Source organism: Emys orbicularis, chromosome 12 (assembly GCF_028017835.1).
Source record: "Emys orbicularis isolate rEmyOrb1 chromosome 12, rEmyOrb1.hap1, whole genome shotgun sequence".
Classification (NCBI taxonomy): Eukaryota; Metazoa; Chordata; order Testudines; family Emydidae; genus Emys; species Emys orbicularis.
Window position 1 is genome coordinate 10,241,862 of NC_088694.1, and position 288,358 is coordinate 10,530,219.

At 43.9% G+C, this 288,358-nt stretch overlaps 1 protein-coding gene across 1 annotated transcript; it reads right to left on the reverse strand.

Moving 5' to 3' along the window:
- Positions 1 to 4,009: 4,009 nt before the first annotated feature.
- PHACTR3 (phosphatase and actin regulator 3) lies at positions 4,010 to 170,581 on the reverse strand. Its single transcript, XM_065414698.1, has 12 exons — positions 170,464 to 170,581; positions 73,893 to 74,054; positions 70,710 to 70,787; positions 65,900 to 66,079; positions 60,080 to 60,280; positions 54,517 to 54,784; positions 52,736 to 52,983; positions 43,047 to 43,200; positions 13,248 to 13,303; positions 8,602 to 8,663; positions 7,177 to 7,317; positions 4,010 to 4,183 (listed from the first exon to the last, which is right to left on the reverse strand). Exons 1-12 carry the CDS (start codon positions 170,579 to 170,581, stop codon positions 4,010 to 4,012), a joined length of 1,842 nt encoding a protein of 613 aa, XP_065270770.1.
- Positions 170,582 to 288,358: the final 117,777 nt, after the last annotated feature.

A 288,358-nucleotide genomic window follows, 5' to 3' on the forward strand; every position in this document is an offset into this window, starting at 1 on the left:
AGTTTAAAACAAGTGTTAAAGGAGAGCAGTAAGTTCCTTCCAGTAGCTTTACTTCATTCGTTTTCAGCTGATCCTCCCACCCCACAGGCCATCGCTCTTCAGGCATCAAAGAGCGAAGTACGTCCTCTGGTAGGTAGCTCCTGTGTGTACGAGCTGCAGAGATTTCACCTGCACAGTCCTCTCACACACACGTCAGGTTATCGTGAACTGAACTTCAGGGAAAGACCTTTATACATTCCCTGATGTGTGTTCAGCAGCAGTATCGAAAGTAAAGACAAATTCTTCTCAGAAGAAAATCTCTATGGCCTGTGAAATCTAGAGGGTTATAAAAAAGAGACATTTTAAAAATCACTTTATAACAGCATTTTTTAACATTAAATATATTATTGCAATAAGAAATAATACACCTCTACCTCGATATAACGCTGTCCTCGGGAGCCAAAAAATCTTACTGTGTTATAGGTGAAACCACGTTATATTGAACTTGCTTTGATCCACCGGAGTGTGCAGCCCCGCCCGCCCCGGAGCACTGCTTTACCGCGTTATATCCGAATTCGTGTTATATCGGGTCGTGTTATATCGAGGTAGCGGTGTATTTAATAATGTGTCCATTCTGTTTAATACCATTGAATCACATTTCTAGAGCATCTTTTTTCATGAAAGATCCCCAACATGTTCTACATATAAGGCCAATATGGCTAAAAATATGCCATGAGTTCATACCATTTTATCCCTTTGGTTTGAGGGTATGTCTACACTACCCGCCGGATCGGCGAGCAGCAATCGATCCAGTGGAGATCGATTTATCACGTCTAGTCTAGACGCGATAAATCAACCCCCCGAGTGCTCTCCCATCGACTTCTGTACTCCACCGCCGCGAGAGGCGCAGGCAGAGTCGACGGGGGAGCGGCAACAGTCGACTCACCACGGTGAAGACACCACAGTAAGTCAATGTAAGCACGTCAACTTCAGCTACGTTATTCACATAGCTGAAGTTGCGTAACTTAGATCGATGCCCTCCCCCCCACACCCAGTGTAGACCAGGGTTGAGTGCCTCTGGCGAAAGTCCTCTCTGCATACGGGCTTCCTCAACTACAAATTCTCTCTTCCTTGAGTTCTGTTATGCTCTTTTCATTCCTCATTGACTCCCACTTCCAAATCTCCCCATCATGTATTTGCAATAAGGAGGATGGAAGTGAGGCTGGGAATTGGTGTGGGGGAAAGACTAGGGGGCTGAGTTGTGAAGAAAGGGATACTTCAGGGGTTTAACTTTGAAAAGAAAACAAAAAAAAAATTGAACTAATAGGATGTGCCTATCTTCACCCTTACCACTTTGCTTGTATGTTAATTGCTTCTCTTTACTTCATTCTTTGTCTGCCTTTTTTAGAATGCACCCTCCGAAACAATGACTGTGGTGCAGATGTTCAAAGATATTTAGGCATCTCACTGATTGATTTAAATAGGAGTTAGCCACCTAAATACCTTTGAGGCTGTGAGCCGTGTCTTTGCAAAGTACCTGCCAGAGTTTGGCTTCTACCATTATCTAAATAGTAATAATAGACGGGCAGAATGCAATTTTGACATGACCATAGTAGCAAAACACCTGACTCATTCCAGCATGTTTGTAGTACATTATTGTGGTTGTAGAACTGAAGTGGCATCTTTAAAAGGATTTTAACGATCTAACAAGCAGTTTACAGTATCAGACTTGATGTTTTCAGCATGATTATGAATTAATTAGAATATCATTTTGGGCCTACCCATTACATATGAAAATTATGCTAGTAGACACATAATCTTCCAGGTTTAACAATTACTGTTCAAATCATAATTGGTAAATGCCATATACCTGAATATACATAGCAAGGGGATGTGATGGTGACAGTAATTCCACAGCAAGCAATACTTGGTAAAATGCATAGAATTATTTTAAAATCTATCATGAAGAGGTTATTCAAAACCTTTTTATTAATGCCTTTTTAGGAGGTGTGGTAGTGAAATTATATATCTTCATATGTTCTGATACCCTTTGACTTGTGTACCTCAAAAGTATCTAATGGATGTTATACGTGATTGTTTTACCACACCTGTTTGCTGTTTTAACTCCTACAATAATGGCATATGCTTCCTCAAAATGTGAACAAGCTAGAATAATGCTCAGGCTGATCCCTCTGTCGATAGCCTACATTTTCAGAAAAGTGTGTGTGTGTGTTTGAAAATATGTGCACACTGTGTGTGCATCTGCCATGATTGCATGGCCAGACCAGTAACTGCATGCACATGTCATCAGTTAGCTGTCTGAAAAATCATTTGCATGTATAATTATTTGAGCATGCAAACACAATTGTGCATGAATTTTTTTAAAGATATGGGCCATAATTTTGTTTGTTGCTAATAATATACCATGATATGCTGTGATCCTGTCGGCTTTCACAAAATAAGCAACACTGAGTTGGTATTTTGATGTGCACCTTTAAAAAAAATACCCAAACAACCAGGTACTGCCAGTAGAGGTATTGTTGATATACGAGGTGGCATTCTTTCTTCTGAATCCGTACAGAAGAAATACCCTGAGGCATTGGACAGTTCTTCTCTTGGATGAGATGTAAAAATAAAGTCCTAAACACGGTACGATGGCACTAGCTGAAAGTGGTTAGGAGTATTTAACCCTGGTGTCCTGGCCACATTTCAAAATGTCTCATTTTAATCTGCCTAATTAAACTCCTCAAGTAGCTTCAATTAAATAAACTATCCTTCGCTGCCAGACCTAAGCTACAGCCTTCCCATTATTGTAGCTATTATTTTGCCAGAAGCTAGTGACATAAACCACATGGCTGAAGCTCAGGTTCTGTAATGTCACAAGAACTGTGACAAATTCCCAGCTCTGTATATGCAGTCTGGAATTATCTAATGGTTAATATAAAACTTTGGGTCAGTTTCATCCCTCAGATGTGTCCCATTTGAGAGCCCATGAGATGCTAATAGAAATCAAAGGGCAGAATTTGGCCATTACTGTTGCTATTCATTAAAGTGACTTTCCTCCAATATCATCTTTGCAGTAACAAAGGTAACGTTCTGCCTCTTCCTTCTCACCTACTGGTCCACTACCTCTCTTGCCACTTTCCTTACCTGTAAATCCCCTCTGTTTTTAACCAGATGATGTGGAGTAGATTTCAGTACCATCTATCAGCAAGTGCCTTGTCTTTTAATTTTTACTTTCTAATTGATAGAGATCTGCACATGCATTTAAATTTCCATGTGAATATAGTAATTGTGAATGGTGCTAGATTAACAGTGCTGGCGAGTGAGGAGTGTCAGCAGAGTATATGTGCTTACAGGCATTGGCTCACTGCCTCACCATTCAGCTTCTACCCTCTCTAGAAGTGACACAGGAATTTGGGGTCTATACCCATATTATCTGATCCTTGGCTTCTCTGCTGAGTTGACACAGGGTTGCCAATTCAGGGTTCTTGTGATGGTGTGTTTTATGCTGCTGACTCCCTTCCACTAGTAACTGGACTGAGACCCACTAAACATTTTACATAGGCCACTAAAACGTCTACTTTCTATTGAAAAAGCTGGCAAGACCGTGAGTGCGTGAATGATACTGAAACCATCAAGCAGAGCTTTTTCTTTTAAAATCCAGCAGAGTGAATCCTTTGTGTATTATTTATAATCAGTACAGGCCTTCTATTATGTACTATAGTACAAACACTTTGTCTTCTTATTGTTCAGCATTGGTGTTACAGCTGAATGATGAGACTGCAAACGTAAATACTTTGCCTATTCAGCTGTGTTAAATCACGTCATGTTCTCTGTACAGTACATCCTGTGTTTCTTCTCCAGTGATGGCCTTTTAAATCACAGGTACAAACAATGTATTTTGAGGGTTGGGGGTTTGGGGAGGGAGTTGCTTGTCAACAGATGATAATCTAACAGCAAATATACTCTGAGATGAAGCAGAAGCGCTTTTATTTTTTCCCCCCCGGTAAAGCTTTTTCTGCAGATTTTAGAGACATGCAGGAACAATATATTCTGCAGATTCAGGACTCAAAAGAATTGATACTGCAGGTAAAGGAAAATGAACAAATATCTGGATGACCGACCTTGTCAAATGCTTGCTTGATGCATGTACCTCCATTTCATTACTTTTGTATTCATTTAGCTCTTTACGAATTGCTGCCTAGGAATTGAAAATGGAAGCAAGGTTAAAAAAATCATTTTGGATTTGTAAACATTTTTTAATAGCAAATAAGAGCCCTTAAAAATAATCAAAACAGCAAATTCCATGTAAAGAGTGTGGTAGGCTACAAACAAAGGGCATGTGGCCAGCCAATCCTGAGGAGAGCCAATATTCAGCTTCTCTCCATGCACACTGGTCACTGTCTTTTAAAGACATTGACATAAATACTATCATCAAAACCATTATTGCAAAGGATTACGCCACATCATCAGTCATCACTGACTAGCTGATCCTAAGACCCGTTTATAGAAGCAGTCCTTAGAGGAACATAAAATCATAATGCTCACTCCCCAACACTTAATGACACTCTGGTTAAATTAGTGAGCAGAAGCAGAGGTTCCTCATCCAGCAACTGGACAGTTGAAATGTGGAGAATTTCAGTACTGACCCATTTCAAAATAAAAATCAGACTGCATTGTTACAATATGCAAATAATGGACCAGATGTTATAGTCATTTACATGTGTGGTGTTGCACAATCATATATGGGGGGGAAATTTCCGTCTTGGTACATTACACACCATAAAATCCAAAACAGCTGTAAATCGATTTGTTCCCTTTCCCCAAATGACTACTGTTAATGACCTGGATCAGACTAGAGTGCTTTTGTAAATTCATCCATACTTCATTACATACTATGTAATTTAGCTACCTAAACTTGTGAAGCTTTAACACACAGGCACGTGTCAGATCAGAGATGTGGTTTATTGGAAGAAATAAAAATGTGGGGGACAGTAATATAATTTTTGCCAAGCAATAAATGGATTTTTTTCAGCCCCTGAGATGTGAATGTAAGTTTGTCAAGTGAATGAGAGAGCTAAAAGTTTAATTGCATGCTTACTTTTAAATTAATAGCTCACAGGACAGGACAAAGGGTTCCTTGAAAGGGTCGGACAATGACTCTCACGTTTCACACTAGATTAAGAACTAGGGTGAGCGGGTGCAACATTACTGATTTCTATGGAGATGCACCATTTACACCATGATTCAGTTTGGCCTAACGATTGACACAAAATCCACTCTTGGATTCAGTGGGCTGCAGTACACATCTAAGGGTGAAATCTGGCTTAAATTCTTATCTGACTCTCAGCTCCAATTTCAGATAATACCTTGTAGAATAATTGCAGGGGCTGTAACCCAATGAGTGGGAGTTCTGTTAGAAACCAAATATGTCATATATATTTTGATAAGTGTCTTTAGCAAAAACACAACAAAACACAACAGCCTTGGGCACTGCTCCCACTTTAAAAACGCTACACACTGATATGAGATCCCTTCAGCCTCAAATCTATACGACTCAAACACCTAGACCTGAATGTTGATTATCCCAAACTACCAATAAAACTTCTGCTTTACAGCATTGATTATCACATAATACCGTTCAACATAATACTCCCTATAAGCACTTTTAAATGAATTCGGGAAGGCAGCTAAGACAAAGATGGTAAATTAAAAATAAATCCTAAATGTTAGAGTTCTCTAAAGCCATTTATTACACTATTCATATATTTTCTACCTTCTTGTTGGGAAACTCTTCAGCACATGTGGGAGTGAGAAAGACATGTCTGATTTCCATAGCCCAGGATCAAGCAGTGAGCAATCTAGTCCAATAATTAGCTCAACATCCCCAGTTGTTCCCCCAACCTCCTTAGCCAAAACTTTAAAACTTCTTATTCAGCAACCATTGTAGCCTGATTCATTGTAAGCCATTTCCTTACTACCCAGTAGGGTGACCGGACAAGCAAGTATGAAAAATCGGGACAGAGTGTGGAGGGTAATAGGTGCCCATATAAGAAAAAGCCCCGAATATCGGGACTGTCCCTATAAAATCGGGACATCTGGTCACCCTACTACCCAGCCACTTAAGTATGAAGTCTAGGATCATTTAATACTGTAAATCAAATATATGAGAGAAACAAGGTGGGTGAGGTAATATCTTTTATTGGCCCAACTTCTGTTGGTGGAAATGACAAGCTCTGTGAAGCTCAAAAGCTTGTCCCTTCCACCAACAGAAGTTGAACCAATAAAAGATATTACTGCACCCACCTTTTCTCTCATATCCTGGGACCAACAGGGCCACAGCAACACGCCCCAAAAAAATCAAATATATGGTAAGCATATAATAAAGTGAAAATGTGTGTACTCTAGATTGGCCACTCTCATGGCTAGTGAAAAAGTGCTTTCCTTGGGAGTTCATCAGTAGAGAATAAAGTAGTGATGTGTACCTGTTTGTAACAAAGATTTTGTACTGAGTAACTTTGGGATAAAGTTTGGTCCTAGATTTCTCAGACACTACAGTAATGGGTGGCAAAGACCTATGATAGATCGTGTAGTATACTGCACTCCATACTTTTTCTAATAACTGTTGTTGTTTCGTTTTGTTTTTTTTAAAAAAAAGGCTTTTCACTATTAAAAGACATGTTTTACATCCCGTGGTCAGTGTGGCTTCTGTATGCTGAAAATGCAGGAACATTTAAAGTACTTAAATCTGCATCAGCTATTAGTACCTCATTGAGAGAGAGAGAAAGTGTGTATGTGTGTGTAAGTACACTTCTACCTCGATATAACGCTGTCCTCGGGAGCCAAAAAATCTTACCGTGTTATAGGTGAAACCGTGTTATATTGAACTTGCTTTGATCTACCGGAGTGCGCAGCCCCCCCTGGAGCGCTGCTTTACCACGTTATATCCGAATTCGTGTTCTATCGGGTCTCGTTCTATCGGGGTAGAGGTGTAACTTCAGAGTACAAAATTTGGCTCATGGGGAGTATTGAGTGTCACTTTCACCAAGAGCAAACACTCACTCCAAGATGTATTTCCTTAGAATATCGAGACTTGTTTAGTAATACCACTGTTTACGTGACCTGAGGTACTGCTTACAAGCAAAGCAAACAAAAAGACAGTAGTCTTAATTATATTTGTAAGTATGTCTGTACCTTATCAGCTGCTGATAGTCTTGTCCAGGGTTTGTCTGCTCGTCTGTCGTAGTCCTGTGCTTTTGCCACCTCTACATAATCGCTGAATCGAATTAAAATTTTTCTGTCTCTTAGTTCATCGACTGTAGGTCTCTGATTGAGCTGTATTAATAAGTTTTGTAAAGAAGTATATCAATATGAATAGGAAGTAAAATTGAGACATACATTCAACAGCACAAAAATGGAATCACATGCATTTTTATTCCCCATCTTCATTTTGTGTATTGTCTATTTATGTATACAAAATATACATCTATTTAAACTGAAAAGATTTGAAATTGATTAATTCGTCTTAAATGCACAGGAACACTGAGATATAGAGCCAGATTCTGATCTGATTTACATGGGTAACGCCATCATTCCAGATTCACAGTGTTATAACTGGGTTCAGAATATGTCCTACAGTCAGTGAGTGAAACTTATCTATGATTAGAAACATTAGGATAGTTTTTGTAAAGGAAAATAATTAATTTTAATACTGTGCTATCTTTAGTCTTTCTACAAAGGCATTTTTCTATTAACTAGACTTCGCTCTCCATGTGCCTTTATCTCAAGGAGCTACTGAAACGCTTCTGAGTATTATTGTTAAACAGTAATAATGGGGTAAATGGAGCTGAGGGCTATTGTACAGTGGCTTTATAATGGAACATCTTGTCACACACAGCTTTATAAAGCTGAAGTTGCAATATATTTCAAGTAACCACAATGAATTACAATGTAGGGCTCAATCTTGCAAAATTCCCATAACTTTGTCTGAATAAGGGCTTCAGGATTAGGCCCAGTGTAAGAACTACAGACCCAAGGCTTAGCAAACTGTCATCACAATGTGCCTTTGAATATTGCACTGTGTTACCACTGACTCCCGTGGGGACTTCTGCAAACAGAGCAATGACAGGATCAGGCCTAGAATCTGATAGACCTTCAAATGAAAAGGTCTGCAAACAGAAATTTCAGGCAGGAACGCACCTGCTGCTCAGCAAGGAGGCAGCTTACTCTGGGATTCTCACTGCTACAAACAGAGGAAAGGAACTGCTTTCCTAGCAATATAGTTGCAAAATCTGCAGTATGAGGCAAATGATCTCAAATTAGCTGATTTTAGGTTCTTGTGTAAATTTTCCATTAGCCTCTCAAATACAGTGAGCGCCATTTTAAGAGCCAACATTTGTGGATAATTATCTGAGATATTGTAGTTATTTTCTATTCTAGTTATTAAACACTACTCTCATATATCATTGTATATACATGTTGACTTTTGAATGGTGACCACCACGGCTGTTTGTCTTTAAAATGATTTAAAACATTTAGATACTGTTTTTACTCTGGGCTCTTTGTTATTAGTTTGCACTCAGCTTTTTAAATGTCACTGAAAACATTTCAAGATTTTACCTTTCTCGTCAGCCTCTGCTTGATTTCCCTTCTTTCTTCCTGCTCTGTTTGATCATTTCTTTCTGCAGAAAATATAAAAAAAGAGATGACTTTCCTCATGTAGGAAGATCAGCTGTTTCCAATACATCCAGGCAACAAAAGTTACAATATGGAGAAGCGTGGTGCTGTTCCTTAGTCCTTCTGAATTGCTAGCTCAGTCCTTACTATGCCTGCTTGGTGCATTGCCAGAATATACAACTACCTTTCAATGAGGACACAGAAGCACGTATGCCAATGTCAGCTTTTCCTGTGACATAACCTCCAGTTACAATGAGCTTTAATAAACATAAAGCAGCCAGTCCAATTCTTCAGCTAGATAAACTTTTAGAGGGAAAAGCAATACCTTTAAAATTATGAATGATTGTTTGTTATGCCATGTCTTTGTTAGAGTCCTGTCACACTTGCATTAAGATGCTGAAAGATTTTCCTGTACGTACTTCAGGGAAAGCATGTACCTCGTGAGCTTATGCTCTCAGGCTTCATATTTAGTTGGTCACGTTGCTACGCTATTCATCCTTGACTTACACACTATCCCTTTCCCTCTACTACTCAAGATATGCCAATTGTATTAGAGCCTCTTTATACTCACAGGTTTTCTTTTGTGATATTCTGTTCTAACCTAATCCAGTTTGCTTTTGTGTGTTCTATTAACATTCAAGCCGTGATAACGCCTACACACTGGATCTAAAAATAGACTCGAGTCCTGTACCATTGTGTGAAATATAGTCTTTGCCTTAGGATACTACTTAATGGATTTTCTATTTCTAGTGCAATCTGTTACTAAATTTAGACTCGAGTCCATGGCCTAAATGCTAGAGATCTAGGGAAAAGATGTTTAACCATTCAGTGAGCCTAGAGATCAGTGGTTTTCAACCTTTTTTCATTTGCTAAAAAAATGTGTATGGCGATGCAGACCCCTTTGGAAATCTTACACATAGTCTGCAGCCCCCAGGGGTCCGTGGACCACAGGTTGAAAACCACTGCTATAGATAACAGTGTTATAATAGTCTCTCAGTTAAGCAAAAGCCATATTCTGTTAAATGTTGTCAGAGTTAAACTATTGTGTCTTAAAAGGCTATTTTTGGAAATGAGCCTTTTCTTGCCCCTCCCCTTTTTCTGTATTCTTTAGATTACATTGAAATACAGATACATGAATCTATTTAAAGAAGTATTGTAGCAACATATCTGCAACTAGGTAAACAGAAAATGTAAATCAGAGAACCTAAAATCACACAGTACACTATAGTGGTGGTGTATATGACTTTGAAGTAGAGTACATGAGACTGATGATATGGCAGTGTTTCAGAAGTGTCAGTGAGATGACCAAAGATTTAGATGGCAATTGTCTGCAGTATCTGAGGAGGAAATATGAAAAAATGGGGAAATATAGCTTTAAAAAAATTGAACATGCTATGTAATGGCAAGATGCCCCCAGGAAGTAACTAGCATGCCTAGTTCAATATTTATTAACCCCTTTTTGACTAGACCTTATGGTTGTATTTTCACTTAAAAAAAAAAAAGCTGTTCTCCATCAATTTAAATGTCCATCAGAATATAGTCATGATGCATTCTACATGGGCACTGGATGGTTTTCTAAGATGGAAACACGAATATGCCTATCCGGTCTGAAGATTGTTTTTTGTCGTTTTGAAATGCTAAGCACACATCATGGTCTGTATCGATAATGGCACATCTAGATTTAGGTAAATTAAACTTGTTTTGCTTAACAATTGTGGAAGTATGAAAAGCAATTCATCAGGAAGCATATGCAAGATCTTGGTAAACTTTACCTATCTGATGGAAGGAAGTGTCAGCAGGGATATTACAGAATGCAAACATTAGTACAGAGAAGAACTAGAGAGGTTTTCACAGCAACCTCACATTGCTGTATTTGGATTCATTCATTAGTAAATGGCTGACTTTAACACTTCACATCTCAATGGAGTAATAGTCCCATTACACAGTGTCACATGCAGCAGTGTAACTCACATCCTTGCTCTGTATGAGTTATGCAGGGAATTCTAAACTGTGCATGACACGAAAGCAATCACCAGTGTTAAGAATGAAGCAGGGATTGTACAATCCGATGTAAGAGAAGCTGCCTGTTTGAATATGAATATCAATGGCTTGCTCTCAGAATATAATAGAAAACCCATCTGAACTCCTGGGACTGATTTTTAGGTTTGAACACACCGTTACTGTGGCAGTCATGCCCTGTACTGAACAAGCAGTGTTCTTCCATACTTAAAGCTATAGGAATGAATAAAATCAATAAGATTATAAGTGTTGGGTTTTTTTAAGTACCTCTCTTATCCAAGGGTTGCCTCCATGAGGGAGAGTAAACAAAATTATTTCTCTTCATCTCCTGAATACTTTAAAAAAGTAACATCATAATAGCACTTACAAATCATGAGGTCGCACTGATTTCAGTGGGGGTACTAACATAATCATGGTTTGGCAAGATCAGATCCAATCATGCTCTCGTTAAAGTCATTGGGAACAGTGTCAGTATCTCTATCACTGACTTGAACACTGACTTTTCAACAGCTGCAGTCAAATTATTGACCCTTCTTTGTCACACGTTCTAATGTCCCTGCTGGCCCAGTGATGACCTGGGTTCTTTGCAATGTAGCTGACATTTTTATGTAATGAAAAAGGTAAAGTAAGTAGAATTGTGCAGCTTCTGATCCAAGTGCACCCCGTGCAAACCCAGAGTAACTGCGCTGAAGCTGACAGAGTTGCTCCAGATTTATGCCTGGTAAATCTAACCCAGTATGTTTAGCTGGCATTGAGGCCATATCTTTAATTCTGCTTCATTTTCTGTTCTGCTTTAGCTCCCTCTGTAAGATCATTATATGAATGTAACACAATGTGGGTTTTTTTTATATATTAAAGCTGGTCAGTTTAACCTAGATTAAGGATGTAGCCAGCGTACATCAGAAAGTAACAAACATGAAGGACCAGATTCTCAGAGGATCTCAGCTCTGATTTAGACCAGAGAATGAAGGGAGCAGGTTTTCAATGGGAGATGCAGAGTGTTCCACTCTTTTGCAAATCTGGCCCCAACTGATACAGACATTTTTAGATCAATTAATTTTCCTTTTGAGAGCTAGGGGTTGAGGTTAAAGTGGGTTAATATGTTTACAGGTCACAAGAATTTGTGTTGTGTTATTTGTATTTTTGAATATGTGTAAATAAATCTGTGTATGCATTGAGTGGGTTATTAGTTTACATGTCACAAGAACTATTTACAGAGTAAATGGTTTGATGTACTTGAATAACTGAACCAACCGAAGATGACCAAGGAGTCCCCTTCAGTTCCCTCTGTCTCCAAATCCTATTGACTTCAATGAGAGCAGCATCAGGCCCTCTTGTATAAACTGATAAGAAAGAAAAAGCAGCATGCAATCCAAATCCTCACAAATTAAGGTGACACTGTAATCTTTGTGGTCATGCTGCTGTTTTCCTCTTTCTTAGTATAATTTGCCTATACATTTCTAGTTTTCTCCTTCAGGAGAAAAAGTGGGATGCACAATTTAACTTTGTAAAGAAGACCCTTCCTAAATCTAAACCATTCTGGAAAACGAATGTCCCCCATGTTCACAGGGACTTCTTTCTTCAGTTTAAGCAAGAAAATGAATCTGTCAAACACCTGAACAAATGGTCAGATTAGAACATCAGGCTCATCTTGTGACATGAAATTATGATTAAAGTAGGCAAATTATTTAGGCAATTTTGTGTACTAGTGAAATACAACCCTCGAAATGATTAGATCTGATTTAAAAGCCAAAGACAGCATTGCTTTCATAGAATGCAAACATGTATTCCATTAAGTTGTTCAAGCTTGTTTGAACAAGTAATTGGTTATTTTTCACATAATAAAGTCTTTTACATTTTTGGTGCTAAGATATACCATGAATAGAGCAGAATGTATGATACTTTTCCTTAAAGCAGTGGAACTCCACCTTTTCCATCCAGATACCCCATGTGACAACAGAAACAATTATTCAGGATTCCCCTGTTCGCATCATTTTGGGGATTCCCCGGCCATCTAAAGGAAGTTCAGCAAATGTCTCCAGCAGCTCAGACAATAGTAACAGGCAAGGAGTTTGATACCCTTGAACTGTCTCAATTTGCCTTTTCCTGTCTTTAATTCAGTTTCTGTTTAAATTAGAAAGGTCAGGAATGGATCTGATGCAATTTACTTGCTAGGAAAGTCACTGTTCTGCAAGGATGCTTATGTGCTTCACTTTGGCATTGATGGATTTTAATTGACAGTGTGCCCTGACTCTTCGTAAAATGATAATCGAGGTGATTGCTAAACTGACTCACACCAAGACCATGCTTCCTTCCTCATGCAGCCATAACAGCAGGAATTATTTGAAAATTTACATTTGTATTCCTTTTTTCTGCATTAAGTGGTATGCCTTCAGACAAGTACACATATTAGACACCAAAACACACCCCAGTGAAAATTCCATTGGTTACAAATCCATTCCCAAAGGGAGGGCATGAACTTGTCTACAGCGGAGAAATGGCTCGGAGAAGTGTATTCAGTAGTTTCAAAACAAACATACAAAATGCTATTATTTTTTTAAAGTACTCACGTTTAAGTATATTCCTTCTTTCGAGCTCCTCGACAGCAGGTCTTTGGCTCAGGCGCCTGCGGAAAAACACCAAAATCACATTTTGTACCATGTCTGTTCTTGCAAAAGTCTGTACTGGGCTAGGTGCAGGTGTTGGGGTTTTCCTCAGAAAATCATCTCCGGTCAGTGAAGGAAGGGAATCCTGAAAGCTGGATATTTAGTCCTTTTATTCTTCCCAAATGCCAGCAGTGCAGGTGGAAGTTTTCCTCTAGTTTGCTCTGCTATCAGTGTAATCCTTCCCTGACGTATACATTCTTTTCATCCTATTTTCCAAACAAAGTCAGCTGAAAATAGTGCCCCACTACAGTTAAATTCATTCTTGAGGAGGCATTTACCCTGAGAATCAAATGGGGTTCGTGGAAATCTTCTGCAGCAATTACTGCCTCCGCTCATGTAGCAATGGGTGCCCCTTTTCTAGCATCAACAACGATACATCTTGAAAAAACATCGCCTTGCTAGAAATAAAGCCTCTCTATGCAGGGTGGTTTCCTGGTTACAGATCTGACAGAGCAGTCCACTAGCTTTACTAGTGCCTGGTGAATAAAATTCATGTGCTGCTCACAGCTTCCTGCTGTCTGAACCGAGTGAGTGTCTTCTGCAGCTTCACCTCCCCCTTCAGTAGTGCTGCCTCAGGATTGAGTCTTCAAATCATATGATCAGTGCCACAGCGATTTTATCTTGCATACCAAATGAGACTTCCCCAAGAGATGCTGCTAATATCTGCAGAGAATCTCAGGTAATTGAACACCCACACACAAGCACTTATAGTTACTGCATTTGCTAGCTTTCGAACAATAATCCAGCCAACAGAGAGATAAAAGGGTTTCTACTGATTTCTGGCAATATTAAGGATCCTCGCTTCCTGCCTGAAATAGATGTTACACTCTAGGAGTCTGGAGGTTCCAAAGCCAGCGTGATTGCCAGCAATGGGCTAACACGGAGACTCGCAGGCACCATGAGAGTGATTCTAGTATCACGGTAAATAAAGGGCAGAATTCTAAAATGATCTTATACCATTGCACTGTGTCGAACACAAAAGAGAACAGACACTAAAATGATGAATTAACGTCTCTGATGCTAGGTTTCCCCCCAGCATTTGTCTCCTGATCAAATTCACTACTGAAATCAGTTCCTTGGATTTGCCTGGCAGCATCAGGATTCAAGCACAAAATGAACCCTGGCAGCCTTCATGAACGCGCCTCCTTTCCTTTTTGTTTATTAATTCCCCTAAAACCACTGACAGGGTCAAATCTACGCTCAGTATCACTGGTGTAAATGTGGAGTAACTCCACCGAGCACGGTTTAGCTACTCCTGATTTACACCAATGTAAATGGTAGCAAGATATGGCCCCATGAGCTTTAGTGCTTCAGTAACAACCCCTGTACCCAACTCCAGCCATTCTTCCTTCTATTCCCAAGGATTTTTTGTGGGTGTCTTTGATTTCTCCTTAGACTTAATGGAGCAGGTCCTATACCTCAGCCTAATTCTACTGAAGTGAATGGAGCTATGCAGAAATGCACCAGTTGAGAATGTGGCCACATGTTTTTAATTCAGGGGTGGGCAAATTTTTTGGCCTGAGGGCTGCATTGGGCTTTGTAAATTGTATGGAGGGCTGGTTAGGGGAGGGGGTCGTGGCCCGGCCCCCACCTCCTATCTGCCCCCCCCAGGACTCCTGCCCCATCCAACCCCCCCTGCTCCCTGATGCCCCCCCCGGGACTCCTGCCCCATCCAAACACCCCTTCTCCCTGTCCCCTGACTGCCCCTGGAACCCCTGCCCCTGACTGCCCCCCTGGGACTCCTGCCCCCATTCAACCCCCCTGTTTCCCCCCTGACCGCCCTGACCCCTATCCACACCCCCGCCCCCTGACCACCACCCCGAATGCCCCTGCCCTCTATCCAACCCCCCCGCTCCGTGCCCCTTTACCGCACTGCCTGGAGTACTGGTGGCTGGCGGCACTACAGTCGCGCCGCCTGGCTGGAGCCGGGCCACGCCACCGCGCAGCACAGAGCACCGGGTCAGGCCGTGGCTCTGCAGCTGCGCTGCCCCAGGAGCTCACAGCCCCGCCGCCCAGAGCATTGCGCCGGTGGCGGAGCGAGCGAGCTGAGGCTGTGGGGGAGGGGGAACAGCGGGGGAAGGGCCGGGGCTAGCCTCCCGGGCCAGGAGCTCGGGGGTCGGGCAGGACTGTCCTGTGGGCCAGATGTGGCCCGCGGGCCGTAGTTTGCCCACCTCTGTTTTAATTCCTATTGTCCCTCCTCGCCCCCCCACCCCACCCCCATCCCATCACTGTATGTCTCAGCACTGATACAATTCCCTGAGGATGTTTTGTTTCAGAGAGATTAACATGCTCTTCACAATCCAGATCAGGGAAGAGTGACTTACTCTGTGACTTTATCTGTAAATCAAAGGGCCACCAGGCCTGCTGTTCACATGCCTCTCTATCAAACCATTTTTAATTACACCACGTCCATGTGATGTTTATAGATTCTCCTAGGAACTGTACATTAGATTCTGAAGGACCTTTAAACTAGAGGATTAAAAATCTAACCAAGAATATCAAAGCAATTAAAGCAGTGTTCTGAGTGCTTATGAATATTGATGATTTGTATATTTGTGTGTTATGGTAATCCCAGACTTTATCCACCCTCCCTTTTTTTGCACCCACAAATAAAACCTGTAAATCTCTCACTGGAAAAAAAAATCTGTTGGTGACAGAGTCAAGTCTCCATTGACAATCAGACAATTGAAACCAGTTTTCTTCAAAGCACTAGTGCCTAAATTCACTATCACATGATGCAGGACCAGATTTTCACAGCTATGTGCACACACACCATATCTGCATATGTAATTACAGAAACTGCACATGGTAAATACACATGAACACGACCAGGCAGGCAGCTAATAAGCCCTTTTTTACAGTATTGACAACCTCAAATATTCAGCGATCAAGAGTCAGCCCTCCTCCCCCCCCAAAAAAATCATGAAATTGGCTTAAAAATATGACCTTTAAAAAATATTTTTATTTGCCTTCTTGTTTTTGAGCCTTTAGGGTGCACTTGGACCAAATTTGCAAGCTTCTCTCCACAGCCATGAGTGCTAGAAACTCACTTGTTCTTAAAACACAAGGTGAAAGTCTCATGAAATGACATGATTCCAGAAGTTGGGGCTTTATGAAAAAAACCATATATCCAGACCCTTATGATAACATCGTCAGAGATGTTAACATTGTTGATGTCTGAGTACCCTGGTGTAATTCCATGCAGTTGTTATATATACTGCTCAGGTGGGATATTTATCTTTATTTGTCCTCCGTCACTGTGGTATGTGAGCACTTCTATGGTTTCTGAACATATAGTGGAATGTAAAGGCCTCTTTCACTACAGCTGCACTCACACACATGGGAGAAGGGCAGGCAGCCAGCAAAGGCTAACGGGTCCAGCTGCTTCCCTCCCTTTGTTCTGATTGGAAAGGAGAGAAGGCAGCTGCGTGTAGCCCAGTCAGGGAGAAGAGGGCATCTCTAACTCTAGAAGCCCTCTTCAGAAAGGTGGAGAGATTGAAGAGAGAGAGAGAAAGGCTTTCCTGGCTGAGAGGTTCTCAAAGGGCTGAACTGCTTCCTGATGCTTGTTGCAAGCTGCTCTGGAGCAGTCTGTATCTGTGAGTACTGGGGCTTGGTCCCTTTTCTCTCTACTGAAATGTTTCACTAGGTCTCCTGCAGGAGGGGACTTTCTGCTTTGAAACAGGAAGCTGGGGGTGAGCTGAGAACTTCCTGACTTTGCATATGTTCTGGGCCTTTTGCACAGGACGTAGCCATTCCTAGTGCCAAGAAACTGCAGTTGCTTTCTCAATACTGAGGACTACATTCACCTCAGCTGTGTAAGCACAGCCTGCCCTGTCCAGGGGGACCCACAGAAGTTTCCCCTAGGTGCTCTGTAGGCCCTTACCAAATCAGCCAATCTTTCAGCCACATTGACCAGGCCCTCAACCCAGCCAGCAGCACCCCATTTCTCCAAAGGAGGGGTTGCAGCCCTGCCTGAGGCCCTCTGCCTTGTTTCACCTCAGCGGGACTAAGAGTAAACAAGGAACAACTGTGGTTCTGAACTGCAGGCTCCTCCACTGTCAGTGACTCAGCGTGATGTGGAGAGAGCTGAGGATGTGCCTTGGTCAGAGGAGTGTTTCTTTTTTAATAGTGTATTTTAGCTGTCTGTAGGGCTGCCAACCATCCAGGATTGTCCTGGAGTCGCCAGGAATTAAAGATTGTCATGTGATGAAATCTCCAGGAATTTATCCAACCAAAGTTGGCAACCCTGGGTCTGTGTTTTGAACCTGTTAACATCTCTGCCGGGGAGAATTCCACTTCAGGCTCTGTAAGCAAGGAGCCATCCCTTCCCTACTTGATAGTCCATGCTGAGAACTCAATAGCACTCTTTGGATTTCCCCCCCAGCCTTTAAAAAAAAAAAAAAAAAAAGCCTTCCCATTTTCCCTGAGCTCTGTGAGCCTCCCTGAAAAGAGATCAGCTCGATCCTCAGGACGACAGCATCACTGTCCTAGAATCTCCTCTCTGTGCAAGGCAGTCAAGAGTAACTTGGCATGAGAAATGACTTCTCTTGGGGATTTGGGTTTGTTTTTTTTCCACCCACTTTTAGAGGGAGCAGGTGTTGTCAAAGATGAGGGCTTGTTACAGGAAACACTAATATCCTCTGTATGCTTTAACATCTCCAGCAGTTTAAAGGCTAAAAGCAGATTTCAGGCCACAGCTGGGAGCTCTTGCTTTGTAATTTTGGAGGACAAGATGGTAAGCAAGTCGGAGCCTACAAAGAGGCTGAAACTGAGCAGCCAGTGGACTTAGCTAGACTAACTGTAGTGTCTGTGCCAGCTCTCCCTGAAAGGGTGACAAGACAAATTTTAAGAGTTCAATTGATTTGTAAAGGATGGAAGAACTGTTGTCCTTGTTAATATGATTTTCACATTGATTAGTTAAGTTTAGACACCTACCTATTTCTGGCCACCAGAATGAGCATCCAATCTGGGCCCATCATATACTGTAAATGCACAGAAATCTTAGTGTCAGTATTTGAATTACACCTCTACCCCGATATAACGTGACCTAATAGAACAGGGGTCGGCAACCTTTCAGAAGTGGTGTGCCGAGTCTTCATTTATTCACTTTAATTTAAGGTTTCGCGTGCCAGTAATACATTTTAACCTTTTTAGAAGGTCTCTCTCTATAAGTCTATAATATATAACTAAACTATTGTTGTATGTAAAGTAAATAAGGTTTTTAAAATGTTTAAGAAGTTTCATTTAAAATTAAATTAAAATACAGAGCCCCCCGGACCGGTGGCCAGGACCCGGGCACAGGGCCGCCCAGAGGATTCAGGGGACCTGGGGCAAAGCAATTTCGGGGGGCCCCTTCCATTTAAAAAAAAAAGTTGCAATACTCTAGTAACATGTATTTGGAAATGTAAAAAATAACTAGTGAAATACATTCAAAAATTAATTTGTAGTAATTTGAAAATACACTAAATACATTATTTAAAAACATTAAATGCTTTAATGGTATGTATACATTTGCAATTACATAATGGGCTGTTGCTGGGTGATGGTGATGGTTGGTGCCAATGGGCTGTTGCTGCCTGGGGGTGGTGCTGCTGTTGCCCAGGGCTGGGTGGGGAGCTGGGCTCTGGGTTGGGGGGTGCCCGGCTCACAGGGGCTGGACTCAGGGCTGTGGGGAGATGGGGTCAGGGGGGTGTCCGGCTCAGAGGGGCTGGGCTCGGGGCTGGAGGTCAGGGCTGTGGGGGGGATGGGGTCGAGGGGGTGTCTGGCTCAGAGGGGCTGGGCTCGGAGCTGGAGGTCAGGACTGTGTGGGGGATGGGGTCAGGGGGGTGTCCGGCTCAGAGGGGCTGGGCTCAGAGCTGGGGTCTGGGCTGTGGGGGGGATGGGGTCGGGGGGGGTGCTCGGCTCAGAGGGGCTGGGCTCAGAGCTGGGGGACAGGGCTGTGGGGGATGGGGATGAGGGGGTGCCCGGCCCCGGCCCCTTACCCCCTCTCCCAGAGCCTCAGCGCGCCGCGTCTAGCGCTGCAGCGGTGTGGTGTTTCCAGCGGGGCCTGAGCACTCCCGCTGCTCGGCCGCAGCTCGCAGCCCCGCCCCCTTACCAGCTGAGACGCCAGGGGATGGGGGAAGACGGAGGCAGGGGGAGCCTCTGACATACTTGTGGGGGCCTTTGTGGGGCCCAGGCCCTGGGGCAAATTGCCCCACTTGCCCCTCCCTCTGGGCGGCCCTGCCTGGGCAGTGTGAGTGTCACTGAAAATCAGCTCGCGTGCCACCTTTGGCACGCGTGCCACCGGTTGCCTACCCCTGCAATATAACATGAATTTGGATATAACACGGTAAAGCAGCGTTCCAGGGGGGCGGGGCTGCGCGCTCTGGTGGATCAAAGCAAGTTCGATATAACGCGGTTTCACCTATAACACGGTAAGATTTTTTTGGCTCCTGAGGACAGCGTGTTATCGGGGTAGAGGTGTATTTACTGAGGCAGGGACTGCCGCCTCTCTTCGCTCTAGGTATCATACATAGCAAGCCATTTCTGATGTAAAGTTACCTTTCATTCAGTTTAACACCTGCAAGTTTCTGAGAGCTTTCAGGGAAGGCTAGAAAGTAACCTCTATTGAGCCTCATCCTCAGCTGGTGTAAAGTGGTGTAGTCTCATTGAAGTGCTTATGGTGATTCACACCAGCTGAGGATCTAGCTCATAGTCAAATTTTTTCCTGACTTACACCCATGAGCATCTCAAGGGCTGTCACAAGTGTGAGTGAGGCAGCGTTCGGCCCAAGTACTTTATTTTACCAAAATGCAGCTAGCATATGAAACACAGAGCAGAATGTGCAAGGCTCCAGTGGTATTTCCTTGTGACCACCGTGGCAAATGTGGCTGGGCATCTGTGAGTAACTAACTCCAGTTTGATGATAGACCAAATAATCTGATCCAAAATGCAAGCACTTTGTTACTCCTTCACCCCCTGTTATGAGAAAACTATGATTTTTCTTAAGTTCAGAAGAGGTTACAAAACTCCCATTAACCTGGCATGGGGCAAAGTGAACCATCAAAACCCAGATGTTCTTCTGCTATTTACCAAAATCCAGCTTTAATGCTCAGGGCCACATTTTCATAAAAACGAAGCAAAATTGCACTAGCCAACAGTTAATTGCATATGCATATGTTTGTACCCACCCGTGGCCAAGTCCTTTGCTTACTCTCAGACGTATTTCCACTGAAGTCAGTGGGGCTATGCATGTGAGTAAGGGGAACACGATTGGTGCCAAACACGTCATTACAAACTGGCCTGCACAACGACCCACTCTGCGTGGGCCAAAGCGCACTAGCACTGTGTGAATATAATTCAGGTGTTGAATAGAGACGGAGACACTTCCCAGCTGAAATTCTTTTCGCTGAAAAATGCAGACTTGCAACATTTTATGAATTTGTGTTGATTTCACCAAATTGTTTTGGTCGGGGAGGAAAAAAGTCTCAAAAGGGGAAAAAAATTGTTTTCACATTTTCAGAACGAAATGTTTTGGTGTTTTTAATTCAAAATGACTTTGTCTTGAAATTTACTTCAGTTTTATTTAAAATTTTTTAATTAGAAATTCAAATGAAACAAAAATGTTTAGTTTGACCCAAAACAATTTTTTTCCACTGTTCATTTCGTTGAAGAAAAATTATTATTTTTTTTTTGAGCAGCCAGTGAACTAAACAAATCAGTCAATCATACAGCTCTTGTGTTAATTTATGAGAATTTGGAGGTGGCTCTGGGCTGTTTTTCCCCTTAATGTGCACATGTGAATTCTGTGAGGTTCCTAGAAGCCCCTTGCTGGCAGTGAGAAGGAAACACTTTCTCTCTTGATGCACTGGTGAAGGCATCAGCCATGCAAGACCAGGCTGCCTGTGGAGACAATTACCATAGCTCCTACTAGCTCGGTCAGTGAGAGATTCTTCACCAGCTCCCCTGGTAGAGCTGTCACTGCCTTTTAGCACGAGATTCCCAGTTTGAGTCCCAGCTAAGGTAATGTGCAGGAATCGCAGGACGAACACACGTGTACAATCACTGGATCCCGCTTGCAGGGGAAATCACTAATTGACTGTCTCCTCCAGTGCCAGGTCACATATGGTCAGTTCAGCAATACACACGTAGGTGCATGTGTGTGTATCAATCAATAGGTCAATACTTACTTCACACACAGCGATTGTCTCTTCACGTTGCAGGGAATTAACCTGAGGACTAGTTCAGTACCCAAGTGAATGACATTGTGCTGCTACAGATCAATCAGACAGAGTGATAAACATCCAGAGCACTCCAGGGATTTGCTGGTTACTTGAATCGACTTCCAGGCAAGAGTTATGAGAGAGTGGAGCCAGCATGTTTCAAACCTGGGAGGCAATTGCCTCGTGCACTTTCCTTTGTGCTCCCTAAATTGAGTTCTTCACAGGATCTGCCCCATCCATCTGCAGGATATGTATCCTGGCTAGGATCTTTGGACACTTGATTTTTGACATGATTTGGGGCGTAGCAGCTGCATGCGCAGAAGGCATGTTAAAGTGTGGGCCAGATCCTCATCTGGCATAAATAGGCAGAGCTCCATTGAAACCAATGGTGCGACAGTGATTTACACCAGCTGAGGAGCCGGCCTTCTGTTCCTAAGTCACTGTAGCAAACGGAGCTGTTGAAAGCTGCTGCTGCGGTTGTTGGAGACAGGCAGAGCCTGAACACAGAGCCTGGCAGCCCCCACATTTTTGGTTTTGCAAAGTTTGGTGTAAAAACATCTGCTGGTCCATGTCATCTGATTTCTCACCTGCACGCTGAGTTTTGTTTTTCTTCAGTTGAGAGATTTGCATGATCTAGCAAGATCTTTTCTAGAAATGGATCGATGTCTTGTTTGTACTGAATTGTGGAAAATACAATTATGTTTCTTACAAATATGCCCTGTAGCTGGGAATCTGAAAGACATTTGCACAGCTGTTTGTGTGTGTAGGGTATGTGCCTATGTCAGCTGGGAGTAGGAGCTAGAGTTGGGACACCCTTTGCAGGAAACACATTGGGCATCATGACACCCACGTCAGCTGTTTCACCAAGGGATAGGCCTTCCTCACCTGCCTGAGGCAGACAGGAAATAAGTATTTCTTAAGTGCAAAGATCTAACAAAAATAATGGCTCTTGCAAGGATTTTCTGAAGATTTTTAAAGTTAGCCTAATATCAATGCTTCCCTAAAGACCGTGGAGCCAAATTCTGCATTCGTTTACACCAGGCCCTCGGCCCGCACCGCTTTCAGCAGCTCCCATTGGCCTGGAGCAGCGAACCGCGGCCACTGGGAGTCGCAATCGGCCGAACCTGTGGACGCGGCAGGTAAACGAACCGGCCCGGCCCGGCCTGGCAGGGGCTTTCCCTGCACAAGCGGCGGAAAAAGTTTGGGAACCACTGGTTTACCCCAATGTAAACTGAGAGTGAACTCCCCTGATTTCATTAGGCTTACTCTGGATTGACAATGAGCGATGACTCTGGCTTTGCATGAGCCACCTGTTTCAAACAATCATGTATTTTTGGTGTTGTATTAAGAGTTATAAAGTGGATTTCTCAGGAGGGTTAATGGGGGCTCATTTGGGTGTGTCCCTGATTCCACCCTTGTGTAAAAATCTTATTCTGCGCTAGGGAAAAAACAGTGTGCTAGAATGTATAGAAAAGTGAAGTGTGAGTTCAGTATGTCAACATAAAGCATCGGAGGGCCGGTGCTCCTATGAGACATGTGCCAACGCTGAACATCAGGAGGAAATGCCTGAATCTTAAATGGGCATTTCTATTATCAGAACATCAAGCACAATTCAACAAGGAGTTTATTTTCATCCTTCCTATTAGTAGCTGTAAAGAGGGTGCATGCCAGGCCTTTGAGTCATCCATGTATTTTACTGAGACAGGCGCTGCAGTACTGTTTTCAATGTACAATTATGGGTAGTAGTAAATCTTTGGTGGGAGTTGTTTGCCTGTTAGTAGAAGCCTGTATGCAAAATTAGAAGGTGGGCACCAAAGACATGAGCTTGTTTTTTCCCTGGGTAATTTAGGAGCATGTATAAAGTGATGTGTGGGTGACATATCTTGTTATTGGAAAACCTAGAAGAGCAACTACTGCTGTTCTGTGACAACATTAGGCTAAAGAGCAGAAGGAAGAGGGCGAACGTTACTGTATGTTCTGCCACGTAGCCTTAGTCATCTAACAATTGTGACTGCAGATTGAATTAACTGGGCTATATTTTTAAAGCACATGGTATACTGTGGCTACAGGGTGGGTGTGGATCCTGGCAGAAATATGTAAGTCAGGGTATTTGGAAAGAGAAGATTTTAAATGTGGCCACTGCTATTCTGTTTGCATAACTTACTCTGTTTGGACAAGCAAACAGCTTAAAAGCATGGGCGTAGTTGGGGGACGAGGGCATTGCTGCCTTGAACTGCAAGCCTCCGGCAGGCGCGGAAGCTGCCCCCCCCAAAATAGAAGTCACACGCCTATGCTTAAAAGTGGTACCTGAATAATAGTCCCTTTAATAATTTTGTTATACATTGACTAGAAAAATTGCACAGGCAGATTAAATGCATTTTGGTTTTGAAAGAATTAGAGGGGCAGTTTGTTTTTTAAGCATGCAACTGTTCATGCAAAATGTGAGCTTAATTTGCACTTGTAGTGCAATTTAGACATGTTTGCACAGATAAACCTAATTAGTCACTTGATGTGCAATTTCTGATTGGTGTTGCAATCATGGTAACTATGGGCCAGAACCTCAGCCTAGGGCAGGGGTTCTCAGGGGGTCGCGAGCTGTCAACCTCCACCTCAAACCCCACTTTGCCTCCAGCATTTATAATGGTGTTAAATATATAAACAAGTGTTTTTAATTTGTAAGTGGGGTTGCACTCAGAGGCTTGCTATGTGAAAGGGGTCATCAGTACAAAAGTTTGAGAACCACTGGCCTAGAGTCACTCTTTTTTTGTGCTGCTCCAGCAGTGTATGAGAACTTAACACTGCCCTAATGAGAACTCCAGAGACACAATCTTATACCACCTACTGTGCCCCAGTTGCACATAGGGGGCATACCCTACATGGGTTTGGGCATGAATGCATTGTGCTACAATGATCCTGAAATGGAGGCGCAAGAGCTAGTGAGTTGTTACACGATCATAAACTAGAACAACGTTATGGCCTCTCTAGGTTGTGCCCAGGGCTAGTCCAGCACCAGGATAAGGGGAGCCAGAAAAGTAGCTCAGAGCCACCTTTGCCTCCCCAACTGCAGCTATGTTGAACATGAGGTTGGTGTAACTGAGTCATGAGCCCTACATGCCTAATTAAAAACATCTGACATTTGGCTACTTTACTAAATAAAAATTTTTCAAAATACGTCATGCTAACAGCACTATGCAACTCTTACATAATGTAGGGCTGTAGCACATGGTAGGTTTCAAATTGCACGTTATGCTGTATCATGGGCCATGTCATACCTACTATTGCCCACAAAATACCTCTCTCACCCAGAGGAAAGGAGCCACTGTGGTGTTACCAATCTATATCTCATAAGTCCAATCCATCAAACCCTTATACAAATGCCATACGACTAACATAAGTTACAGATCTTTTTGTACCATTTAGGACACCATCCCGAATTCTGTCCTGACTCCCCAAGGCTGTAAATCAGAGTGGTGTTTGGCCCAATGTATGCATTTGATTATGTGCCCATCCCACTCCCCCCACCACTGAGTTACAGTTTACCACCACTATGATCCCAATCACATAGAAGCCCCACAGGATGGTGCTCAGATACTACAGATGAGTGCAGAATAGAAAACCTGCCATCCACAAACTGCAACCCATCCTCCCTCAATGACTGATAGAGTCCTTAGGCTGGTCTATTGTTGCATAGTACTATATAAAGATATGCTGTGTGGGGGCTGAAATACACAGTCAGAGCGCCACTGTCTAATTAGGTGGGAGGATTCAGATGGAGAATGCTACAAAGTAATCACTGTTTTCTCCCATGTGAAAACCCTAGAGTACTTGACCATTGATATTAGGGTGACCAGACAGCAAATGTGAAAAATCGGGACGGGGTGGGAGGTAATAGGAGCCTATATAAGAAAAAGACACACAAATCGGGACTGTCCCTATAAAATCGGGACATCTGGTCACCCTAATTGATATCAGGGTTCCCTAGATCTGTCAGAAGGGAAGGCTACTCGGACCAGCTGAGCAGCAACTGTCTCTCTACCTCTGCACTCCAAGGGCCCAATCCAAAGCCCATGGAAATCTTCCCATTGACTTGGTTGGGCTTGGCTTATGCCTCCACATGTGCAGTCCCCGAAATTTTCAGTCTTTGCCAGCCTAGGGAAGAGAGAATCCAAAGTCTCCTGCGTGGCACAATAACATTCTGCAGCTGTGACGCTGAGGCAGCTGTGACCTGATTTGTCTGATCCAGTCTTGCTCTCATCCCTATTGTTGTGCAGTTAGTGGGATATTTTCATCTGCAAAGCAGAAGCATGAAGCAGTACTAAGGAGGGTTGTATATAGCATCCGTGGGTAATACTTTCCAGAGAGGGAGTGATTGACTCATCTGAATTTTAAGCACTCCCTCTATACATATATATTTTTTCTGAATAGCCATAGATTCCTCTTGGAGCTTGTACTGGGGTGATGCTCTACTTTTTACTTTAGCAAACCTGAGTTTTGCACTTTATTTATTTAGCCACATAATTGCTAGTTTGCCACCACGAAAAGGAAACAGTTTGCATGATTTTTAGTGCAAAAAGTCCTTGCCAGCATCAATGGCCTGTTCTTAAGAGGTTCTGGGCATTGAATTCAATGGGAGTTGCAGGATCTCTGGGCACCTCCCAGGATCAGGCCCAATTCTCAAAGGCCCCTAGGTTATGACTACCCTTAAATTGTTAATTGTGTTTTAATGATTACATGTTAACTAACATGACTATAAATTCTAGTGTAGTCAATATACACGTCTGTTTCAGGACACACATCTCTGCTTCCAGCCTAGGGTTAAACACAACTAGCAAATAATGTTTGTTTTCTGTCTGGAATTTAGTCATGTTAATTCACGTGTGTTAAACCACAACTGAACAAACATTCAGCTGTAGACACACGTTGAACCCCCAGCGAACGTTGAAGGCATTCAGCATCTCCTAGCATGAGGCCCAGGATTTTCATTAAAATGTTTGATGAGCAGCCTGTGGGAAGAAAGTGAACCAGTGAATGACTTGGATAGCACCATGCTGAGCTCCGTAAGGTACACGCATACCAGGACCTCCTCTCTAAGTCTGTTGTCCGCTTGCAGGCGGACAAAAGAGGGCAATTTGCTTAGCCATGAAACGCTAGTCCAGGGGTCGGCAACCTTTCAGAAGTGGTGTGCTGAGCCTTCATTTAGTCACTCTAACTTAAGGTTTTGCGTGCCAGTAATACATTTTAACGTTGTTAGAAGGTCTCTCTCTACAAGTCTATAATATATCACTAAACTATTGTATGTAAAGTAAATAAGGTTTTTAAAATGTTTAAGAAGCTTCATTTAAAATTAAATTAAAATGCAGAGCCCCCCAGACCGGTGGCCAGGATCTGGGCAGTGTGAGTGCCACGGAAAATCAGCTCGCGTGCGGCCTTTGGCATGCATGCCGTAGGTTGCCTACCCCTGCGCTAGTCCTTGTTTTGAAGCTGCAGTAAAACTGGAAGCCCAGCATGCCCAAGAAGAGGCGAATGAACCAATGTTTCAGACAAGTTACCAGCATGTCTAAAATGTAAGCAGGTTGGTGCTTCCGAGCAAACAAACGCCTGCGATGTAAATCCCCGGGATTAATTCTTACTGCATAATATGTTGGATTTTAAAATAGAGACATCTGTCACTGAAACAGCAGGAAAAACAACTGAGAGAAAAACCATTAAACACACCAGGCAATATGCACAGTAATGAATGAGAAAGCAAAAAGCACAACATAGAATCTATTCCCAAACAGCAGGGAATTGGAGGTACAGAGAGGGGAGCAAACCACATCTGTTTCTCCACTTCGTATTTAACAAGAGCTTTCAAATGCTCTGGCCGATGTGCTTTACATCTCCTGGAGGCCTCTGCCTCTGGAGTGCAGCAGACTGCTAGGAGCAGCCTCTCTGTTAACCACTTTGGAAACTCTGCTCCTTGGGTTCAAATCCAGCACACGTAGCATGAGCAGAGTGGTAGCAAGTGGCTGCAGTGGTTGGGCTTTCCAGCAAAGCCACATAGGGCTAATTTGCAATTAGGCAAGAGAGCTTCTGAATGTATTTGTGGGTTACTAAGTGTCAATGTTTTTTTAAGGGCCGATGAACAGAAGGGCCTTCTAGGTTTAATGTGCTGTACAAGGGTGAGTTTTGCCTGTGGAATTGATTCCTCATTCACAGAGAACTCGGCAGCCACTGAACTGGCTTGCATGAACAGTGCCCTAATGTACTAAAGTCTGTTCCAATTCAGCTGGGATGCACAGGTAGCTCTACAGCTAGTTTTGAGATCCTGAAATTCTGCACACTTAACCCACACTCTGTGGTCCAGGTGCCCCTGGAGTGAGATTTGGGATACAGCAAGAAACCAAGGCTTGATTGGTCAGTTGGAGAAGATGTTGAGAAGCACTGCTCACTAAGCTGTGTCGACAAGCATCTGCAAAAATCTCCTTCCCCCGCTCTTCTCGATGAATGCAAAAATCTTTGAGGATGACGATTCTTTTCACTGATGCAAAATGCTGAGAATTTCCCTGCGTGATGCAAGCTCTCAAGAGAAATAGTGTTTTCCCCCAGTGAGCTGAACTATTTATAAAGGGAGCCCTTGGCAATCTGCGAAGCCTTTGAAGTATTAGAAGCATCTCTGTAATTCTAGCCAATGAGAAGTTCCAGCACTGGTGGCTTGAAGGAACAGCCAGACTATGGCCTCTACACAAATGGTCCAGCTAACCCAGCTGTCTCAAATCCTAGCTGCAGACAGCAGGTGCCTATACATTGCATGCTGGCTGGGGTGTCAGTTTCTCTGCCAAACAACGAACTTTCTCAGTCCTGGAAGTAAGTCTATGAAAACATGATGCTGTTATGTTTTTGTATAATCCTGAAAGCAAAGCACAAAATGAGATGTGATTCCTAAAACTGCAGACGCTTCTGGGACAAATAGCCCCACTTGATGCCATACGTACAATCACGCACTTGTTAGAGCGGCAGAGATCTTTCTGGGCATATTCTCCTTTGTAACCAAAACCCTCCCAGGCCTCTCCCTTCATCCACCCACACAGCATTTTCAAAGGATGGGGTATCCCTGCTTGCAGATGGCATGTCACCAGCTGGGTGGCAAGAGCATACGCTGCACTGCTTTCTCCTTCTCTCACAGACACTGTTTTCCTCGTGGGCCATGGTAGCTCACAGCTCAGTTAGTGTCCGCAGGATGCAAAGCAGACATGAGCCATCCATCCTCTTCTCCCCCCCCCCCCCCCCCATATAATAGGTTCTCACAGTGCATTGTGGCTTTCTTTAAAACTGGCACTGCACTCCAATCTGTTATGTGGCATGTGCTTAGAAAGACCTGTCTCTTAATGTAATACTCTTATTACGGTGTATTTGGAGTATACCCTGCCATCAGCGTGCGTGTGGGGCTCTGCATGGAACTCCCTAAGGAGTTCCACAGAGAACTCAAGGATGTGATCTGGCCAGAATATAAGATTCTGCCACCCTTTCTCCTTAGACAGTTCCATTAAGTAAATGAGACTGGCTGTTACTCACCACGTGACGTACCACCCAACGTATCAGAATTTAGATCATTATGACTAGGTCCCGTCTAAATGGATCTGAATTTAAATGTGAGCTATTCACCCCGTGCTCTTCAGTACACACCATCTCCTGGATCTACATTTTTGGGCCAGAGTCTGAGCTCAGTTATGGTGGTGTAAGTCTAAAATAGAGCAGGTAAAAGAATGGAATTCCTGTCGTGTGGGGCATTCCAGTTTTTTTTTTTTAAACTTGGTTTCACCCTGAGTCAGGTTGAAAAGTTGAAACCTCAAATGTTCACAGCACAAATGTACCAAAATATTTTGTTCGACCTTATCTAAATGCTTAGGTTTGACTGAATCACCTTGACTCGTTAGAAAATTACAAAATGAGAGTGTCAAAATGAAACATTTCCACCTTATTGAAGGTTGATCCATATTGACAATGTCCTGTCAAAAACTTTGGTGAACTTGATACGTCCTCAGGAAATGTTTCAGTGTAGTCAAATCCGAGAACTGTTCCAGCAGAAAAGTCTTGACCAGCACTAATCTGGAGTAACTGGGCCTCACTGTCATCTCCCATTTTACATCACTTGGGCAGTGTATAGCATGCATAAATGTAATTTAGGCTCACTTTAAGACCTCTTTGTGCAGCCATAGCATCAAGGGTCTCTACTATAAATGAGAATTCAGCCATTGACTTCAATGGTGGTGTTCTAGATTTATATCCATGTAGCTAAGATCAGAATCTGACCTTTATATTTTCAACATATGGAGAGACTTTCTTGCAAACCTGTTTGTAACCTTTGTGCTCTTTCAAAATAAATCAGCCTTACTGTCCCTTTTGTTACCATATGAGGTTGTGCAAGTACTTTGCTTAAAACCTCCATTGCTTTAGCTAGAATCCAGCTTTGTTCTTAGCTCTTTGTCCTGTTTTAAAGCTCTCGCCAATTGTGACAAACCCAAGTCTTACAACTGAGACAGAACAAACGGTTTAACAGTAAAATATGCTTGTTCCCCAACATCAGCCTGCCAAACTGTCAAATGTATTTTGTTATAGGTCATATGTCTCACCACAGGAACTGCACGTGGGAGCTTAACTGAACCTTTGCAAAGCAATGTGTCCTCCCGCATGTCCCTTTCATCAAAGTTTCATCAGAAAGAATAACTATCCCTTTAGCTAGGCTCTGTGCCTCCTGAATAATTGATAGCTCCATTGATATCTTTAAGATTGGCTTAAAGATCAACATCCAGAAAAAGTCCTTGGTCTTTTAGGATCCAAGGGGTTCCAAATTGAGATGTATGTGTGCTGAAGGATATCCACTGTGCTCAGAAACCCCATGTGTACCAGAACGCCCTTTGGTTCACCTGGTCCATTGCCTTTCCAGGAAAGGTTGGGGGCCATAATCTCAGGTGGGGTAAATTGGCACAGCTCCACTCAAGTCAGTGAGGCTATGCTGATTAGCACCAGCTGAGGATCTGGCCACGTGTTTGGTACGCAAAGAAATAGCCTGTAATACAACTGCCTGATTGGACCAAATGCTGTTTCATCAGAATTCAGGCCCACTCCTATGACACACACACAACCAAACCCCACGGAGGAGCTAAGCAGAGCAGTGAAAGCCTGCCCGCCCCCCGCCCCACCCCCGGTAGTTCCTCAGCAAAGCTAGAAAAAGCAATGCTAGGTCAGTTCTTTATACGCACATCCTCCCGTGATCTGTCACTCCATCAAGCAGCCGCAAGCTTAAGCCGCATGCTAGTCCTAGTGATGCAGCTGTGGCCTCTCGGGGGTATGTTCCTTTAACGCACGTACTGGCCTAGACTGTGATCAGCCCATGCATAAGTGTGCATGTGCCTGGTGAGTGGGAGCACACCCAGAGCCTCTCCAGCGACACACCTTATGTGGCTGATAGTAGGGCAGAGCCCAAGAGCAGCCCATCAATGGGGATATCCGCTCCTCCTCCCGACAGTGAACAAATTGCCAGAATGGGGGCTGGGAAGAACAGAGGCTACATCCCTTCCTCTACCCCACTCCCTCTGCTCCCACCCAATCTGGGGAGAGGGGCTGGTGCACTGGGGGCACCAATTTGCTCCATTTATTAGGATGTGACCCCCCACCCCACTCTGGGTACAGGAGCCTCAGCAGCCATGAGTAAAATGTGGTGCAGTGAAGCTAAGCAATGTGCTTACGGTCTCATTAGTAAAAATGAGACTGGAAGCCAGACTCATAGGCCAGAAGGGACCATCATGATCACCTAGACCAGGGGTCGGCAACGTTCGGCACGCGGCTCGCCAGGGTAAGCACCCTGGCGGGCCGGGCCAGTTTTATTTACCTGCTGACGCGGCAGGTTCGGCCGATCGCGGCCCCCACTGGCCGCGGTTCGCCGTTCCAGGCCAATGGGGGTGGCGGGAAGCGGCGCGGGCGAGCCATGTGCTGGCTGCGGCTTCTCGCCGCCCCCATTGGCCCGGGACGGCGAACCGCGGCCAGTGGGGGCCGCAATCGGCCGAACCTGCCGCGTCAGCAGGTAAATAAAACTGGCCCGGCCCGCCAGAGTGCTTACCCTGGCGAGCCGCGTGCCAAACGTTGCCGACCCCTGACCTAGACTGACCTCCAGCACATTGCAGGCCACAGAACCTCGCCCACCCAGTCCTGTTCTAATCAGGAGTACGCTAAACACCCTGGCTACATTAATCACACTCTACATTATATTCTTTGTATTGGACAGGTTGCCAACACCTTTTTAAAAAATGCAGTTAACTAAATGGTGGGTAAAAAAATGTCATTTTCCTTGCAATGGTACAGGGTGTTTCACTTTCTTTATTTTTTTCGGAAAGAGGATAACTCTTCTCTCCCTTTAATGGCTGTTATTTTGAAGAAGTCTGGCCACGTTCTCTGATATACAGCAGCATTCTTATTTAGAGAGAGATCCTGTCTGATATAAGGCATTCACAGATTGCTGTCGGATTAGCCTTTTCTCTTTGCAATACACTGTTGGCTATTTATACAGAATAGGTTTTTCCTTGGTACATGACTGCTGTAAAACAAACTATTAACCGTTCTGAAATTTCCTTTTCTTAAAAAGTAATAAAACCATACCAAGCAAACCCAGGGTAGCTGAAGATCTATTCGCTCTTATAGAGAATGATTTCTATACTGAGTCACTAGCTTGTCTTTTGCAGTTTGCATCTTGGCAGAATGATTTTCTTCATTTTGTTTAAGGACAAAAAGCAAATCTCACCTCTTTGCAGCATATCAGTTGAGCTAGAATGGATGGACCTCATTGCAATGCAGTTTAAGACTGATTTTGCAAGCTAACATGTTTTCTGGTTGCCTGGATACAGTCTGCTGAAAAGCTGGGTTTTTGCATGGAGTACTGGCTCTAGCCTCAGAAAGCAATGACTATTTTTCCTGTGGGCAATTCCATCATACAGCCTGACTATAACTAGGGTGACCACATGTCCTGATTTTATAGGGACAGTCTTGATTTTGGGGACTTTGTCTTATATAGGCTCCTATTTCCCCCCACACACACGCCTCCTGTCCCAATTTTTCACATTTGCTTTCTGGACACCCTAACTATAACTGTCCTTTGAAAAATTAAACCATCCTGGAGTCCTTTTAATATAGTACATTTTACATTAAACCACCTACCTGCTGTTTAATACAAGTGCTTCCCTGTCAGATTTCAACATTACAGTTCACTTGTTTTTTTTCCCATTTCACTAGATAAATCCTTCACAGTGTATTTATAAACCCAGGGGTTTCTTTTGACTTCTTGATACATAATATGCATCGGCAAACATACACTTGGTGCCTCTTGGGAGGTAACTTCTACCAAGCACCAAGGGGTGAAGAGGGAGGTCACTGAAAGGTGAACAATCAATAGAAAATAGCTCTGTCCTGTATTTGACCTAAGCTGCTTTTAAGTACAGAAAACAAGAAGGCATGATTAGACCCAATACAATTTTGCCGGGATGGAAAAGGGAATGGAATAAAGCAGATTTAGCTAGAACTACATCAATAATTTACAAGCCCATATGAGCATTTATTAAATATTGTTCTATTTAAAGCAAGACGTGCCTCATATTTTGTATATGATCTTTCTTTCTCTCCACATTCTTTTTCCTAAATATTTATTTTCTTCCTCTTTCACTCCCCAGCATCCCTAAGGTAACTTCCATACGGTAGACACTGTGCTTTTTTGCACTGACCCAGTTTTGCAGCATGAAAGCAGGGAAGCCAGAGCCTTGGGGAAACAAGATTCTGTCTTTGAGTCTGAATGAAATGCCATGGTAGAGTCACGATCTGTGTTGCGGGAGGAGGAGATTGTAGTACTTACAATATTTATGGATGGCTGCCAGTCCTACCAGCTTAGGCTGGGATCTGATCAGCTCTCATGAGAGAACTCCAAGGAAACACCAGAGTTCTACAGTCGAAGGAGTGGGTGATTCACTCAATGATATCTTGCCCAATAAATCAGTAATAACATACTCCTGCAGTGGGAGTAATACATAATCAGTGGCTGCCCCTCTCACCATATGGTTGTGGTACCACAGGAATATACTGTATCTATATCTCAAAATTTCTACAGGCATGGGCAAGCTGTGAAAGCAGACTTGAGCCATATGCTTCCCATTGAAATCAACAGGAAATTCACAAGATTAGGCTCTCCCAATCTTTCACCCTTTCACACGGGTGCAGCCTATAAATGTTCTGGTGTATATGGAAGGAGGTTTGAGTTAAGGCTATCGGACGCTCTGCAGGCTGGCCTGAGCTGGTGAGCTCTCTTTTAGCTGAGCAGTGGAGCAGACCCTCTGTGGAATCGGAGATCACAGCTCTCACCTAGAGCTGCCAGTACATACATTAATTAATTGTGAAGTGTAGTCCATTAGGGACGCATGCATGCACTTCTGCTTGCAGATTACTAACATCTGGAGGGTCCAAAGGACAATATACGTTCACAGGAGATCATCATTATACATTCAAAGATGGTTTGGGTAATAGAATAGAATCCTGTTTGAACTAAAGGGAGTAAGATCTGCTCCTCACAAAAAGTTCTCTGCTTCTTAAAAAAGAGAAAAAATAGTCGGTGTGTGTCATGTATACGTGGAGCCAGAAGAGCAACATACAGTATATTCTTTTCTGATTCATTTGTAGCTTCATCAGGTCTGAGAGGAGCCACCAATTGGAGGCTAACGTGACGTGTCGATTACATAGCCATGAAACACAATTGAGCCTTCTCTCTTTTGATCCAGAAGTCTCTTTATCCCCATTTAACAGATGGGGGAATGGTGGCACAGGGTAGGCGACTTCCTCAAAGTAGCTCAGGAAGCCTATGTTGGAGCTGGAATAGAGCTCACTTGACCTGAGTCCTAGGAAGTTAGCAATCTCATGGGCTATTTTGCATCTACAAATATCTTATCTACATAACAAACGATGTGCAAATTAGGCACATCCGGGCATGTGCAATTTTCCGTGTGGTCCTGGGCTTCTTATGTTTTGAAAATCAGGCCTGACATGTCTATAAAGCTGTTGGTAAATCACTGAAATATGCAAAAGTGCGTTTGGGGTTCAATTTATCAGGGTGTGAGAGCCAACATCCCAGCCTTCATGATCTGCTTTATTTGCACAAGCTCCATTGTGTTCACTTTCACTGTAGGAATCTCCTAAGTTTCAGGGTTAACCTCGTAACTGTGTTTACTTATGTAAACTTATGCTCTTGGTATGTTGTGTTCTATTAATTATAACACTAGAATACACAGGGCCATATTTACAAAGTACCCACTTGAATTATGCCGCTTTAGACATGCATGCGGCCTTCTGCCTGAAAGGGATTCTGGACACTGCTGGATGGAATCAGGGGCGCTGGAACAATTTGTACAGTGGGGGTGCTGAGAGCCATTGATTCAAACTGTAAACCCTGTATATAATGGAAACCACTTCAAGCCGGAGGGTGTGGCAGCCATTACTCCAAGTTCCAGCACCTGTGGATGGAATATGCTACTGCCTGTTAGTCTGCCAACATCAAGCAGAACACAGGTAAAACATTAACATTTACGGGACTCAGGCATCTAAATCCTTCAGGTAGTTTTGAAAAATCTCAGCCCTGAACTTCCCTCTCCTCATCTCCTTTTCAGGCTTAGTTCTCCATTGTAAAAGAGCGACAGCAGATCGAGGGACGTGATCGTTCCCCTTTATTCGACATTGGTGAGGCCTCATCTGGAGTACTGTGTCCAGTTTTGGGCCCCACACTACAAGAAGGATGTGGAAAAATTGGAAAGAGTCCAGCGGAGGGCAACAAAAATGATTAGGGGTCTGGAGCGCATGACTTATGAGGAGAGGCTGAGGGAACTGGGATTGTTTAGTCTCCAGAAGAGAAGAATGAGGGGGGATTTGATAGCAGCCTTCAACTACCTGAAGGGGGGTTCCAAAGAGGATGGAACTCAGCTGTTCTCAATGGTGGCAGATGACAGAACAAGGAGCAATGGTCTCAAGTTGCAGTGGGGGAGGTCTAGGTTGGATATTAGGAAACACTATTTCACTAGGAGGGTGGTGAAGCACTGGAACGCGTTACCTAGGGAGGTGGTGGAGTCTCCTTCCTTGGAGGTTTTTAAGGCCCGGCTTGACAAAGCCCTGGCTGGGATGATTTAGTTGGGAATTGGTCCTGCTTTGAGCAGGGGGTTGGACTAGATGACCTCCTGCGGTCCCTTCCAACCCTGATATTCTATGACAATAAAACATTAATAATAAAGCTTGTGTATAAAGCACCAGCCTGCCAAAGCACTTGAGATACTGCACAAACCCTTAATAAAATATAGCAACCAACCAAAACATCATGCAATAAATAAAGCAACCGCAAATAAATATCTTCATTAGAAATGCCTGAGTCAGCGCGGAACAACAAGAAGGGGAGCCTCTGTTAATTTACATGCACTCTTACGGCGTTAAATTGCAGACTTATATATAGCTCTTGCTGCCTGAGCGAAAAGCATGGGCTTGCACAGACACCCACGCTGCATTCTCTGACTGATTATTTTTAGCATCAGTGACACGCTTACCTGAAGATAACTTCTACCAAATAAGGACACCATTTGTCACATTGTACATAGTTAATTAGCTGTGACAGTAGATCTCAGTATTTATGTCTCTCTCTCTCTCTCTCTCTCTCTCTCTCTCTCAAGAGCAAAGCTCAGTGCTAAATGTTCCCAACAAAATCACAAACCGTTGAATACTTGTGTGGTTTGAAATCAGTGAAATTCTGTGCAGGCGGGGGGAATCCATCCACCCAGTTCTCTTTGCAGGGTGCCTGGGAGTCCGATGAGGTTTATCAAAAGGCTCACTAAAATCCATTTGAACCTGGGCTGATTTCCAAACAGAGTGCCCAGTTCACGAAAGTATCCCAAGGAGGCTTAAAGCACGTGTTTAAAGCTAAGCATGTGGGTAAATTCAATCTGACATCAGTGCTGTAGTAACTCAGACCCTTCTCTGATTGAAACCAAAGAAAACAGTCACCTGAAGCCTTGATCAAACCCACGTAGCTACACACCTCCCAATCAAACCCGACGCTTCTACCAGGGAGAAGCTGGAACACTGATGCTGTGGCCCCACCTTCTCTGCCATTTCACATTCAAGATGGGATGTAACTTTATAGACCCTGGAAGACTTTGAGTGTTATTTTCAATGTTTCCGAAGAAACAAAAAGTTATCAGCCACGAAAATAGGCAGGTGGCAGTATGGAGGTCTAATGTGATGGGGTTTCTTAATTCTCTCGCAGCATGGCGCACGATGCCCCAGCTACACGATAAAAACTTGTTGTATGCACGCTGAGGGGAAAATGGAATCCATGTTTCCCAAAGTTTATCTCCTCGAAAGACCCACGTCTTTGCGCCAGGCAGTGTTGTGGTTTCCTCTCTCTCGTGTCTCCTCAGGTGGTGTGTGCAGTTTTGGGAAAGCAATCACAACCTTGGTTTGGTGGATAAGCACAATTTGCTAGGGCCCTCTCCTCTGGCCCAATTCCATGATTTCATCCTAGCCCCCGTCACAATACAGTTAAGATCAGATAAATTAGGCACTGTGGGCTGGATTCTCAGTGTAATCTACTGCTATTTTTACTGCCCATGGCATGGTGTAAACATGAGAATTTGGCCCTCTGTGCTTGCTCTTTGCCTTTAAACTCCAAGCTGTTGTTATTGGTTTGTCACCTTTTCACTATTGTGTAGTGCCATGAATGATACAGTGGTACAAACCAACTGGTGGCAAGGGTGAGCAGTCTGTGACATCTGCAGTTTCGTGGCTGGATGAGGGATATTTTGTGCCACCCCACTCAGAGGCACACTTTCAGGAACCACAGGACAGCCCTGGAACTACAAAGTTCCTGGCACCATGCAGTAATGCATAAGGAAAACTGCCTTCCAGAGCTTGCATTGATGAGAAATGCTCTCAGCATGCCCCAGTGCACCAGTGCCAAAACTTCCAAATTGGGGCCACTTAGTGCTAAGCCCCCACGTATGGAATTTTTGGGGCCAGTGAATATCCATGGCTGTCTGTTTTAATAAGTCCTTATATAGCCCTCAGCACCGTACGAGCTGAGCTCCTGTTTCTGCACATCTCTGCTGAATACTACTTAATGCGTCGTGTCTACTTATGCAAACACCTGAGGAAGCAAAGCGGAACATGAAGGGAAAATTACAAGTATAATTTGTTCTAGGAATTCATGTTTTCATTGAGACATTAAGTAAGAAAGGAGTGTTTCTGAGTGTTCCTGTACAAGGCGTACTATGGAAGTAACAGCCACCCTGGCAATTCGGATATTAACTTTCTAAAGAGTCTCAATAATGTCCTAAATTAATTAAACAACCTTTCTATGCATCGCTCTTCATTCTAAAGATCATTTTGTTCCGCTGGGTTTCCGCTTAAATCCCTTATAGAATGAAGTACGTCTGTCATACAGAGAGCATTTATTGCAAATACTCGTATTTGCAAATGGGTTTTTTTTTTTTAACCTCTTGACATAATGGGCTCAGTTAATTTAATGCCATTGAGGTCTTATTATCTGCACTCAGAACACATAGTGAAGGCAAACAAGGAATGGGAGGAGCCTGGCGCATCAGAACCTCAATTGTCTAGCGCACAATCGATTATTACCAGTGTCTGCCATGGCCTGAAGCATCAGGGACAGATAAATTAGTAAGAGATGAATGCTACTGAATGAGGCACTCTGAGGAAATATGGAATACTGCCATTTGGGGAGGGACATATTTCCATAGCAACAAGTGGCTGATTTATTTGATTAGAAATGGGGGGAAAAGAGAGGGATTCTGCCCCACACTGATGTCAGTCAGGAGCAACTCCACTGAAGTCAATGGATTTCTACTGGAATAAGAGCAGAATCTGCTTAAGGAGTTTTCAGGATTCGGTTCTGATGGGGAGTGAGGAGGCCACCTGATAAGTTGGAGTGAGGAAGGATTCTGTGGGTCTGGCTGTGTCACTATTTATCCGTGCAAAAGTTGAGCATCCTCTTTCTCTCCAGCTATTATATCTATCAGTTAGAATTGATCCAGAATCTTTTGAATGTTGACTTTTTTTTTGGTGAAGCAACGGGACCCGTTTTTCATGAAAAGTTTTCCCATTTTTTGACTAACTCTAAAATAATTATTTCAGTATTTTCATAAAATACTTAAGCACGGCTCTCCTTCCAGCTGGCAGAATGTTGTGTCATGTAAAATTAGTGATTTAAAGGTGGGATGGAAGTATAACCCACACACCTCCTGGGTGTGGTGCTCTGTTCCATCTAGTGGCACCGAGACCGCTTAGAGAGAGATATTAATGAGTTTGTTCTACAGCCTTAGCTAACAGCCAGTTGGCTTTTAGTTCATGCTGTAGAGGCTCATGCACTAAGCTCCATAGGTCCCAGGTTTGATCCCGCCCGCCGATGATTGCGGTCTGTCGGTGTTACAGAAGAACTTTGCTAGCTACCCTAGAACTCCTTCAAATCCATGAGGATACAGCTGGTAAACAACATATCTGGAACATGGCTGCCTATCTACTGGCTAGTTTATCAAGAATCAGACAGCTGTTGAACAACGAGTCATCAGTCTCCCGGTTCTATCTCATCTCTTAGGCTATGTCTACACCTAGAGGTGGGAGTGTAGACATACTCACACTAGCTCTCATCATGCTAGAGTGCTAAAAATAGCAGGGTAGCCACGGTAACACAGGCAGCAGCAAATGATAGCATGGGCAAGCTGGCCTGAATACAAGCCTGCCCGGACCCTATGGGTAGGTACTTGGGACAGCTAACCTGTGCCATTGCCTGTGCTACTGTGGCTGTGCTACTGTGGCTAAACTACTATTTTTAGCGCACTCACTCAGTGAGAGCTAGCACAGGTATGTCTGTGCAAGCTGGGAATCACATCTCTAGCCGTAGAGGACAGGTTTGTAATTGGATTGTACATTTGGATTCATAGTTGAGTAAGCCCCACTCAGCATTATCATCACAATGCTATCATTGGAACAGTAGCTGCCGTGTGCTGAAATCCATCTACATGGTGGTCAGATCACACACACATTAGCAATTTCCACTGGAACCAAGTGCTGGATCCTAAGATAAAGAGTTCCTTAAAACTGAGAACTCACTAGTGAGTTCCACATCTATAAACTCAGGGCTTAAATTCAGCCGGAGTTGTCCAGAGCAGAGCTCAGGTAAATATTTTCCAACCCCCTGTAGTTTTTATAGCATGTTGGGGGCGGGGAAGGGGGAAGGCGGATCCGGGAAATACTCTATAAGAATTTACGCCCTGTATAAGCTTCATTGATCACCACTGAGATTTTCAAAGCCAACTAAGGGATTTAGCCACAGACTCCCATTGAAATGGATTTAAGGATATTTGAAAATCTCAACGCATCTCTGCACTGCATAGGCATCTCCACCACCTTAACTAAACTTACAAACTCCTGGCCAAGTAGGCACCAAGTTTAGTGTAAAACATGGCATGGTTTTTTGGGGAGAAGTCGGTTTTTTTCTGTGGTTCTCCCCAAAGTGGGAGTCAGACATTGAGGGGATATCCCCAGGACACTACATAGTTCTGTATTTTCAAAATGGGGTTACCCTTGACATGTGCGTGCCTTTCATCATGAAAATATTTCCCCATGAGATATCTGCTGGCTGAGCTTGTTTGCATCATCATGCTCTATTCTGGTTGATGAGCAAAGAGCAAGCTGTCCCAGTGCTCATATACGCTCAGAAATTGTGGGGGGGACTGGCTCCAATCTGTTTTGCATGGCAGGCTACTCTAGCAATCTCTGCACCTTCTGTTTCATGAACTCAGTCTGTTGAGTTCTGGGAAGAAGGAGGAGGGAAATGAAAGCATGTCTTCAGTTACACTAAATGAGCATGTCCTTTCAGCCATCTGTAGACATTACCTACCAGATTAATAACTTACATCATAGACTGCTCCTCATCAGCTGTCTTCTTTATATTTGTACACCAAACATTTCCTTCCACAACTTCCAGTCATGATCATGCATTATGCTCCTCTGGTAGGCAGACACACTTATGTCGTAAGTCCTTATAGTGACACTAATTTTAGGCATAATTTCTTAAACTTATTTTCCTTTTCCACCACAAAGTGGCTAAATGGTACCCACAAAGAAAGGGGAATGGCCTGTAGCCATCCTAAGTTGTGCTAAGATTCCGCTGGCTCTCACAAACCAAGTAGGGTCAGGCTAGACTAAGGTGACCAGATGTCCCAATTTTATAGGGACAGTCCCGATATTTGGGGCTTTTTTTTTTTTATATGGGCTCCTATTACCCCCCCAACCTCCGTCCCGATTTTTCACACTTGCTATCTGGTCACCCTAGGCTGGGCTGGTAGTTAGACAGGAGACCTCCACGGAGCACCCAAGTGTTACAGCAGGAAGAGATGTTGGAGATTCACTAGATGACACCCTTCACACTGAGTGAAGACTATACAAATGTCCCCATCTAGCATCGGGGGGCACTTTTCCAAGTGTTTCAGATGAGTTGTAAAATCAGGCTCCTGACTGCCTATTACAGATCACATCGTAATTTTGCACGTGTCACTAAGACTGTTAAGCCCAATATCTTGGCCAAATTGCAACTCAGGGACTTCTGCCTGCCTAAAATGCACCTACACTTCCAATAGCTCAGGAAGGCAAATGGACGTTTCACATGTGCAGGGCTTACAGGATCAGGCCCATGTATTCTTCACTTTCTGTCCTAAGCTGTTGGCAAGACAGTTATATATGGTGGAACGTCCCCCATGATCCACTCCCAAAGATGGCTTCACATCTTGGCACTAACGTGGTGATTGTCAACCATCACATTGTTCGCTCTACCTGCATGTTAAATCCATTGTCTGTGTTTTACTCTGTGTTTGTGCAGTGCCTAGTACGATATGGTCCCATTATCTGTTGGCTTCTAAGCGCTACCATAATACAAATATTAAATAAAGATAATAAACAAAGACAAAGTAAAATGAATCCTCTGTATCCATTATCAGCATCCCGGGGTACTGTGAAGCTTAACTAACATTTGTAAAGTACTCTAAAATATTTTATTCTTAATGTTCAATCACTGGTCTTTTTTTAGCTGAGATTGCCAGCAGAGGGGCCAAATGTGGTGATGTGTTGTAGACATCTATCAACCTCATTCCCAATCCTCTAGCACAGGGATCGGCAACCTTTGGCACGCGGCCTATCAGGGAAATCCGCTGGCAGGCCGCGGTTCGCCGTCCCAGGCCAATGGGGGCTGCGGGAAGCGGGGGCCAGCACATCCCTCGGCCCGAGCTGCTTCCCGCAGCCCCCATTGGCCACTGGAAGCTGCGATCGGCCGAACCTGTGGATGCTGCAGGTAAACAAACCATCCCAGCCCGTCAGGGGATTTCCCTGATGGGCCGCGTGCCAAAGGTTGCCGATCCCTGATCTAAAACAAAAGTTTATTAAATGTACAGACTGAAGAGTTGGCCCAGCTCTTGCTTGAATAACAGCAACTGTTTCTTGAAAAAGCAGATTCCAATGATTAATATTTAAAAAGCCTCCAATATGAACTCCTGTTCAGATTTCACAGTTGGATTTCAACCCTTTTGGCTGCCCTTCAGAACTGCCTCTTCTAGCGTGGGAGCACCCAGCACAGATTATTTAACAATCCATTTTGTCACAACTAAAACATTCAGGTTTGCAAATGAAACCAATCTAAATTTAGCTATTTAAAAAAAAAAACCCAATGCAATTTGAATCTAATGGTTTCTGTAAATCTTTGCTTACACTATCTAACTGCAATACTGGTTTCTCCTATACAGCTGAGCCCTCATGCCCTGGTTAAGTGTTTGCAAGCCATTTGCTCAAAGAAAACAGGTCTTTCCTACCCTTGCAATTAGCCCAGATTTCAGCCATCTGTGGAGCTGCAATCTCTAGCCCTGGCAAAGAAAGCCCTGCTGAAGCTGACCCTTATTTGAAACAGGGTCAGTTAAGCCCCACCAGTGCACATTGCAGCTTTCCCTGCCTATAATGCGGGTTTGCAGATACACTGATGGCTGCAATCAAGGATAAGTGCAAGTGTAGACAAAGCTGAAAAGTTTGGTGGTTAATTTAGTGCTCCTGAAAGATAGGAGCTAGAACAATCAATTGACTTCAATGGGAGGTGCAGGCATACATTCCAGGGCTAGAATCTAACTCACTGCATTGAGTTTTGCTTTTTATTTTAGGGTGGAATAGCCTGATTCAAGGAGATCAGGTGACCAGCCCATAGCACAAAGTGTGTGAGCTCAGAGATCAAAAGCAAAGCATGGCCCTGAAGCCAAGGCTGCTGTCTGCTGTTGATGTTGTCCCTTTCTGCATGACTCCCCATGGGAAATGGGCTAAGGGACATGTGTATAGTGAGGTGAGGTGCAGAGGAGACTTCACTATAAAGATTACCCCCCTTCCGTCTCTTAAACTGACTTACTTTGAAAGTTTCATTTCGATTTGCTGCCGGATTTCCTGGCGTTCCTCATCCGTCCTCCTTGGGAAAATGTTCCTGTCTTCCAGTTCCTGCTTACTTGGCCTGTTCCGTAGCTTTACTGCCAGCAGCTCTTTCTTGCATTTTCTTGGCAAGGTACCTGGGACACACATTGAAATGAAAAAAGGTCAGCAGGAGAGCTTGGAATTCCTGTCCCGTCCCCCCCACACACACTTTATATAAAAAAAAAAAAAAAAAAAAAGCTCAGAAATGGGCAAGTAAGGAGTGGGCAACGGAGGATGTATGTCTGTGAAATCTGCATCTGTATGGGAGAGGCAGCTTTGGATTTATTAATAAAAGTGGTGCTAGGGCTGAGATTGCCAACACAGCTGTGGGTAATGGTCCATTCAGAAATACTTGAGATTATCATCTCATTGTATTATTGTAGACCAGGGTAATGCTCTCAGATGGCTATGACTCTTGGTAACTATCAGCTGAGGCAAGGTTCAAACCACTAATCTAGGAGTCAAAGGGGGTGCACATCATCAGTCCTTTGAGCCATCCCATGTCCCAAAGCAAAGCTACATCTGGAGCACTTTGTAGTAGGACTAGGTAGTGCAGGGGAATGGGAATGGCTGGGATGGAGATCCTTTCCCCTCTGGGTTTCCAGCTCAAATCCAGGCTGATTGGGAGTTAGTGAAAGGCGTACTATAGAGGGTCTCAACCCACCGGTTAGCTGACAGAGCATAAAAAACACCAGCACTCATTGGCACCCTTGCGAACGGTCTTAGCAAAGAAGCCAAGGAATGAATTGGCTTTGCAGACTGCACTTTAGTCTCACCCTTGCATGGTATCTCCACAAAGGGGTTTTAAGGTGCAGCTGGTGAGGAGTTGTGGGACACATTTTCTGATGTTTCCTGTACCATTCTGTGGACAGCAGAGGAGTTTTGAAAAATGCTGAGCTTTATTCCCCTTGAAATCAATGGGAGTTTTACCAGTTGGTTCAGTGTGAACAGAATCAGACTGATGCTGAACGCTTTTGAAAATCCTATTCTTAATGACCAGGACTGACAGTCCAGCACTGATAACTTTAAATTAGTCACTCACACATGCAATAGTTCCAAGTTAAGTGGGTGATTATTTGTGAGGTGCCATTGGCCCAAATTTGCCGGTTTCTGAATAAGCATATTAAACTTTTTGAACATTTCACTCAATTTTGAACAAACACAATTCAAAAGTTGGAGAATCAGGAATAGTCAGCCTGGAGAGTGCACATGGGTCACAAGATATGAGCCATTATTGACAAATCTACCCCATTATGTTGTCTTAGGGTATGTCTATACTACCCGCCGAATCGGCGGGCAGCTATCGATCCAGCAGGGGTCAATGTATCGCGTCTAGTCTAGACACAATAAATCGACCCCCAAATGCTCTCCCGTCCACTCCTGTACTCCACCGCCATGAGAGGCGCAGGCAGAGTTGACGGGAGCGGCAGCAGTCAACTCAGAGCTACTCACCGCGGTGTCTTCACTGCGGTGAGTAGCTCTAAGTACGTCGACTTCAGCGACGTGAATAACGTTGCGTAACTTAGATCGATTTCCCTCACCCCCCACCCCGCCCCCCATGTAGACGAGGCCTTAGAATGCCACAGTAAAATTGCAGACCTGTATTCCGGGTTTCCCCTCTGGAGAGACTTCAAGAAAACCATTCCAAGGAATGAAATAAAGGGTCAGATTTTCAGAATGATGTGTGCAATGGTGGTAAGTTGGTAAGATATTTTGGCAGTGGGAGGTGTGCATACTTCTCACAATGGCATGATCTACTGTGGTAACTGCAAAACATGCACATGCAGAAAATCTGGCCTGAAATATTGTTGGTGATGTTTACAAGAGGAATTCCCATAAGGAAAGGTGCAGCAACTGTTCTGAGTAATATTTCACTACTCTTCTGAGGCTGTCATCCAACGGCATTTGAAACAACCTTTCATTCTGAGAGAACGCCTTGGGGTCAAATGCATCTTGATGTAACTCCATGACTTCAGTGGGCTTAGTGAAGGGTTGAATTGGCTCCTTGACTGATTAAACCATCTTGTAATGCTAGCTGGAAGGTATATGGTAATAAGGTTTCTAAAGTTAAACTGCTTACAGAGTGGAAAACCCAACATCTTTCACTGTACTTTTTTTTATTTTTAACCGACAGTAAAATGTAGAGTGCGAGTCGTAGCTGGGAAAGCCCCAGGTTGCTTGAGGTTGAGTTGCTAAAAGAAAAGCACCACAGTCTCCGTCTGGCTCACCGGTTTCATTGGTTTGAGTAGAGCTTCTCTTTTCTGAATCTCTTTCTATAATAAGCAATCCTGTAACATGTGGCAGTTATACCAAATACCTTCCTTGTATAGAGTCATAGAAATGTAGGACTAGAAGGGACTTTGAGCGGTCATATAGTTCATCCCCCTGAGCTGAGGCAGGACCAAGTAAACCTAGACCATCCCTGGCAGGTGTTTGTCAACCTGTTCTTAAAAACCTCCAGTGACGGGTGTCACAGCTTCAGGTTAATTGCATCTGTATCCCCCTCTCCATGGTCACTCCAGGAGTTCTCAGTCAGGTCTCAGGTCTTCTGCCATCACCTGTCTCTGGGTAGGGGCCCTTGTCCCACTCTCTTCTGACTGGGGGTTTTAAGTCTGCTCCTTGCCTTATGCTATAGTATCCCCAGCCAACCAATCTGCCTAAAGGCCTGTGCCTGTGCTTTGCTTTCTCGCCAAGGGCTATGCACAGTCCATTGCCAGCAGTGTACAAGTTACTACACAGCTGTTTCTAAGCAAGCACATTTATTCTTAAGGTAAAAGCATTGCAGAGAAAACATATTTTAAAAATACCAATAGAAGAACCTACCCGCAAGTGAAAAGCTTAACAGAGGTGATACCCCCCTCACCAATTCCAGCCTAGAGCACTGGTAGGTGTCAGTTTTTCAAACTCACCATTGGGTTTGCCCCCTTGGTATCAAGTTTATGTCAGGTTTTTAGATCATCAACCAGACCCAGACTGGACAATTTGTACAGTGAGACAGGTTTTCCCAATATCTAACCTAAATCTCCCTTGCTTTAGATTTAGACCATTACTTTTTTCCTACTTTTAGTGGACATGGAGAACAATTGATCACCATCCTCTTTATAACAGCCCTTAACATATTTTAAGACTATTATCAGGTCTTCCCTCAGTTTTCTTTTCTCAAGACTAAACATGCCCTGTTTTGTTTTGTTTTTAATCTTTCCTCATCCATCAGATTTTCTAAACCTTTTCTCATTTTTATTGCTCTTTTCTGGACTTTCTCCAATTTGTCCATATTTTTCTTAAAGTGCAGTGCCCAAAACTGAACAGAGAACTTCTGCTGAAGTCTTACCAGTGCTGAGCAGAGCAGGACAATTACCTCCCGTGTCTTCCATTTAGCACTCTTGTTAATATATTCATTAAGTATAGTTAATGTCCTACCCAGAACTTAAGTTCAATGAGAGTTTTGAGTGCACAATCAGTGTGGAATAGTCCCCTTAAGACAGAAGGTGAACTGTTGTCCAGCTACACAAGAAGTACAGATAAATCTGTGTATCTACTTGTCTTGGAGTGTTCTACTGAATGTATAGTGTGCGGTAAAAATCATAAGGGAGCCTGTTTTATTTTAATACTTGAGCTCTCCTTTTAGAAAAAATCATCCAATTTTTAAAGAAGACTGAAGTTAGATTTTTAGGTAGTTTTTGTCTGGCATTTGAGATGTGAATAAAGGCTGTTTTGTAAAGGGGTGCTCTGCAGGTTGGCATGCCCCAGTAAGTCTGCTACCTGTAAATAACAGGTTCACCTTTAGGATGTGTCTTTTAGGACACTACTCACTTGCTGATCTCCAAGTGCTTTATAAAGGAGGGTGAACACCGTTATCCCTGGCCTACAGGTAGGGAAACTGAGGCAGAGAGAAGTTGAGTGACTTGCCTAATATCACACCCTGAGTCCCTGACAGTTGCAAAATTAGAGCTTTCTAAAACTGTGATCAAACCAACCCTCCCCAACCGGAATCTGACTGCGGACACGCTATAATAATATGCTGACTCTTCCACTCAAAGCGCTTTGCAAACATCAATTAACGAAGCCTCACAGCACTCATGTGCGATGTTAAGTATTCGTTTAACGGTTTTAAGCCGGGTAAAATAAGGCCCAAAGTGGCAAAGTCAGTTGCCTGAAGTCACACAAGTAAGTGTCCAAACTGGAAACATGCCTCCCGCATGACATGCTCTGACTACTAGACCAAACGCTTTGGGCTCTGTCATGGCTTTTCGAGCACAGCCGCAGTGCGGGTGGATGCAGAGGGCCATGGCACCACGTGGAGTATTCTATCTGCACAGCATGTGCACAAGCAGAATTACATCCGGCAGCCGTGGGAGCAGATCTAACACCCATTCTGCAGGTGCAGTTTGCAGTATCATTCCCCCCAGCCAGAGGCTGAAGTGGGAGCTGGTGCAGGAAGCAGAACAATAACCCCTCCCCATGATTTTTGGGGTGTATAAAACTGTGGGCAGTGCTGTAACTCCCACCCTCCTTATGCTGTTCCCTTATAGGTGGGGTCAGGGCTCTTTTGGTGCTTTCCCCCATCTCATGTGGTCATTCAGGACAAGCTGAAATCTCTCTCTATACAGTACAAAGGGATCCAGGCCTTTAAAAGCGTCAGGCTTTAAGGTCAATGGAATTACATCATTGCACACCAGCTGAGGATCTGGCCCATAGCCCTGTATTCTAAGATGCAATAGAATACACTGTAGCAATGCAATAGCTCGTTACAAATAAAATGCTGCCAATTTGTCATCTAATGCCTATTCTGGAGGTGCACTCGGAGGCCTGCCTCTGTTCACAAAGCTCAATCTATGCCCTTAAAAGGAAAAAAAAAAAAAAGAATCTCCTACTCTGTGAAATTAAAAGAAGCAAGTGCAGTCTGAAAAATTGTACCTTTAACCCAAATCCTACTTGTTGTATTAAAGGAGCAGACAGCGTTCAGCCCACCCCAGCTAAGCCATACTTGCTTCATCCAGATGTCCGGGTTTCTAAAAAGGCTTACATGGTAACCACTCCCAGGGCCCATGTGCACTGATTAATCTTTAAGGTATTCCAAACTCCAAATAAAAATGCAGTTGAACCAAGAGAGCTGGATTAATCTGAGCTGTCCATTTTAGGAGCCACCATCAGTGACTGGCCAATTTGATTAATTTTTGAAAATACCCGATTGACAAAGTCAGGAGGAAAAAAAGATGCAGTTTATGCTTTAAGAAGGATAGTGCCTCTTTTGTGGGTGAACACCCTGTAATTGGTCCATCCTCTGCCCTATTGAGGGGACCATTTGTTCACCAAGACCGCTATCCTGACTCCTGCAGAGGCCAATATCTGATGCTTCAGAGAAAAGAAAAAAATCAACAAAGAGGGAATAAAAATCCCACACTAGCTCTCAGCCTGCGCCTAGCCAACAGTGCACTGTGATGGGAAATTCCTTCCTGACCACTGTGCTGATCAGTGTATCCGCTATGATTTAATTACCGGTGTCTTTATTTAAACTTCTTCCTGGGGCTAAGGTGCATCTCCATTTCCCTTCTGCCCCATAACCACCAATATCTCAAGTGGGATTTCAGAAGTGCTCTGCCTTGGTCTACCTGCACTACCAATGGGAGCAATGTGGGATCAATGCCAAGTGCTTTTGAAGATCTCACCCCTCCACTGTTAGTTTTCAAAAGCTGGCATCTATGGTTCAAATGTAGGTACAATGTGCAGATGCACAATGTAAGAGTGGCATTAATGTGCAGCCTTTATGCAGCCCTATATACAGCCCCGATCAGAGATTATTGAGTGCTAGGAGAGAGAGAGAGTAATCCGTGCCGTGTAAGAACCAGGAACTGAGGCTAGCCACTTGAGTACAGACCCTCTGTCCTGGGCTAACAGCCCATGCTGCTGTCTGTATTACCGCAGCTTCGCTACCATTGTCACTTGAGCCAGCTAGATTAAAGCTAGTTCGGGTATCTCTACACTGGCTGCAGGATAGACAGACCCTATGTTTCTCTGGCCCAGATCCTCAAGATATTTCAGTCAAAGTTAGGCACCCAATTACCTTGGAGGGATCTGGGTCGCTGTTCCACATCTGGCGAAATGGGGATAATAACATTGTCCTATCTTAGATGGGTGTTGTGAGGATACATACATCAAAGATTGAGAGGTTCTCACATATGTTAGCAATGGGGACCATATAAGCACCTTGGATGTTTAGATGCTTTCTAAGCTGCCAGCCAACCCAGACTTCTGAAAGCAGGAGAATTGCACAGGGAATTACGTTGCTGCTACCTTTCTCGTTACTATGTATTTCTTAAATGTGAGTGACCATAAGCCAGTACAAGTGTGTGCAGTGTCAAGAACAAAAATGTCTCATTGACACCCTTTTGGATACAGAGAACACATGAGAAAACAGTGGCTGCAGAGTTGTCATCCCTAAGGTCCTAAGATGGTCTCTTTCCATCCTGTAGCTTAATGAATCACTGAATCTCTCTGCCATTTGGTCCTCCAATCTCCTGTTCATGGACCTGATTGCATAATTCATTGGACACATTCCATCTTTTTTTTGTTTGTTTGTTCACAAACTGCCCACAGACAGGTTACAATATCAGATGTAATTATTATTCACCAATTCTGTGGATAATGGTTGGCAAAGGGCTTGTTCTCAAGCAATTTGTTGGGAGTGTTCTGTTCTGCTCTATACAGGTTTTTATACTGTGCTCATCAATACTCAACCTCTGTTAGTTAGTTTGGATTGGACGTAAATGACATGGTATAATTCTGTCCCCTGACTGGCTGAGCATAACTCTGAGAATCAAGGAATAATTTGTCTTTGATATTTGTTTAATTGTTGCTGTTTCCACATCAGTGCTAACACTCCAACTTCCTGTCATTCGCTAGAATATTCACAGACATTGAACACAAAGGGGGGACCCACAGAAGTGAATTCATTAAAATATCCCACCTGCTCCATATTAATTACTCTCTATCTGCAATGGGCTGTTTTTGTTCTGTTCTGGTTTGTTGTATTTCCATTTCTTTGCCAATCATTCTCACTGGTAAGACTTTTCCCCCTGCATTTCAGCTGATTGTCATTCACTTTCATCACTGAATTTCCATTTACGCCATACACTAATGGCTAGAACTTTTTGAAAAGTTTATTGCTTTAGTTAGAATAAAACATGCACGCTCTTGAACGGAACACAGCAAGCTATGTTCTTTGTGTAGGCAACTATCTGTTTTTTGTGTGCATTCATCTTTTATGGTTGCATATTCTCAATATGGACAGCTCAGCAATGACTAGGTGAGTACATGTTGAGTATTTACAGATTTTTAACTACAGATGGGCCAGTGCACAAAGTTTGGAGGCATTTGGATTCAGGCCTATGGTTCAGGGCTATTACAGAGGCTGGGGCCTGACACAAAGTTTGGATCTGAACTTTCCCAGAGGTTGGCTCTGGTCACATCTGGGGTTTTCATTTGATCCCGTCCCTTATCTGAGCAGCAAGGAGTGAAATAAATGATGTAGGATGGTAGCCGGTAGATAATTAGGAGTAATGGAACAGAAGGAAAAACTTGATAGTAAGATCTGGTAAGGCTGTCCTCCAAAGGACATGGGGAAGTATTCATAGCTTGGGATATGCAAAGCCTGATTTCAAAAGGCCAGGCACCTGTGGATCACAGAAAAAATACATCCACAACTGAGTGCTAGTTTGGTCATAAAAATTATAGACATGTGAATAAACTGGTATCTAACTGTCCATCTGCGTGTGCAAATATCTCACTTGCACACACAGTCCTGGTAGTTGAACAAGCATGTTTTTACATGGCCCTAGGCCTTACGTTTTTAAAAAAAAAAAGGATTCCTAAAACTTGACAAAATGCTAATATACATATTGTAGGAATTCCACTTTGACTGGGGAACAGACTGGATAAGCGAACAGGTTTTTCCATACTTAACTTCTGTGATTTTCTGGTATTTACATGTCATTTGACATTTTCTTAAATTAACGTCTACTGAGCAAAATGACCTTTTAACCCTTTAGAGGGCATACCCTAAGCAGATACCAATGCTTAAACCATAATAAGATGAAATATTTTGAAGCACTTTTTATTTTTAAGAGCTGCTTCTGGATGCCACATAAGCTTTTACAGTCGCTGGTTTCTTGCCATCATGGTTTTCCACCAATTGCGTAAGCAAAAATCATGTCTAATTAAATAAATATATGACACACGTCTTCAACGGTAGAATAAACACTTTTATTTGTGTTACAGGAGGACTGCATGGCCTGTGTTAAACAAATTAATCTACAAGAATTTACATCAAACTCAGTGGACTTCTTATAATCCGGGACAATAGATATTCCCAGGGAGATGTGGAAAAATTTATCTGGAGATTTTTTTGTTTGTTTGTTTTTAAAAAGAGAATTTTCACTTAAATGCAGGGAAATTCTGCAAAAGATTTATCTTTTATTTCCGCTTCTACCTTATCTCAACTATCTCACCAATCTTGTCTCTCTTAAAATCCTGGGACCAACATGGCTACAACAACCCTTCAATAAGATACCAGAATCAGCAGCAGAGCTAGGATCAGAACCCAATAATCCAGTTCATTACTTATCATTAGATACATTTCCTTTTAAAATTCCTTCTCAATCTCCTACACTACACTGGTTACTTTTGCAGTGGGCTCTCTCTAAGCCTGTCCCGTTCCAATCTACTGAAACTCATTTAAAATAGAATGTGGTCCTGCTGAACTGGCCAATACTATGAAAACTTGATTGAAATATGATTTCTCCAAAGAGCCCCAGTGGCTCAGCTCAATAAAACAATTGGCCTGGATAATAATAATTGTTCCCATAATATTTTGCTAAGAGGTCATATGGTTCAGATAAGCACAGAGCAGTGCTTCCAAGAGAAAATTTAATCTATGACCTAACTTCATAAATGAAGGAGTAAATAAATTACCCCTTCCAAAACCTCCCAGAGGGAGACACATTTTTGTGTGTTGTAGGCATACCAGAGCTGTAGAGAGTTCAACAATGTAATCCAGTACAGATACAACTTGGCAGATGGGTAGAAAGAATTCACTGAGCTGTCAGAGATTCGCTAATAGATCTTCAGAGGAGCTGGGGTTCAGTTCTTCAGATCCCAGCCTATGGACACGTGTCCCTCCAAGATAGGTCTGCTACTCATTGCCAAATAGCCTCCTATACTGTATACTCCATCACTGCCTTGCTTCCAGACTGGGGCATTTCCAAAAGTGATTTGTCAGCACCAGACTCTCAGAAATCCTCATTCACGGATGATGAGATGCCCCTTCTGGAAGCTCTGCCATTCAGGTGAGATGGTACCAAGTGGTGTAGGCAGAACTGAAAGGACAGCACCTATTGAATTATCTATGTATCTCTAAATGCCATTTTTGGTATGCTGTAGTTACCAAGACAGACATGAGCACAAACCGCGTCATTCAGGCATAACTTTAGCGCTATCTATTCACTGAGAATCTGTGCACAAAAAATGTGCCATAACATTGCATTTTCACACTCATACACTGAGATATTTTGGACCATTCTTGTCAACTGAAGTGGTATATTTTTATAAGGATAATAAATTAACTTTTCTTACCAGAAATGATGGAGTCATTCAACACCTCTTCATCCTGATAAAAAACCAAGTTGTCCTTGAGTTCTGAGTTCATGATCAGGTTTTCTTTGTTCTCATCTGACTCTTTGACTGAGTTTCGCTTGTTCTCCGGATCATTACTGTGGCTCAGTGCGTTCTCCTTTTCTTTGCTGCCCTCGATGCTAGATGTTCTGGATGGACGGACATCCACTCTTTTTTTGGGAGACCCTTTGCTTTCTCTGCCGTGAAAGCTGTGGATGGAAGGCACACACCTGGGTTGACAGACAAGTCCATTTAAAAGCCATAGTAAAAACCTTAGCATTAGATGAACACGGGCATCATGTCTTCAGTGAGATGTACCAGGGGCATCATTGGACTGCATTCTCAGAATCGCCATGAGAATGTCTGGGGCTGTTCCACTTCTCAAACGTTGTCACAAGAATAAGGTACAGGAGGGGAATGATTAATGTGTTTTTTTTTTGATGTATAGTTGTGTGCTGTACCATGCTGACCTTTTTAAAGAACCCAGCATGTGCTTCTAACGTAAAACATACATTGTATGAAACATTGCCCTTCTAAAAGTTCTGGCAAGGATTTAACAGGGCCTGGAAAGGGCATTGTATTAATCCGTTTCCTGTGAGAAAGATTGTTGTGGCATTGAGAAATGTTACCAATCATATAGCTTTGGAATTACCTTTGTCTTTCTCTACTGCTGCAGTGGAGGGTTTCTAATGAAAAGCAGACAATGTATCCAACACACTCCTACATAGCCATGTGTATTGCAAAACAAGGTACCATATATGCTCATGTCGAAGCCAAGAGTCACATGCTAAAGTAATAATACTGAGCACTTGTATAGCATCTTCACAGGGCTACAGTAAGCAGTAACCAGTTAATCTTTTGAGGTAGGTTATTCTTAAATTCACTTCACAGATGGGGAAATGAACCAACACAAGGAAAGGGGTGGAAGTCTTTTAATTGGGAAGAGGATCATCTCATTGGTAGATCTGTTCATGCTTATAAAGTTACAGTATCAACTGATAAAGAGGACAGATAGAAGAGATCAGGAGGACTTGGGGAGAGCAGGGCTGAGGAACAATTCAGAGAAGCCATGGGCCGACAGCAAAGCTATAATCAGGAAAGCTTCAGGAGGCTAGAGAGAAGGCCATGGCTGTTTCCAGCAAAATCAGGTAATTTTTCAGATCAGATAATTTTGCACACCCGTGATCAGAATGACCGTTTGCGGGTGCAATTGCCTGGTTTGTGCATGCAACCTTGGGAAATTTTGCCTGCAGAGTAGTCGTGCATCATTGTGCATGTGTGCACTTTTGAACATTTGACCTCACATCAGTTCCTCTCTAACAGGATGAAAGTGGCATGTGTCTGAAAGGGAGCAGTTCTTTTAGGAGGACTTCACAGAAGCAGGATATCAAAATTTCATAATTTAGACAGTGATGAGTCACCTCTTACACTGGCCTGAGGATTAGCAAATGATTCCACCTCCTTGATCCCTTATTTCCATGTTGCAGTAGCTTCCCTGTCATAAAAGTAGTGTATTATAAAGTAACAGCTGAAACTTCCATTTTAACCATGGATCGATGCCAGAACTAGGGCCACCAAGCAGCGTGTGGACAGAACCAACCTGATTTTAATCAGACTAAATGGGTGGAGTGTTAACGACAGGAAAAAATATTTTCTTACCAGCAATTTGTATTATGAAAAATACTTTCATTGAAGGGATACTGTTTCCTGGTATTCGCGGTGCCTCTGTGTGCTATACTTACCTATCCTGCCGATGTTTGGTGGCCAGAGCCCTGTGGAGCTCCTCAATGACTCTGCTGGGAGGTAAAGGCAGGTGGACAGCAGCAGGATGAGGGGAACCGGTCGGCGTTGGTAGCTGTCCTCTGACATGGGGATCGGAGCCTTTCTGGCCTGATGGATGGAAGAGGGCAGCTTGTCCTGAGATTTGGGAGGAACCAACAATGACATAATTCTTCAGGATAGTGGAAGGAGGGGATTTCACTGCTGGCTCATCTACTTCACTTCCTGCTGCTGAAAACAAAGTGATAAAAAGTCACACTGAGCCTTTCATTGTGGCACACGGAGCCTGGGTTGAGGTTGATTCTACATGCTGGACAGATAAAAATGGTGTCGTTGTTGTGCCATTGCATATTGGGGATGTGACTTGTATACTCAAACAATCTGAAGCCCAAGGACTGAGGCTGCAAAGATTTAGCCTGGAAAAATAGGTCATCTTCCCATTTTACTCCCCTCTTCCAATTGGATTCTTCTTTCTTTCTGCCCAAAATCACCAATCCATTCCTGACTCCCAACCTAAGTTCCCGCTAAGCTGTGCGGCCGTGCAGTGGGCTATAAAGGGCCACGCAGGCAGGGAGAGGGTGCCCCTCCCCTGGTCCAGCCCAGCCCAGCCCAACCCTGCTGGAGTTGCCATGGCGGGGGAGAGGTACCCCTCCCCCAGCCTGGCCCAGCCGGGGCTACCATGATCATGGCAGGAGCCTCTCCCCGCCGCAGCCCTGGGGCAGCCTGCATTCCTGGCCCCACCCCAGAGCCCGCACACCCCAACCCTCTGCCCCAGCCCTGAGCCCCCTCCTGCACCCCGAGCCCCTCATCCCTGGCACCACCCCAGAGCCTTCACCCCCAGCTGGAGCCCTCACCTCCCGTACCCCAACCCTCTGCTCCAGTCCTGAGCCCCCTCCTACACCCCGAACCTCTTGGCCCCACCCCCACCACCTCCATATTGGTGCTCATAACAAAATTCATTCCACACATGGACATTAAAAATTAGAGGGAACACTACTCCCAACCCCCTCTCCCTGATCCCTAATGAACCCTGATGGCCACCAGCCAGGCTTTCCAATCTCTACCTTTCTCTGCTGAGCTCCAGATGATTGCGTAAATTTTAAGTCAATCTGGTCTTCACTGAGGTCAAAATGTGCCAGGATCCATTCTCTGCCCTTCTCCCCCTGCCCCATAATGGGCCCCAGCCTCTCACCCCATATAGGGAAACACCAGAGCTTGTGAGATATGGTGATATTAGCAAGTTCAGCCAAACTTGCCACAGCTGATCTGTTCCAAAAGCATTTCAGCGAAGAACGAAGTGGGGTCGAGTATCAAGGAGAGGGGAAGAGGAGTGGGAGGATGTTTAACTGATGCTTTTTGTACCCAAAACTGAGATTATTTTTTTTCCAAGCCACCTAATGCAGCTTGGAAATCTTACACTAAAATCTTTATAGCGGTGTCCTTTTGAGTTCTGGGCTGAGGTGATTCTTCTCTTTTCTGAACAGCCCATCCCTGACATTCTCCTCTCCAATCCCATCACTCATATCTATCACCCCCGTGCAACAAACCCCTGCCTCTTCTATTGCTATGCCTCTGATATTTCCCCCACTCTGGTTAAGACTGCATGGGGGGAGCTGGGGTAACAGCCTTGTTTGACAAAGATGTTGCGTCACTTTTCTTTTCTGCAGTTCTTATTCTTTTCATTGCACTTTCCTGGCCACATATCTGTCCTGGGTTGTGGTACTTTCTACACTGGAGACACACCAGCACAGGAGATCTGTTTAGTTGGAGTGTGTAGAAGGCTATTCCTTTTCTCTTGTTGCCACCTAGTGTTGATAATATGAATTTAAACTGACACATACCCTTTTTGTTTGCAGTGTTGTGTTGTAGCTGTGTCGGTTCAAGGATATTGGCGAGACAAGCTGGGTGAGGTAATATCTTTTATTGGACCAACTTCTGTTGGTGAAAGAGAGACCCCTCCAAGCTGCACAGAGCTCTTCTTCAGGTATGACCTGTGTTGCTTGAAAGCTTGTCTCTTTCACCAAGAGAAGTTGATCCAATAATAGCTATTACCTCACCCACCTTGTCTCTCTACAGGCCCTCCTTACCATTCTGATTTTCTGTGAGGTAAACTCTGTTGCCCTTATCCAGCCAAAACTCCCACTGATATCAGTGGTATCCTGACATTTCTGTGCCAGGATTTCAAGAATGGGCTCCTGGTTAGCCCAGAAACTTGCAAGAGAAAACAGGAGATGTTCAAAATGAGGTCTAGCACTTTAAGGATAATAATAAACATAGGTTATTAAGATATTTCCTTCCAGGACAATTGTGCTGCATGGTACCCTACACGGTACCCAAACCGTGCTCTCAAGGACACTGGTGAAAATCTGGCACAACCCACAAAGTCAATGAAGTAACCCAGGGCAGAATTTTGTCCAGTATGCATATATTTGAGTAGATTTAAAAAAAAAATCAAAATATTTTTCAAGTTTCAAATTAAAAATAATAAACAAAATTACTAAAGTATCGAATTATAGTATAAATTGTTAGATAGAAAATCAAGAGTGTAAAATGAAATCCTGAATAAGTTAGTGGAAACTGATTGTTTGAAATATGTGGTTAGTTACTAACATGCAACATAACAATATACAAAAACTTTTGATACCTGGTGAAACTCTATGGCATTATGGGCTAAATTTTGAGTTGAGTTTCTACCCAGAGTCCATATGTGGGAAAGGATGTTCATGGGCCTGCACTTTGCAGGCACAAAAATTATGGTGTGCACTTTTAAAACTCCAGTACCGGCATGTGCAAGAATTTGCACCCAGGAAATGTGTGTTGCACCTGCAAACACAACACTTGTGCATGTGCAACTGTTAGCATTGGTCTAGTGCTCAGAGAGATGTTTGCGTGTGTGTGTGTGTGTGTGTGTGTGTGTGTGCGCGCGTGCACAAGTAGAAATCTCACATTGTAAACCAGGCCCCAGGTGTGTAATTTAACAAGACAAAATGTATGCTATCTCTGGCGCTTATATATGAGCACCTCGCAATCTTTATTGTATTTATCCTCACAACACTTCCCTCCCCCTGCTGAGGGAAGACAGTGCTACATTTTACAGATGGGAAATGGAGGCACAAAGAGGCTAAGTGACTTGGGAAGGGTCACACAAAGTCTGTGTTAGAGCAGGGAATCAAACCCATGTCTCCCATGATGATGCCCTAACAACCGGGTAATCCTCCTTCTCTCCGTATGCATGTATACGTTCAGCTGAAAGAATGACTCAAATCCATGTAGGTGATCTATTTCCTCAAACCTGGAACACTTTAAAGCATAGGAGCATCTACTGGAGTGTCTAGTAGGCAAAGTACACTGCCACAAAGGCTGTGTACCAGAGCAGTAGCATCTAAATTCCTTCCCCTTTAACTGATCAGCATGCTCTCTCCATACCCAGAGGGCAGAGAGCCTCAGCTACGAGGAGACATATATCTGAGCTCAAGGGGATTTTGATTAGGTGCCACTGTGGAAACACACAATGGATATTTATGATCATTCCACTCTCCACTGAATCACAGCTCGAAGGGCCATATAACACCTCCTAATTCATACTCTATCTCTGTGCAATAGGGAAGGATACTCTGGTCTAGCCAAGCTGCTGAGGGGTTGGGGGACTTTACTGTCACCTTTATGCTACCGTGATCCCAGAGCCTCATCGGAGCCAGTTGAGCCTGGATGCAGCTTAGTCTAATGTTGAGCACTTTTTTGTTAATCACACTTTGTTTGTCCTAATGAGAGTTGTTCAGGGAATAATCTTACAAAATGGTATCTTGTACCTTGCCGTTCCCCCCCCCCCTTTTGTGATTAATTAGTGCTTGGCTTATTCCCCTCTCCTTCCCTCCACCATCAGCACCTCCAACACTGTTAGGGAAAAAAATAAAGGGCTTTCCAACCCCCTCTGTTTTTCTCTCATGTCACTCTCTTCCCCCTCTCCCCACCTCCACCCCACTGCCCTCTCCCACTGACGGTACTTGTTCAATCTGGGCTTACAATTACTCCCACTCCCAGAAGCAGAACTGAAGAAGATGTGCCATTATTAGAGCTGGTTGAAAAATAGCTTTTCCCCGAAGAAAATTTAGACAAAAATGAAACATCAAAATGGAAATATTTCACCTAAAAATGAAATATTTTTGGCAAACAACATTTTTATTCAAAATGGTGTTGCAAAGTGCCTCATGGGAGTTGTACTTTGGGTGCCATATGCGCCCATTCTCCTGTATGGGTTGAGCTCTCAGGATGGACTATATCTCCCATGTGATGAGGGGAAGAGGTGAGTCATAGGAGTCCTGGGCCATAGTGCATCATGGGACCTGTAGTCTGGCCAGAAAGCCTGGCCCATAGAGAAGAATGGAAACAAAAGGCATCTGAACTACAACTCCCATGAAGCACAACACGACCATTTTGAATTGAAATATTTCAGTTTTCAGCTGAAAATACAAATTGTTTTGGTTTTGGCCATTATATTTTGTTTTTTAAAAAAAGTTTTCCATGGAAAGCAGACACTTTTATCAAGAAAAATAATGTTGGTGAAAACCCAATTTTCCATTGAAAAGCAGTTGAGACAGAAAACTTTCAGTCAGTCTTAGTCATTAGAACAGCACCCTATGATCTTCTGCTTCATGGTGACCCTGCAAATGGGGCCTCTTTCTTTGTACCGGTAAGTTGGGGATGCAAATGATTGCAGGAACAATGGTTGTCAGTTAGCAGTTTAGATGCCTGATTATGGGCGCACTCTGGCAGTGTAAAGGAGCCTTGCAGTGGGACTAAATCACCGTTATACTCACTTTAAACTCCTTTGCACTGCTGGAAGTGGTGAAAAGTGTAAGATCACCATTGTGGCACATTAGAGAATCAGGCTGTGTGTGTGTGTGTGTGTGTGTGTGTGTGTGTGTGTGTGTGTGTGTGTGAACCTGAAATTCGGAATGAAACCTGAGATGCAGGAGTGGGTTGTGAAAATTTGGGTGAACTGTTCATATGTCATTAGAGGAGCTTGCACCGCTCTAATTTAGACCTGCCCTAATGAGCAAATCCTTCAGGCAGAAAGCTTTGAAGGATCTATTGACTTGAGCTTTGCAGTTGACAGCTGAGTTCACTGCTTCTGGACCGTTATCACACTGATTCTGTATAGCAAAAAGCATTTAACCTTCCTTGTGTTTCATAGCGACTTGTGGCAAGTCGTGCACAAGCGGCTGATTGGGTAGCTGTCAATGTCATCTGCTTTACATGGATTAGTGCAGGTGGACTTACTGCCGCCTCCTGCAATAAACAAACCAGGACAGGTCTGATATATGTGCAACATGCAAAGACTCAGTGCTTCTAGATTGGGGGCGAGATCCTCAGCTGGTGTAAATCATTAATGCTCCATTCACATCAATGACATTGATTTACATCAACTAAGTAACTGGCCCAAAATATATATAAGAGAAAAATTATATACAAGGAGAGGACAATGTCGATGGGATGGAAGAGACTTTATTGACCAACGTGACTAACCTGTTACACTCTTGATTTTGGAGATTGCCTTAGGTGGTGGAATTGGAAGTGAAGGGGGGCTGGGGAGCTGTGCTAGGTTTCTTTCCATTGGTTTCTGTGGGGAATCTGTGGATTCAGAAATAAGTAAGGCTTGTGGAGTCTCTTCGGTTACTGGCAGGCAGGCATCTTCTAGTTCTTCAGTGGACAATGAAGGTTTCTTGGCTAGTAAAAAGATCAGAAGCAGTAGAATTAATGAGACATGAAATTAATAATGATGATGATAAACCAAGGGGCCATACCAGGAAGATTCAAGAAAACAGAATTCACGGCATACAGCTAGCAGCACTTCTTTTCCACAGTGAAAATAATGAATGTGTGCAATAGCCTACCAGCCAAGGTTGTTGAGGTAAAAATAAAACACACCGGGATAACTGAAGAAACAGTTTCGATACTATGTTCCTAAAGAAACTGATGAGCCTTGAAGGGCCAAATAGCCTTTACTCATTTCCCTTCCCCCCCGCCCCTCAAAAAAAATCTTATGTTCTTTTCTATAATGAGGACAGCAGGGTATAGTGGTTTTTGAGAACTGCAATTGATTATCTTGTAGAACCCAGCTGCAATGATTTAGAGTTACCATGTGAGCACTTCTTGCTAGGAACACAAATGAAGGGTAAGGAATGATTAACTTTTAATATAGCCTCACAGATCATTCTATGATTGCTCTCTGCAGGATTTCCTGGCAATTTTTATTTTAATCCTATTAAAATGTGACTTCAGCTTGCAGCCCAGTTCCCCTTTATTCCATCTGATGCCAGGGTGGCTCAGTCTTTCTTGGGGATGATGTTAGGAACCAAGATTGAAGCAACCTGATATAAGAAGACCTTCACTTGGATAACAATAACAAAGGGAATAGACATTGGGATGTAGTGCAGAAGAAATCGCCATCTCTGAAGGGGCTGATGCTACAAGCTGCGGAATGCCTCCTGAATGGTGTTGAGTGCACTTAATTCCAAGGAAGTCAATAAGTGCTGAAGCACTCAGCAGCTTTCCAAACAATTTGCATCCTTGCTTTTAGATGCAAACAGAAGGCTCCAAAGCAGTGAGGCAGTAGGACACAATAGCCTTGGCAAGATAATAGCGTTTAATTTGTTGACAAACAGATTAATGTATGTGTCTAGAAGTGGAGTAATGAGTATTTATCGTTTGGGAAGTAAAATAAATATGCAGTGTTAGTCAGAGATACTGTTGCAAAATTTTGCTGGATAGAAAGAAAAGTTGCCTCACTTGTGAAATAACCACCTCGGTTTTCAAGGAAGTCATTGCAATTGCTATATATTTTTTATTTTTTAAATCAGTATTTTGTGATGGTTGCCCTCAAAGATCATTTGTTATTTATACAGCAGGGGCTAAATGCTAAGGTGAAAAGCAAAACAATCCTTTATTTTGATGACCACTTAAGCCGCGTGGAGTAGAGCAAAAGGAAGCCACTCATGAGTGATGTTGGGTATCCCTGAAGGGGTGAAAATCTGAGTATTATTCAAGAACCAGGAAATGCAATGGGTCAAGACAATAGAGTTTCAATTCTGGGGACCCAGGAATGCTGCTGATGGGAAGCTGTGAGAGTGATAAAAGGGAGGGTGTTGCTAGTCAATTGGGCTAGAGTAGGGATAGGCAACCTATGGCACTGATTTTCAGTGGGCTCCCGGTCCGGGGGGCTCTTCATTTTAATTTAATTTTAAATGAAGCTTCTTAAACATTTTAAAAACCTTATTTACTTTACATACAACAATAGTTTAGTTATATATTATAGACTTCTAGAAAGAGACCTTCTAAAAACGTTAAAATGTATGACTGGCACGCGAAACCTTTATCAGAGTGAATAAATGAAGACTCAGCACACCACTTCTGAAAGGTTGCTGACCCCTGAGCTAGATCCACAAAGGAGACTGAGGCTCAGAATTGCAAGACCTAACTTCAGGCACCCTGCCACCTAGTGGAATCCTCAGTCCCAAGTTAGGTGTCCATGCTCCCTATACAATAAATGGGGAGAGTCTATGGGAGTCACAGAAAGCCAGCAAGGTGAGCAGGGAGCGAGCCGCTGAAACTAGCCCCATCCTTCAAAGGTAGTTACCATCTAACTCCACTCGGGATTCATGGTCGTGAACCCTCTCCTGGTGCCTAAGCTAGGTCCGACATTATTTTTTTGCAAAAAATAGTGGTGGTGGTCATTCCCTCTCCCACCCCTGATAGCCAACAGACTAGTGCTTAGAGTATTCCTCTGAGATGTGGAAGATGCTGGTTCAAATCTCTGCTTGGCCTTATTTGAAGCAGTGACTTGAACTGGGGCCTCCTGCATCTTGGGTGAGTTTTCTAACCACTGAGCTGTGGTACAAAGGAAGGGGGCAGCACCACCACAGCAGTATTTTATGTGGGTTAGGCATGCTCTGAGCACACCTACCAGATTAGGCCCAGCAGATGAGATAACCAGAGGAACTCTTAGTTCAAGGATCCTGCCGGGGCTTAGGTGTGAGCTATGCACTTAGCAATAGCAGGACGTAACTGTCCTGATGTTGCAAAGCAAGGCAGTGGCAGAGGCGGGACTAGAATCCAGAACTCCAAATGCCTCGTCCCAGGCTCTGGCCTTGAGACCATGACAAAATTCCCAGAATACAATTTTCAAACCCAAAGTTTTTCTGTTTTCCACTGGGCTGGGAACCTTTGGGTGATACTGTCAGCTGATAAACCAGAAGAACACATTTCTGTCTGAATACCACATGTCTAGAAACCCAGAAACATTCAGAATACAGCATGAAAATTCCAGGTTTTGCTATTTGGGGGTGTGTGTCTGGGTTTCTTTGTTTTTGTTTGATTTTAACTTTTCATTTGAACTCCAACAAGCTAGACAAATTTAAAAATGTTAAATGAAATCCTGTGTTGCTGGCCTGGTCTCCTTTTTTTAATATGTGCACAGTAGACCTTTTATCTAAATAACATAAAATTAAATACACACAATGGTGAAATACGTACACATGGACAGGCTTAGACCATATTATTTCTTGAATGTCCAACACTCCAATTCAAGCCAATGCAGGAGGCTTTCTCCAATGCACACGTTTTGTTACTAACTTCAGTGGAAACAGGATAGGGTCTAGAATGGAGGATTTCCCAGAGGGTGGTAAAGAGGAGCTAAAAGGACATGTAACAAACAGGAGTGGGTATTGCTGCATAGGAAGTATGCTGTTTGGGAAAATTAAATCCCACCTTTCAGTGTATTGCGGCTGGAGAACTGATACATACCCCAAGGGAAGAAAAAGAAATGCAGACGACAGTAAAGGTTAGGCCAGCGAGATGGTGAACAGAACTGGCATTAGTAAGCATCACTGGAAATAGGGAAGATCTGGAAAGAAATTAATAGCTACATCCACAATTCAGAAACGAGATGGAAACAATTCAAGAAACTAGGACTCTGCAAATGGGCTTTCAATTGTGAAGGAAACAGTGATGAGAAACAGATGCACAGAGAAATAGACGCCATAGTCCAATAGAGGAAGTTTATTATTAATCACAGTAGTGCCTGGAGGACTCCAATTAGGACTGAGACTCCTTTGTAGTAGGCACTGTTCAGACACAGAGACATGGACCGTCCCTGCCCTACCAAGCGTGCAGTCTCATTCAAGACAAGACACATCAGTGGATAAACTACACAGTAGGAACGGCTGCAGGAGGGAGGAAAACAGCAATAAGAGCGTGAGTTAATATAAGCCAACTATATGCAGGGCTAGAGTGTTTTGAGTATTCGTTTGTTTAGTTTTCATTGTAAGATACACAGAAGGGTGAAAGCACAAATGTTAGATGCCCCATGAGTAACAAATCTGTTTTGGGACCATTCATGATGAACTAACACACCGTGTTGAAATAGAGAAGATAAGCTAGGTTTAAAGAAATGGGTTGATACAATAACACAAAAGTCATCTGTTGTCTGCTGTGGGCAAGTAGGAGAAGGGATGAAATACCTGAGAGGAAACCATTCAGGAGGGAGTGGAGTTACCACAAGCACCAGAGGAACAATCTGATATATCATGAAAAACGCAAAACAACAGTGGTCTTGGAGAATAGACCAGAGAGTGAGAGAGAGCTGGGAATGTATAAAAGACAGAAATGGAAAACCCTTCAGAGCAATGCTTAGACAGCAGAAATAAATCAAATTCTGATCTAATCAACAGGGAGCTGTAAGGGGGATGAAGTTGTATTTAGAGCTGCAGTGGGGTAAAGGAGAGGGGCTGGGACAAGGAGCCAAGGAAAGCGGGGGGTGAGGGTCTGGAATGAGAGGCCTGGTATGGGAAGTGGGATGAGGAGCCTAGGTTTGGCAGGAGACTGGGAATGGGGCAGCCTGGAAGAGACAAGGCAGAAGGGTCTGTAACCACTCCCCTCAGGAGCCGGAATAGAACACAGGATTCCTGAATATCAAGATTCTTCTCCTGTCGGCAACGAACTGTGCAATCCACTGGCGGCAAAATGTGCACCTCATCTCCTTCTAGTGGTTGACCCACATAGAGATGACAACCTACTGCTACCAGTTACTCTGTTAGCTCAAGTGGCCGAGGTCTGTGTGGTGGCTCTAAAGGTGGTGGCTTTTAACCCCTCTGTGTTGTTATGCTTCCGCAGGATGAAATTTCTGGGTTTTTTTTTCATTTTGTTTTTATAAAAGCCTAGGAAAGTATATACAAAACACTATGTTAAAAGAACATTATGTCGGCAAAGTCACACACTTGACATTTAAGAAATGTCAGAATTCAGGCAGAATTATGCCAATGAAAGATTCTCCTACCCCAAAAGGTATCCTCAGCCAGCCACTTAGGTAAGCTTTACATCAGCTTTTCACTGCTAGAACAATGCAAAGCAGACTTAAACAGAGCCAAATCCTGGTTTGTATTCTGAGCTAGGTCAAAATATATGGGTGATTAGATGAAGGGAACTTGGTTTGTGTTTATCTGTACTATTGATACAGGCCTGCTCGTTGTAGTCATTGAAATATCTTGTAAATATTGGTTTCAGAGTAGCAGCCGTGTTAGTCTGTATCCGCAAAATTGTAAATATTGTTCCCTAATCCCTAATCCCAGCTGGGGTGACAATATCAATGTGTGTACCCGCGCATGCACAGACATGCATTTAAAGGAAGATGGTCTGGTGCCTCTTACAGTCCGCATGCCATTGTACTGCTACCCATCCCCTGATATGCAGCCAGACTCTTGGTATAGGAAAGAACTCTCCTAAATACCACATGGCATGGTGTCAAAGCAGTCTGTCTTATGTGTGCAACTCATCCCAATACTCCTGGCTTTGTGTGTCCTTCACTAAAATGGAGGTCTCAAAAATCACTATTCTTACAGGACTGATTGATTGCTAACCTGGTCTGGAGGGGACTGAACTAAACACGGTGCTCTGGCTCTCTGATGCATCAATTCATTGGACTCATCGCATGGCAGCTCAATAGAAGCACATTAGCATGTTCTATCCCAGGGGTAGGTAACCTATGGCACGGGTGCCGAAGGCGGCACGCGAGCTGATTTTCAGTGGCAATCACACTGCCCGGTTCCTGGTCACCGATCCGGGGGGCTCTGCATTTTAATTTAATTTTAAATGAAGCTTCTTAAACATTTTAAAAACCTTATTTACTTTACATACAACAATAGTTTAGTTATATATTATAGACTTATAGAAAGAGACCTTCTAAAAACGTTCAAATGTATGACTGGCACGCGAAATCTTAAATTAGAGTGAATAAATGAAGACTCGGCACCCCACTTCTGAAAGGTTGCTGACCCCTGTTCTATCCAATACCTGCATTGTCTTTCAGCTCCTCTGAGTGCAGCTCCTCGCTAAGTGAGGTTGCATTTGTTGTTGCTGCTGTACTTTCCTGCTGCATCTCTTCTGAGGTAAGTGCCTGGCATACGGGGGATGAAGGGTCACTCTGCATTGATCTGGTGGCACCATCAGCAGCGCATGCTTTGCCTCCAGCATCTAAAACACAACATCACTTAATCTTAATTAAGTCATCAGCTGCAAAAGTGAAAACATCCTGCCATTCTCATTCATTAGCGTATGCACAGATAGCCTATCACTTATCCTGCAGCGTTCCTTGCAAGAGCTCACTTTGGCAGCATCCGTCATTTTCAGAGGTGCTGAGTGCCTGCAGCTCCCACTGACATCAGCAGGCCTTGTAGGTGCTCAGCACCTCTGAAGATCAGGCCACTGATATTTGGGTGCCTCAGTGTGCATTTAGGGGCTCCATTTTAGACACCCAACTTTCCAAATGTTGGGGCACAACTGAAATCCAAACCTCTCTTGACATAGGGCCAGATTCTGATACTCTCCCACTGAGGAGTGATGCCAATAATCCCATCAGCTGTAAGAATTCTGACACCGTTTTAGTTTTTTAAGTATTTTCCAACCCAGGGAACATTCCTCAGTGGGAATACAAACTATGCCGTCTCTCACTTCCCTGATCCTCTCTCACCAATTACAGGCTCAACACCACCATTGCAAAATCAACCAATTACTCCCAGTTTGAGCCAGCTCTCTCCAATGATGTGTGTGTACACGGTCCACCTCTGACCAGATAACTTATATTTCTCAGTCCTAGACGCTCCTCATTAGAAGTTCATGACAAGGCTGTCTTCTCCTTTGTAATGATTTCATTACAAGTTTCTTAAACAGTGATTTAAAGGAGTTAAACGTTCACAGACCACTTTTTATTTTTTAATATGGAGACCATTTGCAGAGTATGTTACTGCTCATTTGAGTGAGGGTATCAGAAGTCAGCCTACAAATGCTGCAGAGCTAATGCAATATTTTTATAGGCTGAGCTCATCCAATCTGCCTCATAATCACGTTCGGTGAAAAGTTACTGTTCTTAAAATAGCCCCTGCAGTAGCACAGTTGCTATGATACAAGGAAAGGGGGGGAAAAGTTCATTGCCTATGTTTCAGCTGATCGTGAAGCCAGCCTATACATAATCACTGGCATATTAACAGCTGTCTGCACTATTTGTAAGACAGAGCTTTTCTTCCAGGGCTATAAAACATTTTACATTTGATCAAATCTACGCTTCACAGCTAAAAGGGGAAAAACTCCATAAATGTTTCCCAGGAGCAGAATGGGCGGCTCTGCTTTGTAAGTGCCCTGTGTTCTCCAAGAGATAGCTGCTGCTTTGGCAAGCCACCAAATGCTGCGCCACAACAATAAAGACACCGAGACAGAATGTTAGCTCCTTTAAATCACTGCCTACGAAAACTGTAACGACTCATGAAATAAGCAGAAGCCAGCCCTGTCAATGACCTTCTAATGAGTGTCTAGGACTGAGAACTATGAGGTCCCTGGTCAGAGGTGGACACCACATCCTCAGAGCACTGTTGAGATGTGGCCGGAGCTGGAAGGCAGTGCATTGATTTGCAGGGGTGATATTGACCCCATAGATTTTTGAGCGAGGGTGGGGGAAGAGGGTAACTTTATACCCACAGGTGAGGAAAACACAAGAGAATCTACACCGTCAGAACGCCACGGAAAATGATCTCAGGAAGAAGCAATGCTCTTCCATGCTGGAGTAATCAGCCCACTACAGAGCAATGCAGTCAAGGAACAAGCCTTATCATTAACTTGCTCCTGCCCCCTAGAAGCCCTGGAGTGCATGTGCATCTCCCAGTGATGAAGGAAAGCCTCAGAAGTGGCACAGGTCAGGCAGAGTTAACAGGAGACAGCAACCCATGGTTAATGAAAGCCGCTGTATCATTTCCAGTAGTGCCCACTGGTGTCAACATGGGCTACGCTGTCCCTAGCCCGTACTCAGCCACGCCGGGGAGGAAAGGGGAGTGAAGCTGCGCACATTGTGGCACCAGCCATGGGATGGGGTGAGCAGGGGTTCCTTGCTGGCTATTCCCCTCTAAGCATAAGTGGGCCTCGGCTGTGGCCAGAAGTAGGAGGAGAGTAAACTGCCCTTTGAGAAGGCGGGTGGTAACTTACCACCTGTCCGCAAAGCGAGGCAGGCACAGGAGAGGAACTGCTCTGATGGATAGTTCCTCCCTGGGCTGCTCTTGAGTTGAAGCAGCTCCTGCTCCAGACCTTACCCAGAGCTGGGCCGAAGGGCCCCGCTAGGGATGCTGCACGGTTTCTGCAGCCTGGTGTAGTGCAGTATGTGACTTAGCAGAGGGGCACACTGTACCGATGGAGTGTGTCGCTGCTGCTGGAAAGATGTGAGGGCAGGTTAGCAGGTTTCTCAGACTGGATCTCCATCTCTCACCGTTTGGATTACTTTACTGATGTGAGCAGGTACCGGGATGGGGTGGTAGGCACCTAACTACCTTTGTGAATCCCTCCCCAGATGTTCAGCATGAGAGCAGAGTCCCAGAGTGAAACCCGGGATTCAGAGATTTACTGTGGTGTGCTTAGCACAATGCTGCTGCTCTGACAATTGCAGTGAGTGTCCATTAAAAAAAGGATTGAATCTGAAAAGATTAGAATGCAACTGCCACAGCATTATCGTCGTCTGCGTAGGCTTCTCATCAGTTATTAAAAGAGATTCTGGGCAATTTTTAACAGCAGTTAATAAACTGCATATGTTAATAAAGCCATAAAATAACCTCTGAGATTCAAAACCTCCATTGTGTTGGAAGGAAATAACATGGAGCATATTATATTGTCCTTTGGTTGCCCATAACTCTCACTCTCCCGTCTAGACAATTGTGTGGCATTGTAAATTTGCCTGATGGGTTTTATAGGCTCCATGTAACTGTGACACAGAGAAATAAAAAAAAAAAAGGGGGGGGGGGGAGTGTGTGGGGGGGGGGAAATACCCAGCCAGTCCATTTCCAACTGACCTTTAAAAACCCCATTCCCATTGGTCGCTGTTTATTAAACTAGGCTTATCTGCTTTTTGCTAAAATTATTTTAATACATAGCCCCCATTCAACCAGGTCTCAGTGAAGTGAAAAGCTGATCCAATCCTACTGCTATTGACTTTGATGTGCTCTATATCACTTGTCTGTACTGCTCTCTTAAAAACCCATAACTTCCCGTGTCTTCAAATTCAGAGATCACTGAAAACCATGGAGACAAGCCCTGAGAAGTCTACTAGATATACATACACACGTACGTGTGTGAGTGTACACACATACATACACACACCCCTAGTAGATTTCTCAGGGCTTGGCTATGCGGTGGGGTAATGCGCTGCACAGGTGTAATTTTGAAAGCGCACTAATGTGTTGCACATTAATTGGTCAGTGTAAATCCTGCTGCTGCACTTTAACGAACTATATGAAAGTGCTCAGTACTACTTGAAAGCGCACTAGGAAACCTTTCGTGCACACCTATGGAGTCTACACGGAACAATTAATGTGCAATATGTTAGTGTGCTTTAGAAATCAGAGCCCCGAAAAGCACATTACCCCACCATGTAGAGAAGCCCTCAGACTTAGATTTATCTATCTAGTAGTACCAATATACTACCAGACCAAATCTTGGTCTAGAATAAAGAGCAAAAGAGTTCAATGAAAAACTCCTCATATTTAACAGCCAAAATTATGAAAAAACTTCTATTTTAAAGTAAGTTGGCCATGTAGGTTTATAGCTTGTACTTAAGAATCATACATATAGCTTTTCTGCAGTTATGACAGGTTTCTCTGTTTAAAATGCTCACTTTCTGTTCAGTTACTCTCCATCACAGCCTCATCAAGTGTCATTATGAGAGTTATTTATAGATTTGGAATTTTGTTTTAAACGAGGCAATATAATTATTGCTCCTATTAGTTTCAATAAAATATTCCACCTCTCCAATTGGACTGACTCAGCCGTCCCCTCTTCCCTCATAACACCATCTGTTACAAAGTTCTCAGCCTCAAGGGGGAAAGGCCCTTTTTTTAAGCTATCTTTAGAAAAAAAATGGCTGTCAGAAGTTGGGTCTGTGATGCTGGGAACACACCAAACCTGGTAGAATGCTAAACTCTCTCAGGAACAGGTCTTTTGTTCATTTAGAAGCATCTGTTTGGGGGCCTTAGACGAGCAACATACAGAATTACAAACGTTCCTGCATATCTATGGCAAGTTATCTTGCATTTAATCATTGCTTCACACTTGTTTTGTATTCAGGTAAGCTTGTAAAAATAACAGTACTAAATGCCTCACTCCTCTGTAGGAATGAAGAACTCATATAATTAGAACACACCTTGTACTAAACTTGATTTGCCAGAAAGTCAGCAGAAAATATGGATTAATATCACTCTATGAGATCTGAATTCACGGATTGTACTTGCTAGCTTCATTACTGAATACTTCTGTATAGCTGAGTTCATATTCATATAAACTTTACTGAGTTTCTTGGCAATCTGAGCAGAAGGGCTTATGGCAATTGCACAAAATATGGTTGAATTCATGTCTTGTGTAAATCCCCTGACAGTGGAATGCCACCTAAGATGGAGTTACACCATAAACCACACTGGATATGTTGAGTGACACCAGGTATGAAACTGATCCAATGACTGTTCAAACTGGTCACTGTTTTTTTTCTGACTGTGGGTTCTTATCATTTCTTGCCATCACATGTGTCCAGCCCTCATGTAAAGGACAACAATAAAAAATGAAGACGGGGTTTACTTGCCTTGTTCCATCATCTCCAGAAGACCTTTCTTAATGAGTTCATCCCGACCTGGCCTTGCAGTAATCTTCTTCTCTAACACTGCAGAAAGTGATAGCATAACATAGAAAATCAGAGCAAACAATGGATGGAAGTAGACATATAAGACAACTCAATACGAAAGCTGCAACAGGTGGGTGCTCTCTAGTCCCACATGTAGTGAGCTGACCAGAGGAGGACTACACAGTTGGAGTTTTAGGGGCAAGTGTGGTTTGTGACCAGCTGGCCAGTTCAGTGTGTTTTCATTGCTAGAGCAGTGGTAGTATTGCTAGCCAAGGTGCAGGAGGCTGAAAAGATCAAAGCTTCCAAAAGGGGTTTGAACAATCATGTTCAGATCCAAAGTCCAAGAGTGTTGCAGACGGGGTCTTTGATTGGACTCATTACACATAGGTGCCAGCTGTCTGGTTTTCAGTCTAAACTTTCCCCAAATTTGGGAGATGTTCAGGTCCTGTTTGGGTTCAGACCTCCCTGTACAAAGCAGTAGGGGGGGAAAAAGTTAATGCGTGTGACTGATTTGCAGGGGCAAGACAATGAAACCATCCCCACCAAGCTTTCTTGCCCACTAACCATTGTGTGCCTCTCTTGAACCATGTATTTTCTATTATTTGTTGACTATATTATTGCACCTGACTGATCTTCATCCACAAGGCTGAGGCCTTTATGTGCCCTCCTTGCTTAGGAATTTGTCTAGTAAATCACCAGCTAATTCCATTCACAGAATGAAAAAAGGGGGTTTCCAATCTCTCTCTTCCATTTTCCTATATCTCTAACTACCTTCCATTCTGTGAATCAGCCCCTTCTATGTATCAGAGGAATTTGCCAAGTTTAAGAGAGGAGTGGACCTGATTTAACTCAGTGTTTCCTTTTCTAGATTTATCAGAGAAATGCAACTGCATGGTGTTGAGAATGGTGGCAATATAACTGTGTCCTCTCTCTTGATAACACTTTAGCTTCCACAGTCAGGGGCAAGTCCTGCACTCATGCTCTTTGGCAGAAGAAGAAGAGCCCTCATGCAGTGGAACCGGAATGGTTCTGAGTACACAGTTTGGGAAGAGGGATGCTGGGAGCCAACACAGGGAGTGTGCAACATTTCACACCAGGGATTCATGCTCCCGAGTCCCCAGAGAAGAGCCTCCCTGTGTCTTAGAGTAGAAAGCTATTTCAGGGGATGAGTCAAAGGCTGGCAAATGGATTCAAGGCTAACAAGATGCAGCAGTCATTCCTACCAAGGAGCAGGGATGCACAACATGTGGTAGGTACTATACTCTCGATGGTGCAGTAGCAAGTATGGAGCAGCCTTGCAGAGTGTGTTCCTTCTCACATGATCCCCACAGAGCACCCATGTGCATCAGCCCACGCACAGGTACAAGGAGTCACTCCTTAGAATCTCAGGAAAAGACAAGTGACTCTTGTTTCTGAGTGCTGTACTCTGCGGGTGTCTTCAGAGATTTGAGAGAGTAGACACTCTCCCTCACACTGTGGTCTGCTGGGCATATTTTTAACACGGTGGCTGATGTTTTCAGGAAGGAATGTTTACATTCTGTAGAGTGTTCTGGTTAAGAGTCGAGCCCTACCAGTCAGAGTAGCTCCCTCTTGTCGTTTTCCATAATGTCAGCGTGACCCCCCATCTCCCCCCCCAAAAAAGGTAGAACAATACATGGAGTACTGTTTCTAGCAACTGTTCTCATGCACAGAAAGTCCCCAAGGAGTGAAATGATGACTGCAAACTTCATTTAAGTTTGCACGTTACAGAGAAGACACCCAGTTGTAGTTTGACTGCCACTGAACTTACTGAATTAGTTGTATCAAGAATTGCTAGGATTCATTTCTGTGCCCTGTTGGTAATAAACTAAAGGTGTCTGGGTCAAAAGATGATCTTGGTGTTTTGTTTTGGCTGAAACAGGAAAACTGTGTTTTCTCTTTCTGATCATAACATTCATTTTCCATTATATCTGTCACTGGTGACTAATACAGTTGAATAATATGCTATGTTTAGACTTCCTGATAAATTCCCTGCCCAAAAACAAGAATTTAAAAATAAGTTTTTAAATACAATATACATGTACAAAAATCCATGTTTAGAAAATTGAAAAAATCACCACCAGCAACCAGAAACCTCAATGATGTGGTGTATGGCTACCATTTAGATGCAAAGCTTTGGGAGATGTCACTAAGCTATAGGAAGTAGAGCTGGTCATATACTATTACTCAGAGTCATTATTTAATGCATTTTAATATTTTTTAAGTAATTTATCTGAGTAATCCATTTTTCTCAGTATTTAACCTAGTGTTCTTGTTTTTATTATTGAATTCTGAATGCAAGGGGCCAGATTAGTACCACCATATAGCCACAGAGCTGTCGCAGTGTAAGCTTCCTCACACTGTCCCTCTGATGTGCATTAACCCTGAGCTGGAGAACGTATCTCTTGGAAGTACTTGAGCTCATGTTAGTCCATCACCTCTCTGCTAAGTGCCAACACAGGGATCAGTTATGAAGTTGTGGACCTGGATTGATACCATTGACTGATTTATTTCACAAAGGCCACTAAGAGCCCATCAGCTGGTAATTACTTTGAGACACATCTGACGAGGGGCTAATTCCAAGTACTCATGGAAGGTTCTCTTAGCCTTTCTGGGGATTTTAGGTAGATTGGAAGGAATAGTAATGAGATCCCTTCTGCACTTGGCTTTACCAGAAGGGCCAGAGTTTGATACCCTCACTCATTTTCAGTAGCACCTAACTCCACGAGTGGTCCTCTGACTTCAATATCGAAGGTACTATTCAACGTAAGGTATCACAGTCCGGCCTTTAAATTAGCAGCCGCTGCTCATGCTGCGGCATCTTCGTCCCTTACAAAGATCAGTGAAGGGCAGAAGCGGGGAGGTGAGACGGTGGACAGCCTGATAAATCAAGTTTGGGATTTTGCTCTTTGCTGACTGGATTGGTAGAAATCCTGTGGCCAAGAGGTCAAATCATAATGGTTCCTTCTGACCTTAAAATGTCTGAATCTATGACAGGCCAGATTCTTACACTTCCATTTAGAAACAGCTTATCAATAACCTGCCCTACTTCAGCAATCTCTGCTCATTTTTCTTCACAGGGTGGACTTTGCCTTGCACTGAATCAAGCTGTTGCTCTTCCCATACCTGCTGATGTTTGCTTTAGTTTCTCGTTTTTCTTTTTCCTCCACTTCCATGGTTTGAAGATCCTGCCCAATGTTGCCAGCTTGCTGTTCCTTCTCACAGGCGGAGTTCTAATCCCTGAGACCAGATATTCAGAATGCATTGCAGGGGACTGCTCCATCTCATCTGAGAGGCAAAAACAGAACAAAGCTGCTGGTTAAAAGAAAATAAGACCAAGTGTTTCAGAAGAGGCTTAGTAAGGCGGGGGGAAGTATGGTGGTCATTCCAGCTAAAAGAGCATTCGGTTTAGTCACCCAGCAATGTAGTGCAAGACAGGGAAATGAAGTCATTGGAGTCCTTAAAATAGGGGCACCAGATCCACGGATGCTGAGCAGGGTATGTGCCAGCATAGCTTTTTGTACTGCAGGGGGGACCTTTCTTGGCTTTGTATCTCACCCATCACCACTGACTCCAAGCACCTGATATCTGAGTGACTCTCTTGCGGCCCCCTTCAAGGAGTCCATTGGGGGCTAGTTCCATGGAGTTTATGAGCTCCGGTGGAGGAGATGTACTGAATTTGTGCATCCCCAGTCTGCCCTGGCCATGCTCCCATCTTGGCCAGTGATGCTCATTTTTTGGCGTGATTCCCTACAGCCCTCCCCCCTGCCCATGGGAGGTGTTGGCCTCGTAACTCTCCTTCCCTCCACAACAGACTATCTCATGCTTCCTCAATGAGAGCATCCTCTGCCAGGCTCTTACTCCAACAAAAGCACCTGTGTGAGAGAGGGGGAGGCTGTAGCTTTAAATGTTATGTTGGACTTGGGAGCTCACTTTCTTCCTTGGCCTATGAAGGGATCAAACTGGAAGTGAAGTGAAAGGAAGGAGCCTCATGCTAGCAAACCACAAGAATTGTTAGTCACAGGCTGAATTAGTGAGTAAGGATGGCCCAAAGGGTGGGACACTACCCCGTAACACACGAGACAGAGATTCAGTTTCCTGCTCTGTCACGTTTCCAGTGTGAGATTGGGCAAGTCACTTTCTCTCTGTGCTTGTGACCCCTGCAGATGATAGCACTTCTCTACCTCACATGGGGGATTGTGTGGAATAAGTGCTCAAATGTTAGTGTAATGAGGGCCACATAAGTACCCGAGGTTGGTAGACCATAATAATAAGTGCTGCAACAACAATACCTAACACTTACACAGCTCTTTCCAGCTTTAAAGTGGTTTATAAAAAATGATTAATTTACACCACGCCTGTGTGGTAGGTGAGTGTTAGTTCCATTCTACCAGTGCGGAAATCGAGGCACAGAAAGGTTAAGAGACATTTTTACAAGTGACCATTGATTTTTGGGTGCCCAACATGAGCCACGTTGGGACTGACTTTCAGAGGTGCTGAGCAACTGCAGCTCCTAATGACTTCAGCAGACATGCTGGATATGCAGCACTTTTGTGTGAATCAGGCCCACGTGGTCTCAAGTGAAGCACCTAAAGCCATTGGCCATTTTGGAATATTTAGGTCTAAGAGGCGGCTTGCTGAAAGTCAGAGAGGGAGTAAGGGTACGTCCAGACTACCCGCCGTATCGGCGGGTAGCGATCGATTTATCGGGGATCGATATATCGCGTCTCGTTAAGACGCGATATATCGATCCCCGAACGCACTCCCCGTCGACTCCGGAACTCCACCGGAGCGAACGGCGGTAGCGGAGTTGACAGGGGAGCCATGGCCGTTGATCCCGCGCCATGAGGACCCAAGGTAAATTGATCTAAGATACTTCAACTTCAGCTACGCTATTCACGTAGCTGAAGTTGCGTATCTTAGATCGATTCCCCCCCCCCACTAGTGTAGACCAGCCCTTAGTGACAGAGCTAGGATGAGCTCTCAGGAGGGGACTTCCTGGTTCCCAATTCTGTGCTGAAACCACAGGGAGGGACTGTCTTTATGCTCTGCGTTTGTACAGTGCCTAGCACAATGGGGTGCTGGCCCATGAGTGGGGCTCCTAGGTGCTATGCTCATGCAAATCAATAATTAATTAATTAATAAGATACTCTCCTGAAAATGAACTGTCCTCACATAACTACTACAGCACACATCTGTTTGTATGAACTGGCTCGGATTTTTATGTATGAGGATAGATTGTTTGGCATGTAGTACTTAAGCAAAACCACGAACAGCTATTACACTGATACGTTCCTTAAGGAAATTGGGGAAGATGGGAAAATTCTAAGGCATTTCATCCAGCAAAATCCCAGGAGCACACAGATAATGCTTCAGGTGGGCAACTGGTTCAGACATTTTCAATGTTTTGTCTTCACATGACTGTTTGTTTTGTTTATAGCCAAGCTTTGCATGGAACAATAAAGACTGAATAATGACAGGCTTCTGCCAGCCATTACCATGAAAGATGATAGCACAGCTCCATAAACAAGGATATTGATGACATTGTTGAGATGTGTATTTGGACACCAATATACTAATTCCCAAGAGTGATGCTATTATCCGTCACCCAGCCATGTCATGAGAGTGCAAATTATAAGACGATTTGCATATCTTTTTCAACAATCCATTGCAATTTAAATGACAGTGTGGAACAATGAGTATATGAACATTTCTGAGCCATTGGTCTCTGGAATAATAAAATGACAATAATTTGCTTTGTGAATAGTGGAGAAGAAAACTAAATATGGTATTTTAATGGTTTTTTTTTAAAAAGTTGACGGTGCAAATACATAAATCTCAGTGTAAAGGTGGGGATTTCCAAGAAAACAGGCAATAATTTTGAAAAAAATATTCAACACAGTAGGGGGAAGAATTCATTCTTCTTTTTCATTTAATTTTGAAAATATTGGTATTAAATATTGATATTGCCGATGAACTTTAAACAGAGAAGTTAAATACTTTGTCACATTAGTTAGCAGAACTGAACAATGGATGTAAAGACACTTTTTCTTCTGTGTCGTATAAGCACATGAAATAAAGAAACTGCTAAAACGCTCAAAACTGCTACATGAGTATGGGCACAATTTGTTCACCTGCCATTAAGGGAGGTTGAGGAGATAGAGTGCTAATTGCACTATTTGACCCAAAGGACTCAGTTTGTGATTCACCTTGTAACTCAGGAGTCATGTTCTTGGAGCATGATCAGTGCCACCTGAAACATAGTTACATCATAGAGTGAAAATGTAATGGCAGGTAAAATCAGGAGAAAAGAAAAAATGTAAAAGCTACTTGACGGAAGCTTTCTCAGCTTCCTCAGTGTTAAATGGGTTTTCCAGTTTACCACTGCATTGAATGAACACCCGTATTCATCTAGCAGATCAGAAGCAAATGAAATGTTTCTAATAAATAACAGGATTTTTCTCTGTTCCACTATGGAATGTCCCACACCTTGAGATGTTAATTTCTTGTTTCCTTCTTGTTCATTGGGCAAATGTGGTCTACCACTTTTGTGATCACTGGAAGACTGATGAGTCTTTGAGAAAAGAAGACTTCAACTATGTTAAGTGTTGTTACAAAGAGGATAATGATCAATTGTTCTCCATGTTCACTGAAGGTAGGACAAGAAGCAATTGGCTTAATCTGCAACAAGAGAGATTTGGTTAGATATTAGGAAAAACTTTCCAACTCTAAGGAGTTAAAGGCCTGGTCTACACTACGACTTTAATTCGGATTTAGCTGCTTTAATTCGAATTAACGCTTGACCCGTCCACACAACGAAGCCATTTAATTCGAATTAAAGAGCCCTTTAATTCGATTTCTGTACTCCTCCTCGACGAGAGGAGTAGCGTCAAAATCGGTATTGTTAATCCGAATTAAGGTTAGTGTGGCCGCAATTCGATGTTATTGGCAATTAGATGTTATTGGCTACCCACAATGCAACGCTCTGGAAATCGATGCTACTACGGTAGCTTGGACGCACACCACCGAATTAATGGTGCCTAGTGTGGCCGAATACATTCGAATTTATAAAATCGGTTTCCTAAATTCGAATGATATAAATTCGGATTAATCCTGTAGTGTAGACATGAATGACAGGAATGCATTACCAAAGGAGGTGTTGGAATCCCTCTCACTGGAGGTTTTTAAGAACAGATTGGACAAACAGCCCCACTAGATCTGGGGAAGCATGGGTGGAGGCTCAGGCTAGTTGCCCAACTACGTACCCGCTGCCCATGCTACCCTGACTACACTTAGCATGGTAGCTGGAGCAGAGCTCGCGCAGGTATGTGTGTGTGAGCTGGGAATCACCCCCTCACACACACACACACACACACACACACCCTCAAATGTACATGTAGCCTTAGTCCTGTTTCAGTGCGGGAAGCTGGACTAGATAACCTCTCAAGGTCTCTTCCAGCCTGTAGCGGGATGGTCACCCCGCTCCTGCCCTGAAGGGCATAAATAAGCCCTGGGAGAGGGCTGCAGCGGGGAAAAGCCAGGCTGATTGGGGGAAGCAGCCACAGGTGGGGCCACGCCCCAATCAGGCCACAGCTGGCCCTATAAGAGGGCTGAAGGCCAGCAGCTAAGAGGACACACTCTCTCTCTTGCTTTTGAGAGGGAAGGACCTGGCTGCCTGGGAGCTGAGCAGGGTAGCTGAGGTGGAGCAGTGCTGGGGAGCTCCAGCCTAGCAAAACCCCAGGCTGCAGGCCTAGTTAAGGGCCCACAAGGGGTACTAGTGGGGTACCTTAAGTAGAGCAGTGCTGGGGAAGGGCAGAGGGAGCTGGGGAGCTCCAGCCTAGCAAAGCCCCAGACTGCAGGCCGAGTTAAGGGCCCACAAAGGTACTGGGGCTGCAGAGGGGTAGCCCAGAGATAGGCAGAGGCAGCTGGTCCAACCCCCATTGCTGATGATGAGTGGTTTACAGACTGCCGTCTGCCCCAGGGAGCGGGGGCTAGATGATGACTGGCAGTAGCCACTGAGGCAAGGTGGGGATAGGGGGTTGGGAGTTCCTCTGGATGGTGAGACCCAGATTGTGGATTACTGTGGGGGCAGAGCCCTGACATAGAAGGGCACGGGGGTCCAGGAGGGACCTGGGGGGCCAGCGGCAGGTGAGGCATCAGTCGGTAGGGGGCGCTCCGGAGCTGGAAAAGAGCTAATTCCCTGGACAACCAACAGAAGGCGGCGTGCCAGTGAGTCATCACCCCGCCACACAGCCCTACATTTCTATGATTCTATAAGTCTTATGATTTCACAAGAGCAGGAGTTTGCTCCATTGTCCTTGACTACATTTCTTTCTTTTCTATCCCACTGCCTCTCCAAAGTCTTCCTACTGGCCCAGGGCCGGCTCCAGGCACCAGCCGACTAAGCACGTGCTTGGGGCGGCACCTTGGGGCGGGGCGGGGCGGTGCTTGGGTTTTTATTTATTTATTTATTTATTTTATTGGTTCGTCGGGGCAGCGCTGGAGGTTTTTTTTTGTTTGTTTCCGCGGCGCAGCGCTCGGGGGGCGGGGCTTCGGGTGGCGTGGCGCTCGGGGGAGCGGGGGCTTGGCACGGCGCTGGGAGGGCGGGGGCTGGCACAGCACTCGGAGGCTTGGAGGGGGGTCGGGGGCTGGTGCGGCACGGCGCTCGGAGGGAGGCGGGGACTTGGCGCGGCATTCGGAGGGGGGGCGGGGGCTGGCACGGCACGGCGCTCGGAGAGGGGCGGGGGCTTGGCGCGGCGCTGGGGGGGCGGGGCTGGTGCTGCACGGCGCTCGGAGGGGGGCAGAGGCTTGGCGTGGCGCTGGGGGGGTGGGGGCTAGTGCGGCGCTCGGAGGCTTGTAAGAAAAGTAAGATCTCATGGGATAAGAGGGAAGGTCCTCTCATGGACTGCTAAGTGGTTAAAAGATTAGGAAACAAAGGGTAGGAATAAATAGCCAGTTTTCAGAATGGAGAGAGGTAAATAGTGGTATCCCCCAGGTGTCTGTACTGGGCCCAGTCCTATTCAAGATATTTATAAATGATCTGGAAAAGGGGGTAAACAGTGAGGTGGCAAAATATGCAGTTGATACAAAACTACTCAAGATAGTTCAGTGCCAGGCAGACTGCAAAGAGCTACAAAAGGATCTCTCAAAACTGGGTGACTGGGCAACAAAATGGCAGATGAAATTCAATGTTGATAAATGCAAAGTAATGCACACTGGAAAACATAATCCCAACTATACATATAAAATTATGGAGTGTAAATTAGCTGTAACTGCTCAAGAAAGAGATCTTGGTGTCATTGTGGATAGTTCTCTGAAAACATCCACTCAATGTGCAGCGGCAGTCAAAAAAGCGAACAGAATGTTGGAAATAATTAAGAAAGGGATAGATGATAAGACAGAAGATATCATATTGCCTCTATATAAATCCATGGTATGTCCACATCTTGAATACTGTGTGCAGATGTGGTCACCTCATCTCAAATCCCATGTTTTAGCTAGGGATTGGTCCTGCTTTGAGCAGGGGGTTGGACTAGACCTCCTGAGGTCCCTTCCAACCCTGATATTCTATGATTCTATGAAAAAAGATATATTGGAATTGGAAAAGGTTCAGAAAAGGGCAACAAAAATTATTAGGAGTATGGAATGGTTTCTGTATGAGGAGAGATTAATAAGACTGGGACGTTTCAGCTTGGAAAAGAGACAGCTAAGGGGGGATATGATTGAGGTTTATAAGATCATGACTGGTGTGGAGAAAATAAATAAGGAAGTGTTATTTACTCCTCCTCCTAACACAAGAACTAGGGGTCACCAAATGAAATTAATAGGCAGCAGATTTAAAACACCCAAAAGGACGTATTTCTTTACACAACGCACAGTCAACCTGTGGAACTCTATGCCAGAGGATGTTGTGAAGACCAAGACTATAACAGGGTTCAAAAAAGAACTAGATAAATTCATGGAGGATAGGTCCATCAATGGCTATTAGCCAGAACGGGCAAGGAAGGCTAGCCTCTGTTTGCCAGAAGCTGGGAATGAGCAACAGGGGATGGATCACTTGATGATTACGTGTTCTGTTCATTCCTTCTGGGGCACCTGGCATTGGCCACTGTCAGAAGACAGGACACTGGACTAGATGGACCTTTGGTCTGACCCAGTATGGCCATTCTTATGTTGTCTAGACAAGATAGACTTTGTGAATTTCAGTCTGGAAGTATATGCTGAGTGAAGACCAGGAAACAGCAATGAGGCGTAGCACCTGAGGGGAACCGCAGCCTGGCAACCTTTTAACTGCCACCAGAATGCAGGAATCTCATGGGCTGTTTTTTCCCCAGTTATATAGCTGAAAATAAGAAGTATGATGAAAATGAAGCTGTGAGGCATTGCAACTTTTCCTTGTTATCGAGCCAGCAATGATAACAGAAAATGACACACAGTGGGTCTGCTATTATGATGATTTTAAAGCTATAACAGATGCAGCAGAAAATGGCATTTAGCCCTTCCTCATGACAGCCATTGTAATGGGAATGTGAACGTTTACAAAATTAGCCCCTCTCCTTCCTAAGGCTGCAAATCAGATCCGCAGTAGTAGAATGGAAGCTACTGAGGGGGTCAGGGCAATCTCCAACATGCTATCCCTGTGCTTGCCTATACTCTTATGCACCGCTGCTTGAGCAATTCCCATTGTCCTGGGAGTTTTTCAAGCATGTAAGTCGAGATTAGATGAGCCAACTGATTTTAGAGGATGTCTTGGCAGGTTGCTGACCCCACTGCATTTCATTCAGGATTTAGACATCTGCAAAGTAGTGTAAGCATCACCCACATGTTTCATTGACCACCTCTAGCATCACATCACTGAAGCATCTTTGTCTGAAACCAGGAAATCAAGGCAAGCCTAGGAAATAAACCTCATCCCAAATTCGGCGCATCTCTAGCAATGTTTACTTACTCCCTTGGGATTCTCTTCAAAGCCGACAGCAGAGTTGTTTACAAAGACTGTCAGAAAGGGGAACCAGTCGCTATTAGGAGTTGTGCAGTTGATGGTGTTCCTCCAAAGTTGTTTGCAATGTCCCTATTTACTCTTGCCTGTTACTCTTGGGCTTTTTAATTAATGGTAGCCAGAAGGAACAGTTCCAGTGTTCACACCCCACTTATATTTCTCTAATGAAGAAGCAGGAGGTGAGTCTAGCAAGGAAGGAAAAGAAGAGGTGTTTTATGTTTGACAAAGTGTTAAGCTTGGATAGGGTAATGAGGCATCCACTCTACAACCTTGTGGTCTCCAAAGGGTATTGAATTGAGTTAACTTGATAATTATGTCTTATTGCCTGGTTCTTAGCTTTGCACATGGGGTGAGTTTCAGTTCATTTTAGTTTTGAAGAATAATTAGAAGAAATAAGTATGCTTAGTGGGGGGAGTAAAAGCAAAGTTATTGACCATAGTTATATAGAGGGCTGCTGTCAGAAAACAGTTGGCACTGGGAAAAGCAAAGGTGCAGTGGTGAAATGGAATTGGAGAGCTTGGTCCAAAAAAGGGCAGGAGATGAGGACTGATGAGCAACAGGAGCAAGAGAACGACAAACTGAGACCGGGAAGTCTGTACTGTGAGCTTGACTTTGCTTTGGATTTGAGGAAATTTTGACAATGCAGGGAGGGCAGAGAGTTAACTCCAGTGTTTATTTTCTTTTATGTGAAAATGTAGCAGCCCCTAGGAAGCCATTCCAGCTGACATAATTTAGAGCAGCCTTGAGACTGCTCAAAATTATGCTGGGGTTGCACTGGAGCCTGCCTGTTTACCAGGAATGGGGGGTATAAAGGTGTCATCTTCCTCCAGCCCCTCAGGTCCTGTACTGGGCACAGCTTAGCCAGACTCAAGATTTAGTCCTTTAAATTTAAGTTAAAACTCCCTGAAATATGGACACAGAGGATGAAGGCTGGAAAGGGAAGACTAATTTTAGGGCGGGTAAGATCAATCCTCCACTGCAGACTTTGGTATGTCTTCTAACTTTATTGATCTAAATGTTTGTAACCAGGCACATACAGTTCTAAGGAAACTGATTTAATTGCCTAATATTTTCTTAGTGTATGCAGTTCTCAGATTTTGCACTGTCCGACTGAGATGGAGAAAAATTAAAATGGAACCAACGTAAGACAGATGTCCTGAAGTCATAAATATCAAGGGAATGGTCTTCCTGGCAATAAGAACCATGTGAAAGCCCTCAGAGCTCTTCACCTTTACTCAAATCATTTTTTTCTTTTTTGTGGGTTGGCTATTTGGGAGATAAGAAGACTACCACACAGAATGTAAGCAGTTCCCACATGCTTCAGCGACTACTGAAGTAGCACGCACACCTAAATATCAGCCAGATCCTGCAGCCAGCAAGCTGCCCGGGCTTGCCAACTCTCCAACCATTTTCTGAAGCATTCAGCACATTTTTGGATCTGCAGTTTAATATTTTAATTATGTTAAATATAATGTGATTATTTCTCTTTTTTTGAGTCTGATTGCCTGGGGCTGGTCTGCACGATTATGTAAAAGATGCACAGGAAATGTAAACAACTGGAAGCCAGATCAGATTCTCATAATCAGGAAAGGTGACCATGAGCAACAGCTTGAAGTGCACTCCAGTGTAGAAGGACATGAGAGAACCTTTACACAAGGGCAGGTAAGCACAAGCTTAGCCCATAGCAGGGACTTAACACAGGTAGGGCTGGTTGCTGTTCTGCAAGTCACAACTAGACAGTCAAATCTGCACCCCTCCACCTAGAGACATCTGTCAGTTTCTCTGTGGCCAGCATATGGCCCTTTGACACCACTCCCAGAAGTAATGGTCCCAACAGTGGTGCTTCTGGATTCTGGAAATGATACCCTTGCACCAGAAACATGGACTGGAGAAGGCTGTTACGATTTGATTTCCAGAACTCTGTTAATGAAGGTACCACATCCCGCAACCAGGAATGGTTAAAAATGAACACCGTTGCTGCTTGGACTGTTCGGTGGTTATCCCACCAGTAAACTTTCACACCTTGCACTGTCATTTATCCTTTATAGGTGTGGTAGATAGTGAGCATGCTTGCGAGGAAAATAGACATTTCCAGACTAGATTGGGCCAATCGTCATCTCAGGCCAGTATCCTGTCCAGGCCAGTGGCCTGTTCCAAATGCTTCAGGGGAAGGTGCAAAAATGGACAGTTAAGTACAGTAGAGATTGGGTCTCTGTTAATCAGCCTGCCCTTCCTACATGTTCAGTCATCAGTGGCAGCAGTCTGATATCCAGGATATTTCAACTCAAAGCCATGGAAGGGATTCTGAAGTGACCAGTGGTGTCCCAGAATAAACCAGGCAAGAGGGGAGAGAGCCATTTTGAAGGAAAAAGCTTCTAATGAGAGATCAGATCAGAACAATTATGTTAGTTGAATTAAGAGAGAACTGCCGGGGCCTGATATTCCAGAGGTGCTGAGTACCTGCAGTTCCGCTTGACTTCAGCTGGAGCTGGAGGTTCTCAGCACCTCTACAACTCAGATCCAATAGAATAGGTCCCCCCCTTGTCTTATTCCTTTGTCATTTAAAATCTTGTTGGCTGGGGTTGAAGCAAATCATTCCTGCCAATCCCCAGTCCTGTGGGATTTCCTGGTGAGATGTCCATGTGCTCTGCTTGGGGGACCTCCCCCGAGAGAGAGAGAGAGGTGTTGGCTATTTCCCAACATAAACATCCTGCAGATTTTATTGTCTCAGGTGTTAACTATGTTGTGAGAGTGTCTGGGTTCTGCAGGTTGGCTCTTACATTTTTGGATTTTTCCTGCTGAGCCAAAGAGACTATAGTTTGATGCCCAGACTGCTGATTACAGCAACTGCTGTAATTCACATTGTGGAATCTATATGGCTGTTAAGCACATCAGGAACCAGAGCTGAGTTATGCGAGCCTTGCTGCAGAGAGGAACTGTGAGAGCCCTTGCAAGTACAGTTGTGAATATTCAAAGTGGACACAGGGAAGTCACCCTGTGGCGTTTATGCAATTGCCAAGGGGTCTAGAGTCTATCAACTTGTTGGGCTTTTAGGTAACTTCCATTAATGATAAGCGGAATCATGCCTGAACAAATCTCCTCTGCATCACTGCGAGAGGAACCCCTGAAAAGCTGCAACCTGAAAGCAGTGGAAAAATAACGCAGCAGACAAACTGCAGGCAAATTTGTGAGGCAAGGCATGCTCTGCTTTCTGATGAATCAGTTTGTAATGCAGCTCTGGGGCCTCTCTCCTTTATTGTCATTGCATCTGTCTTTGCACCTCAGCCACAGAGTTAATAATGGAAGAGGAGGGTCCCTCTGAAATGAGCTGACCCTTTGGCCAAAGACGCTGTGGGAAGAATTGTAATGACCTTTAGGCTTCTGATACAAACATAACTTTCCATTGTTACTGGTAGGATCCTCTTTATCAGTGTTGAAGTCTCAGTGTCTAACTAAAAATAATGCTAAGGAGGACCCTGTCTCAGGGCAAATTGGGCCTGCAAAGGGTTAATGTCCACAGCTGACTATGAATGGTGCTTGAATCCGGTGTTCAAGAGTCATATGACAGCAGCCTGGAAGTGGTACAATTATAAGAGGAGTTGCTTCCCCACCAGTGAGAATGACCTGTAGGGGGCAGGGAAAGCTGGGAAGTGATCTGGGTGTGGGGTGAGGACTGTGCTTGGCTGGGGGAGAGAATGAGAGAAGGAACCTATGAACTTAACTTGGTGTTCCAGGAACAGGAAGGACTAAGCCTGCAGGGCTGAAAGGTTGCACAAATTTTGAACCCTGCTGACCAGGGGAGGAAATATTTGTGCCTGGGACAGCCATGTAAACTATTTGTTTTATGTTCCAATTAACCAGCCACCAAACCAGGAAATCTTATTTGTAGGTCTGATTGTAAATTTTCCAGAAATTGTAAGTGGTCAGAAAATGCTGATTGGTCAAAAGCAAAATGTTGTGCAGAAATGTTAATTTTGATGACTTTTTGTTTGCGGGGGGGAGGGGAATGGAACAGAATGTTATGGTAAATAATCTGTTTCGCCCTTTTTGGAATGGAATGTTTGTGTTCTTTTTCACAATGACCTTTTGTTTCAAATTTTTTTTATTGTATAACATTCCAAAGGTCAAAATTGGAATTAAACACTTCGATTTTATCAAAATGAACCATTTTGATTGATCCAAAACCTGGAATTATTTTTGGATTTTGTTTGGTAGACAATTTCAGTTTTGTTTTGTTTTCTGTTTTGTTTCAGAATAGGAACCATGTTTCAAAATGGTAGAAATTTCCTATGAAGGAGAAAATCCAGTTCCTGCCCAACTGTGCTTGTGGAGTGTGTATAATACGTTGTTGAGCAAGATGGTAAACTGAGGCCTGGGTAATCAGATGCTGGGATGAGTAGGCTGATGCTCTAACACCCCATTTGGCACATCAGAAAAATATTCAAAGTAGGGAACAGCAGAAGGCTGCATCAAGATCAAATTCAGACATGGACTACGTCTTAAATTTTGTCATATCAGTGGGCAGGGTATATGTGTTGGCCGACAGGTAGGTGTAAGTGGTGCTACTTCTCCTATTCTGTTGCTGCTTCCATTTAAGGTATCCTCTGTTCAAGATTTCCCATCTCAGACTCTCTCTTACCCCAGAGCTCAGCATCTTTAAAATAATAATCTTAATAAAAACAGACAAACTGTGGGCCAGATTCATGCCTGGGGTAAACTCTCCATTCACGGAGTTACCTCAGGGATGAGTCTGGCCTAGCAAATCTATGCATCCTTCAATTTCATGGACGTACATGAAGGTGGGGGAAAAGCCTTAAGAAGAGTGGCTGAATGACAGTGGAGAACTGATGCTTCCATGAACATCATGCACAAAATAGCCCTCTGCCCCCAATCAGAACAAGCTTCATCTCTGGCAACACCACCTGACTCCCACCCTTGCTGCCTGGCTGCTGCTCAGTCTAACATTTCACACCTCCCTTTAGGTAAGTGCTACTAGTTACCAGGACTCCTTGCCTTGCTACTTGTTACCAGGTCTCCTGAGTAAAGCTGGGTGAAATATTTTCAACAAATAGTTGATTTACCAAACAAACGCGGGTTTGGCTGACCTGAAACTATTTGCGAATTTGATATTCATTTGCCAAATCATTCTGACTAAAAAACATTTCTTGGGCCTGGGTCACCTTTCTGAAAATGACTGGGACAGGAGCTGCCCTTGACTTTGCCCAGTGGTTAGGGCACTCACCTGGGATATCGGAGACCCAAGTTCAATTGCCCCTCTGCCTGATGTAGTAGGAGAGTGCCCTAACCCACTGCGCTATGGGGCAGTCTAGCACAGGGCGCTCTCAATCTCTCCCATTAAACTTGGGTCTCCCATATGTCAAGTAAATGTCCTAACCAAGGGGCTGAAAGTTATCAGGGAGTTGACAACAGCAGCGCCTCCTCCTCCTGCAGCCATTTTCTTTGCTTTATTTTAAAATTGCCCAGAACTAGAAATCAAATGGGTCATTTCAGGTTGAATAAAACATTTTGTTTAAGCCAAAAGGAAGTTTTTGTTAACTTTTAAGATTTGCCAAAAAAATTTTTTGGAATTTTCAGTTTTGGTTCTTGTGGAATGTTTCCCCCCCACCACCTTGAACTCCCAGAAAAAGGGGGGGAAAACCAAAACCACCAAACAACCTGATTTTCTTATTTGCCCAGCTCTACTTCTGAGGTGGGGCTACCAAATCTACCTTGGACCAAAATCTAATTTTTCCACCCATCCCTATTTGAAAATTTCCACCCATCTTTACGAAATTAAGGATTTCTTCCTTATTTTTATTTTTGAACTGAAGGAGAGGGGAAAAAAACCTGTGGCTGACGGGAGGGGGCTGGTCTTGTCAGGAAAGTTTATTTCCATTCTGTCATGCTGAGCTTCCCTTCAAAGTATTTGAATTTCAGAAACGGCTTTAGCTGAAATAACGAAGGAACAGATTACTCTCATCAAAGAAAAGAGAATATGTGAGTGGTGACTCAAGCTAAATCTCTGTGACATAAATATACTGTATATATTTGAGGCTTGTGATTTCTTTCAGAAAACGTTCCTCCAGGACGCCTTAACAGCATTACTTTAGTAGGAGCAGAGGTGCAAAGAAATTAATCGGGATTCTTTCATGCCTTTTGGATCAACGTGTCAAGTACCAGTAACGCTTCTTATCATTTATAATGCATGGTCTGACACTAGTGGTTCATTAACAAAATAAGTTTTACAAAGTTTGCGTAAAGCAGGAGTACTCGATAGGCAGACTGTGGGCCAAACCTGGATCACCAGATGCTTTTGAAAGGACCCCGAAATCTTTTTTATTTACTTATTGTCATTATTGTTTTTAGTATTTTCTCTGGAGTCTGGACCCTGGCTATACCTTGAGCAAGAAATTTTTGACAAAAAATAATTGATTACTTCTGGTGTAAAGGAATCCAAAATGTGGTTTCCTCTCCTTTACCTGGAGAAGAAGGAAACCTACTGACAGTAAGAAAATGAAACCACTGAAGGAGCATTATATAATCAAGGCTAATTCAGTTATCTCCACCTGTGCAATGCTTTGTTTTGACAGGTAAAGCATGACAGGTGAAGCATTTACATGTACTGCACCACCCAGCAAGAATCTGGCCAGCCAGAGCTGTGGTTCCCAGGAGAAAAAAACAAATAGCTCAACAGGCTGGCATGGCCTGCTGCTCCCCTCACACCCACCTTGTGGAATAGAGGATTGGAGAGTACACTGTGGGACAACCACTGCCAGCTCCTACCCCCAGCCCTATGGGGGGGAGGAGCTATGGGGTTTCCCCAAAGAGGACTCCATGCCACACAGGCATTGCAGACTCTGTGCACAGCTTCCCCTCAAAAACCTGTCCTCCTGGTGCTCCACGGCTAAGCACTTGAGCTTAGGACTAATTGCCATAATGCACTATCACCCTGTTTGTACCAGGAACAATTACTTGGATACCGTTATTACAAAAATAAATAAATAAATAAAGAGGTTGGGGAGTGTTGCCAGAGAAGCTTTCTTAATGCCAGGGCCTACACTGAGTGGTTCAGTTCCCTTCCCTCCCAGTTTAACAGCCTGTGATCACTGGCCTTCCTAGGGATGAACAAAGTGGAGCAGATGACGGTGTGCTATGGGAGACTGGGTATTGTAATAGCTGTACTGGCATAGCCAGCAGTAGTCAGGCACCAATGCTGTTGGAATGATGCATGTATGGCCCCATGAGGGAATTTGCAGCCCCTCAGCAGCTCTCCTTTCTTACTGTGGGTATGTCTACACTGCAATTAGACACCCACAGCTGGCCCGTGCCACCCTACTCATGCTCGCAGGGTTCTGGCTGCGGGGCTGTTTAATTGAGGTGCACGCATTCTGGCTGAGGCTGCAGCCCGAGCGCTGGGATCTCTCCCCTCCTGCCTGAGCCTGGATGTCTACCCTGCAATTAAACAGCCCCACAGCCCAAGCCGCATGAGCCCCAGTCAGCTGGCATGGGCCAGCCATGGAATTGTAACTGCAGTATATACATACCCTGTGTTACCTTCATAAAGGGTCTCTCCAAACTACTGCAGAGATGTTTCTTCATCATACCACATGCATCTTACAGAAGAGACATCACATTAAAGAAATGGGTGACCTTTAATCTAAGAGTCCCACGCTCAATAGCAAATTGGGAGTGGAGTTGTTATTAAAATGATTTTGGTCTTCTTTTCCTTGAAAAAAGGAACAAAATTCATCACCCAGAAACCCATCTGTCTAGTGTTGCCTTTCTCATTCTGCCAATGGGAACCAATGTCTGCCAGACATATGGTCAGCTCTCAATTTTGTATTCAATCCAAACCTGTAAATCAGAAGGATAACCAAGGACCTCTCTTCTGTGCAATTTTGTGCGCATGCACTTTACGGCATAATTCCCTTCTTTTCTCAATGCCCTATTTGTGCTGCACCACTTCACCATTCCGCTGTTGCTGCATCTGCTATAAAAATTTGCCTGCCTGCCGGAAGTCAAAATCGCCTATCCTTATTCTCTACTCTGCTGGCCTCTCCTGCGCCACAACTCCCCTGCCTCTGTTGCCAATTTATATCCATAAATCAAGCATCTTTGGTGCAAATTTTAGATCTAATGTCTTCTTAGAGGACACCAGGCCTTGGAGATAGTGGAAATATTTGAGTGCAAACATAAGACAGAAGATAAAATAGAGCGGTGATTGAAAAAGATGCGTGAAAATGGATCTAATAGACCAATTTGACTCTCCTTCTAGTGGGGATGCACCCATCTAATCTAGAATAGAATGTGACCCTTTGTGGGTGTACTGAGGTGCTGGGCCCCTTCAAGGACCAGAGCTAGTGAGCCCTGTTCCAATTAGCCCTGGCTGCCACACCTGGGATGGGTGTGGGGTTTAATCAGTAGAACCAGCTGGGGATGGAGGCGCTGATTCCCCTGTAAAAAGCAGCTGGGGTATGGAGGAAGAGAACCAGGGTGAAGCTGGAGTGGGGGAGATTAGTGGAGCCTTGCCAAGGCAGGGAATGGCTGCTGGAAGCAAGTGGACTCCAGCAGAGAACCTGTAGGTATGAGAGAAAAAGTTCCAGAGAGGGAAGACCTGGGAGCTCTTAGCAAGAAAGACAGGGAGTATGGACTTGATGGAGATTTGAGAACTTTCTTTTGGGAATGAGTTTATTATTTAAAGAAATCCAGCCCCGAAGAGGAGAGGGCTTCATTGAGAGCCCTGAAAAGTGGAGAACTGAGGCAAACCACCTGCAGTGACCTCAGGCCACAAAGGAGTGCTTAGAAGGTGGCTGATCTCTTCACAGTGGGCCTCTGATACTCCTGCATTTGGTTGTATGTAAACCCTGCTGAAATCCTTCCTGTTAGGACCAATTCCTCCACTTGAATAAAGACCCTTACTAGAGAGCCTGCCGTAATAGACTGTATAACACTCTGTGTACAGAATAAGATGGGCATGCATGGAAAATACTTCCAGAAGTGAGGCAATTTAAAAATGGTTGATTTGTTAGGTTGCCCTATCACTTCAAGTCTGAGAGTGTTTGTTTTCTGAAACAGCAATTACAATAATCTTCAGAAATGCTCTTCAGGACTCGGTAAACAGTCACGATGATCCACTGCTCTCCTAGTAACCCTCCTTTTCCCCTCTTTCCTCCCCTCCCCCCAAAAAAGAGAGAGAGAATAGAGTATTGCAGACAGTGCACAGTTCCAAAGGGGCTGCGGTAATTCTCAGCTGTCACATCTCATGATAAAGTTCACAGTTTCTACTCTTTAGCTTGGCAGTATCTTGAGGCTCAGATCAGCTTGAAAGCACTAGTCTAATTGAACTGTAATATCCCTAAGTATAACACTGACCTGACTGTGTTCAAATATGAATGAGAATTCCTGGTGGCCCGTATTCTGAAAATGGAGATTCCAAGACCAATCTTTTGGCTGCTGTTGCCAAAATCCATGCACATCTGTGAAACGTGTTCATAGATCCTAAGGCACTACGGTGCTTTTGAACATTTCAACCCCTGATGACTGAGGTTAGAACAACTTGCAAGTGCATATCAGTTTATTCTGCTAATTATTGCTTTTTAATCAAAAATGCACAGTATGTTTCTTGTGGGAATGGTAGGAACCACTCAAACACAAAGAATGAGAACAGAAAATATTCACAAAATATTAAGTTATGTAAAATGTTTCTCATGCAGGTTTCACAACTACTACACAAGAGAGTGCTTGTGCTTCTTTTACAATTAATGGGAAGAAACAACTACATAGCTATAATCCTGGTCCTGCAGTGGCGATAAAATGCTACTCGCCTTACAAGGAAATGATAAATTAACAAGAGGAGAATGGCAAAGTTCTGTAATCATTAGCTTCCATGTCACCCATCAGCCAAGCAGAGAGAACTGCCAAGAAAGTAACTGCTCTTGAGAAAGATGTTGAGAAAGACGAAGAGCTGGTGGCTAATTTTCCAGCCTCTGAACAGCTCTTACCTGAACAGACTAGGAAGCAGGAAAAGAGACAGTAATACATACTGATTCTGTCTATCAAGGGAAATTTTACTGGGATGGTCTGTACACAATTCCACTTCTTCAGTCCCAGCCCGAGGAAAGAGTTTCATCCCTGGATGTCAAACACTGTTTTTAAACCAATGCTTCCCTTAGATGCCTAGCTGTGGCACACACTACCATAAGTCCATCTGGAAATGCATATAAGCAGAGCAGCATGATGGCAGCTGAGTCTCAGTGATTCTCTAACCTGACACTGAATGCTTTTGTTTCTTTTCTGAAAGTCAAGGAAAAAAGATTATTATAATGGTGGGGGAGGGGGAGAAAGAGAGACCCTTTTTCCAAAAAGTAAACGTAGAATCCCTATCATTTTTGCTCAGCTAGAGAAAAGAGTCTATCTTGAATTACACTTATTTAACTAACCAAAAATAACAGTGATTTATCAAGCAGAAGAGGAAAAACCTTTAAATTACAGCGCTTTTTTCGGGCCAATATTTTGAACATTGTCATTTTTGTTGTGCTGGGGGGAACCTGTACCATCCGCATGATGGATAACAGACAAGTTTTAACATCAGCAGGGAATGATGATACAATATTTTAGAAAAGGAAGCCCAATTGCTGCGTATTACAGGAAGATTTTCCTTACTGAATGCCTTTCTCCACATAGGCCTCAATTCAGAAAAGCACTTAAACCCATAGTTAACTTTTAAACATGTGCTTAAATCCCCATGACCTGCTTAAGCCCTCTTGCTGAATAGGGATGCTTTCCAGAATAAAGAACGAGAAGTACTTGTGGCACCTTAGAGACTAACACATTTATTTGGGCGTAAGCTTTCGTGGGCTAAAACCCACTTCATCGGATGCATGCAGTGGGTTTTAGCCCATGAAAGCTTATGCCCAAATAAATTTGTTAGTCTCTAAGGTGCCACAAGTAATCCTCGTTCTTTTTGCTGATACAGACTAACACAGCTACCACTCTGAAATTTTTCCAGAATAAGGGACCTTCGTCTGTCTATAGTTCTAGCACAATTTGAAGGCCACATGAGAATAGCATGTAGCAAGTCTACTGAAAAGTGTCATTCAAAATGCCATTGACTCCTTAGGACTTCACATAGTTAAGTTTGCTAAAATATTATTGGCTTCTAAATTTTGCCATTCCAGGTCATCTAACTGGAAACAAAGGTGCAAAATTAATTACTTGTCAATGCATGGTGATGAAATAGATTGGCTTGTAAATAAAGTGCTAAATGGCAATGTTATGCCTTGTATTAAGTATTGTTGATTTTGTGGAATGAGGGGCAGGGGAGTGAGGGGGAGTCTGACAAAATGCATTTAGCTTCCTCTCTTTTTGGCTTTGATCCTGCATTGAGCACTGTGAGAATGGAGGTCTGCACCTAAACAAAGCCCTATTGACTTTTGTATGTAGTCTTCCCCTCAGGAGTTTGTTGCAAGGTCAGGGCCTTAGTTGTTATTAATTTCTCGCTTCATAAAACATCATCAGCGTTTTTTTGTTCAACAGTTATCAACAATTTAAGGCAAATCAGCAAACTCATCAGTGACTATTATTGTGGTTCTCTGTATTTTTAAAAGATTACGTTTAAAATAAAAGTTTTTTAAAAACATTTAATATTCACGTTATTTTTTTAGGAGAAATCTTCTTTTGGGGCTAGTTAAGTTATGTGTTTGATGCCTAGCAATATGTGAACTGCTGCAAAGAACACATCATATTTCAAGAATCCTGTAATGAATAGTTCTAAATCCAGTGTAGAATGCTGGTTAGGAACCGGCCAAAACCAGCATCCTTTATTCTGTAGATGTTTGTGATCAAGTAAAAACAGTAGCAGTTGCTTAACCACTTGATTGTAAAATTGTTATGTTGACAGCATTACAAATGCTGATGTGTATGACATAAGTCTATAGTCCTAGCCAAAACAAGGTGCCAGTTAACTAACCTTAAATAAAGAGTCCAAGTATTGGTGACATTCCCTTGTTTCCCCCTGTGTTTGCAATGGGAAATAGAACTGCAGTATTCAGGGTGAGGTTATTATAACTGCAAATACTTATTCTGTTATCGAAAGCAACTGGTGAGTTTTGACGAGTCACCAGTGTTGCTACTGTACTTATATCACATGAAACTCCAAGGAGGAGAGAGCATGTCTAACCAATAAAAGCTTTCAGTCCAATCTCCTTTGTGTAATTTTAAATGGTTTTCATTGCTGCTTGGAATGAACATAAACAAATTTCAATTTTGCTGCACAACCAAGCAGGCGAATTTATGGAAGGAAAGTTAAATACAGCAACAAAGCAAAGTGCCTCTGGGGCGCTCTCTGCTCCCTGGCACAAATATCATCTCCTTTCCTGTCCACTAAGGGAATGAGACTAACGACGAGCTCTCTGCTTTTGTGAAGGCTCCAGCCGTGTACCCAGATGGCACGCGGCACACAGAGTCCATTGGCTGTAATGGTGCGGGGTCGTCAGTACACAGCTTCTCTTGATGAGCCTGTGTTCGAGCAACTTCCGTACAGTGGTTTTTTGTCACATTTACCAGCCCTTGTTTGCATATATCTGAGGCTTTCTTACATGGGAATTGTAACCTTGTCTCATTTTTTTCCCTACCCAGAGTCCTCTACTTCTTAGACAAACCAAGAAGACCCCTTAGTAAATTTATCGATGCTTCAACTTGGTGCCACCACGCAGGTCTTAAATCTTCCCTACCATCCTCAAGGGTAAGTGAGGGTACCTAAGACTCCCTTCAGAGTGCCTCATTGCCAGTCCTTAACGTCTCAGCGGGGGTCGCTAAGAGCAATGCAAAAAGTTCTGTTGACCCCGCCTGGAACCAGAATGTAGGGTGACCAGATGTCCCAATATTTGGGGCTTTTTTTAATATGGGCTCCTATTACCCCCCACCCCGTCCCGATTTTTCACACTTGCTATCTGGTCACCCTACCTGAATGCTCTCGGCCAAATTCTGCTGTCAGTTACATTCGTTATAGGGAGACAGTAATAAACGTACGTAACCGTCAGTGAGGGTTCTACCAAAGCACATAGACGCTAAACCTGGCAGTAAATCTTGATTGTCTTCCATCAGAAACACAGAGAAACCCATGAAAACAAACCCCGATGTTGGTATGTCACAGCTGATTTTTCCAGACTGCTTTGCAGCAGCATATTAGGGCACCTGGACATGAAAGTCAAATTTGGTCCCAGTGTCTCTCCACCACTTGCCCCTCTGGGGGGTGAAAGGCCAGTACTAGGAACTGAACTTATGGCTCCCATGTGTCAGTAAACGGTGCTAGTATTTAAACTGTGGTTGCTACTGTTATGTGCTTTTTGTACTGCGCTAGCACTCAGGGCCTCAGCCCCACGGTGTTAGGCATTGTACAAATGTATAAGAAAAATACGGGCGCTGCCCCAGGTAGCTTACAGTTGTAAAATAAAAGCTACCCCAGCGCTAAGCAAAACAAAGGACATACACAGTAGCATCAGCCAGCAACGCATTCCTCAGGAAGAAGGTACCTAGAGGTCTCAGGACTCAATCTTTCTCCCATTTAAGTCAATGGCAAAACTCCTATTCACTTGCATGTTGCAAGCTCAGACCCTCAGACACTGCCTGTGCTGAGAATCATACAGGTAACTAGATAGATGGTTGTACTAGATGAATGTAATCTGAGTTAACACTGATATAGGAGAACCGATACATCAGACGTTCTGTTACATACACCTTAAAAAATACATTTTAGAACTACCTTTTAGAATAGGGTGACCAGATTTCCCGATTTTATAGGGACAGTCCCAATTTTGGGGTCTTTTTCTTATATAGGTTTCTATTACCCCTCACCCCCTGTCCTGATTTTTCACACTTGCTGTCTGGTCACCCTATTTTAGAACTACCATAAATAGAATGCTCTAGCTGATTTAACTTAAGAAGCTGAGGATATTTCTCTGACTGTCCTTGTGTGCCAATTAAGAATATCCATAGAGCAGGGATAATGACTTTGGTTATGTTTTTGCACTGATACAAGCACACTGTCAACACTTAAGAAACAATGAGTAATTATAATAATAATAAAATGACAGCGATGAGAATACCAGCTGTGCATTGATTTGGGAGCAAATACAGAAACAGTAATAAATACCTGCAATCCTCAGTGACATTATGGAAAACAGTGGAGAGGAGACGAAATAAATCGTGATCTCCTTCCATCAGAAACACGTAAAGAGCTCCATGGGACAGGCACAGCGGCTGGCTCATGCTCATGAAAGCAGACCACTTCGTGGGTACTTCGCAGCTGATTTTTTTCCAAAGGGCTTTGAAGAGGTATAATTATTTTCAAAAGCCTTAAGGAAGCTGCACATCAAAGGAAATATGGAAGAAACAATATACTTTGATAAAGCTAACCAGACATATAAGATTTTATGCTGGGGTCTTGCAGTGTTTTAAAACAAAGCATAGCAGCGCATTTTGTGTTCCATTTCAGGATTCAAATGGAGTAATGGACAACATGAAAGGCTGCATATTAAATAATAATGTTCTTTAAATGATAATCCCATAAGAGAAATTACTCTATTTGTTAATTTTGTTCAAGTAAAATCTATTTCAAATCTGGTGGAGGGAAGGGGAGTCCTTATTAAAATCAACCCTCTCCACCCCTCCCCCACCAAAATTAGGTTGAATATTGCAGATTCACATGCCTCTAGCAATGACTTCTCACTTCCAAAACACTAGACGTATCCTTCCAGCATCTTGTAATAATAAAGTCAGCTCTGTGTGTCCTAACAAGCTATTTTGCATGCTCATTAGCAATACAGATGCCTGAGAAGTCAAATCTGAAATGCAGGTATTTCCCTCTAATGATGATTACAAGTAATAGAAACATTAATTTCCACTGAGTGGGCCCAGAGCCAAGCAGACAGACCACTGGGGATGCAGTATTACTAATTTATTAGCCTGGTGCTACAAAGCATTGCATCCTAATTCAATTTTTAAAACCCCCGCATTCAACTGTACATACACATTAAAATTTCATAGAAATTGATATGTTCTTGTCCCAGTGTCCTCTGCTACTTCTATATGTTAAGCTTATCCTGACATAAGCATATTTATAGAGGTCTTTAAATGAACCATTTATTTAAAAAATGCTATAAGTTGAAACCTTAAGCAGGGAGTTAAATTTAATTTATAATGTGTCTCTTTTCAAAATTATTATTTTAATAATTTTAAATGTATAAGATTGCAATACAAACACACACACACACAAATGTGCTCGCGCTCTCTCTCTCTCTGAAAGCCAAATGTTCATCTGGGCTCCAATAAGATGCCTATATTATTTGTGGATGCATCTATTTATATTGGCAAGTCTCAGTGTTCAGGAGTGAGCCTGTTTTTAGAGGTCTTCTGAATGTTTGCCCTCATCATGAGCAATAACGTCTTTGGGACCTGTGGGTTCTAATCCTGAGTTGGGAGGGGGGAGAAAACGTCAAATTATATGATCGAGGAATCCATATTTTATCTCTGGGCTGGTATCGATTTAGTCTGATATTGGGCATGTCACTTGAACCTACAGGTGGTTTATATCCTAATTTGAATTGTTGATAATACTTAGCCTACCTCACAGAGGTGCTCTAAGTTTTAAATTACTGATGTTCATATGGTGTGTTGAGATCCTTTGTGAAAAGGTGTTATAGAATTGCAAAGTATTAATTATTATATCATTTTTAGACATCCTTTTACATCTGAATTATTGTTTGAAGTTTGGTTGTGCAGCCCTGCATGATCATGGAAATTTTAGTATCCTAGGACTTATCCAATAGTTTAGGTGCAAAATGCATGCCCAATTGTGTACCTAATTTGCGCAGACAATTATCATGATTGCAAATATAAAGCATGCACAATTTGCAAGAAAAATGTGTGCATTCAATCACAGGGTTTACACTGGAAATTACAACTAAAATTGCAAAAGCTTTTTGCACATACTATTGTGTACCTAAAGTGTTTGAAAAGTTTATTTATACTATTTCTACCTAGATCAGGGTAGGCAACCTATGGCACGTGTGCCAAAGGTGGCACGCGAGCTGATTTTCAGTGGCACTCACACTGCCAGGGTCCTGGCCACCAGTCCGGGGGGCTCTGCATTTTAATTTAATTTTAAATAAAGCTTCTTAAACATTTTAAAAACCTTATTTACTTTACATACAACAATAGTTTACTTATATATTATAGACTTATAGAAAGAGACCTTAAAAACGTTAAAATGTATTACTGGCACACGAAACCTTAAATTAGAGCGAATAAATGAAGACTCAGCACACCGCTTTGGAAAGGTTGCCGACCCCTGACCTAGACACTCAGTTTCCCCCCAAAAACTATTGGGATTAGATTTTCAAGGGATAGTGCAGTGAATGGATGCACCTGCAAAAATTCACATGCACCTGTTATACCTGGGAAACTCTGCAGTTGTGTGTGCAGACAGTGATTTGATTAGACTAACTGGGCAATAGTGTACACAAATATGGATTTTTATTACTATGGTGGATACCTGGGCATGTGCTGCCATCTCTTTTGGAAATTTGGCCTTAAACTAAAGTACAAGTACAGGGTTGCCAAAGGTAAAAGGAGATAGCAAAAGTATTCAAAGTATGTACAGTATCTCCAGAGCTGAATTAAAATGGAAATTATTAATGCTGAGAAATGTCTTCCTTTATATTCCAAATGCCTGCTAATTACCAGCAACAGTAAAGGTTAATTAAACTAGGATTACAGCTGAAAAACAAAAGGCAAGCAACAAAGTGCAGCTCAAATATTTCCAGACAAAAAGTAACGCAAATTAATAAAAAGAAAAGAATTCAGCAGGAAAGCGCAAAAAAAAAAAAAAAAATCCCAGACAAAATACTTCTCTATATACAGCACCTACACACACTATTGAAGTAGTAATCTGGTCAGGTACTTCATGGAGGTTGATTGACTTTTACATGTAAAAATCTCTTGCTACAGAAGATCTCCTTTCTAGCCTAACATGCTTCCTCCCTATCATGTCTGGCTGCTAATGCAATTGGCAGCATTGAGAGCACAAGTCAACAACATCCAGCATAGAAGCAGTGAGAAGGAACAAATTGCCGCTCCATCTGTGAGACTCCCTGAAGGCAACCTCAGAGGTTCACCGCCACCACTGCAAGAAGCCCCACTGCTTACATAATACCAGCTCATAAAAAGTATTCTAATGTTATTCTCCCCAGTGAATGCACACAATGCATTCTTCTGTTAATGTCCGCATGTACCTCACACTTCCCTCTGTAATATTTAACTGATCCATTTTTCTATAGTTACCCCATTCAGGGTGAGCTCGCAGGGAACACAATAGTTGTATTGGATTGACTCATATTGGATTGAGTCAATTGTATTGACCCGTGCAATAACATTAAACTGGCCCTTTTCCTAGATTATGGTCCATGCACATAGGTAATTTAGCAAAGAAATAAGAGCTTAGGCCTGATTCTAGGGTGACCAGATGAGAGGAAGAAAATATCGTGAGGCCGTGGAATTTACACCAGCTGCCTAGTGCCCCAATGAGCCACTCTAGCACCCACAGATCAGCCTGTGGATGGTGTAGGAGATGCTCTGGCAGCTCTGTGCCATCCAAGGATTTTCAGTTGCTGCAGGAATCATCCAGCAGCTTTAAGGCAGCTTTGTGGTGGTGGTGGGGGGGTAGTATAAAGCATTTGGGAGAATCGGGCCCTTGTTGCATCTGAAACACAATACGTACAGACACTGTGGGGTTTTCGAATTCTCTTGCCCATTAAAATCCTGCCCTGTATGTTATGGCTCAGCTGGTAAGAATATGTCAGTCCCAGAGTTGTGGGCTTTAATATATAATGCAATAGTATGTAAAATTCAGGAAGCTTCAGCAATATTGAAGGTTCTATTCTATGTGTTTGCAGCTTGCTGGTGATAGTGGCTGTACAAAAGGCTTGAAAGATCAAAAAAAGAAAAAGAACAATATGTCCTTTCAACATTAATACTATGTTAAGAGAAGGGTTCTATTATCTTTTCTATGCATATATAACTTCCATTAACATTAGTGACAGCTGAGTGTCTATGTTAGGTGAGAAGAAGCTCAAAATTGTTAAAAAAGCAAACACTCCCCATCCAGGACAGTTGTTTCGTTAGTTCCAAATAGCTCATGGTTTTCATCCAAAAAGTCAAGTTTGGGGAAGGAAGCATCTAATATTTTTTTTCTATGGCATTTCACTTTCATCAGCAGGAATATTGGGGCTGTTTCTGTTTTTTCCTTCTCTTAGGGTTTTTCTTTGACTGAAAAAGAGATGACTAGCTCTCAGAGAAAACTTACATTTTAAGAGGCCAGAGAACACACACTGAATTTCTATCCCAATAGGAAGGTGTTTTATCAAACAGATGTGAAGGCAAGTAGCTTCTTGTCCCTTTCAGTCCTACCATGACTCCATTGAGAAGTCTCTCAGTGTCTCATGTAAGGGGGCTGGGCAGGAGCGGGAGCAGGACAGGGAGGGAAATGGGTGTGGAATACTTCGAGCATGTCTGACCCAAAGGATGTAATTTTAAGTTCTTTAAAAAGAAGGTGAAGCAGAAAAACTGTTTTCCCCCCTCCCTTTCTCTCTCGCTCTCATTTTCCTTTCGACTGTCAGATTTAAGCTGCGCTCTTGCTCTTTGCATGAGTCATTAAGAGCTGGAAACAAAAGACCCCCTCAATATCCATAATAGATGCTTTCTAATGAAGAACACTATGAATGTTCTGTACATACAGAAAAAGCTACTAACCCTTTCCCCACCCTAACCCCAATCATGGTGCATATAGCATAAAACAGTAAGAAGCTACGCAGTACCAGTAACCTGAAATGAGAACTAGGAGAGGGTGTGCTATTAAAATGATAATATTGGACAGGTAACAACTGATTACTTACTAAAGTAACTAAAGCTAAAATAGTCAGGATTTATACTGCCACTGCATCCTTAGCTTCATTCCATTGCGTCTAGGCAGTTGTAGAGACTTCAGAACTGCAGTAATTTTACGTATCATGGCATATGTGCTTATTTGTCTTAGGCATCATTTGGGCCTGATCTTGTGAGGTGCTTGTGAGTGACCTCAAATTATGAAGCCTTTAGTGCCTTGCAAGACTGTGCCTGAGGTTAATAGATGGTATTTCAAGTTAAGGTTTAAATGCTGTCCCTAACTCAACCCCAGTGATTTGTTATTGCAGCATAAATGGTATATAAAATCACCTGCTGTTTGGAGCTGCCTACAGTACAGTACGTAGGGATGGTAGGGCAGGTTCAGGGCAGAGTCCCATCCTTCGTTCTCAGTGTCCTGGCTTTGTTCACTACAAACCAAGCCCCAAGCATTTCAGTTTAAGTCTAGACTGAAGAGAGTATGAATCCAGGTCAAGGGTTTCATGCAACAATGGTAGGAATAAAAACAAGGTCAACTTAGTCAAACATGAGATAAGCTGAGTTCACAGACAGGTCAAATAGATACATATGGCAAATACAGGAATAAAAAAATGTAGTGAGACATAACCAAGAGGGAAAATATATCAAATATCACTCACTTTTGTCCGATGGCTTCGCTGTACCTACAGGCATGCATTGATATGCCTCACATTGTTCTGTATTAATCACGGGTTAAGGAAACTAGATTTTTCTTGTCATCTCAAGCTTACCTCCTTCTCGCATGAAGTTTCTGCCCTAAGTGCATGTAGATACGGTCACACAGAAGGTCTATAGTAAAGCAAAAAACTGAATCCAGAGCCTCCCAAGTCCAGGCTAGTGCCCTACCCATCCTTCTCCTATGTAAGTATGCAGGTTTTCACTCCTGTTACAGCCTTTGCTACCTCCCATACTTCACTCACTTGCAGATCTGAATATCCAACTCCTACCCACAGTCTTCTGTCTGCTCAGAAGTGCTTATTGAGCCGCTGGGCCATGAAAGCCTGACTTTAATCAAGACTATGTAGGAAAGTCCTTTCTTTAAAGAAAGCATTTAGATATTACAAGCGTTCAGAATTGGTCTATCACATTGGGTAATGAAGCAGAGTTAAAACTACCATATGCTGCCTTGACATTGCCCATTCATTGCAATAAATGACTGAATTGGCTGTGACCACAGAACAAAACCATGTTTTACATCTCTGCTTTTAAGTGAAGCAGCATATAAAGCTCTTTGCTACTTGGAAGATCCTCTTAGTGTTTTACATAAGAGGATAACAAAGTTTATTTGGAAAATGCAGGGAAGCTTGAGGCATCCCTTTTTCTTTTTCCTGAACCCAGAGTGCAGTTAAATATTAGACTGATAAGATCAAGACCCAATGGTTCAAGGGAAATGCAGTTGGTCAAATTCTGCTCTGTTCTCTGTTATTGCCATATAATGAGGAGGTCTATTGGGGTTTCACCTTTGTACCTGATGTCAAAATTTGGCCCAGTGTTTCCAGTTGACTGCACTGGATAACCCAAATGCCTCCCAACCACCATCAAGCCTCCCATGTGATCTATATAAATCTGTCACAACTAAACAGAGCTTGTTCCAAAGTACCAGAGAGGAACTGACACGTATGTCCAGACTGTTTGAAAACAACATTTATTTTAGGTCATTTCATATAGTTTTGTGTATGATACTTGCTTTTTGTATCTCACACAGAAGGGAAGGAAGAAAGAAAGAATTCTCCCTAACAATTCAATATTACATGCAACTCTGAAGGCAGGCTCTATCCCCTTGACAATAAAGTAATATGGAATATTCAAGGGAGACAAAAATAGATGTAATTTCTCATTCTTTTCATGTGCTGAAACCATCTCGTAATTTTATTAATAGCAGGGCCTGTCTCTATGGAAAAGCTCTTCTTCTGGTGATCTTTCCTTTTGTTTAAAGCAGTTTACAATAGGATGGATTGAAAAAATAAAAAATATAAGCCTGATATTTGCCTATTTGAATTGCCTTTTGAATTACTATATTATTCTGTGGGACTAAAATAAATGTGTTCATTTCAGTAGCAAATGATCTCAATAAATGGATAGCCCTGAACATGCAGCAATGCCAGGTGATTCTGGCAGTGATTCTCAGCAGGAAAATGAGAAAAGATGTTGCTAAGTCTTAGGAAATGCTGCAAACAAACAAGTTTATGAGGGATTCCACATTGTTCTCATTCAAGAAGAAATAAGCAGTTGAAGAATAAACAAAATATAAGGGAACCTTATAGGGCACTAAGGAAAAAAGAGATTACAGATTGCAAGAAGTCAACTTCCGTGCAGGTCTCCCAAGTTCTAGGCTAGTACCCTAATCACTGATGTCCTATTTAAACTGATGGGGATTGAGAGGAGTTACTGTCTGATGTCCTGTGTGATATACATTGTTTATCTTGGTCTACCAATTTCACACCTCTTAGGAAGGTCTGCAGGAAGACTGAAGACTGAATGGGACCATGGATACTGAATAACACTGTCACCACTAAGCAGCGTCATTTTAGGTCAGGATCAAGGACCTCTGACAAGAAGCATGGGGAAGCTTGCACTGCTGCATTATTAGTGGAAGAAGCGGGTGTCCATTTCTGTTTCTAACTTAACCTTGTTTCTTCTGCCAGAAATTTGTTTGTGGGGATGTGGAACGCAACTTGAGTTGGGGGGAATTATAGGTTCACCCAATTTCCCCCCTCCCCTTTTTTATAGCTTCCCTTTAAAACCAACAAGTGATAATAAAAAATGCCAGCTGGGCAGCATTGATAACACTGGTGTTCATTCAGCTACAGAAATGGACACCTCCTTCCTCCACTAATGACGCTGCAGTGCAAGCTTCCCCATGCTGCTTGTCACCGGTCCTTGATCCTGATCTAACGAGACCATGCTTAGTGGTGACAGTGTTATTCAGTCTCCATGGGCCCATTCAGTCTTTGGTCTTCCCGCAGAGGTTCCTAAGGGGTATGAATTGGTAGTAGCTATGATTATATTTTATGTGATGTGGACACTAGCCTAAGATGAACAATTTATATCACACCGGACATCAGTTTAAATAGGACACCAGTCACTGAGCTATGATGCTATGTTCAATTGACATGGGCTGAAAGTCAATGATTGTACACATTGGCTTTATGTTTCATGTGCAGTTTGGCTATTTCATCTGTGTAATTCATCTGGCACATGTATTCCTGATGGAAGTTTCTTGTAGTTCATGGTTTTTTTAAAATATGTGTAAGTCACCGAAACATCTGATTCACAATAAAACCAGGTAATTCCCACAGAAACCCAGATCAGGCTCTTGTAACTCAAACCCATCTGTGTGTTATGGTCTAGTTATTTGATTCTTTGTTTTATTTATACCTATCTCATAGAACTGGAAGGGACCCTGAAAGGTCATTGAGTCCAGCCCCCTGCCTTCACTAGCAGGACCAGGTACTGATTTTGCCCCAGATCCCTAAAATGGACCCCTCAAGGATTGAACTCATAACGCTGGGTTTAAGCAGGCCAATGCTCAAACCACTGAGCTATCCCCCCCAAGGGAAAGGTCACTTGGAAGTTACAAATACAAACAAATTAGAAAGCCACAAAGGGACAGATTCTGCCCCACTCTGCAACCCCTCCATACCACTGCAGAAACCCCTTGTCATAAGGGGGAGCAGGGGCTTCTCTGCATAATGTACAGGATTACAGGAATGGCTGTAATCACAGGTCCTGGCCTAGAGGGCATGATGGGGCTGGGAAGGGGGAGTGATGGTGTTTTGACTGTAGCTACCTGAGAGATCATCTCCGCTCCGTGACCAAGACATTCAATAACAACTACTTTCCAAGTATCAGAGGGGTAGCCGTGTTAGTCTGGATCTGTAAAAAGCAACAAAGAGTCCTGTGGCACCTTATAGACTAAAAGGTGCCACAGGACTCTTTGTTGCTAACCAGGGCCGGTGCAAGGAAGTTTCACGCCCTAGGCGAAACTTCCACCTTGCTCCCCCCCAGCCCTGCAGCAGCCCCCACGCCCCCGCGGCAGCTCCCCCTCCGGGAGCCATGCGGCAGCTCCCCACCCCAGCTCACCTCTGCTCCGCCTCCTCCCCGAGCACGCCGCCCCCGCTCTAATTCTCCTCCCCTCCCAGCCTTGCGGTGCCAAACAGCTGATTGGCGCTGGGAGGCGGGAGAAGTGGAGTGGCGACCACGCGCTCGGGGAGGGGGCGTAGGAACGCTGTAAAAAAAATTGGGGGCACCGCTTTTTGGCGCCCCCAAATCTTGGCGCCCTAGGCAACTGCCTAATTTGCCTAAATGGTAGCACCGGCCCTGTTGCTAACTACTTTCCACTGGAACATAAAGCTATTCACCAAATGGGAGAGGTTCAAGAACACTCAAGACAATGTTTGCAGGAGCTGAACCTAAGCTATGCAACTCCAGGCTGCAAGATGTAAGGGTGACCACGGAATGGCCCACTTTCATAACACAATGTGAAACTCATTTCTTCACATTCACATTTCTCAGTTTCTTTGCACGTGTGCGCACAAACATGCACACACATCAATAAACAAAAAGCCTATGAATAAATCAAGCTTTTTCTCCTACAGGCTGGGAAGGAAGACAGGAAGAATTTGTTATTTGTATTTTTATGCACTTGGGAGGTGCCCCAATGCCATGGTGATGGGCCATATAAGAAGATAGATGGATATGTATTAGATAACACCAGTCTCATGTCTACCAGATTCCAGTGAGTGCGGCTCAGTACATCTGTTAGACTATCTCATTCCTGCCTGCTTAGTCATGCGTAGCTTGCTGGTGTTCCAGAAGTCCTTCAGGTCTGTAATAAATGAGAGGGAACATCCAGGGTCAGCTGATACTCTGACAGGTTGTTTTCTTTCTATGGCTGTATTTTCAGTCTCCTAGATGTCCGTTTAGAGACATTTTAAGCAGTTATGAAAGTCACCTTGCATGACATATTATCCTATCTCTGAGCAAGTGATATGCTTGCCCTACTCCAAAACACAGTCAACATGTGCGGCACAAGGCCACCCCTATTTAGGTTTGTACATAGGGATTTAGGAACTTTGGGCACCTCAGTTTGAAAATCTTGAGCTCAAACAATATTAATATGTTTTGGCTTTGTCTTTACCCTAATGCTATTCCAGAATATTTTAGAGAGAGAAACAGAGAAGTAGGTGCTATTCTGTTCTCAATTATATGTGAATATAATTCAAAAGTAGCTCCAATTTAGTCAACAGAGTTTCTCTGGATCTTTACCAGTGTTGCCAACTCTCATGATTTTATTGTGAGTATCATAATATCTGGCTTTTTTAAAAAAAGCCTCAGCTGCTGGAATCCTGTTATTACATAACTTTCAGTTAAAACAAAAAGTCTGGGTTTTTTTATTATTACCGGTAATTATTATTAATAAAAAGCCTTTATTGTACAGAGGGCTTGAGAATGTGAAGCGTAAAGGCTCAAAACCCAGAAGGCAAATAAAAAGAACTTCAGATGTATTTATTTCTAAAATCCCATGATTTTTAAGCTAGTCTCATGATTTTGGGGGCCAGCCTCATAATTTTTGAAAACTTGGGGTTGGCAATACGCTATACCACTGCAATGGAGAGCAGCACTTGGCTTAAAATGTACATTTAAAGGAAACATCATCTTCAGAGAATTTCCCAAAGCAATGAAAACAATAACATTACAGCAGGGAGAACATACCTCCTTTACAGGGTCTACGTGTGGTGAATTTAAACAATGAACAGAGACAAGAAATACATTCCCAATTATTCAGACTTCCTCTGTCTCAGTCTCCCATTCTCAAGAACTGTCCTGTTCTACTGATTACCAGTGTATTGAAGCAGTTCAACTAATTTGGTCTCTACTGTCTACTGAAGCAACCCCAAACCACTGAACTGTTTGCTACAGCCTTGAGTTTTATGCCTGTCCATAGGCAGGAAGCAGAAAAACATTGTCAAAGGAGCCTGCTGAGCCCACCCATACTCCAAGTACTAGCTCTTTAAGAACAAGCATTCTGGGATTTGTAGTTTCCTTGTGGGATCATGTGATTGTAGCTACAGCAAGGCCTCTTGGGAGTAGGGGCTTAGGCTATAAAAGAAGTGCCAGCCATCAGTATGGGTGTGGTTTTGGCAAGAGAGGTTATTAAAGTCCCAAGTAAGTAGCTTGGAGGAAGCCTAAGAGGAGGCTGGTTACAGGAGCAAGTGAGAGGAAAAGCCTGAGGCTACATGTAATGGCACACACTGTAATGGTGCACCCCAGTGCTTATGCTTGCTTAGGAGCTGTAGGCTGTGTCTTCCAGAGAGAACTGGGGGCAGCCTGCTATCACTCCCCTGCAAGAAGGGAGACTTGTGTGGACCTTGGGGAAATGACTGTTGAACTGTTCAGCCTGATAAGGGCAAAATGTCTGTCTTGTTGGGACTGTTTGTTACCCTGGATGGAGAGGAGCTTGCTTTGGCTGGAGGCTCAAATCACAGTACACAAATTGCCTGAAAACCCCAATAAACTACATAACTGCCAGCAGAAGACTGTGCACCATTGAGGGGAATTAAGGAATCCCTGTAACTTGATGCTGGGATGAGGTTAGCTGCCCTGTCACAAATATTCTGCCCTTCAGTCAAGGATTGCAAGGTGTGCTGCAGGCTTTGCTGTGAGGTAGGTCAGTATTATTATACTTGATTTGCAGGTGTATTAACTGAGGAACAGGCTGGTGAAATGACATATCCAAGGTCACACAGGTTCTTGGCTAGCGTGAGAGGCCTAGTCCCTTGATATGGGGCTGCATTCTGTGAGGCAGAGGAAACTGCTGCACAGAGTTGAAGGAGGTCAGTGTATTGATCCAGTTATAAAGGTCTAGAGTGTGTTTTTAAATGGCCTGTATTCTATCGGTGGGCAGTGTGAAAGGGTCTGGGTGGGGATTTGCATCAATCATGAGACATACGTATGTTCTTATACCTTCCTCTTGCCTCTCTTTCCTTTCTCATGTAGGTTACAGGGTTGAAAGTATTTTTTTTTTTATAACTTTTTAGGGGCAAGGGGTCTTTCTTGCAAAATTCCTATTGACTTCTATGGGACCAGGATCCTAGCCTGCTAAGGAAAGAATGCAGCTGCTTTGAAAAGTTAAGCTAGGACCCAACCAGCTTCAACTGAGTTGTAGCAGAGTGTTTTCATCTTTGGAAACCATGATAAAAACCATTCAGAAAAAAAATCCACAATGTAGACAAGCTACAGTAGCTCAGGCTAAAGGGATGGGTCTGTACTTTTATACTAGGCTCTTATTGCCTCTCTACTCAGAAACATAGACTTATGGTTTCAAATAGTGATAATTTTTAAATGGAATTAAACATGAAACAGGTCCCTGAGTTCCCATTATTCATATGAACACAGGGGGTCACAATTAAGCTAGTTATTTGGTTTCAGTTCAGTACTGTAGGTTCTTCATGATTCACCCATATCCAAAACACCTGTTCTAATACCATGATAGACAGGGGGCCAGATTTTCAAAGTGCATGCATGCTTCTGTGCGTGCCTGTCTTTCAGGCATGTAGCGTGTGATCCACAAAGTACTTGGGTGCCTGAGCCCAGTTTTTAGGCACCTCTGCAATCCACAGAACTCCTGCTTGGCTGCCACCTAACCTTGGAGGTGCCTAATCTCAGCGGGCGCCTAAGATTTTTCCTCTGAGCATGGTATTGCAGCCTCACTCTAGCCACCTATCTCCTGCTTGAGTATGCACACTGCTGCCTCAGCCCCAGAACAATTCACAAACCAGGAAAGATAAGCGTTCAGCCACATAAGTCACATGCCGGGGCCTGATTTGGTCAGGGGTCTCTGAGCATGCCTACTGGATCAGGCCCCTCAGGGGAGTTCACACAAAACAGCCAGGGGCTATGGAGTATTCCGATGTGGGGCTCCCTCAGTCTCTCCTATTAAAGTTGTTCCTCTTTAATTAAACAATTGAATAATTAAATATTAATTTAGGCCAGTGAGAAAATTAGACTGACTCCATAGCCCAGTGGCCCAGACGTTCACCTGAGGTGGCTGATCCCCGTTCAAATCCCTTCTCTGGAATTTGAACCGGGGGCGGAGTCTCCCACACCTTGGGTGAGTAGCCCATCCACTAGGCTAAAGATTATAAGGGAGGGCTTTCTCTTCCTCTCCCCGCCCTCCCCATCAATTTTGTTTCAGGACCTGCAAGCAACTTAGGTGGCGAAATGCCTGTTTTCTGTCCGGTTTGTGGATCCCAAGCAGAACCAGGTGCTTATTTGCTGCCTGGATTTAAGTGCTCATCTAGGGTTGCCATGCGTCCGGTTTTCGACTGGAACGCCTGGTTGAAAAGGGACCCTGGTGGCTCCGGTCAGCACCACCGACCGGGCCGTTAAAAGTCCAGTTGGTGGTGCTGAGGGTCTAAGGCAGGCTAGTCCCTACCTCTCCTGGCACCGCGCTGCGCCACAGAAGCGGCCAGCAGGTCTGGCTCCAAGGCAGGGGGGCCACCCGCCCCGAGCACCAGCTCCGCACTCCCATTGTCTGGGAACCGCAGCCAATGGGAGCTGGGGGGGCAGTGCCTAACTCAGGCTTTGTGGCTTGGAGTGGTGTTCCTGCGATTTTTCGTGGTGCCTAACTTTTAGGCACCTCAACGCTCAGCACTGCAATGCCTAAGTCCCTTCGTGTCCCACCTGTAGTGCCCAATGACACAGGTATTCGGGTGCACATTCTGACTGTGTGTCTACAAGACACTGAAAAGTTCAGCCACACTGCTGCTGGCCCTTTGTTGGATTATGGATTTAACTCATCCCACCAGTGCACATCTGATTTTTCAAATAGTACAATCAAAGATAAAAATCAGAAATCAAATTTTGGCAACAATTAAAGCACTACTCTGTGAATATTGGTGTTCCTAATGCTCAACTGCTCAAACCCAGGTGAAAGGGTTGTGAACACAGTTGAACTGAAAATTCATATTTTAATAGTCTCTAAATTTTTGCCCACTGTTTTCCCTAGTTCTATGCACGTTTCTCATGGAGTTGGCACAGGGGTTGTGGGAACAGGAATATTTTTTGGTATTTGGTCAACTTCCTTTCTACTGAATGCGAAAACCTAACTGTACCCAGCGTGACTCCCCGAGCCAAAGAACTGGTGAAGTCAGCTGAAAAACAAATCTTCCTGTTTCAAATGTGCAAACTTTGCTTATTCGTTGAAAACGTTCCAGCAAGGCCGCAGGGTGCACTGAGCCTGCCTAAAGGCAGCTTTAACTTATGTTTTAGCCACTTAAGAAGGGAAATAATACTCAGCTGAGCCCTCTGGTATTCAGGAAAAAACAAACTTTACCAAAGAACCTATCATTGAGGTCGCTTTTTCTTTTAAAAAGCCGGCCAAAGGTACATAAAGCATCATGGTAAAGAATCCTTGCCAATTTATTCTGTAAACTATAATGTGTACATAGTGGTGACAAGAACCCACTTCCTGACCTAACTCATGAAAATAGCTCAGTATCTTGTATATCTTTCAGTAGCTACATGAGGACAGACCCTTAATCCTGGGAATTCTAATTGCAGTAACATGTCAGTACGATGGAGTTCCTCTGTGGTGGGACAAGATATATCATCCTGTGACAACGCATGAAGAATTCAGTAGTGCAGTCGTGTCACCATGACCTGGGCCAGATGTAAGCTGTAGATGTGCAAATGCATCATATGCAGCTACTAAGTGAACAACCTACAGTTGCCAGTGAAATAACTGTGTTTGCAGCCAGGTAGTTAGTTACAGAGAAACATATTTTCAGAGTTGTGCAGCTGCACAACAAGTATATGCATAATTGTGGATCTAATCTGCATTCGTAGTTGCTGAAGCTGTATGTACGAATCCAATAACTGGCTGTACAAATGGCCAGTTCTGACCGTGCATGTATAAACACCTAATTACACAGGCAAGGGCTGGTGGGTCTATGCCTTTTTCAGGTTTGTAATGTTTTACATTCTGTACAAGCATAATTTCCCTGGCCTTGGTTTTTTCTAAAAGCATTAATTTTTGTGGAGATGCATGAGATAGTGGGAGGTCAAGGCACAGACAGGACAACCCTTTTAGTTATGCCATGTAAATACAGCCAACTGATAGCTGCTGATGCAGTATTTAATGCAATAACATCCAACTACAGATTCTGGGAAAACCATTTTGAAGCGATTTGATATTGCTATACGTCTTGAGTGGAAATATGACATATGGTCCCTGTCATCTTGCCTGCTCCCATTTAATCACATTCTTAACGAGCACAGACATGAAAAATTAATGGTCCCCTTTGTCATTTACAAAAATGCAAATTTTCTTTAGTCATTATTCCTTTCAAATACCCAGAGTTCATTTTAGACCCACTTTCAATATTTCAGTCAGACAACTGCACAAGAATCCTAGGAATTTTTTTTTAATCTGTTGCAATGTTCAAGTACACTGTGGAAAGGAATGCAATTTTCTCGGGACTTTCCTCTTTAAATAAACTGGGCTTTAGTTTTCAGGGGAAGGGAGGAAGGTTGTTCCTTCGCTGTCTTATGGCCCTAATTTATTTCCAGCTAAATAGGGAGGGTTAGTAAAAATGAACCTTAATTTAAGGGGAAGAATGTCAGAACAACATAGGCCAGAATGTAATTAGGTTGTGGATATATTCTGTGGGTGCCACTGTATTTGTATTCAGACCTGAAGCCTTACAAATCCATATGTCCTACAAGGTTTTGCTGCAAGATGAATTCCATTGAATGACAATTAATTTTTGCATAATGAGAAAATCAGTTCTCTTTTCCTGCTGAAAAGGTGGGGTTATTAAGGGAGAGAGTTGCTAAAACACTTAAGGTACGTCTACATGGCAATCACAAATCTGCAGCAGCAAGTCTCAGAGCCTGGGTCTGCAGACTTGGTCCTGCACCACTGCTCTAAAAATAGCTGTGTACACATTCGGGCTCAGGATCTGGACCCCATCCTGGGTTTCAGAGCCCGAGTGCCAGCCCAAGCCCCAAATTCTACACTGCTATTTTTAGCACCATAGCGCAAACTGGCGTTTGTAGACTCAGGTTCTGAGACTCGCTGCTGCAGGTTTCTGTGCACCATGTAGATATACCCTTAGTGTTTGGTAAAACTCCCATTGATTTCAATGCGAGCAGTTAGGTCAAGGCAGTTGGTGGCCAGAAACTAGTGTCGCTGTGCTAGTGCAAACCGCGAATGTGAACAAGGAAAGCTGTGATTTGCAGCAGTAACGCTACAATTTCAAGCTGGGATGTTCTGCTCTATATCTGGTGAAATGGTCAAAGGTCCATAATAAATGTAATGTACTTGGTTCAGCTATTTATCACATAATATTCACTTCCACGTGCAAACAGAATATATAGAAGCCATGTTTGCACTTGCTTTAGTTGTTAAGGTTGTGAAATAGTCCATACGTTTCTACCTATTTGGCAGGTTATGGGTATTGTCAACCCCAAGTTTTAAATCATGAGTCATCCCTCTCCCAAAAATCATTAGTTTTTAAAAATAATACATGTAGGGGAGGGGTATTTGCTTTCTGTCATTAGGGTTTGCATTTTCAAACTTTTCTCTGTAATCTATGAGGGCTAGAAACTTTAAGTGAAAGTTCAAATTCTTATGTAATCATACGATTTTGAAGAGAAATGCCAGATACTGTAAGATTGATGATAAAATTAAAAGAATTGGCAGTGTTGGGTGTAACCATGCAAACAAAGGTCAATGGTGTTATAGCTGAAACTCGAGGTTCATTGTTGCACAAAATTATTATGAGACTCTTTAAAAATATATGTTTAAATCTAAGGTTCTTATTCTCTTCCCACAGGTTATTTAAGCCTCTAGGGTGCACTTGCGTCAAACTTTTCTCCACAACAATGAGGGCCAGAAACTTATCCCTTCCCCCTCCCCCATAAAATTAAAGTTGAAATTCTCACATAATTAGTCCACTACACCAGTGGCTCTGAGGAAAAACACCAAATATTGAGAACCATGATAAAATTGTGGGAGTTGCTAACAGTATAGTGAATTCTGCTTATAGGGAGTTTTTCAAGTGAAAAATTGAAAGCATTCACCAAATAATGAAGTTTAAGGTAGCTTGTATCTGTTAATAAGTGTGTGGAACATCTACTATGAGGTGTTATTTGCAGTATTGTGATATTTGGTATTTCTTGTGAAAGCTCTAACTTCTGCAGTCATGTGAATGTGAGAATCTCAGCTTTCATTTAAAAAAACCAAACAAAATAACATTCTAGCCCTCAAGGTTGCAGCGAACAGCTTGAAAACGTAAATCCCTAAAGCAGTGGGTCTCAGTCAGCACAGAGTTGCAGCCCATGTGACATCCTCAGAGCCACACAGGTAGTATTGGATGTGGCCCACATAACACATTACGCTCCAGGCCAATGGGGGCTGCGGGAAGCGGTGGCCAGCACGTCCCTCGGCCCGCACCGCTTCCTGCAGCTCCCATTGGCCAAGAACGGCAAACCGCGGCCACTGGGAGCTGCGATCGGCCGAACCTGCAGACGCGGCAGGTAAACAAACCCGCCCGGCCCGCCAGGGGCTTACCCTGAACAAGCCGCACCCCTCGTTTGGGAACCACTGATATACACTAATACATAATTTTACATGCAAAACTGCAAATACAAGTGTCTAATGAGATACTTTTGCTGTTTCAGTGATCTAATTTGTATGCATAACTGTCACAATTGTGGCCACCTGTTAGGCCCAGCTGAATGTACAAATTGGAAATGTGCAAGTGGGCCCTAGCTTTTTCGAACGTCTGGCTCTGGGTATCCAGAGATTGGAACCCAACTCTTTGTGGCTTGTCATACAGAGGTGCAGGTGAAATCCATTTCTTACCGGTTCGGGGGAGGAGGCCACAGGGGGCACGTGACCTCCTCACATGACCCTCCACTTGACTCCTCCCTGCCCCATCCTGGGGCCCCCACGCTCTCGCCATCCCCTCCCCATGTTCCGAAGGCACAGGAGGAGAAGGATAGAGCCCCCCCCATCCCTAGGAAACATAGGAAAAGGAGCAGAACATTGGCAGCTCCTCCGGCGCCTATACCGCCCCAGCTCCGCCCCCATCCCTGTCCTCCGGCGGGGTTGCTGGTGGGAGCTGGAAGAGGCGCAGCTCCATGGAAGGGCAGAGGGCAGGGCTGGGGGTTCTGCTCCTTTCCCTGCTGCAGTTTCCGGGAGAGCCCTGAACCACAGGGCTGTCCCGGGAACCGCAGTGGGGAAAGGAGCAGCTCCTCTGGCACGGCTGTACCGCCTGCAACCCTATCCTCCAGCAGGGCTGGCTGCTGTACAGATGGAGGAGACCCTGTTTGGAAGGGCGGTACAGCTGCGCTGGAGGAGCTGCGGGTGTGGGGCCGCCCAGTGGCCCCATGTTCTGTTGCTCCTCTTTCTGGTACACTGTACCAACTATAAATATCTTGCTCGTATGGCGTACCATACCGTACTGCCCTACTTGCGCTGCTGGTTCCATATATAGAACACAGTATGGACCTGCATCTATCTGTATGCTGTCTATATATGAGCCAGATCAGCTGGGAGGAACAACTTAATCAGAAATGTGAATGATGGTTGGGCATTGTTTAAGAACACTTTACTAGATGCTTGAAAGCCACAACTGAGGAATAAGACTGTATTGGTTAAAGAAACTGAACTGGTTTAGAGGGGAAGTGAAGGCAGCTATAAAAAATAATGTGTAACAAGTGGAAGAAAGGGGAAGTTGATAGTAACGAATTTAAATCAGAAGCTAAGAACTGTAGAAAATTGATTTGGGAAGCAAAGGGGCACAAGGAGAAACTTTTATGACCAGCAGAGATCAGGACAATGAGAGAGAGTTTTCTAATCATATTAGCAAAAAAAAGAATCCTAACGGTGGTGTTGGTCCATTCCTAGGTGGAAATGGGTAGAATTATCAATAATCATGTAGAAAAGGCAGCAGTGTTCAGTAAATATTTCTGTTCTGTATTTGGGAATAAAAACAGATGATGTAGTCATATCCTATTGCACTTTTTCCTTTCCACTAGTATCACAGGAGGATCTTAAACAGCAGCTGCTAAAGCCAGACATGTTTAAATCAGCAGGTCCAGACAGCTTGCATCCAAGAGTTTTAAAAGAGCTGGCTGAGGAGCTCTTTGGACCGTTAATGTTGATTTTCAATAACTCTTGGAACACTGGGGAAGTTCCAGAGGGCTTGAAGAAAGCTAATGTTGTGCCAATATTTAAAAGGGGTAAATGGGATGACCCAGATAATGAAACGCCGGTCACCCTTACATCAATACTGGGCAAGACAATGGAGCAGCTGATATGGGAATCTTTTAATAAATAATTAAAGGAGGGTAATATAATTAATGCCACTCAACATGGGCTTATGGAAAATAGATGCCGTCAAACTAACTTGATCTCTTTTTTGCTGAGATTACAGGTTTGGTTGATAAAGATAATAGTGTTGATATAATATACAATGACATTTTGATTAAAAAACTAGGAAGATATAAAATTAATAAAGCATGCATTAAATGGATTAGAAGCTGGCTAACTGATAGGTTTCAAAATGTAATTGTAAACAGGGAATGATCATTGAGAGGGTATATTTCTACTGGATTCCCGCAGGGATCGGTTCTTGGCCTTATGCTATTTAACGTTTTTATTAATGACATGGAAAAAAACATAAAATCATCACTGAAAGTTCGCAGCTGACACACAAATTGGGGGAGTGGTAAATAATGAAGAGGACAGGTCACTGATCCAGAGTGATCAGGATCACTTGGTTTGCTGGGCGCACACTAACAATAACGCATTTTAATACGGCTAAATGTAAATGCATACATTTAGGAACAAAGCATGCAGGCCATGCTTACAGGATGGGGGTCTCCGTCCTGAGAAGCAGTAACTCTGAAAAAAGATTTGGGGTTTGTGGTGGATAATCTGAACATGAGCTCCCAGTGTGACTCTAAACCCAAAGGAGCTAATGCAATCCCGGATGCATAAACAGGGGAATCTTAATATGAGTAGAGAGGTTATTTAACCTCTGCATTTGGCACCAGGGCAACTACTATGGGAATTCTGTGTCCAGTTCTGGTGTCCACAATTCAAGAAGGATGTTGAAAAACTAGAGCGGATTCAGAGAGGAGCCCCAAGAATGATTCAATGATTAGAAAACTTGCTTTATAGTGATAGACTCAAAGAGCTCAATCTATTTAGCATTACAAAGAGAAGGTTAAGGAGTGACTTGATTAGTCTAAGTACCTGCAAGGAGAACAAATATTTAATAATGGGCTTTTCGCTCTATCAGAGAAAGGTATAACATGATCTAATGGCTGGAAGTTGAAGCTAGACAAATTCAGACTGGAAATAGGGTGCAATTCTTAACGTAATTTAATATTAGAACAACTTACTATGGTCTGTGGTGGAGTCTCCATCAGTAAGAATTTTAAATCAAGATTGGTTATTTTTCTAAAAGATCTGCTCTGGGAATTATTTTGGGGACATTCTGTGGCCTGTTATACAGGTCAGACTAGACAATCACAATGGTCACTTATGGCCTCGGCATCTATGAAATAGGGGACAGACACAACTGGTCAGAAAACATTTTTGTTCCTCCCCAAAACTTGGGAGGGTTTTGTGAAAAAAACAAAAACTTTCAGCCAAAAATCTTACAGCTGAAAGCCAAAAACTTGATTCTGAAATGCCACTGTGGTGCCTTATTGGGCTTGTTGTTCATTAGCCCCTTGCCCCTGTTGTCTTCTCTGGCTCGGGCTCCTAAGACAATCTACATCAGGGATCTCAAACTCAAATCACCACGAGGGCCACATGAGGACTAGTACATTGGCCTGAGGGCCGCATCACTGACACCTTTTCATATAAAGATACAAAAGCCCCCCCTCTCCCCTTGGACCTGCCCCCCATTCCACCCCTTCCATGAGGCCCCACCCCTGCCCCACCTCTTCCAACCCCTTCCCCAAATCCCTGCCCCGGCCCCGCCTCTTCTCCGCCTCCTCCCCTGAGCGCGCAGCTCCCTGCTCCTCCCCCTCCCTCCTGGAAAGCGCTAAGTGCCGCCAAACAAATGTTTTGCAGCGGGAAGCGCCTGGAGGTAGGCAGAGGAGCGGGGACGCAGCGCGCTGAGGGGGATGGGTGGTGGCAGGAAATAACTCCAGGGGGGCAGGGAGCTTGGCAGGCCGCAGCAAATAACTCCACGGGCCACGTGTTTGAAACCGCTGGTCTACATCTTCCCTAATTCACTACAGTCTTACTGAGCCACTGTGATGCATTATAGGTGTCCCTGGCCAGAGTACATCAAATAAAATTGAAATATTTTGGTTTTCAATTAAAAGTAAAAAATTTTCACAGAAAACAGCCACTTTTCATTAAAAAATTTTGTCAAACCAAATTTTCCATCATACTCCTTGATGAAAAATTTCAACCCGCCCTAGACAGTCTATGGTTCATTATCCATACTAAGGCAAGGAGAGCTTGTGATAAAATGAGTCACTTTATTAGAATTTCCACCTACCAGCACACAAACCAAAAGCTGGTCTCAGCTGCAGCGGGCAGCTCTCTGCTCAGATCATCAGAGACCTGCATGGATGCTATGTGAAGGGCAACCCTTTGAACTTCCGCTATACCAATCACCCTTATATAACAATTGCAGCTGCTCCACCTGGTACAAAATCATATTTGTATCATAGTGCATGATCCTTTGCACAGTTGTTGCCCAAAAACAGGCTCGTTAGCTACTAAGAAGCACTTGATCAGATCCTTACTGAGTATGGATCACAAGACGCTAGGCACCAAATAAAGGTGCCTTTGAAATCCAGGTCCTGAACTGAAATTTGTCAAAGTTATTCATCTTCCCAAGCTAATGCACTGTTGTTTGGAGGCTACTCTGCTTATGCCATTATGGGATGATTGATCCAAAAGTGTTCTGCAGAGCAGGTGAAATGACTATTAGACACAGGCTGTAACACTTCTATACCCCATTCACACTTAGAAAGTGTGAAACACCTGAATTCTCAACATGGTTCTGCCACTGACCTTGAGCAATGTATGGTGCCTTCTGGGCCTCAGTTTCCCCATTTGTGTTACAATAACTTTGATGCATGGCCAGCACTTTCCCAGTAGTGGGTGTCTGAAGAATATTCTGAAGCAAACCTCCCTGTATGCTGTGTTCTTTGCATTTTTAAACTTTTGTGGGTAGATGTTCATTTCTGAGCGTACTCTTGACCAAGAACTATTGAGCAGGAGAATGACTGGTTCCCTGAGGCAGCTTCTGTAGGAAGCTGTTCCACATGGAGAGGAGGTTCATGACTGTAGGGTGTGTGCTGCATAAAGTACTATCTAGTGGTACATGTAGGCAATTATCTCCGATGATTTTTCCTCAGCCACTAAGGACTGGCAACATAACCTGACAGTATTGAAGTCTGTAGCTCCCTAGCAGAAACTGAACACATAATCTGTGTGGCCTGAGGTATCTCTATAACAGGTCTCATGAACAGTCATTCACCTGACTCCATGTAATATTCAGACATTATCTGTGTAAAATACCCAGTTTTGGTAACTTGACATTTTGAGTCTCATAATGTTTGGTATTTTTCCCTAAAACCCCAGCTCCTGGAGTCATGTGAGAATCTCAGCTTTCATTTAAAAAAATAAATCTAGCCCTCCTCTTTACAGAGAATGTTTAACATGAATTCTAAAGACTCAATAACCAGAAGGCAAATAAAGAACCAGATTATTTTTTTTAAAGTCTCATAAATTTTAAACCAGTCTCCTAATTTTGCAGGCCCACATTCATGATTGTTCAATGCCTGGGGCTGACAATACTGTAGATTCTCAGATTCCTTTGTGAAGAGAGCAGAGGTCTATGGAGCATCTAAGTAAATTTTTCTTTTACTCATTTTACATTAATTTTGCCCATATTAATAATGCGTTTATACATGGCTACAAAGAGTGACCACATAAAGAAACTACTCCTCAATCTTGCCTTATAGCCCCAGGACCATTTAGAACAAAAACCAACAACTCATTTACCCACAAACTCTTTGTATAATATCACTTTCTAATTCACATCTGTGGGAATAAACCACTAAAAAACATACTAAATATACTCTGTCTTATGATCAAATTTACATGTGGTATTGGATAGCTCTGATATCTTCATTCAAGGTTTAGTTTTGAGTGGATGACAATATTGTTGCAATCTTCCTTTACAGCAAAGCAGAAAGCCCAATTATGTACAGCACAGCTTTATCTTTGAAAGGTACGTGTTCCCACAAACACACCAAACAGAAAGCGGTATTGCCTGCAGCCTCCACTTTTGGATTTTCCACATGCCTTAGTGTTTCAAAATCTTTCTTTAAAAAAAAAAAAATGAGAGCACGAACAGTATTACCAGCCAGTAAGACAGCATCTTAAGAGCAGACAAGAAAAGTAGCCAGAAAATGTTTGCTAAATAAAGTTAGGACAAGGGGGAGAATAGAGAACATCTCTGTAGGTGAAATTTATTCAGCAGTAATATTTCAAAGGTGCAATTGCTGTCATTGTTAGTATTGTTTATGCATGGGATTTTCATAAGTAGCTGAGGGAGTTATCCACCCAATTTCCTTAAATGCTTATGAAAATACCTCCCTATTTCTATGGCAATAGTGCCAGAAGCTATAACTGAGATAGGGGCCCCGTTGTATAGGTGCTGCACAGACACACACTACACGAGTCTCTGCCCTCAAGTAATTACAATCTAAATAGGCCAGTCAAATAAAAGGGTGGCAGAAAGCCTAGTATTGCCATTTTATTAGTGGGGGAAACTGAGGCACTGACTTCATAACTTATTCAAGGTGTTACATGACGTTTTGCCGAGCTAGGTAATGAACCCAGATCTCCTGCATCCTAGTTCAGTGTTTGAACTACAAGACATTGCTCCTGTCAGAGAAAATAAAGTACCTCTTTATGGGGCAGGTCCTAAGCTGATCTTATAGTATTTTCCATGCCTCAAAGAGATGTACCATCATCGTGAATCAAAGAAATAGGGGACTCTTAAAAACATCACTACAGACAGAACTTGTTGTACCCAACACTCACTCCATGGCTTATCTACTCCAGAGAGTATTAACATGGACTGAAGTTGGGAAGCAAGGGGGAAGTACTGTAAGAAAATACAGTACAGTACTCATGTTTGGTGTATTTGCCTGTTTCATGAATGCATTATTACAATCAATGTTGAGATGTTACTCCTGAGCGCTCTGTATAAAATGAAGCCAAGCTTTGTGCTATGGGCAGAAGAGAAGGGGGAATCTAGGAGTGAAGGTATTCACTTCACTCTTGTACTTTCTGCTCAGATGGTGATGCATTGATTTGGTATCCTGAACTTTCTAAAAGCCTTCGTGTGTGTGTGTGTGTGTGTGTGAGAGAGAGAGAGAGAGAGAGAGACAGCAGTCCTTGTGCACTGCAGAAGAAGCTGTGGAGGCCTCGCATAAGATCTAGGCATCCGTTAAGCCTTCACTCACAGGATGTGTTTTCTCAAGGAATCTGAAGTTGGGCGAAACGGTGGTAGAAGCCTAGCTCTCTGTAACTCAGATGCCAAGTTCCATACTGAATGTTTTAATGAGGACAGATTCCTTCATTCTACCTTGCTGCTTTTGAAAAAGACTTGCCAGACTGGATCAGACTAGTGATCCATCTAGTCTCCTTTCTCCAGCTGTGGCTACCAGCTGCTTCAGAGGAAGGCAGAAGACTGTCTTTCCTACAACAAAAAGTGAGGGCAGGAGACTCTCATTACCATTGCCTAGTCCTCTCCCCCTCCCACTGCCTTCCCTCTCCACACAGACACAAAAAAATTGTGCTTAGAATTCAAAAATAAAAAGTAAATCAAAATAACAAAATGAACTGATTCCAGCTACAAATTAAATAACAAACTAACCCAATTTACCACCAGGGCCTCTGGGATTTCCATAAAACACAACACAGTCTGTTAGTTAGATTTCACAGTGCCCATTCATTAAGAGAGGCATTTATATCCTTCAGGTTAGCAGATCTCTTCCTTCTCCAACCAGCTATTCACCATCACTAACTCTATAAACCACAAAAATCTATGTTAAGTGTCTGGCTCAAAACCACAAGGCAAGAAAATTCTAAGGCAAAGCTGAAAATCTCTTACCCACGTTAAGGTATGTGTCAAATCACTGCTTGCTCACTCACAGCAAGGCAGGTGGAGGTGAAGAGACCCAACTGAAACGCTGACCTTTTGTTAAGGAAGACCATGTGTGTATCATACTATTTACATAAGGGGAGAGAAATTTCCTTCTGATCCTGTGAGGTGTAAGACTTCTGCAGAGTTGAGTGCAAATAGATTAATTGATGTATTGGCCTCTGCTATATTATTCTTAATACACATTTCTAGCATGAACCATAATGCTTGCAGCAGAGCCATCAGAACATATGATAGGATGTGGATTAACATGACTACCAGCTGTATTTGTTATGCATATTGACTATGCACTAAAACTCTAATTTTGAAACCTTCAGTTGCTTGTTAATGAGGCCTGCACGGTCTCATCTATATTTACCTTTGTAACCAAGAAGCTCTCCACCAGAACCACTGAAACCGTACTTTACCCTTTGGCATGCAAACCTACAGTTCTGGCTGCACAGAATGTATACTATAGATGGGGCTGGTCACATCACCTATAAAGGTTGCCTCACACTTCCCATGATAAGACCCTATTTTCAGTTGCTTATAATTTTAGCAAACTTTAATAATTTGGGCTGAAATTTTCCTTACCAGGTATCTGTCTCAGACTGGTGTTTGTCTTTTTTGGGGGGGTGGGGGAGTGGTGGAATTTCAGCCAAAATGGATCAGCCATCTGAAGATGAGACTAGGGAAAATACTTTTTGCCCATGTGAAAATAAGCATGCACTCTGGCAACCTTTTTCTTTGAAATGCTCTAGCACAGGGGCTCTCAAACTGGGGGACGGGATCCCTCAGGGGATCCCGAGGTTATTACATGGGGGGGTCGCGAGCTGTCAGATTCCACCCCAAACCCCGCTTTGCCTCCAGCATTTATAATGGTGTTAAATATATTTAAAAGTGTTCTTAATTTATAAGGGGGGGGTCACACTCAGAGGCTTGCTATGTGACAGGGATCACCAGTACAAAAGTTTGAGAACCACTACTTAGCACCCCCATGCTCTGGAGCAGGGACTCACAGTTTGCTAGGAGGATGTCCTTTTGCCATCCCTGTGAAAATCTGCCCAAATGTGGCCAGGTTCTAAGCCTTGGAAAACTGCAGTTTGCACATGCCCAGACTGCTCAATTTTAGCAGCTAAAATCTCTGAAGATTGTGCCTTCACTGAGCATGTTTGAGCCTCTCACAGCTTCTAATGCTGACCAGACAGCACGTGCACCATCCCCACAGAGTGACTATGTACTCTCCATCCCCTCACAGCTTCTATAGTCCACCATCCCCACAAAGCAACTGATGCATGCTTCAGCCCAAGGCTAGAAGGACTTTCCTTGTAGTGGCTGCTCCCAACGGCTCCTGGCCAGGGTGAGACTGGTATTGGGGGAGGGAACTGACCGGGAGTTGGAGGGGGAGACTGGGACTTGCTGAGCAAACAGACTGACACCAGAAGCTGTAGAAGGGGGAGACTGGGAGCTGGTGCAGGAAATCGGGGGCAGGGACTGGGAGCCAGTTGGCTTGTGAGGATGATGCTGAGTTTGGATGAGGTGCTGGGGGGAAGGGAAAGACAGAGACTACATACCATTTTGGGGGAAATGGGGAGAGGGGAGGAGCGATGGATCCTACAAAGAACCAGGGTATGGCGGCGGATGATCTAGACAAGGAGATTGGGACTGAGTGTGGGGAGGGGAGAAGATTGGTTCTCAGACAGTGATCCCAGAGGAGGAGACTAGCATTGGACTAGGCAAGGGGATTGGGATGAGAAGCCTGAGGAGTGGAAACTGGAAAGGCAAGGAGGGCGGGACAGGGAGACATAGACCCTGGAGTGGGGAAGAGACAGGACTGGGGCAGACGGGCTGGAGGGGATGGGGCAAAAGGGGTCAAGCTTGGAGAGAACAAGAGTCTGTACCTACTGGAGCACACCCCTCTCCAGTCAGGAATGGAACCCAAGATTCCAGAGTTTCACCATTTCTCTAATGTCAGCTAATGCCGTGAAACTGACCAGCAAAATGTGTCCCATCCCCCCTCTGGTGCTGGCTTGCATATAGAATGACAACTTACTACTGCTATTGGTTACTCCGTTAGCTCAAGTGATTCAGGCCTGTGAGGACAAGCTAAAGTTTCCAACCAGGCTGACAACTCATGTGGGTGTCAATATGATACCACATGATGAAATAGGAATTTTAATTTGCTTTTTTATAAACCGAGGAATTTAAACACAAAAATACTATGTTAAAAGTTCATTAAGGTCTCAAAATCAAGGTTGCCTGTACATTTGTGTGTAATACATACTTATATAAGACTGTGTGATGTATTCTCAAAGTACGGCACTAAGTGTTCTTTAGAAAAGGTCAGAAAGAATAGTTATTTAAGTAAAACATCTTCAGTTTCTCTTTTGCTCTGCTTGTGCGTGGAAGCCACAGACAGATTTCAGAACAGCTTTTCATATACCAGATGAATCTCAGAGGAGTGGGGGTGGGAATGAATCAATTTCTTTTTTTAGTGTGTGCATTTCATTTTATTGGTGTTTGATTTCAGCATCGTGTGTCCAAATTATAAATACTCCTATTGAAGGTCTCAACACTTCATCATATGCAAACGAAAAGGTCTGCATGGACAGTATAGGAAATTCTTTTGTTTCTCTAGGTTTGGATTGAACAGGTGTCTCATTAGCTTTGTTACTGAATGTCATCATTTTAATGCTTCATCCTTACAACACTATGCAAAATGCATTCACGCAAATGCTGGACAACTGCTACATTACGCTACATACATTTAAAGGTTTTTCTAGAAATAAGAGGACTGATGCTGGAAATCAGGCAACCACTTCCCCATCAATGCTCCAAATTGAGAAGCTTGCTGCCCAATGCTACACTGACACAACACTGAACTGAAAAGCCCGGCAACACTTATATCTGAAAGAACCTGATTTCCCAAATATCAGTAAATCAGTGTTCCTTGTGCAGAGGAGGTCTGCACTTTAACTTTAAATGTACACTGTTTTTGCTGTCTGGCCAATAACAGTGAAGCCAAACACATGCAACAAACAGTTCCACAATGAATCTAACACCTTAGATATTTGCAGTTTTGGACAGAAACATTCTTTGACTAAAAAACCTTTCTTTACTTGTGCAGCACAAGCTGAGAAGAACAATCCTGAATTATTAGCAGGGGGATGGGCAGAATAACCTAATAGGTCTCTTCTATCTCCTCTGAGCTCTACTGGTAAGGAAAATATCAGAACAAGTTACACATCAAGTCAATATTCCAAATTGCTTATGGATGCTTTTAAAAAAAAAATCACTAAAAGTGAGCTCCACACCCCCAGGTATAGTACATTCTCTGACAATTTATATTGAACATGTAAACAAAAGTGTAGACACCAAGGATAAAATATGTAATCTAAAATCTTGAGTATTTCTACAATGTCCACCTCCATTAAAACTGCTGATTAGCCTAGGCTAGCATAGCAAAAGAATCTATGGTATCTTTAAAAAAAATGGCACCAATAACATGGAGTAAACATTTAGTGACCTTCCTTTCATTTCTTCCATTCCTTGTTACTCACCCCTGAGTGCTGCCTCTTGCTCAGAGCACATTGAATGCAGCAGCTTGATCCAAGGAGGAAAATGATTAGTTTCCTTTCAGCCTTTCTTATTGTTATCACTTGAAATTTCTTCACCTCTTCTTTTCAGGTCACATAAAAATATAAGGGCAGACCCCTTCAGGATCTAGACGGATTCTGTTTACATTATGTACAAAGAATGAATGCATTTCCTATTTTAACCAGAAAAATCACGTCCTTGCTGACAGCTGCCTGGATCATTTATATTATCCTGTGTGTGATTGTAAAATCCTATGCAATGTTCAAAACCAAGCTTGCTTTTCTAAATGGAGGACCTGATGAAAATCTGCAAGTCAACTTGTCTTCATCCTGCAAGTTTCTCTTTCCTGTAGAAGAAGCTGAAAGTCACTGTTTATTCCACAAAGCTTTTTAACTGGAGACGTTGAAGCAAAAAAGGAGGGTACTGAAAGGCCCAGAACCATCTTAGTGCTGAAACCATACTCCCTACGTATATTATAGCTCACTAAGGTGCCTCTGTCAACCCCACAGTAGCTGTTACTCAGCTCCCACGTTAAACCCGTGATTCCCTTCTCCCTAGGCAATTTTGTTTTATAGCACTGTCAGCAAACTCCTGCAGCCACTGTTTGAAAGGATTCCAGCCTAAATTATAGTGAAATCCCGCTCAAGGCATCATGCTTGTTTTTTCCCCCTAGAATACTTAAATTTGATCATACTCCCCATGCGATCTTCACAAGCTCCTTGCAATGTAGGCAAACAAAGCTTTGCTTTCCTCTTCCAATCTTAAATGCCTTCGTTAGGGGGACTCGGCATTAAAATGTTTTGGAAAGGCAGATGCTCCAGCATTAGAGCAAAGAAGCAGAAAAAAAGGAAGACGCCCTGTGAACAGCTGCATAGCTCTGTGCTTCAAGCAAGCCAGATACCAGAACAGTTTTGTACATTGTTTTGTCACTGGGAATGTATTATTACCATCTAAATTTAAAATCACTGCTGCTTTCCTGCACTAGGGCAAATGCAGACCTTAAACCACAACCACAACCACTGACCTGCTCTGTTCTTTCTACTGCTCCAACACAGAAAATAAGTACAAATGGGTAAAACCACAACCTTCTGGTTCGATGGTGTATGTGCTTGCAAGGTGTTGATACAGAATCAGCCAGAGAGAGAGAGAGAGGGGAATTCTTGTGCATTTTATGGGATTAATCAATATTCACGTTTCTCTGCTGACATCTAATTCTGCCAGCTGCTCCAGCTCCCTAGAGACTGTCCACAAAAGACCTGGTTCCTATTAATGAGCACCTTTCTCTTGAGTGTGTTAGTGGAGAGGAAATATTGGATACTTGCTCCATGTGTTCAAGATGACATTTTTTTTCCACTTTAAAACCCCCTATATACAAGGTGGGACACTTGGAAGAGCATAAATTATGGTGGGGAAAATGGATTAAAAATATCTTGGGTAAATTTTGTTAACCCGATCAACAAAAACACTATCAATACAGGCTGAAAAAGCACAAGCAAGACGTTTTCATAACTCCTCCTTGCCACGTTTGGACTGATTTCCTTTACAGTCTAAGAGCCTTTATAATCTTTGAGCTAGATTCTTTTCAACTAAAAGATGAAATTTCCATGGAAAGCTTTGAAAACAATTCTTTTGTTTTTTGTTTTTTAGTTTCTGTAGAAATTTGTCTTCGGTGCGGGTTGGGGGGAGCAGGCTTGCTTTCTGACCAGCTCTACTCAGTATCCTCCACTACTGGCATCTGTCAAAGTGAGAGGGGAAAGTGTCTGTTTTCTATACCACAATCTGAACGTTACTTTGATTTTTTTTTTTTTAATAAAGGAAGAATCCTAAATATTTTGTAGCATCAAGTTCAATAGACTGCGAACATATTTCACCGATTATATGTAATAATCAAAATGTAGTACTTCAAACAGTTCTGGAAAAGATCTGCAATTTACAGCAACAAGAAATTGCAAGACAGCTCAAGCAGATTAGCACACTGGGATTATTAATCTAAATGCATTTCCAAAGTCTAAGGATAAAATTTGCTAAGTGTCTAAGTTACTTGGGTGCGCTTGAAAATTTTATCCCAGGCCTAAAATAAACCCCTGTCGTCATGCTCACTGTGAGATAGGTGTTCATAGGCCCTTCTCTAGCTCAACATGTAAATTTTTCCAAGGTTCTTCAGAGTCCTTGGTGCCTTTTCTAAAGCTTCCTCCTTTTGTTGGCCATAGTAACTTAGTGACAATGAAAACTGTCCCATTGGTCAGTGACTGTGTACAGGAGGGGCGGGCAAACTTTTTGGCCTGAGGGCTGCATCAGGTTTCGTAAATTGTATGGAGGGCCGGTTAGGGGAGGGGGTCGTGGCCTGGTCCCCACCTCCTATCTGCCCCCCCCCACCCCGGGACTCCTGCCTCATCCAACTCCCCCTGTTCCCTGAAGGCCCCCCCGAGACCCCTGCCCCACCCACACACACCCTCTCCCTGTCCCCTGACCGCCCCTGGACCCCTGCCGCTCCATCCAAACCCTCCTCTCATTCCTGACGGCCCCCCCTGGGACCCCTGCCCCCATTCAACCACCCCTTCTCCCTGTCCCCTGACTGCCCCTGGAACCCCTGCCCCTGACTGCCCTCCCATCCAACCCCCCCTCCTTCCTGACTGCCCCCCGGGACGCCTGCCCCCGTTAAACCCTCTGTTCCCCCCTGACCGCCCCAACCCCTATCACCACCCCGAACTCCCCTGCCCTCTATTCAACCCCCCTGCTCGGTGCCCCCTTACTGGAGCACCGGTGGCTGATGGTGCTACAGCCGCGCCACCCGGCTGGAGCCGGGCCACGCCGCCGCCACCACCACAACCACACAGCACAGAGCACCAGGTCAGGCCGGGCTCTGCATCTGCGTTGCCTCAGGAGCTCGCAGCCCCACCGCCCAGAGCATTGCGCTGGCAGCGGAGCGAGCTTGTTGAGGCTGCGGGGGGAGAGGGGAAACAGCGGGGGGGGACGACAGCAGGGGAGGGGCTAGGGGCTAGCCTCCCGGGCCAGGAGCTCAGGGACCGGGCAGGATGGTTCCATGGGCCGGATGTGGCCCGCGGGCCATAGTTTGCCCACCTCTGGTGTACAGGCTGGTTGACCACTTTGATACTGACAAATCACCCATTCTGGTAAAACTGCAAGGATCACATGGATGATGCAAATATTGGTTAACTACTTTTTTGGGGTGTGCAAGGAATATGCACGCATAACAAGCCACAGCCAAATAGCTGTAGACACCTCAGATCAATGGTGATCGCAGATTCTATCCTTTTCAGAACCATAAGCCCCAACTACTTGAACAAATCCATTAATGAACAGCCTTCATCTTACTCACTGGGAGTGCCACTAAAGAGCAGCATGGTACAAAGCCCTTTGAAGTCTGTTGGAGAGTTTCCATAGACTTCAATGGACTTTGGAACATGCCTTAAGAAGTGAATGTTACACAAAGGTGATGCCCAGTTGAGTACACTTGTATTTTTCAGGTATGATCTTTGCATCTTTACACACCTAATTCCCCCCCCCCACCCCCTCCCATAGGTGTAGCTTACACTGAAACATGGGAGTTTCATTTTTAGTATGGTCATGGGTTCTTTTGTTTTTGTTAATACAACTTTAATATTCTTCCATAGAAGAAATAAAGTTCTTTGAGGAATAAATGCAATGACAGATTTTTTTCCCCAGGCAATTTCAAAGAAGCTGTGTGCTTTTGTATATGAGCCTTCTCCCTTATTTCACAGCTTGTTCATGTGATGAGATAATCTTGTTGTTCAGGTTATCAATTGCCACTTCTTTCAGGCCATTGATCTAACTTGCTACTCAGGAAATACTCTCTGTTATAATCTCCCAAGCACATACTGCTGAATTTAGGGCTTCCCGATCTGTTATGGATCTCAGGGAGAGAAGGCTGGAGAGTCATTTTACAAGGCTCCTCTCCTTGTAGAGCTGGCTGACAAATGGATAATTCCTGAATGGAGGGAGGCTGCAACTGGCCTGGTGGTTGAGCCTATGGTCATAAAGGGGGGGAGGGATAGCTCAGTGGTTTGAGCATTGGCCTGCTAAACCCAGGGTTGTGAGTTCAATCCTTGAGGGGGCCATTTAGGGATTGGGGGCAAAAATCTGTCTGGGGATTGGTCCTGCTTTGAGTAGGGGGTTGGACTAAATGACCTCCTGAGGTCCCTGATATTCTATGATTCTATAATAGTGGGTGATTCACTAAGGCAGGGGATAGTGGAAAGACAGGTAGAAGAGAGAGTGCTGCTACTCCCAGGATGTGCAAGTGAAGAGCATGTGTTCTGTTAAAATACATTTAAGATATTGGCCATCTTCCAAAATATTTTTTAAATAGTCTTATTAAAATGTAGTTATATATCTCTATTTGTCCCTCCTTCTGTGTGTAATATGCACATAGCTTTCTCTCTCATACTGATCTGTCTTGAGAAATCACATGGAATGTGAAGGCCCAGTTTTCAAATGTAGTTGCCTGAAGTTTAAGCACCCCATCTGTATTTGGGCAACGAAGCAAAGTGCTTAAGCATATGCTTATTTTTAATCATGTCAGTAGTCTCATTAAAATCAATAGGACTCCTCACGTGCTCAACTGCTTTGCTGATCTGAGGCCTAAATCCATATTTTTTGAACACCTGCTGCTGGTGATGAGCAAAACCCCAAAATGATTTGGACTAGTTTAGTGTCAGGGTTTTCCATGATAGCAAATTTAAATAAAAGAGAAATTTCCACCATTAACAGAAACCGGGCTTTTTAGTTTTGGCTTTTGCAGGAGATTTAGAACTGTCCACTGTATGCGTTTCCATCTTTACAGTACCTCTGGCAATTTACATTAATTAAATGGGATAAACCATCTCTAAAGCAAGTTCATACCCTAAAAAATCTTAATAAGCTGAAATCCCCTGATATGTTATGGCTTTTCTTTCTTACAAAGGAACTTTGCAGTACTGGGGAGTAAAGTTTTTGCTTAGATGTTCTGTGCAAATATATTTTGAGTGAGTTTACTAAAGTGCCAGGAAACAAATATCCTTCATGTAAACTTTTCACTTGGGGGATGGGCACTTAATCTGCTAAAGGATTTCTGGGTTGGATACCTGAGGCACATCTTTTGGCAGACAGTGGATGTTTCTTTGGATTGTATCTAAGGTGTAAGCAGTCAGAGCTGTTGCTGGTGCAAATGTCTGAACCTCCATTGAAGTCAAGCAGTGTTCCTCACAACTACACCAAAGAACACTTATCAGGCAATAGAAAAAAGGCTCTTAAATAGAAAGGAAGGTCAGGTTGCGAAAGTTAACTACTCTAGTTAATTTGCAGTCACATGCCACATTCTAGAGATATGGAATCAGCCTCAGTCTCAGATCTTACACTCTTTCGAACAAACTTGTTGTGGGTATGGACCCAATTTAGATGCTCAGAGGCCTGATTTGCAGGGGTGTGTTTGGTTTTTGGGGTGGTTGGGTTTTTTTGAGAGTTTCCCAACTGCCTGATTGGCATCTGCCAGTACAGATTGTTTAGAAGCAAAACGGTGCATGTGCCATCAGATATGTGTGTACAATGTTTGAGTACCATCTTTTTACAATAAAATACACCTTTAGAATGCCTAAAATAGAAAGCAGTACTTTTAAAAAAACATATTAAGGCTAAGGAAAATTTGGCATTTGAGAAATCCCTCAAAAATGACAAAGAAATACCTATAACTTATTCAGCATTTCTTAACTACTTTACTTTTAAATGGTTTTTGGATTTAATTTTGACTTTTTTCTTCTATTGGTTCAATGAATACCTGCATAAAGAGGCATATTAATGAAGACTGAACAATTACTCCTTTAGCCCATAAAATTGGTAGTTATCTATGAGATTACTCTTAGACTGCAGAATAAAAAAAGCTTTGTTCTCCGATTGTCACCGACCTGAAGAGACATTTCTGTTTTCCAAAAGCTTTTTCATTTGGGTGCACTTATAGTGCTTGGACTGTTATGTTAGCTACTTCGGTAATGAACACTTATTCATTCCAAATTAGAAAAATGTATATAGTAATTAGAAAAGGGGATCAGATGTAACTCTGATATTTCACCAATGTATTCCTGAAAACATCTTAAAGAACTCCACACTGTACACAAATCACATGGCCCTGCCCCTTTGTCCCTTTTTATCTAGCTAGAATTTGTGGTTTTTTGTTTATTGTTTTTTAATAAAACACCCTCACTTTTTCAATAATGCTTGTTTCTTCTTGGATCTTTTATCCTCTGGTATGTCTTACAAATTTGCTATACTTGTAGGCAATTGCAGTGGATCACTAATGTGGTCATTAGGCAACTTAATCATGAGGACTCTTCTCCAGGCTTAACAATCACCGAAAGAATGAAAAATGTCAAAATATTGGGTTTTCAGACATGCAAATAGTGTAAGAAAATTGCATGAGTTTCTATAGTGGGCACTGCACACAGTACTTACTCCCAAAAAAAGTCACACCAAATATAACCTTCTGCATTCTAGCCTGTCTCTTGCTATTGCCTATCTTAAGTTCAAGTTCATGGGCAAATGATCATTGGAAAATCTGAATCATGATTTGTGTGTTGTTATACAGTGTGAAAGTTCTTGGTGGACTCTGACTTAGGCCATGCCGGAACATGAGGAAAAAGTAGACCACTATGCAGCCTCCTCTTATCTCCACTGCCAGTGTGGGGCATGTGACGCTGGCAGACCAGCTCATGCCAGAGTGTATTCAGGCCAATTCACTTGTGTATTAGTATAGATCAAAGTGATGGTGGAAGAGTGTATTTGGTGTTTAGCCTTCATAAAACTAATGGTCCGTAACTTGCATCGTTTTCCCTTATCTGTATCCTGTTATAATGCAGCAGCAAACACTTACATTGTGTATACCCCCATAACTAAATAACCCATCAAAGAAACCTTGTGAAATGCTAATGAAGGACTTAAGAGCTTCAATAGAAAAGTGCTAATTTCAAAGCAAGTGGCTATTGTGTGTGATGACCAAAGGTGAAAGACTCAAAGTGCATTCCTCACTGGCAGTGGAAGGAAAAGCCCACATGGGTAGAGACACTGTCAGCTTGGTTTCTGTCAGAAGAAGCTATAAATATGGATTCAGGGAAACATCCTACATCTCTGGACTGTTTAGATCTTACAGCGAACTGTACTAGATGCAAAGCAGAGATCCCCAGAGACAATCTGGGTACCCTGAAAAGACTTTTGGGAAGCTGACAGTTTATTACATCACTGCCACCATTTGGAATTACAAATTCTGATTCATCTGTACATATACTTTACTTGCTTTAACATCTCAATAACTCTCATTTCTTTTTCTTAGCTAATAAATCTTTAGTTTACTCTAGAATTGGCTACCACCGTTGTCTTGGTATAATATCTAAAGTACCAATTGATCTGGGGTAAGTGAGTGACCTCTTGGGACTGGGAGCAACCTGATGTGGTGTGGTTGGTTTTGTTTTGTTTAAGTGACCCTTTATCACAAAGTTGTTTGGGTAGCAAGATAGACTCTCCAGTCTAACGGGGCTGTCTGTGATTCCATAGACAGACCGGTATAGTGATCTAGGAGTTCACATTTGTTACTGGCTTGGTGAAATCTAATTATAGACCACACCGCCAGCTTTGGGCATCTGTCCTGTTTTCTGACAGTCTGCCCTGAGATTGGCACTCAGTTGTGAGCCGCTCCACACAGCCAGGAGAAAAGGAAGGGTTGTTTGCCTGGTGCATCCCGTGCAGCTGGAGTCTTGGCTATACTCCAACCATGCTCACCAGCATAGCTGAGCCAGGCTAGAAGGTGTTGTAAACAGCCCATAGTCAAGGGCCGGTAATACACCTCTACCCCGATATAACGCAACCCGATAGAACACGAATTCGGATATAACGCGGTAAAGCAGTGCTCTGGGGGGGCGGGGCTGCGCACTCCGGAGGATCAAAGCAAGTTCGATATAATGCGGTTTCACCTATAACGCGGTAAGATTGTTTGGCTCCCGACGACAGCGTTCTATCAGGGTAAAGGTGTATATTACTCCAAGAGCAAGAGTAGAGAAGCAGGGGGGCACGCTCCTTCGTTAAGCTGCCATAACTATGCAACATCCCTTACATAGGGCTGGAACCAAAGGGTCAATGAAGCCCATGCAGATGATGTTCATAGCAAAGTGGGCCAAAAGCCCCACATTAGCTTTCATGTGGATCATCCAACACGGCAGTCAAAAATTGTTCATAGGGTTAGCATGCTTTATAATTCCAAACCCTGCATTCTGCACTCATGCAAAACTCTCATTAAACTAATTAAACCCAATAGCCGATGTGAGAACCTTTTCATATTATCTTTGGAGGCAAGGGGACAGAGGATGGTGCTTAAATGTCACTCCAAGCCCTCAAAACTCCACAGTATGCTCAGATTCTAAGGCACAACATTCTTCCTCTGTCTGTCTTTGAGATTTCTAAAGTACCTATTTAAATAATAGCCTATTGTCCATTCCATTCACTGGCTTGTTCTTCGTAATGCAACCACTCTTTCATGCCATATTTCCATTACGGTGTGCTGTTAAGTGGAGTCGCACCTAACTCTTATCTGGTGTAAGTGAGAGACAATAAGGCCCAGTAATCTTGTCTGCAAACAATGTCACAGATTTGATTTTCTATCAATCACTTCTGTAATCCAAAATGAATACAATGGGCAGGAAGTAAGGTATTAGCAATAGCTACACACTGTGAATGCTACAGTTCACAGATTGCCCCAGAATTTAGAAGGGATTTGGGTTCGGGGGGGGGGGGGGGCTGAGAGGAAATATGTGATCATATAATCAGACTGTCATAATGCATACATACAAAGGGGCAAATTAAGGTTGTACAGGCAGCCTTAATTGTGTCATTTCTTCACTTTTGAGAACTTGACTTTGCAACCTTAATGTTTTTCTAACAGTGGTGTTTTTGGAGGAGGGGGCTGTAATTAATAGAAGGGTCAGATTCTGCCAGCCTTGCTTACATTGAGTTATATCTTGCTCTGCATATAGTTCCACTGATTTAGTGGGATTACTGAATAAGGTGGTACTAAATATGAGAAAGGGTGGAACAATCTAGCCCTAAATTAACTACATGCAAGTAATTCTTATGTTCTGTAATAAGGCAAAGGCTTTATATTATTATCGTCGACTTCAACAAAAGCAGCAGCAAGCCTTTAGTTATTTTGAGAGAATAAAGAGAAGTTATCGGGGTTGGAAAATAACCAAACTACTGTACAAGACATAATTCCATCATTTTATCTGTTACTCCAATCATTGCATTCTCATTCAAAATCAAAATCTCAATTCCCTTACTAGGAACCTTTGCATCTCTTTATGTAACCCATACAAATAGAATATATATCCTCATCCATCAATTATTCATCTCTATTTTGACAGATGTCCCAAATGTATGCTTTTGACCTTCAAGCAGAAACATTCAAGCACACAAAGAAATCCCACTTGACCTAAATTTGAAAAGGTTAAAAGTCCATGTATTATCAAATATGCATTTAAGGCTGGTAGAATAACTTGTGTAAACAAAGAAATAGCAAAACCAGATCCATTTTGACTGAATGCCAGGAATCACATGAGCACATACAGAACAGTAATGATTTTCCGTGCCTGGTGACCAACAATATGCTTTAACCAGCTTCTTGGGGTGGATTTGTATCATTGTCAGACTATACCTGAAAGGTTAGGGTTTAACTGTTATAATGCTGTATTTCTCCTCTATCCTTCAAAATCATACAAGAAGCTCCTTATTTCTAATAGCCTCTACTACAGCTGGTGTAACTTATAGCACCCTTGAGGCTCACTTTGTTACATGTCCAGCACAGGGCTTTATACAACTGCCTTTGACTTCAGCAGGAGGAGGGGTTTTTGTATGTACATATTGTGACAAAGTTCCGCCTCTATCTTGGTGGGTCCTGCGCTTATTGGCGGATTTTCTTGCCTCAGAGATTCACCATGTGGGTTGGGGAACAGCCCAGAGACCTTCCCCTCTGGGAGAACCCACAGTCCAGGTCAATTGGGAGGTTTGGGTGGAACCCGGGCCCGCCCTCTACTCCGGGTTCCAGCCCAGGGCCCTGTGGACTGCAGCTGTCTATAGTGCCTCCTGTAACAGCTGCATGACAGCTACAACTCCCTGGGCTACTTCCCCATGGCCTCCTCCAAACACCTTCCTTATTCTCACCACAGGACCTTCCTCCTGGTGTCTGATAACGCTTGTGCTCCTCAGTCATCCAGCAGCAGCACACCCTCTCCCTCTCACTCTCAGCTCCTTGCACCTCTTGCTCCCAGCTCCTCACACTCACACCACAAACTGAAGTGAGCTCCTTTTTAAAACCCAGGTGCCCTGATTAGCCTGCCTTAATTGATTCTAGCAGCTTCTTCTTAATTGGCTCCAGGTGTCCTAATTAGCCTGCCTGCCTTAACTGGTTCTAGCAGGTTCCTGATTACTCTAGTGCAGCCCCTGCTCTGGTCACTCAGGGAACAGAAAACTACTCATCCAGTGACCAGTATATTTGCCCTCTACCAGACTCCTGTACCCCACTGGTCTGGGTCTGTCACAATATGTAAAAATTGGCCCTCATTTGTGTGCATAATTCACATGTGCATTTACTGCATTTTTCACATGGAACTGTAGTGATATAGCAAGAAAACAACCAGTTAGAAATCAGTTGGTGCTTGAATTCATATGCATGCAGTTGTGAAAATCTGGGCCTCAACGTAGATTACTGTACAATTGAGCATAGGAAATTATTCTGTTTTATGGAATATAGTCTGTGAAACATATTTCAATTGCGATGAGAATTAAAAGCTGTGAGAATTATTGCAATTATGTGTGATAGACTGATTCTAAAATAAGTGTACAGATACATCCAAGCCAGGTTGACAGAAATCGTCCAATTTTCCCCACTATCATGCTTTTTATAATTTGTTGCATAGTGGTGCTTCTTGGAGCCCTCACACAAAAATCCCAGCGGGATTTTGGAGTGTGGAATTGGATGTATTGGATAATAAGATTGAAATGTATCAACATAATATGACAGCTAACATAGGTGTTTCCTTCAATTCATACTGAGAGGGCTTGACAGTGTTTTATGCTACCCTTTAATAAAAGAACGGACCTATATTCAGCACCAAGGCCAGCTCAGAATCATACGGTCTTTAAAAGAATCTAAATTGATTAACAAGGCAATGCTTTTCATAATTTGGAAGTGTGTAACTATTGGTGGAACAAAACAATTGTATTGTGGGAAACTTTACAGATATTAGATTATAGCCTAAATTGTGTACACACATCAAACTTCCCTTTCGAAGGGAATACGATACTTCAGTGCAATGCAATACAAGATGTACTTTCTTTGAGCTACATTCAGCTATAATGACAGTAGCAGTGCCTCACTACACAACAGGAGTGTGTGCCTAGTAAAGGTAATACTTGGCAGGAGAAAGGGTGGCAGAATTGGACCCTAAATGACTATTTGAATTATTCCTTGGAGTATGAACATATACAAACTTTAGGCTAGATTGTGCCTCTAGGCTTGATGCTGCACCACCCCAGAAGAGGCCTTAAACATCCCTCCAAAGCACAACTCCCTCTTTGCTCCCCCTTTCTTTGTGGGATTGGGGATAGTAATTTGTGGCTGGCCTACAATGGCAGCAAATTACAACATGTCTGTGATGGCACAGATGCACTGGACAGTGCGTTGTGGGGGCAGAACCTTAGCTTGTTTCCACTTCCCTTTGCCTACTCCCTAGCTACCCTTTCTGGGGGAGGGACTAGTAAGTGGGTGTTCATAGATTTTTGGCCCAAATCAATGCATCTCAATTAGAGTGAAGAGAAATATACAAGGGACCCACATCTTTATGCATTTTCCATATGTGAAAAGTGACAAATGAGGTCCAATATGACCTATCAAATGCCATGCCAAATAGTGCTGTATTTGTACAGGAGTGGTATCTTGAGGCAAAGGGGGAATATTGACAGAAATGAACTGTGGCAGCCACTGGCTAAGAAAGCTTTGGAAGACACAGCATAAAACCTTACACCATCAGCCCAACGCACAGCTTCTCTGGAGACCCTAAAATAATAGGGTTGGGTGGGTAGAGGACTCCAGGAGAAGTGCGATCACTGCAGTGAGGTTAGCTTGTGCCCTGAATACCTTCTCATTTAGGTGCAGGTGGCTCTTAATGTGCGGCTTCACATATGAAACTCACGTGACCTCAGGTTTTCTAAAAATGTTGCAAAAATAGAGCTTTCCATCCCACAGTTAGAAAAGTAAAACATAGACTTATTCCCTAAATGATCAAACTGATGTAGCGCTTCACACGGAAGAGTTTCAGCCTGGGAGTCTTTCACTGTGAGAGGCTAAGCTTGCTATTACATCGCTATTTCAAGCGCATTCTATTTTGGTTCACTTTTAGGCATGGGGGATGCTCAAACTATCTCTGCTCTCTTCAAAAATTCTTACTCTCAACTATATAAACAGGTTACATAACCTTTCCTTAGAAGTTTGGGGTCAGATCCTCAGTTGGTGTAAACAGGTGCCGCTCCAGTGATGTCAGACGCCAATTTGCATGAGCTGATAATCTGGCCCTTTGAATTCTTTGATGCTATATGCAAAACGCTGCATGTGTGGGGCTCTTAGGGGCTGTGAGATGAAAACAGGAGATTATATTGTCACCTGAATCTTTCTATTCTAAAATGTTTTAAAAACAGAAATCTGATTCTGGGCCTGATCCTATCATTGTGGCTTAATTAACACTATACAGCCCATATGAAATAGGCTTCCCACCATTAGAAAAGATGGAGGACTAGCGGCCAAAGGAAATGCAACCTAGATGGAACTACTATAAGGTAGGTGCAAAACTGGTTGGAAAACCATTCCCAGAGAGTAGTTATCAGTGGTTCACAGTCATGCTGGAAGGACATAACAAGTGGGGTTCCGCAGGGATCAGTTCTGGGTCAGGTTCTGTTCAATATCTTCATCAGTGATTTAGACAATGGCATAGAGTACACACTTATAAAGTTTGCGGATGATACAAAGCTGGGAGGGGTTGCAAGTGCTTTGGAGGATAGGATAAAAATTCAAAATGATCTGGACAAACTGGAGAAATGGTCTGAAGTAAATAGGATGAAATTCAACAAGGACAAATGCAAAGTAGTCCAGTTAGGAAGGAACAATCAGTTGCACACATACAAAATGGGGAATGACTGCTTAGGAAGGAGTACTGCGGAAAGGGATCTGGGGGTCATAGTGGACTACAAGCTAAATATGAGTCAACAGTGTAACGTTGTTGCAAAAAAAGTGAACATCATTCTGGCATGTATTAGCAGGAGTGTTATAAGAAAGATACAAGAAGTAATATTTCTGCTCTACTCTGCGCTAATTAGGCCTCAACTGGAGTATTGTGTCCAGTTTTGGGCACCACGTATCAGGAAAGATGTGGACAAATTGGAGAGAGTCCAGAGAAGAGCAACAAAAATTATTAAAGGTCTAGAAAACATGATCTATGAGGGAAGATTGAACAAATTGGGTTTGTTTTGTCTGGAAAAGAGAAGACTGAGAGGGGACATAACAGTTTTCAAGTACGTAAAAGGTTGTTACAAGGAGGAGGGAGAAAAATTGTTGTTCTTAACTACTGAGGATAGGACAAGAAGCAATGGGCTTAAATTGCAGCCAGGGAGGTTTAGTTTGGACATGAGGAAAAACTTCCTAACTGTCAGGGTGGTTAAGCACTGGAATAAATTGCCCAGGGAGGTTGTGGAATCTCCATCATTGGAGGTTTTTAAGAGCAGGTTACACAAACACCTGTCAGGAATGGTCTAGATAAAACTTAGTCCTGCCATGAGTGTAGGGGACTGGACTAGATGACCTCTCAAGCTCCCTTCCATTCCTATGATTCTATTCTAAAAGGACCAGAGACGACCCATGCCTGCCGATAGTGGGGGGGCGGAGAGAGGGCAGCCGGCTTCAGCAGTGTTACTGAGCATGCTCGGTCCATGTGAGCTTGCTCAGTACAAGCCAAGCAGCAAATCTGGGGGGGGGGGCACATGACCCTGCATGCCCCCCCCCATGTCTGCTGCATTCATGCCCCCCCCCCCCCACACACACACACACGTCCCCTCTGTCCAGGACCCAGGCAGTCACAAGCATGGAGTCAGCAGAGCAACCCAATTACGAACACAAGGTGTAGGGCTCTGGTTGAACCTTCCCCACTAGTTAGTCTGTCTGTCTGTGTGTGTCTCTCTCTCTAACTCCTGCACACCTGACTGTGGGGAGTATGCAGCCTTCGTTAAAACACCAATAGTAATGTCTGACACTGGTTTAAGCGCTCCTTATGGACGCTGGTGCTCTAGAAAGACCACAGAAATACGTGCTGCAGTGTCGTTTGGCTTCCAAGGGGGCTAGGTAGCGCAATGAGTTAAGCGACCGATGTTGCTAGGCTTTCACTTCTTGGAGGTTTGAAATCTGATCAATCAAATGTGACAATGAGTGTGATCTCTACTGTAGACCTGTGTGAACATTTGTCCACCGCACAAAACTACTCCATAATCTGGTACAACTAGTAACCCCAATTTGGAGACGCCCAAGGATGTAGTTCTAATGAGTGGAGTAGTTGGGCTTTTGGAAGACTCTTCACTGTGCCTGGCTCTAGCCTGGATTGTCAGTTGCTCCCTTTAACAAGCAGAAAATTAAAATGTCAAAGTAAATTATTAAAGTTTGTGTTTGACGGGGTAACTTATTTTTTTATAAAAAATATTTTGTCAAGGTTTCATGTAATTGTTAGGAGTGACACATTCTAAATGCATATGATATTTTCTGTAACTCTCCATTAAGAACTAATTAGTTCATAACAATGATGAGCCCGTATGAGTGATTTATTCTAAATCAAACTCATATTTTCATCAGTCTTCGAGAGATAATTACAATTCTTCATGTAGCCTTTGATTTTTTCAGTCCTTAACATATCCCTTTAGGCCTTAAAGTTTAGGGAGAAGCAAAATGCCACTGATTAAGATGTGCAAAAGAAGTTTTACATAATGCTTTTGAACAATCCATATTCACTTTAAATTCAAAGTAGAAATAAATGCTTCGATATGTTCATCAGCAAAACAGCCTATAGCTCAAGAAGGAAAACTGGATTTTTCTCTGGCACAACTTGTGGTTTTGGTGCATCAGGTACTGTTTCTATAACACCTAAACAACTGAAGTAGTCCCACCATAAATAAATCTTGACTTTGGGATTAATGGGCCAGATCCTTGGATGGTATGTATTGGCATCATGTTATTGATGTCAACTCTGATTTACAGCAGCTGAGCATCTGGCCCAATCGATTGTAACTAGTGTTTTGTTTTTGACATGGGCATTCCCTGCTGCCCAGTAGCTTGTACTAACAAGCACTAACTGCAGGAGACCACCCTAGTATCCCACAATGCAGCAGGAGTTGTAGCAGATAATGGTTGCACCAGCAAACCCAGGTATGGATGCAGGAGCGGCGCCAGGGTTTTTGGCGCCCTAGGCGGGGGGTCCTTCAGCGCTCCCGGTCGTTGTCGGCAATTCTGTGGCGGGGGGGTCCTTCCACGCTCCCGGTCTTCGGGGCACTTCAGCGGCGGGTCCCGGAGCGAGTGAAGGACCTGCCACAGAATTGCCGACGAAGACCCGGAGCGCGGAAGGACCCCCCGCCGCCAAATTGCCGCCCCCTCACCGCCCCTCCAAATCCTGGTGCCCTAGGCAACCGCCTAGGTCGCCTAAATGGAAGCGCTGGCCCTGTATGAATGCAGTCCTGGTTATTTTTAGAACACAATTAATGACCCTCTGTAAAGGTAACAGGCTAGCAGCCTTCCTGCATACCACTCCATTTGTGTTTATGGTACATGATTTTCCAAGTTGTCTTCTTTTAGTAACAAAACCAAGATTTCATTTCTAAAAATGGAGGTAGATAGGCCTTTCAGCTCAGTTTAAATATAACATGAAACAATTCATTTTACAACACGCTGACTTCTCTCCCCCCTTCCCTCTCCCCAAATGTAAGCAGTTAAAATAGATTTGAAAAAATAAATGTTCCTCGTGTTCTAGCCAGATCCCAGCCTATGTAAATCAACATAACCTCACTAACTTCAGTACAGCTTCACCGATTTCCATCAGCTGAGGATCTGGCCCATTAGAGTCCACAGATGGCAGACATTTAATGTTTGAATACTGGCAATGCTGTCACAACAGGACACTTTACTGTTTCAAACGTAAAAATATACCACTGGACTGTTGTGATTGGTGGAAACTAGTGTAATTTGGACAGCAGAACGAATCACTGGGGGCTTGGATGCACCACTGCCAATCTTCCAACCCTACTACTGAGACTAAACAACAGCTGCATACATTAAATCTGGCACTTCCTGCCATAATGGATCAGGCTGTGAATACGGGCTCTGTGTTGGTTGGTTGTGAATGTTGTTGGCCCATAACGTCACTGATGCAGATGTTGGCACATATTCCAAATGCTGTGTTTTCATGTTTTTGCTTTTATCTTAAAATACACCCATTAGGTTTTTTCTTCCCCCTGACCCAGCTGAGATAATAGGTAGAGCGAAAAATGATCTAATAGATAGTACCTGAGAGCTGCTGCCACGCATGACTGTCAAACTGTGCTTATGAAAGGCATAAAGAGAATGTTTTCTTTCTGGGTTCCCACTTTTTGATTAGCTATTTTTTGCATCTCTTTCTGAGTGAAATAGAATTTGTTCCTGTGACTGATGCTGCCTTGAAATGTTTTAATGCAATCGTCACTGACGGCTCTACGATTCAGCTGGGGTGCTCCACGAATGTGGTCTTTGTTTGCTTGATCTGGAGGGAAATGAATATTGGCAGTTTTAATGCCAATTAGTAGTTATTAACGTGACTATTTAAAATTGATTTGTTAACATTTATATATAGTACATGGATTTTTAAAGCATTCATAGTTTTCGTTGGACACACTGTTCTTCATTACAACTGGGCAAATAATTCCAAATGAGTAATTTATTTGACAGAATTTTGCCTTATTTTCTGTTTGCAAGTTGTTCCATGCCATGAATGGCTTAGTTTTCTTGAATTTATGTTGAAAAACATTTTTCAGATTATTTCTGCTACAAATGCTTGATCTGTAGATTGCGTAAGTGACTTCAATAGCCAGCCAACACAGCTTGAATGTAGCTCTGATTTAATACATGCGTCAAGTGGTGTATTTGTTTCCCTCAAGGGCTAAGTACAACTCCTTTAAATCAGGTTTCCAGTGCAAGATTCATGTTTACACATTCAAAACTTGCTTCCCATGGGTATTTCACAATATTGGTTCCATGGGATTGCAGCAGTGTAACTAAGAGGAGAAGTTGACCCAGTAGATGGAGTGGGACTATAGGGATTCATCTTCAGCAGTGTGCTAGGTTGCATCCCTAAACCAAGATGGTCATTGGTATTGATGAGACTTGCCCTGCTATATCACCATATAATGCTTTGAAATTTTAACCTACCACTTTCTTGGAGGTATGTCTACACTACCCGCCAGATCGGCGGGCAGCGATTGACCCAGCGGGAGTTGATTTTTCGCTCTAGTCTAGACGCGATAAATTGACCCCCGAGCGCTCTCCCGTCGACTCCGGTACTCCACCGCAGGCGGAGTCGATGGGGGAGTGGCAGCAGTCGACTCACCGCGGTGAAGACACCACGGTAAGTCGATCTAAGTACGTCAACTTCAGCTACGTTATTCACGTAGCTGAAGTTGTGTAACTTAGATTGATTTCCCCCCCCCCAGTGTAGACCAAGCCTAAGAAAAAAAAATTCTTGTGATTCAGATAATCATGGGTCGATACCAGTTTTTAATAGTCACTTCACTCCAGCTCACGCTGACTCAGTATGTTCGGTTTTGAGTGCATAGTGAGAAGTGAGACAATTTGGGGGATTGATCTGGATTGGCCAATAGCAATTATTAATTTGGAATAGGATCACAGAGGACTAAGGAGTGAGCACTGTAGGAGGTCACTCATAGTCCACTGGAGAACATTTTAATGATAGCATCAAAGCCTTAAGTGATGCTTATAGAGGATGATCTGTTTTGGATCCTTAAAAGGCCTGAATTATTACGGTGGTTTTAATCAGGGATAGATACCTTTATTGTCAGCAAAGGGAATAGGAACACAGTAAGGATTTCTACAGAGGTTTAATTGATTGTGCATGGGCAAATGAAGGACTTTAATAAAATGAGAGCAGAATATAATGGATTGCTACTTTGTACACTACAAGGCATCTAGATCTCTCTGGCCGTTGACAGCCCTTGTCTTTCCTGCAGTGAGTCATTCCTCTAACCGAAAAAGCCCAGCTGCAGTAGGAAACTGCAGAACCATGTAATCAATATAGCTATAAACTTTCTATGTTCTCCTGCTACATAAGCTGGTTCTCTGAATTTAGGAGATTTGCCCATGATTTAATAAATGAACAAATAACCCTTTTGTTCCCATTTCAAGTGTAAATGTATTATTCAGTATTGACCTTCATATGCAGTATATACTGTAGGCAGTGTTAGGCAGTGTCATCTGAATTTTCTAAAGGCATAATAGAAGGATTTGTAATGCAATAGTTGCCATAAGCTGTGCACATAGTACCAAAAATGTACTTTTGAGATTCTTGGCTGGAAATTCATTCTCATGGCTTCCTAGATATATCCTACATGGTGCTAAATCAGGGGTGGGCAAACTATGGCCTGCGGGCCGGATCTGGCCTGCGGGATTGCCACCCCAGTGGCGCCTTTGGCCCCGCGCCGCTCTGGGAAGCGGCTGGCACCACGTCCCTGCGGTCCCTGGGGGAGGGGGGCAGAGAGCTCTGCGCGCGGCCCTTGCCTGTGGGTACCTCCCCCGAAGCTCCCATTGGCTGGGAATGGGGAACAACGGCCAATGGGAGCTTCAGGGGAGGTACCCACAGGCAAGGGCAGCGTGCTGAGCCCTCTGCCCCCGCTCCCTGCACCACTGCCCTGAGCCCCCTCCCGCACTGTGCACCCCCTCCTGCACCCCCACCCCCTTCTCTGAGCCCCTTCGTACATCCCGCACCCCTCCTCTGCCCCAACCCCTTTCCCTGAGCCCCTTCCTGCACCCCGCACTCCCTCCCGCACCCTAACCCCCTGCCCCAGCCCTACATTCATGGCCCTGCATGCAATTTCCCCACCCAGATGTGGCCCTTGGGCCAAAAAGTTTGCCCACCCCTGTGCTAAATATTAACTGGCTAAAAATGATGCTTGGTTGTCTTTCGAAAACCATTTGTTACAGATAGCCTACATCTTATTACTGTAGTTATAATGTGGGTATCACTTATTGCATACCTCGTGGGTGATTATATTGAGAGCCACAATGTAATAACACAAGCAAAGAGTTGCTGTTTTCTTCTACCACTTTCAGATGAATATATCAAATATTTTCAATACAGATGCAGTAAGAAACAAGTAGAGGATAAACTCATATCTACATTTCGCACAGGTTTTCCTCTCCATTACGAGATTGACAGGCTCTCTCTCTCATTGCTGTGCGTAAGAGATGGGAGTGGTAACCCACAGAAACATTGCATTATGTAGATATAAAGTAATAGTATCCTTCCTGACAGGTTGTCTGGGGTTCAGAACTCCCCTGCAGGATTTTCTAGCAGTATGAGAACCAGGAAGAGGACAATCTGTTTGAGGAATCTGCATCCCAGGATACAACCTCATCACCTTTCATCTGAATTTTAAGAGTAATACCACACCCTCCACCTATTGACTCCATTTCTGCTGCTGTCAATAAGAGTCACACACCAGGGTCATTCTGTACTCTTGACCCAGGATTTGACAAATTATGAAATAGCAGAACTACTATCTGCAATATGTAATCTATCACTTAAATCAGTCTCGGTACCATCTGATTGGCAGATAGCTAATGTGATGCTGATTTTTTTTAAAGGGCTCCAGAGGCGATCCTAGCAATTATAGGCCAGTAAGACTAACTTCAGTACCAGGCAAACTGGTTGAAACTATAGTAAAGAACAGAATTATCAGACATGTAGATGAACACGATTTGTTGGGAAAGAGTCAATGTACCTTTTGTAAAGGGAAATCATGCTTCACTAATCTATTAGACTTCTTTGATGGTGCCAACAAACATGTGGACAAGGGTGATCCAGTGGATATAGTGTATGTGGACTTTCAGAAAGCCTTTGATAAGGTCCCTCACCAAAGGCTCTTAAACAACATAAGCAGTCATGGGATAAGAGGGAAGGTCCTCTTAGGGATCAGTAACTGTCTAAAATATCGGAAACAAAGGGTAGGAATAAATGATCAGTTTTCATAGCGGAAAGAGAAAAATAGTAGGATCCCCTAAGGATCTGTACTGGGCCCAGTTCTGTTCAACATAAATGATCTGGAAAAAGGGGTAAACAGTGAGGTGAAAAAATTGGCCGATGATGCAAAATTACTCAAGATAGTTAAGTCCAAAGCAGACTATGAAGAGTCACAAAGGGATCTCACAAAACTGGGTGACTGAGCAACAATATGGCAGATAAAATTCAATGTTGAAACATATTGGAAAACATAATCTCAACAATACATAAATTAGTCGTTACCACTCAAGAAAGAGATCTTGGGGTCATTCTATATAGTTCTCTGAAAACATCTGCTCAGTGTGCAGCAGCAGTCAAAAAAGCAAGCAATGTTGGAACCATTAGCAAAGGGACAGATAATAAGATCAAAAATATAATGCCACTTATTGCTTAAATCCATGGTATGCCCAAACCTTGAATACTGAATGCAGGTCTGGTTGCTCCATCTCCAAAAAGATATATTAGAATTGGAAACAGTACAGAGAATGGGAACAAAAATGATTAAGGTAAGGAAGATCTTCCATATGAGGAGAGAGTAAAAACCACGGGGACTGTTCAACTTAGAAAAGAGACAACTGGGCTGGGGGTGGGCGTAAATATGATATAAAACCATGAATGGTGTGGAGAAAGTGCATAAAGAATTGTTATTTACCCCTTCACATGACACAAGAACCAGGAGTCACCCAATGAAATTAATAGGCAACAGGGTTAAAACAAACAAAAGGAAGTACTTCTTCACACATACAGTCAACCTGTGGAGCTCTTTGCCCAGGGGATGTTGTGAAGGCCAAAAGTATAACTGGGTTCAAAAAAGAATTAGATCAGTTGATGGAGATGGTCAGAGAGCAGTGTTCCCTTTAATTTTTCTCTCACGTGTGCGGAATGAATTTTGTTATGTGCACCAATATGGAGTTGATACGTGACACATCACCTCCATATTGGTGCATATAACAAAATTCATGTGGCGGGGGTGGGGCTGAGGGGTTCAGAGTGTGGGTGGGGACTCAGGGCTGGGGCAGAAGGTTAGGGTGCGGGGGGCGGTGAGGGCTCTGGCTGGGGGGGTGGGCTCTGGGGTGGGGCTGGGGAGGAGGAGTTTGGGGTGCAGGCTGCCCTGGAGCTACAGTGGGGAGAGAGGACTCCCTGCAGCTCTCTCTCTCCACAGCAGCAGCACCTGGGCTGGGGGGGAGAGGCATCTCTCCCTGCTGCGGCAGCTCCGGGGCTGGAGCTGCGGGATAGGCGTCTCTCCCTGAGCTGCGGGTGGGCTGGGGCCAGGGGAGGGGCACCTCTCCCCCCCAGCCGCGGCAGGGCCAGGGCTGGGCTGGGTTGGGTTGGGGCCGGGAGAGGGGCACCTCGCCCACCCCCCCGCCGTGGCAGGTCTGGGGCTGGGCTGGGGCCGGCAGGGAGAGCTGCTGCACAACCACGCAGCTTAGAGGGAACTTAGGATGCAACCCCATGCTCTGACTGCCCCTAAGCCTCTGACTGCCAGAAGCTGGGAGTGGACGACAGGAGACGGATCACTCAATAATTCCCCTGTTCTGTTCATTCCCTCTGAGGCATTTGGCACTGGCCACTGTCAGAAGACAGGATACTGGGCTAGATGGACCATTGGTCTGACCCCATATGGCCATTCTTACCAGTGTGATGCTGTTGTGGCACCAAATCAATTAAGGATTATTTTCAGTTTTAGAGGCTGCTCCAGCTCTTATGGGTTGGTTGGGTTTCGATCTCAACCAACAAGTGGGCCCAGCAACCCAACCCTTGCTCATGGTTCTGCTAGATTTTTAATTGGTTCTGCACTTGGGGTGGGGGCAGCACACAGAGCCCCCTGGTTGCCCCTATGCCTAGGAACTGGAGGGGGGATATAGCGCTGCTTCTGGGAGATGCATGGAGCCACAGCAGGCAGGGAGCCTGCCTTAGTTCTGCTGCGCCACCGACCAGACTTTTAACAGCCCGGTCAGCAGTGCTGACCGGAGCCACCAGGGTCCCTTGTCGACCGGGCGTTCTGGTCGAAAACCCAGACACCTGGCAACCCTGACTGTAAGTGACCATTTACTTATGCAGTTACATGATCTGCATCACACTTATGTGCACATGTAAATTAGCTACAAAGTTATGAATCACTTTGAAAAATTGTGCTTTAATCTCCAGGCCATTTCACTTGCTTTATAAAAGCACTAAAGTGCACAGTGTAAATTAATAAAATGCAAAGTAAATGTAATGTTCACAGAAGATTCCCAACTGACAGTCTCAGAGACTGAAGTCCTTTATCCACAGGTATTTCGTCTGTAGAAGCAATTAAAGCCCCTTGTTCTGTCCTGTTGATGTGCTTCATCCCTGACATAAAGGGCCTTCTCCATGCCAAATTCTTGGGTGCTCTGAGACTATTTGAGGGGTCTGACAGGGACACCTATCAGCATGGCATCTGAGCCCTTCCGGGCAAAATCAATAGTAGTAGCAAAGTCCTAGAAGACTTCATGGAGTCTCTGGCACTTTCCCTTTTTGGGGTCTTCTTGGTGTGGGGGCTTTAGGATTTGGGGAGGGATTAGGAGGCTGCTAGGGATTTGAGACTAAAAGGGGTTTGTATTGTGAGCCTCACTTACAGTGGAAAGATTTTCTCTAAGGGCTGGTCTATACTGGGGGCGGGGGATCGATCTAAGATACGCAACTTCAGCTAGGCTATTCACATAGCTGAAGTCAAAGTATCCTAGTTCGACTTACCTGGCCATCCTCACGGCGGCAAGTCGTTCGCTGTGGCTCCCCTGTCGACTCTGCTTACTCCTCCTGCCAAGGTGGAGTACAGGCGGCATTTCGGGGATCGATTTATCATGTCATCCCCGATAGATCAATTACTACCCGCCGATCCAGCGGGTAGTGTAGACGTGGCCAAAGAGGAAGGTTTGCAACTTTTCCTAAAGATGGTCTGAATTCACCTGATTTCCTCTGCATTACCTTGAACTCAACATTTCTGGAGCAAATTTTAAGTGCCTACCAGCTCCATTTAATCTCAGTGGAATGCCCTAGTCCTTGAGTATTGTATACTGGAAAGGCAGGATCAAAGTGGCGAAGCAACTTGCAATAACCGAGCAGTTTTTAGAAAGAAGGGTCCCTTACTATAGCTATATTGACCTTGAAAGTGTATGTGTCGGGGGGGTGGCTGATTGTTAAACAATTTTTATAATCAATTATACACGCAAGCAGTTGTGGTGATTAGGTAAGTCCGGCAACTCTGTGTGTGCAAATGATTCATTATGGTAATTTGTGGGCACAGTTATGCAATGACTATGACTGCATGTGCCCATTGAATTTGCAAATTAGGCATGTAATTAATTGTTAGTGTACTTTTGACTATTAGCGGTAAATCTTTGACTGTTAGCGGTAAATATGCCCAATGGCCTGTGATGGGACACTAGAGAGGGTGGGATCTGAGTTACTACAGAGAATTCTTTCCTGGGTGTGTGGCTGGTGAGTCTTGCCCACATGCTCAGGGTTTAGCTGATCGCCATATTTGGGGTCGGGAAGGAATTTTCCTCCATGGCAGATTGGCAGAGAACCTGGGGGGTTTTCGCCTTTCTCTGCAGCGTGGGGCACGGGTCACTTGCTGGAGGATTCTCTGCATCTTAAAGTCTTTAAACCACAAGTTGAGGACTTCAATAGCTCAGACATAGATCAGGGGTTTGTTACAGGAGTGGGTGGGTGAGATTCTGCGGCCTGCGTAGTGCGGAGGTCAGACTAGAAGATCATAATGGTCCCTTCTGACTTTAAAGTCTATGAGTCTATAATAAAAACCAGTTCAAAGAAAACATGTTCTATCCATCATGTGGCTTCCCCTTTCCCCAGCACCAATGCCAGTGAAATCATTATGATCGTTTCACTCCCTACCAAAACAGTGGCTTTCTTCCAAGACCTAATCCGGCTCTTTTACACTGTCCTCAGATTTGTAATGATGAAAAGGGAAATTAATCTTGAGGAATTATTAGTTGAGTTGTGGTCTATTAATTGCACACATAATAGGTTCTTATGCAATATAGGAACCAGAGGTGTCATCTTGTGTTGCCATTTCTGAGACCATTTTAAATCATTTTTGGCATTTGCAAGGCCCTTGCCAGAGGCTGTTTCTTTATGTTCAGGATGCACATTGCATTACTTCATATTACATCACAATATGTTGCAAGGCAATGGCTAAATTATCAAGGCTAATCCTTTAAGTCTTTCTTTCTTTACAATGTCAGACAAAATAAACCTACCTCACACTTCCATAATCTTTCTTGTATAATGAGAATATTATAACCTAGAACAACAAAATCCCCAAACTGCATGCATTCCTGTCAGCCCAAATGTGCTTAGATTTGCCTCTTTCTGTCATAAAAGTAGGCCCTGAGGCTGTTTCTTACAATTTAAAGAGACATCATCAGTCTAAAAATCACATTAATAAGAATCGAGACCAAACCACTACTAGTAATAGCGGTAAAACAGCACGAGTGAGAGGAATATACGTGGCGCACCAAGACACTGAGAACTACGCAGGGGTGTGGGGAGAGGGTGTGGGTGTGATTTTTCTCAGCTCTACTCATAGCCCCTGGGCACTCCGCACCCAAACACACCCTAGACGCCAAGCCAGGTTCATGTTGAATTTGGTTGTGGGTCAGAGCTAATCACAGCTCTTTGGCACTTTCTCATTGCCACTTGAGGCTTGGTCAGGGAAGTCTTTAATGTGAGGTGGAAACAAGGCTCTAGAGTTGCCAACGTTGACTAAGGTATCGTCGTCATAGCCAGTGGAGCCCATGCTGGCCCCGGACACCTGACAGGTATAATCTTTTGGAACCCTGACTGTTGTCATGTGACTGGAGCCAGGCCATTGCCATTGTTGAAGGTACTGGCCTACCACATATCCCCTTTATAGACTTTGTTCTCTGCAGGTGTCAGAGTGTGATGGAGAAATGGAGGAAAATAGAGAAGCAGAAAAGGAGCAAGTGTCATTGGCAAGGGGAAAACCATCAGAGGAGAAGGGAGATGAGGGAGTGGAGGAAGGAAAATGCAGTGGCCCAAATGCAAGGATGGCTCAGAGAATGGTGTCAAAGCTGTAGCTGCAGAGAGCTCCCACTCATGGGGGTGCTCAACTGATGTTAGTGAGATCATTACTCCTGGTGCTACATGGTACTGGGTGTGAGCTGCTTCATGCTTGCTGACCGCTCTATAGGGACAGTGATTTGAGCCTCTGTGGAAATCTCATAGACATGGGCGGTCACATCAGAGACTCCCCACTGTTTAACAGGAAATCTCCTTCTGCTACTCCATTGATTCTCTCCACAAACACGTGCACCAATTCTGGACACGTCATTGTTTCATTCTCTTCTCCTCTCAGCCCCTAAAGGGCACAGCCTGCTGAAGGTTGCGTGGCAGAGGAGTTTGGGGCAGGTGAAGGCAGGTCACATTGAATCTGGGCCCATAACTCTACAGGGAACCTTACGTTGTTTGACCCAGCCCTGCCGAAGTATGGGAGCCTTACGTTCTAGTGGTGTTAAAGTGCCTCTAGACTCCTTGCCAGATGTCAGGTGCAGAGATCTCCTCTAAGCTCTGTACTTCATAGAATCATAGGACTGGAAGGGGCCCCGAGAGGTCATCCAGTCCAGTCCCCTGCACTCATGGCAGGACTAAGTATTATCTACCTTTCAGAGAAATACACACCCTCAAACTTTCCAGCACCTGCCTCACTAGCCCATCCTAAAGCCACGATCCCACTTGGTTATGGGCATTGCTGTTGTTAGGGAACTGCAGTTTGTTCCCCTGCTAGTGAAATGAATGTGCCTCCAAGAACCATCCTTTCTCAGACCTTTCTCTCTGCCTGTACCCACAGCAGGGATAGCCACAGTGGCTGTTGCTGCAAAGTGGGGCTGAGGATGGCTTCCCAGTCTATGCTATGCGCTCGGACTACACACCGGCACTGTGAACCAACCCCTGCCTTAGATTTTCTTTTTCCTCCCTATGTTCATGATTTTTCACAACGTAAAACTAGGTGTTTTTGCCCCTCTTCAGTTCTTCATCTGAGGGTCTTCAAGCTCTCCTTTATCAATGTATCCAGTTTATCAACACCCGGGCAAGGCTTTGGTCCTAATTTTCAGATGAAAAAACCTGGAGAATGGAGGTTAGTGGCTTGCCCAAGGACACACGGTTAGTGGCTGAGAAGGAACAGAGCTCAGGAGTTGTGATTCCCTGGGCCTTTCCAACCACCTTTCTGGATCAGGGCTCAAATTCTGCCCTCTGCTACACCTGTGTCAACAGTGTGGTAAAAGAGGTGTAGCATTTGGTCCTCTGACTCTGAAGAATGTCTGCCTTTTGCCTAGTACACCTGCACACCTCCCTCTGTCATGAGACCAGCAATGTGTTTTGTTTTTGTAATAGTAATATTTGCTGCGGCCTAGATCTGATTTACCATGTGACTCAATGTACGGAAATGGGAGCAGGCTAGGATACTGCATGGCCACAGGTTCTTCCCATCTGGCTAATAGCAAGCCTGGTGCTTGCCTTCATTTTTCTACTTTCATATTCTGCACTACTGGACCCTACGGTTGTAGCTTACTACCTGATTTCTAACCTGTGTGGTGACGCTCTTTGGAGCAGTGCCAGACTCTCCAATAGGGTTGTGTTGCCCACCTACCTGGTCATGGGGAGCAGCTGGGCTGCTACCACCAGCCTCTCAGTCTCTCCACAGCTCCCTGCTAATATTGTCTGCTGTCCTATATAGCAGAAGTCAGCCTACAGGGAACAGTGCTGGGGGAGAGTGAGTGGAATGCAAAGGGAACTTGGGATGGACGCCACTGGGTTATTACAGTACAGCTACTGGAGTATATGCAGCATCCATTGCTGTATGAATACGGCAGCAATAGTTGTATGGATTTTTTTAACAGTAGGCTAATCAAATATTGATATTTAAGTAGATACCTTCCTGGGATCAGGAAGGTAAAATTGGGCTAGATTTCAATGAATGGCTTTTTTTTATAACAAGCCCATCCAGGGACAGTATTCAGGATTTCTAAGGCCTTCTTTGCTGCATGCATTGGCTTGCTGGCATGTATTCTTTCACTGGGCTTCATCGCAGCTGATGCTTCTGGTTGGAACATGATAGGAGACGTGCACCACGGCACCAATGAAGAATGTACGTGTTTGTTATGAGTCCTGACAGCTGCAGCTCACATACCCTGTGTTTGCCTTAAGAAAATAAGCATTTCTTACATTTCAGCATCTGTTACATTAACAGCTAGTTTGAGGGTTCAAGCAAACTAGCCTCAGGCAATGGTTGATTTTTGTCTGCTGTCAGAGATGTAGCAGTGTCACTATTTTCAGTTGAGATTTAATTTTTTGTGTATCCTGCAAGCGCTTAGCCCATTCAGCTTTGGACTATTCTCAGTCATTCATAGTAAAATAGTTCATTCTCCAGTACCCGTGTAGCGTGTGTTAATGATAAGGGAATCCCAGATGGTGATACTCTTGCTTTCATTCACTATTTGCAAGTACAGTGCAACAAGATGCTCTATTCCCTACAGCTATACCTTTCACGTGAGTCCAGAGGTTTTAGTCATCTAGAGAAGGGACTTTGGTTCTTACTCTCCATTCCTTTGCACCACTATAAATCAGAAGTAATTCCAGTGAAGTCTGTTCTAAGTGAATGGAGAATTGGTATGAATGAAGAATCAGGCCACCTTGCCTCTTGCCTGGAGCATCCTCTGCATAGCAGATACTCTAGTATTAGTCAGTGCTGGAAATTAAGTTCCCAGCGTTCAGGCATGGTTGAATAGCCACAACAAAATCAAATGAGCAATTGTGACAGAAAGACCATTCCTAGCAAATCTGTTCTGAGTTTCCATGTCTGAGAATCTATTCAACATATTTCGTTATCTCCTTAAAACCTCTGTAATCCTGGGAAGCTGGTACCCCAAATCTGCATAGCTGTTATACCAAAATCAAATTGAAGTCAAGTGAATGTGTTTGTCTTCCACCATTATAAATGCAAACTTCATACAAGTCAAAAAGGACAATCTGAAAAATATAAACTTCAGAGAAATCCAATTAAGTTAAAACAGCTGTTATCAAGCCTGAATTGTACATCAATAGGCAGAGTCAGCAATACAGAGAAGCAGTGGCATTCAGTGGGGAGAGCTATTGCTAGCCATGCCAGGAATATTGCTAGTAAAATTTTTCTTAACTCTGCTAGCTACAGGGTATAATCCTAGACCTGGTAGCTACTGAATATTGAGGATAGGAAAGAAATTATGATCATAGCTCCCAGAGGCCCAGTCAAGATCCTATTATGTTAGACACTGAACACACACACAGACCCAGGTCCTGATATTAGACTCTTTCAGGCCTGCTCCTGTAATGGACTTCATGTATGCAGAGTGCTATGCCACATGGAGACCCACTGTCTTCAATGGGGTTCTGCTCTGGGGCAGGTGTCAGCTCACACTGAATCTCCCGCAGGTTTAGGCCATGAAGAAAAGACCCCTATTGACCTCAGTGGGTGCTGGATCAGACCCTAAGAAAATAACTGGAAAATATCCAGAAAATGACAGAAAAATATAACCCCCCAACTAGGAATATGCTACAAATCGTAGAGCATCCTAGGTGGGGGGTGGGGGTGGTATCTCAGTTCTACAGCTCCATGTCATGTGAGGAAGCTCTCAAAAGCAGAGCTGTATTGCACTTTCACACTCATGTAAATAACTGTCTCATGAGACAACGTGCAGGAGCTCTAAAATGCCATGCTTTACATGTTGGGCAAACGGATAGTCCTTGTCACAAAGCCTAGAAGTGCAGTGGTGCAGAGTGAGGCTCTGCATTCACTGTTTACGAGTGTGTGCAATGGTAACACCCCCTCCTGTGGAACACCAACCTCCTCAGCATGTGACTTGCCAAGCGTACACCTGCATGTTTGCTCTGACACCTTTGAAAATCAGACCACTTAATTTAGAGGTGGGATTTTCCAAAGCATCCAAGGATGTTATTCCATTTGATTTTCAATGGATACTGAGTGCCTAACTCCCATGGGTTTCTCTGGAAATCCCACAAGTGATGCCTCACTCACTCTTGGCACCCAGGTTTGATCATTTTTGGCCAAAGCCAGTGTGTTTGCTGATGGGTGGAATTTCCAAGTGCTCCCGAGTGGCTCAAGTGCCACTGAAAGTCGCCTAGGTACTTCTAAAGATCCCACCGAGTGTCTGAACTACCTTCTCCTCCTTGGAGCTGGCAGATGCACAGTGCTGGGGTGATGAGTCCCTTGCACTGCATGGTGGACAAACTGGGGCTGTCTGACTCGGGGACTGACCACCCAGCAGCTTTACAACCACTCAGTTGGGTTTTAAAACACAAAAGCTGTAGTTACAAGATGTAGAATAATACGGCAGCCCCTTGAGTGGATGCTTGGCAGGAACTGTGATCCAGCTGCCCATAATGTGCAGTAGAACTACTTGAAGGGAAACTCTAAACCCTGTTCTAGGTCCCTCCCCGTGCACATTCCTAACAGGCCAGATCTTCAAGTCCAGCCAAACTGTACCCAGCAGGACCCTGGGGGTTGGGATGGGAAGGTGCCTCTTTGCCACCTTTCCGGTCCTCCGATCCTGGGGCCAGTTGGCAGCCAGTTCCCCCAGCATAACTCAAAACAGCCCAAGGGTTCCTCGGGACTGTTCTGGTAGCTGAGGCTTGCTAAAGAATAAAGTATTCTGGCCATGGCAACTGCTACTGTGGACCAACCCCAGCACAGCCCCTATGCTACAGGCAGGGCTGGCCCTAGACCAAATGGTGTCCCAGGCGAGGAGCATCTTTGGTGCCCCTCACCCCCCGTTTGTTAAACTTTTTCATATCTTATTTTTTTATTGCATTTGTAGCCCATTTCGCGACTTTGATGCACAATTTACATACATGATTTATCCCTGTCATATAAAACTACTTTTTCACTCTAGGATCTGTAAATCTGTATTTATTCATGCCATATATAAGCAAATAAAAATATTCATTTCCTCTAAGCTTTTCCTCTAAGAGACTTTTGAATTTTAAGAGTAACTGAAATGTACTAACATCAAGAAATTGAACTGTGCACCAACATTGGGTAGACCAGTACTAAATAGTGTGACTGTAGGTGACTGTCTTAGAATGTTAACCCAGTCCTGCAGTTCAGATTTGCCCCTCTTGCTGCAAACTAGATTGCAATTGAGCTTTTCGCTTCCTATACTGAGCTCCAGAGGGCATCTTTTATTTTCTATGGGGGGGGCTGTATTAGGGAGAGCAAAAGTCTATGTTCCGCAGTCTTAGAAAGTCATCAAACATTACATGTTAAGCATGGCAAAAGAAGTAGAGGTATTTTTATACTGTTGCGTAGATAGGGTTTCGATAGATATCTCTGGCGTCTCATTATATATGTCCTTTATTAGTTGCACTCTTCAAGTCTTAAAACACAAGTACACTTTCACAATTGCACAATAAAACAAGGTTCACAATATCAGTCTCGTCTCTCACTTCAATTCAATTTGTTCTTATATCTCACTGACTGACTGGCGATGTCCCACCCCTTATATACCCACGAGGTCATGGCTGACAAATTCCAGGAGGTTCAAGGAAAATGTACTTCTCAAAGTCTGGAAGGTTCCACAAGATTCTACAAAGGTCCAAAACATTCTAGGAGGTTAGTGAAAAATGAAGCCACATATGGAATACCTAAAACATTTTACTTCAAACATTCTATTTTCCCTTTGGTCGCTAACAATAAAAAGAGCACCCCAAGCGGTCACCTACCCCTAAATCCGGCCCTGACTGCAGGCTTTGGTTGAAGGGAAGATTGTGTGACAGAGCTAGCCAGGCTGGCTTTATGCCCCATAGGAATTCCCCTACATCAGGAGATTACCTAGCTGCCCTCGTTAGGGCAGTTTTTCTCTGCCTGAACTTCCCATTTCTGACTGAGACTGAGTCTGGCCCAAAGTTCTTAACTATCCCATAAAGATTCGCTTCATTTGATTAAAACTAAATCACTTGCAAGAGCCAGGAAACTTTCTCAAAGGGCTGGCTTCGCCTGACATTGGTCGGCATGCCTCTGAGTTAGCAGAGCTGGTCCTGTGGGCGAATGAACTTGTACAGGGAGGGGAGTGTTGAGATCTGAGATTGAGTGTTTGCTTTGAGTGCTTGTCCCCCAGGGCTGCCTTTGCTCTGCTTCCAGGTTGTGTCACAGCAACAAGAAGAAGGTTCAGTGCAGGCTGAAAGCAGGAGGCCTGGTCACAGTGGGAAGCAGGATGAAACCAGACACATTCACAATAAATAAATGGGGGCAAGGCAGAGGTGGAGCCTCGATGACCAAAGGGATCTGACGTGAGGAGAGGGGGTGGGTGGGAAGAGAGAAACGGAGGTACAGGCCTGGCCCAGGGCACTGCACCACTGCAAGCTAGTCCTGTTGCTGGTTATACAGCAGCAGAATGGAGTGAGGGTGCTCAAACGAATAGAACAAGGGAAGGGTTATCTAATCCGCCTTTTGCACACCAACCTAGCTATGCAGCATAACTTCTTTAAATGTAATCACCATGCAGCCCTTTCTGCAGGGAAACCTGTATTGCTTATATGTGTTTCTATGGTTACATGTTTGAGTTACATCTGTTAAAGTAACAACAGTGCACTCCAAAAAGCAAGATCAGATACTCTTTGATTAAGATCATCTCATTGAAATATTTATGTAGACTCACGCATCAAATTATTGACCTGCTTCCTGTGGTTAGTCTGTGCTCCCTAGGGCATGTGTAAATTGTGTATACATTACGGACAATACATCAACGTGGATTTCAGAGACCAAGGCTCTGGATTTAATGGGCACAGAGGCTCCACTGCATTATTATTTAAACTCTAGCTAGATAAGAAGCAATATGAGGCCCTCACATTTTGCTTTACTTATTGGTATTTATAAGGCAGACGTGATTAGAGAAGGCGGGGTAATTAATTCTAGATATTACCTTGCACTTTGAAAAACCGCAATCTGGCAAGGAACAATTGACTGAAGGCTCTAAATCAATCAATCGTGTAACCCATTAACTGCAGCATTAATAGACCAATCTGGAAAAAACTCTCCAAGCTAAAGGTTGTGGAAAATTATTATAGTCACGTAACTAATGACAAAAGTAAACAGTTAGTAACTCCTAGAAAAACATCTCTTATCACTTATTTAACTCATTACATGTTCAAAGTACTGCACAAATAATAATTGACCCACTAATCCTAAAACATCTTCATTTATATCCAGAGCCTGGTTTTTAAATATTAGGCATGTGGTGAATCTAATTTGTACATGAAATCAAACGACTGTGCATTTGCAATTTAAGTGTGGGTTTGTGTACTATTTGTGCAATCAAGCTCTGTGCCTAACTTGTTTAAAAGCCAGGCTCCTGATGTTTAATTTTTCTATAACTTGTTCCTATTTAAAGGTTTCAAACAGTAAAATTCCAGAGAAGACAAATGAATCCTCAAGCCCTCTACAGTCTAACCCAGTTAATATCAGTATGTGAGATCAATGCTGATCACTGTCTCCTTTGCTACTAAAGTCAAGTTAAGCAGCATCCTACACTCCAACAGGTGTTTCACTTTAATTACATATTTTGTAATGCTTTCCATACAGGTTCAAGTATGCTATATATATGTCTGCAACCTTAATGATTCATGGCAATTTCCCCCCACCATTAGGTGGCCTGTGATTGAAAACCGGAGCTGGATTGTTGCGCAGAAGAGGCTCTGTTAAAATGAGTTTCTAATTGCAAAAGTGTAAGAATTAATCAAGTGGTGTTTGTACACAGTTTTATTAAACCCCTGTTGGATCAGATCCCTGAAACTGAAATACAAAATCTTGTCATATATTTAAATCTAACAAGTGATGCCAAACCCAAGATGTAGGGCCAGTTTCTGGTCATGTCTGGTTAATGAACCATGTATCTACCTTATTCAGTGGTGGAACCTCACATGGATTAAGCCCAATATATGGTCATAAGAACACAATTGCCAATTATATTGAGAGGAATTTAAATTACTCCGCAGAACTCCCCTTTAAAGAAATAAAATGCATCCTTGTTTAAGTTAGCAGGCGTTTAACAGAGTACTGATATGCGGATGAAAAAATCTTAAATTTCAGGGACCATGTCCCAGCAAAAATGGTCAGCTCTGCCCTTCTTACCCCCCCAGGTGTAAGAAATGGTCAAGTAGTTTACAAAATGGAATTTGCAAAGGTGGTTCTGAGAGAGGAAAACAAAAACATCAGCAACAACATCATTAGATGCTGGAATTCCTTGGGGAAATCTTGGTCCTGTATATAATATCTTATTGTATTGCAGTAGTGTCTAGTAGCCCCAGTTATGGATCAGGATTCCATTGTGCTAGGTGCTGTACAAACATATATACATGCACATTTAAAGAAACATGGTACTTATTAAAGCAAAGTGTCTGAAATTCCATTTTCCCCATTTGGCCATTTTAAATTCCTGTTTCTAATAATCTGCCCTTCAAAACTCAATTTATTCTAACTTTCATTTTTGACTTATATGCCCTACATATGAATGAAAATCCGGATTAAAATGTATAACTTCAAAAAAAATCTATTTGAAATATCATGGAGTCAGGTATTTTAAGGGGTTAAAAATGCAATGTAAAGAGGAACTCTAGGGAACATTGATTTTTTTTTTTTTAATATAAACACATTTCACAAAGTGACACAGCTCCCTTGCAGCTCAGGTATGAAACTTCCATTCTGTTATGTTCTCTCTCACATGGGATCTGATCCCGAGATACTTTGCGTGAGATTGATTCAATGCCCTTTGAATTGCAACTCTTATTATGTTATCAATAGTGCTGGCCGGTTCCTTATTTTCAAGCAGATGCAATAATATTGAGCAGAGGCTGAATCTGTAGATCAAAAGTTTTAACAAATAGAAAGTTTGCAGTTGGCTTTTCCCAGCTCCAACTTTCCTTGTGGTGTGGGATCAGCGACTTGTTCACAAACATACCTGCCCATGAATGTTCATGGACTTCTCTGATACTGAATCAGACTCTTGGGAGCAGAATGCCATAAATTCTTCTTTCATAACTAATCAAATCTTCTAGATCTTTTATCGATCATGCTGGAAATCACAGAACCAGAAAATGTAGGGGGGGGGGGTGTTATATAAGCAGAGTCAGGATAAGCTCTACCCTGACATCTGGTGGTGAATTATGGCGAGTGTGGAAAAGAACTCCAGGGGCTGATCTTGTTTGCATAGGCACACCCACCCGCCTGGCATGAGACAACAGCAACTGATAGTGGTTACTTTGGATGGGGTGGGATCCCCAGTTTCTCTGTTGTTGGGGCAGGAGGAATGAAGTGTTGTTACCCTGATTATGTGAATCAAGGACAATGAAACTGTTTTATGACAGAGGGTCTCACCATCACCTAAGTAGCACTTGCTAGACAAGGGACATGGGTTCCACAACCCAGTGAATTGAGAGAGGATGGGGACAGGTATTTGTACCCGATGGTATGGGCCCCCTTTGAGGGCCTGAAACACCAATTGCACCACTGCCTCTCTCCACTGTTGAATGTCAGAGCTAACTTTGATTCCATTAGGAGTCTAGTTACAGACTGCTGAGCTGAATTCACTTTGGGCCACTTTGGGAATTCACCAGCACTGGGGCTCCCCTACTACGAGCTGAAATCACAAAAGAGCTAAAGTTTAAGAGATGCTGAGATCACTGAGTGCTGTGTTAACTAGTGGGGGAGCCTGAAGCTATATTGTTAAGCGGGTGGTGGAGCGGCGCGGAGCCTTGTGGGGACGGTTGGAGCGGCCCAAGGAACGGCCAGCGGAGCCGTTTGCGGGGACGGCTGGAGCGGCTCACAGCTTGGTGAGCGGAGCCATTTGCGGGGACGGCTGGAGCGGCTCACAGGTCGGTGAGCGGAGCAGCTCGTAGAGCAGAGCAGTTCGTGCGACAGCAGGAAGTGGACTGGCTCGTGGTGAAGGCTGCGGCGGAACCCCATGGAGAGATGGCCGGTCGGCCTCGGATCACGTAAGGTGCCCCTTAACACCCTGCGTGCCCCCCTTTTACTCTGGGGCTGCACTGACCAGGGACAGAGACTTTGGGGGTTGTTGGACTTTTGGCACTTTGGGTGGTTGCTGGACCCAAGAGACTTTGGGGGTGTTGGACTTTGGGGACTCTGGGTGATTTTTGGGTTGCTAGATTCAAGAACCAAAGGGAAAAGGACATGGCCCAATTTGCTGGGGTGGATCTTTTGCTCATGGTTTGTGTTATGAATCCTGTTTGTGGTGTTTTTTTCAATTTAATGCTGATGTCGTTTACCTCATGTTATTAAACATTTTCTGCTACACTCAGACTCTGTGCTTGTGAGAGGGGAAGTATTGCCTCTTAGAGGCTCCCGGGGGGTGGTATGTAATTGTCCCAGGTCACTGGGTGGGGGCTCAAGCCAGTTTTGCATTGCGTTATTGAAACGGAACCCCTAGATACAGAACCCGGCCCTTGTTGCTGCCAACTTAGATGGGCAGAAGGGTTACATATATATATAAAGAGAGAGCGAGATATCAATCTTGGGTGTTTTTCTTTTCTCCTCCTCACCACTCCCCCTCAGCACCATTTCTCTCTTACAAGTTATGTATTTGTGGGTTACAAACATAGACCAGAGTCGTCAGACACCTAAGCACGTCATTAATTTTCCTTGTGTGAGTAGTCCCATTCGGTGTGAGGATGATCTTGTGCTTTAGGCACTGTACTAAGATTCGGGAAACCAGGCTTCCTTTCCCAGCTCTACGACAGACTGCCTGTGAGACCTTGGGCAAATGGCTTAATCTCTCTGGAACTCAGTTCCCCATCTGTAAAATGCGGGAACAGCTTTCTTTATTCCACCCTTTGGGCTGTCTTTAGATTGCAACTATTTATGGCAGGGACTGTCTCTTATTATATGTTTGTACAGTGCCTGGCACAATCAGTCTTCTCTCTGTGAGCTGATGGGTGAAGACATGAATTAACACCACCAATGACAGTAGTTGTGTCTGCAGGATGTGGCCCCAAATCATCTGATTTTTGCAGCTCTGACTGTTCCCTGTTATGATGCATGGAAACATTTGAAGTGTTCAAGTAGGGGAACAGACAGAAACGCTCTTTGTAGAGGACTACACCGGAGAGGGCAGTAATTCCTTGAGTGTGATGTATGTGATTATTGCAGCTTTGAAAGAAAAGGGGCTTTTATTTGATATTCATTTTGAAGCTTGTCTGTTAAGATTCGGGTTAAGAACTTATTTTCATTGAAACATGTAAATATAGTAGCTAGACATCCTCTGCTTCTCTTTGTCATCGCTGACTCCCTTTAAAAACACCATGCATTGTTTTCACAGTGTGTAATGCCATCCGTGCTGCCTTTGGCATCAATGCCATAATATTGAAGCTGCAGCTGAGAGGTAAAGGAAAAGAAAGCCACTTGTATGACCATGACTGAGTTCATTCTTATGGTGCATGGAGAAGGCAGCAATTGGAACAAGGAGAAATGAAATATTCAAAAGGCACTCGCACTGGTTTTTTGCCAAAATCAAATCTGAACCAACAAAGGAAACAAATGATGTTAGAGCTCAAAATTACTAGCCCAGTTGCCTAGAAACAATGTTTTTTTCACCCCTATGTGATAGGCCTGGATTGAGCTACCTAGTCCAATCTCAGACACCTGCATTTGGGCCCAATCCTATGCTCCATGTGCTTTGCTTGCAAGAGGGTGATCAAAGTGGGGGTAACTGAGCCAAGAAACAGCATGCTTAGTGCCTGCGTGGGGGCGGGGTGGGGGAATACATGCTTTCAGCAGCAACCTTGCGTCAATTTAAGAGAACCGCTGCCAGGCTCCAAAGAGGAATTCTGTCCAGTCTTCCTTCTGTTACCGAAAAATGTGGTTGTGATATAAAGGAAAAGGTGTGGGGGTGAGTGAAAATAGAGGGTCCTCAAGGGTCACTACGGATGCAGAGGGCTCCACAGAAGCAAACAAATCATAAAACAATTACAACTATTTTCACGAGGTTATTGTGGATGCTGAGCTAACATTGGAAACTCTGGTGACCAGCAATGATATGAGACAGTATTTCCACATCTTGGATATCAAGTTTTAAATGTATTAAATAGCTACTCCATAACATTCAAACTGCTGGCGAATTTGGGATTAAAAGAGAAATGTAAAACACATTTCTTACATGCAGTTCTATATTTCACTTACAGAACACTAGACTTCTCTAATATCTGGCTAGCTGCCTGATGTCCCAACTCCGGAAACCATCCCAGCATGGCTAAGTTTTAAAATAACAAACCCCATGAATAATATATATATTCATCAATCTCATTCAACTGCTGTAAAAGCAGCATTAAGACTTCAAAGTCTACAGCTTCCACCACAGTCTGACTTGACTCCTTAAGTATGGGTTAGGTGAGGATAAAAAAAACTGGATAGTGGGAAGAAAGCAGAGGTCGTGAGTTAAGGGTATCTATTCATGCAAACCAGCAAGGAGGAGCTCTTCAGGGGTTCTCTAGTGGGAGCTGGATTTTAAAACGGGTGTATTAACAAGCTAGATGCAGAGGGAATATGCGATTATTAAATATGCAGATAAGTTACTATCATGCATATTTTTACTCGTGTGTAAACCCCTATGAAGGTTTGTTCTCCTGGACATAGTTCCACTGGCTTCAAATGCAGGAATAAAAGAGAGGTGCAGTAGAAAATCTTTGTAGGTGTGGTCCCTAAAGTCAGTGGTATTGTTAAAACATATGGGCATGTGGGTGAGTTCCAGAAGAACATTCGCAGTCTAGGTGAAAGGACTCTGAGTTGAATCATGAAATTTCACACATCTAAGAATTAATTGTGTGCCAATAAACTGAAGTAAAGATGCTGCCCGAGCAGTTTAATTTAGATGGGAATGAATTAGTAACTGGAGGGAAAGGATATATTGACAGGGGCATTTTCAGTTCAGTGGATAATGACAGTGAAGAAGGCTAAAATGCTGGCCTATATTGAAGGGCATGTTGCTTTCCAAAGAAACAATCTTTACAGGCCTCTGGTTTCACCACATTTGGAGCAAAGGGTCCAGTTTTTGCCAACTTAATTGATGAAAAATATAGATAAGGTGTAAGGAGTACAATCCAGGGCAAAGAAACAAAAGTAATAGAATGCACTGGCTCATGGAGACCTGATGAAACAGGGATCATTGAACTTGGGGGGAAGGCAATTAATAGTTGACCTGATTGAAGTATTTAAACTGTAAATTAGCTGTGATTTATGACCATTGTAATCTATTTGAAAATCTACTTGACGTGTTGGACAGATCAGAATTAGACCTAAATGGTCCCTGGTGTAAGGGACTGTCGTGCCAGCCACAGATCTGGCACAGCACCATGCACTAATTTCCCATCCCTGACACACTCACCCTCCCATAGATTTTGATTGGTCTTCAGCACATGTTTAATGTTAACCTAAAAAACTCTCCAATGCTACTAGACTCGTCAAAATGAATTTGGAGGAACAAATCAGAACAGCAATGAATGTTAACTTAAAATCTGAGCACTCTATATCAACCCAGAAGAGGCCAAGGGAACCCACAGTAGGGTTGTAAAAGGAAGTGCAACGGCATATCCAGTGTATGTTATGCCTATAAAAACAGACAGACAGATGAAGAGTATTCCTGTACTGGCTGTTGTTTCCTCATGACTTTCCCTAAAGAGTTGGTTGAGTTATAGCTGATGTCCTAATGTTTTCCATTGTGCTGTACTGAGCAATAATAAATGCTTCCCTCTTCCAAAAGAGACAACATAAAAGGAGCAAAAAATCTAGTTTCTCTCACCTTCTGAGCAGTCTGGCAAAGTAACTGCCTAACTTCACGAAGGTCTCTTGCCACAGCATCTTCTGAATGATGACAGGTGATAAAGGGAAAACAATGAGGAGTACAAGAGGTGGTATTGTAGACTTTCTAATGGATCTCCCTCCAAACCCAGCCTTAATGTTGATCACATTAGTTGCTTTTATTTATGTGGCTGGATCAACTTTTGGCATGCACACAGCTGTGCGTATCTGGAACAAAGATGTTCCATATATAGTGAGATTGTGGGCACATCAGCATGAGTTATTGTGCAACTGAAAGAATTCATGTCTACTGACTAAGAGTTTTCAACAGGCTCAGTGCTTGAGCCTACAGCACTGTTTTATATTGACATGTACGAGGCATATCTCTTCCACGTCTAGAACTCAGGAATCTGATGCGCTGAGCTGATACAGAAGCTAGGAGATCCAACACTACTGTTAGTTCTACAATAGCTCCTTGGTTTTCCACTGGAGGAAGGGTAAGGTACAATGGACCGTTAGTGGGGTGTATCTGTTACTGAAGAAGAATATTGTGTCAATTCTGAAAAATAATTCTTTAGCTTGGTAGTTTTGTAAGTGATGCCTGGCATAATAGTGCCCTTCTACAAATTAGGTTTCTTTCATTCTGTAGGACCCATGGTCCCTGCATCTAAATTGTTGGGCGGGTAGACTCTCATTTTATTATAGTTGTCTGTCTTTCTTCACTAGTTAAGCTTTGACATTAATTTGCTCTCTTTTTCTGTGAAGTTCCATTTTTTAATGATCTAAGACCCAAATGAGACTACCAGTCTCTCCTCTTCCCTTTGATTGCTGGAAATGTACAATGAAGGAACTATTTCAGCTTCACCATCTGTTTGAGACACAGGTGCAGGATCTTAAGATCTGGTTTGTGTCTTAAATTCCAGACTTCTTCTTCTATGGCCTCTTTCTCCCAAACATTTTTTTTTCAGGGGTGGTGGGAGATGGGTGTAAGCCACTTAAGATGACTTATAGGATTGCTTCAGAGTCTCTGTTGTCACCATCTTTCCCTGTGTGATTCTATCTTCTGTGACTCAAATCAAATTTCCCGCACCATTTATCTTCTCTTGAGCAAGGGTGTTTAACCATAGTGTTCTTGACAGCTTTCAACTTAGGTTATAATTAAATGCTGTCTACTTAAATGCCCCTAAAGTTGCAATAGGATACGTAGTTTTTGCTTGATGTCCTAAACACTTTTGTAGAATTGTGCCCTGTTTAAACATCTACTGGTCTTATGTTTGAAAACACCTGTCATATGAGGATCTGAAAACCCTAACGGGTAATGGTGGTGGGGGTATTCCTTCTCTAGCTGATGCACTGCTCCAGCACTGAGCATGCTGCACTAACAAACAAAATTCTGTTTCTGAATGAGATCATGGCGCAGATGGGTTCTGTACATAATATTAATAGGCTGGACTGGATCCCAAGCATCTTAGTGTAAGGAAGCTCCATGTGTAGTTAGAGGAATTTCTATGGGCCTCCCACGTTTAGAATGTGCTTCTAATCACCTGGCCCTTTCAATCCTTACTCAGCAAAAAAGTCCTACTGATCTTAATGGGACAACACAGACTCATAACCACGATGGTCCCTTCCAGCCTTAAAGTCTATCAGTCTGACCACCTGCATGTTGCAGGCCACAGAACCTCACCCACCCACACACTCAATAGGCCCATAAGCTCTGGCTGAGTTACTGAAGTCCTCCAATCTTGACCGAAAGACTTCAAGTTGCAAAGAATCCACCAGTTACTCTAGTACAAACCAACAAGTGACCCGTGCCCCAGACATGGCTGAGTGAAGATTGACAGATCAGGCCTTAAATTTGCAATATTGTATTCATTCTCACCAGGGCAAAGAACTCACCAGCTTTCAAGAACCTAGTCAACTTGAGCTCACTGGTGGTACAAGAGTTCACTGAATCTCAACCCAAAATGCACTTATTTGAATTTGCTTTTTCATGATAAAATACAGATGGCTCCACTTAAAAAAAACCAATCCATCGCTCTTACCAACAATACTTCCAGCATTCCTTACATTTAAACTTGTTAAACGAATCACTGCAGCTGGGAAATGTCCACTTGGTAATGATGCCCACTGCAGACAAAACCTACACTTCATTCTCAGACCATGGCTGCCATATGATCAAAGATCACTTCAAGGAGCTGTTATTAATTAAAGGCATGTGAAGGGTCTAATTATTAGCAGATTTGTAGGCCTGTTATTTAGTAACACATGTTACTGTTAAGCCTGTTGTCTACATGTACTGAACATCATGTCTTTTATTTGCTGTAGGAACATTTTATAATATGCAGTTTAACATATCATTTTAAAAACAATTTTACAAAGCAGATTTTGGAACAGAATTTAGCACTGGCCTGTGCATTTGCTGTAATTTTGTAGTAAATCAAGGTAATAACTTTTCATTTGTACAGAGAATACTGTATAATAAAAACCCCACTATAAATATGGGCCTGATTTTTGTCAGAGATAATGAGCAATTGCAGCTCCGAATGGCAACAGCCAGAATTGTGGGTGCTCAGCACTTCTGAAAATCAAGCTCTGAAACTATTTGCACAAGCAAGTTCTCTTAGTATCTGCATGGAGTCTGGCCAATTAGGTACTTTAGACGTCCCTTCCTCATACAGGAAGAAGGAGCTTGTTTTTGAACCATATAAAGAAAAAGAAGATAACTTATCCCAGACCTGGGGAAAGCCTTCGGAGGATTTGGCTCCAAGTAGTATCCCAGCCCAAAAAGACAGACTTCAATTCCAACTAGATAGTTTCCTAACATAGGGCAAAAGTCTTTCAGCACAATCTGTTCATAGGAAGGTCCCTGAGTCTGCCATTTGACTTGTCCAAATCAGCCAGAAGGAGATCTAGTCTAGTGATTACCTGAAGCATTCTGGGCTCTCGTCCCAGCTGAGTCACTGATTCGCTATATGACTTGAGCAAGTGTATAACCTTGCTGTGCCTCATTCAACTTGGCTGTAAAATTGGATAAAAAGCAGGAGCTCACTGAAAAACTGATATTGCCCCAGAACTGAGCTCTCTTGGATGGATGGATGGAAAACTAAAGGGTATTGCCTCTGCATCTTCTGATGTCAGTGTCACTGCATGTACTCCTGGCTAATGATGGGGCCAAAAAACACTCATACTGGGACTTCATAGATCAAGAGGAGGGATATGCAACTTGCTTAAACAAAGGCCATGGCTACACCGGGGAAATGAAACTCTAGAAAACACGTTAACTAATATCTGTTACCACATTTTCTATCATGATGCGTTTTCCCAGTGTAGGCACAGCCAAGTAAACGTTGGAGCAGAAGGCCGCTCAGCCCTCCAGTTGTTCAATTAAATCCAAGTCTTTGTGGCCAAAGAAATAAAATTAAAAAATTGAATACTCAGTGTCCCTCCACCAAGAAAAAAACAGTCGAACACAACCACAAGGTCAAGGTGACTGGTTTTCAGTACTGACCTCAGTAAAGGTTTGATCCAAGAACAAAATCTGTATGCCAGGCGCTGAAGGAAAGCCATATGTTTGTGCCTAACATATTGGATTTTTTTTCCATAATTCATCCTTGAATAAATGTTACCCTTGTGCTTTTGCCAAGGTCAGTGATGTGATATTGGTTATCTTCCTTTATAAAAGCCATTTAGTTAGGTTAACTGCCCAATTACATGGATAACTGCTTTCTTTAAGCATCATCCTCTAACTTTTATTAGATCACAAACCCCCTAATACATTCAAAGAGTACTTCACACCCAGCTGATTACTTTTTGTGTACGTGATTTATGTTGTGATGCTAAAGTTTGCCATGCATATCTTAAAAATCATATTTTTGTAAACATTGTAAATCATTTTGTAGAATTCTACTTTGCTATTGGCACTTTTGTCTGTATAACTTGAAGTATAAATAATATCTCTTTTGGCCTGAGTTTTTAACTAGGCCACTACTTTTAAATACAGTTCAGAAACCTAAAAGTTGAAATTAGGACTCCGTTCTACTCCTCTGATGTCTAAAGCAAGGCTTAAATGGAAGCAGGATTGAGATGTAAATGTAAACATTACATTGTAGAATGATCAGGTCTAAAAGTTATTTTGACTCTGCGTCCATAGATATGTGTGTTTGGTTTTAGAACTAAACATAAAACCAAATTATTATTCTTTCTATTAGTAAGGAAGTAAGATGAAAATGTAACTCTGTAGGATGACAGCTAATTCACAGCCTGGCATAAATTATGTTTAAATCTTTGAAATAGAGAGAAAAACAATTTGTCCACAAATTAGATGGCAAAAAAGTTGTAATTTTGCAGGTAAAGTTGTACTAGTACTGAAAACATTAGATGTAACATCAAACATTAGATGTTAACTGTTTGCTAACAAAATTCATATTTGTAAATTACATGAAAAAATAAAACAAATTTATGTAGGGTTTCCTTAATCTACATAATACAACACTATACACAGGCTGTAGGTATTGTTGCCTTTTGTTTCCTTTTATAATGCTTTTGCAGTATATTTTTTGGAGAGGGGGAGATTTTTTTGCATACTTTGTGCAGCAGCTGCCATGCCACTGGGATGTTTGGTCTTAAATTATGGCATTTTCATTTAAGAAAATGTGCTGTTAACAGTACCTCTTTTCAAAAAAGCATGTGTTTATTTTCCCTTATATCAAATAGATTTTAAAAATTAGATTGTCTGTTACATTTGCTGTTTCCCACATTGATTGATTGTTTTGAAATATACAAGAAAGGGCTGAAATTAGATTGTATGCATATAATTTTCCTTTCACTAGTCACTTTTGCCTCCAGAAATCAAATAGCAGAAGCATAGATTCCTCTCTTTCAGTCAGTATTGTCCCTTAAGCAGAAAGTCTAGCACTTCATGTTAGAGGCATCCTTTGTTCCCTTTATGTGGGGTACGACCACAATTGGGCATCAGAGAAATCCTCTATCATTTCCATTAATTTCATTGTTTCATCTAGTTGCAGAGCTACAAAGATGTTCAGAATTGTTTGATAAGAAAAACTAATCAAACTTAAAATTGTCAAAATTATTAACGTATAGTCTGCTTCTCTGGGAATGATTTTGGCAAGCAGACCCATCAAAGAAGGCTGGGAGTGTTCAATCACAATCTGCAAAAGAGGAACTAAGGCCTGATCTAAAACCCATTTAATTCAAGAGGCACCTCTCTACTGGCTTCCTTTAGCTTTGGGGTCAGGCCCTGAATTCTATGTTTAGAATTCAATATATTGGGCCACTAAGATTTACACATCTTTCATTGTCTCAGAGTGGTAGAAACCACACAGCTTACCCTGTTTTGTTTAATCATTCTGTATGTCAATAACCCTCACAAAGAAACCTTACAGCTCATAAATGGTCCACTGTTTATATAAAGTCAGGGTAAATTGGAGCATGGCCTCTGCTTCCAGTTACTTGTTGTTGGGCCTTTCCTTGCAAGCACATCACACTCAAGCTATGTGGAGTTTCTGAGTTGACTAGAGGAAATCTTCACCCAGCAGAGCCAACCTTTTCTTTATTCCAAAGGATCATCATCACTTTGATATTGGCACTTTGAAATTATACCGTCACCACTAAAGACATCTGTATTTAATGGAAGAACTATTCTTTAAAGTGAAGCTAAGCTGAAAATGTTTGTTAGCTGGTGCTGGTGAAATAATTCATTTTCATTTATCAATAGAATAGTGTGATTGGATATTGGTACCTCAGTCCTCTCTGCCACTACACTTCATAAGAAGATTATACTTCTCTGTATGAAGTGAAAATTACCTTCTTGGGGGGAGAGGGGCAATTTAATTATTACTCTGTTTCCTCCTGTCTCCATGGTGATCCTATCCAAACAGCCTGTTCCCTTCTGTTGTACTGGACCCTTTTCTCCCTCTCCAGACAGTAATAAATCAGCTATGCATAAGCCTGAATCAAAGTATTAATCACTGGCCTAGGTAAGAGTACTGCCTTCTGCATTTAGTGCTGTAGCTTCTAAATCCAGCCACTCTGCCTTCCTCACTCCAGGGCCTCTCCCTGGGTGCATGCATGAACGACAGTCCTGGCTGGATCCCTGCCCTGCTTGCCCCATGGCTTCCTCCTGGCAGGGGAGGACTGGCTAGGGGGTGGGGGGGAAGAGTGTCCACCCCCCTGTGCTAAAGCAGCTCTTGCCGCTCTCCCCAAGGCTGCCACCTGCGTGGGTCCACACAAGGGCGGTTATTGTGCTGAGAAATGCCTGCCTGCCTGCTCGCAGCCGATGCTGGGCTCCAGGGGCTCTAGAGCTGCGGGCCTTGAGGTACCCCTCCCATGCAGTCCGAGAGAGGTGTGTGTGTGGGGGGGGGGAGGCAGACTCTGATCTCAGCCCCGCTCCTCCCTCCCCGGTGCACGCGGAGTTTGCAGGCAGTCGCGGGCTTGCCAGGCACCAGGGAGGCTCTGAGACAATCCTGTTTGCAGCTAAGCCCCTGCATCATTTCAGGCTTTACTGCGGGGAATATGCCCCTAATTTCCTGCCGTGCCTTGGCGGGCAGGTTTGCAGCAGAGGGGCCCCCTCTGCGTCCCGTCCCCCCCTCTCTCCACGCCCCTCTTTCCCCGGCTCTGTTGGGGGCGGGGGGGCTGTTACCTGGGTTCTCTCCGGCTTCAGGGGCAGCGCAGGCAGCGCAGTCCGTGAGGATGCTGGGGTCACTCTGGGACCTGCCTCTCGGGAGAAAACAGCCGGCCCCTTCTTCCGCTGCAGCCATAGGTGGGGGGGTCTCAGAGGCGAGGGGAGGACGAGGCGCTCATGGAACGGGAGGCAGCCAAGGTCACAATGGGGAAGGGGGGGATGGAGTCCAGAGCGCCAGCAGCTTCAGCCAGGCAGCCCCCGCCGCGGCAGCATCTTCCCCGGCCTCCTTCCGCCAGCTCCCGCCAATGCTCCCCACCTGCACCATCCAGCAGCCGCAGAGATGCCCCTAATGCGCCGGGCTCCTATTGCCACTCATTGGCGAACTTTCTCTCGGTGCCGCTCAGGGGGCTGCTTTCATGCTGCTCCGTGGGGGGCTGGCATGAGCTGGGCTCTCCCCTCCCCCTTGCTCCCCCCTCCCACCCAATAACAAAATCTTCGCTCCTGCAATTGCTTTAATCTGCTGCTCTTCTTAGAGCATCTGTTGGAAAACATTGGGATTCTCCCATCATGCCCCGCGAGAGGGAGTGTGACATCACGGTGGGGTTGGGAGGGGGCTGGGAGGGGGGACACCTGCACTGCACAAAGAGAGGGCAGCAGCAGGTGTGCGCGGCTAGGGGACCCTGTGGGGGGGGGAGGGAGGAGGGGAAGGAAGCTGGGGGTGTCCTACTGTTAATTTGTCGCTGTTTGCATTTCAACCCCCCTCATCTCCCCTCCCCCCAGACACATCTTCCCCCACCCCCTCGGCTGCGAGTCAGGAGCAGCCCCTGGCTGGGGGTGGGGGGGTTGGGCTGCTGTCATGTGACCAATCAGATCAGCCCAGCAGGATCTGTCCGGGTGCGTGTGAATGGGGCGGAGGGGATCCCAGCGAGACTGGCCCCTTCTTCCCCCATGCCCCTTCCGGGAGCTGCAGCTGGAACCCCGTGCTGTCTCCGGCTCCGGTTCGGGCTCCCCTGGCCAGGACTCGCCTTGCTCCGGGCGCCGCGTGTGTGTGGGCACTAGGCTAGTGTGCCAGACTGCACGTGGAGAGCGTGTGCATCGTGTGTCAGCGTGTGCATTGTGTGCGTAGAGCGCGTGTCAAGCGTGTGCATTGTATGTGTGTGTGCATGGTGCGCTGTGTGGGCGTGTCAGCGTGTGCAGTGTGGCCGCCTTGCGGGGCCTCTCTCATCTGGGCACTTGAGTAGGTTACAGATTGGACCCGCTGTTGCCCTTAGCCCCTTTGCCTGTGTCGCCGAGCCCCCGCTTTGCTTCCCGACCCAGCCTCTCCTGGCTACATTCCCCCAGAACCGGAGAAAGAGCCGGTGGCACGACAGACCCAGCGAGCTGCTGCTGCCCATGTCAGCTGACGATCTGCCCAAAACCCAGCCCTCAAAAAGCCGTGGGCAGTTTCCAGTTTGCCAGGCACTAGCTGCCCTGACACTGATTGGGGAAGGAGGGGGGCGTGAATCAGTGGTACTATCAGTGCTTTCCTTAACAGCCTGCTTTCAGGAACAAAGTGGCTTCACCTTGGACTGGAACAATCAGAGCAGGCTGCTTTTCTATGGCTGGGGAATAGAGCTGGTCAGGAATTTTCCAAAGAAACATTTTTTGTTATTTTTGAAATATCTTTTGTATTATACATTAAAACAAAAACATAATAAAAAGTCAAAACTGGAACCAAACATTTCAACTGACCCCAAATGATTGTTTTCTTTGGAATTTCACTTTAGAGGAAATTAAAAAAAAAAATGTTTTCATTCTCCTCTTGGATGGATTTTTTTTTTTTCAAATGTGTGGCATGTCCCAGGAATCAAAAAATCCAGTTCCTGTCCAGAACTATGACCAGGGTGGATTGCTTGGCCGCATATGCTCCAATGCTCTGTGTGATTTCTTCCCTGTTAAAACTTTAAGCTATTGATGTCCCAGTTAGAGAAGCAGGGACCTTTTGTAGGCACTGCTCTGTTAGTGGAATAGCACGGAGTTTATCCATGCAGCCCGTGCCTAGAATACACAGTGGTCTCGGTCCCACACATTGATCTGTACAGAGCACTCCACAGTGCTGCAGCTGCTGTTGGGATTGTGTGTAATACACCCTTGACACACAAGCAAGGTTTAAGGGCTGGGGGTTTGCACACACACGTGCACATGTTACAGCAGGGGTGGGCAAACTTTTTGGCCTGAGGGCCACATCGGGGTTCCAAAACTGTATGAAGGGCCAGATAGGGAAGGCTGTGCTTCCCCAAACAACCTGGCCTCTGCCCCCTACCACTTCCTGCCCTCCTCAGAACTTCCCACCCATCCAACCCCCCATACTCCTTGTCCCCAGATCACCCCCTCCCGGGACTCCCCACTCCTAACTGCCCCCCCGGACCCCACCCCCTATTCAACTCCCCTGCTCCCTGACTGCCCCGACCCCTATCCACACCCCTGCCCCCTGACAGGCCCCCCGGAACTCCCACACCTATCCAACCCCCCTCTGCTCCCTGTCCCCTGACTGCCCCCCAGGACCCCCTGCTCCTTATCCAACCCCCCCGCTCCCCACCCCCTTACCACGCCATTCAGAGCAGTAGGACTGGCAGCCGTGCGGCCCGGATGGAGCCAGCCACGCCGCCGCGCTGCCGGGCAGGAGCTCGCATCCCTGCCGCCCAGAGCGCTGGCAGCATGGTGAGCCGAGGCTGCAGGGGAGGGGGGATATCAGGGGAGGGGCCAGGGGCTAGCCTCCCCGGCCGGGAGCTCAAGGACCGGGCAGGACAGTCCCGCGGGCCGGATGTGGCCCACGGGCCATAGTTTGCCCACCTCTGTGTTACAGGCATAGCTGGTAGCGACACCTATACTTAAGGTTGCTGGACATGTCCTCTTATAAGACTGTGTACAGTTGCTTATAACTTTGTGAAACTTAAACCATTTGGGCTGAAATTGTCCATCATAGGTGTCTGCTCCAGGCTGATTTTTTTTTTAAATTCTAGCAAATATGGTGTTTGAAGGCCAGAAAAGGAGGTTCGGGAAAGATTTCTTTGAGGCTATGGTCCTCATCAAGTATGGGTTGTAATTGCTTAACGATACTCCTCATGAGTTCCAACATGGGGTGGTAGGTGACTACAAGGGGCATGCGGTCAGTGGTGTTTTTTCTGTATTGAAGCAGATTTTCTTGGGGATTTGGGTGGCCTGTTCCATGATGCGATCTACTTCTCTGGTGGAGTGTCCTTGTTTGGTGAATGTGGTTTTAAGCAGGTTAAAGTGTGTATCCCAGACTTTCTCCTTGGAGCATATTCTCTAATATCTGAATGCCTGGCTGAAGATAATAGTTTTCTTAGTGTGTCTAGGTTGGTTACTGGATCTGTGGAAGTAAGTGTGGTGATCCGTGAATTTCTCATATATAGTTTTTATAGGGTTCCATTGTTGAAGCTGATCATGGCATTCAGGAAGCTGGTGTGGGAGTGTTCTAGAAAGAGTTTGATGGATGAGTGATGGTTACTGAAGTTGTGGTGGACATCTGTGAGGGAGTTTGTCATCTGTCCAGAGGATGAAAAGATCATTGATGTATCTCAGGTTTATCATTGGTTTCATGGTGCGTTTGTCCAAACCATGGTGTGGAGATTAATGGAAGGAGGAGGCACACATCAGGGCCCTGATGGGGCTCTGGGTGATCGCTAGTTCCCACCACTCAACACAGATGTAATGAGGCTGAGTAGTGTCCGCAAAAGAGAAACTAAACAACTAATTATTCCTCAAGAAAGGTTTTTAATGACTTATGACTATAAAGGCAACACAGACAGAATGTGCCTAGCGACTTCACGTGTACTGTAACCATCCCCAACCAACACAAATTCATATGCAATACTGATACATTAATTAACTATAGTTTACTAATTTTAACCTACCTATCAACTTATTTAACAACTTATAAACTTCTACTGGCTTTTATGATAAACTGAATGACAACTTATACTGAAGACAGGCACAGCAACATGCAAAGCTATTATTGTTTACAAACTACTAGCTTCACCAGCACTGTACCCGTTTCCAGCAAGGCACAAAAACATATACAGTTATATATTGATTAACTATTGACTACAAATATCTCTAATCAACTTAAACAATTTTAAAACATTTTACTAAAATAATTAAGTTATAATGTTAATACAGATTTAAGATTAACTAGCTCGAGCATAACCAGACCTCTTCACTCTGAAACCTTACCTTGCATTCTTCCAAAGGTACATTACCTTCAGTCGACCGTTTTCTGCACTGGCCAGGCACAGGTAGTCAGTGAAGCGCAAGTCCCTTTGGTTCAGGGGGTGTATGTGAGCCTGACAAAGAGTGATCTCTTTTAGGTGAACACACACACAAACACTTGCGTTTTTGCACCTTTTTAATACGGTATTTGCTGGCCGTGTTTCAAAACAGGTCAACCAATTAAGGTGGCCAAATGTTCTAGTGTGGTATTTGCGGTTGTCTTGATCTTATGAACTGTGCACCTGTGCTCAGCTCATCTCTTCTCTATGCGGCTAATTGTGGTCAATTTGCTAGACTCAAAAATGCTTGAGTCAGCTTAAAGAGGTGTTTGGTTGCAGAGCATAGTAATCCCAAGTCCGTATCTATCTTTACAGAGTTTCCTTTTTAGTCTATAAAGCTTCCTAGCTAGATTATGCTTATGCTTGCAGTATTTAACTGTGCTCGCTTTTTACAACTTCCGGAAGTTTTAGGCCTAACACTGCTTAGCCTGACACTACTTGACAAGGCTTATGCACATTAATCACACACGGGAACAGTCATGGGTACTGGGATGGCTCTCCAGTATGCCAATCTCTTGATGAGCCACCTTGAGGAAGAATTTCTGGACAAAGTGCTTGATGAATGTAAAATTGCTAAAGGTGAGGATGAAATGACTGCGTTTGGCTGTGTGTTTGGTGTGGATATCTGAGTGTTTTATTGCCTTGTAGATATTTGAGGCAGGCAGCGATGCTATGTTGGTGTCTAGGGAGGTGTCATGCACAGTGACAAGGATGGCATTCTGAGGGAGGTTGTTAATGTTGTAGAGTTTCTGGAGGAAGTTGGTTCTGTTCTGGAGGAAACTGACCCTTTGTGTGGTCGGTGGTTTGAGGATGGTTCCTGAGTTCTGATGTGCCTTCCGTGAGAGTGCAATGGCTAGATATGATCTGTTCTTTGTTTGTGTATCGTGAGAAGTATGTACAAGGTCCTTAGGGTGGGTTTGTGGGAGTTGAAGTTGTAGAGTTTCTTTTGGAGTTGTTTGAGGAAAGCAGTGCTTGGATCCTTTCCTTTCTTATGGCTGAGTCAATTGCCTCTGTATTTGCTTTGGTCCCTGCCAATCCAAGCAGCAAGAAACAGGCTGGGAATCAATCAAAAGTATTTTATGCCAGAGCTGCCCTTAGGCCACTTAGTTATTTTTCAATGCACTGGCATCATATCTGTGGTGGGGAGGCTAGGAATAATAATTGTGTTCAATTATTTAAACATTGAACATGTAGCACAAAGCATTTCATATTTTGCAAAAGATACAGATTTGTATGAAACATCTATCCGTTATCCTCATAATAATAATTAATAGTGAATCCAATTGCACCTTTCATGAGATTATTTTATGAGGGTTCTGCAGTCTTTATGGTGGGTTTAAGCCCCAACGGACTGGTGTGTGGTGATCTCACAGAGATTCCTCCCACTTCCCCTCCCCCCCGGAGGAAAACACACACAACACTTTCAGGATCAGACGCAATATTAGTTGTTAGCATATTTCCTGAGCATAATTCCAATCCTTTTAGCTCCCTATTTATATTTCTCTCTTCATTGCAACATCTCCCAATTTAGTACAAGGAATTGACACCTTTTTTTTCTTTGTGGATTACAACCTATATCTCACTGATCAGAAGACAAATTTCATGGGTCCCTGTGACAGTCTGTAACCTATGTTCACCCATTTTTCAAGACTATGATACATTTAGTACAAACTATACCTTGTAAGGTATCATCTGAAAACTCACGATTTGTTGATCATTATTGTCCTGGTAAAATATGTGTGGCAACATTGTATGTAAAGTTATAAGATTCCATCCTATGATGTTACTAACACATATTCTAAATCTGGGGAAACTGCCACAAACCAGTTCCTCAGAGATAAAAGGCAAACTGATGCCTTAGCCAGATGTCAATGAAATTAAATGGACCATCACCGGATTCAGTGACCATTCTTTGGCAGGAAAACGGGTGTGAATGAGAAATTTACATCTTGGCAAAGAGAAACAGCTGGAAGTTCCCATCCCCACAGACTTGCTGTCTCCTGAACCCCAGATGGAGGTGATTCTCAAGGAAGAGGAAAAGATATAAAAATGGGGGAACAGATGCCCCAAATGATCTCTCCCCTCACCTCTTCTCATGACATCAGCAACACTAGAAGAACAAAAGAAATAGCTTTGGAGTGGGTGGAGAGATCCTGACTGAAAGGGGTTCAGTCAGTAAGATGGAGAGACGTGGTGAGAGAGACCTTTTGCTTTGAATTCACTTAGCTTGTTAAGTTAGGTATTAGTTGCGTTTTACCTTTTATTTACTTGTAACCAACTCTTACTTTTATGTCACTTAAAATCTATCTTTCTGTAGTTAAGAAACTTGTTTTATTGTTTTATCTAAATCAGTGTGTTTGGATGGAAGGGTTGGGATAACAAGATCTATGCATATCATTGTCTATTAATGAAATGACGGACTTTATATGAGCTTGTGTTGTCCAGCAAGGTACTGGGCTGTACAAGACGCACATTTCTGAGGGAAAGTCTGGGACTGGGATCTTGCTGGTGTTTCCCTGCAGTGTAATTTGTGTGTGGCTGACTATAGCGCTCATACAGTATGCCTGGAGTGATTTACATGCTGGGGGCTGCATGTGAGGAGACCAGGAGTGGTTGCTCTTACAGTGAAGCAGTGTAAAAGGCACCCCAGGTTGGAGAATTGAAGGGACACAGCTGTTCAGCTGTCCAGATTGTACCCTTGGTAATATCATAATAATTTCAATTTGAATTGTGTTCAGTTTAAAGAAAATGGCATTGTATTTTTCTCCATTCAAAATTTAAAAATTGGGTAAACTTATTTTTTAAATGAAATATCCATTCAATAAATACTAAAATAAGCAATACTTATTTAGATGTATGCACCCCACAAACCCTAAAAAAGAATCCCCTGTCCATCCACTTTAGACTTCATTGACATAACCTAATACAGAAAATTAACACCCAAACATAATTAAAGTGCAGCAGTACAATTCTATTAATGGTCTTTCCATGCAATAGAAGACAGGTGAACAGATAGTTTTTTGTTTTATGTTCCATTTAAACAAAAAAAAAACCCCTAGATGTCAATATTTGAATTCTAAAAATGTTTCTTTGAGGGGAAGAAACAAAGAAGAGATGAGTCATGTTGACCCAATTTTTCTTGAGTCAGCAGGATAGTAAACAGCCTCATTTCCATTACTCAAGAGCCCATATGTGATTTCTGATCATACCTCTAATCTTTTTCGTTATTCCTTCCTTTGGAAAAAAATGACTCCGGACAAATTTAGAATTATAATAATGTCAGCTTTAAAGCTGCAATTGTTTTGATGACAATGGGAGACGATTTTTTTGCTTAGAGCAATGTTTTCAGATCTAGCAACAAAAAGCATAATTTCTGGCTCATGTGGTTCTTGCCTGGCATTTTAGATTTGAGGCCAGCATGCTGTAACTCAGTATGCTCACATTAGTGATGCTGATGTTACCACCTTCTAATGCTCAAAAGGCCCCTGTAGCCACATACTGTGCTGTTTTTGCTCAGACAATTTCTTGGTAAGTAGGACATGGGGAACGTTGTGGGAAATCGTGTGTCAAGAAGTTGGTAAATAAACCTGTGCGATTAAGAACAGATCAAAAATTATCACTGCTGGGTGTTCCATATAGCACTGAAGAATTGGAAGAAGTCTTCTCCAAAACAAGCCAGCACATCCCTCGGCCCGTGCTGCTTCCCGCAGCCCCCATTGGCCTGGAGCGGCGAACCGCGGCCAGTGGGAGCCGCGATCGGCTGAACCTGCGGACGCGGCAGGTAAACAAACCGTCCCGGACCGCCAGGGGCTTTCCCTGAACAAGTGGCGGACCAGCTTTGAGAAGCACTGCTCTAGAAGGATAAACAATTTCAAATAACTGGATTGAAAGACACCTGTTGTGTCCACTTTTATCTGCCAAATAATTCATAATCTGAAATAGATCGGGGTACATCAGTGATGATTTAGGCACCTGAAAGCCATATAGCCAAAAGAGGACTCACAGTGAGATCAAACCACATAGTTCAACCCTCTCTGTAACAGAATAATAATTAATGCTGCAAAAGCTGGTGAAGTGCTTGCATGTTACAGTTGTAGTATAGGAGACAGGGGTTCTAGACTCAAGGAGAAAGTAATGAGAGGAAAAGCAAATAGTAATACATAGTATTTTTCATAAATAGATATCAAAGCACTTCAGAATCTTTAATGTACTTATCCTCACAACACGCTTGTGAAGTAGGCAAGTACTATTATCCCCACTTTACAGATGGGGAACTGAGGCACAGAGAGGCTAAGGCATTGCAACGCCTAACTTTCAGGCACCTAGAAAATCACTGAAACTACAATGGGCTCTGCAAAGCCTGAGTTACGTGCCTAGACTTCCTATACAATGAATGGGGAGAGAGAGGCACCTTAGAATGAATCCAAAAAAGCCAACATGCTGGGCAGGAGCTGCCTAGGCTCTCAATGGGAGATGCTAATAAGGGGGTGTGTCCTAAGCCCTGCCCCTCTCTCAGAGGTAGGCATGTAAGCTGGGCTGCAGGGAGGCCCTATCTCTGCTCTCCCTACTCCTGGAGTCAGCAGCTTAGATGTCTAAATTATTCCTGTGTGAATTAATGAGGTGCCTGCCGCACTCCATGCAAAGCAGCTGAAAGGGGAGGTGCTGCCACCACCCACCTTATAACTTTTATCCCAATGGTTACAGCAGTCACCGGGGATATGGGAGACCTACATTCAATTCTCTGCCTGAAACTGAAAGGCACATAGTGGGACAGCTTCAGTAGGAGAGACTGAGGGAGCCCTGCATCAGTATATCCGAGAATTCAGTGGTTAGGCCCTCTTGTGGGAGATGTGGATTCAATTATTTTTTGCTCCCTCAGGCAGAGGAGGGAATTGAACCTGAGTCTCCTACATCACAGATGAGTGCTCTAACCACAAAGCTCAAATGTACAGAGTGTGCACCTCCAGCACTGGCTGGATTTTTGAATGGGGCCTGACATGGTATTTGTGCTCAGAGCACATCTACTAGATTGGGCCCCTCATTGGTGGGCAAACATTTATTTTCGCTGGGATTGCACTGGGGAATAGGCAGGAAATAAGTGTCTGGGTGCCAAGAATGAGGCAGCAGCATGTATCCCCAGAGGCAAAAACTTAGACTCCTAAGGGACTTTTACAGCAGCAAGTTAGGTGCCAAGTAAATTTAGGTGCCTACAGGTTTAGGCAGCAGCCAAGCAGGAGTTTTGTGGATCACAGTGGTACCTAAAACTGGAAGTTAGGTAGCTGAGTCCCTGCGGGGATCTGGGCCAAAGTGATTTACCCAAGGTTACATAGAAACAGGGCCGGCTCCAGGGTTTTTGCCGCCCCAAGCAGCGCAAAAAAAAAAAAAAAAAAGCCGCGATCGCGATCTGCAGCGGCAATTCGGCGGGAGGTCCTTCACTCCGAGCGGGAATGAGGGACTGTCCGCCAAATTGCCGCGGAACAGCTGGACGTGCCGCCCCCCTGCAGAGTGGCCTCCCCAAGCACCTGCTTGGCAAGCTGGTGCCTGGAGCCGGCCCTGCATAGAAAGTCTGTAGCAGACCTGGGAATTGAACCTGCATCTTCTAGGCTAGTTCCCTAACCACTGGACCATCCTTCCACAAAGAAAACACCAGTCTATTGTAAATATCAAATATAAGGGACTTTTAGTTTAAGGTTCCATAAAAAATACATGGACTTCATGTTCCAACATCCATGTGAAATAATCAGCCCTTCATGAAACCCATTTTTCAGGATAAGACAAAGTTTAGCTGAAAGCCCTAAACTGAGGTCTAACCAGCCCTAAGCTCCTAAAGCTAGACACCAGGGATAAAATTCTGGTTCCACTGAAACCAACGGGAGCTGCCATTAACTGCACTGGGGTCAGGATTCCACTCCAGATCTCTAATCCCTTGGCTCCATCCATTATGTGTTTTAGCCATTCAGTCTTGTTTATTTTGTTCCCCCGTCCCAATTTCTTTCCTTTTTCTATGTATATGTATTTCCCCCCACCCCATTAAAACAATTTTATCAACATTTTTATAGAAATATTTTCAGGTTTAAACTCTGAAGTTTAAAGTTTTCTGACAAAAATTCTTTTTTTTTTTTTTCAAAAAATGTTCATTTCATTTGAAATAAAATCAAAGTTTTATCAAACAATTCTCAACCAGCTCAACAAGTCCAGGGCGTATGGTTCCCTGGAAACCTGGCAGTGGGCCAACAACATGTTTTGAAGTCCTGGAATCTGCTGCAGATGACATAACTCAAAGGTTCAGATCCGAGGCATGATTCAGGCTTCAAAGGAAAGCTGACTTCAAGCAGGAAGCAAGCAAGTTCAGACATTGAGAGAGAGAGCTTTGGCTTCAGGGCTCAGGCAAAAACAGCTTCAGCCCCAGGGCAAGAACATACCCTGAAATTATTCCAAGCCCTATAGCATTACTGCAATACAACATTCCTTCTTCATAAGGTTTATCTTTATCAGGCTACTGCAATGTAATTCATCAGTCTGCTGAAGCAATAATAATAGGATTTAAATCTCACATTTCATCTTCAAAACACTGTGGGAACATTAACTAATTAATTAGGTTATTATAAACTCTCTAGGTCAAACTCCCTCTGGTACATGCACACAGCTCCCATTGCAATCAGTAGGAATTCCGTGTATGTATCCAAGGTGTCTCCTTCATGTGCACCAAACACATGACTTTTGAGACCAGACCATAGATAAAAAGAAGAACTGGCCCCATTTGTAGATATACAACATGCAATTGCACAAAGAAAAATCTTTTAATGGAACAGATAACATTTTACATTAAACACTGTAAATAACCTTTTCTGGTACGATAAGGAAGACACATGGATGTGCAGAGATTAACTGCATAAATAATAATAAAATCCCACCACAAATATTTGCATAGTACTCAAGGCTTAGGGCCTGATCTAAACCCATTGAAAGCAACAGAAAGATTTCAGTGAGCTCTGTATCAGGCCACCAGTGATTTAACTGCTAGGGGATTTTAGATTCCCATAGCACCATTGAGATATACGAACCTGGATAAAGTAAAATAATTTCTAATATTAGCTACATCAAGCAAATATGAGCAAGCTCTATCAGTAATTAAAACTAACCCATTGTCCTTTTGTTGCATGTGGACTAAATCCTGCAGTTTTTAGTCAGGAAAACTCCCACTGAACTCAATGCTACTTTCACTGGGAGGTCAGCAGTGCGAAGTCCCGGAGCCAGTTGACGACATTGTTATGTTAGTGAATTTGCACAAAGTATGAAAAGCACCAACATTTAACAGCAGCACCATGTGAAGGTTGTCACCTTGCTCCCTCTGAATTCAATGAGAGTTAAGAGGAAGGTGCAGGCTTGATGTTTTACCTGAGTAAAGGTTGCCGGATTTGGTCCTATGTGTATATTTCCAGCCACTCTCTCTTTATCTCGTCCTCCTTTAGTCACATTTTCCTTTTTTACCTTCCCCACTCTGCCTGTAAACTGCATGCTTTTACATACCAACCAATTTATATGTTAATTTAATATCCTGGTTGTCATAATAGTTGAAGTAATGATGAAGTAGATCCTAACACCTGCAAACCACATAGAGCAAACAAGTGCATGGTGCCTGAGTCTGCTCTCCATTACTGGCTTTCCATGGGTATAACTCCATTCACTTAATGTAAAACTGGTGGAACAATGAGGAGATTCAGGCTCACTAAGCTGTGCTTAGGGAGCATTGGGACAAAAAGCTAAAGCCCTAGAAAAATCTTGAGGTGCTAATTTTCCGTACTTTGATTTCTACAAAGTGTTCTCTGCAGATTTGACTTCTATTTTATGTTCATTGTAGCTATTACAAAAGAGCCTTCTCTAACCATATCTGTGAAACAAGGGGTAATTTCTTTGGCTCCTATAAATGGAGGCGGGGGGAATCTGAAATCTTTAGATAATTGGAGGTCTATTACACTTCATTTAGATCCTAAAATGCTGACTGTAATTTGAATTAATTTATCTTATTTAGTTAATCAAGTGCAGTGTAGATTTACCTCAGGAAGACACAGTTAATAATGTGCATTTAGTTCTGGATGTGTTTGGAAAAGCATGCCTTGGAATGTTGCCTGCATTTTGTCTTTGCCTTTCAGAGAGTATTTGATGTAATGGAATGTTGGTTTTTAATTTAGAGCCTATGGATAATAGACATTTGATATGTATTATCCAACTGTTAATACTGACAGATTTCAAATAGTAATTATTTGCTTATAGACTGAGTCATGGGAATGGGGATAAAATAGCTGTTTTGGACAGAACATTGGTTCAGTAACTAAGGTGTCCAACTGAGAGAGCTTAAAAAGGGGAATATCCTAGAGGCAAGCTTTGCAACTGTCACATTTAAGATTTGGATAAGTGTGTTAAGGGCTGGGCCAGATTTTCCAAGAGATTGGAAGCACTACATACATCAAGTTTATTGTTAATCGGGACTCCAATAGAGAAGGTTTTGGGGGAAGAGTTGACTGATGTTCTTCACCATGGTGGTGTGAAGGGGAACTGAGCTGCAGAAAAAGGCACCCACGGCGGGGAAGGAGGCTGTAAGCTCTTCAGAGGGGCAGGTGAGTTACTGTTACTACACATAACCATCCTGGCCCCTCTGCAAATTATCCATAGGACTAATGGGGTACACGAGTGGGAGAGACCAGAGAAAGAAGCCTGGGAATAGCAACTCTTAAGGCTTTGTCCGGGTGCACAGTGCAGCCTGTAGGCACTTAGTTCTCTGCATGCACAGAAAGGCAGCTGTTTTCCCTGTCCTGCAGGGACTGATGTCTCGGTAAAACACTGGGATAGTTGAAGATCCTTACAGTACAGTAAACAGAACCTTCTCCCAGTCACTGGGGGCTTTAAAGAGCCCAGAAGCAGCAAGTAATCATGGGCAGCATAACATTCCAGCTGTTTGTGCTGAGTGCAGCTCCCAGAGGGAACATTTCTCAAGGCTTCCTGTGAACCACCTCCCCGCTCTTCCATTTTTTACAGTTCTCCTGCCTGCACTGCATCCCTGTGAAGCGGAGAGCATATAATTCAAACCCCATGGGAGTTTTTGACGACAGTAGCTAATTATGTTGGAATTAGAAAAAGAGGGTCTATATGAACCTTGCTATTAACAAGAAGACAGGTTCAGTTTCAGGCTTTCAATTTGTCATGCACTTGAGTGCTCCACTTAACAAATGAGTAGTCTATTAAAGAGTGAGGGCCAGATTGACAGATACAGGCCTGGGGAGGGGGGGATAGGTGGTGGCCCTGCATCCTAGGGAACATTCATCCCAGATACTACATTAGCCTTTACATAAATGCTTCTTTTCCAAATTATTTTTGGCTCAGACTTTCCAAGGTGCCACTTTGTACGTGTCCAACTCTCACACGTGCAAGGTACGTACAAAATGTTACTTTTGATCATCTGAACCACCATCATTTATGTGATGCTCACTTCTCAAATGTTCAAGTAGTTAACTGCAAACGGGTCTGTTTCTGCTCCTCTTGAAGTTGTTGGCAAGAGTCCCATTAGCTTCAATGGGAACAAGATAGTGCTACAAATAACTAGTAATAAATGTTTTGTGGAGGGGGGTTACTTTAATTTTTTCATGGTAAAATGGAGGTACGGAGTCATTCCAATGTCACAGGGCCAAAGATTCTGGAATAGTTATCATAGGATATCAATAATGCCAATGACTATTGGTTTTAAACTACTACCTGCTCTTAACTTCTTAGGTTCTTGAAGTCCCTTGGACTTATCTTCTACTAAGCATCAACTACATGGTGTCATTGCCTTTACGCTTTTGTTACCATCACTCGGGTACTTTCCATCCAGGAAATGAAAATCAACCAAGTCCTCACAAGTTTGTAAGTAAGCAACGTTAAGAAAACTAAAAGCAGTTGATTTTTCCCTCTCCCAAAGTAATTTGACTGATGCTTATATTGGGTTCCTTATTAGGCCTTTGTTTTTTATAACCCTCAGCAATCTTCTGAGCTGTTGCAACTCAGCAAACGTTTTCATGTAGGCAGCTGAAATGACATTGGTGGTAGTTAGTAAATCAATTTAAAACATCAATAGAATTCTGCACTAAGAGCTGCAGAAAGAAGATCAAGTTTTGTATAATATTTAAGGATGAACATTCTCCTGCTTTTATCCGCCAATAAATGTGGCTGTTTTGGTCAAAATCTTGTATTGCTTTACATGGAAATTTGATTTAAAAAATACTTGACATTTTCAAATATATCCTATTTATGTACAGATGAAAAGCTAGAGTCTGTAACTTATCAGGCAGGCATACTGAATACCTTGCAAAGAATTCATCTCTCTACTATTCTTACAAAAGCTACTATGATAATATATGCCGACATTCTTCGATATGATTAAGGGACGCGGACATGAAGTGGTCTTGTTGTTTACGAGTTGTACATGTTGCTTGATGTATCAAAGAAAGATCCTAGTCTGCCCAGTTTTAATAATCATCCTTGGCAGGGCCGTAGCAACAAAGAACGTGGCCCCCTCCGAACGGTGGCCCCCTCCGAACATATGTCCGGACGGGGCCCCTTACAATGCAGAAACTGGAATGCGGTATTTATTTTGCCACTTTTAGGGGCCCCCTTCCTTGCGGGGCCCCCTCCGGTCGGAGGGTACGGAGGGCGCTCGCTACGCCTCTGATCCTTGGAATTTAAGCACAAATTTCATCTGACAATTTCTGAATGTAGCCCTGTTCATTATGGCTGATTTTTTTCACCATAAAATGATTCTATCCTACCAGGATAAACCAGAGAGTTAATTTCTACACATTGCAATTTGGTCTTTTAAACGTTCCAATCAAGGAGCAATGAAAGTGATTTGTTTAAAGTCTGCAATGTGGAATGATCAGATAGCCCCACTGGTTAAAGAGAAATATGAGTCTTGTATCACTGAAATAAATCTTGTTTGGTTTGTTGTTTATTTTGCACTAGATTGAGCCTTCAGGCTCAACCTGAATAAAGGTTGGTGTGTGAATGCTCTATCCCAGGATATGTTGATGTGTGAATGCTGTATACTGGAAAGCATTTGTGGCTTGGAAAAGAGGAGGAGGAGAGCTAGGGTGCCCAGATAGCAAGTATGAAAAATCAGGACAGAGTGTGTGGGGTAACAGGTGCTTATATAAGAAAAATCCCCGAATGTCAGGACTGTCCCTATAAAATCGGGACATCTGGTCACCCTAAGGAGAGCTCCTTTCTAGGCTACAGCATGACCAGCTAAACATGATTGTGAATGTGTTACTGTATTTACATGGGTGTTAAGGAGCTTTTCAATCGTATTAAGATCATTCTGCTGAGCTAACTGAAATGGAAAACATACTTTCTCATCATCTAGAATACTCAGGAAGCGATCTAACCCTTTATTATTTTGATTACTCTCTGTTTTACTCTGTGTACTGTGGAACAAAGAGGGTATCTTATGATGCAGAATGGTGAGTAGCTCAGGAAATCAGATACGTAAAAATACATTTTAACTAGTGATAACCAATCAAACACTCATGCTGGTATATAGAGCTGGTTGACTTTTTGTTTCTGATGTTAACATTATCGCAAGAGATTTTCACCATAGTTCAACCAGCTGTATTTGTGCAGTAGTGTTAGTTTGTCATATGCAAGCTGCTGTCACGAGGTCACGAGGGGGTGACACGTCCTCTCTCTCTCTCACACACACACACAAATGTATGGCAGCAGGTCTGACATTTCATCTGCTATGTGCACCTGGTGTAAGACAGAGAGACAGAAACATATTGTAATTACGGCAGGCAGGGCCGGCTCCAGGCACCAGCTTGTCAAGCAGGTGCTTGGGGCGGCCGCTCTGGAGAGGGGCGGCACGTCCAGGTATTCGGCAGCAATTCGGCGGACAGTCCCTCACTCCGCCTGGGAGCGAAGGACCTCCCGCCGAATTGCCGCCGCAGATCGCGATCGCGGCTTTTTGTTCGTTTGTTTGGTTTTTGTTTTGTTTTGGCTGCTTGGACCCTGGAGCTGGCCCTGACGGCAGGGATGTTTGATTTCCGGTTGCAAGTGGTAAGCTGACTTATAAAAGAGACGTTCCAGTTTTTTGAGTAACTATTTTTGAGCATGTAAATTTGATTTGGAAATAAAACATACACACAAAAGGATTAAAATGAACTTTGTTTTGCTGATGCTTTATGTTAGAAGTGTTCATATTTTTGCAGAAATAACATACCTCACATTTTTGCAAGACACATTTTTGATAAGTGGGCATTTATACCCTGATCCGATTTGTCCTTTTTTGCTCTTTTTATTATTTGTAATGTTTATGCAATGCTTGCTGATTGACGTCTCATTGCCATCAAGTCTGGTTTAATTCTAACCTGTATCTCTTTCAGATTAAATCCAGAAAAGATCAGTCAATGTCATCACATGTAGGGAGGAAAAACTTGGTGCTCTGTGCTACTTAGATGGATGCTGTAGAATTTCTGATACAATGTTCATAGATTCATAGGATGAAATCCTGGCACCATTGAAGTTAGTAGGAGTTTTGCTCCTCACTTCAGTGAGGTCAGTCAGGATTTCACCCATATATTTTAACAGAGACCACATAACTCCACCTAGTTATTCCTGCATTGAGCCCAGTAACTAGAAGTTATGTTGCTGTAGAGTCAAACTGCCTTGGGGACCTGATCTAATGCCCAGTGAACTCAATGGCAACGTTTCCTTTGTTCTCAGTGGGAGCAGGATCAGACATTGGGGCTTCTGGGACCCTGATCCTGCAAGATGCTAAGCAGCCTCACATCCCATTAAGACCATGGGTGTGGGAGTTTCTCAGCACCTCACAGGAAAGAGGCACTCAGTACCTTACAGGACTGGGTTCTGAGTGAGGTCTAAGTTCATGGAAGCGAAGGTGGGAAATCTGTACAGCTGATTGGTGACCAAAAGCATAGGAACAGAGCAGAATTCTTAACAAGGATTAAACCAGCAGCCTGTCTGCCGTCAGTTTACTAGTATGTTTTTTAAATGACTTCTAAGAAGGACCTGATCTGATTCTCCACTCAGTTAAATGGTAACACAATGGAGCTAATGGAGATAAACTTGTGCAAATCTGTTGTAAGAGAAGAATGATGCCTACTGTGTCTGTTATCACAGGGAGGGTCTTTAACACTAAATCTCAGCGCTAGCATTGCCACTCCTACCGTATGTCCTGTTCTCTGTCTGGTGGTTCCTGCTCCTGATCTACCTGTGAGGAGGGGACAGACCTCAAATTGGTTCCCACTATTTAACCAGCTCCAGCTCCCACTCCCCATCCCTCGTGCAACAGCTGATGGTGGAAGGGGAGTAGATAACAATAACTTTTAAACATTTCCAGTTTAGTTTTAAAGCAGGTAGGGACTGAATTCCCCATCTACTAATAGCCACTACTCTCAAGAGTCATAAAGGTGCTGGTAAAGTCTTCTTTAGTGGGGGAACATAACCACATAAGGAGCATGCCCAGGAGGATTGGGACAATGCATAAAAGTAAGTATTGCTGGCACTTTACAATTCATAGTTACTTCTCATTGGGAAACAAGCATGCCTTTGGCCTTAATAGAAACACAATGAACTCAATTGTTTTTTAACGGTACCAATTTTGCTAATAGTGTAAGGACAGTTGATGTGTATGTTGCCACGACAACATACTTCCTTTAAAAAGAAAATTCTTCTAGTCTAGTGTGTTTCAGTTAAATGTGCTTGGTTTTTTGGTGGTGCTGATGCCACACGGCCATGTTACTTGCAAAGCTGGGCTTCATCCGCAGATTAAAGGAAACCTGTTTGTGGAACAGCTTTTCTTCCAAGAGTTGATTCCAAGAGTAAATTTCAAACCTACAAAGGTTTGGGTTGGTTCAAAATGGAATCAGCTGAGTCCCCCAGTCAGCGGCTTCAAAGCTGGGGACTGTAGCATCACTGAAAGGGAAGTCATAATAGTTCAATCATCTTGAAATCATCCATACAGCAATTCCATTGTTAGACACACCCCTGTGTCAGAGAAGGCTTTGTGACAACAGACCTGACTCTAATCAGTTAGGCAAACACTTTCAGGTTACATTGTTGTATTTCTAGATGCTGTGACCTCATGCATAATACATAGAGGTCTCTTGACACCATCAGCAGCAAGGACAAGAGGCATTTCTTGCCTGACAGACCCCTATTGTTTTGGGAACTGTGAGCTAAACTCATGTGGTCAATACAAAGCCCCTTCCCGTACTGAAGATAACCATGTCAGAATAAAGATGCAAGTTATGATACTGGGAGTTTGATTTCCAATCTGCTTGTCAAATATCCAATTCCCAATCATGATTACATGAGAGAGAGAAAGACACACGCATGCGCGCGCGAGCACACACACACACACAGCCAAAATGTTTTAATCCCGTCAGCAAATGCATATGTTTCCCGAAGCCCCATGTGGTTAGTAAACCAATAAAGGTGTTGGCTGCTGTTTTTTAACAGAGCTATGTGATATATGTAACACACTGCGTCAGTCTATTTGTGCCGATGCTCTGGGAGACAAACACCCCCAAGCTTCTGTTTTCTGACTCCTCTCTTTTGTTCTCCCCCTTAGGGAAGTCTATAATGCTATAATAATAATATTAATAATTAATATAATGTAACTTCCTTCTGCAGAGGGACAGTAAGAAATTAAATGAAATGTGACACACAACTGGCCAATATCTGTCACTGAACCAATCTTGGGTATATTTTTTAAAGCAGTTTCAATACTTTGACATATCGGGATGCCCTTTAAGTGGCTGCAGGGGAAATGCATACAGTAATCCTTTCATGCTGTCTTGCACGGTACGTAACGTACTCAGAAAAAGAACAGCCTTAGAGATGGAACAAGCTGCAGACAAGGAAGCTTCAGGGAGGTCACACAGAACAGAATATGCTGAGCATTCCAAGTGGAAGCATTTTATGGGTGAAGTGATTTTTCCACCCCCAAAGCGTAAATCATGATGACGTTTGTCTGAAATTCCATTCTGGTACGTGTGAAGCCTTTTGAATCTCTGGCAATCCCTACTTCTAATTCTCTCCCTTTAACTCAGGACGACTGGATGCAGCTCTCTAGTGACCTTGTCAATCCAGCTATTGGGGCTATGCAAGGGGCTATTTGTCCCCGGTGAGAGCGGTAGGAGCTGCCTCTGGTGAGGTCTGCAAGATGCCATGGTGCAAAAACCTTTCAGGGAAAGATTTCCATTGCTTCAGAAAAAGAGATAAAATTTTGATTCTCGTGTGCTGAAAAGTAGCAGAAACACGACGTTCTTCAGGGTTTGGTTCTATAGCTAAAAACACAAGAGACTCAAGTTCTGCTCTTAGCTTTGCCAACGTTTCCTTTGGCAAGTAACTTCATCTCTTTGTTCTCTCAGTTCCACCACTGTTAAGTGAGGATGATATACACTGCTGCTGTTGTAGTTCTGGTGGTCCCAGGGTACTGGAGAGAGAAGGTGGGTGAGGTAATATCTTTTATTGGACCAACTTCTGTTGGTGAGAGAGAGACGTTGCTCGTGGGGTGGGGTTGTGGTCCTTAATGCATTAATGTCTGTAAAGTGCTTTGAGGTGCTTTGGTGGAAGGTGCTGGAGAAGTGATTATTAGGGGTTATTAAGTTATATGACCCAGTGGGCAGCTCAGTAAGGCCTTATTCTCCACTAAGAGAAAAGGTGTATATTTAATCTGTTAAATTAACAGGTTACCTAACATGTTTTAGAAACCTAATGAAGACAAGTAGGGTTGCCAGCTTTCTACCCACACAAAACTGAACATGCTTGCCCCGGCCCTCCTCTGAGGCCCCACCCCTCCTCTGAGGTCCCGCCCCTCCTCTGAGGCCCCACCCCCACTCATTCCATCCCCCCCCCCCCCGTCGCTCGCTCTCCCCACCCTCACTCACTCACTTATTTTCATCGGGATGGCTCAGGGGGTTGGGGTGTGGGAGGGGGTCAGGGCTCAGGCTGGGGGGTGCAGGCTCCAGGGTGGGGTGAGAAATGAGGAGTTCAGGGTGCGGAAGGGGGCTCCGGGCTGAGTTAGTGGGCTGGGATGTGGGATGGGGTGAGGGCTCCAGCTGGGGGTGTGGGCTCTGGGGTGGGGCCATGGATGAGGGATCTGGGGTGCAGGAGGGGGCTCCGGGATGGGGCTGAGGGGTTCAGAGTGCGGGAGGGGGCTCCAGGCTGGGACAGGCAGTTGGGGTGCAGGAGGGGGGTGAGGGCTCCAGCTGGGGGTGCGGGCTTTGGGGTGGGTCTGGGGATGAAGGGTTTGGGTGTAGGAGAGTGCTCTGGGCTGGGGGGTGGAACTGAGGGGTTTGGAGTATGGGAGGGGGCTCTGGGCTGAGGCAGGGACTTGCGGTATGGGAGGGGGTATGGGCTCTGGGCTGGGTCTGTGGGTTGTAGGGTGGGGCCGGAGATGAGTGATTTGGGGTGCAGAAGGGGGCTGGGGCAGGGGGTTGGGGTGTGGGAGGGTGCTCCAGGCTGGGACTGAGGGGTTCGGAGGGTGGGAGGGGGATCAGAGCTGGGGCACGGGAGAGGGTCAGGGTGCAGACTCCAAGCAGCACTTACCTCAAGCAGCTCCTGGAAGCAGTGGCATGTCCCCCCTCCAGCTCCTACACGAAGGCACAGCCAGGCGGCTCTGTGCACTGCCCCGTCCGCAGGCACCGCCCACGCAGCTCCCGTTGGCCACGGTTCCCAACCAATGGGAGCTGTGGAACCAGCGCTTGGGGTGGAGGCAGCATGCAGAAGGGGGACAAGCCGCTGCTTCCAGGAGCTGTGCCGAGCCATGGTGGGCAGGGAACCTGCCTTAGCCCCGCTGAGCCGACTGGACCTTTAACGGCCTGGTCAGTGGTGCTGACCAGAGCCACCAAGGTCCGTTTCCGACCGAGTGTTCTGGTCAAAAACCGGACACCTGGCAACCCTAAAGACAAGGCAGTTCTAGTTTTAACCCATGTTAGCTGGTCGAGGTAAACCTTAATCTGCCTGCTCGGGTTTACCTTGTCTAGCTAACATGGGTAAAAACTGCAACTGCCTTTTCTTCGCTATGATTGCAACATGGGTTAAAAATAAGTTAAAAATGCACTTTTTTCCCCTAGTAAACACACCATGTAAGTGACATTATAGCACATGGGAATAAACAGCTTTACCTATTTCAGAAGTGCCGTAATTCCCTGGAAATACACTAGCGAGAAACATATTTATGAAAATGTATACATAAAAATAAGAGGATGCATAACCATCTGTCTGCAGGGCATTGCATGTGTCTTGGAGCTCTCAGTCTACCATGCAGAAAGCTCCAATTGTGTCCAGCACAATTTTATGCAATTTTATGGCCATTGCATAATCCCATGCAAAGCCTGAGCAAGAAGGGACATGCAGGTATAGTTCCAGACTTGTCCCTGTGGAGTGTGTCAGGTAAAACATGCATTGTAAAGTCTCAGTATTTCAGTCGTACCCAACTCATTTATTGTGTGAATGACACTGTACAAAATTAAGGCTGTATTAAGTTAATAAGAAGTGCTAATTTGCATTAGCAACCACACTAGGAAGATTACAGAAATGTTGTTAAAACCCAGGGACCTGGTTACACAAGAAAAAAAGAGGTCTCACTTACCCCAGATCTAAAGCTCTTTGAAGTCCATAGAAAGAGTCCTACTGATTTTAATGGGCTGTGAATCAGGCCCTTTGATGTTTGCCCTTGGGGGTGTTCTAAGGGTTTACACTTTTCTGCCCAATTTAGTATTGCACATGGAAAAACTGTTAATCTAACTTGTAAGAACAATTGCCATGGCGGTGCATGAATTCTGTGCTGTTTGACAGATCTGACTGGAATTCGGCCTGTCTATTCTATTGCCACAGTACCTGAGTGCCTACATGCTGGGAAAGTGTTATCAAAATCAAAGTAATAAGTTTGGTAAACCATAAATATTTTAGGCCCCAGTACTGAAAATTGGCAGCATGGGTCCTGTTGCAAAATCAGGGTCTTAATTCTTTATCTTCAGATTTAAAATGTAACATTTTCACATAACTTGATCTGGGATTTAGGGACCTGGGATAATTTGCATGTCTAACTTGTGCATGCTAGTCTGCACAGAAATCGGCTCTTGTAAAACTTACTGGTCATTTGTGGGCACATTTATTGTGACTGATGCCCATACTGCACATGTGATTGCATGCCCCTTGTTTTTTAAAATCAGCCCCCTATACTCCCCCCCAATTAATTGCCAAACTTGTTTTTTACTGGAAAAAAATAATTTAAATATGTTATCAGTTTTGGAAAACTGCAAGTCTAATCATGTCACGCACAGAGGAGACCACTAGATGGATGAATGGAGTTATTCTTGTTTGTTCAAGAGTCATTCAGAAGACATGAATTATTTTTACATTTATCCTTTCTCTCCACTCCCCCACCCTTGGGTTTGTAGCTATTGTAAAAATTCTGTTTATTGATGCATTATGAACTGAACTTGTCAAAATGAATCTCTCTCTCCATTTGAAAAGAGGTTATGTACTGAGCATCTGAATGATACAGAATTTACTTCATAAATTTTGATAGCAACCCCCTACTGGACTTTTTGAATAGAGGAGCCAGCTGTCAGTTTATGTGAATTTGACAGCCTGTGCATACTGCAAAATACAAACACCTCTTAGAGCTTTTCAGTTTTTGTATGGCATTTTTTCCCCAAAATTCAGCGAAATGGAATTACTTGGGGCCATATTCTGTCATAGATTTTTTTTTTGAAGCAGAGCTCCCTATTTGAATCAATGGGGCTCTCCACTTAAAATCAGTGGGAGACTCTGCTTAAATATCAGCGACACAGTATGGTCCTTTGTGCTGTCAAGAAAATTGTGGGGCTAATGGATGATACTGCAAGTGCTCTGTAGTGGCTTTCTTCACAGCTATTTGTGCTTTATTTCCTTGTACAGGTATCTGATGGAACTATGAGCATGCATTTATGAAGCGTTTTTGTACACAGGAAATTAGTGAAATGGCTATCAGGGAGCCCTGGGAAACTATCTGATTGGTTTAAAGGTAATTTTGCCATCTAACCTTTATCTATCTCGAACATCTAAAGTAGTGAATATTCAACCCTAATTTTTCTTAGGATATTTTAAAATAGAAACATTAATGTACCAATAGCTGTGGAACCATGTCAGGCACTGCTAGTAGAGGATATTAATTCCATTTCAGACTAATTATGTTAACCTGGCACACAACCGCCCGTACTGTGCCTTAAGAAGATCACCAATCTGTCTGTCTATCTTAGGTGCTTATATGGCCGCCATTACTGTAGTAGCTAAATATCTCACAATCTTTTAAGTATCTATCCTCACAACACCCCTGCGAGGCTGGGAGGTGCAGTTATCCCCACATTAGAGAGGGAGAACTGATGTCCAGAGAGAGGATGGGCCAGGTTTTTCAAGGTATTTAGGTGCCTAAAGATGCAGATACCTGGTGGGATTTCCAGAAATGCCTGGCACCTAACTCCCATTGGCATTTTTGAAAATTCCATTAGGCACCTATCTGCATCTTTAGTCACCTAAATACCTTGAAAAATCTGACCCTAAAGGACTTGCCCACAGTCACTCCGAAAGACTGTGGCGTAGGGAATCAAACCCAGGTTTCCCAGAGCCCCAGCAAATACCCTAACCACTGGACTTTCCTTCCTCTCAAAGCTAATCAACCCCCAAATCCTACAGTTAATCATATGCTTAACTTTACACTGAGTTACTCATGCTCATAATGTTAATGTTAAGCGGGTGCACGTGTGTTTGCAGAATCAGGGCCCAAATTTATTGTTTTATGGTTACGTCGTCCTAATTGTGCATCTGAATTATGCCTGTAATAAATTTCCCAATGGAAAATTCATGTCCGATTTAAGAAGGATGAAGCTAATAGAGTTCCACAGAAATTACTCATAAAAACCTGCTGGAGTTAATAGAAGAAGAGATCCTTTCTATACATTTTAAACTACTGTGTACAATTTAAAAGATTACAGCCTTGCGATAGAAATTCTATAGGTTGTCTTAAAACTTCTATAGCAAGTTTATCATTCTCTATTAAATTCCAAAGGATTTGTACAGGTGCTTTGGGCTCATTCTGCTGCAGTGCATGCACATCTTCCAAGCCCGTGTTGCATATGGCTAAAGAGAGGCAGCATTTCCCTTGAGAGCCCTATTCCATAAAGCAAGTAAGCATGTGCTTAAGTTCCTTTGACACCAGCTGAGAGTCTGGCACCAAATTGCTTGTAACTGTGCTGGACAGTGTAATCATGTTGTCAATATTCTGGTTGTAAGCATGTGTTTGAGGGAGGGGAAGGAAAGAAACAGGCTGTGGTTATAGTAGACTGGAAGAGGAGGGGAAATTTTTCATAGAATATCATAGAATATCAGGGTTGGAAGGGACCTCATGAGGTCATCTAGTCCAACCCGCTGCAGAAGAGGAGGAGGGAGGGCTAGATGTAGGGGGAATGCTGCTACTTCACACCAGAAGAGCATTTGAGGATGGGGAGCTGCAATTCCCAACCACTTTCTCTTTCTTTAACCCCTGGCAGCAAGTCGCGCAGAGGTTCAAGACTCTTGGGATCAATTCTTGGTTGGCTTAGCCTCCCAGTGCATCCATCACCGAGTTGTAAAATTCTTCCCAGAATATTGTAAGGCTTAAATAATGAAGGTATGTCAATCTCTTCGAGGTCCTTGGCAGGAATATACTATGCAAATGTACAGTATTCTTTCTCTCTTTATTACATCACACCTTTCCCAGTGGTGTCTAATGCCACAACAATATTTTCCCATCTTCTAGCCTAATACAGTAACTCCTCACTTAACGTTGTAGTTATGTTCATGAAAAATGCGATTTTAAGTGAAACGATGTTAAGCAAATCCAGTTTCCCCATAAGAATGAATGTATATGGGGGAGGTTAGGTTCCAGGGAATTTTTTTTTTGGCCATACAGTACAGTACTATGGTTGGGAGGTGCCCCCACCTTATCCTACACAGGCACAGCCCACTGGCACTGCAGACAATGAGGCAGGCAAGGAGACTGAAGGTGCTTTAGGATAGGAGAAGCACGTTGCGCAGCAGCAGCGGCAGCTTCCCCTACTCTGCAAGCACCAGGGGCGGGGGGCTCAACCCTCGGCCTGCCCATTCCACCCCTTCCCCCGAGACCCCACCCTTAACCTGCTTCTTCTTCCCCTTTTCTCCGCACGCTGCGTCCTTGCTCCTCCCCCCTCCCTCCACTGCCTCCTGCCCGCGGCAATCAGCTGGCTTGCGGCGTTCAGGAGGCAGGAGGGACGGGGGAGGAGTGAGGACTCGGCGCGTAGGCTCCCCTTTCCTCCCCTGCCTCCTGAACACCACAAGCCAGCTGATTGCCGCGGGCAGGAAGCAGGGGAGGGAGGGGGGAGCCTGCACGCCGAGTCCTCGCTCCTTCCCCCTCCCTCCTGCCTGCGGCAATCAGCTGGCTTGCGGTGTTTGGGAAGCAGGGGAGGGATTGGGAGCCTGCACACCGAGTCCTCGCTCCTCCCCCCTCCCTCCTGAACGCCGCAAGCCAGCTGATTGCCACGGGCAGGAGGAGGGGGAAGGCGCTGATCTGGGGGGTCTGCTGGCGGGTGGGAGGCGCTGTGCGGGGGGGCGTAGGGGAGCTGATGGGGGGCTGCCAGCTGTGGACAAAGCAGGCAGCCAAACGACGTTATAGCGAAGCATCACACAACTTTAAATGGAGCATGTTCTGTAATTGAGCAGGGATGTAAAATCGAAACAACATTAAGCGAGAGGACGTTAAGTGGGGAGTTACTCTACCTGAAAATAAAACGTAGCATGGAAACAATTCAAGGGATTATTTGATTCAAACCACATCCTGCCAGGTCACACTAATGCCTTTTCAGTTTAAATTATGGAGCCCAATCCTGTGATATGTTGAGGGCCCTCATTGATTTCGGTCTCTTCCAGGATCAAGCCCTCATTTGTCCTGATTTTCTTTTCTTTTCCAGTTTTCTGAGGTTAGATTGTATTAATTTGCCTGGAACACTGAAAGCACTTCCTTAAGTGCAACTGGCCTGGCTTCTGGAGCACAGTGAAATGAACAATGCCAATAACTATAAATAGTTTTGTCTGAAATTGAAAGATGGGTGGAATTAAACATAAACTCTCTCTCTCTGGAGGATGACCGTGAGAGTTGGCGCCAGCAAATTAACATAGATATCAGTGAGCAGTCAGATTAAAGGATGCAGGTTATTTATTAAGAGAGTAGAATGACCCATGTGCATATAAATCCTAGAAGCTATTGCTCTGCTTGCACCCTAATGCGTTCGATACACAGACAGGCCTACCGTGCTGACATCCAAATGCTGATGAACCTCCCGTCCCCCGCTGTGTCTTGGACAACCTTCTTGTGCCATTATCCTGGGCATCCATGTTCTCTTCATTCAGATTCCTCCTGAAAACCCACTTCACCTCACCACAGCCCACCAATTTTACACACACAGCTTCTAAATTAGCACCGTCTTCTGGGTCTCCCCTTGACCGTTTTCCCTTTTAGTGAGATTTAATGAAATCTCCTACCTTTCTGTCCCCAAGACTACATAATAACAATACTTGGCACTTATTTATGAATTAGATGTATAGTACATGGGGTTTATTCATGCATATGTCAGTGTTTCACCACAGTCGGTATGTTTTATCCTCATTTTACAGAGAGGGAAACAAAGGGGCCTAGAGATGAACTGGTTTAGACTAGATCACATGGTTAGTGCATGGAATAAACTCTGTCTCTTGGTTTTAACCCCTTTGTGTTACCCATGGGACCAAACTACCTCCCAAAGCTATCCATTATCTGGCTGTAAGTATTTAGGCCCTGATCCTGTAAAGACTCATGCATATGCTTAACTTCATGCACTGTGAGTCTGTGAGTTGTCCAGTTGTGTTCAATGGGACTTCTCATAATGCGTAACATGAAGCACAAGTCTTTGCAGGATGGCACCTTAGTGACATTCCAGCTCGGGACTGTATTTCTTCTTACCATGCTCTACATGACTGTGTGGTTTTCAGTCTCATTTGCTAAATATATTATAATGACTTTGTTAACCTCTAGCTGTGAGAACTTTGTTCGGCTCCCCTCATCCTTTCCAGCCCAGTTATTTTACAAATAAATCACATGAAGAAATTTAACTCCCAGTCCTATAGGAACCAAATGTTCAAATGCTCTCTGCATCTTTTTCAAAGGCCCAAAATGCGGGCCAACACCTACGAACTTACAAAGCGGAAAGCATAGCGTGCTGTGGAATTCTTTTTCTAATGGAACACAGTCAAGTTAAAAATCATATTCCAAAAATAAAGCTTTATCTCTGTTAGTAAAAGCACCTTCTTTATTAAAATGAAAATAGTATTTTAAAAATGGTTCCCCCCCAGATATATCCTGTTTGTTCACTTTTTATTTCACTCACCTGGAACAATGAAATTAGTTTGATTGGTTTAAGATTTGGGGGGGGGGGGGGGTTCCTAGTCAGTTTCACATTGTGGGAATCATGCTGTAAGCAGGATGCTCTGGGAGTTTGGGTTTCCGCTACTACAGAGGTTTTGGGTGCAAACAAATCCCAGTTTTCATGGAAACTTTTACAAATATTTTGAAGGAAATCTCTTCATATTAGGTGTTCCAAAGCATTTGTTTATTTTACAAAGCCTGAAGACTGGCCTGGGGAGTAGAAACAAAGGACGGAAAAATAATGAAGGGCAAACTGTAGGAAAAGAGAGTTTATTTTCAAGCTTTTTAAAAGATAAAACAATGTAAAAAAGTCAATATAAAAAAGCATGCACTTCTCTGTTCCTTTACTTTTATTGTCACAGGCTTAAGTGCAGTGTAAGCCTGCAGAAGCCACGTTTCTTTGTGTTGTAGTGTTGCATTACTCTAAAAATAATGGAGGGTGTTTTTTTCAGAGAGTACATTTCCCTAAACTCTTATTCTGGCGTGGCAGCATAATGGAATGTGAAAATGAAGAATTGCTCTGGAACACTCTTAGGCCAGGTCTACACCCAGCCGCTAGTTCGGCGGCTGGGAATCGAAGTTCTGGGTTCGATTTATCGCGTCTGGTCTGGACGCGATAAATCGATCCCGGAAGCGCTCGCCGTCGACTGCGGTACTCCAGCTCGGCGAGAGGAGTACCGCGGAGTCGACGGGGAGCCTGCCTGCCGCGTGTGGACCGCGTCTGAACCGTGGTAAGTTCGAACTAAGGTATGTCGACTTCAGCTACGTTATTCACGTAGCTGAAGTTGCGTACCTTAGTTCGAATTTGGGGGGTAGTGTAGACCAGGCCTTAGAAACGTGGTTGTCTTGGACTTACCCAGAATTTGTCTTTGCCTCGTCCTGGCTGTCTGTGTTGGCGGAGCGGGATGTACTGTGAAATACGGACAGGGAGACAAATATTTTGGAGTTGAATTTAGTTTAGCTTTCAAAATACAGCCAAGTAGATCACTGCATACAAAAGTTTTTACAAAACCACCCTTTTAAATAACCAAAAGGATTTAGTTGAACTTTTAACATTGCTATTTTTAGACCCAAATATATTCAGCCTTTGAGGTGGGGGCGAGGGTGCAGGTCCCTGTCAGCTGCATGTGCTGTCTGAACTTTCCTGGACAGTCCCCCATATTCCCAAATAGCCCCCAAAGGATACCTGACATCATGCCACAGAGAGGTTGTCCCAGACACAGCAGAAGTGAGGAGGTTCATCAGTAGCGTTTGGATGTTAACATGATACGACTGTCTGTGTATTGAATGCACTAGAGTGTAACTGGAGCTTTAGTGTCTCAGGATTTCTATGCACATGGGCCATTCTGCTCTCTTAATCTTCAGGCCTGACTGGAAGACTGTTAAGGAGCTTTCCATGAGGCAGGAACCTGCTGTATTAATGCATAAGGGACACATGGTCTGCGCAATTCCCAGCCTCGTTTACATTAGCCCCCTGACTGGGGCCCTAGGAATGAGCCCGGTTTCCATGGCTGCATACGGTTGAAACGGGCATTAGACAAATGCCCTCAAAGGAGCAGTGTTCTCTTGAGCAGTCACTTCACCCTCCATAAACTGGCAGCTGGAGAGGCAACTATAGGCTGCAATATACCCTTGTCAGCGGTTTGGATTAGATCAGGAGCCCTGTGTCTCACAGCCCCAGAGGCGGCAGCGGGAGAGAGCTCTGAGTAACTGCCTGGGCTGCCTCATTTGGGAGGAAGACCAGGTGAGAGGAAGAAAGGGCCTGATCTGCTCAAAGAACCAGTAGTCTACTGGGGGAGTCTCTCAGCAGAGCACCTCAGATCTGAGAGTGAGGTGGAGTGATGTTTTAGAGGGTCTGGAGAGCCTTTAGTGACAATCCATGTTTGTTTTTCAAAGAAGTGTTTGGGTTTGTAGAACAGTAAAGCTCCCATTCTCTTAGGGATTCTCTGATTCCCCTCTCACACCAGGTTTACACCAGTGTAACTGAGAAGGATACATAGACTCCTAGTTCTCCAGTCTGTACACTCTGTCTGTATAGACTGTACTGTGGGCCTGATCCAAAGCCCTGAAGTCAGTGGAAAGGCTGCCCTTGACCAGTGCTTAATTTGTAATGAAAGAGATGCCGGCTCAAGTAATTTTTTTTACTTTCATAACTGACGTGGCAAGCCCAGAGGTGCCGGGGCTCTGAACTGCCAGGCCCGGAGGGGCCAGGGCTCTGAACTGCCAAGCCCGGAGGGGCCAGGGCTCTGAACTGCCAAGCCCGGGGGGGCCGGGGCTCTGAACTGCCAGGCCCGGAGGGGCCGGGGCTCAGCCCTGACAAGCCCTGGTGCAAATTAAGCAGTGCTCTTGACTCCAGTGGGCTTTGGGCCATGTGGTTAAGGATTCAGACTGGGACTCTAGAAACCTATGTTCAGTTCCCTGCTCTTCCAATAACATCTTGTGTGACCGTTGGGCAAGTCACTTACTTTACGTCTATGCTGCAATAAAAAATACATGGTGCCAAGTCTCAGAACCCAGGTCAGCTGACTCGGGCTCAGGCTGCAGAGCTAAAAATAGAAGCATAGATGTTCTGGCTAGAACTGGAGCCCGGGCTTTGAGACCCTCCTTTCTCGCCAGATCTTACTGTCCAGACTCCAGCACAAGCCCAAACATCTACACTGCAATTTTATAGCCCCGCAGCTCACGCCCCTCGAATGCAAGTCAGCTGACCCAGACCAGCTGGGGCTGTGCCACACGGCTTTTATTGTAGTGTAGATGTGCCTTTGTCTCTCTGTGCCTCAATTCCCCATCTGCAAAATGGGGAGGATAGCACTTCCCTACCTCACAGAAGTGCTGTGAGGTTAAATACATTAATAATTGTGATGTGCTCAGATACTACAGGCTTAAGAGCATAAAAGCACCTTAGCTCAGGTCCTAAACTGCAATGGTCTTAGCTAATGAGCATTTCTCATTAAGATGGCACAGTTGCTGTTCACCTAAAGAACTCTGTACCAAGCTGTAAGACTGCATCTATTAAAGGTTCTTCATTTTTCTGTTCCTTTCCAAAAAGTTCAGCGTAGCTGTTAAGAGTTCTGTTGCTGTCTTTGTTTTCCTTGCATTCAGAGAGAGTGTAAACCCTTTCTGTTTTGATGACCATCCTATTCATGGTTATGAAAGATGTAGGGTCAACAAGCCTGGAGATTGGAGCCCTGTATTTGGTTCATGTGCACAGAGCAGATATTCAAGAGCCAGATCTCCTTGCTGTGCCTTGGCAATGTGTCTCAGCTCCGAGCTGGTGGGACTGTCTTGAAGAGTGAGTTGATATTCAGATACTTGTTAACAGGAATTGCCAGTTGTGGTAGTGGTTTTGCATTTTTGAGCCAACAAGTATTTCAGTCACTTATGGTTCAACGTTTTGATCTGCTTGTGTTGGTTTTTTTAGCCAGTCTTTTACAGCTTGGGAAACTCTTTAGGGTAATACTATGGTAAACCACTAGAGGGCACTATTTGATTGTATCTTTCCCGAACAGGGGCGTGTTAACCGTACAGGCTTGAAATTAAATAAGGATGATCTCTTCACATCATTTCGAAAGAGTCATTTTGCCCAAGATATAGTAAATCAGCCAAAGCGATTAAGGTATTTTATAATGAATACCAAAATGTGTTACCCTTGAAGAAGACTTCGCATATCAACATTTTTGTCCTTGCTGATTCTAAGGGTTTCACAAGAAACTGTATCATAGCCAGAAAAAAACCCCATTGTAATGACGAATGGTTTTTTTGCTGCTCTTTTGTAAGTGTACACAGGTCTTTTCCACGAAAAGACTGAGCGATGGGAAATACTCTTTGGGCTGCACTTCACAGGAAGGGTAGTGGGGTCCTGCCCTCATGAAACCCACAGTGTTTTCTCATTTGGAGGTGAAATCTTTAGCGAATTCAGTGGATTCCAACTTGCTGCCCGTCTTACGTAGCGTAATTCATGGAAAGCTGAGTCCTTCTGGCACTGGAGTCAATGGCAAACCATCTGAAGGATTCAGCAAGAGCAGGGACAGAATCACTGTGGATGTATTTAAAAGACATGAGCTAGCTCTCAGAGATGGTAAAAGAAAAAAGAAAATACTATCTGAATAGATCCAGCCCTTCCTATCCCCCATGGTCTAAGCACTTTGGGGCTCCCCCCACTCGTTGCCATTGTGGTTTTGGGGAGCTGCTGGAGAATCCTAGTTTGGGTCCATCTTTTTTTTTTCCCCGTCACCCAAAACTGTCTTTCCCCCCCCCCCCCCTCTCATTGCAGGTAGAGAAATCTGTGGCTTTTTATTTTTTCTTTCCCTGGCTAACTTCTGAAATGGAGCTGTCAGACAGTGAGAGCTTGATACCTTTATGTCTTATCCCTTTAAAATTATTCCCTGCTTGTCAGGGGGCAAAAATCCTTCCCTGCTGTGGGAATGATAAGGAGGACTTGCTGACTATGTGTAGTAGAGTCTCCCAGCATTGTTCCATATGTCAAATCATCACCTAGTGTGATCAAGGACGGGCTGTAGCATTCAGTATGCAATCCTGCAATGGTTAGCATGTCCCCTAAGGATAAGGAGCAGCTACAGAGTTCAAACTTTTCAGCATCAGACCTGTAGTTAAAACATGTCACTGCCATAGCAGACTGTCAGTGTGGGTACTGTCAGAAAAGTGCCCATGGCAGAATGGTGTCTTCTTTCTTAACTCTGCTCCCAGTATGTAATCAGAGGCACTATACTCAACTAAGTTTTTGCTAGTTCTGTCAGCACTGGTTCCATTGGAGAATACGCTGGATTCTATTCTGGCTTATCTGATATCAGGAATCATAATACTCAAAAACCAGCGGGAGAACACTTTAACCTGTCTGGCCATTCTTTGACAGACCTGCGGGTGGCTATCTTAAAACAGAAAAACTTCAAAAACAGACTCCAACGAGAGACTGCTGAGCTGGAATTGATATGCAAACTAGACACAATCAACTCAGGGCTAAATAGGGATTGGGAATGGCTGAGCCATTACAAACATTGAATCTATCTCCCCTTGTAAGTATTCTCACACTTGCTTCTTATCAAACTGTCTGTACTGGGCTATCTTGATTATCACTTCAAAAGTTTTTTTTTTTGTTTTTTTTTTTCCTCCTCTCTTACTTAATTGGCCTCTCAGACTTGGTAAGACAACTCCCACCTGTTCATGCTCTCTGTATGTGTGTATATATATCTCCTCAATATATGTTTCACTCTATATGCATCCGAAGAAGTGGGTTGTAGCCCACGAAAGCTTATGCTCTAATAAATTTGTTAGTCTCTAAGGTGCCACAAGTACTCCTGTTATTTTATTCTGGCTTAGAATTCTTAGCCAAGGACCAGTTGTAGAAATGTTACTATTCATAGAATCATAGAACTGGAAGGGACCACGAGAAGTCATCTAGTCCAGTCCCCTGCAGCCATGGCAGGACTAAGTATTATCTAGACTATTCCTGACAGGTATTTGTCTAACCTGCTTTTAAAAATCTCCAATGACGGAGACTCCACAACCTCGCTAGGCAATTTATTCCAGTGCTTTAACCACCCTGACAGTTAGGAAGTTTTTCCTAATGTCCAACCTAAACCTCCCTTGCTCCAATTTAAGCCGATGGCTTCTTGTCCAATTTTTCTTCCTCCTCCTTCTAACAACCTTTTACATACTTGAAAACTGTTATCATGTCCGCTCTTGGTCTTCTCTTTTCCAGATTAAACAAACCCATTTTTTTCAATCTTCCCTCACAGGTCATGTTTTCTAGACCTTTAATCATTTTTGTTGCTCTTCTCTGGACTCTCTCCAATTTGTCCACATCCTTCCTGAAATGTGGTGCCCAGAAATGGACACAATACTCATCCTTTGTAATTTGACCTAGTTTCCATTTTTTGTAGGACTCTTTTTTGATTTTTAGATAATTGAAAATCTCCTGGTTAAACCAGGGTGGTATCTTGCCATACTTACTATCTTTTCTATGCAGTGGGATAGTTTGCTCTTGTGCCCTTAATAATGTCTCTTTGAAAAACTGCCAGCTGTCTTCTATTGTTTTCCCCCTTAGACTTGCTTCCCATGGGATCTTACCTACCAACTCCCGGAGTTTCCTAAAGTCTGCCTTCTTGAAATCCATTGTCTTTATTGTGCTGTTCTCCCTCCTACCATTCCTTAGAATCATGAACTCTTATCATTTCGTGATCACTTTCATCCAAGCTGCCTTCCACTTTCAAATTCTCAACCAGTTCCTCCCTATTTGTCAAAATCAAGTCTAGAACAGCCTCTCCCCTAGTAGCTGTCTCCACCTTCTGAAATAAAAAATTGTCTCCAATACATTCCAAGAACTTGTTGGATAATCTATGCCCTGCTGTGTTATTTTCCCAACAGATGTCTGGCTAGTTAAAGTTCCCCATCACCACCAAGTTCTGTGCTTTGGATGATTTTACTAGCTGATTAGGAAAAAAAGCTGGCGTTGTTGGAAGCAGAACCCCTGGTGGCATGCATGGCATAAGAACCAGAAAGAACAGAATACAAAGAACCTAGCTTGACTTTCAGGTCCCAAACTGAGGTTGCAAGTCTGGAAGTTAGATAAACCATCTTTATACTTGTAAACTCAGCAAATTTGACCTGGAATTGCTGAGATGCAAGCATGGAACCCCACGATGCTGCTTTTGTAGTCGCCTCTCTGAATAGAACCACACTGTGATGTATTATACAAACCCCATGCTGGGCCTGAAGGGATTACAAGGCAATCCTGGGCCCAGGTAGCCCTGCCTCTGCCCCACCCCCCGGTGCCTGCTGAGCATGCTCTGACTGGAGCAGTGGGTTAGAAGGAGTTCAGAAGCCCAGGCAAAGAGTGGTGGAGGGGCAGTAGGAGAGATGAATCCTTTTCCGGGAAGCCAGACAGACGGTTGAGCCTGAGAAGGGGACCCACAGTGCAGGTAGGGCCTGTAACCACCACCCTACCCCTTTGAGAACCAGCAGGTCCTGCAGGCCCCTGCTCACTTGGACTCTTATTGAGCGATTGACTGTTTGGACTATAGGGGCCACATCCCAAACGAAGGAATATATAGGTTGGAAGTAGCCCAGGGGAGTGGACTTACATTCTTTGCAAGAAGGACCCTGCCAGTGTGGCTTCCCACAGGGAGAGCCTGAATCCCCCAACCATAGCTCCTTGAGGGCTGAAGCCCAGATGCAAGTGGAGGTCAGAAGATCCCTGGCGTAGGGTCAGGAACCGTGCACCTCTACTGCCCTGACAGAAAGGCAAGGGATTGGGAGGGGCAGAAGGGGTGGAGGCCGGGGGAGGGGAGGGTCAGGTGAATTAACCACTAGGCTGCCCAGCCCTGCAAGCACCCTATCTCTCACACTTTAAAGAAGCTGGCTATTTACTTTAAATAAACTCAGAGCATCAAGAATATAATATGGCAAAGTGACAGTTGAAACTGCATTACAGGACATGTTTTGGTGGGAGTTTACAGTTAAATTTGCTTTTCCAGTGCCAAAAGGCCAAAGTCAGAAAGTCATTTGCCATGTGGAAAGTGTTACTTGTGTTTAAACCAAGTGACAAAAATTAAAAAAAATAAAGGCCCAGGACAATTTGTTTAAGCTACTTAAAATAAACACCATTCAGGTTAGGGGCTAATGATTGACAAAGCCTAGGCAGTTGAATAAAGTCCATGTCGTCTCACAGTAGCTAAGAAATCCATAAAGCATTGAGGCCAAGTCTTCAAAAGGCACTTTTGCACACGCCTGACTCACATGCAGCCCTGGCTGTGAGGCGTTGCCTGGGCGCATTGATTGGCATGCAGACTAGCAAAGCATGAATTGAGGCCAGATCCTCCTTCCACTGAAGCCAGTGGCGCAACTCTCATTAGCATTAGTGCGACAGAATCAGCCCTTTAAAGACTTTGCCTTAAAATGTCAGTATCTTGAACAGAATAAAGGACAGAAATGTCCAAAAGTACTACAAGTAGAGTTTATATCAGTATTTGTGATTCCTGAGTCTTATGAATCTTAAGACATACGAGAGCACCGAGACTGAAATCCAATGAGCTATACTTGCTTTCCTTTATAAATGAGGTTCATGTATAGATTAATAAATTCTAAGGCCAGAAGAGACAATTCTGACCACCTAGTCTGACCTCCTGTGTAACCCAGACCATAGATCTTCCCCATGTATATAAATACATTCTATTCATATGTTCACCGAGGAAGGTAAAATGGTCTGGCCTTGATTTTCCAGAAATCACAAAGCCACACAAAGCCCCTGTGCAACCGTGTCCAGTTTGCACATTTGGGCAGTGATTCCGAAAGGTACCTGCCCACGGGCCTAACTTTGAGCATGAGAGCATGGAACTCGCAAAATTTTCCCAATGGGGGTGAAGTTCCTGTGAGCTGGCACATGGCAGAGACAGCACCTGTTCCCGGAAATCAATATAAAAGCCATAAATTATTTTTCTCATCCTTCTCTTACAAGAAGATGTGTAAATGGGCTTCCTTGCAGCACTGACGATCAGCATTAACTTCACATTAGAGTCCCATGGGTTTGGGAGGAGATGATGCTCTGTCCTTGGCAAACCTAAACTCAGTAGAGCACCCACAGAGAAGCTCCACAGGGCCTGGGGCAAGAGGGCATGGTGCTGTGGAATTCTACCCTCCTCATCCATGTCATGAGAATAATCATCCCCTCTATCTCCTGAGGTAGAGAGGACAATAAGGTCCTAGTAAGAATGAGGATTAGAGTGTTGGCTTTGATTTCAGGGTATAGAATTGCTGCTACAGCATTTCAAACATTATTTTTCCACAGTTCCCAGTTACTCTCTCAAAAACTATTTGAGCTATTTCTGAGAACATAAACTTCCAGGGTTTGTTGCTTGTTGTTTTGGGTTTTTTTGTTTTGTTTTGTTTTAGGAGCTCTCTATCACACATTTAGGGGAAGATGGCTATATTGTGTAACAGCAAAAACGTGTGGAGTCTGTAGTTCAGGGAGACACCCCGGGGGAATATGGGTGGGAAGCTCAATTAACTGTACAAAGTTAAAACAGCAATAATGTAATACCTGCCCCTGACAACTTTATTATTTTCAGAAACTGCAGCCAGGTGTTTTTTTCTTTTTGCAACTTACTTGCTCAGAAAATTTCTGTTCCCTGGGAATATTATTTTTTCACACTGTAAGGAATGCAGTGCCTGTTGTTATCGAAAAAGAATCTACCTCAGACTGCTGCTATCCAAAATGGGGAAGCAGAACTTCCAACCCCAAACCTTCAATAATGAGCGAGACCCCCAAAATCATATTTCAAAAATAATACAATTTGGCTTCTTTTTTAAATTTGCCTTCTGGTTTTGGGGACGTTGGAGTTTTTCTCCACAACCCTGAGGTCTAGAAACTTCCTTTAAAAAAAAAAAAAAAGAAAGCTGTGATTCTCACATAATCACCTGACTCCAGGATTGGGGACTTTAAGAAAAACACCAAATATCATAGAATCGTAGGACTGGAAGAGACCTCGAGAGGTCTCTAGTCCAGTACCCTGCACTCAAGGCAGGACTAAGTATTACCTAGACCCAGGGCCGGCTCCAGGCACCAGCAAACGAAGCAGGTGCTTGGGGCGGCCAAGGGGAAGGGGCGGCATGTCAGGGTCTTCGGCGGCAATTTGGCGGCGGGTCCCTCAGTCCCTCTCAGAGCGAAGGACCCGCCGCCGAATTGCTGCCGAGGAATGAAGAGGCGCAGTTGAGGTGCCGCCGATCGCAGCTTTTTTTTTTTTTTTTTCTCCTTCGCTGCTTGGAATGGCAAAAAAGCCTGAGCTGGCCCTGGCTAGACCAGGGGTCAGCAACCTTTCAGAAGTGGTGTGCCAAGTCTTCATTTATTCACTGTAATTTAAGGTTTCGCATGCCAGTAATACATTTTACATTTACAGGGGCCGGCGGACGGAACCCCAGACCGGCAGCGGGCTAAGCGGGGGCCGGCAGCCGGGACCCCAGGCCGGCAGCGGGCTGAGCCGCTCAGCCCGCTGCCGGTCTGGGGTTCCGTCCGCCAGCCAGCCCCTGCCAGCCGGGGTCCCCACCACTGGCCCCGCTCAACCCACTGCCGGCCCAGGGTTCCGTCCATACAGGCCGGCAGCGGGGCTGGCGGCCGGGTCCCCGGCTGGCAGGGGGCCAGCAGATGGAACCCCAGGCCAACAGCAGAGTGCCACTGAAAATCAACTTGTGTGCTGCCTTTGGCATGCGTGCCATAGGTTGCCGACCCCTGACCTAGACCATCCCTGAAAAGTGTTTGTCCAACCTGCTCTTAAAAATCTCTAACGATGGAGATTCCACGACCTCCATAGGCGATTTATTCCAGTGCTTAACCACCCTGACAGTTAGGAAGTTTTTCCTAATGTCCAACCTAAACCTCCATTACTGCAATTTAAGCCTGTTGCTTCTTGTCCTATCCTCAGAGATTAAGAAAAACAATTTTTCTTCCTCCTTCTCGTAACAACATACTTGAAAACTGTTATCATGTCCCCTCTCAGTCTTCTCTTTTCCAGGCTACATAAAACCAGTGTTTCATAGGTCATGTCTTCTAGACCTTTAATCATTTTTGTTGCTCTTCTCTGGACTCTCTCCAATTTGTCCACATCCTTCCTGAAATGTGGTGCCCAGAACTGGACACAATGCCCCAGTTGAGGTCTAATCAGTGCAGAATAGAGCAGAAGAATTACTTCTCGTGTCTTGCTTACAACACTCCTGCTAATACATCCCAGAACGATGTTTGCTTTTTTTGCAACAATGTTACACTGTTGACTTATATTTAGCTTGTGATCCACTATGACCCACAGATCCCTTTCTGCAGTACTCCTTCCTAGGCAGCAATTTCCCATTTTGTATGTGTGCAACTGATTGTTCCTTCCTCAGTGGAGTACTTTGCATTTGTCCTTATTTAATTTCATCCTATTTACTTCAGACCATTTCTCCAGATCATTTTGAATTGTAATCCTATCCTCCAAAGCACTTTTAACCCCTCCCAGCATGGTATTGTCCACAAACTTTATAAGTGTACTCTCTATATCATTATCTAAATCATTGATGAATATATTGAACAGAACCAGAACCAGACCTGATCCCTGCAGGACTTCACTTGATATGCTCTTCCAGCTTGACTGTGAACCACTGATAAATGCTCTCTGTGAACTGTTTTCCAACCAGTTATGAACCCACCTTATAGTAGTTCCATCTAGGTTGTACAGTAGAACTTCAGAGTTACGAACAACTCAGGAATGGAGGTTGTTCGTAACTCTGAAATGTTCGAAACTCTGAACAAAATGTTATGCTTGTTCTTTCAAAAGTTTACAACTGAATATGGACTTAATACAGCTTTGAAACTTTACTGTGCAGAAGAAAAATGCTGCTTTTAACTATCTCTTAATTTAAATGAAACAAGCACAGAAACCATTTCCTTACCTTATCAAATCTTTTTTGAATTTTCTTTATTTTTTTTTAATAGTTTACATTTGACACAGTATTGTACTGCATTTGCTTTTTTTCTCTCTCTCTCTGCTGCTGCGTGATTGCATACCTCTGGTTCCAAATGAGGTGTTTGGTTGACTGGTTAGTTTGTAATTCTGGTGTTCATAACTCTGAGGTTTTACTGTATTTCCCTAGTTTATCACAAGACTTGGAGCAAAATCATGAGAGATGGTCTCCAGTGTCCCACTTAGATGAGTTTTTCTGAAGTCTGTTACACGTGTGTGTGTGTGTGTACATGCATACATACAGTGTGCTAAATGTTTCAAGTTTTTTTTAGAATAAAGGGGAATGCAGCTATGCTTCTAATTTGCATGGTCACTTGCTATGTTTTGTGTGCAAATTGAAGAATTGTCTAGATGTATGGCCAATACTGGTCTTGTGTACGTGCATACTACCTGCATTATTGCAAGAGGGAATGTTGGCTAGGCAATTGCAGAGTCCCTACTCTTTTTGAAAAGTCCACTGGAGCTTTAACTGTCACTTGAGCAGTGAATAGAGATGGCATCCTTCGTATAGGCTGTTCAAAGTGAGATCCTTTCTAACAGTAAGTATATGATCATCCTGCTGTGTGTTGCCTGGGAGCCCAGTTCTGGTGTGTGGCTGGATCTTAAGGATAGTGGGCTGGGTACTGGGGGGGGAGGGAAGAGTGATATCAGCAGAGCTCTGCTGATACTATGTTAAATCCTAACCGCCGAGAAGTATTTTTGTGATTTTGTGCAGCAATTCAGAATACTGGCGTCAGTGTTGGAAATTGCTTGCAAAGAGTCAGAATGCAAACTCAACTGAGAGGAACTGACTCCCATGAACTTAAAGAGTTAATGTAATTCTGTTTACAGACTCCAGAATATAGTACAATGCATGCTCTGGCAAGTCATAAAATATTTTCTGTTTTCCCTCTGCCAATCCTATGGAGCCAGAATCTTAATTGGACTTGATAAATAGTGTTTATACATTTCCCTTTAGACCACTAAAGCTGTCTTGAAGCTTGTGTGACCCTCAAGCCTATTCTTCTTCATACTTAACTAGTTCTTGGGGTCTGTTGATTGAGAAAGATTCACAGCCAGGGTACAGGACTTGTGGGTTTGTGCTGAGGCTTTGCTGTGGGCTCTCTGACCATTCCGTGGCAGAAGTAGCAATGATTTGACACGAAGGAAAAACACTGTGCCCAAGAGCAGCAAGATTAGGAAATAGGAATTTGCGCTGCAGTGTTAAGTACGATCTCCAAGGGAAGTCTTGCCCTGAAATGAAGTGCGTTGGGAAGACAAGCTGTAAAAGCTGAAGGACAGGGCTGGCCTTACCATGAGGCGAACTGAGACCTTACCATGATCTCATTTTGAATTGTTTTTCCAAGGTAGTGGTGTACATTTCTTGGGTGGTGACTCTTCTTAGATGCTCCTGGAGTCATAGGCACCAACTTTCTCCGGCGCCGGTGGTACCCGTGCCCCCCCCCGCCCCTGGCCCCGCCCCTACTCCACCCCATCCCCTGGCCCCGCCCCCATTCCAACCCCACAGTCCCTGCCCTAACTCCACCCCCCCATGCCCCTATTGGATCCCTTCCCCAAATCCCCGCCCCAGCCCTGCCTCTTCCCCCAGCGCGCTGCGTTCCCCCTCCTCCCCCCTCCCTCCCTGCCCCGCAAATCAGCTATTTCGCGGCGCAAGTGCTGGGAGGGAGGGGGAAGAAGCAGGACGCGGCAGCGCGGTCGCGGAGGTGAGCTAGAGCAGAGGGGCGGGGCGGGGCCACGGGGAGCTGCCGGTGGGTGCTGAGCATTTTTTTCCGTGGATACTCCAGCCCTGGAGCACCCACGGAGTCGGTGCCTATGTCTGGAGTACAGCATCAGACTCAGCCATCAGCTCCACAATTTTAAGGAAGTTTCCATTGTTTGGCACATACAGCTGATCTGAAATGCCACGCAGTGCTAGGTTTTTGGTAGCAAGCATTCTCACAATGGCAATGAGCCTTTTCAGAACATTTTGCCAGTAAAGAGACTGATGCAATCTTCTCTTGATGCTGATCATCTATGGTGGCCTTTAACCTTAATCTCATCTCAAGCTCTTTCCACCTATGGGAATGTTCTCTGGTGATTTGGCTGCCTTCTCATGGCATGCCAGATTTCTAGCCAGATTTTTCCAGTCCTTTGTTCCTGAAGAACCCAATGTGGCTAGAATATTAGACTGGAAGAGTTTGCAACAAAAACAGTATGCAGCATTCTGGGTTTTTGAGTACATAAGCCTTTGGGGATTTCACGCCAGTAATGTGTTGGATGGAAACTTCTATTTTCATTGTCTTTGGGGAATATGAAGTTTTTCTCTTGCTGGGGCCCATGCAGTACAAGGAAGTCCCTCAGGCTACTGCTCAAGTGGGTCCACAGTCCTAGATCATCTAGACTTAAGGAACTAAGCTCAGCAGCAGCTGTTTCTTGCGCCTCCACCACACTCTTCTCTGATCTACACTTTTCTTCAGGAATGTGCATGGTTACATTCATTTGAGATGGAGATATGGATGCTGCAGTAGCTGCCAGGTCACCTGCACTCTGACTAACTGGAAGATCAGGCATCTCCTCACCACTCACATCCTCACTGGGGCCGGAAGGCTGACCATGAACATTTGTGTCTATGTATCTCAGGAGAGTTCCTTCCTGCTTAGATAGAAAAGCTTCCTTTGCTTGCTTTCTTTTTCTGAATGCTGCCCCAGAGGGATGTTTTCTTCTTTCACTCATGACTGCTGTTCTGTGCCAGCTATAGTGGCTCTCAACACTCAATTGAAGGGGACAAATAAGCAGGCTGGTAGCAGGGCCTGAGTGAGGCAAGATATCCGTGTCTTAAGGGCCTAACTGGCTCCTACTACTTCAGTTGACTGCCTGTACTCCTCAAGTGGGTTCAGGGAAGCAGTAGGAAACAGGAAGCTCCCTGAGAAGCTGGTGTTAATCAGTCCAGGCTCCTGGGGTTCTAGAGAGGTACATAAGAGGCTCCTCCTCCTCTCCCTGCAGAGGAGAGGGATAGCTCAGTGGTTTGAGCACTGGCCTGTTAAACCCAGGGTTGTGAGTTCAACCCTTGAGGGGGCCACTTAGTGATCTTGGGCAAAAATCAGTATTTTTGGGGGGAAGGATGGCTCAGTGGTTTGAGCATTGGCCTGCTAAACCCAGGATTGTGAGTTCAATCCTTGAGGGGGCCATTTAGGGATCTGGGGCAAAAAAAATAGTTGGGGATTGGTCCTGCTTTGAGTAGGGGGTTGGACTAGATGATCTCCTGAGGTCCCTTCCAACCCTGATATTCTATGAGTCTATGAGCTCCTGCTGCTTTCTGTTCTTCCTTTTCTCCTGCCTGCCTGTTATGTCTCTTGTGCCCTCCTTCCTCCAGCACAGCACTCCACCATCTCTGTGCATCTAGAGCAGAGAGAATACATATGCAGCAGCAGCAGACACAATTCTCTATACTCTGGGTCCTAGAGGTGTCCCCCACCCCCCACAGTCTGGCACCTGAGGCAGCCGCCTCAGTTCGCCTCATGGTAAGGCCAGCCCTGCGCCATGGGGTTCCAGTCCAGGACTGGGACTCCTAGGTGCAACTGCATTACCAATAACAAATAATAATAGGAGTAGGTTGTTATCCTGTTGTTTTACAGTTATGAAAACAAAGGCAGAGAGGCTGATTGGTGTAGGAAAGAACACAGAAGAAGTCAGTGGCATCATAGGTGCCAACTTTCCCCAGCACTGGTGGGTGCTCGAGCCCCTCCGCCCCTGGCTCTGCCCCGACTCCACCCTTTCCCCACCCCCATTCCAACCCCTTTCCCAAATCCCCGCCCTGGCCCCGCCTCTTCCCAAGCACGCTGCATTCCCTTTCCTCCCCCTCCCAGTGCTTGCCACGCAAAACAGCTGTTTCGCAGCGCAAGTGCTGGGAACTAGGGGGGAAAAGCAGGCACGCGGCATGCTCAGGGGAGGAGACGGAGGCAGAGTGGAGGCAGAGGTGAGCTGGGGTGTGGGGGGCAGGGTGGGGAGCTGCCGGTGGGTGCTAAGCATCCACCAGTTTTTCCCCGTGTGTGCTCCCGCCCCGGAACACCCACGGAGTCGGCGCCTATGAGTGGCATAGCTGGGATTAGAACTCAAGACTTCATTGCTCTCAGAACTGTATTCAGACCACTAGGAGCTCCCAGCTGTAACCAAAGAATGAATTCTTAGTTTCATGGAGAGCATCTGTCCCTAACTGCAATATTCTCTCCTGAAAGAGACAGTGGAAGCGTGTTAATAAAAATCTCAACATGCCAGTTTTTTGGCTCTTCGTGGTATTTTGCTGGCAGATCAGAGTGTACAGATGTGTTACTAGGTGGAGCAAGTGACTGTTCTGTCAGCCTTTGTTTTTATGACTACCCGTGCAGGACTTTATTCAGAAATGAAATAAGCTTTAGGTCAGGTTAACAAGTCAAATGAAAAACACAGCTTCAGCTGTAAGCAATAGATTTCAAGAGCTAGAAGCAAATTATATCCAGTCCATCTAGCAATAAGTAGAAGTAAAACATCTTGTGGATGGATCCCCCATTTATATTTGCACAACAGCCAAACACAGAACACACTATGTCTGAGCGATTGCTAGATATACATTTGAGTCAGATGGCCACGCTGTTGCTGCGTTTTAGGAAATCATTCTGAAGCCAGCCCCTTGGCATGCCACAGTTATGATATTTGAGAAGATTTCTGCTTTCATGGGTAACAAACTACTAGGGATGTGGCTTCTGTAAGAAACAGAGCTGGGTGGCATTTTTCAGCCCTAATTCTTTTTTCACTGCAAAATACAGATTATGGTCAATCGAAACATTCGTTTAAATAAATTAAATTAATGGAGATATCCTATCTCCTAGAACTGGAAGGGATCTTGAAAGGTCATTGAGTCCAGCCCCCTGCCTTTACTAGCAGGATCAAGTACTGATTTTTGCCCCCGATCCCTAAGTGGCCCCTTCAAGGATTAAACTCACAACCCTGGGTTTAGCAGGCCAATGCTCAAACCACTGAGCTATCCATCCCCCCTGTTATTTGTGTTTGTGAATTTGTGTTTGATTTTGGTGAATTGTTTCAGTGAAAAAGAAAAACTTTTGTTGAAAAGTTTCACTGCGAAATCAAATTCCAGAAAATTTCAATGAGCCGTTTGCAAAATGGATCATTCTCTTTTAAAAAGAAACTTGCCCCATTTCTCAGCAAGCATGATAGGAAATAGCTGTCCCGAGATCTCTTACTGGGGAGATTTTTTTACACAAAATCTGCAGTGTAATCACTACTCCCCTGTGAAGTATGATTCTAAATCATTTAAACCAAACTACGCTTTTAAAAATAAATTAAAAATACACCTCTACCTCGATATAACGCTGTCCTTGGGAGCCAAAAAATCTTACCGCGTTATAGGTGAAACTGCGTTATATTGAACGTGCTTTGATCCACCGGAGTGCGCAGCCCCCCCCCCCCCCGCCCTGAAGCGCTGCTTTACCGCGTTATATCCGAATTCATGTTATATCAGGTCGCGTTATATCAGGGTAGAGGTGTAGTACATTGTGCGATGCAGTATCCGTGATTTTTTTATAATAATATTTATTCACAAACTAGCTAATTTAGAAATATTTGTATAACCTGCAGTGGGTTGTGCAGTCATTGCTCTGGATTAGAGTGGATCTGTTGTGGGTGTGCATGGATGTAGTTTGCTGTGTGTCAGTGTGTGTGGTGTCATTCTATATAGGAAATTTAAATGGGCTAGATCCTCACCTACACTGAGCTAGTTTGCTTTACACTAGCTGAGGATCTGGCCTGTGGTGCATAAGCAAGCAGGGCTGGTGGAAGGATGTTTCGCGCCCTAGGCGAAACTTCCACCTTGCGCCCCCCCCGTCCCCGAGCCCCCGCCCTGAGGCGCCCCCCCCCCCGTGGCAGCTCCCCCCCTCCACCCTGAGGCACCCCCCCCTGCAGCAGCTCCCCACCCTGAGGCACCCCCCCCGCCCCAGCTCACCCCTGCTCCACCTCCTCCCCGAGTACGCCGTGGCTGCTTCACTTCTCCCGCCTCCCAGGCTTGCGGCGCCAATCAGCTTAGGCGCCGCAAGCCTGGGAGGCGGGAGAAGTGAAGCAGCCACAGTGCCCCCCCCTTGCTGCAGGCGGCCCTCCCCGCACGCCAATGTCCCAGCTCCCTCCGCCTAAATGCCGGCGGCGACCGGGGCGGCTGAAGATCCGGCCGCCGCGGTCGCTGCCGAAGAAAATGGCGCCCCCCAAATCCTAGCGCCCTAGGCGACCGTCTAGGTCGCCCAAATGGTTGCACTGGCCCTGTAAGCAAGAGAACTTATTGGGGAACCTGCAGTTCTCCGACACACACAGTTGTCCTTTCCTTTGTATGTACCCATGTCATTAAAGGTGTTTGTATGTACCCATGTCATTAAAGGTGTTCGGGAATGGAGGTTGTTCGTAACTCTGAAATAACTCTGAACAAAACGCTATGGTGGTTCTTTCAAAAGTTTACAACTGAACATTGACTTAATACAGCTTTGAAACTTTACTATGCAGAAGAAAAATGCTGCTTTCCCTTTATTTTTTAGTAGTTTATGTTTAACACAATACTGCCCTGTATTTGCGCCTAAGAACAAAGAATGTAGGCCATACTTACAGGATGGGGGACTCCACCATGGGAAGCAGTGACTCTGAAAAAGATCTGGGGGATAATCAGTTGAACATGAGCTCCCAGTGCAATGAGATGTGGCCAAAAGGGCTAATGTCATCCTTGGATGCACAAAGAGGGCAGTCTCGAGTAGGAGTAAAGAAGTTATTTTTCTTCTGTATTTGGCACTGGTGCAACCACTGCTGGAATATTGTGTCCAGTTCTGGTGTCCACGAGTCAGGAAGGATGTTGATAAATTGGAGAGGATTCAGAGAAGAGCCACAAAAGGGATTAAAGGATTAGAAAACCTGCCATATAGTGATAGACTCAAGGAGCTCAATCTATTTAGTTTAACAATGAGATGGTTAAGGGGTGACTTGATTACAGTCTACAAGTATCTACATGAGGAACAAATGCTTGATAATGGGCTCTTCAATCTAGCAAAGAAAGATATAACACAATCCAGTGGTTGGGAGTTGCAGCTAGACAAATCCAGACTGAAAATAAGGCATAAAGATTTAACAGTAAAGTGTGATAAACTCAGGACAAACGGCTGCCAGAGGTGTGGGGGGGAGGGGCGTAGAAAACAATCCCAGAAGGTTAAAAGGCCCTCCTCCCTGTCAACTGGGGAGGGGTGACTAAAAGTCAATCACGTTCAGCTGAGAAGGGGTTACCAGAGATCAGTGAGGATCAGCTGAGAGGGAGTTACCTGAGGTCATAAGAACATAATTTAAATTCTTATGTTCTTATGAGGCTGTATTCCCTCCCGTAAGGGAGAAAAACAAGCCCAAAAGACTGGCTGAGAGAAGGGCGGACTGCCCCGTGCAGCCAAGATGGACTGTTTTACCTGGAACCCATCTTATCAAAGCTAAAAACAGCTGAGGCTGGTGAGACCGAGAAGGTGCTTTGCACAAAAGATAATTAACCATTGGAACAATTTACCAAGGTTTGTGGCAGATTCTCCATCACTGACCATTTTTAAAGTCAAGATTGGATATTTTTGGAAAAGGTCTGCTCTAGGAATTATTTGGGGGAAGTTCTGTGCCCTGTGTTATTCAGATCAGACTAGATAATCTTAATGGTTCCTTCTGGCCTTGGAAACTATGAATCTATTAATCTAAACTTTACCCTCTTCTCAAAGTTCTCTCAGTTCAGCAAGGCACAGAAGCACATGCTTAATTTGAATATCACTTAATATCTCTAAGGCTCAAATGGTCCAGTGGCAGGGCTCAGCTGCATGCAGTGCCAACATACACGGTGACCACAACCAATTAATGTTGCATAAAGTCCTTTTAAAGACGTAGCGATTGAAGGGTTTTATTTAAATGTATTGTGGCCAAACTAATTTGTTTTTTTTAATTCATTGGCTTCATTTTTCATATTTCTTTGTTCTTCTTCGATTGATTGCTCTTGTCCATTTGATGTTAGGTGTGTGTGCTTGCCACATGAACCGGTGCCAGAAGTTTTTCCCTCAGTGATATCCGTAGGCGCCCGTAGGCTCTGACAGCCTCTGGAGTGGTGCGCATATGCGCCAGTGTAAGGGGCGCTGCTGACCCCCTCCCTCCCTCAGTTTCTTCTTACTGCCAATGATGGTGCTGAATCGTCTCCTTGCTTTGGCAAGCGCTTACTTACCCAGTGGTTTTTTCCCTTAGTTAGATAAGTTAGATAAGTAGTTCTTTTGTTCTTTAACAACTAGCGTGTTAGTGTTGTAGATAAGTTAGATAGTCCCCTTTGGGACTTAGCCCAGGGATGGGGCATGCCCTGGTCCCTGAGCTTCAAGCCTTGTAATCGCTGTAGAAAGCCTATGCTGATCAGCAACACTCATCAAAGTTGCTTGAAGAGTTTGGGAGAAGCTCACATTAGCAATAAGTTCGTATTTGTAAAAGCTTCAAGCCCAGAACAAAAAGGAGCAGGACATAAGACTGAGAGCGCTCCTCATGGAGTCAGCCCTCATGCCAGTCTCTGAGCCGCCGAAATCAGACTCTGCTCCGAGTACAGCGGCATCAGTGCGAAATGCATCTCCGGCACTGGCCTCATGGTGCTGGTCCCAGTCCCTGGTACCGGCTAAGAAGCAAAGGAAGCACCCGGGGAGAGGGTGTTCCTCGACATCGCATGTGGGAAAAGGAAAGTCCAGGGAGGAGCATAGACCCACAGTTGGTACAAGCCACATGCCAGGCACTGGGCCTGTTGATAAATGAACAAAAATCCACATTAGTGCCAGTGCAAAAAATAGGGTTTATAGGGGCAGTCCTGGACGCGACATGGGCCAGAGCATTTCTCCCGGAGCCCAGATTTGAGGCAACGTCAGCTTTCATCACCCAACTTACCACCCACCCTGTCACCACAGGCAGGGTATGCCTCAGGCTACTAGGACACATGGCAGCGTGCATTTATGTAGTTTGCCATGCACGTCTACGGCTCAGGCCCCTCCAGATGTGGTTAGCCAGGCACCACCTAGACAAAGTCCTCACAATTCCGTCGCAAGTGCTTACAGCTCTGAAATGGTGGTCAAACCCGGTAAATGTTTCCAAAGGAAAACCCTTTGCAACCCCAAAACCCACAAAGGTGCTAGTGTCAGACGTGTCTGACCTAGGCTTGGGGGCCCACCTTGGATCACTGAAGACCCAGGGGTTGTGGTCCCGGGAGGAACTCACACTACACATCAACATCAGGGAGCTCAGAGCCATTTGTTTGGCTTGTGAGGCGTACCTTCCTCGACTATCCCATCAAGTGGTTCAGGTGTTGACCAACAGTACAGCTGCCATGTTCTATGTCAACAGGCAAGGAGGAGCGAGGTCCCCGGCTCTCTGCCAAGAAGCCCTCCAGCTGTGGGAATTCTGTATCTGGCACGGCATACACATTGAGGTGCTACATCTCCCTGGCGTCCGAAACACGTTGGTGGATCGCCTCAGCAAGGCGTTCTGTTCTGACCATGAATGGTCCCTCCACGAGGAGGTTGTCAAAATGATCCCCCAGAGGTGGGGAACTCTCCAAGTGGGCCTGTTCGCCACCAGGGGGAACAGGAAGTGTCACCAGTTCTGCTCCCTCCAAGGTCTCGACAGCGGGTCACCTTCAGATGCTTTTCTCCTGTCTTGGGCAGACAACCTGATGTACGCCTTCCTGCCAATCCCTCTTATCAGCAGGACCCCCCTGAAAATAATGAGCGTCATCATGATTGCCCCAGCGTGGCCCCACCAGCATTGGTTCGGCATGCACATGGACTTGTTGTCAGCACCCCCGTGAATGCTTCCCAACCGCCCAGATCTGCGCTCTCAGGATCCCGAGAGGTTACTGCACCCGAAGCTCCCCTTACTCCATCTCACAGCGTGGATGTTGCATGGCTGAACCCAGAGGAGCAGGCCTGCTCTACTCAAGTCCAAGGAGTGCTGCTGGAAAGTAGAAAACCCTCTACTGGCAAAGTGGAAACGCTTCTGCTGGGCGTTGGAGTGGGGGATCTCCCCTACCCAGTCATCTCTGCAGTCCATTCTAGACTACCTGCTTCATTTAAAGCATCAGGGGCTAGCCTTCTCCTTGATCAAGGTGCACCTGGCAGCCATTTCAGCATTCCACCCCCGTGTCCAGGGCAGATCAGTGTTCTCACACGGGATGATGATCAGGTTCCTTAAGAGCCTAGAAAGGCTCTTCCCGCTGGTCCAGAACCCGGTACCCCAATGGGACCTCAATCTAGACCTTTCTAGGCTCACTGGCCCTCCCTTCGAGCCGTTAGCCTCCTGCTTTCTTTCACATCTATCGTGGAAAGTCGCTTTTCATGTGGCTATCACTTCCGTGAGACGAGTCTCCAAGATTAAAGCCCTTACGTTGGAACCCCCATATACTGTGTTCTGCAAGGATATGGTTCATTTGCATCCCCATCCGGCTTTCCTGCTGAAGGTGGTGTCGACTTTCCATGTTAACCAGGACATATTTCTTCCGATTTTCTGCCTGAAGCCTCACGCGTCGAATGAGAAGAGGCGTATGCACCTCCTTGACATCAGACAAGCTCTGGCCTTTTACTTAGAGCATACTAAGCCTTTCTGTAAATTGACTCAGTTGTTCATCAAGGTGGCTGGCAGAATGAAAGGCCACCCAGTATCTTCTCAAAGGTTTTAGTCTTGGATTATCACCTGCATTCACACTTGTTATGAGCTGGCGTAGGTTGTACCTCCACAGATAGTGATGGCCCATTTGACCAGAGCTTAGGCATCGTAGGCAGCCTTCCTGGCGCAAGTCCCTACCCAGGATATCTGCAGGGCCGCAACATGGTCATTGGTGCATACCTTCATGACCCACTACGCCATCACCCAGCAGGCCAGAGATGATGCTGGCTTTGGCAGAGCTGTATTGCAATAGACACGTCCATGAACTCCTACCCACCTCCGGGGATACTGCTTGGGAGTCACCTAACATGTAATGGACATGAGCAATCACTCGAAGAAGAAAAAACAGTTACTAAACTTTCGTAACTGTTGTTCTTTGAGATGTGTTGCTCATGTCCATTCCATGATCCGCCCTCCTTCCCCACTGTCGGAGTTCTGGCAAGAAGGAACTGAGGGAGGGAGGGAGGGGGCCAGCAGCGCCCCTTATACCGGCACATATGCATGCCTACTCCAGAGGGTGCCAGAGCTGGTCCCCTATGGATACCACTGAAGGAAAAACTTCCAGCACCGGTGCATGTGGCACATGGACATGAGCAACACATCTCGAAGAACAACAGTTATGAAAGGTTAGTAACCATTTTTTCTCCATTCCATTCAACTTTTGGAGAGGAGATCAAATACCAGAAAAGCAGGAGTTTTTGTATCTTCCCAGTTATTTCCTTTTTATGATGACACTGCTTAAAAGCCTTTTCTTTGGCAGAAAACAAGATAATACAGATGGGAAAGATCTGATACCAAATTTTTGCAGAGATTTAGCACATCTGCAATCCAGGAGAAATGTTAACTAAGGCAGATGTTCTGTTATCTGCACATGTCTGTGCGGTTGGTCCATCCCTTGTGTATCTTTTGCTCTCACTTCAATTTGTCTTCCCATGTGTAAAGGGAAAATCAGGGTTGCCGTGCCTTTCCTTACTTGGGAATTCTTGCAAGAGACTTTCAGGCACCCTCTACAGTGACTGAACTCCAACTTACTTTTGTGCATGTCATTCTTGGTGGGAAAGGGAAGGAGAGAGAGTTATCTCAGGACTGCAATTGTTTTTGAATGATTAATGTCCATAGACTGAACACTAGGTTTTGCTTGATTGCTGATGTTCTTTTTGTCCTGCCAGGATTAAGATTTATGTATCAAATATACACACACATGGTCAAATATACATGAACCCTGTTAAATCATGCTAACAGGCTGGCCTCCGTGGAGCTTTACAACCTACTGACAACACTGGGGGCAGGAGGGAGATAAAGTCAGTGAGAGAGACATGTCACTTTAATAAGACTGCAGTAACTCTGCCAGATGACATCATGGTTAAATGGTCTCCAGTGTGATGACAGGGATTCTCGAAATACCCTAAACCTGGATGAAAAGTTCAACTCCCTGTGACATCACCTAATTAAAATATATTCATGCAAATCATTATTGCTACCACTGTTCTGTAATTGCAACAAATCTTATATAAAGTGTAACACATGGCCAGAAAGGGTTCAACAGCTTGCAAGCTAACTAACCCAAAGCCAACCTTTAAAGACATGTTGGAAAGTATGTGAATGGTAATTAGGGCCGTTCGATGCTAGATTGGCTAGAACTTTGAAATGCAAATCTATATTGTTAGAGAATTAAAGGTGATACTAATTGTATGTTTTTAATTATAGCTGGTTAAATGTTTGCCATGTAAACAGCCAGTTCCTGTCTGTCACTATAGCTGTTGATTCAGAGATCAAAAGGGGATATTAACATTTAGATGAATCTTGTGTGCAATAATGTCATTGTCTATGTGTCTCTTTAAAGTTTGTGATAAACTGCTTAATGGATAAATTATCTTACGTTCATTCATGTAGTTAATTACCAGTGAGGTTTAGGAAACAGAAGGTTACATCAAAAGCCTGTTGTTCACCCAAGCATTTGAACTTCTCTAGAAGGATACAAAATGTGGTAACCGTCAGATGTGCCGCTCCCTGAATAGAGGCGAGTCAGGGGAAGGAAACAAACCAATAAAGGACTTTTTTTTCCCCCAACCCTAAAGCACTGTCTCTGCAGTAACAGGCCAGGCCAGGCCTGTCCAGGCCAGGTTGGCACCAACTAATTCAGCTTTTAAATTGCCAGTGAAGCTATTCTGAAAGGAAATATAATATCGGGCAGCAAATTGGTTATAAAATAATATATTCCTTTTTTGTGTGTTTACTTTTTCCTTTTTCACCAGCCAAGGTACAGGGTTAAATTCTGAGAATTGGTTTACCGTGTATCCACAATAGTGACTTGATGTAACATTTCATAAGGTTTTTATTGAGAGCAGTAACAAATTTTTGCAAGAAAGACAGGCACTGTTTAAAATCCAGTGGGTAAATAATTAGCATTTAAAATGTAGCATTTGTTTATTTAAATACTTAATTGAGAGGGAGCTATTTTTAAATGCTGTAAACTTTACCTACATAACCTAGGGCAGTGGTTTTCAAACTTTTTTTTCTGGCTACCCAGTTGAAGAACATTGTTGATGCCCGCATCCTGCAGTTTGAAAACCACATGCCTAGGGGCTTTTTTTATAATAGTTATTAATGAGCAGAAGACTGCAATTAATATAAGTACATGCAGAAACCAGTATGTCCAATTAATTAAACAAAACTGTGAAAATATCAATTTGAGGAACTGTGTACTGTACGTATTAACCCAACGCTCCTTAGCATCCTTTTTCCTCCATAGAGATTGGGATGATCTCAAGATTACAAGGTCACATTTTCAGGATCATGGTCTATTTAAAAAAATTATCTGCCAGCACTGAGCACAATTTTCAGAGGGATATAGATGTGAAGAGGAGACATCCATTACTAGAAAGGGTTTTGTTCTCTTTGTGGCCCAGTACAGAGAACAGTGTTGTAGGGGTCAGGAAACCTGGATGCCATTGCTGGCTTTGCCACTGACATGCTGTCTGACCTTGGTCAAGGCACCTCACGGCTTCATGCCTCAGTTTCCCTGTCTATTAAATAGGAATAATGATGCTTACTTTGCATGCTAATGTGCTTTCTGATCGATGGCTGAAAAGGATTAGATAGGTCAAATTATTATTATTCTAGCCCTATGTGGCTCAGCTTACCCCTGCGCACAATGAACAAGTAATGAAGCCGTATTCCTTTCAGCACAGTGCGTTAGTCTCTGGCCCGGATCCACAGGACTGCAGTGGAAGTGTGTTGATTTACACCAGCTGAAGAATTTGCCTGTCTCTTTGTAATTTGAGAATACTGTGCTGTCTGGAGCTGGGGGGCAGGCACGGTATCTCAGGGAGCAATCAGGAGTGTGGCTGCAGCTATCCCCTTTGCTATGTGCACCCCATGGTGTCAAGACAGCTCCATTGGCTGGTAGGGAACGATGGGAGGAAACTATCCCCTTGCCACTGCCCTTTGATATTACTAGCCCTGAGCACGGTGCAGCACTGCAGGATCTGCGTCCCTGGGATCACACAATGCATGGACCAGCACTGAGCCTGTTCCATGGGCAGGGATGTGTCTTTTTGTTCTCTTTGCCCTGACTTGCCTCTATTCAGGGAGCGGCACATCTGACGGTTACCACATTTTGTAGCCTTCTAGAGAAGTTCAAATGCTTGTGGTTTGCATCTAGAAGGATAAAAAATGATTTGCTAGATTCCCTGTGTAGGGAGCAAAACCATTTACATGCAGGCCTGGCCGTTCAGTGAGGCCAGATCCCCTACTACATCAGAGCAGTGCTTGGCACAAGGTGGGTGTGTGAAAGGTTGAGGATCTGGCCCTTGATAAACTCAGTTACAACTCCAGGGTTTCCCATTGCCGAGGTCTTTGGGGTCACGTTTTCGGACATGGAACAATTATTCCAAGGCCTTTTTAGCAACACCTGCTCGTCTCTTTTGGCCTCCCTTTGAATGAGATGTAGTCCTCAGCACAAAAACCAATGAAGATGCTTGCAAGGGGAAGAGCTTTTCTCTGTACCGAGCACACTGCTGCTTTTTGTTTTCTGTTCTCTCACCTGGGGGCGGGAATCACCCAGGTTATATTTTACTGACTGTGCCAAGAGAATGGGGGCGTATTCATATGAGATGAGGGTGTCCAAAAAAAAAGGACAAATCTAACAAGTTATTTTAATAATTACAAGCTGATATTTCAATGAGTACCAATAATTACGCTGAGGCCTCAACATATTTGAGTTACGATCAGTGTTGACGTTTAGCTACTAGAAGTAGCTTTTATATCCTATTCCCATACAGCATGAGCTGCTATCACAGAGGTACAGTTGGGTCCCCTTTAGAATAACCCTGGCTGAGCCCAGATATAATTTTAACTCTGACAATATGGGTATCTGTCAACTCCCTATTCCCAATGGCACTAGTCTCAGTCTCCATCAAGGAGGAGCCTCTGGTTCTCAAGTCTCAACCTCCCTAATCATGTGTGATGCTCTCCACTTTTAAGAATCGTTTTTTCACCGTGTGAGACAGTGGGCAGCAAAGGCTGGTCACAAAGGGCTCTCGGGGCTAACTCCCTCCCCCATTAAATCTTCTGTTTTATTCCTTTAAACAACAAAATCTATGGCAGCCCGAAGGAGATAGCAGCAGTGGGGAGAGGGGGAAAGGCGGGCTGGCTTTTATTTCTGTGGGAGGGTTTTAAGCCCCATCAGTGCAGCATCATGGAGTGCAGTCGTGGAAAGACTGGCAGTGCCCAGTCCGTGCAGCATAGCCGTCTAGAGTCCAGACCGGGACAAGTCAGCGTCAAGCCCCTAAGAGCTCCTCCTTCCGTTGAAAGAGCAGGGCATAGAGCTGCATCACAGGTTCAGAGGCTGCCTTTCCAAACCCCTTTGGGGCTTTAAAAAATCTACACTGAGAGAAAGTGCAGGGATAGCACCATTGCAGAACTCCACACACAGGAAAGCTGAGGACCGAATTGAATTTGTTCCTGGCACATGCAATCTTTTGTATTGTGCTGATCTGCAACAACATTGGCTGGACTGCAGCTATGTAGAAGCCTAAGGTTGCCCTAAGTGTATTTTACCAGTGAGTGCGGTCTTCATGATAGGGATCCCAGAGGACTCCTGAACCTGAGGTGGGAAGTATCCTGTGAGTAGCCAAGCTCTGAGAGTCTCTTTCCAGTCCTAATCTTTACACGGGTTCCTTTCATCTACTTCCTTTAAATAAAGTTGTTTGTGTAATGGTTGTTATCCTTCCAGGCAATACTGAAAGTTGGGCACTAGCCTTGTGTACTATGACAGCAGTGTGTATATTGGTGGGGGCAGGAAAGGGGGCCGTTCTGAGTCACGGGATTAGGTTCTAAGCTGTAAATGGTGAAGCCACACCATAAGTACAATGCGGAAGAGGTTTTGCTTGCAGCTGCCATAGCAGGGCTGCTTTTATTTCTGTGGAGAAAACAATCCATTCCTGAGAGTGAATTATTTCTTCGTGCCAGATTTGAAGGCCTCTTCAAAATACAAAGAACTTCTGGGGATGGAATATTGTCATTGGAGTTTATTTATTGCTCCACTTTACCTGAAGGCCTTGGAAGCAGGGGTTAGAGAGCTGGGGAGGATATTTGGCACTCTCCTTTGAAGGAGGATCCTGCTGTTTTATAACCCCATTGTGAATTTGACAGTGTTGGTGGGTGGAGGGTTTTGTAAGACCCCTGGCTTCAGTGAAAGTTTGCCAGGATCCAGTAATTACGGTATGTTGTTCCCAGGAGCGGCGCCAGGGTTTTTGGCGCCCTAGGCGGGGGTCCTTCTGCGCTTCTGGTCTTCGGGGCACTTCGGCGGCAGGTCCCGGAGTGAGTGAAGGACCCGCCGCAGAATTGCCGTCGAAGACCCGGAGCGCGGAAGGACCCCCCGCCGAATTGCTGCCCCCCCCCAAATCCTGGCGCCCTAGGCAACCACCTAGGTCGCCTAAATGGAAGCGCCGGCCCTGGTTGTTCCACTAGATCCCACAGTTTGTTACCCAAGTGTAGAGAAGAAATAGAAAGGCAACATGCAAAGTGTGGCAGGAAAATAATGGACCACAAATACCTTGAAAAGAAAAACAAACTGCAGGGAAAGTAAATGGTTAATAAATGGATCATAGAATAACTGTGAAAAAGAAATATAAATCCATGGTTCTGTGGACTGTTCTTATTTCACTTAGAAAAGGAGTTTATTAAAGCATGAGTCTGCCAGGTGCCTGCCACCAAGGACTGCTGTAAATGCTTATAGCTAAACTACAGAGTGAATTTATATGAAGGCCAACGGAGCTGTGCACAAGGGCTTAGAAGAGTTTAAGGTATGGTGATTTTTGATGTATTTTGACTTCGCTGTGATTCAGTATTTTACTCAGACCTTTTGTTGGTGTCCATTGTTATGCCTATAAACATCTTGTTTTCTATCCATGCTATTTTTTGTCTGGCTTCTGTTTGTACAGAAGGGGAATAGTTATTAGTCTGGTAGCCTTGTAAATAACTTGGCTGAGATTTTCAGATGTGACTCGTGATTCTTGGATCCCTCTGTTTTTTGAGGGTGCCCAAATTGGCAACCCTTAAAGGGGCCTGATTCTCAGAGGGAGAGTGCTCAGCACTTTTGAAAATTAGGCTCAAGGTGTGCCCCCAGAAATAGGCACCCAGAGTCACTAGTCAGTTTTCAAAGGCCTGGCCCATGTGTATCTTTTGCCAAGTGTCATTAAATACGTGCAATTTTGTAAAAGTGTAAAACAGGATAATTCTGGCTAAATGTAACAGAAAGGTATAATGAACTCCACAGTTCAGTTCTTTTCAATGCATCCTGTTATATTCCTTCCTGTCTGTCCAACTATTACTTTCAGGTAAATTAACACATACCAGCAGGATTGTCTTATGGTAGATGAGTCTGTCACAGGAGCAAAGATAATGTTTGTAGTAATGCTATCACAAACAAAATGATGTGCTTATGTCATAAGGTATATTAACCCTTAGAACACACTAGAGCTTTCCAGACTGCCAGTCAAATGAATTTTCAGCACTCAGATACCATGGTGCTGAGGGCAGTACAAGAACACGTATAGCACAGAATAGGAGGCTGTATATATGCCAACATTATCATGCTGGAGTGACAAAAGCTAGGCATCTTGAATCTATATTTGGACACTTGAATAAATGGCCTGACTTTCACAGGTGCAGAACATCCAACTTCCCCAATAGGAGTAATGGGAGTTAGTGGGAATTAATGTGCAGCATCTTTGGAAAATCAGGCCACTGAGTAGCTGCTGAAATACAGATTTAGGTGTCTGGCTTTAGGCACCTATGTTTAAAAATTCTGTCCACCCTGTTCATAGTCTCCAAAGGGCTGATGTATTACAAATGCATCTTTGGACCAAACCAAACAAAACACTACTATTACTCTGGGTCCTCTCTTCATGCTGCCCTACCCCCCAGTTAAGAACTGTCTAGAGAGTATGTGTGCTTTGAACTGCAAGGATGGAAAAGAACATAGCGTTAGTAGGGGGAGTACAGTGAGAGACAGACACCCTGAAGGGAACTGAGAGAGAGAGAGAAGCTCAGAAGGACTTGGGAGAACAGGAGCAAAGGGCCAGAACGGATGGTGATACAAGATGAGAAGAGATGGGGAACTGAAAGATTAGAGGAGGACTCAACTGAAATTGACCTGACAGAAGCCATCAGATGATGAGGTTTCATGGTCATGATTCAGGGATGGGATTCACAGAATGGGAGAGTGGATAAAGTGTACTTGTGTTTGAGTTCTTCTATCCATCCCTTCCTATGGAGGTTCATGTTTAAAGAAATAGGTGACTGGACAAAGCCACCACAACCTTCCCCAGCCACTGTGAGGGGCTCAGCCACCTCTTGTGACCCTTCTGATTGTCTTCACTTCCTTCCCCATCCCTATCCCTGCATCCTATTTCCTGCACTGAGGGTCTCAGACACCCTTTCACCAACCTACAGTGGATTACAAGTAGAGAATCAGAGGGCAGCGAGAAGATCAAGCTGATCGCAGAAACTCTCTTTTCTGACTTGCCACTCTGCGTCCAGTCCAAGATCATCTACTGAACATACAAGCCCCAATCCTGAAAAATGTCCCACTCAGGCAGACCCTTCGCCTATGAGGAGGCCCACTGAACTCAGCGCAGAGGAGGTTGGAGGGCTAAGGCCATAGTTTTCATTGGCCACCTGCTCATTGCAGTAGAGGTAGAGGATACATTTCACATGTTCCAGACTAATTAAAAAGAGTAGTTTGTTCAAGATTTTTGTTTTACAGTCTGTTAGAGAGGAAACCCCACAAAGGGCTAGATCCCCAGCTGGTGTAAATCAGCAGTACTCTTGATTTCAGGTAGCCCTATAGCGCTCGACACCTGTTTTGAATCTGACCCCAAAGATTAAAGTTCTTCAGACGAAACTGGACAAAAACATGGGAGACCTGTTTATATGTCTATGATATTAAAGACTGTTTAGGTGGGCAATTTTATGCTGATTTGAGCATGCAATTACCATGATTTCCCTTGTAATAATAATATACACACAAATTACATTAACTAATTGGTTTTTGCATGCAGTTACAGCCTTGCCCCACATTTCTTGTGGTAATTTCATATGCAAATTAGGCACACAAATGTGTGTCAAACATTTTTGAAAATCAGACCCTAAGATTTAAGAGAATTCCTGTTAAACTTCCTCAGAGGAAATAAGATAAATAAAAAAAAGGGAATTTTTGCATAACACATTGTAAAACAGAAACTTTGCCTGGTGTTCTTTCCTGGTGAGATGGGGAAAGATATATTCTGTCACTGCTTCCAGGAAAGTCATAGAATATTTACCAGGTGGCTTACTGAAAACTAGATGTTTGATCTCAGATCGGTGTACACTCTTGGCTAGGATAACATGCTGTCGTAAAATTATAACATTAGAACTAGAAATGATCTCCTCCTCCTTAATGCTGTTAGCATCATATGGCCTGTTCCTGCAGATCCTGACCATGGGGTTGGTGCTCAATAATCTATGTAGTCCAATTGAAATCTTAGTATCAAGTGCAGAGATTACTACTGTGAGTAGTCCCATTACATTCAATGGGACTATTCTGAGAGTAAGCACGGTGTTCAATAGTAAGTAGCTGCAGGATTGGGCTCTTATTTTGTTGTTTGTTCTCTCATAAAAAAAATCTAAAGACACAAAGGAAATGAACTGAAAATCAAAAATCATGAACCAGGTCTGCAAAACTCATGAGACTGACTTAAAATTTTTGAGTTTTTGAAAAGTGATCGAATTTTGGATGCTAATTTTGGTCCTAAATGTTTTGTTTAAAGTTGTTGTTATTCAGATCATTGTAGAGATGCATGTGAAGTTACATATGTCAACTGTGTTGTAGCGAGCGCTAGACATAATTTATTCCCACTATTTCTCTCAAGCATACTGATGATCTGAAATAGACTCAAAGAGCTTTAACATACTCCAATATTTAGCTGGCTCGTAGAGGATGTAACTGCTTTTTCGAGGCTGCTGGCCTGCAGTGGGGGCCAGGGTCTGCCGGCGGGCCCCACGCAGCAGGAGTCCAGGGCTGCCGGCTGGCCCCGTATGGTGGGGATCCGGGGTCCGGAGCATGCAGCTGGCTGGCCCCACACGGAGTGGGTCTGGGGTTGGGATCGGGGCTGCTGCTGCCCTGCCACCTGGGCCCTGTGGCCCAGGTAACACATATGCAGCCCACAATGATAAATAAATTGAGAACCGCTACCTTATGGAGTTAGGGTACTAGGCAAAGTAGTATTGCCAACTCCCTCAATTTTAGCACGCGTCTCAGATGTATATATTAAAATTCCAGCTCCTGGAGTCCTGTGATTACATGATGATCTCCATCTTCATTTACAAAATAAAGAAGTAAGTTTCTAGCCTTCATGGTTGCAGAGAAAAGCTTCAAACATGAAGCCTAAAAGTGGGTGGGAGAAGCAAATAAAAATTACTCAATTTTTTTTTTTTTAAAGTCATTATTTTTAAGACAATCTCGTGGTTTCGGGGGCTGGACTCACGATTTTTGAAGGCTTGGCATTGGTAGTACTGCTTGAATAAAGGCAGCAGAATCAGGCCCTAAATTCAGCTACATTAGCTGGAATGAATAAAAATAAAAATAGGTAATAGGTTAGCTTTGGTAGCTCAAAGGAGAGGGGAATCTAGTCTAGATTTGCAGAAATGTGCATACTAAGGCCAGGTCTACACTACCGCGGTAGTTCGACTGCTGGCAATCGAAGTTCCGGGTTTGATTTATCGCGTCTGGTCTGGACGCGATAAATCGATCCCGGAAGCGCTCGCCGTCGACTGCGGTACTCCAGCTCGGCGAGAGGAGTACCGCGGAGTCGACGGGGAGCCTGCCTGCTGCGTGTGGACCGCGTCTGAACCGCGGTAAGTTCGAACTAAGGTATGTCGACTTCAGCTACGTTATTCACGTAGCTGAAGTTGCGTACCTTAGTTCGAATTTGGGGGTTAGTGTAGACCAAGCCTTAGACTCTTCCTGCAGCTGCTTTGCATGCAGAGATCATATTGACATCAAAGCAGTTTCATGCATCAAATGGCTGCAGCATCAGGCCCCTAATGTGGGCGCACAATTCACGTGATTGCACAGACATTCAAAGTCTGGGGACCTTATTTAGGGGTTCCCTTTCGAGTGAATTTAAGTTTCAGTCCAGGCAAGGTCTACACCATCCACTGATCCTCTAGTCAATCTTTCATTAGTGAAAGGTTGGGTATTTCGTTAATTTAGAAGGAGAGTAACAGCATGTGGAACTTTTACCACTAGGTGATGTCTTTGTACCAACTCTTGAGCTTTCTCAACTAACAAAGCTGCAGCAGCTAGGGCTTTAAGACATTCTACTGCTTCTTTTGCAACAGGATTCAGTAGTGCTGAAAAATAGGCCACAGGCCGTTGCTGTGATCCTAACGCTTGCGTAAGAACACCAGAGGCCACTCCCGCCCTTTCATGAACAAATAAGGTAAAAGGTTTCCTATAATCCAGGAGTCCCAAGGCAGGTGCCAATGCAAGGGCTGTCGTGATACTCTCAAAGGATTTGGTAGCATCTTTAGTTCATTTCACTGGGTCAGGTTCATCCTTAGTCGTCATCTGCACTAGTGATTTTGACATTTCCCCATACTTAGGAATCCAGGACTTACAGAATCCTGCCATGCCGAGGAACCCCCTTAACTGTCTCTTTGTCTTGGGCTGGGGTACATTTAAAATGGCACTTATTTTTTCCTGAGCAAGGCTTCTCATTCCTGGTTTTAGTATGTGCCCTAAATATTTCACCTCCTGTGAGCAAGATTGAATCTTTGAGGGTGACACCTTGTGTCCTTTCATTGCTAAGGCACATAAAAACTCTATTGAGTCCTGCTTATTAATTTCTTGTGTTTCTAAGCATAATAAAAGATCATCCACATACAAAAGCAACATGAACTGTCCTGGGAGAATTACATCTTGTAAATCTTTATGCAACACAGCTGAAAATATAGCGGGGGATTCCACATACCCCTGAGGGAGATGCCCCCATGATATCTGGTATGACCCCCTAAAAATGACTCAATTAAGGGAGTCAGTCCCTCTATTGCCTCTCGTGGGAGAGGGTATTGGGGAATGCGAGGGGGGTCTATGTCTGTCTTAACACGTATCCGAACTGGCTCAGCTGACTTTAGTAATCCCACGTCAGTGTTTTTTGTTCCCCATACCCAAGGTGGGACAGCATTTTCCAAATCCTTGGGAAGCATTGCTAAATTTAAAGGAGTTTTGGGATTCATTAGAGCCATCAAGGGAATGACAGAGTCATTTGGCAGGCTCAAAAGAATGCCTTGGTCAGAGCAGTGAATAGTAGCCCGGAGTTTGCACAGCAAATCGTGTCCCAATAAACTGGTTGGTCCTTGGGTAAGTAGGAAGGCATGTTCCTCAGACAGGGGCCCTATGTGTATGTTTAAAGGTTTGGAAATCTGACAGTGAAAAGGATTTCCTTCAATTCCCATAACACGTTCAATTTTGCCACTCTTAGGAAGATCCAAATCAGTAAGGGTGGAAAGGGTGGCTCGTGTGTCTAATAAGCAATCATACTGTTTTCCTCCAATCATCAAAGGAACTAGGGGATCATTGCGGGATAAGGAAAACACTGGGCAACATAACGTGGAACCCCCTTCATCCCATCAGTCATAAAGTCCCCCATTCTGCATTACCCCCTGGAAGGGTTGATTAGGCGGTGTCCAAGCTGGACCTTGGCCCTTATTAACACCTTGAGGAGGTTTAAGTTGTCCCTGGGCTCTCAGTCTACAATCTTTCTTCATGTGCCCTTCTTGATGACAGTAATAACAAATTAAAAGTCCTCTGGACCCCCCTTTACTGGGTCCCACTCTACCAAAGAACCCTTGTCCTCTTCCTCGGCCTCTGCCGACACCAGGCTCTGCTCCCTTCAATACAGCCACCAACATTCTTATATTTCCCTTTTTTCTTCCTTCACCCTCTCAGCCTTTCATCGGGCTTCTCACCCATTAAACTCTCTGGTGGCAATAGCCACTATCTGAGAGAGAGAGAGAGGCATCCCTGCAAATTTTTCACATTATTTAATTTCCACCTTATATCTTCTGCAGCGTGGTCTTTAAACAATCCAATCCTCTTATCACTGGCATATTTGCCTCTGCCTCAGGATCTAGACCCCCAAACAGCTAGCAGCTTTTATCAGCCTTTCATAATAGTCTGAGGGGTGTTCATTTGGGCCTTGATGGACAGAAGTTACTTTACTCCAATTAGTAGTCCTCTGCCCAGCCTTCTTAATTCCGTGTAAAATTACAGTCTTTAAAGAGGTTAACTTATATTGTTCTCCAGCATTGTTGTAATCTCAGTTAGGATCACCCCCAGTTACATCTCCTGCTGTCAGGGCATTCTGTCCTGGTGGCGGTGGGGGTAAATCACCTATAGACTCCTGAGCTCGACTGAGCACTTGTTTCCTTTCTTTAAATGTCCTATGTACAGATTCTGGGTCGTCCCTGACCTTTGGGGTGGTAATCTTTCAATTCAATAGGTCACTGATAGAGAAAGGAGTGTGGACATAGCGGATAACAACCTGACCCTCTCCGGTATGAACAGGGTACTGTTTTAAGGGCAATTGGAGTACCAGAGGGTCCTGTCCTTCTTGTTTAATTAACTTGAAATTGACGTCTCCAGGAACACACTCGGGAGACTAACTCCATGAGCCGGTCAAGGAGTCGGGCAGACTTCGCCTGCGAACATGGCTTCAGGTATTATAGGCCACTGGCAGATCAGGATACAGTGTGGCTCGGGGTCGGGATAGGGTTACAGGCAGATCCTACACCGGTGCAGAGGCGGTCCCTGGGACCACCCGATTTACCTGAACGGGAAGGGGTTGAGGGGACGCAGCTAGTGGGGGAACAGGCCTATAATCATCTTCCTCTACTCTACACTGCTGGTAAGGAGGAGGTTTAGTTTGTTGTAACATGAGAGTGCACTCTTTATCTTTGCAAATTGGAGCAGCGCTATAAAACAAATACAAATAATTCATTCGTTCTGGTCTTAAATCTTCCAGGATGGTTCTCAAGGTTTTGAGGCAAAGTCTTCCCCAATTCCGGAGAACACATCCCAGAAGTGTGCCGGCATCGAATTTCCCCTGACAATTTCCCATGTCAGGTCTAACTGACTCCTAAATTCCCTGCTTCAGTTCTCCACCATCCGCAGTGTTACCAAGAACAAAGCCCTGGAGTCAGTGACGGTTTCCTTTATGTCCCGGGGAGACCACCCAGCCTATCCAGTCAGCCTCTGTTCCTGCCTGGGTAATCTCCTGTCATCCGAAACTTGTTTTTATACTGGGCTGGCACTCTAAAAGTGTTTAACTGCCAGACGGATGTCCCAGTAATTTCACCGAGGCTGTCCCAAGGAAACCGTCGGGTCTAAGACCCCCGTGTACACATAACATAAAACAGAGACAATTTACCCATCTCCTGATGAGGCCTCTTCCAACGCGATCTGTCTCGTGGCTTGTGGTCCGTCTCTCAGAGTCCTCCTTATCGTCCCCGCCGGGGGCCAACTCCCAAGACAATACACCCAAGGTAAACTCACCTCGGCGCACGCTGGTCCTTCTCGAGGGAGGGGCCCCGGAGCGGTTCTGAGCTGGAGAAGCCCCTTCGTGGTCGCCAAAACTGTCATAGAAATTTCTGTCCGTTCCAGCTGAGGAATAAGGAGAGACGGACACAGCTAGCCAAGCAAGGAGCCCCAGGAGGGGCGATCCGTTTATTTCAATTGCAATTGGGTTCGAGCTCATAAGTCAGCAAGAACAAAGAAAACACTTACACCAAAGCATTATATGCAGTTGCTTATGATAATCTATCGCTCTATGATTGGCCAAAATTTGCCATCATTACCATACATAATTAGCAAGCTACATGTATCTGCCCCTCTTATGACCCCTTATTGTTCATCTACTTGCCCCCTCCTCCTTGCTTATTTTGCAAACTAAGCAGTTTATCTACAGGACGCAGGCACAGAAAAGTCCATTGTCTCCAGGTTTGGAGTTTGGCTACATTTCCTCTTGAAGGAACTTCCTGAGTTAAGACATAGCAATAGCTGTATATCTTCCATGTGTACGTGACAAATTTGCCCCCTGGCAGTTAAGCAGAATAATTTAATATCAATTTCATTCTAGAGGGATGTTGGGAGATAATATATAATATAAACTAAACCAGCAGTTCTCAAACTTTGAGTCAGGACCCCAAAGTGGGTCACGACCCAGTTTTAATGGGGTTGCCAGGCCTGGCTTAGACTCGCTGAGGCCCAGGGCCCGAGCCCAGGCCCCACAGCCCAGGGCCAAAGCCGAAGCCTGAGGGCTTTAACCCTGGGCGGCGGACCTCAGGTTATAGGCCCCCTTCCTGGGGCTGAAGCCCTTGGGCTTCGGCTTTGGCTCCCCAGGGATGGCAGAGCTCGGGTAGGCTCAGGCTTCAGTCCCCCCTCCTGGGGGTCACGTGGTAATTTTTGTTGTCAGAAGGGGATCACGGTGCAGTGAAGTTTGAGAACCCCTGAGTTAAACTATATAATTTGGTGGCTTTAAAAGATTTACTGTAATGAACAGAGCAGCCAGCTGATTGGATAGGGGTGATAATGAAATACACCTGTACCCCAATATAACACGACCCGATATAACACGAATTTGGATATAACGCGGTAAAGCAGTGCTGGGCGGGGGGGGAGGGCTGTGCACTGCAGCGGATCAAAGCAAGTTCGATATAACACAGTTTCACCTATAATGCAGTAAGATTTTTTGGCTCCCAAGGAGAGCGTTATATTGGGGTAGAGGTGTATGTTAACAGCTATTCCAGGAATTTGCTATTTAGGGCTTTTATAATAGGGTGACTCAATATTGTTATGTAATTTAACATGGAAGAACACTCATCGGGTCTGAGATTTTACTGGCTGTTAGGATAGGTAACCATTGGAAAACTATGTCAAATCTGTGTGCCTAAAATGATAGCATCTTAAGTCCTTATAAGATCATCTAAATAAGTGGCCCAATTTTCAAAAGTGCTGAGAATTGGGTATGCCTAGTAATTCTAGAGGATAAAGTGCAGTTTATTATGTGCCATGTTCTGACACACAATCCCGGTATTAGGAATATGCTGTTAATTGTTTTGTGCATCACATGAGCATCTTAAAGGGATGTAATTACCACATCTTCATTTATTTAACAAATATTCGTGCTGTTTATTGTAAGGGATTTGGCTCCAATGACTGATTGAAAGTTCAAGGATGCGTGTACTCTTTATTTTTAGCTAGTAATATAAATGGAATCTCCCACTTCTGCTTCTCCTCCACTCGCAAGAACTCTGTCGCGATGACCATCCCTATGGTCAAGGAGGGTGGACCTATGTCAAAAAATGGCCAGAGGACTCATTAGAGAGCAGTGTAACTAATTTCTTGCTGCTTTTCCTCAAGGAGAGTTTCCTGCTAGTCTACTACAAAAGGATTGAATTAGAGTCTTTGCTGTCACTGGCCAGCTGCAGCTATTAGTAGAGCTAATTAAAAACATTCTAATGTTGCTTATTGCTTGATTATGGTCGGGATAAAACAAGACAGAAAATTATGAAGGATGAGTTAGTGCAGTGTTAGCCAGAGGTTCCTCCTTCATGTATGGTGTTATTCTGTCAATGCCTGATTCCTTGTAATACCGTAGGGTTGTTCAGGTTGCCTGTTTTTATTAAGGCAGGGTTTCCATTCCACCACTTTTAACTTAAACATAGCATATAAACCAACGGACATTTCAGTCTGTGTTTTGTAAGTTGCAAAGGGCCAGATAGTGAACTCCTTTCTCACACTGGAGAACGGTTACTCCCATTGTCTTCAGTGGGGACTATTTTTGCATGAAAATGCTTATCAGTATAAGTAACATATTCACAGTCTAGTCTCCCCTCTTTCTGGTGTGCACAAAGAGATCATTTGGTAGCTTCTCCTTTATTACTCTTGACTATAATCCTGGGGAGAAGTTCTGTAACAGACGTGCAGATTTTCTTTCATGTTTTCTTCATTCCAAATATCTTTTGCTTGCTCCGTTTCTTTTGACCTGTTCCACAATAGATCTTTACCCAACTTGCTGGCTAAGTACAGCTGAGCCTGCCTAGGAACTATCATCATTTTCTGATGATATTGGCCAGCAGTACATCCTACCTCTCTACCTGCTCCATCAGAACAAGGAGGAAGCAGAGAGATACTTGCGACTCAGAGGGGTATCTGTAAGGCACAAGGAGTGAAAACCTGGCCTTATTGAAGACAATGGTAAAACTCCCATTTATTTCAATAGAGCCAAGATTTCACCCTGTGTCTCCTGGCACTACTCCTGAACTGGCGCAGATTAGGCATAGCCCTGAACAAGGGGCAGTGTGTAAGGACACCATCAGCCCTAAGTAGAAAAATAAAAAAATCCCCAACAGCTTGAAATGCCACTTGAATAAGCACCAAAGCTGAAAATGTGGCCTTAAATGTGTGTGTTGTGATGGAATTATGACTCTTTTTTCCCCAAGATGCCCACTCCCTTTTGTGCTACCTGGTAAACTGAAACTCTTCAACACAGATCCAGACAAGATCAATATTTGCACGGCCTCATGCTGACGTTCTCAAGCTGGTTTTAGGAGTACGTTCTCCTCTTGATGCATTGGACAGAATGGAGCATAGCCTGCAGAAGGCAAAGGAAGCTTTTCTTCATCTCTTGTGATGTCGGTTTGTCTGTCCCGAATGGAAGTACAATTGGGTTGGCTTTAGTGCAGCGATGCCCAGCTCTCCAGGAGTGTGTCTACACTACAATGAGACACCAGCGGCTGGCCCATGTCAGCTGCTTTGGCTTAAGGGGCTGTTTATTTGCAGTGTAGATGTTCGGGCTCATGCTGGAGCCTCCCCCCCAGAGAAATGGCTCCCACTTAGCTGTTTCGGTGCAATAAAAACAACTTTTGATACAACTAAGGCTATGGAGGAACGTTTTTATTTTGTTGCCTTGAATAACATGAAGGAGACAATACATGTGGCTCTAATAATAGAGGAAATCTTTCATAAGCTGGGAGATAAGTAATGCCAAAGGGAATGTGCATCTTTTGGCAAGAGGGGAATAAGATGGCTTTGAGACACATCCTTTTATTGCCCTCTTGCCATCAGTACAATATCCTTTCCTAGAGTTCCCATTGCAAGAGATGTTGAGTGTATTGGGAAATGTCTATGGATAGAAAGAAGTACAGTATAAGCGGATGACGCTGTGGCATTACGCCCCATATTCTTCATATTGTTATGATATGATTATGGCCTAACTATGATGTATTTTATACAAGATGGGTCATGTGAGGTATCATTGAAAAGGTTATGATTTACTGAATATGATTATCCTATTTGCACGCCTGTCTCATTTTTGTATCTGAAGTTAGAAATATTGTCTAGGCATCTATTACAAATGTGTTTACACCTGGGGAACGCCCACTAAACAGAATGCGGTCAGTCTAGATGGCTCGCTGGGAAGGGCCATTAGGGAGAACAATAGGTCTTAAAAGATGCTAATCGCCCACTGGGGAGCCTTCCTGAGAGGCCTTCCTGGGGAATGCAGCAAACAGCCTCTGAGTTATGGCTGCAGGGACATGTGACCAAGTCACCTGGTACTGGACTCCATGATAATACTAGTGTTTTTCCACTGACCGGGGGGTGGGAATCAAACTGGGAGACAAAGGATTCCCGCCATATGCAAAAACTATTTAAGGCAGGGGAGTGACATCATCGTGGTTGGTTTGTCCCTGACTCCCCGCCCAAGAAAGAAGACTGCTGGAAACAGCTGAGAAACAAAAGGACTGAACTAAGGGGAAGGGCTGTACACAAGCTAGAGGGGTGTCTAGCCTGTGAATGGACTATCTGGAGTTTTAAGCTGCAAGCAAGCACAGCTTGCCTTCAAGACTCTCTGCAAACTGCCTAAAACAGCATTTAGGGTGAGAATTTACTGCTCATATCCAATTTCGTTAGTATATTAAGCTTAGATTGCCTTTTTGTTTTATTTGCTAGGTAATCTAATTTGATCTGTTTGCTATCCCTTATAATCAATTAAAATCTGTCTTTTGTAGTTAATAAACTTGTTTTGTTTTGTCTAAAACCAGTGTGTGTGGAAATCATAACTTTGGGCAGAAAGCTGTGTGTATCCCTCTCCACTTTGAGGGAGGGGGTGAATTTCATGAGCTTATGCTGTACAGTTCTCTGTGCAGTGCAAGATGGTACAATTTTGGGTTTACCATCTAGAGGGATGTGTGCACTTGAGTACTGAGCAACTCCTTAGCTGAGCCTTCTATGCAGAGCTGATTTCAGCTGTGTTTCTGCAGCTGGGTGTGTCCCTACCCATGTGCTGGTGAAAGTGTGAGACCAGGAGCGTGTCTGCAGCTTGTCACAGTATTACAGGGTGAAAGGGAGCCCAGGCTGGTGGATCAGGCTGGCTCAGTGGTATCCCAGTTGTAGGTGGCACCCCGAAGGGGGCAGGGGAGAGGAACCCGTCACAGATGCATCATTTTCTATGTAAAATTATATAATAATTTATCATTATAATTGTCATTAGATCTTCTTGTCATTAGATCTTAGGGGTTTTTTTGTTATATACACTGGGGAGTGGAGTTAAATATTCAGGGTTTGATTTCACTTGGATGTACAGGGAGTGGAACTGGCCCCCAGCATAAGGGCATTCCCTGGCTAGTACAGAGATAGCAGAACAGCCTTCCATCAGCACCACCCTGGCATCCCTCGATGTAGGATGTGCTTTGGAGAGTGGGAGGGATATGGCCAAACTGCACTATGCCCCAAATATTCTCACCTTAGGGAGGACCCCTAAGGGGCTGCTGCAGGCAGAGTGTAAATTATCCTGAATTATCCTAATTTATCCTGAATCCCAGACTGGCCCTAAAAAAGACTGAGGATTAAAAGGCACAAAGGTAGATTAAAGTCACCTCTGCCTCCACCACTTTCTCCTCTTCCCACCTCCCACCCCAGTTCTTGTACTTGGCAAAAGAACAGAAGAATAGAGAATCAAGGCATTAGAGCAGGGGTCGGCAACCTTTCAGAAGTGGTGTGCCGAGTCTTCACTTTAACTTAAGGTTTCGCGTGCCGGTAATACATGTTAACGTTTTTTAGAAGGTCTCTCTCTATAAGTCTATATTATATAACTAAATTATTGTTGTATGTAAAGTAAACAAGGTTTTCAAAATGTTTAAGAAGCTTAATTTAAAATTAAATTAAAATGCTGATCTTACACCGCCGGCCCACTCAGCCCGCTGCCGGGCTGGGGTTCCGTTCACCTAGTTCAGCAGCAGGCTGAGCGGGGCCTTTGGGACCCCGGCTGGCAAGGGGCCGGCAGCCGGGACCCCAGACCAGGGGTGCAGGTGGGAATGTGGGGGGACGGGTGCAGGAGCTCCCGTTTGGTGCTTGGGGTGGGGATGTGGGGGGGTGCAAGAGTCAGGGCATGGAGTGTGGGGGGCTGGGTATGTGTGGGGGTGCAGGAGTCAGAATGGGGGCTGGAGGTGTGTGGGGGGTTCAGGGGTTAGGGCAGAGGGCTGGGTGTGTGAGGGTTCAGGGGTCAGGGCAGAGGGCTGGGTGTGTGTGAGGAGTTTCAGGGGTCAGGGCAGAGGGCTGGGGTGCTCGGCTCATGGGGGTGCTCATGGCAGGGGGCTGGAGGGGATATGCCCCGTCCCCACCTCTTCCCCCAGGGCCCCGTCCCCACCTCTTCCATGCCTCCTCCCCGGAGCAGCGAGCACGCTGCGGCTCAGCTCCGCTCCCCCTCCCCTTCGCAAGGGCAATCAGCTGATCGGCGGCAGGGAGGGGGAGGGGAAGGGGCAGGAAAGCACCATGCTGGGGGAAGAAGTGGGGGAGGGGGGAGCTTGGCTGCCGGCATGACCAAGCTTCTGCCTCCTGCCCCCGCAGGAGAAATCGGTGGGCGGGGGGGCTGAGTGGGGCCAGGACCCCGGCAGGCAGCAGCGTGCCATCAAAAATCGGCTCGCGTGCCGTCTTTGGCATGCGTGCCACAAGTTGCCGACCCCTGCATTAGAGTTTGGGAATAGCATTTGATAGTGTCCTTTTCATCTTTAGGTTTGGGAACATCTAAATGTTTCCTCTCCTTTCCCCCTCTTTATTTATAATACTGAAAAATAAAAACTCATTTTGAAAAATAAAGCATGCAAATAATTGGCTTCATAATTCATTGCCAAAGCTTTCTCCAGACTTGATTAAATGCTATACATTCTGCTCTTGTTAACCTACAGTAAGTGTCATTTCATTTGTTTAGTTGTAGCCGTGTCATCCCAGGATATTAGAGAGACAAGGTGGATGAGGTAATATCTGTTATTGGACCAACTTCTGTTGGTGAGAGAGACCTGCTTACAAGCTTACACAGAGCTCTTCTTCAGCTTTCTTTGAAGTGTCATAAATCATTATTTAAACTGGTCCTACCCATCTTTCCTAACTGGTCATCTTATGGTAATAACATGTAGGATTTTATAGCACTTTTCCGCGGATGAACTGAACACACTTTTCAAATATTCAAACCCCTGTTCTATCCCCATCTTTAACCCTTCAACTGTTTTGTGTTTTATGCTGTAAGCCCTGTGGGGCTGTACACTGTGGCATATTAGTACATGGACTGGGAGTCTGGAAACCTGGGTTCTATTCCTGGCTCTGCCACTGACCTGCTAGGTAACCTTGGTCACGTCATTTAACGTCTCTGTGTTTCTGTACCCATTGTCTGCCTTGTCCATTAGACTGTAAGTTTATCAGGGCGTGGACTGTCTTTTACTTTTACTTTTACCAACACAATAGGACTCTGATCTCAGTTAAGGTCTCTAAGTGATACCAAATCATAACAAATAACAATAATTGAATCCTAATCCTGATTGGAACCTTTGGGCTAATACTAATCAGCCTCTTGGTACCCTTGTGAAGTAGTATTACCACCTCTTTATGTATGAGGAAAGGGAGACTGTTATCTTACTTGCCTAGGGTCAAACAATGAGACTCGCAATAAAATTCAGCAGTCCTAATTCTTAGTCCTGTGCTGTAACCAGTAGGCCATATCCTTGTCCAATCATCATAGGGTGATTACAACTTGGGCAATATATCAGGATTTTTAACTGCTGCTTGGAACTAGCCTTAAAGGAGAATTGTTACTTAAATTGGCATAACTATGTGTAGAGTGTAAGTATAGGGTTGTGTCCCTTTAAATAGCTTGTGAGCCCTCTAGTGGCATACTCACACTATTTAAAAGGCTGCTACCCTATTCCTATAAACTACACTATCAAATGGGTATGTTTCTGACATGTTGATTCTTCATCTGGCCTTGGAAACAGAGTAGTTAATTATTAGAAGACTTAGATCAGAGACATAGTTTGTAACAGTGTCTGATTTCCATGATACATGATCTGGTCTCGCTTTTTAAAAAGCAGTTTATTAAATTCCATCTGTTTAAGAAAAAAAAAACCCTCAGAATTTCTTTTGTTGTGTTGTATAGCTTCCAAACAAGGTTCAGCTGAACTTCACCAAGCAATTATTTGAGCTGATGTCAAAGACTGTCTCTTAAATATACAGAAGTTCATTAGCCTCCATTCAGTCCCTCCAATTTGTGTTCCTCCCAGTTGATCAAGAACATTTCAGCAAAAGATGCTTGAAACTTTCTAAAACAGTGGTCAAATTCTCTGCTGGTGTACATGGCTGAAACCAGGAAAGTGTGAGATGTGCAGGAAACAAAAGAACTGCTGCTGTCTGTTTGTGTTTATGAATGTAGCCTGGCATTATGTGGAAAATCATTTTAATTCTGCATTAATAAATGAAGCCCTAATTTAAAAAGCTCATTGACTTGTGTTTGTCATTCTCTGGAATGTGTACAGTATTATAGAGCCCAGATGAAAAGACAATTAATAACATTCAAGCAAGAGTAGGAAAATGTATCATATTTGAGTCATCAAATATAATTATTAAACTGAAGAGGAAAAAAAGATTTAAACTTGCTACAACGGGTGTAACTTGTTAGAGTTCTGAATGGTGGGAAACAGATAACTAACTTGGGAGCCCTTAAGCGATTTCAGATGAAAGGCCAATGGCAGTGTCCTCTTATCTTCCTGAGAAAAGTCTTAGTACGCAACGTGTTTATTCTTGTTCTTTATGGCTAATCAATTTCCTGATGCTTCTTTCTTGATGACCAACTGTGTGTAAAGGTACTAAAAAAGCAGGTTTGTCATAGGAGGATTAAGCTACAGTGAACTCAGACCATTTTCCATCCATACAAGGGTTTAATACGCTTTAAATTGTGTGCATTGACTTTTCGCCTTTTGTTGATTCACCTTAACTTTCCTGAGTGTCTCTGTGTAGATATGGCCTACAATATACCCATTACAAAGGTCTTACACTTATTTTGTATATCTACAGGAGTCCCATGCAATGGACTTTTGAGCTCTGCATTTATCATTTTAAAATTTGTTGAGAAAATGATTATCTTAGTAAGTCATTTTGGCTTAAATGATTCCACACGAGTCATGGGATCACAATATGCAAACAGACTGGCTTTTTGGATACAAGTGTGCCAGAACTGAAATGTAAACAGAAGGAGGTAAACTGTAGATGATGAGACTATGCAACTATTTTCCATTTCTGCTATTGTGCGGGACTGGGCTATAATTTGTTGATTAAATGACCTTTGGAAAAATTATTTTGGCTCTTAAGTTGCTAGATTTATATAGATGAATAGGAGCACATATGTACAATACCAGATTGATTGTTTCAAGTTCTTTAAAGGAACATTCCATTCATGATGGTCTTGATTTTGGACTAGATTGCTGATGCTACGAACAATTGCTAAGTTATTTCTTCCCTGTCCAGTAAAACTTAATTCAGTAACTGTGAAGTTTTAGATGCTATGATATCTTCCCATTGCATGAATTTCAGATATGGTAATTGTTAAGCAGAAAACATAATCATGCAATCAAACATTCGTGATTTGATGTAGAAATGCTGCTCCAAAAAGATATAAACATCCGCTGACCCCTTTAATTTCCTTGCTCTTTTAAGACTATCTAATGCAAGGAGGCATCATAAAGCCAAGTTGTCCTCATGCCAGTTGCAGTAGAAACTGACAAAATATTTAGACAGCTTGTTCTCAAGCAAATACATATGCTGGGAAATCAGATGAATGTTCTGATGTATCTGATAACGAGTACGTTTTGAGATCACAAATCATTGTGGGTGGCCAAACTCCTTTTCAACCATGTGAGCCGCAGTGTGATTAGTAACAAACTCTGGGTTCCAGTTGTCTTGGCTTTTTTGTCTCACTTGCCAACAAATTGAGCTGCCTGGGGCCACCTGGCCATACCCTGCTCTCTGATTTCCCAGCAATCTGTCATTCGTGGCAACACACTGTTGATTCCACCTCTACCATCTCTCCAGTCGCTGCAGCTTGGAACAGCCTGCGCAAACACAAGTGGACGGTTGCAGAGGCCGAGTCTCACCGTGTGGTGCTAGCCTCCACTGCCCACTTGATACATTTTCAAACAAGCACCATAGTGCTCTCTCCCGTACTGCCCCATACCTTTGGGAGGTGCTCCCTGTAAACATCCCTCATTATCCACCTTCACATTCCTCCTCAAAACTCTCCTTTGCTGAGATGCAGGGCCGGTGCTTCCATTTAGGTGACCTAGGCGGTCGCCTAGGGCGGCAGGATTTGCGGGGGTGGCATTTTACCGCCCTCGGCAGCAATTCGGCGGCAGGGGGTCCTTCTGTGCTCCGGGTCTTCGGCGGCAATTCTGCGGCGGGTCCTTCACTTTCTCCGGGACCCACCGCTGAAGTGCCCCAAAGACAGGGAGCGTGGAAGGACCCCCCCATCGCAGAATTGCTGCCGCCGACCAGGAGCACGGAAGGACCCCCGCTTAGGGCGCCAAAAACCCTGGCGCCGCTCCTGCTGAGATGCCTACAAAAAACTTGACAATGGTTAGGCTGTTGGTGTGCAGAGACCACTGCCTATCACGCTGACCAATATTGTCTCATTGTTCACTTGTACTACACCATTTGTCTCTAGCCGTTTGTAACGTTGAGCCAGCAAAGGTTAAACAATCAGTAAGATGGGTGACCTAGAAGCAACCCTTAAGGACATATCAAAAGGGCATTGAAATAGTAAATAGGACCATTCCTTGTAGATAGTTATCAAAGCCATGTTAAGTAGAATCAAATCTTTAACGTGTTTGCCTGTATTAAGGGCACAAGAGCAAACTATCCAACTGTGTAGGAAAGATAGGAAGTATGGCAAGAGACCACCCTGGCTTGACCAGGTGATCTTCAATGATCTGAAAATCAAAAAAGAGTCTACAAAAAGTGTAAACTAGGCCAAATTACAAAGGATGAATATAAACAAATAACAAAAGTACGTAGGGACAAAATTAGAAAGGCCAAGGCACAAAACGAGATCAAACTAGCTTGAGACATAAAGGGTAACAAGAAACCATTCTACAAATACATTAGAAGCAAGAGGAAGACCAAGGACTGGGTAAGCCCATTACTGGGGGTGCGGGGGGAATAATAATAGAAAATGTGGAAAAGGCAGAAATGTTTAATGACTTCTTTGTTTCGGTTTTCGCCAAGAAGGTTGGTGGTGATTGCACGTATTACGTAGTGAATGCCAATGAAAATGAGATAGGATCAGAGGCTAAAATAGGAAAAGAACAAGTTAAAAATTACTTAGACAAGTTAGATGTCTTCAAGTCTCCAGGGCCTTATGAAATGCATCCTAGAATACTCAAGGAGGTGACTGAGGAGACCGCTGAGCCATTAGAAAAGTCATGGAAGACGGGAGAGATTCCAGAAGACTGGAAAAGGGCAAATCTAGTGCCCATCTATAACAAGGAAAATAAGGACAACCTGGGGAATTACAGACCAGTCAGCTTAACTTCTCTACCCGAAAAGATAATGGAGCAAATAATTAAGCAATCAGTTTGCAAACATCTAGCAGATACTAGGGTGATAAATAACAGTCAGCATGGATTTGTCAAAAACAAATCATGTCAAACCAACCTGATAGCTTTCTTTGACAGGGTAACAAGCCTTGTGTATATGGGGGAAGTAGTAGACGTAGTATATCTTGACTTTAGTAAAGCTTTTGATACTGTGTCACATGACTTTGTCATAAAAAGACTAGGGAAATGCAACCTAGATGGAGCTACTATAAGGTGGATGCAAAACTGGTTGGAAAACCGTTCCCAGAGAGTAGATATCAGTGGTTCACAGTCATGCTGGAAGGGCATAACAAGTGGGGTCCCATAGGGATCTGTTCTGGGTCCGGTTCTGTTCAATATCTTCATCAATGATTTAGATAATGGTATAGAGAGTACACTTATAACGTTTGTGGACGATACCAAGCTGGGAGGGGTTGCAAGTGCTTTGGAGGATAGGATTAAAATTCAAAATGATCTGGACAAACTGGAGAAATGGTCTGAAGTAAATAGGATGAAATTCAATAAGGACAAATGCAAAGTACTCCACTGAGGAAGGAACAATCAGTTGCACACAAACAAAATGGGAAATGACTGCGTAGGAAGGAGTACTGCGGAAAGGGATATGGGGGGTCATAGTGGACCATAAGCTAAATATGAGTCAACAGTGTAACACTGTTGCAAAAAAAGTGAACATCCTTCTGGGATGTATTAGCAGGAGTGTTGTAAGCAAGACACGAGAAGGAATTCTTCTGCTGTACTCCACGCTGATTAGGCCTCAACTGGAGTATTGTGTCCAGTTCTGGGCACCCCATTTCAGGAAAGATGTGGACCAATTGGAGAGAGTCCAGAGAAGAGCAACAAAAATGACTAACGGTCTAGAAAACATGACCTATGAGGGAAGATTGAGAAAATTGGGTTTGTTTAGTCTGGAGAAGAGAAGACTGAGAGGGGACATAACAGTTTTCAAGTACATAAAAGGTTGTTACAAGGAGGAGAGAAAAAAATTGTTTTTCTTAACCTCTGAGGATAGGACAAGAAGCAATGGGCTTAAATTGGAGCAAGGGAGGTTTAGGTTGGACATTAGGAAAAACTTCCTAACTGTCAGGGTGATTAAGCACTGGAATAAATTGCCTAGGGACGTTGTGGAATCTCCATCGTTAGAGATTTTTAAGAGAAGGTTAGACAAACACCTGCCAGGAATGGATGATACTTAGTCCTGCCTTGAGTGCAAGGGAGTGGACGAGATGACCTCTTGAGGTCCCTTCCAATTCTATGATTGTTAGAGAATCAAGAGTAGATGCTTAGTGTATTTGTCTCTGTTTATCTATATCTTGTTAGAACTCTAACAATGTGATCTAATTAGCTTGTAGATGCTAAATACTCTTCCTGTCTCATAATGCTTCATTACTGTATTCTATTGATTCAGAGATCAAAAGGGATATTATCATTTAGATGGGACTTGTGATGTAATAATATTGTCTTAATCTCTCCTGGAAACTTGTAATTCCACATAGTAAACCACCTGTGAACTTTCTTGATCGTTTGAATGGCCAATTGCCTTATAAGAATGGATACAACTAGTCTACCTGTTTATGCATAGGAAATAGAAGATTAGCTTCAAAGCAACAATCTGCACTACCTATTCTTCATTGAGGGGAGGTCCTGTTGTGACAATTGCTGTCAAGAGGCTTGCTAGAGAACTATAAAGAAAGCTTTGGGCCTGATCCTTTTTATCTCAGGTCTGCTTAGACTTTAACAGTGAAGATCCAAGCCACAAGACTGAGGTCTCCAGGTTTACTCTGGATTTATCCTGGAATTCTCATGGAAGAACTTGAACAAACTCTACACCTGGATGGCCTATTGTACTATAACCTTTTACACTGATTCCAGAAAGACTTTTACAAATGAGCAGCGTCACCATCTCTGCTATGAAACTGACCTAAGGACTTTTCACATATCTGTATAGACGCTCCCTGACTTACGCAAGCGTTCTGTTCCGGAACGCCTTGCATAACTCAAATTTTTCGTAAGTCAGAAACGTATACCCGACAATTACGGAACTTTTTCCATAAGTGCGGATTTGCGTAAGTCGGGTTTGTGTAACCCAGGGGGCGTCTGTATGTGTATTGATCTTTTAACCACAGCAACTCTCTTCTTTCTTTTTCCTTTTATTACTAAACCTTCAGTCTTATAGTCATTAAAGAATTGGCATCTGCATGATACTGGGTAAGATCTGAGACTCGTATTGACCTCGGGATAAGTCTCCAGTCCTTTGGGATTGGTGGACCTCACATAGGATGAATCAGGTTTTCAATATCCCCTCACTATTTTAGACTTGGCTGTCTAGATGGAAGTCAAGGGCTGGAATGCTTAAAGTGGACTATATTTGGTCACCAGTGTGGCATTACAGAAGCCATTTTGTTACTGGCTTGGTGAATCTAATTATAGAATAATATGCCAGTTTGGGGGGATTGTCTGCCCTGTTCCTTGCAGTCTGCCCTGAGTATAGCATTATCAGTGTGACCCATCCAGGCACTCGGTCACACCATCGGTTGTCTCATCTTACACTTAGATTGTAAGCTCTTTGGGGCAGAGACCGTCTTTGGTCTGTGTTTTTACAGCACCCATCACAATGTGGTCCAGGTCCATGACGAGTGCTACAGTATTACTACTGCTACTACTAATAATAATTATAAAATGTTGTAGATACGCTACAGTGTAGCAGCTCTTGCTCTGGTTTGATATTGTGTAAATCAAGTGATCTCAGTGGAGTTACTCCTGATTTACACCAATATAAATGAGAGCAGAATCAGTCTCTCCGTTGCTATGCTGTAACATAGTTGCACAGTTTCTACTGCAAACCCAGGTGCTATGCCAGGCTGCAGCTGCAGAGGGCAATACCTTGGCCACCGGACTCTCCAGTCAAGCAGTTTTTGTATCTCTCGTAATTTTCAGTAGAGCTGCATAGGCAATTTTTTTTTTTCCCCGTGAAAAGCTTCAACCAAAAATAATTTGTTTTCATTTAACTTTTCTTCAAATTTTTTCTCTTTTGGTTTGAAAACCATAATATTTTTAGTAATAGAATTTTTTGGCAACTGATTTTTTTTGGGGGGGGGAATCACCACCACCACCACCACCACCCAAATTTTTGCCAGAAATGGACGGTTTTGGTGTGATTTTCTGTTATGCCAAAAAGCCATTTTCCATTTTTTTAAAAAAGGTTCTAATGGAATAGTTTTGACCAGTTTTACTTTTTTAGTCGTATACAACTTCCTAGCAAAAGGGATCTGAGGTGCTTCACAATATATGTACAGCTGACGCATGCGGAGCAGAGAGCTCACAGGGGAGCTCTGCTTCAGAAGCTTTATTGTGTTACATTGTCCATGTAAAGTTTTTACTTTTCTCTCTTCTTGAATCTTCTCTTTTGTTTTACGATTGCACAAGGTAGTCCTTGCATTGCAATAAAGAGAGTGCTTGTCCAGCTTTCCAAATGGTCATTGTTCTTCTATATAAATACACTTTGTTTTAATACATATTTAGTTGAAACAATATATCCTATAGAAGACCACAGGAAAATGTAATAATAAACTGGCCTTTATTGATAGGAATTATGTAGGAGGAATGGGTTACCAAATGAAATGATCAAGTGTTTGTCTCTTATATTACTATAGTACAAGATAACGCACCTAATAGGAGTTCTAAGAATTCCTTTCCATAGACATATGTCAGAACATGACTTTGATGCCTTCTGTTTCCTTGAATAATAATTCACATAATCTGAAGTATAAAACCACAGGACTTTTTCATTTTCAAGAGAGCTTTCAGAAACATTTTTGGAGAATGAGGCAAAAGGGCTATCATTACTTGCCATCAAAATCCTCAGTATCCGTCCATCTGGAATGCTTTTATTTTCTTCTGCTACGGTTGCCCTCTTCTCTTACAAATACTTGCTTGAATCTCAACAGCTTGTTGCAGTTTGCTTGGGATAGACATTTAAATCCTGTAAGACAATAAAATTGTGTTCTCTATATTCAGTGTCCTTGCCCCGAGTATTTTTGTTAATGGAAATCTGATGCTGTTACCTTTCTTATAGTTCTGTGCAATTTTCCAGGCTGAAATATGATGATGTTCTCCAATGTGTATACAAAGGATTATTTTTAGTAACCAAGTTTAAAATCTTTGATACAAATTTTCCATAAATTAAACTGGTTCAACTTCTTCTTCAAAAGTGAATTTCAACTCTGGATCATCTTAGCTCTGACCTGATTCTTCATCATTTTTCATTCTTTCTAATTAAAGGTTTGTTCTAGTGGTTTAATCCTTCCTGTTCTTTCTACTGATTATCTCTTGTAGTCCTGAATCTTTGTTCTCTGCTCCAGCTATGGGATCTTCCAAGCTATTTAGTCACTCTGATGAATTTTCATTTTTCCCTCCAAAGAAGTAACACATATGGTGACCACATGCCATTGATTTTTGCTGCAGTTTCTGTGTTAGTTGATGGCAGTAATGTTTAATGTGCCAGTTTTTTTTTTCTATGTCTCACTTGTTGGGTGGATAGAGGAGAATATCAATTTAGCTGCAGGATGGCACATGGACTACCTGCTAGAAGCCAGAAAAAATATTTTTTTTTAAGTCTGGCTATCCTGAGAAGAATGCCCACAAATGTTGAAGGACCCTGGCAATGAGAGAGGGAGATATTGAGATTAGCTGTATGTAAAAGTTCCAGTTATAACAGTGTGAATCTGGAGTGAACTCCACTGAGTATGGGCTGGTTTACATTGGGAAAATGCATCACAATCCACACCCCTGAGAGATGTAGCTATACTGACCTAACCTCCAGTGTAGACAGCTCTAGGTCAGTGAAAGAATTCTTCCGTTGACCCAGCTGCCATCTCGAGGAAGAACCCTTCCCTTTGGCATAGGTAGTGTCTACGCTAAAGCGGCGCAGCTGCAGTGTAGTAGCTGTCCCACGGTAGGGGTTTAAGTGTAGACATACCCTGCAGAGATACCTTGCATTTATGCTGGTATAACTGAGGCCTGGTCTACACTAGAGAATTAAGTTGGCTTAACTCAGGCTGTGTCTACACTAGCACTTACTGCGGTACAACGTATGTCGCTCAGGGGTATGAAAAACTTATGAGTGACATAAGTTACACTGACCTAAGCACCGGCGTGGACAGCACTACGTCAGCCAGACAGCTTCTCCGGCCGACATAGCTACCGCCAATTGTGGGGCTGGAGTAATTAAGCCAACGGGAAAGCTCTCTCCCATTGGCTTACAGCGGTTACATTAGAGAACTTACAGCAGTGCAGCTGCAGCTCTGCCGCTGTAAACTCTCTAGTGCCGCCATAGCCTAAGTCGCTCAGGGGTGTGAAAAAATCTGCACTCCTGAGTGGCGTAGTTAAGCCAGCATAACCCTCTTAGGGACGTGGATACCTACACTGACAGAAGAGCCCTTCCCGGCGGTGTAGGTAGTGTCTAAAATGAAGCGCTACAGTCCACCCCTGTGTGTGTGTGTGTGTGTGTGTGTGTGTGTGTGTGTGTGTGTGTGTGTGTGTGTGTGTGTGTGTGTTCACACATAAACTGAGAGAATTGCCAGCAAACCAAAAATCCATTATTCTCACAGCTCTATTCAGTAACCCCTTGTGTTTCAGACGTATCCATCGTGTCCTTGCTATAACACCAGCTCCTTGATTCATGAAACCCTATTTCTGTTGTTAGAGGGAGTGATTATATTTTCTAGTGTGTCTATCTGTATATGCACACATCAGGGGAAGCCATCAGACAGATGGCTTTGCTTTAACCAGTCTCGCTTCTCAGAGTGAGAATTAAGCCCTGGGTCTCTTTTGTGTGGAATGAGAAGTATTAACAGAAAGAAGCATGAGGTAGGGGTAGGAGAAAAGCTTGTATCATATGTAGCAGAAGAGCGAGAAGAGTCACAGGAGAAGCAGGAAGAAGTAAAAGGAAGGAAGGAAGCCTCATTTTAAATATCTCAGTACCAATCTTTGTGTCTTGAGACAATGCCACAGTATGGGCTGTAGGGTTTTGCCTTGTCCTGTCCATGAGGAAGGCACAAGGCTGTGAACCCCTTCGTTCACTCTGAGTCCTAAGTCTTTCTCAAAGTTGTGGGTTATAAATACCATTGTTAAAGCCCCTTGTGTCTCCAGAGTGAATACATTAACTACTGCTGCTCCACTAACTCTCATCTGAACAGGGGTGCTGATGATGGAAACCATGTATTTGGTGTTTGTTGTTACTACTTCAAGCCAGGGGGTGCAGAAGCACCCCCAGCATCCCTAGGTCCAGTACCACTGCATCTGAACCCCCACCCAGTTCCATCCTGCTATCACACTTCTTGCTTCCAGCCCATCTGAAGATGTTTGTTTGTTTTCAGGGACAGGAGGTTACTAGTTTAAATAAAGTTGCTTTCATTTCTCACTCCGTTGTTCAGGGGCAATCAGGAACAATGTTTTCTCCAGTGATGGGCCAATTTTTGTTTCCTGACAGAGGGAGTGAGATCCGAAGGAACAGCTGCTTTTCCGGCTCTGCGCCTATAAACCTTGACAGGAGCAAGGGAGGAAAGAAATCTTAATTCTACTTAAAGATGCTGGAGGCAATTCTCATCCTTATTTTTTCAACCCCTTGAAACAGAGACACAGTTATTATTAAAATGCTGCCCGTGTCTGTGTGCATAGTGTATGTGTTACTAGGAGCCCCAATCACCTCACTGCAGTAATCGGCATGTATGCTAACTAAGGCATTAATTTCGTTAGGGAGATTTGAAGCTATGTCCCCAGGCACATTCTCTACCAATTGGCACTAATGAGCGCTAGCAGATATATTGTTACTTAAAGTTCTGTACCAGTGCATTATCTCTCAGCTACTGCAGTTCTGCATTGTCTTGCTCATAATTTCAGCAGCCCCAAACTTTGTGTGTTGCTTAAGAGACTTTTTTGATGCAATGACTAATAGCTTGAATAGTCAGACACAAGGCTTTAGTTTTGACATAGCTCACCAAGACATCCTCTGACTTTCCTGGAGCTTTGAGAGCCAGTTCCGAAACTTGTTTAAGACAATAGGAGTTTTGCAGAGGATTGGGGCCTAGGATGCCCAGCACAATAGTTATGATGAGACAGTGGAATGATGAAACTTCACCCTACTTCTGCCTTTGAGGCTTGATCCTCATTTGTGCTGAGCAAAAGGAAGGTTAAGCCACCTTTCTCTCTGCCACAATCTGGACCGATTAAACTCGGCTGCTGTGATTTACAGTGGCTGTAAGAGTCCCCTAAGTACCAGTCTGCCAGGCTATGATCTTTCTGAGCTCACTCCTTTCCGCTTTCTTTTTGCCCCTTTCTACATGGGGTGTATGCTTGGGGGAGGAAGGAGAGGCAGGTGGTATAAAGACAGCTATGCACTGGTGAGCTTGTCTCCATTGTACCGCTGGGGTAAAAATCTGGCTCTTCTGAAGTCAAAAGGAGTTCTTCTCCGGAGCAGCACAAATGTGATTTAATCAGGACTGAGGACCTGGCCCCTAGTGCTTTGTATCAAAGTAACATTCAGCATCAGCTTTGGGTTGGGGGGCAATGGGGCAACCATCTTTACAAGGCATTAAAATTGAAAGTTATTAGTAAAAGCTAAACTGTTTCTGAAATCCAACTTAATGGGTTTTTACTCCACGTTACATCCAAAACTGGAAGGGGCCTGGTTTCTACTTCTGGTTTGGAGCTGGCTGAAATTAAAGAGAATAGCTCAAGAGGTTTTTGGTGCCCTCAGACATGACTTTAGTCCTGGGTCATTCCAGGGGCGCTGGAACGGGGGGGCCCGGTGGCCATGGCCCCATTGCTTTTTACCAATTGTAAGGGCGAGCAATGGGAGGGAAGGGGTGGAGAGGAGCAAGCGGGGGGAAGGGGCGGCGTGGGGGAGGAGCATGGTTTGGGCACCGGTGGCACCCCTACCCTCCACTTTTAGGCAGCTTCCATCGCCCCTGGTTTATTTTCAAACCTGAACTGTGAACCCTAGCCTAACCCAGATCCAAACCCTGAGGTTCATCTGCAGCATGTTGTGCTTCAAATTGCTAAATTACAAAAGAAATAGAGAATCAGTCTCTAAAAAGTAGGCAATGTAATTCCAGCCCGGCTTCCAGGGTTCTAGTGGATATTTCCTTTGCCTGGGTTCATGCTATAGCAGATATTGCAGATTCATGCAGTTGAGTTGAGCTGCTCTATGTCACTTTAATTACCCAGCTCCAGTTGCTGAACTCCTTGTCTGTTTTATAAAGATGAAACTGCACAGTCTGAATGAATTTGACAGCGGTGGGGGAGTTTTTAATTTCCTGTTCTGGCTGTCTCTGGCTTTAATCCTTCTCAAAATGGGATTAAATGCCTCTTGTATGCTCAGTCTCTTCAGATGGTGGAATCCCTTTCAATACGTTACACTGGATACAATATAAGGCCTGGTCCACACTAACCCCCCACTTCGGACTAAGGTACGCAAATTCAGCTACCTTAATAACGTAGCTGAATTCGAAGTACCTTAGTTCGAACTTACCGCGGGTCCAGACGCGGCAGGCAGGCTCCCCCGTCGATGCCGCGTACTCCTCTCGCCGAGCTGGGGTACCGGCGTCGACGGCGAGCACTTCCGGATCGATCCCAGAAGATCGATTGCTTACGGCCGGACCAGGAAGTAAGTGTAGACCTGCCCAAACAAGCGTTAACACTTTACAAAAATAAGAAACTTCAGACCTGATCCTGGAAACGTATACACGTGGGTAACTTTCCACACGAGTCCCACTTATTTAGCTAAAACCTCAAGTCTGCAGGTGACTATTTTGTTTTAAAGGGGCCTTTATTCTCACCCCACTTACCACGTTCTACCTTTTGTGCTGTAAATATATAAAAGGTTTTATATATATAAACTCCAGCATCAGTGGTGGTGTTTATTGTAGTTGCTACGTAGTTTGTAAGCTCTTTGGGGCAGGGACTGTCTTTTTGTTCTGTTTGTACCACACCTAGCACAATGGGCTCCTCCTGGTCCATAACTGGGTCTCCTAGGTGCTACAGTAATACAAATAATAAGTCATAATAATAATTGAGGGCCCAATCAGGATGAAGGCAGGCAGTATTGTGCTACATACTGTACATACTCATAGTAAGAAACAGTCTGTGTACCAAAGAGCTTACAATCATGGTCTTAATCCTAGCCCAACCTGAAATCAGCACCCGTAGACATCCTGTGTGACCTTGGGAAAGTCATTTAGTCTCTTTGGTGTCCCAGTTCCCCTCTGTAAAATGGGGATAATGACATTTCCTCCCCACCAAGGAGTGTTGGGAGTATAAATAGATTAATGATGGTGAGGTACTCAATACTCTGGTGATGAAGGCCATGTAAGTACACCGGACCCTCGCTAGAACGCGCGTCTATGTAGCACGAATTCCCATATAACGCGGTCGCGGCCATAGATCCCAAATTTAATTACTTTAATTGCAATTCATTTTAACGCGGTCCCATGCATGGATCCCAAATCCCGCGTTCTAGCGAGGGTCTGGTGTATCTGTGACAAATAGGTAGATAAAGAACGGTGTCATATTTTTAAAAATTTAGTCAGGTTGCTTACCAACAATACTTATTTTTGTTGGGTCCTCTCCATTGTTGAAAAATCTCCAGAGAATCACAGTGGTGTCTGAGTACCTTCCTCATAGAATCAACAGCAATAGCGAAGACCTCTGCCACATCTCTCTTTTCAGGATAAAATCTCTGCTTGGGGATAGGATTTTTTTTAATATTGATTTATTTTTATGGATCTTGGAGTGTGTTAGTATGGATTTGTTTGAGGGGATTGTTTGAGGGTTCCTTTGCTTGGGTAGAATGTTTGATTGAAAATGGTGTCAATGTTATGTATAAAGCCCTAAAATAGTTAGAATGAGTACATGCAGCAACTTTCAACTTTGTAAAGCTATACCTACAAAGGCCCAAGGATTGTGAAATTTGAAATGAACATGAAATTAGCAGTTTCTAACCAAACAACGGGTATTATTTGGAAGAGGCAAGGAACTATGGGCCAAATTCCAAATTCAGTGTAACAGTCTGTACTAATTTATTCTGCAATACAGTGAAAAATTAATGGCATCTTCAAGTGCCAGACATTTTTAATGTTCCAAGGGCCTGGTCCTGTGATCATTTATGCATGTAATTTTACTCTTGTAAATTAATCGCATCTGTAAATGTTTTCAGGATTAGGCCCCAAAGGAGTCAATGATGTAAAGAATGCAACAATGATCGATAGAGCTGCTAATGGTGCTGAATTTACTACCCTGCAGCACTTAAACTGTCATCTTTTTAATTTGAAATCTTAGTGTTCAGAGTGTTATAACTGCTGTGAACATTTGCCCTGGGCTAGATCTTGATCTCTATGCTCAGTCAAGAGCATTTTGCCCAGTCTGCATTTTAACGCCCATAAAACAAATCACCACTTGTCTTTTTCTGTCTGTGATACATAGTTAAAGGAAAGGTGCATTGTAGAGTCATCTGAAGTGGTCTATATAATTGCTATAACTATAAAGCCAGTGGGCCTAATTCCTATCTCACATTGTTTCTTCATTGATATAACTCTATTGACTTTAATATAAATTATTTCTGATTTACTCCAGTGGAGCTGAGAGAAGAATCTGGCCTGTTGTTTCTTCTTGTTCCTTGAAGCACAGAGATAATCAGAGAGCATTCACCCACAGGGTACAGTGTTCACTTGGACCAGCCCATCAAACGAAGCAAAACTACAATACATAAGTCAAGTCTCCTAAACAGAGAGCACCAGCCTCACTCACTTAAATAAACATGGGCTGAAAAATATTGGATGGGCTTATCTATGCATCAAAGCAGAGAGCAGCATAATGCCCAGATTTAAATAGCCTCAGAAAATTAATGTTAAAATAAATAGTCCCTGTCACGGATCCACAGAATCGGTGCTATGGCCCCAGCTTTGGAACAGCCTCTGGGAGGACTCCTTCAGTGAGCCATATCCCCTACGGAGTCTCACTCTTCCTTGAAGGTAAGCCCTATGGAGTCAACGCCTCCTTCGGCTGGACTGCTCGTCCTTCAGCACTCCTGCTTCCCACCGTTAGCTCCATTCAGCGAGTCCTACTGAGGAAGACCTGTACTATCTCAGGGAGCAGCACACCTCCAACAGCATCTGCTGTGATATCAGCACAGCGTTGTCTAAACAGAAGGGTTTGTTAGTCAACTGGAACGGGACACAGCACAGAAAGTCCTTGGTTAGCATAGAGAGAAGAAAGTTACAGCATGGACCATCTGGGTTAGCCCAGAGTCCCAGCCAACCCGCGTGTCCCCCTCTTGGCTCCTGCTCTATCCCCCTTTGTCCAAGTTTCTGGACTAGTCCCACCTCTCCTTTGTTGTCCAGCTGGTCAAACACCGCTGGCTTCCTGCGGAGGGAGGACAATCTATGGTCATTTATTCCTAGGTGGCAAATGTCCTGGAGATTGGCTTTCCCATTGTCTTCATGGGAACTCTCCAATGACATGGGCCCCAAACTGGAGCCAGCTAGGCATCAACCATACCTGTGTGGTAGTCTTCCCGAGAGTAAACAACCCTTTTCCAGTCCCTAGGTGACAATGCGGCATATAGGGGAAACTGAGGCACACACAGTATTAATACAAAGTATTATAGAAAATTCCCACTGTTTCCCCCCCCCACATACACACACCCCTTTATTTTTAAAGCCCTATGCAGGGCCTCAGACCAAGTAAACTAGAAACCTTCAAAGGAGAGAGGTTTCAGAGTGGTAGCCGTGTTAGTCTGTATCAGCAAAAACAATGAGGAATCCTTGTGGCACCTTAGAGACTAACAAATTTATTTGGGCATAAGCTTTCGTGGGCTAGAACCCACTTCATCAGATGCATGAAGTGAAAAATACAGGAGCAGGTATAAATACATGAAAAGATGTCTATCAAACGTTCTTAAAACTGCAATACCCACCTGGTGAAGTGAAGAAACAGATTGACAGAGCCAGAAGGGTACCGAGAAGTCACCTACTACAAGACCGGCCCAACAAAGAAAGTAACAGAACGCCACTAGCCGTCACTTATAGCCCCCAACTAAAACCTCTCCAGTGCATCATCAAGGATCTACAACCTATCCTGAAGCAAGGCTGGCTTTAGGCCGATTCCCCCGAATCGGGCCCCGCGCCTAAGCAGGCCCCACGCCCTAAAGAAGAGCGCCTAACTTAGGCGCCTTTTTAATTCTTTGACTCACCCAGCGGTGGTCCGGGTCTTCGGTACGTCATCGTCGGGTCCTTCACTCGCTCCGGGTCTTCGGCGGCACGTTGGCGACAGGTCCTTCACTCGCTCCGGGTCTTCAGCGCTGTGGAAGACCCGGAGCGAGTGAAGGACCCGCTGCCGACATGCCGCCGAAGACCCGGACCGCCGCCAGGTATTTGAATCGGGCCCTGCCCTTCCTAAAGCCAGCCCTGTCCTGAAGGACAATCCCTCACTCTCACAGACCTTGGGAGACAGGCCAGTCCTCGCCTACAGACAGCCCCCCAACCTGAAGCAAATAAACACAGCAACTACACACCACACAACAAAAATACCAGCCCAGGAACCAAACCCTGCTACAAACCCAGGTGCCAACTCTGTCCACATATCTATTCAAGGGACACCATCATAGGACCTAACCACATCAGCCACGCCATCCGGGGCTCGTTCACCTGCACATCTACCAATGTGATATATGCCATCATGTGCCACCAATGCCCCTCTGCCATGTACATTGGCCAAACCGGACAGTCTCTACACAAAAGAATAAATGGACACAAATCTGACATCAGGAATCATAACATTCCAAAACCAGTCGGAGAACACTTCAGTCTCTCTGGTCACTCAATAACAGACCTAAAAGTGGCAAATCTTCAACAAAAAAACTTCAAAAACAGACTCCAATGTGAAGCTGCAGAACTGGAATTAATTTGCAAACTGGATACCATCAGATTAGGCCTGAATAAAGACTGGGAGTGGTTGGGTCATTACAAAACCTAAACTTAATTTCCCCAATACTAATTTCTCCCTACTGTTACTCACACCTTCTTGTCAACTGTCTGTAATGGGCCACTCTCTTACCACTTCAAAAGTTATTTTTCCTCCCTTGGTATCCTGCTGTTAATTGATTTATCTCATTAGACTGACCTCCCACCTGGTAAAGCAAACCCCATTCTTTCATGTATTTATACTTGCTCCTGTATTTTACACTTCATCCATCTGATGAAGTGGGTTCTAGCCCACGAAAGTTTATGCCCAAATAAATTTGTTAGTCTCTAAGGCAGGAGTGGGCAAACTTTTTGGCCTGAGGTCCACATCGGGTTTCTGAAATTGTATGGAGGGCCGGTTAGGGGAGGCTGTGCCTCCCCAAACAGCCAGGTGTGGCCCGGCCCCCACTCCCTATCCGACCCCCCCCCTGCTTCTCGCCCCCTGACACTCCCCCTGGGATTCCTGCCCCATCCAACCCCCCCGTTCCCTGATGCCCCCCCCCCGGGACCCCTGCCCCATCCACTTCTCCCCGCTCCCTGCCCGCCCTCGGAAACCCTGCCCGCCTCCTAATCCAACCTCTCCTCTCATTCCTGACTGCCCCCCTGGGATCCCTGCCCCATCCAACCACCCCTTCTCACTGTCCCCTGACTGCCCCCAGAATCCCTGCCCCTGACTGCCCTCTGCCGCCCCATCTAACCCCGCCCCCGGCTGCTTCCACGGGATCCCTGCCCCCATTCAACCCCCTTGTTCCCCGCCCTCTGACCGCCCCGCCCCCTATCCACACCCCCGCCCCCTGACCACCCCCCCGAACTCCCCTGCCCTCTATCCAACCCCCCCCCCGCTCCCTACCCCCTTACCGCGCTGCCTGGAGCACCGGTGGCTGGCAGCGCTACAGCCACACCGCCCAGAGCACCGGGAAAGCCCATGGCGCTGCAAGAGCCTCGCCGCCCAGAGCATTTCACCTGCGGCGCAGCGAGCTGAGGCTGCGGGGGAGGGGGAACAGTGCGGGAGGGGCCGGGAGCTCAGGGGCCAGGCAGGAGGGTCCCGCGGGCCATAGTTTGCCCACCTCTGCTCTAAGGTGTCAAAGGAGAGAGTTCAGATGATTGTGAAAATGTGAAGGGACTCTCTGAGGTATCTGGGGAGGGTGATTTCTATACCCTCGGGGAAATGAGGCTATGTTAATTTCTAAGGAAAGGAAATTTGTTGTGATTAATGATGTTGCACCAATATTGCATTTCTTTGGCAGTTTTTATTTAGGAGGGCTCTGCTGCTTTTATTAAAGCCAATGAGTTGTGGTTTGCTACGCAGACAGCATGTCCATTACTTTCCCTTGGGGTGCGTTGGAAGCGTATATTTTAATGTATTTGTTTCTTCCTCGGGTACTCATTTACAAAGTGCACGTCTGCATATGCTTTGGATTGGTGCCTGGGAAAATATTCCTTTTCCAAAGTAGTTAGTCTGAGAGTAATTTAAATGGACTTCTTTGTAGTCCATGGGATGGATGAACCTATAATAATTTGAGATGGCATTTTTTATGAGGCCTCGATGAGACATCGGGTTCGACTGAATTATTCCAAGGACAAATCTGGCACATTATATGAATCTAACGAACCAGTTGCTTCAACATCTGAAGATTTGGGATACACCAGTGAGGACCTTTGGTGTGGAGAATTGTATCAGATTCTGGAGACTCCTCCCTAGCTCCCAAAACTGAGTCACTCATTTTGTGGTACACCTCTACCTCGATATAACGCTGTCCTTGGGAGCCAAAAAATCGTACTGTGTTATAGGTGAAACCGTGTTATATCGAACTTGGTTTGATCCGCCGGAGTACGCAGCCCCGCCCCCACGGAGCGCTGCTTTACCGCGTTATATCTGAATTCGTGTTGTATCAGGTCATGTTATATTGGGGTAGAGGTGTATTTTTTTTAATAGTTATGAAACTTGGGAGTTGTGACTATCGTACCTTTCTTTAGGGTTGCATGTGGGGGAGTCCCAAAACGTTTCTCTGTTGTAAAATGGGTTTACAGTATGGAAAAGGTTGAGGAGCACTGTTACAGAACATACAGGCTTCCTGCGGTTACTCAGATACCCTATGTGCTTGATGACATATGAATCTGCAGATCTGGCAATGACAGATGTCACAGAACAGGAAAGGTTACGTTTCTTCTGTTTGTAGTGTATGAAGTGGTTTATGTTTTTGGTTAGTTTCCATTGTGTGTATCACCTTCTTTGGCTCTTTTTAATAACAATTTTCACCCTTTTCCTTACCATTAATTATTTTTTAATTTTATTGTGCCCGTCGGTTTACTGAAATGCACAGATAGCCCCCCTCGCCAATGCCTCACAAACATTATTGAACCTAGTCTCATCTCCTGAGGTAGAGAACTAAAGTTATCTCCATTTTTCCGAGAGGGAACTGAGGCACAGAGAAATCAAGTGACTTGCCCAGTGTCACATGGAAATTTGTGGCAGAGCTGGGACTTGAACCAAGATCTCCTTAGTCCTATTCCAGTACCTTAACCATGAGAATATCTTTCCTGCCCATCATAACAAATAGGGGTCATGTGTCCAGATAGCTACCTAGCTGGCCATGTGTGTAATTGTGACAGCTGCCCACATATAAGTCCAGGTGTAGGTCTGACACACACACACATTCGCATCTATTTTTGTGTGTGAAGTTGTGATTGCAAAGTTCCTAAAAATGTCCTGTAAGTGTAAGGCCTAAATGTCTCTCTAAGTGTAAAGAAATTAAAGCAAATTATTCCCTTTCCTCCTTCTGCGACAATTGCCCATGTGGGCCATATTAAACATGAGGACAAGTGATTTTGTAAATATCTTTAAATTTGGTCTCCCAAAAGGAGATGGAAGCATACCTGCCTGTATTGCTGCAATGCTAATTATGTGCTAGGGGATCTAGAGCCTTGTTCAGTTGTCTCTTTTTTTTCTTATTATTATTTAAACTGAAATAGATGAGGAATTAGGACTATAAAAATGAGGACCCCATTAAGGGACATGGGTCAAATCCTGCTCAGTCATCCTTCAGGTGAGTAGGTCCCATTGAGTTCAATGGGAAACTGAATGATAGTCTCCTTTTGGGGGAAGAGGCAGACAGGGGATGAGTGCTGGAGGTGAGTTAGACCTGGCAGACTGGGGAGACAGAATTAAAGATTTCAGGAATGTAATGCATGGGGAAACATGTCATTGGTCTTGTCAAAGTCAAAATGTCACATGAGCCAGCCATAAAATATTGCTTGGCTACTGCCCTCCCTGTAGCACTCAAGATGGAGATCAAAGGAAGACCCCCTACAACTACACAGAAGAGCCCAGAGGGGGTTCAAGTGTGTTACCAAGGTAAATCCTCTGGGAGCTAATGAAATTGAAATTACTTTAGCCACAGTTTAAAGGTTAATGATCTTGCAATGAATGATATGACAGGATGTAAATTGCACTCTATCCAATGGCCAATAGTGGGCTTTTTGTTGTCTGAATCACTCACCATTTTTTAATTTGCAATTTTTTTATTGATTTGATAAAACACAAGAGTCTGAGCCCATGTTCAAGTCCACTGAGCCTTCCTTATCAGTACAGATGTTGAATTCTTTTCCTTCCTCAGTTTCTATATGTATCAAATATAATAATCCATATTATTTTTTAAAAAGCAAACAACCAAAAATACAGCAAAACCCCTAACTGCAAAGCAAGAAAGATGTTTAATGGATCCTTCCTACAACCTGATGGAGTGAGATTTGCTTTTCTTAATTATAACCATAAGGAGGTCTAGGAAGGATGGTTTTCTTTGTCTAAGAGGGTGAACTGTCTGTTCACAGAGGAAGAAGGCAAAAGTATTCAGATTTTTTGGCTGATGAATATTGGGGTTTTCTTGAGAAATATTCTAAGAAAGGGAATCAAAATTTGCTAGAGTCTCTCTGTTCTTTCAAGTGTATTTTTACTATGACTAATGTGTCTCATGTCCTGGTTATTCTGGACTTAACCATCACATTGTTTTTTCTTCTTGCACTGGGCTGCTCTAGGACATTGTACAGCCACCAGATATTAGCTGGGAAATCAACTGACCCCCAATAAAACCATACACCCCCTCAACTGGTAATCCCAGAAAAAAATAATGCAAAATCCATGGGAGACTTTCTGCAGCTGCTGCAGACACATGTGGAGAAAAAATTGGCCTGTTTCGCCTCTCACTTTGCTGATGTAAACCAGATGCTAATGGGCCAGATCCCAAGGTGCACTGGAGTGGAGCTCGGCACACCTAAGGAGTGGGGATGGGGTGATGGATGCGATATAGGCCGACGTACTGTGGATTGAATCAGGGGCCTTCGGAACTAAAAGCATGAGCTGCTACAGCTTGAGCTTAACTGTGGCTGTGACAGACTCGTATCCCTCTGCAGATTGGGTGCAGAGGGGGAACCTGGAACACTCATTCACCATTGGTTATGCAGAGGTCTCGTACTAGCCATCTTCACAGGAGTGAATTTTGATTACGGGTACAAAGCTTACTAGCCATCGGAGGAGAAGTCTCCTTTCTTTCCCACACTGACTGTACCTCCACAGCAATCCCTGTAACTTGCTTATTTTGGTCTCAGATGAAATGTAGAAAAATCCCACTCCCAGACACTCTGTCTTTATGAAAATAATCTTCTGTTTCGCTCTCATTCTCCTAGCTCAGATTTCATTTATTTAAAGTGTTATCTGTTTGAAATAGGCTGGATCAAAAGGCCTCTGTATTAATCAGCGATCTTGATGTCTTTAGCAGACCTCCAGTGCTGTGGTTTTAACTTCTTGCCCTTAGAATACAGTTTCCGTGCTCTTTTGTTGATATTTATAATATAATCCAAATTGCAATAGGATGAACATAAATAAAAAGTACCAGTCTACAGTTGCGACAGGCTGCTGATTCTGTCAGCTCAGCACAGACCTGTTTGGAAGGATATTTCACAATTTAGGAAATATATCTAGTGTTTAGAAAATCAGACCCAGGCAATGCAGGTCAGAACACATGGACTCACAAATTGAGCAGATTTATAGACCAAGACCAGAGAGACTAAGGAAACAAAATTCTAAATAGAAAATCAAAGAGGTAGCTAGTAAAAGTACTTTAGGGGATACATGTGATACACAGTATTGCCAGTCTTAAGTATTCAAAAATCATGAGATTTTAAAAATAATAATAGATTATTTGCATTATATTTTTGAGCCTTTAGGGTTTGTATGTTCAAGCTTCTTTCTGCAACCACAAGAGTTAGAAATTTCCTCTTAAAAAAAAAAATTAAAGCTGAGATTTTCATATAACATGACTCCAGGAGCTGGAGCTTTAAGAAAAGCACCATACATCACAAGACTCATGGTAAAATATAAGTCTATGAGAGTTGGCTGCACTGCTGAGAATCATAACCCTTGATGCCTGTTGCTTTTCTAACAATAGAATTTGAAGTCAACTGCTGCTGCTGAAGAACATAGTCTTGGTCTGTTCCATTCTATTGTATTTAGACCCTCATGGCAGTGAATGGCTTTAAACAGTGTTAGAAGTAATAACCTTAGGTATTAATGGAGAAACTCCAGCCTGGATGATTCAGGTGGATTTAAGAATGAATTTCACCACTATGTTGACATTCTGTTTCCTTTTAATTTAATTTGAAAAAAGAGCAAAGTGCCAAGGATAAATTGACACACATTTCAGCATAAGCAACTTTCTTGAAACCTGGAACACTTAAGCCTTAAGTGTTTACCTACCCCATAGAACAAAGTCTGGAACGTTTCATCTACAATGTCAAACGAAGGGGGGGGGATTTGACATAAGTATTTAATTGAACTGGTTGGGAAGTTTTTGGTGAAATATTTTTTCACTGGAAAATGCTAATTTGTCAAAACTGTTTCTCAGGTCTAGGGTGAATGTTTGGAGTGGGAGAGGGAAGGAAAAAGTGACCCACTGAACCACCACAGGATAGATTATAGCCTGGTGGCTGGTGCATTCACCTGAGATGTAGATGAGCCATGTTGCTCTGCCGAATTTGGCAGACTTGATCTTGGGTCTCCCACATCCCAGATGAGTGCCCTGACCACTGGGTTATTAGCTATTCTGGCATGGGTGGCTCTCATTTTCATTAGAACTTTCAAAAGGTCTCATTTTCGTTCTGCTGAAAAACTAAAACAAGTCTGAGAACCTCAATATTTTTTTGCAAACCAGAATTCTTGTTTTCTGGCCAGCCCTAGTCTTACGTTGTCATAAGTGACACTGAAATTTGACCTGTAATGTATAAACCACAATTGCTAAACTATTACATGTTACCTTCCATGTCTAAGAAACAAGAAACATTTGCACTAACAATGACTTCTGGCAAATAAGCATCCAAATCTTACTAATTTCCTGTGTTTCATACGCATAAAATGCCTCCATTGTTGAGTCCCAGTTACCTAACCTCAGCTACTTACTTCTGCAGCAGAAATGTGATTATCTTGGGAATAAAAGTTTTACAAAAACAAACATATTAAACTAATGAGTTTACTGTAAATCAGTCTCCACAGATGATTGGCTCAGATAAGTGTAAACTTTCCAAATGGAGAGACGACAAGGAAATTAACCTGCCAGAGGAACTAGGAGTTTCTAGTCAAAACAGCAGCATATTAACATTTTAATGGAATAAACCAGAATTATCTCTAATTAAAATCTGTAATTTTGCAATCAGAAAGCAGACCTGAATTGTTTTTAATAATGAGGACATCTGAAAAATATCTTCTATATTAATACATAATTAGAGAACTATATGTTGGGCCTTTCCTATAGGAAAGGGGAAGGGAGAGGAGAGTTTCCTTTAAAATCTTCTGTTATTAGTGTGGGAGGGGCAAAGTTGGCATGCCCATTCCCCCCCAGAGGGAAAGCAGGGGATCCAGCCCCCAAAACTTGTGGATCCCTTAAGATCCATACAGATACAGAAGCATCACTCAGATGAACAAGTCTAGCCATGCAGAGACCCTCAACCTTTGCATTGGCTTTGCAGCCCATGTTGCCAGGAGGGCTGATACACATAGCTCCATGTATCCAGGGATGCTGGAACAGTTTTTATAGTAGGAGTGCTGAAAGCCATTGAACCAAACTGTAAACCCTGTATATAAAGGAAACCACTTCAAGCCAGGGGGTGCAGCAGCACCCCCTATACCAGTGGTCCCCAACGCGGTGCCCACGGGTGCCATGGCGCCCGCCGGGGCATTTATGTGCTCCCGCCTACTGACAAGGGAGCGCTTCCGCCAGACAACCTGCTGCCAAGGAGCGCGGCCTCCGGACAACCAGCAACGCCAAGAAGTGTCGCCGCCGAAATGCCGCTGCTTCTCGGCGGCATTTCAGCAGCGACGCTTCTTGATGACGCTGGTTCTCGGCAGCATTTTGGCGGCAACGCTTCTTGATGACACCGCTTCTCAGCGGCATTTCAGCAGCTGGTCGTCCGGCGCCTGCCACACTCTTTTGGGAACATGAATATGCTATTGCAACAGAAAGGTTGGGGACCACTGGACTACATTGTATTCTAAAAACATCACAGCTATTTACCTATAAAAGACGTATGCTTAGTTGTTTTAAGTTCCTTTTCAGTGAAGACTGGTATGCTTTAATTGGATCCTCCTAGTTCTCAGAAGTCTAGAAGCAACAGTGTTATTATTTTATTACTATATTTTCAAGGATCTCTCGTATATATTTTTTATTTAAATCTAATCCCTTTTGGTACAAATTAGAGAACAGGAACAAAGTTGCATTAGCATACGTATATTGTAGGCTGAAAAATTTAAAGGTTAGCAAAATATATACCCAAAACAGGAAAGATTAGAAATTAACAAGGTGTTTGCAGTTATAGCTGTGGGAAAATTATTAATATGTAATCCACCTTCCCTGTTTTCTAGAGCCCTTAGTTTATTTTCTTCCCCTCTTTCCAGTGTTCAGTTTGCATTTTGCAGGGATGAATGTTTCAGAAGTTTGCATAACAGTTTTGAATTTTTCTCGCCAAGTCATCAGTACTCACACAAGTAGTTCCATTGACTTCTGATTGCTAATTGATGGCATGATATAACCTATAAATTGTAAAGACATGTTCTTATTTATTTGCTGTCCTTTGCCATGATATTTTTGTGTGTCTGCGTTTGTGCTAGTTTACGTATGCGATATCCATGTGTATGCTGTGGCTGCATTTTTAGAAATGTTTCTGCAAGTATGCACCTTATTCGTGTGTGCAAATTAGCCCCTGGTGTGCTCGCACGTATGTAAATGTAGTTCTGTATGTTTAGAATGGAAACTCTTCCTTCACTAGTTAAAACGTGACTGGATAGTGAGTTGCTTGAAGCCCCAAGTTTTGTTAAAAGCTTTTGGGGATGAAAGCGAACTCCTTTAAAAAGGTGACCAGCAGCAATCCGTGAGTAAAACAGCTGGTACTGGTCGCTATTGGAGGGATGATGCTGAACAAGATAGACCTCTTGGTTCCTATGTGGATGCTGTGATAACCTGATCTTCAGCTAACTGGGGAACAGGAGGGGGTAACTGTTAGTGAGGCTTTCCCGTCTTTGAAAGCAAATACTGCTGTTACAGATCTCAGTGGTTTGAGCATTGGCCTGCTAAACCCAGGGTTGTGAGTTCAATCCTTGAGGGGGCCACTTAGGGATCTGGGGCAAAATCAGTATTTGGTCCTGCTAGTGAAGGCAGGGGACTGGACTCGATGACCTTTCAGGGTCCCTTCCAGTTCTATGAGACAGGTATATCTCCATATATTATTATTAATGCCGATTCAGTCCCAGTAGGAATATGGTTTGTTGGAGATAGAAATCAGAATCTGATTTCTAAAGATGCCAAACCAAACTGGGGAAGAAGAATGAGCAGATGCACAGCTCAGGCAAAGGAAGTGACAGGTTTCAGAGTGGCAGCCATGTTAGTCTGTATCAGCAAAAAGAACAAGGCGTTCTTGTGGCACCTTAGAGACTAACAAATTTATTTGAGCATAAGCTTTCGTGGGCTAAAGCCCACTTCATCAGATGCATGCATGAAGTGGTAATGAAGTGGGCTTTAGCCCACGAAAGCTTATGCTTAAATAAATTTGTTAGTCTCTAAGATGCCACAAGTACTCCTCATTCTTTTTACAAAGGAAGTGATAAGTAGAAACATGCTGGTTAAATCCTGTTCTATTCCCCTCTAGTTACATGTGGTTTCAGAGGAAGAGATCCCTGTGGCAAGCTGAACTAGTTTATCTTACTTTGCCTCTGCCAGAACTGCACCCTGTTACATATGACTGACTTTCTGTCTCTCTCTCTCTGTCTCTCTCTCTCTCTCTCACACACACACACACACACACACACACACACACACACACACACACACACACACACACACACACACACACACACACACACTAGTTCTTAACATTTGGAAGAAATTAAGTGCATATCCTCAAGCTGGAGAAAATCAGCCTTGATTTCAGTCTAAGCCACTTTACCACAGCTGAGTATCTGGTCCCAATTTTCCTTCTCTTCCACAACTGCTATGGCCTATAGTCATGAAAGGCTTCATTCTCTTATCCTGATGCATCCAATCCAGTTGTTCGAGACAGTGAGAGCTTCTTGATTCTAATAAACTGCTCAGTTAAGCTGGCTGCAGCAAATTATGTGGACCTAAAATGCAAACAAATCCTTATTCTGTTATGCTCACTAATCATCCATTAGGCGAACGTGGCTCCCAGCAATTATGCAATGAGATTATTATTTTGCAGCAGGCTCTAGGACAGTAGTCAGAATTCACCAGGGCCGCCCAGAGGATTCAGGGGGCCTGGGGCAAAGCAGGGGAGCTTGTACTCAACAGGCGGCGCTCCGAGGCGGCGGCGGCGGCATTTTGGTGGCGGGGGGCCCTTCAGTCGCTCTGCGTCTTTGGCAGCACTGAAGGGCCCCCGCTGCCAAAATGCCGCCGAAGACCCGGAGCGACTGAAGAGCCCCCCGCCGCCGAAGACCCAGAGCGCCGCCGGGTGAGGAAAGGGATTCTCAACCAGGGCTCGCAGGGCCCCTGTGGGGCCTGGGGCAAATTGCCCCACTTGCTCTCCCCCCCCCGGGTGGCCCTGGAATTCACAATTCAGTTATTAAATACGTGTATTTATTTTAACTTTTCTCTGGTGGCCAAGGATCCTGCCTTGGGTAATGGTTCTATGAGAAGCTGATTATCATGAAGGTCAGGTCACTGAGTCTATTCAAAGGGTATAAATGGGATATATTAAAATTAGTCTGGGATATTCCTCTTGTTTTGCGGGAGATTCACCAGCTGATATAGGGTAATGTGTAGAGTCTTATTATCCCCTAACTACCTGTTTTTGGGTGCAATTTAAGGTATTGTTCTTGACCTGTGAATCCTTAAATGATTTGGCTACTGGTCACTTCAGCGATAGACCTTTCTGTGGACAATACATAGCAGCTGGGATTGTCTCAGATGCTCAAGCAGACAGCCCCCCTGGTTTATTCATGAGGGTGCTACATATAGGGCATTCTTAATGAAGGGTGCTTCTTCTTCAGGTCCCACTGTTCTCCCTGGCTTTCCCTGACTAGGAGGGATAAAGTGCTTGGAGCAAATTGATGATTTGGTGGAATTCTGGGGATCACTACCCCTTTTTTAACCATGGAATCGTAGGATGGGAAGGGACCTCGAGAGGTCTCTAGTCCAGTCCCCTGCACTCAAGGTAGGACTAAATATTATCTAGACCATCCCTGACAGGTGGTTGTCTAACCTGCTCTTAAAAATCTCCAATGACAGAGATTCCACAACCTCCCTAGGCAATTTATTCCAGTGCTTAACCACCCTGACAGTTAGGAAGCTTTTCCAAATGTCCAAACTTGCTGCAATTTAAGCCCATTGTTTCTTGTCCTATCCTCAGAGATTAAGAAGAACAATTTGTCTCCCTCCTCCTTGTAATAACCTTTTACGTATTTGAAAACTGTTATCATGTCCCCCCTCACTCTTCTTTTCTCCAGACTGAACAAACCCAATTTTTCCTCATAGATCATGTTTTCTAGACCTTTAATCATTTCTGTTGCTCGTCTCTGGACTTTCTTAAATTTGTCCACATCTTTCCTGAAATGTGGCACCCAGAACTGGACACAATACTCCAATTGAGGCCTAATCAGCATGGAGTAGAGCAGAAGAATTACTTCTCATGTTTTGCTTACAACACTCCTGCTAATACATCCCAGAATGATGTTTTACACTATTGACTCATATTTAGTTTGTGATCCACTATGACCACCATATCCTTTCCGCAGTACTCCTTCCTAGGCAGTCATTTCCCATTTTGTATGTGTGCAACTGATTGTTCCTCCCTTAATGGGGTACTCTACATTTGTCCTCATTGAATTTCATCCTATTTACCTCAGACCATTTCTCCAGTTTCTCCACATTATAGTAGCTCCATCTAGGTTGTATTTCCCTAGTTTGTTTATGAGAAGATCATGCAAGACAGTTTCAAAAGCCTGACTAAAGTCAAGATATACCACATCTGCCGCTTCCCCCCATTCACAAGGCTTGTTACCCTGTCAAAGAAACGTATTTGGTTGGTTTGACATGATTTGTTCTTGACAAATCCATGCTGACTGTCACTTATCAGCATAATTACTTATCAGCCTATTCCGTGAGTGCTCCGGGGCTGGAGCACCCACAGGGAAAAAATAGTGGGGGTTGAGCTCCCACCGGCAGGCCCCTTATCAGAATCTCCCCCAGAACCTCCTGCCCCCGGCACGCCTCACTGATCAGCGCTTCCCCCTTCCCTCCCCGTGCCTCCTGCCCGCCACAATCAGCTGTTTTGTGGGTGTGCAGGAGGCTCTGGAGGGGAAGAGCGAGGATGCAGTGTGCTCGGAGGAGGGGTGGAATGGGGCGAGAAGAGGCAGGGCAGGGGTGGAGCGGGAAGAGGTGGGATGGGGCAAGAGAGGGAAGAGGCGGATGGAGGGTGAGGCCTTGGGGAAAGGGGTCGAGCCATGGGTCGAGCACCCCCCGGCACATTGGAAAGTCGGCACCTGAGCTTACCACTTTATTATCTTCTAGGTGTCTGCAAATTGATTGCTTAATTATTTGCTCCATTATCTTTCAAGGTACTGAAGTTAAACTGACTGGTCTGTAACCCCCTGGCTTGTCCTTATCCCTATCCCCCTATTCGACACTCCATTTGTCCTTTTCCAGTCCTCTGGAATCAAACCCGTTTTCCATGACTTTTTGAAGATTATCACTGATGTCTCAGATACCTCCTTAGTCAGCTCCTTGTGTATTCTAGGATGTATTTCATCGGGCCCTGGTGACTTGAAAACATCTAACTCGTCTAAGTAATTTTTAACTCGTTCTTTCCCTATTTTCACCTCTGATCCACCTCATTTTCACTGGCATTCATTAAGTTAGATGTTCAATTGCTACTAAACTTTTTGGTGAAAACGGAGACCATTTTTTATTTCAGAAGGTGAAGAAAGCCACTAGGGGCGAGGCTGTTTTAGATTTGATTTTGACAAATAGGGAGGAGCTGGTTGAGAATTTGAAAGTGGACGGCAGCTAGGGTGAAAGTGATCATGATTCTAAGGAACGGTAGGAGAGAAAATAAAGACAATGGATTTCAAGAAGGCAGACTTTAGCAAACGCAGGGAGTTGGTAGGTAAGATCCCGCGGGAAGCAAGTCTAAGGGAAAAAGAGTTCAAGAGAATTGGCAGTTTTTCAAAGAGACATTATTAAGGGCACAAGAGCAAACTATCCCACTGTGTAGAAAGATAGGAAGTTTGACAAGAGAGCACCTTGGGTTAACCAGAAGATCTTCGATGATCTGAAACTCAAAAAAGAATCCTACAAAAAGCGAGCTGCAATTTAAAGGGAGAAGAGCCCTGGGTAGGTAATACTGGGTAGTGTTGGGATTTTAAGTGCAGTCAAAGTATTTTCCAGAAAGTAAGTAAGTAAGTGTGTGTGTGTGTGTGTGTTTGAATTCTGGTGAAAATTTAAACCGTAACACAACAACATTACATCTGATATAGATATTGTAAAACTCTCCTGCCAAATAAGTAATTCAGATGCTGTCATCTGTGAATTTGATTTCTAGACTCTTCAGAGTGCAGAATAGCTTTAGTTTCAAACTGCTGTAAAAACTTGTTCGTCCTTATGTGTGCCTATATTCTGAGTGAGAAGGCTACCTGTAGCTGTGATAATTCAATACCAAAGGACTGGAAGTCAGGAATAGTTAAGTTCTGTTCCCACTTCTGTCTTGCAGTGTGTCCTTTGTGAAAGTCCCTCACATTTATCTGTGCCTCAGTTTCCCCACTTGTAAATTGGGGTTTATAATTACCTCACAGGGGTTGTGTAGAGACCTAATTTGATGATTGAAGTGTTAAAATCCTGTATAAACAGTGATGGTAAACTGTAGTCTGAAAGGGCAGCTATTAAACCCTCCCTTCCCCCAGAACAAAAAAAAAAGTCCTTTTTAAGTCTTTGCAATTCAGCTATTTTCAATGATTGTACAGTAAGTTTGGGTTTTTTGCTTACTAAGGACTTCTTGAATATTCTGGTGAAATGAGATTCTTAGCAGCGCTCTGCAGACTGAAGTCCTTTCTCTGCCCACCAATAGGCACAGCATGGGTAGCAGCAGGAAAAGTTTTCCCAGCCTGCGCCATCTCTGTGCCTGCAATGGTAGAAGACTGTTCACTTTGTGCAGCCTACTAATTCCTGGGCCTCTCAAATTCATAGAATATCAGGATTGGAAGAGACCTCAGGAGGTCATCTAGTCCAACCCGCTGCTCAAAGCAGGACCAATCCTCAGACAGATTTTTGCCCCAGATTCCTAAATGGCCCTCTCAAGGATTGAACTCACAACCCTGGGTTTAGCAAGCCAATGCTCAAACCACTGAGTTATTTACATTGCAGTGGCACCTACGTGCCCCAAACAAAATCAGGGATGATGTGCTGTGTGCTGTACATCCACATACAGTAACTCCTCACTTAACGTTGTAGTTATGTTCCTGAAAAATGCAACTTTAAGTGAAACGATGTTAAACGAATCCAATTTTCCCATAAGATTTAATGTAAATGCCTGGGGGTTAGGTTCCAAGGAAATTTTTGGGGGGCAGACAAAAGGTATTATATACTGTACTGTACTATACTGTGGTAGGGAGGTGCCCCACACAGGCACAGCCCGCTGTAGACAATGAGGCAGGCAAGGACGCTAGGAAGCACCTTGCGCAGCTTCCCCCCAGAAGAACAGGTGCTGACTTTGCCGGGGGATGCTCCAGGCCTGCCTCTTCCCGTCACCGCTCCACTCCAGGCCCGCCTCTTCCCACCCCCACTCCACCTCCTCCCCGGAGCATGCCGCATCCCCGCTCCGCCCCCTTCCTCCCAGCGCTTCCCTGCCGCCAAACAGCTGTTTGGCAGCACTTAGGACTAAATAAATCTGTTAGTCTTTAAGGTGCCACTGGACTCCTTGTTATTTTGTATCTGTTCTCTTTATTTTCTCTCACCAGCTATAGGACTCCATAATCAAAACTTGCTCTCATTTCTGTGATCTGACCACATGAATTTGCTGTTTGGTTCTGTCCCCTTGTATTTTTACTGCCCCTCCAATTTTAGTGTCACGTATATATTTAATTAGGGTCCAATTTACAAACAACAAGATGTGGCATTGTCTTTTTGCTCTGTATTTGTACAGCACCTAGCACAATTGGGTCCTGGCCCATGACTGTGGCTGCTACTTGCTACAGTACTACAAATAATAATAATGAAGCAGTTGCAATGGGTGTGGAAGTGCTTAGGCATCTCGGGTTTGGTTGGTCTAGAAAACATCTGAAAAGCCACGAGTCCAGAGCTGGTCTCCATCTGGCAGGAAATGTCTCCTGACTGCATGGCAGAAGCTGCGGCTCAACACTCCTCTTGATAGTGCTATTTAGAGCACAGTTTGAAACCCATCTGTAGCACACCTGGGCTAAAGAAAATGTGATTTCAAATTTAAAGCAAGTTTGTTTAAGTGTCTTAATCCTTTTACGTTACTACTTCAGGGTGAACAAAACGTAAATGAACTACGTTTCTCTCCCTCCTCTCCCCCTATGATTAATTAGACTAGCTAAGCAGTTGGAATCTGGTTTTGACTCTGGAGTTAAATTCTTCTCCTTTGTAATCAGGGTTCAGATGTTCAGCTCAGAATTGACCAGGTCTGTTAGGGAAAGTATTGTGATATTTTAAAATTGATTCTAACGTGCCACATCAAGCCTTTAATCGCCTCTGGAAATTTTAACTGTTTTGTGGAATTATATCAGATAATTCTGTTCCCAGCCACCATGACATTCAATTCCACAAACTTAGCTCTTCTAATTCAGGTCGCATTTAAAATGCACTTAAAATGTTTTCCATCTGCCTGCTCTCCTTCAAAGATACGTTAACACTGCTAGCTTGAACGTGCTGTGCTTCAGCAGCGCTTGAATTTACTTGAACATGAACTCAGCTGCTCATATGATAAATAAGCAAATAAGCTATAGTTGGCGGGTACTGACTGTACTCCCGCCACGTGTGGTTTGGAGAAGAACCCAAAGAGCTTTGTTATGAAAGGTCTTTCTGAGACGTCCCCTCTAATTGCATATAAAGTATTTTCACCAACCGCCTATACTCTGTTTGTGTTAAGTGCTACAGTATATCATAAGTCTTAGCTGGCTAAACTTTCATAAGCTTCATTATTGTTTCTGACTAAACAAATTGAAGACGTACCGCAAGCAAAGCAGAGTCAAACGAGCACTCTACCAGTTCTAGCACACTAGTATACAGTCCAGAAAAACAGGCCTCTGATGTTTAAACTCTAGAACTGTCCCAAAACCATATGAAGTTGGAATTTTAGACTGTAAACTGTTCAAAGCGGGAACAGTCCCCTGCTTAGTGGGTTTTATAGTACCTAGCACAATAACTCCATAGTCTTCTCTGAGGTCTCTAGATGCTACTGTAATACAAAAATGTATTATTAACCATTTTAAATGAAAATATCCATTATGTGCAGCTGCCTGATTTGAGATGATTATGCAGTAGCCAACTCTCGTGATTTTATTGCAAGTCTCACATCTAACAATATTAGGTTTATTTCTTAAAGCTCCAGCTCCTGCAATCAGTGAATATATGAGAATCTCAGCCTGTTAGTGTAAGTTTCTAGCCCTCAGGGTTATGACGAAAAGTTTAAAACTGATGCGAGTGTACCCCTAAAGATTAAAAAAAAAAAAAGTAAATAAAAAACTGCAATTTTTTTTTATTTCAGTATTTTCAAGTAAATTCTATTTTGGGTGACTTGATTCATTAAGGTTGAAAACTTGGCTTGACAATTCTTATATCGTATATAATTATTCTGGGCAGATGGTTTTACCTTTGGATAATTGGCAACAAAGACCCTACAAGAGACTGGCTGTTTGACATAGCTCACCAATTTCATCTTGTGTTAAACTAGACTGCAAACTTTTAATGTCAGGGAATGGCTTTCTATGGATTTCTACAGTAACTAGCACAATGGGGAGGGGCAATCTATCTCACAAATAAAATCATCATCATAAACTACTTAAGCGTGGGTAAAATTATTACTTAATATAAGTGCTGTGTAAATGCTAAGTATTAAAGCCTCAATAAACCCACTCCTAATCCATTCATAAATGAACATAAGTAAATGTGCTACTTGCTGTCATCCATGGGCGGCGGGTAACATAGGCTGGGGGAGGCTGTGCCTCCCCAAACAGGCAGGCATGGCCCCGCCCATGCTCCACCCCCAGGCTCCCGCCTCCAGCTTCCATTCGGCGCAGCTCCAGTCCAGTGTCCCTGTGGGGTGGCCCAGGCTTGGGCCACTCCACCTGCCCTCCCAGCACTCCTGGGCTGGAGCCGCGCTGCCCGCCTTCCCGGTGCTTCAGGCCTGGGAAGGCTGAGAACGCACCGCCTGCCCTCCTGGCGCTCCAGGGCTGGGGCCGCACCCGCCCGCTCTGGGGCTGGGTGCACTAGCTGGGACGGGATCTGGCAGCTGCAGAGGGGGGAGCCTCTTGGCTCCAGCGGGGGGCGTGGAAGGGGCAGGGCCTCGGGTGGAAGGGGCTAGTTCATGAGCCACCCATGCTGTCATCCACTGAATGTCAGAGTTCTTCTCAATAAAATACCATCATCACGATTTAAAAATAAATGCCCATCAATAGAGTATTTGTAGGAACAGAGAAGCAGAAGAAATTCTCTCTCCAAGGCTTTATTTGTAAAAACTGCCTCATGTTTTTACATTTTAAAACTTACAAAATACAAATCCACCTTTTTTGTCCTGTAAGAATTTTTGTCTTCAGCAAAAATCTTTAGCTGAGTTTGGCCTAAGTGCAGCACTATGCTTACTTTATACGATGTGTTTATCCTCAGTGATGAGTGTTCCAGAATCTGTGGAATGAGATGCTTAGGACACATTCCCTTAGGGATAGATCTTGGTTTCCCTTACGGAAACATGCAAGACTCCAAAAGTAGTGACACTATCTATCTAAGGTACTTATATGGACCCCATGTGTCTGAGCGCACCTCAATCATTAACATGTTTATCCTTACAATATCCCTGCAACATAGGGCATTGCTGTTATCCCCATTGTACAGACGGGGAAGTAAGACTAAACAACTTGCCAAGATCACACAGGAAGTCTGTGGCAGAGCAGGAAATGGAATTCCGATTTCCTGAGTCTCAAGAGAGCATCTTAATCACTAGATCCTCCTTTCCCTACCGTGTGTCCACCATGCAGGCAGAAACCAACCCATTTAGAGGGTGTACAGGCAGTTTCTGTACCTCCACTGCTTGATCCTAGTTCTCCTCATTATCATGAAGGCTTTGGAGGAGTGGCATAGTGTGTGGCCACTCGGTACAGAATTCATACATTTTCTATAGGAGTCACACTGAGAGACATGGCCACTCCCAGGGTCTGAAAGATCCCGTAACAGCCAGGGAGTGGCTGCTGTACAAATGGGCTCAAGGTTATGCAGCGAATTCTATTGCCCCCCATCATGGGTTCTTCAGTGCAAAGCTTATTTCCAGGCGGGGAAAGATTTGTGACTCTAACAGTGTAATAACCCAGACCTCTAGGTAGATGATGGTCAGTGAGAAGGAATTTGTCTCTGCGCAAAGTGAGTGGGCTTATACGGTGCACGGCCATGTGCTGACCTCTGCACAGAGGCCAGTGTCACTCAATATGCATTCCAGTGGGATTCAAGTGAATAAACTCCTATGGTTTTCTAGCAGGGAGTGTGTTCACCTTCCCCCATCACTGATTTTTTGTGTAGCCTGTGGGCTGAAACCCACTCACTGTATTTACACAAATACTCAAATTCTGAGCTCAGGGTCTAATTCTACACCAGGGCCTATCATCCTATGTGCTGATCAGTTGTCACTGGACACAGAGCCAGTGAGTCTACAATGGGGCTATGACAACAAATATACACAAACACTATGGTGCCCACTTTGCCTGTCTGCAAGCTATAAGAGCACAGTGGCTACTTAAAATTTAAGCCATAGGGGCTTCAGGGTCCTTAAAAGTGCTTGATCCAAAATCAATAAATTTTACAAAAGTGTGCATGGGGTTACTTTAACTGTGAATTTGCATGCTTACAAAAGTTTGGACCATAACTTGATGTCTGGGCTTTTCATTGGTTGCTACTTTACTAACTGCAGTGTTCTTGAAATGATTCTTAACCCCCATTCAATGGTATGCACGTTGACTTTTGACAGTTCTTTTCTTTGGAAGAATTTCATGGCTAGATACCCATGAATCTGCACACTGACCTTTCATTTCTGGCGACAACAAGCTCAAATTCTGCAAAAGCCTCATGAACAAATGAGTGTCTTTCTTCTCGAGTGAGTATTTGACCATTTTACCAAACCGTTCATCACAATGCAGCCTAATATTGAGTTCCTGCTCAGGACAAGGACTAGAAGGTGAACAGGAGCGGGACTCAGAATTAGGTAAGCATATTGACCCCCTGGTGAACCTTCTGTAGCCAGTTGCCCCTCATCCCTAGTCCCTGCTGTGACGTTGTGTGTGACGTTGCACCCCATAAGGCTTCATGGAAATATGCTTATGAATGTATATATGATATAACTGGAATATGTTTTATGCTACATATGCCATGTAACAGATCTATGTAAAGGTTATGATCTACTGAATATATTCATCCTATTTGTATGCATGTGTCATTGTTGTATTCTAAGTTATGGATATTGGCTGTGTACTTGATTTCTAAGTAGCCTTAGTAAAGCATTTGGTCAGCTTCTTGAGAAAGGAATGTGCAAATTAAATGCCCAATCAAGAAACACTTATAGATTCATAGATTCTAGGACTGGAAGGGACCTCGAGAGGTCATCTAATCCAGTCCCCTGCCCTCATGGCAGGACCAAATACTGTCTAGACCATCCCTGATAGACATTTATCTAACCTACTCTTAAATATCTCTAGAGATGGAGATTCCACAACCTCCCTAGGCAATTTATTCCAGTGTTTAACCACCCTGACAGTTAGGAACTTTTTCCTAATGTACAACCTAAACCTCCCTTGCTGCAGTTTAAGCCCATTGCTTCTTGTTCTATCCTTAGAGGCTAAGGTGAACAAGTTTTCTCCCTCCTCCTTATGACACCCTTTTAGATACCTGAAAACTGCTATCATGTCCCCTCTCAGTCTTCTCTTTTCCAAACTAAACAAACCCAATTCTTTCAGCCTTCCTTCATAGGTCATGTTCTCAAGACCTTTAATCATTCTTGTTGCTCTTCTCTGGACCCTCTCCAATTTCTCCACATCTTTCTTGAAATGCGGTGCCCAGAACTGGACACAATACTCCAGTTTAGGCCTAACCAGCGCAGAGTAGAGCGGAAGAATGACTTCTCGTGTCTTGCTCACAACACAACCTGTTAATACATCCCAGAATCATATTTGCTTTTTTTGCAACAGCATCACACTTAAAGGACAATGAATCTTGGAAGGCTCCAATCCACATAAGAAGTCTACCTGAGGATGTTCAGGGTAGCATGTAAACAATGGCTGCTGCCTGTAAAAACTGAGTCATGCATGGACATGTGACTTGCCCATAGGACTCCAAAACTCCATCTTGGAACTGGACTTTGCATAGGAGAGAGGAGGGGGTCTCCACCCACAAGAGGAAGTCTATTTAAACCCCTGGGAGACCTTTCCATTTGGTCTTCAGCTGGCTAAAGAGAGAGCCTCTCCACCCCCCCAAGGATACCTGAAAGGAACTGGAACAAAGGACAGTAACTAAAGGGGGTGTGAGTGATTGCTGGACCCAGACTAGAAGGAGACTAGTCTGTAAAAGGAGGCTTACTGGAATTCCTCTGAGGGTGAGGTTTTTATCTGTACTCAGTTTTCTTACTGTATTAGACATAGACTTGCGTGTTCTATTTTATTTTGCTTGGTAATTCACTTTGTTCTGTCTGCTATTACTTGGAACCACTTAAATCCTACTTTCTCTATTTAATAAAATCACTTTTTACTTATTAATTAACCCAGAGTATTTATTAATACCGGGGGGGGGGGGGCAAACAGCCGTGCATACCTCTCTATCAGTGTTATAGAGGGCGAACAATTTATGAGTTTACCCTGTATAAGTAAAATGGATTTATTTGGGGATTGGACCCCATTGGGAGTTGGGCATCTGAGTGTTAAAGACAGGAACACTTCTTAAGCTGCTTTCAGTTTAAGCCTACAGCTGTTAGGGGATGTGGTTCGGACCTGGGTCTGGGTTTGCAGCAGGCTAGCGGGTCTGGCTCAAACCAGGCGGGGCACTGAAGTCCCAAGCTGGGAGGGCAGGGAAAGCAGGGGCAGAAGTAGTTTTGGCACATCAGTTGGCAGCCGCAAGGGGGTTTCTGTGATCCAACCCATCACACCTGCATAATAGCTGCTGACAACTCCATTAACAAGCATCCTTATCCCCTGCCCTCAAATGCACCACATTGTTTACTGGTGCCACATACACTTTGCAGGGACTCTTAAAAGCTAGGGCCAACAATCATCCTGTGTCCTAAATAAGGCAGATTTTAGCATGAGCCAATAAATAGCCTATTGTTACCTATAATTGTTAGCGTTAAGTTGCTGGAGACTTAACAGGGAATTTTCAATGTGCTGCTTCGGCCAATCTGTTTCTAAATTCAGCTAAATCTTGGCAATCAAGATAATGGCCAAACAGAGTTACAAAACCGTTAGAGATTCCCTTCCAAAATAATTCCCACAAAAGTGATGTATTTGGTTTTGGGGTTTTTTTTACAAATGAAACAGCATTTCATATTCAAACTTAATTGTGGAACTGGAAAAACTTCCTCAGCCAGCAAGAAGCTTGTTGCTGCTTCCCAGAGGAAACAGGAAAGTCCGAGAATTGAGGAACTCATTAGAATTCAAAAGGGGTTTTGGGCTTCTGAGAATAAAACTATATTATTTTGTCAGTGGGTTCTTGTAATTGGCTGATTTTCTTGGACTTGTGGAATCACTTCCTATTTGGATATATTTAGAAGCTCTGGCAAAGGCCCCTGTCCCTATCCATTCCTGTCCAGAGAAAGACCTAACTAAGCCTAATGTGACAATCTAGCAAGAATGGGCTTGTGATTAAGGCTGTGGAGTGGGTCTCAGAAGAGCTAGGTTCAGTTCCCAGCTCTGTCACAGGCTTCCTGCATCACACTGAGCAGTCACTTAATCTCTCTGTGCCTCAGTTCTACATCTGTAAAATGGGGATAACACTTCCTCTCTCCCATCCTTTGTCTGTCTTGTCTATTTAGACTGTAAATTCTTTAGGGCAGGGGCAATGCCTTACTATGTGTTTGTATAGTACCAAGCATAATGCGGTTCCAATCTCAGCTGTGGTCTCCAGGTGTCTGATGGAATAGAAATAATAGTGTGAAGGACCAGTTGTATCTGATAGATACTGGCCCAATTAGGGGTCAGTAAATCTGCCCTAGCGAGGACTATGTCTCCCAGCATCTAGTGTGGAGAATAATCTAAGGCTGCAACTTGCTCAACCTGTTCTTGGACATGGCATGGTGCATGGAGGGTATGCACGGCCTATCGTTGTCTGGCCTTTATGTGAGCCATCCAAGGAGGAGTGTGTGTCCCTGTGTTCTGCTATCTTGCCTCCAATACGTGAGTAAGGGCCAGCCATGCTCTGTCCCACAATGATTGTGTGCTGGATGGAGCCCAGATTTGGAATGCTGCTAGAATGAACAGTGATAGTAGGCCAGCCATGTTACTGTTACTAGGGGTTGGGACGTGGCAGGCATTGTTTCTCGTGGAGATTTGTATCAGCAGAGCATCGTTACCTTTTCACCCTTGTAAAAAGGAATCTAGCTTGGTGATGACAGTAATATGCATGTGTACAGCGTCTAGCACAATATAATCATTTACTAATACGAATATTTCATGCAAGTCCAAGACGCATGCATTTCTGCTTGTCTAGAGCAACTAAGCGCCTATACCTATTTGAGCGCTGGGAATTATGCCATATTCCCAACTAGCCCAAAGAGGAACAATTTCAAGTGAGCCTCTGCTGGGCCTCCCTACACATGCATCTTCTTCCCATGCTCTTCAAAAATGTGAACACCTGGGCATGTGCAAGTGTTAGCACTTGTACCCACAAAACCCATTGGTCTCAAAATGCAGAAGTGAAGGTTAGAGGCTGAAAATCAGGCCTGGCCTTTTTGTGTGATGTCACTGAGGAAATCTTATCTATTTGTACACATCTGTGGTGGGGCAGCTGCCCCACACAGGTAGATGGAGGGTTAGAGCAGCAAAACCCAACCAATGGGAGAAGGGCTTGTAGAGAGCCAATCGGGAGAAGGTTTGTTGGAGCAGCCAATCAGGGCCATATAAGAAGGGCTGCTCAACAGAGCAGGGGCAGTCTCTCCCTGGAGTGCAAGGGAGAAGGACTGGCTGCCTTAGAGGAGTACTTAGATAAAGCAGTGCTGGGCGGGGTTAGGGGAGCAATAGGGAGCTCCAGCCTGAGGACTGCCAGACTGAGGCCCCTGATACAAAGGGCCAGCAAGGGGGTAGGGCTATGGGGAAGTGGTCCAGGGAAATAGGCAGCGGGAGTTGGAGGAGTGGCATCACATGGCCACTGGCTATGGGGTCCCTGGATCGGGGCCTGGAGTAACAGGCCTCCCTCCTTTTCCCCCCACTTGCCCCAGAGTGGGTGGCCAGTATTCGGACTGCAGTTTACCCCTTGAGGTGAGGGGCTAGACCGAAGGCTGCAGTAGGCCACAGTGGCAAGTGGATGGACTAGAGACAGCCGGTTCCCACAGAAGGGGGGAGAAAGCGGAGTGGGGCACAGCCACAGAGTGGACCCCAGAAGTGGATGCCATGGTCCGGGGAGTGATGTGGGTCTTAGAGGTGGAACAGAAGTGACGGTGGTGAGACACCCCTAGAAGAAGGTGCACCAGCAACCAAGAACTAATTCCCAACACGGCCAGCAGGAGGCGCCGAGGTGGTGAGTCCCACCGCGTCTCAGCATCACTTTTTCACTAAGACGTGGGGATACCAGTTAAATGCATGTTCTGGCAACAGGCACCTGTCAGATATAGTGGACTCCATTATCTCTTAAACTATGTCTACACTTCGAGCTGGAAATGTAGATTCCAGCTTGAGGAGACATACCAGTCCAAGACACTAGGTACATACCAGGACAGTTAGCCCCTCCTGCTGTTTGCACTGCCATCGCTAAACTCTAGCTTTAGTACACCAGCTCAGACCGGTGTGTCTCCTCAAGCTGGAATTTCCACCTGCAGCTCAAAGTACAGACATACCCTTAGATAGTCTAGAATGAAACTGGACATAATTTAAAATCAGACCCAGAGGGCCAGATTTTCCAAAGAGCTCAGATTCCATTTAGGCATCTACATGAAATGGGCAGATTTTCAAAAGTGCTTCAGCACTCAGCAGTTCCCATTGAGAGTAATATAACCCCTCTCCCCTCCCCGTTGAGAACCATGAGAGCTACCAGGTGCTGCCCACTTCATTTGGGTGCCTAAAAGGGAGCTGACATCTTCTAAATATCTGGCCTAGAATGAACTAGATTCCTCCACCTCATCAATGTGGTCTTACCAGCCAATGTGGCTCAGGTTGGCGTTGCATGTTACAAGCCTGATTTTGCACCCCTTACCTTAACTAGCACTCATGAGTCTTGCCACTGAAGTCAACAGGACTACTAAGGTAAGTAAAGGCTACTCGGTGTGAATGAGGGTTGCAGAATCAGGCCCTAAGGAAATAGTTTGTAATCATTAATTTCCAACTGAGTCAAAATTATACTGGCTGTGTGATTTTTTCATTGACCCTTGGGATTACTAAGGCCTGGTCTACACTGGGAGGGGGATCGATCTAAGATACGCAACTTCAGCTACGAGAATAGCATAGCTGAAGTCGACGTATCTTAGATCGACTTACCTCCCGTCCTCATGGTGCGGGATCGACGGCCGGAGCTCCCCCGTCGACTCCGCTTCTGCCTCTCGCCCTGGTGGAGTTCCGGAGTCGACGGGGAGCGAGTTCGGGGATCGATTTATCGCGTCTAGACGAGACGCGATAAATCGATCCCCGATAGATAGATCGCTACCCGCCGATCCGGCGGGTAGTGTGGACCAAATCTAGTAAAAAAACCTATTTCCCTTTGCTGTGCAAAGGAACTGATGCTGAGAGGATGGGAAAGCTTTTGTGTTCCAGTTTTAAAGGCTTGGTACCTTGACATGGTGAGACTCAGGCCCAAAATGTTTACATGATGTTAGGTGAGCTGTTGTACCTCTCTCAGACATTTCAGTTTTTCAAATAGAGAAGGGAATGTGAGTTAAAAGTATGTTTTGACAGGAGACAATGGCCTGATATATTGAACTGTAAGATCTACTAGTGAGTCCAAAAGGAAACTGCAGCAAATTGCTTCATAAGAGCATCTCATTTATAAGATAAATCACAAAAGTGAAGAATTTCATGTGATATGGGAAGAATGTCTCTAGCATATATCGAAGTAAACACAGATGTGCAAGTGAAAGGTAGGAGATCAGTAGGGAGATAATGTGGGTGGCAAAGTGATATTGAAGTCTAGAATGTTGTTGCTACATGGCAGTTTATTGTAGATTATATGCACATAGAAATATACACAAATATTTGGTTTCATTATTCTAAAATCAATAGACTTCTTTTATCAGAGGGTTAGCCGTTGTAGTCTGGATCTGTAAAAAGCGACAAAGTCCCGTGGCACCTTATAGACTAACAGACGTATTGGAGCATAAGCTTTCGTGGGGGAATACTCACTTCGTCAGATGCATGCAGTGGAAATGTCCAGAGGCAACTTCTTTGTTAATTGCATTTTTAAAATATTAACATTTTAAGAAGTGCTGCCAAAAACATCACACTTTATAGATGCTCAGACCCTACAGTGATAAGCGTAGTATAAAAACCTATATAGAACAGAATAGAGGGAAAGCCGTTCCTGTTGAGCAACTGTGTGCACAACACTTGGATTGAAGTCAAGGGATAAGAATGGGCGGGGGGGGGGGGCAGGAAGGAGTAAATTTAAGACCAAGACAAAAATATGAAGAAATGAGCAGCAACCAGTTATACAACTTGTAACACTATAAGTTATGCAAAGGGTAAGTACAGTTTTATGAGGCTGCAAAATATCATGCCGTGGTGATATTCTGCCCTAGAAAGAGTGGTTTCACTCACTTTAGAATTTGTAGATTGTTACATTTATATTTTTAGCCTGTAAATATAACTTTTTATTGACAGTAAAAACTGTAATTAGTACAAGTAATGGCCTATATAAAGGGACACTATCCAGTATAGTTAAAACTAGACTTACTACCAGCTGTGTTTTATTTTATATATAGGTCATGGAAGCACATGCATGCAGATTGCTCTGCCTGTCTCCTCCATTCATGGGTGCAAGAACAATATTGAAATATACAAGCATCCTGCCTCTTGCATGGGCATTAGCTAACGCATAATAGATTAGTATTAGGAGTTCGTACTAGGGCAAGAAAGACTGTCACATGAGAATGAAGAACTGGCAGAGTCGTCCTGTACAAACTGAGAATAGCAATTCATGAACTGAACTCACAGCAGGTTTTGAAATGTGGGCATGTAAGTTGGAAAATCACAAGCTCTTTGTATATTCTGGGCCTCGATTTTATACAAGTTAGAAGCACAATTGTGGGCTAAAGTCCTGATCCTGCAAACACTTAAATACATGCGAGTAACTTTGCACATGTGAGCAGTCCCAGTAAATTCAATGAGATTGCTCACACATGTACGCTACATGGCATGGTTGAGTGTTTGCAGGGCTGGGACCTTTATTTGTTTATGTATTTTGTGAAATTGCCTATGCAAATAGTTAATTATAAACACTTGCCCAAGCAATTTCCAAATTTCCACCTTATTAATTCTAACTTTGACCATCATTTTCCCAGGATAGTTCCATTCAGAAAGTTATTAGTCACATTACTGTCCATGAATCTAGCTGCTCCGTACCGGTTAGCTCACCCTGCAGAATGAGCATCTGTCAGGCTTGGGATAGAGCTGGTTGGGCAGTTTTCAACAAAATGATTCTTTTGTCAGAAAATGTGAAAACTTGTTGGGTTAGATGAAACTTTCATCAGGAAGGTTTCTCCGGTCCAGGACAGAATTCCTCCTCAGGGAGGGAGAGACAGTCTGGAATAGCCAAGGGATTAAGTTAGGGCACATATTTGGGATGTTTGAGCATCAGGTTGAAGTCCCTGTTCTGAATCTGGCTGTGCAGTATCTTGCCTGGGTCTCCAAATCCTGGGCGAGTGTCCCTAGCCACCTTTGGGGGTGTCCATTGCTCTTTTATTTTATATACACATTTTTGAAAGGTCTCATTTTTGTTCTGCGGCAAATGAAAACAAATTTCATAATCTCAGAATGTTTCATGAAACAGAATTCTTGTTTTCCAGCCAGCCCTGCACAGGATTAAAGGCCTATTCCCTAGTTAAAGGAAACCCCTTCCTGATGGTGCCTTTCCTCACAGCCCTGCTGCTTTTAACTACAAGTAACCCATATATACAGGGAATGACCAGAAATTCACTTGTGTTTTGCAAAAGGGTCAAACCTTTTTTCCCTACCTGGCCATCAGGTTAATGAGCCTTCATTTGTTTAAAGCATGGGTCATATGGCCAGGCAGTTCATCCTCAGCCTATGATGTGTAACCCTCTGTACTCCAGCCTTGTACTTAATTCCATCAACTGTTTATTCTATCTTGAATTTCCTACATGAGTTTTCACTATTGCATCCTCTTCGGTAAGGGTTGTGAAATTTTGGATAACCGTCTGTAATAACCTGTCAGGGTTCAGAATTAAATACAGTTTAGTGATTGAAATGAGGTCAGAAATTTAGTGGGACGTTCCAGATGTGGATAAAATAGACCTAAATAATCATATGATGTTATTCTTTTTAATAATAATTAGTGATCTGTCCCTCGCTATTGTTTGTTGCTCACACTTATTGCATCATGATTACATTGAGTTCTTTAGTGTAGGACCATGGACCATGTCTTTGTCTGCAAAATTCCTAGCGCACAATTGAGTGATAAATTAGTGTCTATCACGGCTGCAATTTATAATTAAAAAGTGTCCGGTAATGTATAATTAAGTAGTTACATGGAGCAGTTTTTGTAAGATCAAAAAAGTTATTTTTAAAAGAAAACATAAGATTGTCTTCAGAAACCCCGGGCCAGTTTTTCAGCTGGTGTGCATTGGTCTAGCTCTGTGGGTAGCTGCAGTAAAATTGTGCTCTCTGCAATTTAAGCCGATATCCTAATAATTAGGGGAGCAGGTGGAGCTGTAAACAACCATTAGGAGCTGTGGTTGTTCAACGCCTCTGAAAATCAGGCCATTTTATTCCCTTCCACGTGTTTCTTAACACTTTCTTGTAGTGTTGATTTCACTGTGGTTGGTATTTTGATACACTGCAGCTGCTTTAAGAAAGTAAACTGTATTTAACCAGCTGGAATATCTTGGGACTGAGTCACAGAACTATACTACCAGTACTGACCATTATTTTTTCCTTCAATAAACATGGATTTTGCTTTTGACATCTACAGTGTGTCAAGTTTTAAACTGCCACAAACAGTGCTTAATCAAACTGACTGAAAATGAACCAAGCTGACTGATTCTTCCCACGTTGCTTGCTCACGGGTTGCTCACCTCTTGATTGTGGAAATAGGAATGAAGACAGAAAAATAAGATAGAAGCAATACTGAACCTAGTAATAAAAGCATTTCTGCTTTGTAATGATATACCTTACACACATTTTGCTGTAGAAAGGAAATTTGGTGTGTGTATTGGTAACTAAAAATGGCGGAACTTGTCAAGCTCAAGTTTCTGCAAGTGGCTAGTCCTCAATGAAGGCTAGTTTCTAGACCAGTGGCCAAAGATAAACAAACACAAACTGATCAGGAAGAATGATAAGGAACTAAAAAAAAATCTGTTTGTTTGTAATTATACAATGCAAAATTTCCGCGGTGTATGGAGTTAGTGAAAGAGCAGGATTGTATAATAACATAAACACGTAATACTATCACTGTAAGCCAGATAAATGATTTTGTGCTGTAGTTTCACTGAGTTCTACAAGTTTTTTTATTATGAAAGTCCATAGTGACATCAGCAGAGAGATTAAGTACTAATTTTTTTCAAAGAAACGTGGAAATTAAATACATAAACTTACATTAATGTAACACTTAAGGTTACAATCAGTACTGCCAACTCTAGGTGTTCAAAAAACCAGTCAAGACCCAAAAATCATGATTAACTTTAAAATAATGAGATTTTAAAATATATAAATTTGGGGGGGGGGGTATTTGCCTTCTGATTTTTGTCCCTTTAGAATACACTCAGGACACGTTTTCAAGCTTTTCTCTACAACGATGAGGGCTAGATACTTATGTTTTTTATAAAGGAAAACCTGAGATTCCCATAAAGTAATGACTTCAGGAGCTGGGGCTTAAAGAAAAACACCCCAAATATCATGAGATTCAAGATAAAATCAGGAGAGTTGGTAACACTGTTTTAAACACTCGAATGTTAGGGAATGTAAATGTTAAGGTTGTCACAGTCACCTTAACTCATCCACATTGTGGATGGAGTATTTGCATTACCAATAATGGTATTATGTCAAATATTCCTTTAATATACAGTGCTCCCTCTGATATTTTCACACAGCTCCAACTGACTTCAGAGGGAATTGGATGAATGGATTTGAAGTCAAAACTGAGTAGGGTGAGCAAGTTATAAGAACCTACGCTTTTGCGTTTCCTGATATTT

What these genes read in the sequence shown, in the direction of transcription:
- PHACTR3 (XM_065414698.1), bottom strand. Translation starts at nt 170,581, where the DNA reads ATGGCTGCAGCGGAAGAAGGGGCCGGCTGTTTTCTCCCGAGAGGCAGG. An exon ending in GGAGCTGAAAGACAATGCAG is followed by an intron (nt 60,281 to 65,899) that starts GTATTGGATAGA and finishes TCTTTTTACTAG; the next exon opens with CCAAGAAACCTTCATTGTCC. An exon ending in ATCGAAATGAAACTTTCAAA is followed by an intron (nt 13,304 to 43,046) that starts GTAAGTCAGTTT and finishes GTTTTTCCGCAG; the next exon opens with GCGCCTGAGCCAAAGACCTG.